The sequence below is a fragment of the Coturnix japonica genome, chromosome 23 (assembly GCF_054131305.1).
Source record: "Coturnix japonica strain WE chromosome 23, WE-NBRP24, whole genome shotgun sequence".
NCBI classification, from domain to species: Eukaryota; Metazoa; Chordata; class Aves; order Galliformes; family Phasianidae; genus Coturnix; species Coturnix japonica.
In genome coordinates this window covers 1,879,241-2,167,598 of record NC_140685.1, presented here as the reverse complement: position 1 = coordinate 2,167,598, position 288,358 = coordinate 1,879,241, and the positions used below count along the sequence as shown (strand labels likewise).

The following is a 288,358-nucleotide window of genomic DNA, read 5'->3' as shown; positions in this document are numbered from 1 at the left end:
ACATGATAGGGTTAGAGATAGGGATAGGAATGGGGATGGGGATGGGGATTGGGATAGGGATAGAGAACATGATAGAGATAGGGATGGGGATAAGGATAGGGATAGTGATAGGGATGGGGATGGGGATAGGGATAGAAAACACAAAAGGGATAGAAAACACAAAAGGGACAGGGATAGGGATAGGGATAGGGATAGGGATAGGGATAGGGATAGGGATAGGGATAGGGATAGGGATAGGGATAGGGACGGGATAGTGCTGACTCATCAGAAGCTGCCAGCTGCTTTTTTTCTTGTGCATTATTTTTGGAAGGTTTCTTATGGGAAGGCTGCTTCTGTTTGGATTGAAGCAACAGAGGAATATTTTCAAAAGCACCTTGCTTTATTGCTTGCTGGACACATTATACCCAGCATCGTGGCTTTAACTTGGAAACAGGCCATTATGTTTTATGGCAACAGGAAAAGAAAGCTGAGATATAAAATTTATTACCATGAGATAATGAAGTGCAGGGACGAACGTTCTGTGTAACAGTTCTCTCTGCAGTGTGCAGCTCCTGCTTGATGGTTGTCCTGCCCACCTCTGTGCAGTTTGTTTGTATGATAAAGAAGCCCTGAGCCTCCCTGGTAATATACCAGCATTTTCATTTAATCAAAGCAATTTAATCCACTATAGAAAGAAGCGAAGGCTGGCAGGGAAGAAATTGATCCATGGAGAACAGCAATGTCATGAAGAGGGAAAGCTTATCCAACCTCAGGGGAAATATAGGTGGTTGCTTATTCTTGCATTGCTGGCTGAAAGGTTTTGCAGAGGCTGGCTGGGACAGGCAGCACTTGCTCTTTGTGCCTGGAAGGAGTATGCAGCATCCACGGTGGGCACAGGAGCAGTGCATGTGATGGAGATGCATGACAAAGGCCTGGAAGAGACCTCAAGAAGGCAAAGAGCCTGTGCAAGATGAGCCAGGCACTGGCAGTGAAGCTTCCAGACTCCCAGCAAGGCCATGGAGATGACCATCTGGGTTCCATCCCTACTGGGAATACTGAAGAAGGTGGGTAGAAATGTCTGCCCCTTGTCCAGGGGCCAACCTTGACCCCAGTGAGTGAAGGAGATGGAAGCCCAGCAGCTCAGGTGGCCTTCATTCCCTTTTCTTCCCTTTCCTGGGCAGGGACATGAAGAAAACTCATTGCATCTAGTTCAGCTTTTGTACTTGAATTAAAGACCTGGTGTGATAACTTGGATGAATGTGGGAAGGAGAGAGATTCCACACGTTTATTAGTCTGGGTGAGCACACATCCATCTCTTTGCAAAAAGAAACCCCACAAAGGAGCAAAGGATTGACCTCTCTGCAGCTCTGCTCCTACTCCCAAGGGCGGCAGGAGGTAGTTAGGTATTTCCAACAGATCTAGCAGCATCTGCTTTGCATAGGAATCTTGATTTTCTATGTACATTGCCCCCAGCTGTGTTTGTACAGAGCTGTGTTTTATTTGTATTTACTTTGTATTGATTTGTTTTACTGTTTTTTGGGGGGTTTTTTGGTATTTTTTCTGTCCAGGGCTTTAGAGCTGCAGACAGACAGCTGACAAACATTACTTACTTTTCCTTCACCTGAGCCCAGCACTCCCCTGGAAACTTAATTCCCAGTGGATTCCCTCTGGTATAGCCAAAGCTCAGCAAGCCAAATGCACTTCCCTCTTGCCAAGGACACTTGTCCAGCAGCGTTGTTGAAGGAAGCTCTGCAGGCACATGGCCAGGGATGCAGCACAGCTGATGTCCTCAGCAGTGGCTTGACTTTCTCAGGAGTGGCAGGATTTGCATCACAGCATCTTTTTTTCTCATTGCAGATGCATGGAGATGAGCTGAGATTTTCCATAATGGTTTTAAGGCCTTCATTCAACTTTCAGTGAAGGCATCTTGGAAACTTTTCCTTGTATTACTACATTTTAAAGCCATTTAAAAGGTCCCCTAAGTATTTTAGAAGCATTGCTCCCCTTAACTTTGAAAGGAATGAGTATTTTCACTCACTTAACAGAAAGCCAGACTACAGGCCTGAGGGCCACAAAGATGGTCATTGTCTGGAGCATCTCCCTTATGGGGTAAGGCTGAAAGCCCTGGGGCTGCCCAGCCTGGAGTAGAGAAAGCTGAGAGGGGATCCTATCAGTGCTTATAAAGATCTAATGCATGGGAGGAAAGGGAATGGGGTCAGCTCTTTTTGGTGGTCTCCAGCATTCACAGCCCCTGTCACCATCACTCCCCACTGGTACCCAGGGTAAGTGTTCTCCTGCAAAGCACCCCAAAAGAAGATAAGTGTTCTGCGTTCCTCTGACTAACAGCTCATCTCTTGTTAGTTTAGCTGAAATTAGACTTCTTGTTGAACTTACTAGAGTGGATAAAGCAAGATCTAGAATCCATGTTCTTGGCAATGTGTGCTGCCCAACTCTCTGTTTGGAGATGGGAGTGGATATATCTTTCCAGCCCCTCACTGTTGCCAACAGAATAATCAAGTCACAGAATCATAGAATCACCAAAGCTGGAAAAGACCACTAAGATTATCTAGTCCAACTATTCGCCTACCATCAATATTTCACACTAAACCACTGTCCCTCAGTGCAATATCTCAACGTTTCTTGAATGCCTCCATGGACAGTGACTTCATCACCTCCCTGGGCAGCCTGTATCACCCTGATTCACAGAGGGCTTTCTTTCACTGAGGGTCCACCTCTCAAAGGGAAGGAGCTTCTTGCACTCCTTCTCTCCACCATCTTGAATCATTTTCAAAGTTTTGCATTAGTCCATTAAAAGTCCAGAGATAAGTCTGGTGGCAAAGTAGCCTTTGGAAAGCAACGCATTTTGTCTGTTTCCAAGGGAGCGGGTTTGCTCTTTGATCTGGTGGCTCTGAGGGGAAGGGCCTCTCACATCTTGTTAAATGCTTTATTCACACACATGTAATTAAGATATCCCATATCTACAACTCGGCATGCCTTTAATTAGAGACATTTCAACATTAGAAGCACTGACAGAAACAGATAATAGTGTTGCCTCTGCACACTGCCAGGAGACAAAGACGACCACTGGAAAAGACAATTTCCTCCCGAATTAACTGCACGCCCTGCCTTGCCATTTGCTGCCCTGTCCCCCATGAGGCTGATGGAAAGGAGGCAAAATGGGATCCCTGCTGTCCAGAAGTTCCTGCCAAGTCTGCAGAATGAAGGAACATCTGTGAACACGTGGGAGAAACAAAGACACGCACAGTCAGACTTCCATTCAGCACAGCTGATGGTAGAATGGGCAAAAGACCCCAGCTGAGGACATTCAGGGACCTGTCTTAACTTCTGAGAAGGCTTGACATAAAACAAAGGAAAAGCAGGCTTTGTCCCAAGCCGCCCTGCATTCCCAGCCCCAAGGCCAAACCTGGTTTGTGCAGTGCAGGAGGAGAGAAAACTATGTTTTCACATTCCATTTTGATGCCCTTGAGACTCAGTGACACCCAAGACTCTGATTTTGGAGCATGACCTGAGATGCCCATAGGAGGAGGATAAGGCTAAGAACTCAGCTCCTGCTTATGGGCTCATCCAGTCTCTTAATCTCTCATGTAGCTCAGGATGATTTCCCTGTATTTCAAGCACAGAGCAAAACAAGTCATTCAGGTGACTCTGATCATTGGTGACTGAAGGGTGGGTGACACCAGAGGAAGGTGTAACTTCCCAAAGCTGATTCTCATGCCATGGTGAAATCAAATGCACAGCTCCATTTAACCTGACCTGTAAGGTCAGGGCTCTTCAAGGCTTCCCAGAGGCAGCTCTCACTGAAGTTTTAGGATACGTATCTAGCTATAGCCAGTGTTCATCACACTGTTTTGTGTGAACTGATTTGGGCACCCTGTTAGAGTAACACAGCAGAGAAAATAAATCTAGGACTGAGAATTATCCTGGAACACAGGAAGGTGAAACAAATTTTAAAAAGTGAGGCAGACCATGACACTCAGTGCCATACTGGGACTGGCAGAGCCAGTACAACTCTTGGATCTAGAAACAAGCAAGAGTAGGATAGAGTCAGTGATACCTATTTATTTGGTGCCAGCAACATTCCTACAAGATCCCCTGTTCAGACAGTGTCCTTAATGAGGAAAGGAACATCCTGATGTTATTTCAGAAGCTAAAGGCCAACTGAGAAGCATGGCCAGCGTGGCCACTAACCACTAGCTCGCCATGCAACTCCATGCAACATCCTTTGCAAGTTGGTGACTAAGGTCAGAACTGTCTTCAAAATCCACCCATTTCTCAACCATTTCCCAATGTCTTACTGAAAACTCTCCCATACTTCCAATACAGGCTATGACTTTGGTGAAGAAATCTCAGGACAAAGTTTCCTAGTCTGTGTTACCAAAGTTCAGCATAGAAATAATGCCATAATGGTCCCTTCTCCACCAACACATCTAAGATTATTCTTCCCTACTCTGTTTTATTTCACAGTAGTTATTTTTGTGCTGCAGAACTGTGATCCCAGGGGATTATAGATGTAATTCATGAAATAAGACACCAATGTTATCTGTGTGCTACACGCATTTTGAGTTAAGTGAAGCTTTGTGTATATCTCATACCTGTGGACTGATACGGCAGAAAAATACTAAACCGAGCAATAAAGGAAACTGCCACTTGAGAAATCTCATCTCCTACTTATTCTTTTTCAACCCTTATTTATGTTCACATAACACATGGTTCAGAGCTCTTTCTGTGTAAAAGGAAAGTGTGGACAGGTCTTTTCCATTTGCTGCCTACTTGGAGTCTTGCTTCACAAGAGTTGGACTCATCTCAACTGATTTCTGACATCAGCTCCATTGATATTGTCATCTGCTCTGGTCATCCAGACTCCCTTCAGCCAGCAGAGAAACCAGCACTTCTGCTTTGCTGCTTAATGCCTCTAGTCTGCCAAAAGATGAGGTGAGCTGCCTCAAGAGCATTCCATTAAATAACTACAAGAGGGGCTCAAAGACACAGATTTAAATGGGCAGATGTGACTTAAAATACAGCCAGAACATAAAGAGGTGGTAGATTTACCAGGACAAAGGAATTCCTTGTGGGCTACACATATAGCAAGTATCATTGGTTCTGCTGACGAAGACATTAAGCAGTCATAACCAAAAATTGAGGAAATTAATATCAATTGATAGCATAGCTATAAGTGAATGAATAAGTAAATAAATAAGAAGTTTTCATGAGCTTTAACTCAGCAGAAGTATAGTATATTTTGATTTGGGGCTTATTACAAGCAACAAATTGGTTTGACAAATGATGATAAATTTCCCCAAAGACCATACTTTAATTAATTTTGAATCATAAACCAATTAACATACTTAGCTCTAAACATCCATACAATTAATTTTACTAAGCACCCATACAATTAACTTTTTACTCAATGATGATATATAGCATTTGAGGAAAGGAAAAGATGAATTTCTCATAGATAAGGAGGGAGCCGATTGACTACAACACAAGTCTTACAACCCAGAAATTGCTGAATGCCCTTTCAGGTGCAAAATTCAGGTCTCTTTTAAGAGCAGAACCAGTGGTATCAGTGTGAAGTGTTTATATATTTCAGTTATAAAAGAGGCAAGAGGATAAACTCTCCTCCAGTTCCCTCAGGTCACAGTCCTTGGATCTGCACTGGGTCTAGACTCTTCCAGGAAGATGTTCTTGCCAATGAGTTGAGTCATGCAGAGGCAATACTGCCTTCCTTCCCTGCTTGTTTTTGAGCTTTTGATGATTGGACTTGGTGGTCTTTCCAACCTTAATGATTCTATAATTCTATGATTGCTTGTCATGAAGACCTCACAAAGAAGGAAGACAAGATGGACAGGCTGATATATCCATCAGAGTGGGCTAACAAGTAGGCTGGAAAACATCTTTTTGTGATGAAAATACTGGTTTAACTTTGTCATTTTAATCAAAATATCAGTTTGGGGAGAACGCTCTGAATCAATACCACAAAATGAAACATTTTTTTCAGAGATGACATTCAGAACAACATTGCCTTTGATGAGAAAAGAAGGAAAAAAAAACAACAAAAAACATTGCATTTCTCTTTTGCTAAATAAAGTATATTCTCAAGGAACATTTCTTTGCCGAGTGCTTTTACATGTCTTGTTATTCCGTGGCTATAAAACCATTTAGACAATAAACTTTCCATCTGCTCCAATATTTCTCCAGTGTTGAGTTATGAGCTCAGCTCTGCCCTCACATAAATCTCACGTCATTCCTGTACTGAATGAAGCATCACGGAAGGTTTAGGTGTGCTATAGATTTCCATGAGAAGCTTTTGAAGATCATCATCATCTTCTCTCTCATGGAACCCTCATCGAAATGGACTGCTGGGTGCTCCTGCCCAGCAGATGGTCACTGAGATCTCTGATATCTCCAGCAAATTTACACCAGGTTCAGAGTTTGGAAAACTCAATTTCCCTCTGCAAATGCATCCCATAACCATCACAGGAAGACAGCTCCATTCTGGCTGTGTGAACGTGTTGTCCCTTCCTCTTCAGCACAATTTTGCTGGCTGCCCGCTGCTCCTGGTGTCACAAGGAGATAATTCTGTCTTCTTGTTTGCCTCAAAACTTCAGGGCTAGAAAAGAATGTCAGACTGCTTAAAATATGCCCCGTTTTCAAGCAGAACTTCCATTCTGCTGATGAATAACACTCTGAATGGTGCAGCTAAACACGAGAGGCTCTGTTCTCCCTGGAGATCAAAGTTGCACCAGCTCAGCTGTGCTGTTAGCATTGCTGCAGGGCTGGCTGGAGAATTATTTTGCTGGAAAGCTTTTTACCCAGGATTTGTTCTCAAATGTCTCAGTACACAGAGCTATCTGTGAGCTGATAAGCCCTCTCTAAGTAAGAAGGTGAAGAAAAAGGCAGCCATGCAAGAGAATTCTTCTCTTTGGGTCTCACCTCATGGGAGGTATCAGCTGACCTTCCCAGGAGCTCCCACAGCTGATACACATGAATCTTTCTTTTCCTTCCTTTGATGGATTGTTTTTTACTTTCTTATTGTTTAGCCTGAGCAGGGAGCACTGGAAGATGCTTGAAGCAACAGCTTGTGTCTGCCAGATCATCAGGATACCAGCCAAAAGAGGATGAAGCTTTGGGGGCTGCTCTTCACCAACATCAGAGAGGAAGGGCATCGTCTGCCCTATTGGAGTAGCTCAAAGAATTCTTCATAGGGGGGTAGAAGGACTAAATACAGGAGTTGGGAGGGGGAAGGAAAAGAAAAAAGAAAAGAAGATTGAGTAAGCTTTTCAAAGTAGATGTGTGTGATCTTGGATGCCTCCTTACAATATGCTATTGCTCATCATTATTGCAAGACAACATTAACATTGGTTTAGGGCTTCAACTGTGTATTTCAGGACTGCAGGGCTTCTACTTTTGTGTGCAGCAAGAAATGGTGAATTTCTGGATTTATAATAATGATTTGGAGAGTGGTGAAAAGGTCCCTGAGTTGCAGTTTACCTACAGTTCCTGCTTTGAGCTCTCATAAGCCTAACCACATCTAAGCACAGCTTTCATTTTGTGAACACATCAGCTCATATTGTGCTCTGGACTCAGCCCTGAAATTGCTATGAGCTGGTATTTTAATGGGACTTCTTAGATGTTTGGAGCAAGCTACAAGACAGTGAGCACAAAAGAGAACATAAAGAGGAATTTCTGTTTGCAAAGGAAAATAAATGGGAGCTTTTCAGATAGTCCTGGTGACAGAAGCTGTGTCCTCTGTGTTCAAGGGGTGCAGCACAGTTCCAGATCCCTGAGACAAAGCTGTTGCTGTGCAGAAGCCTTGCACAGAGTCTGGACTGGCATGTCCCAAGGTTCCTGCATGGAGATACATCACTGCCAGAAAGAGGGTGGAAATCTTGAGTCCTCCCCTTAATCATTGCCACTCTTTGGGGTAAGTGTGGGACTGTGTCCCATGTCATTGTCCCTAGATACAGTGGACAGTGTGTTAATTCAGATGGTAGTGGATTGTTGTGCAGATGTGGTGGTGGTCAGATGGGAAAGGTGGGCAGGAAGAGGAGACACTCAGCACTGGCAGTGCTAGATTTGTGCTGGGGTATTGGTGCCGTCAGCCATGAGGTCCCCAGGAGGAGTGTCAGTGGACAAGACACTCTTCCCCCCATCACTTCTCCGTCCCGAGCGTCCTTCCCTCTGGTCATCCATACAGGACCGTTCTCTGCCTGGGCTCCTCTCACATGGTCTCAGCCCATCACCTTGCTGCAAACCACCACAGAAGCATCCTTAGACTGTTGTCTACTGCCAAAAGGTTGGGTTGGTTTGTGGGGCAGCATACAGGCATCCAACCCAACCTCATCCAGCAGTGAGCATCACAGAAGATATCCTTTAAGGGACATCTTTGACCTCTCCTCTGATTGCACTGAGGGACTGGGGCAAGTAACTCTCACTTTCAGATGCCAGGAGGCAGCAGGGATGAATCCTGCTCTGCTGCTCTGCCATTTGTGGCTTCTCACTGTTACTGTTTGTTTCTGCAGGAATTGCCTCACTTACTCTAAATAATTTAAAATTTTGTACACAAAAACTAATCAAGAACCCAAATTATCATCTTTTTAAGCAGGGGAAGATATGCAGAATCAGCCTGAAATCGCTTCGAAAATAATAAAGGCAGATTCAGTGAGAGACCGAAAAGCGAAGCGAGTACAGCTGTGAGCTGGTCTAGGTTTATCTCAGCCAGTGAAAAGCAGACAAAAGGTGCTGGTCTATCCAGCATTTCGATTTTTAAACAAACTCCTCGGTTGCATGCAGATTTGGGAGAAGAATGAATATTCTGCTTCAGCAGCTGAAGCGAAGAATTAGAAGAAAAATGGCACATGTCACACCGCAACAAAATTGGTGCTGTTTCTTTTTAAGCGAGACTTGGAAAAAAAAGGCTATTTTTAGTCAACTCAGATTTACCATTGACATGAAATGAAATGTTCGTCCTCACTGCAAAGCTTAACCCTCCTACCAGATCCTTTCCCTTCAGTGGGGGGTCAGCTTCCAGAACATTTCTTGCCGCTTTGAAATGTAGTTCTCCTCCACGAATTTCAGCTTTCTGAGATGGTGTTTGTTGATGCAAAGTCTGAATGTGATTTTAGAGGTCTTGGGTTGCTGCAACCCCAGTCCCCAAATGCCACCACCTCCACGCTCAGGCGGGATCAGCACAATGGAAGCCTTTCCCAGCTTGGCTTTTATTTAACAACGAGGATGGAGCCTACTGCTGTGATGTGACTGTTCTCTGATAAAGGTCCCATCCTGCTGTGAGGAGCAGAGCTGGGTCACTGCAACCTGGCGGTGCATGGGCACATCCCCATCTTGACACTGTGTGAACGGATGAGGGAGGGAGGTGGAAACCAATCGAGTTATCTCTGACGTGCCAATGGTCTGAACTCCACCATAATCACAGCAATTATACATGACAATCATTAATAATTGCATTTCACTTCAACCAATTTTGACTTGAATATAGCCTTTGTGCCAGGTTTCAGTTAATTTTTCCTATATGTGTGCCTCAGGCATTCGCAATATTCGTTTGTGAAGATCAATCAGGACAAATGACAGGATGACATCCTACATTTCTTGGGGGAGCCAATTTTTAATTAATTGTTATTCATAAACTAATTATTGGATTTACAAATGAGTTCTCAAAAAGAAAAAAAAAAAAATCATTTAGCCCTTGGAAGCCATTTGCAGAAGGAAATGAGTCTGCTTTGCTTTGTAGGAGTGAGAATCCACATCTCAAGAAGCAAAATGTCTTTTCCCCTGAGCTCTGTGGCGTTGGCCAAGGTCACCCACCACCCTCCCTGTGCTGGTGCTTGTCCTGCCTCCCACTTGGCTTAAAAGCAGTTTTGAGAGATGATTTCCTTACGGATCCAAATAGAGAGGTGAGTGGATGTCTACAAGAGTGCACTCAGGGGCATCTCTGGGAGAAAGCTGCTCTGTGATCCCTCCAAAAAGTGGAGGAAAATGTACGTGTGTTTGAGCTTAGATTCCTTTTCATTGCTGCACATGCAGGCAGCACAGAGCAGCGAAATCTCCTCTCCCTCTGAGCAGTGTTTCCTTATGGATGTGCCCACAGCATTCTCCATGCAGCTGCTGCCTCGCATCCCTGTGCACCAATAATGTGCAAGCGTTTGAGCAAGAGCATGAACACAAAAACTGAGCTTCCTCTCTCTGCACATAGTGGCATACTGGGGCTAATGGTCACCAGCTCCTATTTCTCATCATTGCTGGAAGGATTTGATTTACGTGGCCCTGAAGATGAATGCTCCTCTGTAGAGAACAAGGTGGCAGAGTGCTGCCAAGAACTCTGCTTGCACAAAGGACTGTGCTCCAGCTCCATCAGTTCTGCCTCCCGCAGTCCTGGACCATCCCTGTCCCCTGCAGAAGTGGGAGCTCTCCCTGCAAGCTGCTCCAGCTGCTGCACAGACACACGTTGCCCTTGAAGGCTGTGCAGGAGCTTCTGCCTTCTTCCCAGCTTGTCACAAAAAGTCAGTGGCCGGGAGGGGGGTGGGGGGCACAGAGAGACATCTGCCCAGCTCCCAGGCCAAGGGCATTGTGGACAGCCTGGGGCCATGTAGTGCAGCTTGGCTGCTCCTCCTGCTCCCTTCAGGAAGGCTCCAAGTAATGCTGCTTGCCATCTGCAGCAGCTCCGCTCCATGACCTGTCCCCAGGAGGAGTGAGGGGGTTCAAGGGCAGTTTGGTGGTGTTCCATCCAGCATGAGATGGAACTGCAGACCCCGGGGTTTTCAATATTGGGTCCTATGATGGGCAAGATATCATCATGGTTCTCTGGGAAAGCTCAGCTGCAGCAGTCTGTGGCAGGGAAGGATGATGCCTATGGCAGCAAAAGTGGTGGATCAGCAGGGGCTGCATGGAGGAGAACACTGAACAGGCTGCTATTCCAAAGAAATAAGAAGCCCACCTCCTGTTGTAGGGCAGTGCTGTCCCTGTGGTGCACTACACATTGTGCCTATAAGGAGGTTCAGGTGGTCCTCAAGGCATTATCTGGATGGGGAAATGGACCAACATACATAAACTGAGGTCAGCCACCCAGGAGAGCAAAACTGATGTCCTTACTAACGAGGGTGGTTGTGCAGGAGCTGTAGTCTCACTCTTCAATCTGCTCTTGGTGTAAGAGAATTGCCTCACTGTAATAAAGTTTGCTGCTCCATTTTGAGTGCGTGGCAAACTCAGGAGAACCTGCAGTCCAGGACACTGCTTCCACCACAGCAGATTGCCTGTGTTGCAGCAGTTCCCTTAGGATGTTCAGAAATAAGTGCAATTATTATTTTAATGATCTTTTTTGTCTGGGCTCTGAGTACCAAGTACAACCTCCTGTGGGCAGAATGCTGCCCCAGTGCATCTCCTGCATGCTTTTCTGCTGAGCAGCCTTCACGCAGTGAGAAGCATTAATTGTTTTCGAGCACGTAAGATGATTGTGTTGTTCTTGCCGGAGGTGTTAGTCAATTTTATTAAATACTGCCAATGTCTGGCTGTGCGTTAATGCAGAGATGGCTCTGACCTGTGGTTTGTAACCAAGGGGGTTCAAAGGTGTGACTGTGCCCAAAAGCATAAAAAAAGGAGACATTTTGATTGCTGTTATCTCATGGCCATGTCACCTTTTACCCCAGTACTATATTAGGAAATTCAAACATGCCAGCATGGATAATCTGAAGAAAGGGTTTCAAAGTCCTTGCAGACAAAAATCGAGCTACAGATGTCAGAGGTTCCATTACAAGGAAAGCCATGGTTCAAGCTGAAATCAAACGTTGCTCCTAGAATGGATGAAAAATGCTCTTCTAGAAGCAGCAAAAAGCTGTGAGCATGGAAACCTCTGTTGTCTGACATCACAGAGCAAGCATTTCATGGATGGGTGGGAGATCGTTTTTAACCAGATCCATCCCTCAGGTGCTCAGAGGAGGGGAATGCTGATTTTGATGCTCAGCATGAATGTCTATGGTAGCACCTGAGAAGTGATGGTGGGAAGGATCCTGACACCAGGCATGTGTCTTTAATGCTATATGAATGAGATGCAGCATCTCAGTGTGAGTGACTGGAAAATCCTTGAGTACTTTTGCTTCTCATAATATGATTCCTTTATGAACAAAGCTCCATTTGACCAAAAGACACATGGTTTAATTTCAGCCTCAATGTCTTGCAACTTAAATAAAATAAAAGTATTATCTTTCCATGGTAAACTTTCTGAATTTTCTGAGGTGGAAATGAAAGCAGCTGAACAGGAATGAGTATGACAGCAAAAATTCACAGGACCTCCAAGGACATCCACCAGACAGCCCATCTCTGCTAGCTCTGCATGCACGTTATCACACTCATTCCTCGCCTTGATGCTCTCTTACTTCTTACCCATCAGAGGTTGTTTCCCACACAAGTCCTGTCTCCCTGCAAGGATGGTTGGATTAGATGATCTTGTAGGTCCTTTCCAACCTTGTGATTCTATCATTCTATCCAGCATCTGAATTGGTTGAGGCTGTAAGAGACCTCTGGGACTCAGTTCTTGATCATAGAAAAACTCTTTTACTTCCCCCATTTCCTTGGATTGGCTTTTCTGGTGACATCTCCTTCCAAGTGCCTCCTTGCTCAACCTCTGAGTCGTTTGTCCCCAAATTTTCTCCCCTCAAGAGCCATGTTTCTCAATGGTTACTTCTCCACTAAATCTCTGCATCTTCAACACTCATCCTGTTTGTTGAAGCTGAGAATAGAGGTATTACTTAACCCCATTAATAACTGTAGTGTCCTTCAGGAGCTTCAGCACACAGAAGATCTGAAATAGCCCAGAGGCAATGGTAGCACATGCCAAGCATTGCACTTAGTGTTTGCTGGCTTCATCTCCACTCTTTCTGGTGAAAAAGGGGAGTTGGGGAGCCATTTCCTGGTTTTCTGATGCTTTCCATAGTACCTGCAACACACTCAAACATTCCTGAGGCCTTTGGGGTTAAAGTCAAACTCAGGCCCCACACTGAAACTTGTACAGCTCTGTTGGTTCTTAGGCTTTACAACTGTGATTAGATTTAGACACCGAGATTGTATTGATTTTGGCTGTTAGCAGAGCTGTCATTAGGTTAAAAGTGGCTTGAGCGATGGAGGGGGGCAGAGGTGGCTCCCAGCACAGCTCAAGTAACCGAATTTTGGAGAATGGCATTAGCTGCTGCCTACAAAAGGGTGGGCTGAACTGCACCAGCCCAGTTTCACAGGGAGATGCTGGTGCTGAATGCGCTGATCGTAAGTTGCTCCTCTCTGGTGTGGGAAATGCTTTGCTGCAGAATGGGAGCTGATTGCCCTCACCCAGTCCTCTCCATCACACAGCTGGGACAAGGCGGGTGGATGAGAGGCAGGAAAGAGGTACCACCATCTACATCCCTCCAGGGGAGAGGGCTTTGCTTGGGCACAGGCAAAGCAACCTGCCTCCTTCACTCTGCCTGGGAAGATCTTCCAAGCAAACATTCTGGACAAGACTGGACAAGTTAATTCTGGTAGCTCAAGGCATGTAAACAACCTCCCTTAGTCTTCAACAAAGTCAAAAAACAAGCAGCAACAGCAGGAAAAGAAAACAGAAACAAACAAGCAAATGCACAATAAAGAAAACCAAACTCATCACAGCCAACCTTGCACTTTTTATTCTTCCCTGCAATGGTGATTTATGGCCAGATTTCAAAACAAAACCATGACACTGGAAAAAGTTGGAATGGAAGTATTTTCCTTTCACTTGGCTCGTTTCTTCTCTCGCTCTCTCTTATTTTTCTCTCCCCCCAGCTGTAACTCTTTACTGATTCACAGAAAAGTTCTGAAACTGCATTTTTTAAGAACACAACTATTTGTCAGAAGGCAAAAAAAAAAAAAAAAAAAAAAAAGATCAGAAAATCACCCAGCTGTCTGTCTCACAATCTTTTATACACTCCTCTTTGATCTTGTCCAGTCTTCAGAAGTCTTTTCTTAGCAAGTAACATATGCTTAATATCACACGGGTATCTGTGCTTGTGTTCCTAGTTCACCTCTTCCCCCACGTGTCATGAATTTTGCCTCCCAGGTTGTGGGGATCATTTTGAAGCAGCAGTGCAGGAGATGACCAGAGTCAGAGATATGATTTAGCAGAGGTTTGTTAGTGTTAGGGTACTATGGTTAGGCTGCGGTAGGACTTGATGATCTTCGAGGTCTTTTCCAACCTGGGTAATTCTATGATTCTATGATTCCTCCTGCTGTGCAAACCTTCCCCCAACCAGCGGAGCATTATTTATTGTGCTTCTGAAACCTAGCATTGATTCTCACCCTTTCCTCATGCACCTTGTGCAAAATCTGCCCCTAAAAACTAATTTCTACCTCTACAGCTTTGAGGAGACTTGTGATGAATGCTGAAATATTCTGGTCTACCATAACTTACTGCTGCTCTTCAGTGGAGAAATCACTGATAAGCAGAAAGAAGGCCAGGAGGGAAGCAGTCTTACACTCTGGTGGTGCCCTTCAGGCATTATGGAATGGGATTGCTGTCCCCTACTGCATAAAGCCATTCCAGCTTTTATTTTACATACCTAATCTGAATATCAGCAGCACCAATGGAACAAGCCTTCTGACACTGTTCTGTTTGCTTGTCCTACGAACCCAAGAAAGCCCTGCTCAAGTCAAGTGGCAAGGTTAGGATACAGGATCTGGGATGATGACAACATGTTGTGAAGTTCTCTCCTTTTGCTATAAGCTGCTCTGCTCCAAAAGGACAGACATGAAATCTCACTGTGATGTTTTTTTATAGGCACCTGTCTCAGTATAACCACATTGGTTAGGACGGTATGTACAGAAGCATAAGGAGTCAGAACACATTGCAGATGAAAGTGAGCAGAATTACAAAAGATGGATGGAAATACTTATGCAAATGAAGATTTTGGCCCTGTCAGGAAACTCACCACGGCACTCATTTATTACTTTCTTAAGACAGCAGATGGCAAACTGCTAATGAATGTAAAATGAACAGAGAGATACTAGAGAAGAACAGGAGAAGGGAAGAAAAGCTGGGTGTAGAAACAGAGCTGTGTAGCCTCTCAGGTAAACCCACTGTGAAAGAGAAGTCTTCAGTGAGACCTCATTGCAGCCCTTCTATGCAGAAATACAGCCTGCAAGAAAGCTGGGACTCTTCATCAGGGAGTGCAGAGACAGGACAAAGGGCCTTAATCTAAAAGGTGGGAGACTAAGAATAAACATTAGGGAGAAATTCTTCACCATGAGTGTGGTGAGGAAGATGTGAATGGTCCATCCATGGGGATGTTCAAGGCCAGGGGGGATGGAGCCTTGAGCCTGGTCTAGTTGGAGTTGTACCAGTCCATAGCATGGGGGTTGGAACTGTATGTTTTTAAGAACCTTTCCAACCCAAACTGTTTTATGATACTATAATCCCATGTTGCTGATGCTGAGAAATAAACCTTAGCCAGGAGGGTCCAGGTATAGCAGCTTGGGAGCTGATGTAGTACAGCTGGGAGATAATGGTGCTGAGCTGGTTCACTTGCTTTCCAGCAATGTGCACAATGAAAAATAAAAAGTAACTCCATAACCACCCATTGAGTAACTGAAGAAGAGAGAGAGGCAAGCAGGATGAGAATTAGGTCTTTCATGCACTGTAATAAGCTGGTCTGAAGTCTCATTGCTGGAGCTGACTCTTATTACTGGAAAACTCAGCTTGTTTTTTGCCATCACTGAACCTTCTCTCATAATTTCCTCAGATTTCCTCCTGTCAGGCCACTTCAGTATTTCTTTGAAATAAAGACAGCCTCGTAAATAAAGGATAGCCAAGATGCTTCTCAGGGAGATAAGAAAAGCCCCATCAGGAGAAGAAATGAGGTTTTGGTGCAGAGTCAACAAGAAGCACGTCTTTTGTTGCAATCACTAACTAAGTGTAATTAACTTCCTGATGAGGTGCAGGATCTCAGGAACTGATTGGAGTTATAGGCTAATAATTATTCATGAGAAATTAGAAGACACTACTTACAGGAACTGAATGTATTAATTTTTCTCTTTTTTTTACATAGCTTGCTGAAGGAAACACTTCCATGAGCCAAGGCTACAGATGAATTCCCAGACTGCTGCTGTGTTGGGGAGTGGAAGGGAAACATCCACCCTAATTTCTCCCTGGGTGAGGTCCTCAGCCTCAAGGAACTCTCCAGCTCTGGAGGGAAAATGATGCAGTTCACCAAGGTCAGAATCAGCCTCTGAATATTCTGCTCATTTGGGAGGGATTCTACAGAGTTTAGGAGGTGGATGACATGGGTGGTTGAGGGTTCTCCATGCTCTTCAGAGCCTTCTCTATCCAAAAGCTGTGTTGACCCAGGCACCCCAGCACAGGGTGTTGAAGGGAGTTGAGGTGGGGATGAACTACTTCTGCTCTCTGAGAAACTCCATCAGAATGCCACTGTGCACAGAGGTTGGGAACAATCAGTGGAGACAACAGCAAGCTCAACTTTAGTGGGATCATTAGACATACTCTGCAGACACATAGCAGCTTGAGAAAGCTGTTCCCAGGAATAGTGTCTGCCTCCACCAACTGCAGATGATCAACACTTGCTCTTCTTTCAAGATTTCTACTTTCAAGATGAGCAGCCTTGAGGGTACCATGCTGAAGTGCTCCATTAATGACCTGCTTTATCTGAGCAATCCTGGCTCAAAGCTTGTAGCCTCTCCAGTACATGCAAGGCTCACAGGAGGCAGCAGCAGCACTGCTGTAGCCGAAACCTTCAGCACTGGTTGCTTCCCTTTTTGATACAGAACCAGTAAGTCTGGACCGCCACTAGACTGGGAAATTATTGTCCTGGCACTGGGAGAGATTTTTGGTTTCCTCACATCTCCTGATTTTAGAGGATTACAATATCATTGGGAATTCCCTACACTTGGCCTTAATTACAACATAGAAATTAAAGGCTAATCATCATCAGCATGCCAAATTATCCAGGGTTCCTACAGTTCTGAACAGATCCAGGCACATCTGAACTGTCTGTACTTGTTTCTTGCACAAGATTCTGCCTGATGGTTATTCAGTTGTTGCCAGTGAAACCAAGGACAACAACAGCCTTTTAGGCAGGATTCTAGCAGGAGCCCTGGTGAGAGCAGGGGCTGCATTCCCTGGCAGCTTTGTGGCACCCGCTGCACATTGCTCCATACCACCGTCAGTCTGAAAAACCTTCTGGCAGCTCCTTGTTTCCACCTAAAATGTCAGATGTAAAAGGAAAACATTTGTATGGAAGTTATTTGACCTAAAAATGCTGTCAGGGTATTGTTGGTACTCATGCTACTCACCCAGGGAAATGGGTCAGCAGATAAGAAGAAACTGACAGCAGACAACAGATCAGAGCTGGGTGTCTTGGGAATGAGGTGGTCAGATAGGCAACTGTTGGAAGGGACCCTTAAAGGTCCAACTTCCCTGCAGTGAACAGGGACACCCACAGCAACAATAGGTGCTCACAGCCCCGTCCAGCCTGACCTTGAATGTCTCTAAAGATGGGTCACCCACCACCTCTCTGGGCAACCTGTGCCAGTCCCTTATCCCCATTAGTTTTGTAAGAAACTTCTTCCTTCTAGATGTTCTTCCATTGGTGAGAACCTGCCTCGATGCTCTGTGTGCAACACACACACTCTGTAGTGCTCACAGGACAGGCTTTTAGTCATGTCCAGAAGAAAAAGAGTCAGTCCCATTGGTGCAACCTGCTTTTGTGTGCATGGAATCCCATATATCAGTGGGACATCTATTTGCTGCAATATCTCCTGTCCTGCCAATGATAGCAGTGGTGCTTGCAATGCTCGTGCCAGCTTGCAGTGCTGCGTGTGGTATTTCCTCCTCTATCCCTTTGAGTGCAGGTTATGATGTTGAATTCATACCCCAAAAACTATCTGGCCACCTGAAATTCAGGTAAACATGCACAGAAAGGCTGAATCCACTTGGGAAATAACAGTAAATAGAAGATACATAATATATAAATAATATAATTCATATATAAATATATATATATAAATAGTATTATCTTTCTCAGTTTCCAAGGTGGAAGGTGAATGGAGATATGGTGACACAATATATAAGGTAAAGGTGGTTATTTTTTGCCAGATTTCTTGATATAGAAATACTAATAAAAAAATGAACAAGCAGGAAATTCAATTCCAGTCTCATCATATTCTACAGAGATGTATTGAACTGGCATTTCTATAAATTGAAAAGTATTTTTGCCACCTGAAAAGTAAATGTATATAACAAGAGCAAAGTGTTGAAAATGTGAAATTGATGAAAAACAGAATGAAAAAAAGAGAAGAAACTGGTGTACTGTTTCATCTTACCTGAATCATATCAAAGAGCACAATGTGTATGTCCCTCAGCCAGGCAGCTATTACAGCAGGATCAGCTATGAGCAGAGTATGCGACTGCCAAAGCTGTTGGCAGAGTTAAAGCAAAACCTACTTGGAACAATTTATTTATGACCCAACAAATGCTTTTGGTCCAGGTAGGAGTGTCAAGGAGTTCCATATTTGCAGAACACAGGACCAAAGGCTCTATGGCAGATGCACGTTCCTGACATTCCTTCTCATCCAGCTCTCAGTGGGCTGAGTGAAGGGTTCTCAGACAGCAAGGACAGGAGGTGCCTTTTAGGCCAGCATGACCCAGACACCTTTCCAGGGATTCAGACATGACACTGGATGTAAGAGGAGCCCCATATTTCTATGAGAGAACTGCAAAGGCAGCTGAATCTCATTCCTGTCCCATCATTGGTTCTGGACAGCCCTTGAATGTGCATGGAGAGACTGCAAAGTCAGAACCCTTATCAGTGACCTTTATGCTCCAGGACCTCCATCCTCCATGGTTGATGTTTCTGTACACAAGCAGTCTTTGCACCACACAATGTTTTTTACTGAGAACTCAGCTCCCATTTTCCTGGCATCCATCAGCCTCTGGGCATAGAAATCTCATATCTTGCTGGGAATCAGAGGCAGATTGGTCTTCCTTCAGCTGTCCCTGTAGTTTGCAGCTAAGTGTTACAAATATCATCAATTCATCCACTGGTCCATTTGCATCCAGGGTGCTTGTCCAAGTCCCCCACTCTCCCTTTCAGTCTCTTCCCTGCACATTAACTCTTGTCATGTCTTCAGTTTCTACTTCATGGATGATTTGGATTCACTGTCAAAAGCTTTCAAGCAACGAGACAGATTCTTATCCACCATTCATTTTCTCCGCTTCTCAAGTAGCACCAGCTATGCTCCCCCACTATGAGTTTGCCCTTGGAGTGATAACTCATCATAAATCCCAAATTGGAAGGGATTCAGAAAGCCCAGCTTCTTCATCGAGCCCAACTTATAAGGGCTTTTACATTCCCATTGGATTACTTCACTGAACATCCAATCCCATTCTGAAGGAACTGCCACATCCCACTGGAGAAGACAGATCAAGAGGTGTGTTACAGATAAAGTTTCAGTCACTCTTCTCATACCTTTTTTGGCTTTCTGGATGGTTCTGAACACACCCAGATTTGTTCACTTCTACTATCCACTTATTTCCATTACTTCAGTTAAGTTACATTGTTGTCTCAAAAATCAGGGTATCGTTGGGTCTCTCACAGACTTTCCCTATGTCATGATTAACTCAGATATAACATGGTAGAAAACTCTAGACAGTGTTCAGCAAAGAGACTGCCTACGCAACCGGAGCACAGAATGGACTTTCAGATTTTTACAGGAGTTTCTCTGCACCTTTATATATCGGAGTCTTCTTCAACTTCTGGCACCACTTTAGTTAATTCATCTAACTTTAGTTAACGAATGAAAGAAATGGATTTTTTTTTGCCCAGTTTGACCTGCTTCAATCTTGACCTTGAATCTTGACTGTGAATTAGTGTCTGATGTACAATGAAACTTGAGAGTCCCGTACTATGTTTCCTTTAATCCTATTTGGATTCCGTTTCTGTTTCCTTCTGCTTAATTGTGATATGGCAGCTGAAACAACCATGTTAACTGCTTTGCACCAGGGAAGAGTTTAATGGCCTGCCCAGTCATGAAGGTGAGGCTGGGATATGAAACTTAACAGCTAAATTAAATCCGATCTTTATGGTAGAAACAAACAAGATCTAATGAGAACCTCAGAAGTCTTGTCACATCGTCCGGTCCCTTGGATTTGTGTTGACAAAGGCTGCTGATGCCAGTGTCATAAACCTGAGAAAAGTCATTCAGACGTGAGCACAGTGTATAAACAAAATTGTCTTTCTCCTTCAAAAACGAATTCCTTTAAGGCTTATGAGTGAAATATGAAGTTAAGTTTGAGTTAATGTGGCATTATTGGAGTAGAGACAAGGGACCGGTCCTTTGCAAAGAATACATAAACCAGATCACTCATTGGATTCTGCCTTGGGGTCTCTACATGTTCTTTTAATTTCTGTCCAGAATCAATTCTTCTAGAGAGGAGAGATGCCTTTCCAAAATTCACTATTAATTAACTGATATATCCCAAAGCATCTTCTATGGTGTCACAAGCTTTAAATCAATGTAGCATCAAGGACTGTGGCATTCATCCTGGGTCTTTTAGGTAATGGATAAAAGCAGCATAGAGGATTGTCTATTTTTCTAACTCCTTTTAAATATTTTGGTAGGTTAAGGACACGGTCTGACTATATTTTAATTATTAATTTCATGAGTCTTCACCTTGTGTATTCCAGGAAACATTACTAGTGCCATCTGACCTAACTGATGTAATTCTGGGTGGCAGTCCTCAGAGGAATCCAAGAGCACTTCTAAGAGGCAAACTATTGGTTTGCACTGGAAGAATTAGGTGTGTGACCCTTCTTTGGCAAGATTGCATTGTCCTGGTTTTGGGATATAGGTTATGAATTCTCCTCCAGAGTGTTCTAATTCACGTCATCCTGGTGCTTCCCTTTGGGCTTCAAGTCATCGTGCTGTGCCAAGGGTCTTCATTTTCAGACATAGAGATCTTTGCAAGAGGATCACCTGGGTCAGCTCCTTGCCTGTATCTCCTACTTTAATCTTCATTTCAACATCAGCTTGGGTAGCATCACCTTAATGCTGACACCCTCTCCCCTAAAAATACTCCTTTGCACTACATTCATCCAAAAAATCTGGCCCATGGCATGAGAAAGGATATGTTTATCCTTCCTGTTCTCCTGAAAAGCAGCTCCAGGTAGGTTTTTGTTGGTTTCCTTTTTGGTTGGTTGCTTTAGTTGTTTCTTTATTCTTTGTTTCCTACTCCAACCAGCTCAGAGAAACGTTAGAAATATTAAATCCAGATCTAATTGTGCCTTGAACTACTTTGAAAAGGGAGCTTTTCAGAACTGTCTCATTCCTCCTGAATGCTTCCACAATAAGGGCTGGAACCACATAGGGAAAAGCAGCAGGAAATACTGAGCACAGAATGCTGCTTTTTGCTCCAAAATAGATTTTCCAATACACAACACAAACACCCTCATCTTCTCACCCAGATTTGCACATGGATTTACTGGTAGTTGCCGCTTCTTGATTGGTCAGGGTCCACCAAATGGATCTTGCAGCCTTTCAGTAGCCCCCAGTGTTGACCATCTGTCTTAGACTCAGTGGGACTGTCAGGTTTGCTGACCAACAGGTCTGACACACACCCTTCTTGGCTCTGCTGTCAGTCGTGTCTGATGCTTGCAGAACCTCTTGCACAAAGGAGACCTATTGCATGACACTCTCTCCAAGCTGGAGCTTAAATCCTGCACCGGACTTTTCCTGCAGGATTGATCTTGTCCTTGCAGAGATCACATTATTCCCAGGAACATTCTGTCTTTTATAACTTGCTGCTATCAGCAGCAACATGTTCCATTCTGGGGGACTGGATGAAACCGCCCTTAAAGCAGGTGATAAATCAATAGGATGGGATAGGGCAAAGGAAGGAATGAAAGTAATTGGACAATCATAAGGCTGGAAGTGAGACAGGCAGATTTCCCAGAGGAGCTAGCCAAGAGTAATACATGTGTAGTCTTACAAAAGAGCTCCTGTAAATGGAAATAACAGATGTGGTGGCGAATATAGCCTTTGTCAGCACAGAATAATTGGGATGTTCAATGGCTTCATGAAAATACGTTGACTCCTAATTGCTATTGCTCCTGCATTCCTCAGCTAGCACAAAGCTTTAGACCTTCAAGGAGATCACAAAAGAGCTGAAAGTTTCCTGGCTTGCAGGCAGCTGCTTTTTTCAGCTCCCCTGGCAAACTGCTCAGTGACAGCTTGGACCTGCCCCAGCGAGTCCACTTGGCAATTGCTCCCTATTTTCCTGTGGGAAGCAAGCAAGAGATGACACAGGCTCCAGCAAAATGAGCAGAGAGGATGGCTGTCAGTTCTTCTTGTTGATCAAGTTGGTAGTTCTTAAGTCAGGACTCTTCCTATAGTCTGAAATGGTCTTGCTCACCCAATAGTCTGTGTCTCCATGGGCTTCTTCAGTCAGCAGGGACAGACAACTTCCTTCCTGTATCACCTCCTTTGCTTCTGGAAGAGCAGAAGTCTTGTAGTCACTCACTGTCACACAGGTGTGATTCACAGAGAGCTCCTGGCATGCAAAAGCATCCCATGTGCCTTGAGATTGGTCAGGCCACAGATCTTGTTACTCCTTAGCTCTGAAAATGATGCTCCAAAACAAGAGGTTTCACACCAAGTACCTCAGAGTTAACCTCACCCCATGGCTCATGGTTTCTACCAAACCTTAGTTTGTATTTAGAGAATCCCATCAAGATCATGACCTCTCATCTGGGCTCAGGCTGGATGTGGAAGGCTGTGTGACATCTACATCAGCTCACCCTGTGCCACCAACCATGCTGGCATCTCGTGGCCAGGTCTATGCTCAACCCTCACTCCTCAGGGCTGAGCAATTTGGTGCCTTTTTTCAAGAGGCTGTCCTGAGCCCCCAGCACCTGAAGCATCTCAGTCCTTTCCATTCACACACACATGCAATGAACTCAATGGACTGTGATCCATTTTCTCTTCTTCTTCCTTGATCTTCCCTCATTTTCAGCAGATGCTTTCAGACCCTTACGACAGGGAACTTTCCAAGGAGACCTTTCATTTCCCAGTATCTGTGTATCTCTATCTACTTCAGCCGTCTGTTTTTCTGCCTTCATCTCTGGGCTGTCCTCTGCTGCCCTTCACACTCGCTGTTTTCTCCAGACATCGGTGACACTCATTATTTCTGGATGCAAAAAATATGAAAGTCGAAAAAGTTCTTTCAAGTTGCACAGGCTGGTCTGTCTTTTCATTAATCTGAGGGGGAAAAAAAGCAGCAATCACTAAAAGCTTCTCCTCTCTGAGCAGTTTGAAAGGGACAGGGCTCCTCTGTGATGTTGGCAATACCGTGCAGCTGTGAGACGAAACACAGCTATCTGTAGGGGGGGTTTGTAGAGGTGCAAGCTGCAAACAAAAATGATCTCACTTGAATGAATTACCTTAAACTCCTTAAACTTCAGGAGCTGTAATCAGCTCTAATGAGTTATTCCTCCTTCTCAGAGTGAGAGTTGCAGATTTTGTTTCAGCTCCTGGTTCGTCGCATAAGCAAAATAAAATATATGAGTTTATAGGGACGTACAATGAAGGTCTCCTTTTCAATAGCAGAAGTTCTGGTTACCAGAGCACTGGACACTGCAGTGCCCATTGGGAGACTGCCTTTAGGAAGGGCTATCTGGGGCTCTGTCCACACTCTTCTCCCTGCTGCACACATATCTGCTCAAGGTCATTGACGGGGTTATGGCAGAGGATGCTGCTGAAGATGTGAGTACAAAGTGCCGTTCTGGGGGTACCAGCATGTGCTAGCTGCTTTGGAGCATGCCCAGTGACTGCTTCTACAGCCAAAAGTCCCTGTGCTGATGCTGTGATGACTTGATAGGAAAGGGCTTCCATCAGCACCATTACTGTGGCCTAAGCGAGATGGGCTGCCAGGCTGAGGCTCTTCCTCACAGAAATGTACATTCAGAGTTAACACTTTTGCCAAGTCTTAGCAGGACTACATCTTCCTTTCAGCCTTGAAAGCATAGAGATAAATTAGACGTATCCGGGATTCAGCATCCCGTGCGTGTCGAGCTGGAAGAGATTTACTGAGTCTTTAAGGCTCTCCATAAGCCTTTTCTCTTATAACTGCTTTCACGATCCAAAGTATTTGCCAGGCATGCTGTGCATAACCCCCACCCCACACCCACACATAGACTGGCATTTCATTTCAAGCTATGCTAATCCATAGCTCTTCCCGCTGTCACGCAGTTTCAGTTATATTTTATTTATTATAGGATTTCACTTCAAAATTTAACCTTTTAGTATCTCACAAGATGTCTTCTTGACAGGGCAATGCCACACAGACATGGCTGCCTACATGCTCTACAGAAATACTCTTCCAAATTAGAATTATTAAGGTTGGAAAAGACCTCCAACACCATCAAGACCAATCATCAACCCACCACCAACACAGCCATCAAACTGCATTGGCTTCTATTCAAACTGCCAAGGCTTCATGTGGTACTCAGCCTGCACCCAGGGCTGAGAATAGCAATGGACCACTCCATCCTCCAAGTCTTCGTGGCAGATCATCATATTCTCTATATACAAGGCAAAGGGCTTTCTTTGAGGTCCTGTAGCTTCAGGTGCATAGCCAAATACATTGGCACCCTTTATGTGCCCTTCTCATCCTCGACTCAGGACTCAGAGGCGTTAATGCCCCACTTCAGTCCAGGAAGACACTTTCTGCATGCTTTTGCAATTGGATTCATTCCTCTCACACTATCAGGTCTCCGTGGCACCTGCATCATTTATAACATTCCTCCCTGCCTGCCAGGGTGGAAGAGATAAGTTATTTCTGAGGATCTGAAAGGTTATAGCACCCTCCCACTCAGCCCCTGTGAAAAATTCTGAGAGCCCTTGATATTTAGTGCCATGTTTTGCTCTTGAATGACTCTCCAGTGTCAAGGTAGGGCATGTGTGATTACAGAAATGGCTTTTGTCTGGTCTCTCTGCTCTGCAGCCCTCTGTAAAGCTGTATGGAGGTTCCTACAGGTACGGTGCTGCTTCTCAAGCACTCACACCATGCTTATCTCTGAAAGTAACAGCTGTGAGAAGTGCAGTAGCTGGTCATTAGTGCCCCCCCAGTAGTGTGCACAGGGACATAAGAAATCCACCATTATAAATACACAAGGACAACATATTTCAGCATTAGATCATCTTAGTCCCCCAAAGGTGGGAATTCAACTGTGTAATGCAGAACACAGTCAGCGGGGATGTTGTTTCATAGCTGCATGCAATATGTTGCTGCTGAAGGAGTAATGGTTGAACATTTTGGCATTGTAATAGTCAAATGATATGCAAAAAATCATACATAGTCATTACTCATTAATTAATTTAAATAATTGACTACTTCAGAAGTATGTATGATCTGCCTCTTCTGCAGCTGTTTCATTTGGCTGATCTATTGTTCTGTGGGCACACATTAGGAATGTTCGTGAAATGCACCAAATATTTAGTCTGTGAGTATTGCATAAGTAAATACGCTTTTTATCCGAGTACTCCAGAAGCAATTAATTAACACCATGGCCTGAAAGAAGAGAGCTGTTCATAAATCATTGTCACAAAAAAAAAAAAAAGCAAAACAAAACAAAATCCTTCAGTTTGATTGCTGGGACAACAGTTTTATTTGCATAGCCATAGATGAGTCTAAAGCATGATGAACCCAGACAGTGCTCAGTGGAAGGGAGTATGGCTATAGCCTTGATGACCCAGGCTGGTAATGTCATAGGGGTATGTGTCACTGTGGCACTGAGCCTAGGGACAAACATGGTGTATCTCATATCACTCAGGGCTTCCCAGAGGAGTGACACCAACTTGGAGGAAAATTAAATTACTATAATTAAGATTGCCTTGTTATGGTTTTGTTTTTCTCAGTTCCCTTTTATCAATCATCATGACTACTATGGTTTTCATTCTGGCATTGCAGATAGAAGCAAGAGGATAGCCTGGATGTGCTTTATGGTTATGGTTATTTGGTAATATCAGAGCCCTTCTTAACTGCAGAAAGAATCTGTTTATTGTATGCACAATAATACTCAGCACATCCCTTCCAAACATCATGGGCAGAGATAATGAGCAAGGAAAAGTTCATAGCTATAGTGGATTTTGTATTGAGAAGAGGTTACCAGTTGTGGTTACTGAAACTATAAGAATGGAAGAATACATTTTCCAAGTGAATAGCAACCTCCAAAGAAGGAAAGTGCAATTTCTGAGGAGACTCAATGTGTTAAAATCAGATTTGGGAATTCAGCCATCTGTCCAAATATTGAAATTCATCAGCCATTTCAAGTGGGCGTTCGTCAAGCAAAAACATCCGAGGGAGCTCCCACGCCTGCTGTGATACTGGGCTTGGGATACAGCCAAACACCATTGACACAGTTTTCTTGCTCTCGCATCTTAACTTTTTTTGGCTGCAAATCATCTTTGAGTGTGAGCAAAATATAGCTGCCAGTTTGGCAAAATTGCCTGTTGTGTGAAACTACTACAGGTGCTAGTAGGGTTTTCCATGTGTGGATGGGGAGAGGAGAAAGAAGAAATACTCCCAGATTACATGGAGAGTCACTGCTCCCTTACACATTGTTCCTAAGAAGGAACTCCAAGTGACCTGCTCTGCTCTGCACTGCACTGTGATGCTTTCTTTCAGTCCTTCACTAGCAAAGCTTTTCTTTTTCTTCCATTCTCTAGTTATTTCCACTCATGTGACAGACCTGGGAAGCTTCTTTTGCAGAGCTGTGGTAAAGAACTGTAGGAGTTTCTTCAGGCAAGAGAGGCAGGGAGTGGTATCTGCATATCAAACATCATGCAATTAGTAGGAATGTACGTTATTACTCTGAACAAATAGCTGTCAGGTCAGGAAGCTGCCACCTATGGCTTTCCCAGAACTGCATCCAAGAGAGAGAATTCTGCATCTAGGTTTAATTCCAGCAGGTTGATTTGTACAGATAAACTCAGCCACTCCATGAAAACCAGTGTGCTCTAACCATGATCCAGGGATGTTCTGCTGTATTGAAACACCGCGCTGCTATTAGCCTCCCAACTGCTTGGCTGCAACTGGTCTGAAGACTGATAGATCCTTGTGAATATCTTCTCTCTGTCGGTAAATCCATAAGAAGAGAAACTTGAACTCAAAATAAAGGTGTTCTGTGTTTGTTTGTTTGTTTCTCTCTGACGATTTGGGAAGTTTACAGCACATTAAATTTCTGTAGTCTCATAAATATAAATTACAATATTATAAAGAATCAAAAAGATGCAGAGAAATGAGAATAGTTAAATCTAGGACATTAAATACACAATGAGTTCCTTCGTTTCACACTCAGATTAGGAAGCCATCCTATGCTGCATTTGCTCTGATGGAGAACCAGGGATGAGAATAATGATATGCCGCCCAAGGCAGCTTTGTGCAGTACCAAACACCCAGAGGAACTGCTTACTCTGAAGGTTTGGGTAAAGTCTGACTGGGGCACACTAAAAGCTTAGCAAATGAGCTTCTAGTTTCACAGCTACGGGGAACATCTGGTAACAGATAAGCAACAGCAGGATCAGGCAAATGATTTTGTCTACTGATTTAATCAACATCTACAACCTCTCTGTGCACCAATACTTCTCCTCTGTGTCTTCTTTCTTTTTAATATGAAAAATCTTCAGTGTAGCACAGCCCTGACACAGGTCACTCAGGGAGGGCATGGAGCATACTCAGATTTGCTAAACAAAGGCATCCATAGCCTGACTCTGCTTGTTGAGTTCTTTTACATGGATTTGTTCTTCTCACTCTGGAAGCTTGCATATCACTGGAGAAGAAAGCCAGACACACCTCTGGCTCTTAGCACAAGGCAGGATCAGAGCTTTCCATGACAAACATGGAGAAACATTTATGAAGCAGAAAACAGACAGAAAACATTTCCTTCATTCCCTGTTCTCCTGGCATATCTCAGTTCTCTCCACCATGCTGAACATGGCTCCAGGTGCAACCACTGGCCAATGGAGGTGGAGGTGGGTTCTCAGCCTGGCTCCAGCTGAAAATCACAAAGGACCTTGCTTTTGGAAATGAGCTTTTTTTTGGGGCCAAACTGAAGGTGGGGTCACCCACTATATGCAGTCTACCAGGTGAGAGCCCCTGCCCAAGTAGAAGTCAGCTTTTCCTCAGCAACCTGACCTGCCCCTCTCCTGCACCCCCAAAGCAAAACAGCTGCTGAGCCTTCTGGGACTTCTCAAAGTACACCATGAGATAGTACAAAACCTGGCCTGGAAGACATCTGGATGAGGACTGGCCCTTTCCAGGATGTTCCAACAGTGTTCAGCCCAGCAGTGCGTGAGGAAGTTCATCACAGGCTCAAGGCAGATAGAGATATGGAGTTCTCTGAATTAACAGCAGCAAAGTGCATTCCATGTGCAGTCTGACTTGGAGAGCTGTGGCTTTGGTTCTGCATCCTTCAAAGGGTGGAGGAACCTCAGCATATTTATATAGAGTCACCAGAGCCCAGACCCGTGTGCAGTTCTTTTGGGATGGGCAGTATCCCTATGGCATAACTTCAGGTAGCTCAAAATTATCTGTTTGGGTCTGATCTGTCCTTTCTCAGCTCCCTTTAAGGAAGAGGAAGGCAGGAGATGAACAGTTCAGATGGGAGGCTTTTAACTATCATAAGCATGTAGGTGGTGCAATGAATATCACGGCTTGTGTGTAAGTGGCATCAGTAGCAAGCTGACTGGATCTCTCCTGTTATACTATCAGACAAACCAGCCTCACTCTGATGATTTGGTGAACTTCTGAAAACAAGTTGATCAATACTTTGCCAGCAAGGGCAGAGGAAGCATGCACAGCGTTAAGCATTTAGGGTAGAAGACCTAGATGCCCCAGATGCTTCACAAATGTTTGTGAAATGAAGTCTTGGCAATGAGCTGAATTTCATACACAGAGGTATTTAGTTCATGGGACGATTCATAGAATAAATCGCTAAGATACTTACCCATCTTATTACACCCCAAAACACCCTGGGATGCTTTGGCTAATCATGATCAAATACCACCAAGCTGTCTTATAGCATTAAAGAAAATATTTGATTGCCAGAAATCCATTACTGAGTAGACATCTGTGCACTGAACTCAAACTGTGAGAGTATTATTCACTGCTTCTCTTTCTTTTTTTTCCCAAAGAACCGGTTCTTTGTAATATGTCTTCTCATACTACTGTACAAACACAAGATTTGCATTGGCTTATGAAGTCTTACAGCCTTTGATACAGTGCAGTAATTAAAAATGTTTCATTCACAAGAGAGAAAGGAGAAAGTTTTACATGAGTTTCCTCAGAGCTTTCTGCAGTTTCAGGAGGAGATGCAGGGCCATGGTGTGATCTGGGGGATCTGCAGGCACTGTGAGCCCACTGCAGTGCTGTCTGTGATGGGCAGGAGAGCACCAACACAACAGCTTTAAGAGGCATGGTTTAATGGGGAAATATTGGTGGTAGGTGCATGACTGGGCTGGATGATTTTGGAGGTGTTTTTCAACCTTGGTGATTCTATGATTAATCCGTTAAGCAGTGCTCCACATAGCAGGCTGATACTGTGCCCCCATACACCCTGGTCTGTTCTCTGTTCCTCTCTGCAGTGACAGATTTCCCTACAGTTTCATTCACCAGCCTGAAGTAGTGCAGCAGGGAGCTAAGGGGTCTTACCAAGAAAGAAAAGGATATGCTGGAAAATGAAGATAATGATGAGTCCAAGGAGGTGTGTTCTCAGCAGCTCAAGTAATACCTGACTCTTTGAACACCAGGGCCAGGGGAAGAAAATCAGGAATGTTCAGAAAGAGCTCAGCTTCCAGGCTCTGTTGTCACATCTGATTAAATCCTTCATTCCCAGCAGCCCAGAATTAAATCTGCAATCAGTGAGACTTGGGAGACTGCCACTAAAAGGGCAGTTCATCTGCTCCAAAATATAGAGGTTAGATCTTCTTGAGACAGCATCTAAAATCCCTGTGATTGTATCTGTAAGCCAACACTCCGAAACTCAGTTTTACACCTTATATATCTATACATGGGTATATATATGTATATAGGTATATATATATCTATATATAAGGGTAGGGGAGGGGAAACAAAAGTTCTTTTAAAAGCTCCGTGGTCATATGAAAACACAAGATATCAACATGGTCAGGAATAAACATGGAGCTGAAGACTCGAGTTAGATCCCAAGTGTCTCTCTCTTCTTGCTAAACCAAGACATCATGCTTGATCTTTCCTTCTGCCTGAGCAGAGGGACAGGGGAGGCCCAACAGTCACAAGCTGAGCCACGTGAGATAAAGGGAGGGGCTGCTCTTAATACAGGTATCCCACAGGATTCCATGCAATGATTGATAACTATTCATTTTGTGATGGGTGTTTCTACAAATAACCCTGACTCCACAGAGTCTCATTTATTCTTGAAAATATAGTTCTTGTTACTTATTCCGTGCTGTTTCCCCCTTAAGAGATTCCCTCATCTGGTATATCACATGTCCAGTTTCTTAGCAGGGATTACCAGCAGAAGAAAACCACCATGCCAGCCTGCCCTGTTAGACAGGGCACACAGAAGGTGGGTAGTGGGTGAGAGAAGGATGGACCCCGTCTCAGGGGAACTTTTTTCTACCAGACATTCCCTCTGCAAACCTCTCTTAGAGCAGCTTCTCCAATGTCTTTAAAGAGAGTTGGGTTAGCACATTGCAGGCTACTGAGTGAGTAGCAAAGTCTTGCTAGCAAAAAAGCGTGTAGCAGATTCATAGAAAGCCAAAGATAGAGGACATGGAGATGGGAGCAGCAATGCCACCCACTCCTGCAACCACATACTGGAGCCTCCCGTGGTCTCACCATAGGCTTCGCAGAGGTGAGACCACCAGCATTAACTCCTGCAGGGCCAGGAACACACACTGAGCCAACAGCCCTGGATGAAGGACCTCACACAAGGCAGACACCATCCAGAGAATCCTCCTGAGCCCTGCAGAGGCTGTGTGCTGTTAGGTAACCCCAGATGCTCAGTTTCTTGCCTGTGGCAGTAGCGAGCAGGCTGTCAGCTGCGCTCAACACCACCGATGCTAAGCAGGGTGGGGGTCGGGGTGAGCTGCTCACCAGCCCTGAACAGATCCAGTGAGCAAATAGGTTAATTTATAAAATAATGGAAGCAGAGTGCAGTGAGGATTTGTGGAGCTCATTAATGTTGGAAAACAGCTTTGACATCTGCATATTGTTCAGCTGAGCCTTCACCATCCAGCGCCTTTGGATGTTCCCAGAGAGCCCATGCAGCAGCAGCAGCATCCCTGCATTGTTATAAAACCCCTGTGACTTCCACCCACAATCCTGACAAATGCCTCTAATACAGTCGCTAATAGCATGTCCATGCGAGGCAGTGTGGAATTGTATTTGATGTTACTGAGCAGCTCGGAGAGTAATTACCTTTAACACAACGGGACTGACTCAGGTTTTAGGATGAAAATATAGTTTCGGTGGCAGAAATATTTTTTTTATTACTCCATGTGCACATAGGTGCTGCTATTGATGTTTGTCTGAGTCCACATCACCAGCAATTAGCATCTGCTGCTGAAATCACCAGCAATAGCCATTTTGTGATCATAAAAGGGACGAACTCCCTCCCTCTTCACAAACAACTGTGTGTTTCACTTCTTGCTGATAGCAACTGGGATACTGAATTCTTGCAAATATCTGAGTAGGTCATGTCAAGAGCATAAGCTATTGTCTGTGTAGAGGAGAGCTTATTACAGGTTTATATTTACCTATCTAAAAGCAGATCCTCATTAGGCTACAGACAACATAGCATCCTGCCATCAGCTGCTAGTACAATCTGTGCAGTTTAATTAGACAAGTCCTGAGGAAGAAACAAAATATGCTGGAGGAAAATGCCCAAATCACTACATTTCAGCTTGTGGCCCAGCTGAAATCCTGAACTCGAGTCTCTGCTGTTCTCATGTGCTCATACACCATCCTCTTACTTCCCAAAGGCAATGGTGCAAGCCAAGTACCACTGCAAAGTCTTCCATGGGGAAGACACTGATCAAAGAAGATGAATACAGATATAGTTTTCTGCCTGTGTCTCATATAAAGATGCTTTAATTCTATAGGAAAAAAGGTCCCACTGTGTTTTCATAGGACAAACCACTACAGACTATTTCATTTGATCAACCACAGCTCATTGCGCCTCATGGTTTGCAGTCAGTATGAAACACTTTCACTCTCCCAGGGCAGAAAGGACTGTTTTATCCTGTCACCATGATCAGATCTCTCATTCCAAATCTGATCTGGGATTAATAATTAATGAGTAATTAATATTTTCTTGGAGCCGTACTTTGAACACGAGGCACGGTCCATTCTATGTGGTTAGATCCATCACTGGGTGGGTCACAACACTCCAACAGCCTTGTGATTCTTGTGATGCTCAGAGTCTTTGCTTTAGTGCAAACTGGTTGCATCTTGGGAACTGCAATGTAATTAAACTGGCAGCTTCAGAGGATAGAATGGGAGCCACCAGCAAGAGTATCAGTCTGCAAGTCAGCAACCTGTCATTCCAGGTAAGCACTACTTTGCTCTGGATTTAGTCACGTTAAGGCTCTCCTAATCCCTCCCCGTCCAAAGAAAGGGAATCATTCTATGTTTTTAACAGGAGAAAACCAAAGTAGACTGCAGCCTATGGAAACATTTCCTTCCAGCACCATTGTTGGGACTGCAGTCTCCCCGGAGTTACTGCCGGGGTTAACACAAGGCCTGTTCCATTTACAATAGATCCTAATGATGGGGCTTAATGTGTTAATGGATGGCGCAGAGATGCTATAGGAATGAGAAAGTGTTAAGCATAGGAATAAGAGACAGAGAAAACCTGCTACAGTGACTGTAAGTGAACAAAGGGTGCTGCTGAGTAAAACCCCTAATTTGTCATAACCTTATTTTCAGAATTTCATCACTGGGAGCTGTCAGACTTCCCCTACACAGTTTCAAGTGAGACTTGCCTGTACAGAGTATTATTGATAGAGGAGAGGGTAACTCTCCTGTGTATCTTCACTTCTGTCACCGTGTGAAGGAAAATCTCACACTGCAAGAGGAAAACAGAGTAAATGATATGTGAGAAAATGCAGTTCCACATGAGGGTTATTTCCCCGCAAATAAGATCTTGCTAAGCATCGTGGGCCCTGCAGAACATGTCAGCCTGTGCCTTCGGAGATGCTAATAGCTTTTTGAGTAACAGGAAGAGCTTTTGGCTTCTACTGATGAGTGCCTGAGTGCATTTGGCAAAGGCTGGTCTATGCTGGCCTTGAGGCCCCTACAGCATGCAAACTGACAGATCTAAAGTCACAACATGGTAGAGAACAGGATGAGAAGCTGTATGTAGCATGTACAGCACAACTGTGCAATGGGGCATTCTCATCCTGCATCCATCCATGAAAATAAAAACCCAAGCCCTACCCACATCTCCCTGTCCAGGAAGGCTGGATTTTTGTCCCAGGATTTTGAGCCATCTTTTGTTACCTTTTTGATGTATTTTATTTCCCGCAGGTGATGATCACAACCTTTGTTACCTCTGGACTTACGGTTCTGGTGACACTCGCACCTACCTCTGCTCTTCCAATAAGCCCAGCTCTCACCTCACTCTTATTGATCTGCTCATCAAGTGCCCAGTCCTACAAACAGAGACCCGTCTTTCTGCAGAAAATCCAAACCAATATCCCTCTGTCAGAGAGCTTCTGTGGGTAGTACTGTGTAGTCAGAGCACTATCAGAGATGGTGAGACCAAAGATGTACCACCAGCATCACATCAGGGTGACTGCCCTGGAGACCCTTTGGAGGCAATGGGGAGAAACAGCTTCCCAGGGAGCAACTGTCTGCATCAAAGAAATCACACCCTAGGAGGGATATTTGTCTCTACTTTAAAGACCACTTCAAGAGGAGTTAGTGCTGAATTTTATTTCGGCTTGCAAACAATATTCGTTTTAGACTGACTCATTTCCTATTGCCAGGCTTTGTACTTTGAGTTCTATCTCGTTGTTCAAAAATGCAGGAGAACTGGCAGCTGTCTGCTCAGCACTGAGTGCTGGGATGGCTTTATCTGTGCAAGATGCAGATCTTGAGGTCTCTGTGAACAGACCTGACCAAAGGCTGTGTGACCTTTACTGGAGTCCAAAGTGCACGTGCAAAGAAAACAAGCTCTGATTGAATCAGAACATGAAGAAAAAAGAGGCAGAGAGGGCTTAAAAAACCAATCCTTTCAGATGGGTTCTATACACCAAACATGTCCACATTCAAATTCCCAGCCTTCTATGCATTCCTTCACATCATTCAACCACTGAAATATCTGCAATAAACAGCTTGTGCTTCACAGTGAATGAAGCTCTAAATTTTCATTTGCAAAGCTGATGAAACAGGTTTGCCTTGTAACAACAGAGTCCCTCTTCCAGAAGGTGAAAGGTCTCCAGAGCTCAGCTCATCAATCCAACTAGGTGTAAATAGAAAACCAGTGGTTCTTTCTTGTGCTTTAGTTATTGGAAAGAGAGGCACAGAAATGTGAAGGTCAGGTGTTCCAGTAGATGCAAGCCATTGGCCAAAGCATACAAATTTTGGAAGAAGAAACCAAAGGTACATTGCTTATAGACAGGCCAGGAGCTGCTCTGTGAACTCTGAGCCAGAGTAATAATAATAATAGAATGCCTGAATTATGGATAGCAGTAATTAATAATCGAGTAGCTGAATTCTAAGCACTAGTATAGGGGCTCTTGTCACATTAACTCAATGTACTTTACAAACTTCAATGAATCCATGTCAGGATTTTTTTTTTTTTTTTCCCATGGCCAAAACTAAAATGAAACAGAATCTCCTCAGGCAACTGCACCTCTGTATAACCCCCATGCACATTTCCCTTTGAGAGATCTGTCAAGAGAATCACCAAGGTATGGTGACGGCACCTGGCTTCTCAGGTCTCCCATCAGCATGAGGCCCCCATGCTCACATGTGGACTGGTGGCTCTGGTGGCACTGGAGATGGGCCCTGCTGGGGTGGTTGGGGCAAGATGGAAGTCACCAGTGAATTCAGTGCAGAATACTGGTCTTAAATAAAACCCATCTTCTGGTCTCTTTCCTTTTCTCATGGTGCAGGAAATACCCTTAATTTCACCAATGAATTAATTTCACCAGTGATTTTCTCTTTTTAGTAATTATTTTCTTTTCAAGACAAATGCCTTTTGCTTCAAGTGGAGAAGTGAAGGAGAATCTGCCACATCTATGGACATTCTGGCTTTTTGTTATTTTGCCTTTTCTTGAGGTTACCTGGGGATCCAGTCCAGTGTGTCCTGCTCCTGGGAGGACCTGAACAGCCTCAGATTCACTCTTTGCAATCAGGAGCCTGCTTCTTTTTCAACTGCTCCTTAGCAGTATGTAGTAGGTCAAGTCCCATCCTCTTCATCTAAGATTAAATGATGAAACTTCCTATTCAAAGCAACCAGTTCAAATTTTCACTCTCTTTCAGACCTCTGCTCTTTCTCCATTCCTGTTGGTGCCCTTTGGATTATGGCTGCAGAAAATCTCCTAGGCAGTGCCCTTCTCATACTGTGCCAGTTATAATCCTTTCCAGTTCTCTATAAATAATGCCTAGACTCCAAAGCATCTCAAAGTGTCTTTCTGCCATTGGTAGCAACTTGCTGTTCCTATCAGCCATGCAGTGGTTTTATCATTCTTCCTCCACAAGGCTTTGAATGCTTCTTTTGTGATTCCCAAGGATTAGAATATAAATAAGAACATTCATTTTCTACCACAGACAGGCTTGTTTAGTGTAGTAAAAATCATACAGATGGACAGTGCCTGTTAAAGCCATTCTGTTTTCTTTCTGAATATCAGAAGGTCCCCATTCACCTTGAGTTCTGACACTCCAGAACATACTGCTTATGGATCCAAGTTGAAGGAGGGAAGATTTAGGTTGGATGTTAGGGGGAAGTTCTTTACTAGGAGAGTGGTTAGGCCCTGGAACAGGCTGCCCAGGGAGGTTGTGGATGCCCCGTCCTTGGAGGTGTTCTGTGATTCTGTGATATTAAATCACACTGTTACATTCAAAAGATCTTTATGGGCAGAAATAAAAACATATCAAACATTGAGGAATGAGTTTATTGTTAGTAAATCTGATGCCTTAATAATATAATAGTCCAAACGATCCAAAGTTTACAGAAAAGTCTCTCAGGTGAAACAATGAACTTGTTTTTCAAAATCTCCCTAGGATCTACCCTTGTTCTCACCCTCCCTGTCACCTTCAAGGTCCTCAAAGGTGCCCTAGGGGTGATGATGGCAAGTTCTTGTCATCCAGAATCCTTTTGTGTGTAATGCCATGGTGTCAGGGAGATGCAAATCTGGCTTGTGCCTCTATTTACAGTTTATAAATAGGATTTACATGCTGTTGTAGCTGTGGGACCAGGGAATAGGTAACTTGCTTTAGTGCTATAGCAAGTGCAGGTAAAGTCTGAAGAAAGAAAGTAATAATCTCTTTGAAAAGGAGTTATAAAGTTAATAACACTTCTAGGCTTCTGTTCTCGAATGACTGTGTCCCTCGTAATCTTCATGCTCATAAGATGTGTTATTGCCAAAACAAAACAAGAGTGCAGAAGTTAATACCATAAACACACACAGGGCATGCACTGAGTGCTGCTCTGAGGGTGGTAAAGAACACAGGATTTCCTTCAGCTGCCAGAGAGCGTTCAGTTCAGTAAGGAAATTCAAAGCCAGCAGATGGAGGGGCACAGTCACGTATCTGGATGCTCTGGGTAACACAGGTGTGTGTTGCTCCCTGGAGCATCTCATCCTGGGGCCCATCTTGGTGGCAAAGGAGACAAGGGTGAATGCTGGAGATGCTGGTGAGTCTCCAGAGGAGTAAGAAGGCTTCGATCCATGGTGCTATCAATGCTATGATGTGCAAAGGAGGTTGATGTAGGACATCAAGCCGGACCCCTATGTCTCCTAACTAACGCAAGCAGAACTCATCACAGCCCTTTGCCAAGGGAAAAGAGAGGGAAAGACATTCAGACTGGGAGTTGGAGCAGCTGTTGTGGAAGACAAAGCCAAGAGGTCTGTGTGGATTGTGGACTGTAGGTCATTACCTGAAACTCTGACCACTGGTGACTAAGGGCCATTTGCATCCTACTGACATTCACTGACCCTCAGGAAGTGGTTTGATTTCTCTTGCAAATAGGTCTTCATGGATGCAGGGAGCTTCCATTGTCTTCAGGTAACATTCTGCATGAAGCTCATAAGGTCTTCCCACTGCTTTACCTTGCTGCATCTCTGTGCACACTCCAGGTTTCCCTCCCCTACACTGTGCTTCATTTCTAACACAGAAGAACAGATGAAGTCCCCTTTGGAAGCTTCTGGCCTTCCGGCGTTTTGTTTTTCTAAATAACCATGGTATTTTTGCAATCTGTCTGAAAGCAATTAGTAAACAGGAATAAATTACTGTGAGAAGTCGGGTCTGCTTCAGCTGGGTGTATTTTTGGAGATGTGCTGGCCTGCTTTGACACAGCCATTTGTAGGGTCTGTGCCTCTGCATGTCTTGGGGGGACTTTGCATTGGTTCCAGGGAGAAGGAATAGGCTGCTCTGAATTCTTCCAGAGCTGTAATCTGCTACAGAGCTTTATCTATTATCAGGGAGAGTAGAAGTGAAAGCACTGAATGACATCTCTAATGGGTCCTGTTGTTAGTGTCTCATTTCTGGCTTCAAGAAAGGCAATTGGATTCTGGAGTCTCTTGGAGTGATGGATAAATGACAAGCAATTTCATGAGCTAGAACTGAATTGATGTGAAAGCAAGAAGCTAATTGGATTATATGCTTGTCAGGAGTCTTTTTTTTCTGTGCTGTCAGAGATACGGGCTGCTTCGCACAGAGGCAAGTCAGAGCTGCACGGTGACCAGCACTCCTCTCCCAGTGACAACAGGACCAGTGGTGACAGCACCTCATATCAGGTCTCCCCAACTTTAGCAGTGCTGCTCCATATAGCCACAAAAACAAGACAAAGCATTGGGTTGACAGGCCTTCCAAACAAATCTGCCCTCATTTTCATCAAGCACCTGTGTGTTCAAATCTGAGGGGTGCTCCCACCATTAGGGGTAGTGCATCAAGAAGAGCAATGTTACTCAAAGTTGTACGCTGTGGGAGAATGAGAAGCTGCTGATAAAGAGATGAGACACTGAGAACAAATGTAATGAAAACTTCCACCCTAAGGACACTAAGAGGATGGAGAGTGGCAGCCCAGGGAGTTTAATTTCCCTCCTTGGAGGATTTTGGGACCAGAGTAGAAGTCCTGAGCAAACTGTGCTGTTCTTGGGGCAGACATTGCTCTTAAGATGATATCAGACTACGGATCTTCCACGATCCCTTCCCTCTGAATTATCTGATGATGCTGCTGCTTAGGAACTGGATCTGCCATCAGTGACACTAATACTAAGAATCTTCTCTGATCTTTTAGTACAGAAGCTATTTATGTGAAATGAATACTCCAAAATATCCAAAATGATCTAAATTCATGGCACTGTTCCATGCCACGAGGAAGCTTCAGGACAAGAAGTCCATGAAAATCCTGCTATTGAGTCAACTTTGTCCTTAGAAAACAGTGACTCCTGGCAGAGTCACATTGCATTTATCCACATGGGTAGGGGAATCTGGCAACAGCCTGGTTATCACTGACTACCCCATGATATTTAAGTGGAATGTGCTTGGCATCAGAATAACTGCTTTGTCTGTAACTGATGTAATTCCATTTTGTCACAGACAGGAAATTCAATCTTTGCTGTTTACTTCAAAATGCAAAATAAAATCACCCTTAAATGAGGTGGAGCATTGGTAGATCTGACCAGAGGGTGTCTTATGCATTTCCACAGTCATCTCCTGTGGCAGTTTCATAGGGAATCTGATCATTTCTCAGCACTGTCCCTCAGTCAAGGTGGTCAGTGTCAGATCCCTGAAGGCACAGAGAGCAAGAGACCTGGTGGGGATTATCCTCCAGACGTCTTCATCTGTCAGAGAGTCTGTTCTCCTGTCAGAGTTGTTTCTCTGCTAGAAAATGATAGGAAATGTAAAATCAATGCATTGGAGAGGGTGCAGTGCTTGTTCATCTGGATCTTGTCCTGGTTTGTCCCAGGTAAGAGTACATCATGTAAAAGCAGCTGCCAGAGGATGGCAGCAGAACCGGCGTAGTGAGGGAGAAGCTCCGAGTTCTCTGAAGCCCACAAAGCTCCTCTGTGCAGCTACAGACTAAGAGAGGCTGAACAGCCCTGCAAGCCCTCCTGGCCCCAGAACACTGCAGGTCTCAAGTGTTCAGCGTGCTGCAGGTTTGGGCTGGAGGGGATGTGATCCCCTGTATCCCAGTGCTCAGGAAACAGGAGGTCGCTGCCTGGAGAGAGGTCACACTGTCAGCAGCCTCACAGCTGCTTTGTGACCCAGATGACACACCAGGACACAGCAGGAGCCAAGTCCCTCTTAGAGATGCTCCTATCAATAGGATATATCTGCCCAGCAGTAAGTTGGTGCCACCCCTATCTTCTCTCCCATGACTGATGTGCAGAACGCTCAGGCAATGGGTACACTAAAGCCCACACAATATGATGGCTATGGTGCATTCAGCAAGAGGAAGGTCAAAGGAAGGGAATATCTTCCCTTGGTGAAGATATCCAGCTAGTCTGGATGCAGGTGCAGCCAATAATTTCCACGCTCCAAAGTCTGGTGAGGTGGAAGCTGAAAGCCAGAAGAAACTCACCCAGCACAGCAGTGTTTGTGAACTGACTCAAACAGAAAATGATTGCTGCCATGGAGCTGAGAGGCCAGAGACATGAAGAGATCTGGGTGGCCGGAGGGCATTTGGGTCCATCCAGCTGTGAAATCTGCTGAATCAGACCTTTATTCTTTGTCTACGTGCTTGGAGGGGTCTTCAGAGAAGGGACTGGGCCAGTGTCAGAAGGAGAAAAGAGAGCTCTGTCAGTGTGAGGGTCGTTACTGATTGAAGGGATTAATCCTGACTTTTTAGATGTTTATTTTTCCATGTTGTGATCAGTTTTAATTACATTCTCTCTGCGGGTTTCTCATCAGGTGGCTCTGCCATTTGGGTTTCAGGATCCTTTGTGATCTCTGATATTTAATCATTTCTCTTCACAGGCATTTTCCCCTTTAAGACTGCCTCCACAATGGGCTGTGCTGTTCAGAGAACTACAAGTTTATTAAACAAACAGGGATCTCAGGGGACAAAAGAAACACTGCAGCTGCTGGCTATCATTTTCAGAGTACACATTTCCTATTGCAGCTCATTGGAAATGCAGTATGGGCTGAAACTCATCACTGTCATTTGAAGAATACGATATGCAGCAGAGAAATTAAAGCCACCAGTGCTGACAGGCTCAGCAAAGGGGGAGCATGGAAGTCCGCGAGGCTCTGGAGCCCTCCTTTGGATCACAGGTTTGATTTCCAGCTCTGTACTGGGACACCAACAAGTGCTTTCCCAGTTCACTGTACTCAGCTAGAGGACAAAACCAATGGGCTTTGATGGTTATTCCATTATCTTGCCTGGAATACTCCTGAGCCTAGAAATCAGTTCAACCCATCCCCAAACATAATGCCATGCTTATGAAGCACAGGAATGCTCTGTGTTCCCTTGTTTTGGAGGTGGAGGGAGACTCTGAGCTCTGCTAATGCCACATTTTCTGCACTTTCTGGAGTATAAAATTGCAAGTCATGACCCTGTTTGCTTGTTGTTGTTTTTCTATTCAGTCGCATCACGGTGAAATCAGATTGTACAGCTTCATTTTAAATCCATTCCTGACCCAGCAGCTCAGCACAACCATTGATTACACCAATGCTTTTTTTTATTATTATTATTTTTTTTTTTTTTAAACAGGATGAAAACCTTTTCTATTCCTAAAACATATGGGCTTTGTTTGGCTTTGTTTAACAAAGCTTAAATTTGAAGCTGCAGACTACCCAGTGCCTTCCCATGGCATATGCAGGCTGCACGTGTCCCTTGCTGGCAACTCAAGCAGATCAGATATTATTTGCCAAGAGATTATTCATCCAATATGTCCATTATTCACAGCATAATTTTCCTATTATTCATCAAATTCTACCAGCCAAATTCCAAAGCCTAGCAACACTTTCCAGCATCAGAGTGAACCAGTCCATCTCTGTGCATCACCCAAAGCATCTCAGATTGATAGCTCCACCAAGGCCACTAGAGACATTCCTTGAAGGTTCAAGAGGGCAAAGTCCATTGAGGCCTCCCCATCCTTTCCCGTTTGCTCACATCCTCATCCCAGCAAAGTGGTGCTGTTGATGACCACAAGCTCAGAAATGCTGTAAGATGCCCCATCATCTGTGCTGCTCCCATCATTCAGACCCGGTTCAGGTGAGGTCCTGTGCTACAGAAGGGATCCTTAGCATTGGGACCCTTAGTACATGGTGAGGAGAGCTCTTCACAGCTCAACCTGGACAAACTGTGTTACATCCTGTCATTTCTTTCATAAAATATTAGCTGGAATTAAACCTAACCCGATTTCCTACATTAAACCAGTTCGCTGGCCGAGGTTATTTTATTAACACTTTATTTTTACATTTTAATTCTCAGATTTATTTCCTGATTCATTTAGGAGCACAATTGTAATGCAGTTAATGAAATAAGTAATATTTTCTCATTCCAAGAAATCTTATTAAGCTAATTAGCATGCTCCACTGGCAGGCGAGTTTGATTATACTCTTTTAAATGTGTATGTTATTTATTTCTTTGTTCTCTAGACCCTGCCTCCTCCCTCCCCATCTGAAGATAAAGAAGGACTGAGACAGTGACCTATTCCACTCCCAGAGAAGTGCCACTGCTGCCTGGCACAAGGGGCAGGTTGGCCAATGTCCACCTAGGGCAGGGAATCTCTGCTCTTGTGATAAAGCACTGCTGGAGCCCATCTCAGAAGCTCCCCTATTAAATATGAGAGACAGAAGGGACCTAGTTCAGCGTCACTTCTCCAGTTTCATGCCATCTTTCTTGCACCCACTGAGCAGGTTGTGCTTGGGGTGAAGTGCTCACTCACTGGGGGTTCTGTACTGTGAGGACAACTGGCCCAGTACCACTTTTGATGGAAAGAACTGCTTGTGCCTGTCCTTCCTTGCGGGGTCCAGGCACAAACCAGCACCAAACAAAATGGAAGTGTACTGTTAAACCATACAAAACCCTGTCAGACATCCTCATTTCTGATTGATTGTAATTCAACTGAGATCAGTTACTGATAGGCCAACAGCAAATCAGACAGAAAAATACCTGAATGCTGCTTCCTCCACCTGTAAATTGAAGTCAGTGAATCAACCATGACAGCCACTCATGGAGGGCTCAGGATGTCCTGAAATGTTGTTCCAAGGAGGGGGGCTGTGTGGAAACTGTGCTTTTGGCTTTGAAACCAACCACTGAATTCCCATTGGGTAACCCAAGAGGTTGCCATTCAGCCAGGACATGGGCAAGGCCTTGAGCAATCCAAGCTTATTGTTCTTATTGTAGAATCACAAAATCTTCTGAGTTGGAATGAACTTCAACTGAGTTCAATGGACCAGCTTCCCTACAACGAACAGGGACACATAGAGCTCCATCAGGTGCTCAGAATGCTGTCCACCCTGACCTTGAATGCCTCCAAAACCTACCCTGAGAGCTTCTATAAGATCTTTTACACCATGCGATGAGAAAGATTACAGCTTTGATTCCTTTCCTAAAGCAATCTGAAATTTCCTGTATTTCAAAAACCTGATCAGGACATCTTGAACAACAGCAGACCAGAATGCTCTTTCTGCATCCTCTTAGTTTTCACCATCTCGGTGCCTTTCTGTCTCTAGAACATCCTTTGACAGTGCTTTAGGCTGCAGGATCATAGCAGTTTTGCCTCTTGGAAATGATTAGCCCCTTTGCCTCGCATCAGTTCATATGACATTGCTTAATGGGAGCTAATTACCTTTCTCTGCTGTCTTATGCCCACCATCCTGACTGCAGCTTCTGGATGTGTGTCACATGGCCCCTTTGGTCCCTGTACAGCATGTTCAAGGGGAGGAGGTCTTTCCAGAATCCCAGTATACCAGAGGAGGAGAGGATTTGGTAGAAAGAAACTCCTGCCAGCCAGCAACCAGTGGAGAAATGCTGCTTGACAGGATTCTGAGCTGATTTGATACTAACCAGCCCCATGTGAATAAAGAAATGAAACAATCTGATATAGGTCAAATATTCTATTCCCAGCCCAAGGGAAAATTGAATGTCTTTTCAGTAAAAAATGAAAATAGCTGTTGGGAAAGGGGAAATGGCATCTCCCAGAGGAAAAATAATTGACACAAAATTCCTGAGCGTGTCCTATAAGAAACTCTATGGACTCCATCCAGGGAAATGGAATGTAGCTCCAAAGTCACAGGAAGGGCTCACACCTATTGGCAGCAGCATCCAGCTCTGCTCTGCTAGGTGCTTTCCTGCTGGCCATTTCCATTGGAAGTCTTGCCAGCACCCACTGCTGGATCTTGCATAAAAGAGCATAATGGTTTTTGTACTTTCTTACCAGGAAAAGAAAAAAAGGTGATAACATAAAGAGCATTTCATCATCTGTCAAAGTGAATGCAGGTACCCCATCAAACCCTCTGATGGATATGCTGGAGGAGCAGGGGATGAATGTCCCTTCATTTCATGCTAGGAAAAAATGATGCTTGCCAAGTGGCTTCATAATTAACTTGTTTCTCTGTGCAGGTGGTGTTCAGCTCACTCATGAGGCCAGATGGAAACCACATGTGTTTTGCTCCCAAGCAGAACACATTCCTCCCTTTGGGTTTCATTAAAAGGTGAGTGATGTTCTTGTAGGAGATCAGTGTGGAGAGTAATGAGGCTCCAAGGAAGACATTTCCTGCAGGGCATTTTTTTTTAAGCTGAAGCTTAAGGTTTTTCATTTATCATGATTCTAAAAAGAGCTCTTGATTCCTGGTGACTTGCTCTAACAGGGTTGGTGGCATTGAAGCACAGAGACCTGTACAAGATGATTCAAAGGGAGAGGATTCCTCCAGCAGGCACAGTAAGAAAAGGGTACTGGAGGGATCTTCTAGGGGATATATTAGTGTTTGCACCTTGCAAAACTGCATGTCATCTGTTATAAAACTAAACAGAAGGACTCTGTCCTAAGAGAAGCGCATCTATTCCTCACTCATCAGTGAGGAGAAGTGTTTTGTTAACACATGCTATCTACCTAGAGGCAGTACATCCATCCTCCAGATACCTTCAAATGCATTAACTTTTGCTGTGACAATATGAGGGTGGGTTATTGCATGCTTAAGAATAAGACTCAGCAGTGAGGTTAAATCACATGCAGGGAGGTCAAAATAGATTTAGCATTTCACAGTAAGACATATATTTGCACTTTCCCTCTTGAACAGCCACCATGCTCAGTCCTTGCAGAGCTGTTACACCACTGCCTGTGCTTTGGGAAGACCAAAGCCAGAACGAATGACCTGTTGCTCACAGTTTAGGAGCCAACCACTGATATTTAAGCACAGATTCTTTAGGACAAATTTACTGCTTTGCTCTGCCCAGAGCAGCACGTTTAGGTTGACTACCACTAATGCTTAGCCAACCTGGGCAGGGCAGGTGAAGCAGAACTTCGATCACACATCACAGTGAGTGCCTTGCATGTCCTGACCAGGAGGATATGTATATCCCTCAATAAAACATGTTATTATTTTTTTATGTAAGGTTTCACATAAATCATTGATCTTATGGCAACAAAGCTCCTTTTCTATCCTTTATAAATGTGTTATTATACTGGAGCTATATGGAGGGCAGCATTAATGAGGGAGTCTGCCTGTTTTCTGACACGGAGCACTGAGATGCTTCTTGTTACAAAGCTGACCACAATGAGTCCTTGCAGGACTGAGGTGGAAGCACTGTTTACGCTGGTACACACTCCATCATCATCCATCATTAATTAATCTAGCGTTACTGCAAAGTGTTAGTGATCCTTGCCCTGCCAAAATGCATTTCTCCCTCAGCTACTCTTTAGACAGTGTAAGCAGAATCATATTGGCACGGTGATTAAGGATTATGAAGAGGAGACATTATCATCTCTGAATAATTTAATGAATGCACACTTAACATGAATTGTAGCTGTAAAATCAGACTGGCTGCACGTTGGGAAAGATTTCTTTGTTAACACATTTATGGCTTCTTTACTGCTTTCTGATAGCCCCAGGTAGGGCTATCATAAAGGCTTAAGAATATTACCATAATTCACCACCAAAAAGTGTTATTAATGCGGATTTAGTGACACTTTTTCTGTGCTTCTCTCTGCCTGTTCAGACACAGACTGCAAACAGAAGCGATGCACCATAGCCCCCTCCTCTCACACCTCCCTGCTCCTGGGACGGGGATGCAGCTGGAGCTGCAGGTAGAGCTGCAGCTGTGTAAGGCATTCATTTTATGGTTCACTGATCAAACAGAGACCGACTGCACTAGCAAATAATTATTCCTATCCCACACAAAGTGAGACAAATCCAAACTTTTTTTCTATTGTATAAGAGATTAAAAAAAAAAAAAAAAAAAGAGGAAAAGAGGAACATCTGTGACTTAGCTGATATTTTTTTTTGTCTCCTCCAGCTATGAAATAGTGCATTTAGGTTTTGCTTTTAAAATCTGAGAACAAAGCCTGTTTTACAGAGTGGTTTGGCTCAAAATCCCAATGGTCTCTTGTTGCTGGGAGCGTCTGTAGGTGGTGAAATACAGTATGATCTAGAGAGAGGCACTGGGGTGTGCACAAATAGTATGGAGCACATAGAGATCCTGTGCCTTGTGCAGAGCAGCCATACTGGGCTAGCTTCTATCACTAGTAAACAGCCTCAAAGAGCATGTATTTCTTTGAAAGGATGTGTCCTCTTTGAACATCAGTCCTTCCAAGAACAGGTTCTTGAAATCCAGCTCAGGTTACATCTGTACAAGCCTCAAAGAGCTCTCAAATGCTACAGCATGCTGTGTGTCCCAGCACATCTGTCACCTCTAATACCTGAGTTCCATTGCTCACCAACACACAGGAACACCTTCCTGACATTTCACGTGGAGTCATGAGGTATAAAAGGAATGAGAGCTCAGATTCCAATCAGAAACACATTCTTATTTAGCCAACTTCACAATATTTGCTATGAAAGCTAAATTCATACAGCTGAAAATTCCACCAGCCTGTCCTGTCCCACTTTAAAGACAACCTATACATCTGACTTTGCTGCCAGTTTCCCCAAACTACTGATTTATTTTTCATTGTGTTCTGCTTCCTTCTATTTCTGTATGTACTAACAACTGTGTTCCTCTTGTCCACCCCTTCAAAGCAAAACCCCCAATGCAAAGCTCATCTCCTTCAAAGCCTTCTCCCCATGGATGGCCGCAGATGGTGTCTGACAATGAACAACAGCTTTCCTCCATCCATATTACCTATGTGAATCCCTGAAGGTGACTGGGAAAATCAGGAGCTGCTGCCAGCAGGCACTTCCCATGCATAATAAAGCACAGGAGGGAAGGAGACTTGTTCTGTTAGCATTGTTACGGAGTCCTCAGCACTGCTTGTGTGCAGCGGGCAGGAAAGCTGGCAGCACAGTGGCTCTGGAAATGTTTGTCTTGATTAGCAATATAGGCATTATTTACTGCTGGGCTGTGCCCAGCATGGTGTATGGGGAGGACATGTGCGACTGTTAGCAATAGGATGCTATCTGTCACACGGATCAACTTAAGGCAAATAAAGACTTGATAAGAGTTAAAAGTTCCTCCCTTCTTACTGCGCTTCCTTGGAATGACTGCCTGCTCACACTGCAATTAGAGCCACCACCAGTTGGCCTTGGGATGTGATTTCTCCATTTGGGCTGTCAGTGTCCTGGTTATTCACTGTGAGCCCTGCTCACTCTGGTGTCACTCCATGGAAGATGACAGTGGCACCTTGTCCAGCTGGCACACACGGCTGGGAGCACGTCCACTGCCAGCTCACACAGAGGTGTCACTGCTCACACAGAAAAATGAATGAACTCATGAGGAAAATTAGCAATTACCCCATGATGTCTTCCTTATGTCTCTGCTTCAGAATTCTCTCCGTGTGACACATGGCTTGCTAGGTTCACCAGGAATAAGCGGCTGTCATAGTGCTCCAGCCAGCCATTGCAGCAACTCAAACACACTCAGGTACCAGCTCTGTGAAAATCCTGCCTGGACCCCAAACAAAGCAGCAGTGGACACAACAGCATCAGGTTTGTACAACTCCCCAAGAGCTGGATTTGTTTCTTACCTGACAACTCCATTTATTAAAGTCTCCTTTTGGGGAAGGCTGCAGCAGGTTGCTCTGTGCTGAGCATGAACCAAAGGACAGGTTTGCAGTGACTGCAGTACAGTATATGCGGGAGTTTTGTCATGGTGTGAAAGCCTACGGCGTACAAACTATGCTGCTATAGCCCAGAAGAAACAAACTGGAAGAAAATCTCATGAGAGAGAACCCCCAGGCAAAATGATTGGGTAGCCCAGCTAAAGAGCTGCATGCACTCATTTGGTTATCAATGTCTTTAATGTGACCTACATAAGGAGTACTTTCACAGAAACAAAGAATCAGAATCCTAGAATCACTAAAGTTGGAAAAGATCTAAAAGATCACCCAGTCCAACCATCCACATGCCACATCCATGGCATTTGGTCTTATTGAACCTCATCCCATTGGCTTCGGCCCAGCTCTTCAGCCTGTCCAGATCCCTCTGCAGGGCCTCGCTACCCCCAGGCAGATCCACACTTCCAGCCAATTTGGTGTCATCTGCAAACTTATGAGGGTGCACTCGATGCCCTCATATAGATCATCAATAAAGATACTGATATCCCAATCCTGATCTCACTCAGCAGTAATCACATTCATGAAGCTCTTTCTCCATGGCTAAACTGGAAATACTCAAAAGCCTATAAGACAGACATAGCCCAGACCACAGAAATGGACCCTTCTGGGAACCTAGGGAGGTTTGCATCTAGGATCAGCAGATGATCAAAAGCCAAGGTCAAATAGAAACGTGGTTTTGTGTTTTGCAGACATTTAAGGAACCTGATTCCATAATTTTTATTTGGATTTCTTCCAAGTATTTACTGGAATGAGAAAACCTTAAGAGATTCTTCCATCATTAATAGGTTTTCAAGTGAATTGACATGAACTTGAGGAGCAAAGATACTGTATTCATAAAATTTAATAGCCCTTGTAATTAAAAATACAGAAAAATATGTGTTTTTTTTAAAAGAAAAGAGAATAAGATCACCCCTATAAATAAAGGTGTTGTTCTAAATCGTTAGCCTGAATCAAGGGCTGATGGCCAGCAGTTCAGCTGCACTGCCTTTAGCACACTCACTTTACACATTGCCCTCAGGTACCCCACAGAGCAGCTGCAGAACCTCAGTAATGGCCAAATAGCTGTAGACTAAAGCCAGCTCTGTCCTCTGCAGCCAGCAGCCCTCAGGGCATCGCTGTCAGCCTGCATTTCTGAAGCACGCTGTAATAAATGCAAGTATTTCAAGTGCAGTCACTGACACCCACACTTTCATATCCCCAGCTAACAGGGCAGGAGCTCAGGACATCTATGCAATGACTGTACTGCTCCCCCTACCACATTAATTTTGTGAGAAGGGAATTTTTATCTAGTAAATGTTGTCATTACAGCTTATTATTATCATCCATCAATATTTTTCCTCCATAAATAACCTTCACAAACCTCTCCCTTCCCCTCTTCAGAGCCTGAGAAGTTATGCAACTTCTGTGAGCCTCTGACAGGTAATTATACAGTGCTTTCATATTTACTGCAATAGGAAAGAAACAATCAGATCTGTCGTTCTTGAGGCATTTGTACAAAACAGAGTAGCTCCAGAGAGAGCCAATTGCTTACAACTGCTGTAGTACAGAGTGGCTGTGCCATTCCCTTCAGTGCTGATCAGACATGGGCTGCTGGTGGAGCTCCCATCTCTCTTTGCAGAGGAGTGGTGCTCTGGTGGTTGGAGGAAGAACCTTGGTACCAAGGAGTATCCACCTGAATTAATGTAATCAAACATCTCTCCAGCACCCCTGTCTCCACAGTGGACAGAAAGGCTTCAGCCACTTCATTTATTCCTTAAAGCACATACCACTGCTACATTTAAGAAGCAGGGACACACACTGGTCTTGCTCTGCTGTCATCAGCAGAGCCATTCACAAAGGTTTTGGCAGCAAGGGTGTCCATCACAGACTCACCGTTGTGTCAAAGGGATGTATTTGTGGCAGCTTCCCCATCCCAATGACATTCAATAGCAAGAGACTTTCTGGTTTCATTGCAACGCTGATAAAATACTCATTTTTAATCATTTCTTGGGGGTAGTCTTTTTATTCATTTATTTTGAGCCTTTCTGCTTAAACATGAGTTACCGCCATACACTCTGCCCTAACGCTGTCGAAAGAAAGCATTTACATCTTGATAAAGGAAGAAATGTTAATTAGAACTGGTGGAAACATTTAACAAAACACGCTCCCACAAACCCATCCTGCCAGCCTGTTCTGTGGGAGCATATTGGCTTTAGTATAGTTTTGGCAGAGGGTTTCTGACTTTCAAGGTTCCCTTAGTGAAGAAACTCAGAATGAAACCCCCTCATTTCCCCTTTGCAAATGAATATTCGGGCAAATGCCATCAGCAAGAAAATGTTGAAAGCTTTGGAGGTAGTTTGTGTTTGTTTTTTTCTCTTCATTACAATGTAAGCAAAAATTGTGAAGCACAGAACACAATACCTGTTGGCTATTGTTAATTTCCCTGTTACTGAAACACAGCAATTTGGCTGGTTCGCTTCAGTGCAGTCTTTTCAAAGCCAGCAATGTCAGGGCACTGGTTAGCTGCCCATGATGCACAGTCATCCTTACAGAATGGAAAGCTCTCAGGGCCAACGCTCTGGCTGGAGAGTCCCAGTCATTCCCAGTTTTGCATGATTTGGTACTGACCCAGGGGAAGCTATTTCAATCTGCAAGACTGAGAAAGGATGCAAGGAAGTGAGTTTAGCCAGCTCCCCAAACGCTCTTCAAAGCTGAGCAAACAACAACCAAGGCTTTATATTCCAATTAGACAACTCCCCAAGATGGAAAAAGACCAATGTGCACAGAGGAGGAAGGTCTGCACATGGCTCAGTAGTTCTGAATTACGTAAAGATTGATAGCTGCAAGCCAAGCTCACCTGTGGACTTTCATGTGTGTGGCTGCTGTTCCAGGCTGACAGCAGTCATGGCACTTCTCAGAGCCTGTGAAGAGGCACAGGCATCCTCTGCCCCAAAGTAAGCAGTGAAATCTGTGTGACTGTACCCCAAGGGCAGGATATGAAACTGAATGGGCACATAAGGGGACCACCAGAAACTAGAAAGAGAAGAAACATCTCTTGTCTTCAATTTCTGGTTCCATTTCTGATTCAAAACATTCCTCTTACAAACTATTCCAGAGCAGCAATGGCAGTATTTTTGAATTCAGTACCTTAGTAGGAGCAAAGGAGCCAGCAAAGTAAACACTGTATTTCAAAGAGGAAAGCTACTTAAAAACTAGGAAATTTGTTTAGAGGAAACTAAAAGGAACAGCTTAAAGACAAAAATATGCAGAATGAAATATAGTAGAATGAAAAGTGCTTAAAAACACTCTGTGGAAGGCCCAGAGGAAACATATATCACTTACTATGTACACCAAAAACTGCAAGATGGACAAAGAGCGCTGAAATTTTCAAAAGCCAGGAAACAGTAAAGCTCTTGCAAGGGCCAAGAATAGCCTTTGAGGCTAAAGGCATCATAAACTGCTAATAAATCCCTTTTAAATTCATAAAGAACTGAAAGCCAGCCAGGAAATGTAGCACCAATAGCCGACCCAAGTATTAACGCATCAAGGAAGAGAAAGGAACAGCAGAAAACTAAATGAAGGTGCTTAGAGATGTGCTCATCCATCTTCATGGTGGATGAAGAAGAGGAGCTTTTGTGGACTTTCGGATCGGTAGAAGAGGCTTTGAACAATTCAGTAAGATAAACGGCAATGGATCAGGAGAAATAGGAACAGTTTGTCCAGCAAGCTGCTGAATTACTAACCATGGAGTAGAGCATCCTGCAGAAAGTTTCCTTGGAACAAGCAGAAAAGTCAGCCATAAGTACTCCATCATAGCTTTGAAAATGGTAGGGCTCAGAAGTGGGAAACTGTAGATCAGTGTGTTTGATCTCTGCAGAGCGGAATTAGCAGAGAAGTGATAAACATGATATGATGAAAAAGAGCTTCATTGCAGAGAAATCCACTGGAGGATTTGGAAGGAATCAATGAATAATCGAAGAAGAACAGGGATTTTTGAGAAACTTTTAACAAGCTGCTTCACTGAAGCAATGGGATAAGAAGGAAATCCCTTGCATGAACTAAGAACTCATTAAAAGGGGAAGCAACGGGCCGGAATAAATGAAAGGCAGTCCCAGGGCTCTGTGCAGTGACTTGTACTCTTCAGCATATTCATAACTGATTTGGAGAAGGGACTGCATAATAAGGGACCGTAGCCTGCAGATACTTCATTATTCATGGGAGTAGAAAGGAAAATTGTCTAAAAGCAGTTGTAGAAGGACCTCATTGTAGTGAATGACTGTGCAATAAGGTAGCATGTGAAGCTCAAGCAGTTGCACAGAAGGACATGCAACAGGGGAAAAGCAAAGTGATGGGCTTTGAACTACCACCCACCATCAGCTGGGAGTCAAACACCTCAGAGAGCCACTGTGGGCCAAAAAAAACCACACTGGATGTGAATAGTTATCCAGAAAGAGAGAAAGAAGCAGAAAATACTTATCTGTTTTTACATATATGGAGAGCACTCCCTGTTTCAGTGCACACTTCTGATTGCCTGGCCACAAAAAAAAGCATGGCAGAAGTAGAAACTGTTTAGAATGAGGATGAGCAGAAGGGATCCATGTCAGTAGTCTAGTCAAAGAGACCAACATATTTGCAGTCATAGAATCATAGAACATCTTGCATTGGAAGGGACTTCAAAGATAATCTAGTTCCAAACTCATCGGTAGGGCTGCCATAAATGTATGAGAATGTGGCAGAGATTAAACAAAGTGAGAAGGCATATAGATAGGAAAGAGTCACTGACCATTTCTCACAAGAAGGTGGATTGGGGGAAGGTGATTTTTGTTTGTTTTTAGTTTCTCACTACTCTGGTCTGTTAGGGGCAAATAGTTCATCACATTGATCTCCCTGTGCTGACTCTGTTTTGCCTGTGATGGTAACTGGTGAGTGATCTCCCTGCCCTTATCTCAACCCTTGAGCCCTTTTCCATCCTGTCTTCTCCCCCTGTTCCTTTGAGGGGGGGCAGCGTGAGAGCAGTGTGATGCAGCTGAGCTGCCCATCAGGGTAAAACCAGCACAGATTCATGGAAAAGGTTTCAGGAATTTAATAAGAACAGCTTCTGAAGTTTCTGAGTCCCAGTTCACTGGAGTTGGAACATAAGAAGAGAAGCATGGCTGGATACTTCCTCTGTTTTTCCACTTTTCAGTAATATTATCTATCCAGTGTGTTTGGTATACTAGGCTGAGAATGGATTTCTTTCTGATTCACTGCAGCCAGTCCTATCTTCAAAAAGCAAGGCACCGGCGTGAGATAAACCTCAAGGTTCAGTGCTACCCTACAGCAAAGTCCTTTGCATATCCTCTGTAGCACTGACCCTGAGCCCAGGGCTACCAACAAGGGATCAGGCAGGAGGGCTATACCCTACCTGCACCCACCCAAACTCCTTACCTGAACCTTTGCTGTGTGCCCACCATGTTGCCATTCAAGTGCCAGCTCCATGATGCCTGAAGTTGAACCATCCCTTGTGCTCCTCGGTGTTGCTTTTTGTTTAAGTGCAGTTTCAATACAGTGATGCCAACATGAAACACAGCTGCTGTCTGGGCTGACTATGCATGTATGTGTGGAAAAACAGAAGATCTGATAGAATAAGTCCAGAGCATCTGTGACTTAGTGCAAGGCAGATCTGATTCAGCAGGGCTTATCTTAAATTTAGTGGGTGCTGGAGCCAGCTCAATACTCCATTTATCTCATTTATCTGGGAAGGTTCTCTTCTTAATAGGTCATTTGCCCATTTTAGCAAGAAAAGCATCAAATTTATGCTGTGGTGTGCTGTTTCTTCTGGGTGACCGCCACACTGTAGTGAGAGTCTTGGTAAATCACATTTCCATTTCACTGGGCAAGGCAGCTTTTCGGATATGATAATCACCTTGTTCCTCCCACGCAGCACGTTAAGGGGGCTGGAAAGAGCTCTGTGGGACACACAGCAATGTAACCTTGAGGCATGCTGTGGAGTCAATGCCCAGCACTCTGCTTGCTGAATGCAATGACATTCACATCATGCTTTCACCTATGAAGTGACAAAATTTCCATGCAGGGGATTGTGTAGGTGAGGATCTGGACATGTGACAGCAGCAAAAAGCAGGGTGAGATATGGAAGCTGGAAGCCAAGTTCTAACAGAGTCAGTTTAGAAACAAGTTCTAGAGAAGCTAATTAACCAGCCGGTCATGGAATAGGCAGGCAGTAAATCATGGGTTATTTGAAACCTCTTTAAAACAAGATGGTAAAGGCTCTAATTGCCATGAAGAAATGACTCTCGAGGTTTTCTGGTCAGGTTTGAAAGTCAGATGGGATAAGCCAACCTGCCATCACTGTTCTCTCCAATTGGCATCACACCTACAGGGAAAACCATTCCCTCTTCAGTGCCTCTGTTTTCAAATAATAACTAAGAATGCAGGAACGGGACCACTGCATCACAGCCAGGTAGTAAAGCAGTGAGTAAGTAAATTCACCTGTTGGCTGACAGAGCCACAGCCTGGGAATGTGGAGCTGGACCTCCACCTTTTGTCAGCCAAGGAGCAAGGGAACACTGCTGTGAATCTGAACACCACTAATAACTACACTTTCTGCAGCTCTTTCTTACAGAAGTTCTGCATTAGCTCCCAGGGCAGTTCTCTGGCATGAAGTAATGAGATGTTTGCATATGGAAATAGGGGCAAAGGAGCAGAAAGGGCATTTCCTCTCTCTAGAGCAGCAGTGGTGCTGACTGTACTGTTCTCATCTATATCTGGCACTTACTGTTCAGGAGGGAAGATGAAAACACAGTAAGAGTGCCTACAGAGCCATAACAGGATGTGACTGCTGGACAAAAAGTGCTGGAGTGATGTGAAGCACTCAGTCTGACTTGCTTTTAGAAAACAGACTGAAAGCTGTCTTAATGAAGGATAAAGTTACCTTATGGAGAGGAAACTCTGAGTGCTAATGGAATTTTTGGTCTTTCAATGAAAGGCAAAGCCTAAATACATGTCTGGAAGTTAAAGCCAGCAAATTCAAACTGAAAGCCAGGCACAGAGCCTTATAGCAAGAGTGACTAGATAAGAAACAAACCACAGATGGAGTGGGATATTCTCTTCAAATCCTGATGGACCTTCATCTGGTTAGAGATTCCCAAGGCTGCAGAGTCCCTTTGGCGCAATCTGTTTTGTTAATGAGGATTTTGGCTCTAGATTGGTAGGAAGACAGGATATCCACATGATGAGATCCAGGACTACTGAGTGGTAACTCTGACTCCCATTGATGACCAGTGCCCCTGCAGTACAGTGCTATATCCTGCTCCAGTCCTTAGGCTCACTGTGTATTCAATGGGACAGACTTACCCCTGACTAGAAAGTCCTCTTTCATATATCTAACATTTCCTCCTTTAAGACAAGAATTTCTACTCTCTACTGGTTGCTGTGGACCCAAAATGCTTCTCTGTTTGGTCAGAAGTTCACAGTAACCCCCATCCACGTGTCTCCTATGACTCTTTGTGTGCAGCCTCTGTGGAAGCCCAACCCAGAGGACACTCACTACTTGCTTTGCAAATGCACCTTCAGCTCTTCCCACTGACACCCCTTCAGCTTCTGCCACCCTCCATGCTCCCTCTTCCCCCAGAGCAGACCTCCTTTCTCCAGGGACTCTCAGTGCCCTATATGTTATCAAGGCCAGGGACTGCCAGCACTCCTATAGGTGGAAGCTGCTGATCCTGTGGCCTCCAGACTAAAAAGGTGGGTGAAGATCCATGAGGGTGATCTTGAGAGGGAAGTATGAACAAGCCAGAGCCTAAAGAAGACAAAAGACTCCTGCACAGGACGACAGAGAGTCACGTTGGTTTTCCTTGGAAGAAGAGAGTCAGAAAGTGAGTTTCAGGCTGAATGTGAAGTCACTATCTTGTGTTGAGGTCAGGTTGTGTGTAGTTATGTGCCTGTCATCAGAGACCTGCAGGTCAGGCCAGACAAGCATCTGTGAGGGGTGGCCCTGGGAAAGTTAGTCTCATCCTGCCCTTCTGACCTGCAGCACTTTCAAACTGGCAATTAGCAATCACCATCAGCCAGCCCCTGCACGGAGCAATACGTCTGATGGCAGCAGACATGCAAAGCATTGAAGAAAATAATACAAAACATCAAAAAAAGGCAGAGCTTTCAGCAGAAGCTCCTGGACCCCATTAAAAAGCAGCAGCAGGGAAGGAGAGAGATCTGTCCTTGGGCACAAAAATTAGAAGCCTCCTAAAGTGCTTCCATGTGCCAAACATTTTGCTCAGACAAACCCATGGGTGCTGTTGCTGGGGACTCTCGACTCGCTTTGGGTGGTTGAGTCAGCATAAGTGAACCAGGTCGTGACATTATGACCCAGTGCTAGCAAAGTGCATGGTAAAAACTTCATTATCAGCAAGCTTGTGACAACTGCAGGGCCTCTGCCCCAGCCCACTGCAATACAGCTGGCTCCAAGCTTCTTTCTGCAGGACAGCAGCCAGAGAACATTCAGTGCCTGGGCTGCAAAAGGTTAAGAGGAATCTATTACTCTACATATAAACCACAGTTCTTTGTCCTCCACCCTCCGCTCTTTTTGCCTCAAACTTGCTCATTTTTCCACTGCTGCCCAGTGGACATTGAGCAGTGCTGTACAGAAGAGTCTGAACTTCTACAGCTCTGCAAATGCTGACCAACTGCTGTATGCTTTGAGACTGACAGTATGGACTGTGCTTTTGTGCTGGAGTGTCCTGGAAAGGCTGTACTTAAGTCCATCTGTACTGACACCCTGCACTGCTCTGTCTGTTGGTGTCCTGGTCGATACCTTCTGGGTCCTGTTCACAGCAACACAGTCACAGACGCTGCTCATCCTAAAGAGCTGTTGGCAACTGATTTTTCTTTCCCACTGGACCAGACCTGCATTAACAGCCCTACACCAGCCTATAGGAACAGCCACATCAAGCCTTGTATGAGACCATCTATTCTAGCACATCATCTTGCTATTCACTCTTCCCTGCAAAGGTGGCACTAGGTGCTCATTTTCTTGCTATCCTCTTCTAGCTCAACTAGCTCAACAAAGACTGAATTTTATTCCCCCCCCCCCCCCCCCCCCCCCCTTATTTTACCCAGTAAGAAAGTCAGGAGCAGTTTTTAGCTGTGCTTGTTAGGGATGGGAAGCCATCCTTTCATCCTCCAGCAAGACCATGTGCGTTAATGATTCCCTAGCTAGTTCAAGGCACGTTCTGCATAATGAAATCAAGTTTCTGGGATGCTCTGCATACACATGCTCATACAATTTCATTAGCTTTCGGGCATAAAATGACAACATGCCCTCAAAATATACAAAACTTGGAACCTTAAAAACATGAGAGAATCTCTCAGTTGCACATTACAAAATATATGTGTGTTTGAATCATGATTTCTTGCTCTTCGTGGCCAAGGAGATGCTCTGCATCCTATTTGCCATGACTTCTCAAAAGCGTTTGAGTTGGAAGGGTCCCTTAAAGGTCATCAAGTGCAACTCCTCTGAAGTGAACAGCTCGACTGGAACAGCTCAGAGCCCCATCCAGCCTGATGCTGAGTGTCTCCAAGTATGGGGCTTCTGCTCTGGGCAACCTTTTCCAGTGTCTAAACACTCTTATGGTAAAAAAACCTTCTACTTATATGCAATCTAAATCTCTTTTAGTTTCAAACTACTCCTCTTTGTCCTATCACACCAGACTTTGCTAAAGACTCTGCCCCTTTCTCTCTTACAGTCCCATTAGATATTGACAGGCTGCTCTCAGGTCTCTGCAGACCTTCTCTTCTCCAGGCTGAAAAGCCCCATCTCTCTCAGCCTGTTCTCATAAAGGAGGTGCTCCATCCCTGGAAGACAAGGATGAACTGCGTTACCAAGAACTCCAGCAAGTTGGTACTGCACCTTTACATAGACAGGCATCACTGCATCTCCTGGGACCTTCATTTAAGCTTGCTTGTGGCTCATGCTTGTACTGTGTTTGATGGGTGCCCCTCTAATCCCCAACCTGCCTACCAGGCTGACTCTGGCCTGCCTTATCACCAGGGGTTTGTCCAGCAGTCCATGGGCTCTTGGCTGGCTCTGATCCCTGTCCCCATCTGGGCTTGGTCACCTATTTTGGACACTACAGGACTGCCACAGAAGGACACAGTCCTACCTACTTGCTGTCCCCGTAGCAGCTCTTCCCCAGAGGAACCCACTCTGTGCACAGATGGCAGAGAGGAGGCAGAGGAGCTCTGTGCAGAGATGCTCTGTGCTTACTCCCAGCTGGCAGGGCAGGAGGAGGGGAGGACACAGATTTTCTACAGCTTTGCCCCAGATTGCAGCTCACCCCAACTCAAGCAGCTGAAGGAGACTGGGCAGAAACGTATCCCCTCCCATCTGCCTGGGGAAACCTTGCAGCCACAGTTGGGGGAGGCTCTTGCAGATGGGCTCTGCACTGTGCAGTGCTCGCCAGTGCAGCTTGAAAGCACTCCTCTGCACTGATTTCTCACAGCAAAGCCTACTGTGTGCTGAATGAGGCAGAGGGACCTGAGGAGAAATGGGTTATTGCTGTGATATGAAAAGCTAGAAAGAACCTTGCCAGGCTGCACGCCCATCACAGTGCTCAGCCCACTCTCTGCTTGTATGTGAGAGTGTACAAAATCTTCTAGGCATGTTTAACTCTTCTAATACAACCTTCATTGTACATAATAACGAATAGTGTGGGACTGAGGTAAACTTTCACTTGGTTACAGTATTTATGGCCATTATTTACGGCAGCTCTGCACAGCCACAAGAAGACAGCGTGTGTGACAGATGCACAGGGCTTTCTGCTGTGCTTTGTCAATAGAAAACTGACTTTTGAACTGTGTGTTTTTCCTGCAGGAGGCCGAGTGATTCATATTTGTTTCAGCCCATGTTAACCTTCAGTGGCCTCTGTCCAGACTGCACACAGGAGGCTGCAGCTGGCAATCATGTCCCTTTCCTGAAGCAAAGCTGCGGTTAATTAGTCCAGAGCTACCTCCCTGCCCTACTTTGGAAGTGACATTTACTCCTCGAGTCTCTTCAGCTGCTGATCTTTAGCTCTAATTAATTTCTACACTGCTCACAGTGGCCTGAGCACCGTGCAGTGGTTGCTGCCTGCCATTGCTGGGGGAGCCTTTGCCACCCTCTGTGCCTTTCCTGGGTGGTGAAGGCACAGCCACCCTCTTGTCCTTCCCATAATAGATGTGCTATTAATTGGCCTGACTCCCTTTGTCACTTCCAGAAGATTTTTCTTCTTTGTCTGCAAAGCTTTAAGCAATGGCAAATGTTAATGGGTGACTGATGAAGCAATGGGAGTTTCCTCCAGGATGCTGCTTAGACACCAACTGCTGCTGACTAATAGAGTCAGGCAGCGCCCATCTAGTGCAGGGGACTTGCTGACACTTCCCAATCTGCCAGAGAGATGCTGAAAATTCATCAGTCATGAATGCTTCTAATTGCTGAAGGTATCAGAGCAAGGCACTAATGACCATGTTGTCACTTCACGTCTCAGGGCTGTTCTGAGTTGGGAGAACAGAGAGGCTGGCAAGAAAAATCCCCTGTAGTAGAGGGCGTACCCTGGAGAGAATCCCAGACCTTCAAAAGCCAAAGCAAGTGATTCATCCAGCAGCGTGTGCAGCCTGGCTTTAAAGCTTTCCCCAGTGTTTGGTGCTGTTATCGTGTCCTGAAGATAAGAAGCGGGGAAATCAAATCTCCAGCAAAGGGAAATGAATGGTCCTCCTGCAAAAGAGCCTGAGCTGCCTGCATCAAAGCCATCAGTGCTTATTTTACGGGCTATGAATGTACCTCTGCCACTCACACTTGGTCCTTGATTCAGCTGCTTCACAGACGTGATGCTTTACATCTCGTAGATAGCCAGAAGTAGTTTATGGGGAAGGAGAGGGAATCTCCCACAAATTCTGAGCAGTGGATGAACCAAAGGCGCCACTCAGTCGCCCATAAAGCAGGTGGGGAGCGTGCAGGGAATGCTCTCACAGATCTCTGGGGCTGTCATGCTCCACTGTGGTGAATGCATTGCGTTTAGTTAACAGTTACTCTTTTGTGGGCTGCACCTTTGAATCTCCACCATCTCTCTGAGACATGCCTGGATTTCCATCTGTTTTGAGCCACACAAATGAGGAGGAGCAGATCCTGCATGAGGAGATAGGTAGGATCTGGCTGGAGGAAGCTCTGGCTGCCCCTTCTCTCCTATAGCCCTGCTGAACTGCCGCGTGTGCAACCATGTCAGAAACTCCCTAACGAATGGCAGGGGGATGCACAGGTAGCAGAGGAGCAGGGCTCATCTCCTGCAGCACAACCTGTACGGGCTCCAGCGGGTTGTAGTTCTGGTGCCAGCATCCCAAATGCACGATTTCATTATCTTAAAGACTCAGGGAAGGGTTCTGCATGGAGGAGATTCCCCATCTTCCTGCAGGTTTCACTCAGATATGGAGGTTGGGTTTGTCAAACAACTGGGTCAATGAAAAAAAATATATATTTTATTATTTTTTTGGCTGAAGGCTGGATGTTTCTCTTCTTGAAATGTTCCTAAATCAATTCTTTCAAGTTGATTTAAAAATCCAAGTGGAAAACTTCAAGAACCATTTCTGAGATTTCAGGATGTCTGAAATTTGGGCACAGGGATGAATAGGAGATTAATTTTCTATAGCCAGAAGAATGAAACCCAGCACTTAGAGCTGTACTGCCAACTAAATCCCATCCTACCCTCTGCACCCTGTCCTGGAGCTGCATCCTGCAGTGCAGACATGGATGACAGGATGCTCAGCAGGAGGATGGGCAGCAGAACTTCCCATGTGGAAAAACCCTCCACACAAAGGGATGACACCAAGCTGAGTGGTGCAGTTGATACAACACAAGGAAGGGATGCCATCCTGAGGGACCTGGACAGGCTTGAGAAGTGGGCCCATATTGACTTAATGAGGTTCAACAAGGCCAAGTGCGGGGTGGTGCAGTCGGGTTGTGGCAATCCCTGACATAAGCACAAACTGGGAGAAGAACTTGAGAGCAGCCCTGCAGAGAAGGTTCTGGTAGATGACCTCACTGCAGCCATCCAGTACTCAAAGGGAGCTTACAAAGAAGCTGTGGGTGCCCCATCCCTGCAGGTGCCCTGGATGTGCCCTGGGCAGCCCGAGCTGGTGGGGACAACCAGCCCACAACAGGGGTTAGAATGAGACAAGTTCAAAGGTCCTTTCCAATGCAATGCATGCTGAGATTCTATGATTCTGTGAAAGGTGGCATCTCCTCTCCTCACTTCTCCTTCACCATCTCCACCCTTTGCAGCAAACCATCTGCCCCCAGCAGCATCAGATCTGTCACAGTAGGTACCAGCATCACCATGAAGCAGGGTTGGAGCAGGGCCAGGCTGCCTGCTAGCAGTGCTTCGGAGCTCCCTGAGCTTTGTGTGGGCTTCTCCCAGCACACGTCCCACAGCAAGGAGCAGACAGGAAGGCTCCTTTGTGCTGACTCCCGCACCGCCGAGCCAGCCTGCAGTCATTCTTTTTACTGCTGATGCTGCTTCCTATGGAAACAATTTAGTGCTAATAAGCTCCATTTATAATAGTAAGAAATGGTTCGGTGGAATAATTGTCACTAAATACCATTCAAGGCTTTGTTGCTTTTCCTGCATGTTGCTAATTATTCTGCATCTGAAATAGCACCCAGAGAAACCACTGAATGCCAGTGAATAGGGTTCTCAGCACTCAAAGAGGCTGAGGCAGGGTATGATTAGAAATATCAAGGCCCTAATCCACCAGACAATGCCTTCCTTACTGTATGTGTTTCTGCAAAATCACAGCCTTTGCAAAAGCCAGGGGAATGCAATGTCCTCCACTGAACCTCAGGGCCCAGCAATGACTTGGGAGCAAGCTCCTGTCCAAAGGAGCAGAGCTGCAGGATGGATAAATGTGGACAAAGCAACAATAGGAACGAGGAGGCTGGGCCCTTCTGTAGGCCTCACAGGAGGGGACATCATGACTTAATCCCACAGAGCTTCACAGCAAAGAGTCCCAAGCAGAAGCAGCCCCATGTGCTGCAGTTGTTTTGCTCTGAACTCCTTTCCTTCTCCAAAGCCCATCTGGCAGCTCCATGCTGTGCTCTGAAAGCCAGAGGCAGTAAGACAGTGTCAGTTTCCAGTTGCTTATAAAGCACGGGGTGAGCACCCAGGTGTGTTCTCCTAACCCTCCCTCCAGGAGCAGAGCAGCAGGGAAATAAGATCCATTACAGCTCCTTTAGCAAAATCTCAGCCTGAGAGGTTCAGCAGCAGCATTGGTTCTGGCCTCCCAATCACATTAAAGCTCAGAAGCAGAGATTCCCATGAAGTCAGTGAGGTTGCCATCAAACAAAGCAGCACACTTTTCCCCCTTTAGCTTCATGATGCAGTGCTGTTCTGCAGCACAACTGCTGATTTGGTTTGCCTGATCTACCAGAGAGCTGATCAAAGGAAAGATGGGTAATGCAGTGCAGGCTAATTTTCCCAGCTTGACTCTGTGCCAATGAGAAACACACCAACCAGAGGTGTTAATCTCAAAGCTCACGTCCAAAGCCTTCTCATTCACACACACTCAATATTTTAGCTTCTTATGCATTTCTTCTGTTGTGTTTTTGTTTGTTTGTTCTTCAATTTAGCATCTGGATACAAGCAGAAGTTTGGCGAACTCTGAAAGAGCTTTTGCGCCGTGGGCTTGCTTCAGAATAAGGTTTTGCAATAGACACTTATCTAATTAGCAAGAAGCAGATGCATACCTTATCAGGGGCTATGAGAAGTGAAGTCTGAGTTTCCCAGTGCTGGCATTTTTAGCAGAAATGCCTGTTCAAAGGCAGTTATAAACTGCAAGTAAACTGTCCAGAGTTACTCTAAACTGAAATTTTAACCTTTAAAAAGGTGATTCGGTGATCTCCTTTCCAAATCATAGAAGCATGGAATCATTCAGTTTGGAAAAGACCTCTAAGATCACCCAGCCCAACTGTCCACCTACCACCAGTACTGCCCACTATTCATGTCCCTAAGTGCTACAACTACCCCTTGAACACCTCCAGGGACGGACAGTGACTCTACCACCTCTGTGGCACGAAATAAGAGAATTCTACTGTGATCTTTGCCTGATGGGTCTCACTTCAGAGCATGTGTGGTACCTAAACCCTTCTCATCACACTTGTGGCCACCTAATTTCAGACCTTTTCCCAGAAGCTACTGCTTTAAAAGCAGGGACTTGTCAATACAAAGGTAGAGTGAGCTTGGCAGGGGTGTTTTGCACCAGTCTGAAGGAACATTGACTTTGCAGCCTAACCACATGTATGTTTTCCCTTCCTCTCTGGATGTGGTGAGAGCCCCATTCAGTCAGAGGGGACCATCACAGGCTGTCACACCATAACCCACATCCTACAAGCTGGGGAGAACCATAGAGCTGCAACATGCCCCACCGGTGCAATGTCCCTCATGGGCTGCCCACTTCTAGAGCCAGACAACTGCAATGGACCTTGAGCTCTGGAAATTGAAATCTGAGCCTTCTACATCTCACACATGGTCAAGCTTACCCCATCTGACCCTCAGGCACAGTTGATTTGTTCAGACTTTAAGGTTTAATTCTCAAACAGGCTGTCAAAGCTATTTGCCTTTTGGCTTGCAGGCCCTTATCAGTGTAAGGAGCTGGGAAAACAGGTCCGGGAACGGCTTCAGCACACACTTACTGGTGAGGAAACAGATCTCTTCGAAGTTTGTATCCGTGTATCACTATGGTAACCTCATAATTGACATTTCTGGGGTATTATAGAGTCTGGAAGTCATAAACTTAATGAAAGTATGTTTTTATTGCACTTCAGCTTCATCTCTGATTAAATCAAATTTGCATAATGGAAAGTTATTACATTTCCATGTTTCTAATTTCCCTTTTTTTTCCCTCCCCCCCCTTTCACTCCTTTTGCCAAGGATGTGCAAGACTTTGTTTATAGTGGAGGCTGCTGTTGAAGGAGGCCGTTCTAATTTGTGTCAGATGAGCTCGGGAAGTGAACCCCAGAGAGTGGGTTACACTGCGGTTCTTTGAAACATCTCTCTTTCTTCCTTGTAATGAGAGAACTGCAGTGCCCGTACCTTATTAAGTGCTTGTTGCAAAAGAGAGGTGCTGGAAGCACTGTGAGAGGTAATTTATCAAGGAGAGATGGAGCGTACCGCTCTTCCCCAGCCTTGCCCTCGTGCCACCTTTGCCAAGCATTTTAAGCAGCGTGTATGTTTTTATTTCCAATAAACAAAGGCTCACGTCTCTGCCAGCACATCAGTGATAAGGTGTTCCTTGCAGGACTGAGTGACAGCTGTTCCTAAACACAAGTTAAGCAGAACAGCCCTGAGAGATTTGTTCTCCCTGTGTTCTCCAGCACTGTGCACATAATGGTTCTCCATGTGAAACAGGCACTGCACAGTTCTGGTGTCACAGGGCCAGTGAGGGTCTTACTTCTGCTTTGTTCACCACTGGTATCCCAGTGACTCTATCTCACTACTTCAAGTCTTAAGGTGGCTATTAAAATAGGATGGGATGGAAGGAAAACATCCGAGATATTAGTGTGAAATCAGGTCTTCTCCACTATGAAACCTCCCAAAGTGCTCCCTTAGCAAATGATATCTCATGTTGTCGAACAGATCACCCTCTGAGCAAGATGGAACATCTCCGAACAACCTGAGCAGCTCTGCTCCATAGGAAGGCACTGGAGGGGAAAAAAGAGATCTCAGCTACAAGGACAGGAAGATCTGCTAATGATCTGGCACTGCCCAGTGTGGCAAGCAACAGATCTCTGGCCCATCACCCAAGGATGAGACATCCTGCTACCCACCAGCACAGTCCCAGTGATCACAGAATCAGAGAATGGCTTGAGTTGGAAGGGACCTCAAGGACAATCAAGTTCCAATCCTCCTGACACAAGAAGAGTTTCCAGATGCAAGATCACGTGCTTTATCAAGCTGCCTGGTGCCTCATCCAACCTGTCCTTGAACACATCCAGGGATGGGGCATCCACAACTTCTCAGGGCAGCCTGTTCCAACACCTCACCACTCTCTCAGTGAAAATCTTTCCCTGGCATCTAATCTAAATCTCCCTTCCTTTAGTTTAAAACCACGTCCCCTTGTCCCATCACTACCTACTTATGAAAGAAATTGATTTACCACTTGTTCATTATCTCCTTTTAAATACTGAAATGCTATAATGAAGTCTCCTTGCAGCCTTCTCTTATGTCATGTCATATATTTTATGTCTCATCACATGATAAGACATTCTTACATATAAGACTTTCTATGATTATTTTATATCAACAGTATCACTCTGAATTGAGCCCAAAGTTCTCCATTGTGCCTCAGGAGGACATAAGAAGTGGCAGGAGGAACTTCTAACCCCTTGGGACCTTCAATTATAGACATGTTTTCCTTCCCAATCCCAAGCTGTTGTTCCAAAGTCAAGAAGAAATGCCTAGAAAAGGTGAGATTGAAGGGAGAACTAACAGAGCTATTGGCCAAACACCAGCAGTTCCTTCATTCTCACTTGTGTCTTATATGGCAAGAAAGTCCTGTCTCAGGGTTGCTTTGAAGGGCTGTGAGTCTTCAGTGAGTCTTCTATGATTCTCAGAACCATTGGATGTATTGGGTATAAGGGACCTAACAGCCCATCCAGCCCCAGCCCATGCTGTGTGCTGGCTGCCCCCCACCAACTCAGGCTACCCAGGGCCCATCTATGGTCTTGGGCATCTCCAGGGTTGGGGCACCTCAGCTTCTTTGAGAAGCAGTGCCAAGTGTCTCACCACCCTCTGAGTAAAGAATTTCCTCCTGCTATCTGATATCTAAAGCTTGGGACACATCATTCTGAGCTCCACCTCTTGTCCTTCTGAGCCCTATGGTTTTGTTGCCCAGGCTTGCCATGCAGCACAGAGCACAGTCAATGCCTTCCTTCTAACATCTCCACCGTGGTACAACTTTTCTCAGGTTTTTCTGTAGAAAACTTCAACTCTGGAGAATTTAACTGAGCCATTTGCTCTAGGGTTGAATGCAATTACAGGTCAAATGCCTGGGAGGTAGCAAGAAGAGCATGTCTGCAGATGTCCAAGTCAATGAGTCACACTCAATCAGTGCCACTTGGCCCCAAGTGATGTCCAAGCCTAAGGAGGTAAACTGGAGTCCTGAGCAATGATACATGGCCTGGCAAATGCTGGCACTGCTGCTAGAGCCCAGTGCTTCCTGACAGGTCTTTATTTGCTGTCACCATAGGAGAGGCCCTTTTTAATGACCTCTTGGAGACAACTGCTCTTCCCCAAAGAGGAAAACTGCAGAAGGTCCCCTGGGAACTGCAGGATTCGACACTGCTGCCATTTCATTAAACCAGGGCATGTTGATTTCTGTGTACACAAATGCACTTGGACTTTGTGCAAGCATCCAGGAGCTCAGAGAGCATTGCCATCCAGGATGGAGCAAGCCATGCACTCATCACACCTGTCTCAACTTCTCTGTGCAGGTGTCTTCCCAAGCACACATGGCTGTTATGGGACAGCTTGTCCCGTGGACGCTGCCTCAGTGATGTTTAATATGTGTATACATAAGATGTCAGTTACTAACGATTTCACTCAAGTGCAGCCTAAGATCCAGGTCTAGTACTTGATCTAGTGGTTGGCAAATCTGCCTATGGCAAGGGAGTTGGAATTGAATGATCTCTGAGGTCCCTTACAGCCCAAGCTGTTCTATGATCTTATGGCTTGCATAGACACCGAGAGGTTAGCATCCCTCCAGAGTCTGTTATTCTTCAAACCTTGGATCCACTCAACCTCTCTGCTATTAGCATATTATCACTGCATTTCAATGGGGAAATTTCATTTCCATGGGGAGAAATATGCTTTCTCAGGGAGCCTGGCTAAAGCCCAGTGATGAGAGGGAGAAAGTCAGAAGGAAAGCAGCCTGAGCCCACAGGTGAGCAGGGCTGACAAGCAGCACTTAGGGCTGGATGCAGCTCCATGTTTTAGCAGAAGGAAGATTCATAAGTGGTTCATTTGGAGGGTGTCTCTTGGCCAGCCCATGTCTTCATGTTGGCCCTGGACCCCATGTAGACCTCCACACAGATGAAGGTTTGGGGCAAGTTGTGTCACCTGCACAGGGAGATTTCACCTTCTATGTCAAACAGGTGGCAGACATAGAATCATGCCCAGCCCTCACCATTGTGAGATGCCATGTCTGCTCTTGTGTTTCTGTGCCTTGGTCAGTGTACTGACCCTATGGGCAGCCTGGCATCAGACACATTCCCCTGCAGCCCTTCATGGGGACAACATGCAGAATACAGCAGAGCCTTGCTGAGGGCTTGGTGGGAATAGCAGATGAGTCCTGCCTGCTGGCATCTCTTTTCCTGGCCATTAACAGCCTAATTTCTCCCTCAACAAGGCAGCACCTGGACTGCAGAGGCACTGTCTCTCTCAGGGACGGTATGCTTGATCCCAGACTTGCCCCAGCTTAATGAGGAGCTGAGGACCATGAAGTGGCAGTAAATGATGTGCTGTGGGGCCACAGTATGGGGAAGGCTGCCACTTGCTCACAGCAGAGCATGACAGCACTTGCCTTGGTCATAAAAGTGAAAATCAATAAAACTGGAGCAGTGGAAATCCAAGACTCATGCTTGACAGAGCAGGGCAAATCAGGCACTGGATTGACACCCTGGGGGAGAGGGCAGCTTTAGTGGGCAGCAGTTAATGATCCCATTGAGCCCCACAGAAGACAAGGGCTGGGGTTATCGCTCCCTTGCTGGTGTCTGCAGAGGGAAGGATGGCACTAGAGAGAGCAGCAGCACCTTCTTCATCCATTGTGATCTGCTAATGGTCAGAGAGATCCATCACTTCCAGTTGAAAAACAAACAGCAATTGCCCTGCATGTCCCAATCCATTTCTAATGCTGCTGGGCAGTTGAGCTCTATTTCTTAAAGGCATTTTAAATAACAATGATAAAAGAGTTAAAAACTGTCTGTCACAAAGCTGGTGCTACTTCTGTAAGTGATATTGCTCAGGTTGAGGGTCAAGGCTGTTTGTCAAAGTCTGTGTTGCCATTTGATTCTATCCAGGATGCTCTGACCTCTGTGGAGCTGATGTGCAGCTGGAATCAAGGAATGTGATGCTGCTGACACAGTAGCCTGCAAATGCCACAGGCTCAGAAGCAGCACATGGCAGGCTTCAAGCTTCAGTGATTTGAACCCTATCAGAAGGGTGACATGAAAATATAAGGTCGGGAGGAGGATTCAGATGCCAAAATAGGTGCAGCTGAGAACCTTCCTTTCTAGTGCTGCTTTTGTTGATGGTAATTTGGACACGAGTGTGCCTGGGTATCATAGACTCTGCTTTAATTCTCATCCTATGGCTGTGGAGGAGCCATGCAGCCAAGTTCTTCCTAAGAATCAAATGAATTCTTCCATCTATCTTTAGATACAGGTAAGAAAGGGAGCGTTATCTCCAGTCTATGTGGAGCAGCCCACAGCTGGGAGCATCAACAGGCCTATGGCCAGTGAGGGAAACACCTACACACTCATTTTGGGTTTACTTAATTAAAAGGTCGTAGTTGTTAATAGATGTTAAAGGATTTTCAATGTGCAGCTTTTCCACAGAGTTTCAGTGCCTCAGAGTTGGATCTATGTTTTTCTTCCTTCCAGAGCCTTGAGAAGTGATCCAACAACTCATCCTTCACAACACCAGCTGTGTCTCCTCTGCTGTGAGGCTGACAGCTCATTGGGAAGGACCCTGGTCTATGCAGGAGCCTGTACATGGGAAAGAAGGTGCTGCTGGCTAGTTGGGCCCATTGCCTGCAGTGCAACAAGCCTGATCTCAGCTGTTTGGGATGCAAATGTAGGCAGGAAGTTGTGCTCAAAGCAAGAGATGGCTGTGAAGTTGGGCCTGTGGGGATGAAGGAGTCCTTTGCTCCAGGCAGTTCCCTTCACATGCTTTTCAAGAAGGGAAGCAGTCAGAGAACATCTGTCACATTTGTGATCCACCAGGACTGAGGCAATGCGTGAAATTGGTCTAATTTTGCTGGGAATGCATTTGGTGATGCTGAAATGCTCTGCTTGGCTGCGTGGGGTGGGACTCAGTCACCCACACACAATGATGCCCACAGCGCTCTGACGCATCCACACAGGGTAAGCAGCTGTGACACGGCAGTGGAGGAAGACCAATGAACCACAATGGGCCACAAAGCTGATCAGAGGGCTGGAGCACCTCCCCTGTGAGGACAGGCTGAGGGAGCTGGGCTTATTCAGCCTGGAAAAAAGAAGGCTGCAGAATGACCTCATTGCAGCCTTCCAGTACCTAAAGGGAGCCTATAAACAGGAGCAGAGTCAAATCTTTGAAAGAGTAAATAATGGCAGGACAAGGGGAAATGGTTTGAAGCTGAAGGAGGGAAGATTGAGGTTGGATGTCAGGGGGAAGTTCTTCATAGAGCGGGTGGTGAGCTGCTGGAACAGCTGCCCAGAGAGGCTGTGGATGCCCCGTCCATCCCTGGAGGTGTTCATGACCAGGTTGGATGTGGCTCTGGGCAGCCTGGGCTGGTATTAAATGTGGAGGTCGGTGACTCTGCCTGTGCTGGGGGGTTGGTGATTCAGGATCCTTGAGGTCCCTTCCAACCCAGGCCATTCTATGAGTCTGTGATTCTCCGAACAATGTCTTTCTCAAAGGATAATGGGAGGATCGTTGCTATTCTTGCATGCAACGACAACGGGCCCTTCTGTTTGGTTAAAATACGACACATGTATACAAGAAAAGCCAAGGGGTGAGTCCCTGTTAGGACACTTTGAGAAGCCATTGCCACGAACAGAGCAGCTGCAGGAATCTGCACTAAAACCTTGTTGTTAACAAAAAGATCTCCTTGAAGCCCAGATTCCACCTGTGAATTTGATGTGATCCTTTAAGAGTTAACCAAAACAGTGACTGCTGTCTTTTAAATAAAAGTGACTTTAATCAAGACTTTTTTTCCCCCCTAGGTAAGTGTTAATGTGTTTTCATGTCATTTTCTTGGTGGTTTTTTATGTTTTGGGTATATTTGGAGTGTGAGGTTTTAAAATGTTCCAGCAAGCAGAAATCCAATATTGACCAGAGGGTGGATTACCAGGGCTGAGATTCCTCTGCGTGCCCCAAAGACTGTGCAAACATCACTGATGTAAGAGAGCAGATGGCCGCAGTGCTCAGATGCAGAGGGGTTGCGATGACTCGTGAGAGGCAAACAGGGCATTTATTGAAGAGGATCTGATGGGAATTCACTGTCCCCAGACCCTGTGTGCTGCATTATCTCTACAAACCTTTATCAAATGATGCCGACCCACAGCACCACATGGGAACAGGGTGGTCAGTTCTGGGGGCTCCTGACTGGGGTAAAAGCAGCTGGATTCTTCCCAAAGTTCCCCTGGGTCCCACACTGAGTGGTGCTGAGAACACAGCATTGGGTCTCTCAATAGCTGACATGTCAACCCTGGTCTTTCAAGCCACTTGTGTCCCCTCCTGTGTGTTTCAGAGAAGTGATTATAATGGTGATTATAGTGATTATAATGGTCAGTATTTGCAGGGCTGCATCGTTGTATGGATTCTCCTAATTTTTCAGGGCTGTGGGATGTCACATCCATAGCCATATGACGCACACATGCTTCATGTACAGACACACAGAAGATGTGTCATAGTTCAGGTTGGTCAGTAACCTCAGGCTGAAGCTGTCTTGTCTCAGTCAGTGTGTCCCTGAGTAGCAGACTGTGGGCACAGCCCCAAGAAGCCCACCTTATCCCAGTGGCTTAATGTCCTCATCTCCCAAGGGGTTCTCTATCTGCAGTGCTTTGAGATCAAGGCTTTGGATGCATTTCCCCACAGCATACAGTGCAAAGCTCCCTCCAGCTGCTGTAGCATCAGCATTCTGCATTTCTCTGTGAGCATCTTCCATAAGTCACTGACGAGACAAACACACAGCAGCAGCCATGGGCAAAAAAGCAATGTGAAAAGGCACATTATGTGGCTCTTTATGGGGGAAATAGGTATTTCTCAAGGAGAGCAGCCACTTTCCAGGCTGAGGTGTTTGCCTATGAGAGTGCAGCGGGCAGGCAGGGCTGTCCAAAACTGACAAGGAAACCCTCACTTGTGTGGGACCAGTGCCCAAGGGCAGCCACTCTGTGCCTGGTACCCTGCTGAGCCCTGGAGTGGGTCCAAGGCACCCGGACTTCACTGCCATCAGGAGATGAAAGCAGGGAGTGTGTGAAGCTCCAGATAGGAGTGATGGAGAGAATCTAAACACTGGGGAGCTCCAGCAGGAAGAGAAGCAATAATCCCTTGGCTGCTTGACAGGGATGTGTTTGACAGCAAGCAATGTTTCCAGCCTGCAGTGCCGGATAGGATTGTCCTGGAAAATCAGGTTTCCAACAGCAAATTCCCATTTCTTTGCCTTTTGGCCAGAACATGAGCTTGCACACCCCATGCTGAGGACAAGCTTTTGCCTCCACCAGAGAGAAGAGCTGGGTGGTGAAGCAAACATTTGAGCACCCAGAGAGGAGACTCATGAGTTCACTACAGCATAGCATGATGCATACACTGGAATTGGGGCTGAACACCCTCAAAATGACAAAAAACCCATTTTGGGAAGTAGATCCAGCCACCTCTGTCTGCTTTGGACACTGATGGGATTTGCTAGCATCAGATTCTCCCCAGAGCAGGGAAGGAAAAGTCCTTAAGACATCAAAGCTGTTTGCATGAGGGACAATATTCCATGCTCAATTGCATCACTGAAAGCCTGAGTGGAACTGGGCACTGAGGTGTGTCAGCACCATGGGAAAGGCTGGTAACCACACAGCAGCAGTAGCCTCCCAGATATTCGAGGACATCCTGCTCCCCAGTGTTTGCATACACACAGAACTTTGCATCTTTCTTTGCTGCAGGGGCCTTAAGGGCGTATTTGAGTGTGGCTCATTTTCTCTACTTGTTTCTGAGGAGGCACCTGGAGGGCTGTGACCCTGGTGCTGTGGGATGCAGCCTGAGCAGGAGCAATGGGTGGAAATAGTGACAGTGGCTGCACATGGGGATGCTCCAGATCCCAGGGTGGGCAGGACCATGCTGTGCAGCACCACGCCGTGTCGTGCCGTGCTCCGCGCAGCCCGGCGGTCCATCCCTGCCCTCTAGCGGTTCCTCCTCCCGCTGCTCCGGGCTCTACCTTCCAGCTGGAGGGTTTCATCCCCTGGACCCATCCGTGGCTCGTGTTCCGGTGATATCTTGGGTTCTCCAGTTCCCCAGGGTGGGCTAAACGGTGGACGAAACGCACAGAGGAGAAATGAAGGATCCACTGCCGGTATCAAACACGGAGCAGAGCTGCTCCCTGACTCCAGCTGCTCAGAGATTTGTGTCCGCATCATCATTTATTTTTTTTTCATATCAAAACAGGAAATTGGATAAATGCAGCACTGGATGGGTGCTGCTGCTGAGAACGACAGCAAAAGCCTTGGGCCAGGTATGCTCCTGACAGACAGGGCTGGAAGAGGAGCTTGGTGAGATAGCAGCTGAGCCCTGTTTTCAATGAGGGCATATCTCAGCAATTCAGGTCGCAGTTTCTCCCCTCAAATCTGCGTGTTGAATGAGATGGGAATGGGACAGGACAACGAGTTTCATTCAGGAACAAGTGTTTCCTGAGCTGAATATGTACTGCAGATAACTGCTGCGCTGCCAGCATCTGTGTGTGCCACAAAGCCTGGCTGGGAGCAGGCTGGAAATGGAAGTAACACAGAATATATGGGAGCTGTATACAGTCTTCCTGAAAGGAGAGGCACTTTCAGAGATAAATGAATCTGGTACGTTAAAATATACAGTGAAATCAAAGGGGAGCCAGAAGGAGGTACAAAATAGATCATAGAGATACGGAGAAACAGCTGGAGTAAATTAAGTTAGGTAATTGGAGCAGGATAAGGTAGGTGAGCAGCAAAGCTGGAAAGAGCTATTCTTAGTACATGCATTTAACCATCAACAAATGCAGTCCTCCTTCTGGCTTGTGGGTGGCCTCTGTGCAGTTTGCCATTGGGCCGGGTTTGCTCTGTTCCAGGTGGAGGCACTGGGAGGGGAACACGGACAGTGGCTGGGAGGCTCCTGGGGTGCTGTGAGGGGGATACAAGGGAATGCACAGCTCTGCTGTGCGATGCAGGAGGTGAAAGCTCCATTTCTGGGGGTGCTGTGGCCTAGAGGATGTGTTTAGCCTTGTTTGGACTAAAAGCTGTCAAGGTCTGGTACCAAATTCAGCAGCTTCAGTCGTTCAAGTAGAGGCACTGCCTCAGCTGGGACAACTATTCAGGCCAGTTAAGCCTCCTCCATTTGATATAAAATGTCAATTACTAGAAATGGTTGGAATGAAATGGCATGCTGCAGCTTTTTCTTATCCCTCAACTGTAGAAGAAAATCCCAGCAAACAATTTAGAGTAAATACCTTCATTAAACACTTAAAGTGAAGCAGTTAGGATTACAACACATCTGTAAACAGGGGAACAAACACACTGATATAATCTCTTAACAGAACAAAGCAAATGCTAAGGGGACAGATCCCTGTGCACAGCCAAGGGAGCTAATAGAGAGCTGATAAGTAAATAATAATAGGAAGGACTAATTCATAAATGTCGAGGCCTTGAAACTGCACAGGGTTTCCACTGATGCTGTGAGCAAAGAGAGCACAGGGAGCTGCTGGGGATGGAGCCTGAAGAGCCACCACATGTGGGCACTGGGATGTATGGAAGCCTCCATGCAGCAGCAGCTGCCTTGTCTTCATCATCCTCACTGTCCCAAAGCCACCGTGCCCTGGGCAGGATGTGATGGTGACACTGCCCACACCCATCTCAGAATGGATTCTGAGTGGTTTATCCTCAGCTAAATGTTGCCCAGTCACAAGGTGGTGGAGCTCCAGTAGAGCTGAATCTTCATGGCCTTGGGTTTGACCAGCACCAACATGTGCTCACCACATCTCTGCAGCCTCCAGATAAGGCCAACCCAGTAAGATCTTGCTGCAAGGAGAGTGAGAGACATCTCTCAGGACAGGGAAAGAGGGGTCTGTCACTCATTGCCTGCCCAAGGAGCTGGGGTTGTGGGGCTCCTCTTGCACACTTGATCTTGTCCATTAACCCAAGCCTGCCTCTGATCCTCTCTGGACTAAAGGGGAAATTCTGGGGCTGGAAACTCTAAATACAAAGGGGAAAATGGGCAGGAACATATGTGCATGTTGCATCCCCAACCTCCCCCTCCATGCGTCCCTCGTCGCCCTCCTCCAGCCCCATGTGGGCAGCAGCAGAGCTGGGACAGCTGCCGGCACGCTGCTGAGAGCAAATGAACTTCATAAATCAATTCACTGCCTCTCCTGTTCCCCGGAGAACACCCTGCAAAATGAATGTACCTCCTTAACACGTAAAGAAATAAATAAATGTAGGCAGCCTGGTGTGAGGCTGAGCCTCGGGGAGGAAGGATGGGAGGAGAAAAGACATCTTGGGACTTGGAAGCAGAACTTAAAATGTTTTGAGATTCTTGTTTGTTTCTCTGTTTTGCTGGGGGAAAAAATGAGGATAAAGAGACCATCATTGTCAACAGAACTAGATAATACCTGTTGTTGTGGACCATGTGAAATCCAGTTGGTTAACTTTTGGGTGGGGAGGGAGATTTCCTGCAACTGACAGGCTGGAAACAAAAGGTCAGTCAACCTGATGCTTTACTTGTGACACGGGGCTTGTCACGCCTGGCAAAAAGAGCACTGAATCCCAAGGAGCACTGGCAAAGATTCATCTCAGAGCATCGTGTCTAATGGCCTGTCCCCACCCAGCCCCTTCTTGGATCTCATTAAGAAGAACCAACAGCCGAAGGAAATTTTCATCCAAAGAACTTAATTAAGGTGGTATTAGGGTTGTGAGCACCTAGAAATTATCTGCTGTCTGCAAGTCTGGCTTTCAGTTAACACAGAATGAGAGCACAGATGCAGGAGGCTCCCAGAGCCTTTGGGTGAATCTGAGCCAAGCTGGGACTTTCCATTCTGCCATGGCTTTGTCTGACAGATTCTTAAGCCCATCTGTATTCCTCATGGCAGTGCTTCTCCACCAACATCGTGTCCAAGACATGCTTCTGTTTAGAGTCAGACATGCTTAGGCCATTTTTTCCCCTGCCAGCTCTTCATCGTAGACCAAACCTATAGAAATTCCAGCATAAAGCACCCACTTTTCTCCTAATAGATACAGAGGTTGGTGCTGGTTGGCTGAATCACCACAGAAGTGTGAAGACATCTGTGTGCTGCTGTTTGCAGCCTGCTCATGAGAAAACTAACTCTCCATCCCTGCTGGGCAAGGCCCTATCTCTTGGGGTGGCTTTGGGCTGCTGCTTCCCACAGGCTCTATGCCAAGCGCTGCACAGACTGACCTTTGGTCTGTCCCTTTGACTACCCTTGACTACCATCTTCCATTAATTTTGACAACAAGCTCAGTTCTGCAGCTGAAAAGAGTCAAAAAACTCCACCACATTCTACCCTGTTGCATTTCTGACCCTCCCCACCTGCTCTGACAGGTGGGTATCTCTGGGACTGCAATACCAGATGAGGATAACCAGAGTTTCCATCCCTCCCTCCTCAACTCCCACCTCCTCCCACTTTGTTTAGGAAACATCAAAATGCCTTGCGAGGTTTCTGAGGCTGCCACAAGCTTAGATCTTCCCTTTAGACAAAAGGAAAAAGAAGAAGAAAAAGAAGAAGAGAGGAAAAAAAAGGGCTTCTTTCTTTGTTGTTGCTAAAAAACAGGAGGACTGGGAGGACATTTTGACCCCTTTCCTAGGAAACCAAGTTGCAGAAAATGCCTCTGAAGCTCCACAAAGGAGAGCAGGGTTTGATTTTTATGATCTCATACTCCAGTTTCATCAGACCCATCAAAAAGGGGTTTTAAACCCAGACTTTAGTACAGGTGATTACAATTCAACCAACCTCAATTTCTACCCCAGAGTCACTCAAATGTTTTTTCTCTTTTGCTGCCTATGCTCACTGAATCAGAACTGTCCTAGCAGTGCGTGCTCTTCATCATTTTGCTCTCCTTCCAGAGCTGGGCAGAGAAATGATCTCTGCTGATCCCAGACGATGTTGCACTCAATGGTCCTCGGATAGAAAGCTGCTGCAGAGGTGCAATGGATTGTGATGAGATGAAGGATACAGAGCTGTAACCCACCCACGTATCTCCTGGAGATGTTGGCCCTGATGCTCAGGGCATCTTCTCTTCAAGCAGGAGGAAAGTGGGCAAAAATACTTAATGTGGAGTTTCATTTTCACATTCTGTGCCAATGAGAGGAGATCCAGAACGTGATTGACTGAACCTCCAACCGAGTCTCCCCATTACACTGCCTATATACATCACAGCAGCCCAGTGGTGCACTGTGGGAAGGATCCTTTTCTTTCCAGTGCTTTTCTGCAGTCTCTGACTGAGGGTGTTGATACCTTACAAAAATAAACAGCCTGAAGAGACAGGCAAGCTACTGGCTACCATGTGGCTTCTAGCCACTCCACTCCCACTCTGCCATATGTCACACAGGGACCTGAAAGCAGCATCTCCATGCTGTCAGGGAAATACACCAGCAGTAGGAAGGGCTGTGGGCTCTCTCCTTGCATGCAGCTGCTGAGAGAATACAAGGAGCTGGTGCAAGTATGCAGACCCCAGGCTGGATCTTCATGCTCTGCACAGTGCGGATGTCCTGGGCCCTGCTGAGCATCATAGGGACAGGGACCTGAAGCTCCTTCTTGTTCTCAGTCTCTCAGTAACTTCCCCCTCAGCACAGAGGTCAGTGGCGTTCAGGAGATGGCATCTCCTCTTTCTTCCCTTGCCAAGATCAGGAGCAGTATTGCTGAGCATCGCCCTACATCTCCTCCTGCTCCTGTGGGTGAGCTCTGGGGCCCCATAGTCGTCCTAGGGAGTACAGTTCTTCCTTCAGTGCAGTATGACTGGATTTGCTTCTATGCTGTTGCCCATAGGTTTGGGTTTCCTTGCCCTGGCCATTACCCTTGGCAATAGCTCACCTGAAGCTGTATGTGTGGCAGCCCTGAGTCCTGCACTCATGCTGTAATACCTTTGTACCACAAAGATTCACCTGGTGCAAACACAGGAGCTCTGCTCTGCATCCCTATCAGAACCACTGGGGGCTTGAAGCACAAGATGTCAGACTGCAGATTCCTCCAAGCTTCACATCTGGGATATAACCAAAAGCTATTTCCCAGGAGAAGAAATACCGCAGGGACCTTCTGTTCAGATGCAACACCCCCATCCCCCCCCCCAACCTTTTGCTGCAAGCCTGAGAAACTCGGTCAAGCCCTGTGCTAGTTCTCAGTGTGGAGCACAAAGACAGGCAGTGCCTGCACCAGCTCCTCCCTGCCCATCTGCAGGGAAGGGATCCAGGCCTTTCCACATGCATGCAAGCTTCAGACTGGGGATATTTTGATGCTGAAAAACCAAACTGCAAAAGTTCTTTCTTTTTCTGTAATTGCATCAATGAGAAAAATAAAATAAAATAAATGTAAATAAGAATTTTAATAAAAGTGTAACGGTAACCAGATCTAATCTCTAACCTTTTGAAATATAAAGAGGCTGCTTTATCTTTGAGGCAGCGCAATCTTTCCGCAGCCGCGATGGGAATTTGTGGGAGTTCAATTAACTGAGGCAGTGCTCCCCTCCTGCTCATTGAATGTAAGCGAAACATATTGAGGATTATTGCAAAGGAAGAATTAATAAAATCTGAGTGGGGAAGTTCCAAAGTCCAAGCAGGTTTGCTCACAGCTCCCCACGCACATGCACACTGCATGGGGGGAGAAGGCTGCCTTGAGTCTGCTTCCACTGGGAAAGGGGGAGAGGCAGCGGGGAGGATCTGAACTATGGGCTTTGCACTCCAAACAAGCAGCTGCTGGAGTGACTGATACAGAGCCTGGGGCTTTTGGCCCTCTAGCCCTAGAAATAAGTCTCCATTGTATGTTATGCCTGCCTGCAGTCATGCATAGTGAGTGCAGTTTGACCCCAACCTGCTGCAGCCAGGGGCCACAAAGCATGGAGCCAAGCAGGGCATGGATGCTCCTGTTTTTGGAGGGGCATGACCAGTTCTACCCATCTGCAGTCTGACATCACAGCTATGACTCCAAATTCCCTCTCCTTGATGTCCAGGTCTGCTGTGCTGTTGGCCATAGAGTTCATGAATCCTTCACCTTTCTACACAGCTTGCAGTTTCCATCACTTGCCATCAGATTTATCACTCCAATCCCTCTCTTCTCATGCCATGCTGGCTGGGTGGCTGCTGAGAACAGTGCAGGTTATGCTGTTGGCAGCAGGACGGACATGCCTGCTGCTCTTTATGTTTGTTCAGCACATCAGTGCAGTGCAGCCACTTTTGAGTTGACACAGCTTGGCAGAAAATGCCCTCGAACCACGTGGGTATTCCCAGGAACACCACCACAGCATCCTGGCATCACACAGCCATGATTTGTGCTCATTTCCACGGGTAAAATGTGCAGGGAGAGGAAGGGATTTTCCAATAAGAAGCCCATGCTGCACACACCCACACAACACAAGTGCAGCCTTCCTTTCATTGCACAGCAGCGGGGCACTCCTGGCATCAGCTTGTGGCTGCGCAACCAACAGAAGTAGCAGCAGCACAAAGATTTAAGGCAGAGGTTCCCATTTAGCCCCAGGGATGTAGTGGTAGAGACACTGCCTGAGCAGCTGTGCTCTGTGACCTGACATTGCTCACCTGCAGGGTGATGGTTATCCAGCCCTGCCATGCAAGAAGTGCTCCCATCCGTCTGTCTTTAATGAATTTTGCAAGCCTGAGACTTGGGCTTTCTTTGGTCTTGCTCACAGCCTTAGAAAATATCCTGATCTCAGAGTGCTTCAGGCTCTGTTCATTATCAGCCACTTGTCTGGCCTATGGATAACCAGTGAGAATGGGCTCATCTCTGGGGATTTCAGAAAAGGTGTAAAATTCATCTGCATGGAGAAACAGAGGGACTTACAGAGACAAGGGCAGGATGTATCATGCTGCCTGAAGGCACTGCCACGCCTGATGCCTGATGCACAGATCTCCCCTACAGACAGCCTGGCTGCAAAGAGGGGGACTGAGCACCCAATGGGCTGTTCTCCTGAGCTACAGCTATCCTCTATAAAGACAGCAATGAGAAGACCTCAGGATAAGCCCTGCCAAGGAAGGTACATAATTACTTCCATACGAAAGCTGGGTCACATCACACCACCAGCAGAGCAGAGGAAACCCCTCCAAGACAGCTCCATGTCCCCTATCCTCCCCAGCACACCTCAAGGAGGCTCTGGGGAGGGACACAGAGGCTCACCAAAGCTGTGCTCTGCACTGTGAACCAGGCAGCAGGAATGGCCTCTACTCACAGTAAGGGGACAGGCAACCTTCCAGCACAAGGCCTGTGCTGCAGCTGTGCACCAGTTGGATCTGGGGCCAATATTGCTGCCCTGTCTCTTCCCGTGGGCTCTGACTCAGCCACAGGGCTCAGCAGGATGGGAACAGCCCCAGCAACTACTACCTGTGTGACACCCACTGAAATGACCTCAGGCCTTATTCTTCCCAGGACCTGAGTATCTCCTTAAAGAGCTACTGCAGATCTGCTGCACGACCTCCCCATGTCTCTGTATCCTGACTGCAAAGCAAGCCTGATAGGCTAGGCTTCAAATACAGGAATCCCATTGTTTTGGCAAGCTGCAGACTCCATTTCAGCACCTAGTCCCAAAATACCCATGGCCTGGTCTACTTCTGCTGAACAACTGCTCTGTTTTTTAACCTATCTTATACCATCTCATCTCATCTCATCTCAACCCAACCCAACCCAACCCGTCTGTCTGGGTTTGTTCCCAGGCTTAAGGATGGGGCCAAAGGTGTCCTCCAAACTGAGACCAGACAGGAGGGATAGATGGCAAGGAACTGCTACAGCCCATGGTGGTCTATGAGGACATGAGGAGCACACAGACAATCCCCCCACCTGGAAATGCACCTTTCTGTGGCACTTCAGCCCCCGGCTTTTACTATTAAATGAATACATCCAGATAAAACTCTCATAGCTGAAGATCCACCCTTGGAGGTGATGCTCAGAGAAAAGAAAAATGCCTGTTCACATCACCTGGAGGCTCTTCTGACCCTGCATTGTCATTCAGTATGCTGAACGGAGACAAGGCTTTCAGGGTTCTACAGCCAGAACGGCATCCAGGAGAGGAAGCTGTCTGAGATCAATGATCACCAACACTGGGGTTAATAACTCTCATTTTGAGTTATCATCCACATCTGACCCACGTCTGGGAAATGACCATGTAAGGTTTGCAATGTGTTGAGTCTGGTTCTTTCTATCTACTTCTCTGCTGACTTGGACAGTTTCTCCTGGCTCAGACTGGTTGGTGATGAAGGTTATTGAGAATGAGTGGAAGAACAACTGCCAGCTCCAATGGGACAGCCTGATCTGTTGGATGCTGATGGAGCTGCTGGGAGGAGAAGGAGGAATCTGCCCTTGTGTTAATGAGCTGTGCAGGGATTATCACCATTCCATACAGGACACAGAGCATTTCTGGAGCATTCCAGGGGTCTGGTTGCTCAGCTCTGTGCTAGAGCTTCTTCCATTGGAAAGCACCCAGCTGGCTTCTGTGCACGTCAGGACCTTGGGGTTTGCAGAGGTGCAGCCATAAGAGCATTTTCTGAAGCTTTCCCTGTAAACAAACCTGGATGATTAATGACGAATCAGTCATTTGCGGAGAGGTTTTACCATGCTCTGCTTACAGACAGCCCATGTGGACATTCCAAGTGAGTGCAGTGACAAAGTGCTGAGCCAAAGCTCTGGTGCTGGGAGCTCAGGATGCACAAGGTCTGAAGAACTGAGTGCACATCTGCCAACAGCCCTGGCAGTCACTGCTCCTGTCACTGCTCCCTCACCCCTCACTGAGACAGAAAACACAGCGTGAGCGCTGGGAATGCTTTGCAGACAGACACAGACGTCACTGTGTGTGTGGCATCACAGCCTGCAGCCACTCACTGCCACAGCGGTTGGGTGGATGGATGGCAAGAAGGCGAGAGAAGCAAGATGTTCCCATGGGTAAAGACAGCCGACGTTCCTCAAACTGCAGAAAACCACATAAACCACAGATTTCTTTCAGGCTCCAGGGGATAAAATATCTACTACAGGTTGATGGATTGCCCCTTTTCTGAGCTAGTTTGTCCCTGCCTCAAAATGCTGTAGGTGTGGCCCTGTGAGCCCCCTGCCCTCTCAACATTTGCTTTTATTCCCCCCATCTTTCCCTGACTGGTTTCCATTCACTATCTGTCCTGCAGCTGAAACTGAGCAGCTCTCCAATTAAAACAGTCCTAAGATCAGCTCCTTATCTCACTACAATCATAAAGCAAGCCTACATTGAGTCAAGCAAGGGGAAAAAAAAGAGAAAAAAACAGCTTCATAGAAATAATCCCCCAACCTCCTCTTACTGGCTTTTTGTAGCTACATTAATTTTAGAAGGAAAAATTAGGTTCAAAGTGCCGAGCTCATTTTAATAAAGATTCACGGTCACAATTTAATCCCCTGGCGGGGAAGAATCAGCTTTTGAGCACATCAGACTCATTACAAACTCCTCACAAAGTCATCTGAGTCCGACCAACTGGTGGCAGGGAAAAGAGGCAAAAGGGGAGCAGATCTGGGTACAAGTTAACAGAAGGCACTGAAACTGCACTTCCCTTCATTGCCGGCAGCCGCTGGATTTCCAGGAGACAGATGAAAGCACCCAGCACAGCAGATAAACAAGGCAACAGCTCCGAACTGTGCACGCTGATCAAAACAAGCTGGGAGGATGGGATGTGAGATAAAAGCACCCGGAGATCCTGTAGTGACTTCTAGGTGGGAAGGCGGCCCTGCTCTGCTGTGAGCATCTCAGCTGCTGTCCTCTGCTTCTGCAGCAGCAATGCAGCTGAAACCCAGAAAAGTTCCAGAAATCAGATATTGCTCCTCAGGGACTGATTGCTCCCTTCTGCACCACCTTTAGCTATTTGCATCCCGATATTTTGGCTAAGGGAGGGATAATGGGGTTATAAAGGAGGTCTGTGGAGGCTTCATCCTTCAGCCTCATGGATAAACAGAGCAGGAGGAGGGAGAGTTGTCTGGATATCTCATTGCCTCCATCCAGTACGGTCTAAGCAGAACCATGCCGGCAAGTGGAGTCCAAATCTCATCCAGTTCCGTCCAGGTGCACTAAAAATGTAATTTTCTGACCCAAAATATTCTCTGGGGCAGAATACTTACTGCTCGATGCTCTTCTCCAGGGGATGATGTTTCACAAGACAATTTCTATGTCACTGTAACACTTGGCATAAGGACAGAGGAGTGTCAACAGAGTTTATGCCTCAAGAAGATAGGATCTCAACAAGATCCCGACTGCCTCAGGCAGGGAGCCTTGCCCACGAGTGTGAGGATGCTGGCTTTCCCCTAGAGCAGTAAGTCTCCTCCCTAGAGGGGTTGCCCAAGGAGGCTGTGGATGCCCCATCCCTGCAGGCATTCAAGGCCAGGCTGGATGTGGCTCTGGGCAGCCTGGGCTGCTGGTTGGTGACCGTGCACATAGCAGGGGGTTGGAACTGGATGATCATTGTGGTCCTTTTCAACCCAGGCCATCCTACGATTCTGTGATTCTAAAGCAAAGCCTCTATGCAGACCTCACTTCCTGCCCAAGGGAGCAGAAAGATATCGGATGTGGAGAAGATTTGAGGTCCCTTCCAACCCAAGTCATTCTATGCTTCCCCAGTCACCCCCAGCACCAGAGCTGATGTAAATGGCAGAGCTAAAGTCTGCGTTGCCAACCGCATCACTCAGGTGTTCTCCTCAGAGTGTCACAAAGTGTGTGTCCATCCATGTGCTCTGGGCACTTAAACCTATGTAGTCTGAGGCAATGATTCACTGTTGAGAGGTCCAGTGAGGAGATTTTAGGGGCACTGATCTTCAGAAGTAGTTACTGGTTCAGCTTACCTTGATCAGCCTGGGGTTTCTACTGCCCATCTTCTCTACCTCTCCAGGTACTTAAAGAGTCAAAAGATGATTCCTGTAAGACCTGGGCCTCTGCAGCCTTAACATTTGTTCAGTATATCTCTACCTAAAAGCAGCACAGAGCATTCAGGTGTATGCAAGAACTGAAGACACAGAGGTTGAATGGCCTGTTTTCCTTTCTTCCCCTTGCACCAACAACTTGGGCTGCCTGATGACTTACCTGCCTTTCACAAGTATTAATAACACAGAAAGTTGCTAGACTAGCAACACAGCAGTCTTACTTTTAGGTTATAAATAAGCCAAATTTTCTTAGAGACGCTGCCCATTCTCCAGCTTAATTGGATGTTGCTTCTGCCTTCCTGCTTCAGCTCCAGCCTTCAAGATGGTCCTTAGTGGCACAGCTCACTTTGAGCATCCTGGGACTTCATCTAAACTCAGTATTTTCTCTGCCTGGCTTCTCTGAAACCTCTTTATATGTCCACAATAAACCACCTCTCTCTGTGCTCAGCTGTCCCAAACTTGAACTAACTTCCCTGTTTTTCTCTGCCTGCGTGCTGCCCCTTGCTGTGATTCCTCTCTGTCCTCTGTGTGTCCTTATATCAGGAGATGTTTATAAAGGCTTTCCTTCAGTTTGCAGTGGGACATAGGGGAAGCACCAGGACTCTGGACACCCGTCCAGCACTGTGTTGTATTGGGACCGCTGTCCTGGGATAGAAACCTCAGGAGGAGGTAATGGAGCTCTGCTTCTTGCCCACCCAGCTCAGACACATGGGCTCCATCAACCATCTCACACCCAATTGCACATTCTCACGCCAAACCCGCCTGCATTTACAGGTCACTCACACCATGCATGTGGACCATACATCCCACTGACAGGGAACACAACCAGTGCACATCCACAGGGTCCTTAAAACACACCTAAAGTCTACTGCAACTACTGCAGCTTCACACACGTCCAGTGCATACACACTTATAGTGACTGCACACACTGTACAGCTACAACCACACCCCCTTCCTCACATACCCCTGTGCACACTGCTGTCCCCTGTACCCCTATAGAGTCCATACAGCCGGCTGTCCCAATGGGACCGCATCCTTTGCACACACCCATAAGGATCACACCCCCTACCTACGGGCAGCACGCATCGCTATAGGGACCAAACCCTCGCACAGCTCTATAGGGACAGTGACCCCACGCGCCACATCCCGCACATACCGGCGGTGACCACTCTGCTATAGGGCCCTATGGGCTCCATCCCACGCAGCCCTCCGGGGCCGGCCGTGCAGGCGGGGCGGGGAGATGGCGGCGGGCGGGGCGAGCTGCCCCGGGAGGGCCGGGGGGCTCCGGGGAACCACAGCCCGGTCCGGAGCGGCGCCCCGCGTGCGGTGAGCCTGGCCCCGAGTGATGTAAGGAGCGGGCTCGGCGGCGGGGGGCGGGTCTTACCGGAGCGCCCGGCTCGGCTCTGCTCGGCGCCCGCCCCTGCTCCGCGCCCGGCTCCGCGCCGCTCCGCCCCCGCCTCCGCGAGGAGCGCGGGCAGCCCGCCTGCTCCGCGGCCGCGCTGCAGTCCCGCTCCGGCATGGTAAGGCCGTGGGCGGGGGGCGGGAGGCGGGGGCGGGCCGGGGTGCCCGGGGCGCGGCGCGCTCTGACCCTCTCCCCGTCTCTCGCAGCCCCTCTCCGGAGCAGCACCGGCCGGCACGGGACTCCGCCGCCTCGACCCGCGCTCCGCCGGGCTCCGCCGCTCGCCGGCATGAAGCGCCCGGCGCCGGGCGGCCGCCGCTGAGGATCCCCGCGGCACGGGACCCGCGCCCCATGGGGCAGCACCGCGGCCGCTGAGCTCCGCGCCGCCGCCCGCCGCCCCCCCATCCGCCCCCGAACCCCCTCGCCGGCCGCCCCGCGGCCCCCGCCTCATCCCGCTATGGGGCCGCGGCACCTGCTGCTGCCGTTGCTCCTGCTCTCCCTGCAGCTCCTGGCCCTGCTGCCGGCCGCGCAGGCGGCCGGGCCCCCCCGCGCCAAGGGCAACCGGACCCAGGGGGCGGCGGCTCCGCGGCGGACCCCCAAGCCGGGCAAGGAGCTCCTCAACCAGACGCTGGCGGGCCCGGGGGCGGCCGCCCCCACGGCGCTGCCCGGGCGAGGGAAGGGCGCGGGGGGCGGCAAGACGCCCCCCGGAGGCGGGGGCGGCGGCGGGAGCTCGGCACCGGCGCACGAGACGTGCTGGGGGTACTACGACGTGAGCGGGCAGTGGGACAAGGAGTTCGAGTGCAACAACAGCCTGACGGGCTTCCGCTACTGCTGCGGCACCTGCTTCTACCGCTTCTGCTGCAACAAGCGCGCCGAGAAGCTCAACCAGAGCCTGTGCCGCAACTACAAGAGCCCCGAGTGGGCCCACCCCACCACGGCCAGCGGCGCGCTGCCCGCCGACGGCAGCAACGGCGCCGACGGGGACGCCAACAAGTACGACCCAGACAAGGACAGCACCAACGCCACCGTCTACATCTCGTGCGGGGCCATCGCCTTTGTGCTCATCGCCGGTGTCTTTGCTAAGGTGGCCTACGACAAGGCGCGGCGCCCGCCGCGGGAGATGAACATACACAGGTGCGACCCTCCCCCTTCGGTCTAGGGACACTCCGTTGTCTGTAGTTCCCCCATTGCTCTGATTGCCCAAGAGCTTTCCCTTTGCGTTTCTGCCCAGGGGTTCTCCCAGCACATTACCCATCCCACGAGTCTTCCTTTCAACCAGCCGTGCAAGGGCTTCCTGTTTGTGCAGCCCGTCAAAGAGTTTCTTTGAACCACCTGTCCAAGCATTTCCCTTTTGCCCTGCTTGCCCAGATGTTCCCCTTTTTGCACCATCTGTCCAGGGGTTCCCCCACTGCACTTCTACCCTGTGAACTACCCATCCAAGGCTTTGCAGTGGCCGGATGAGTTTCCTCTTTGCACCACCCGTCCAGGCATTTCTTCTTTACACCAGCCAGGAGCTTCTCTTTTGCACCATGAGTCCAAATGATCTTTCACTGCACAACCGCTCTGAGAGATCCTCCCCTAGAAAACCCTCCAAGGGTTTTCACCTTTGAATCCAAGAATTCCATTCTTTCAGCACCCATGAAACTACTTTAAATTCCACCTCCCATTTAAGTGTTCCCCCCTTGCACTGTCTGTCCAGGGACAGCACTGCCCCATGGAACAGCCCTCATCTATTCCCCACCCTGTTGTCCCGCTCAGCCTTCCCCTCCTAGGACAACACCTTCCCGTTGCTTCTGCTTCAACTCGCTCATGGGGCGGGTGAGGCCGGGCTTTCAGCACCACGGCCGTGGACAGCTCCGGAGCTCCACGCCGTTCCCCCCCCCTACCCCGGTTGCCCCCCGCGGGACAGCCCGGACCCCCACAGTAACCCAAGGGTTAGTTTAAAAAGTGTGAAGGAAATCGCTGTGTGTCCCACAGGCAAGGTGTCTTTGTCTTATAGTCCTGGGGGGTATTAGAGAAAGCAGTGTTGGTTTCCTTTTCTTTCCTTTTTTTTCTCTCTTTTTCCCTTCTAAATCCAGATAATTGAAGCTCGTAGTCCTTTCTGGCTGAGTGCTAGGGATGCAGTTTGAAATCCTTGTCTCACACATTGCTGTTTTAATGAGAAAGCACTTCTAATGTGTCAGAGGAAATCCTGTTTAAAAGCAAAAGCTCAGGCTTCCATAATACTCCTCCTTTTGGACCAAGCGTGTACACTCAGATCGTGTTTATATTTGGTGATAAAGTCCCTTCAAATTATATGTGTACTTCTTGTGTGCAGGGAATGCAGGAGGTTCCCATTTTGAGCATAGGAATTAGCGAGGAGCTTCTTTATAAGAGCAGCTGTGAGCACACGAGTGGGAGAAGCTCTGACATCTGCCAGATACTTCGCAGGAGTTATTTCAATTAAGATATTTTAATCAAGAAAAGGGCAGCATTTTTGAGGTTGAACTTCCAACGTGACCGACTGAGTCTGAGGGGAAGAGTTTTTTTGTCTTCTTAAATGGGAAAAGAGGTGAATGACACAGTTCTTATTTATTTGGGAAGATGTGATTTATTTAGACTTCTCCCTGCATACGACTGCATGCCCCAAAGTGCCAAAAAGTCATTCTGCTTTATAGTTGCTGAGGGTCTGTTCCATGCATTCCACTTGCCCATCTCTGAAGGAAGATAACTTTGCAATGTTAGCAATGTTGTGATATCTCTTAGGTCACTTGTGTCTATGCAGTGGAGAGTCCTGGAAGCATCTTAGGCTGAAAATGGGCTCTTTGTAGTATTTTCCAAACTAAGGGCTGGTTCCCCACCTGCCCAGCTTATTTGGCTTCAAGGCAACTGGATATGGAAAGCTGACTTGGCTGTCCATGTGTTACTTTTGCTATAGCTCCAGAGTGTTACAGGGCTGGATCCTACGCCCTTTGAAATGAGAGGCAGTGTTGCCAGACTTGTCTGAATTATTCCTGATGTTTTCATTTCTTTGATGCTTGCTTTTCTTTATTTAGCTGAGTTCTGGTGAAATGATTCACCTGTGTGTAGAAGTATGAATGGCAGATTGAGTGCTTGGAAAGCTTGACTTTCAGTGCGTTTTAAGGAATTGATTGACTTCTATAATATGGTAGCTGGTAAAAGATTATACCTTTCATAGCACTGTTACCTGAACTTGATCAACATTGCACGATGGTTTAAATATTATGAAGTGCATCTCCAGCAGACAGGATCTGCATCTGTCTGAGGAACTGTGCTATCTGCACTCTAAGCAGAATGTAAATATGTGGAGTGGAGTGGTTTGTCTTTGTTTGCCTCAGAGAACTGCTGCTGAGTAACAGGGAGGGAGCAGAATGTAGTCAGATATTTATATCTATTTGGGGCTGTGTCAATTGGAGTTAAGTGTGTAGCATCAGAGCAATTCACTGTAGTAATGGCACGTGTGCTAAATCTCCGTGTGCATCTCACACCAAAACCTGCTGATAAAGAACACCAGTTTAAGCAGGGCTGTCCTCAGATACCCATCCCGAGTGGTATCCTGCACCCAGGGAGCACTGAGCCATCTCTCTGCACGTCAGAGTGAGCAAGACCCTGCTTTAAACTGCATTCCCTCAGAAACGGTCGGTTAGCAGCACTGCGTGTAGATGCTGCTTCTCTGCTACCTTCTCATCCAGCTCTTACAGAAAATCCTTATTAACTCGGTTAGAAGGAGCGTTTTGATGGAGGGTGGGCTCGTTTTCTGCCCTTTGATAGAAAGGAGGGTTTGCAAATTCACGGGAGAGCTGTCAGCTCTCATATGAAATGAAAGGCCGACTGTGCTCTGCGATATGCATGTGCATTTCAGAGCTGAAAATCGGGGCTTGTTTTCAAGCATCACCACGCACCTTTCAAGCAGAGGCACTGCTGTGCTGCTGGGCTGAGCGGTGCCAGTTAACTGGTGCTTGGGTTCGTTTACGAAGGCAGTAAGTGGAAGTGCTTTGAAAAACAGCAGCTAAAATATTCATATCCTACAAAAAGCACTTGTAATATTTTATACCCAGCTGATTTTGTAATGATTAGAGGATCTTTCAGCCCGGCCGTATGTGACTGCCTCTTGCCTGGATCTTGGTCTGGAGTTATGCAGGCAGAACTGATGCACGCTGGGCTCCAGGTAGAGATGGGCTGATTTCTGAGAGTCACACCTCGCAGCGTTTCGCCTGCGCTTTCATCTGATTGCTTTTGTGAGGACGGTTTGTTTTCATCAGTTTGCTCAAGCATTTCTTAAGTGAGCTGAGTGTTTGCTTTATTCTCAGCACAAAAAGGAGTTAGAGAAGCTTTGGCAGTGAGGGAGGAATATCAGCTGTTTGTTTTCAAAGCTGGTTATGTTCTTCAGCAGCGAGGAAGGGGTGACCCAGAATATTTCCTGCCAGTGGTCACGGCCCTCAATCCCCATGCCACAGTCCATAAATAATTCACTGCTCGTAGTATCACTCCGTGACCCCTATTTAGCTCTCAGCAGCGGGAAGCATCGCACTCATTGCTCAGTTAGGGATGCACGAATTAGAAAGCTGTTTATAGTTTGCAGCTCGGGTTGGAAATGCTGCTCTTCGCTTGCCGCACCGGAGCCTTTGCACATCACCAGGGAGAGGTGGTGGCAGCGGCGGCCCTGGGGCAGCGGTGGGAGCCCAGCTGTTCTCTCTGAGCTGTGAGAAGCAGCGCTGGGATTTTTCCCAGCAGACGAGCTCTGTGCTCTGATAAAAGGCTCTGTCCAAGCACGGCGTGTGCGCGATGAATGTTTTGGCTGTTGGAAGGGAGAAGGGACACAGGTGCCTTCTGCTCGGGGCGGCTTTGTGCTGCGAAGAGGGATGGTATTTGTGCTCCTCTTCAGTTGCTGCCTGTGCATCCTCTGCTCTCTGAATAACAACAGGGGCTGTCTTTATAAACGAACATCCTTTTCCCAAGTGGGGCCTCAGTGAAACTGATCCGTTCCTTGCCATTCTCTGGATTTCAACAGGAACTGGAAGCAGCGGAGCTGTTTGTCCACAGTCCCAGGGATTAAAGCACGGGAGATTTCCCTTCCTTCAGGCTGCACTCGGCACATCTCCTGCACCCCATGGCTGCTGGGGGGCTCACAGCAGGGCAGCTGGTTTCAGCTCTCTGTACCAAGGTGGGAGTCACCACCACCCGCCTCCTGATGTGGTTATGTGAGCTGTGATCACAACTGGCTCATTCAGCTCTTCTCTCTGCTGCTGTGCATTGCTTGGGTCAAACAATCCAACTTTATAACTCCAGGGTGAGGGGAGTGTTGTGAGCACACCTGGCCATGGGATCCATGCAGAAGATTTTGTTGCTCTGATTCCACCACTGTTTTCTTTCTCTTTCTGCTGTTTTGTTTTTACACTCTGCTTATTTTTACTCCACTCTGTCTCATTCACCCAACACTCTCATGCCTTTCAGCTGCTCCTTGCTTCCTATCATTTATCTCTGGTGGCTTCTTAGCGTTGTATTGCCTTGGATCATTTGCCCATAAGTGGTTCTTATGCATCCCACCAACACAGTCCCAGAACTCTCAGACCGGGACAGCCCTGATCCCTGTCCTGCTTCCAAAGCTCTGATCACACTTTGTTTTTGGGGGGGTTTGCTGTACTTCCCACCCAATCTGTTTTGCACAATCTCTGCCTTTGGTAACAGCACAGATTCTGGCTGCTCCTCAGTCTTCTCCTTTCTTCTTGAACTTCTCCCACTAAGAGGCTGTGCACACAAACTGCTCCCTCCGACGAATCCTTTCAGCGTCTCCTCTTGCACACATTTGATATTTTACTGCTTTCTAATTAACTTGCTCTGTTAGCAACCCTCCATCACAAAGGTGTCAAGGGATTCCAGCCCAGCTCTGAACTTGTGTTTTCTTTTCGTCTCATATCCTTAACTACTAGTTGATCTCTGTGCCTTTGGAGATCAGAAGCCTTTTAAAACTTCTGTTTCACATAAGAAGATCTGAACCTTATCAGGAGAACAAGATCGTGGTGTTTTTATGCCTGCCTTTGCCCCTACGCACATGGGCAATCTGTTTCCTTAGATCTGGGTGCTCTGCATTGTGTGGAGGTCTCAAATGTCTCATTACTCAGGCAGATAAGCCTAGAACTCTTTCACAACAAATATTTTGTTGTAGTTTAGCCCTTGCCTGATCTCCTTTGTTGCAACAATTGAGCTCTTTGGAGAAAGTAGATTTTTGCATCAGTTAGTGCAAAGCAGCGTAATTGCACCTGCAGCACAGGCTTCGGTGCAAAAGATATCTGGTGCATGAGTCTGCTTCTGTGTGCACTCATGTGCTTTACAAAGTCATTCATGTCCACCAACTGCTCTGGCTGGCTTTGTGCGCTCAGGCACACAGACACAAAGCCACGCACAGCACGCTGGAAAGCTGCACCAGCTGAGCTCTGAGCACAACCCCTGCGGCTTTTCATGGCTCTGAAGGACCTGCTCTTCCTAATTCCTCCTCTTTCCCCAACCAGGATGAGCGCTTGGTACCTTCTCGGTACTCCTGTGCTCTCTGTTCTCCCTGCCCCTCTCCCTGTGCCTGTGCTCGCTGCCAAGGCTCCTGCATACAGCAGGTGGCAGCCGGAGCGCTGCCGGAGCTCTGGGTGCAGTGCTGGGGGCTCCGATGGGTTGCAGCTCCCTGCCCTGGGCTGAGCCCCTCCCTGCTGTCCCGTCCTCTTATTGCCCTTCTGGTGCCCCATCCCTGGAGGTGTCCGAGGCCATGCTTGGGCCCTGGGCAACCTGAGCTGGTGGGGGGCAGCCAGCACACAGCATAGGGAGTGAAAGGCTCTAAGGTCCCTTCCAACCCAGTCATGCTGTGGTTTGGCTCAGGGTAATTCTTCTGGCAAGCATCAATTGAGAAGCTTTAGCTTTTACTTTTTAAGGAGGAAATCTTTGCATGAAAATCTCTCTTTAGATGCAATGTGCCCGCTTTCCAAAGGTATTCACGTTTCCCACTGTTCAGTGATTTTAGCAAATTCCTTTCCCACGTCACAGAAAGAATTAGGAGCTTAATCAGCGTGTATATTAGATACGTAAACTGCTTGAGTGATATGCTTAGCCTAAGCACTGCTGGCAATTCATGGAGCCATAGAATCAGAGAATGGCTCAGGTTGGAGGATACCCCAGAGATCATGTAGTTCCAATGGCCATGCCATGGGCAGGGTTGCCACCCACTGGACCATACTGCCCATCCATCCTGGCCTTGAGTGCCTCCAGAAATGGGGCACACACAACCTCTCTGGGCAACCAATTCCAGCACCTCTGAGTAAAACATTTCTTCCTAAAAGAAGACTGTCCTCTACTGTCCTTGATATAAAGAACCTGTCCCAGAGATAAGAACTTGGCTTTCCTGAGGCTGATTCCACCACACCTTAATGTGGTGAGCTCATAGTGCTATCTATGTTCTTGTTTTGGTACAGCTCCTATAATTCCATGGCTGTGTCAGCTGAATTCCACATACATACATCCCTACTTTTAAGATAGTTATGTCACCTGTGTGCTTGTTTTATTTGTCTTCACTAGGTGGTTCAGGACCACTTCCAGCCTCATCCTGTAGCCGTCTTGGGTAGGGATCCCTCAGTACGCCCATAGTTTTCAGTGAAATCTGTTCTTAAAGCTGCACTAAATCCCAGGAGCTTCGTAGGTAATTCTTTCTGGGGAGACATCTGGCCTTTCCTTGTAGCATTTATTTGCAGGAAAGAAAATTTCCTCAGTTTAGCTGGCTGCAGGAACACAACTGCTTCATGCTTAGAAGGGTGTCCTCATGCTTAGTCCTTCTTCCTTTTTAACTCCATGTGTGCATTCATCCATTCCCCCCCAACACACACACATACTCGGGCACCCCGGTGTGTCCCAAGCATTACTGCAATGAGTTCCAACCCAGAAACCCTGCTCTGATGTTGCAGGCATTTCCATTTCTCACTGCAGGATCGTTATCTCTTACTGGTGTCGTGCACCTCCAGCTGCTGCCCAGTCCCTGCTCCTTCAGAGCAATGTTTGCTGTGGGATAACCACATCCAGCCCCATGCCTGTGGTGCTGAGAGCAGAGCTCTCCTGTCCCTTGGGGTGAGCTGGCTGGATAAATCACATCTCACGGCCGAACTGCCTTTCTCTCTGGTTAATAAGAGGGCATAGGGGAATCTTTAACCTCACTCTTTTTAAGGACTTGTAGTGAAATCCTGGCCGTGCTGAAGTCAGTTGGAGTTGTGCCACAAGCTCCATCATTGCTATGCTTTTAGCAGGCTTTTAGCTCAGCCAGGCGCTGCTCTTTTTATTGTGCTCTGCCAGATCCATTTGGTCATTCTTTTTCTATTCTTCCCCAAACTCACAGGGACTTGGAATAGTCCATTCTGTTTTCTAACAGCCTCCTCCTTACCCCACACGTGAGGAAGTCAGATTCCAAAAACAGGGACTTTCAGAAGGCACAACTGCAATGAATTTGTGTGTTCTCTGACCCTGTATGACTTCGGGCTGACATCCTGCCTTTTGGAGTGCCAGCTCTATCTGGTGCCTGCCAGAGCTCATTGCAGTGGCAAATGTCAGCGTGTGGTAAACTCACAACTTAAAATACACATTGCTCATTATTTCAGCTTTTTTTACTTTTCCTGGTCTACCCAGCACCTGTTGATTTATTTACTTATTTATTATTATTGTCATTGATTTTTTATCTCTACCCTGAAAGGAGAGGGTTATACATGGACTGGAGATGTCCCATTAAAAACAGTCCTTCCCCTTTGCCCGTATGGTCTTTGCCAGCCCTGGGATGCTGATGCTGTGCATACTATAGATATATCCTACAGAAAGCTGTCAGCCAGGGATAGCAGGGAAGTGCTTATCTGAGTGCTTATCATCCTTGGCTGTTGGTGAGGGCACTGGGCTGGTGCCTTGGGCTGTGGTCCCAGTCCTATTTCAAGCTGAGAGACCACAGTGGGATCAGTGTTTTAGGGTCCTGAAGGATCAGCTTCCTGATGGGAATTCCCTCTGCTGTGTTTTGAGCCCATTTCTTTGTGGTGTCGTGGGGCTGTGTGAACCATACACGGTGCTTTAAGCCCCAGATCACTGCTGTGACCCTTCAAGCCAAGGTACTCAGCTAGGCTACACCTAAGGTGACACAGTACCTCTGTGCTGGCCTTACCTGGAAAGAAGCGTTAGCACTCTCACTTCAATGACGTTAACGGAAAGGCTGTCAGAAATGGTTATCTGGGGTATGATGGTGCAGTTACGCAGCTGGATGCTCCCTCTGCTTCAACAGGTAGCAACACATCCTGGTGAGTGAGGTTTGTTTTCTTGAGATAAGAGCTGTGTCATCACAGAGCAACGTCTGGAGTGCCTCAGCTGGGTGCGGGTGTGTAGGATGCTGTGACGTCAGTGGGACTAATTGCACCTGAATGGATGCATATGCAAGACCCAAATATTTCAATGGAGTGTTAACTGTGCTTGAAGCTTTTATCACTGCATCTGATCAACTTGACCAGAGCTTTCTTCAGTGAGGTGTGATGGACCTTCCACTGGTATGGGGATCAGCCCTCTGTGCTGAATGGAAATAAACTGGATCACGCACAGTGGTGTGATTGAGTTGGCAAGGAACTGACCAGCTTGACCCACATTTAACTTCTACCTCCACCTATTCTGCTGCTTCTGAGCAGGACTTTTTTCTCCACAGACATTAAAGGACAAAGTGAGGGTCAGAAAGGGTCTCTGGAGGTCCCTCAGCCAGCCCTTCCTGCAGCTTGTGCTGCTTCCCTCATCCTTTTGCTCTGCACCTCCAAGAGCAGTCTGGTTCTGTTTACTCTGCTGTACCCATTAGTGGGATGTGGATCCTCTCTTAGCCAGTCCTCGTCAGATTATAAACAAGTTTAGCTCCAGGGAGAACCGTTCTGTGCTCTACCATCTCCATTCCACTGGTACCTCCAGCTCCATTCCCACATCTCTGAGTTTTCAGCCATATCTATCTCTGCATTCCTCACCTTGCACTGCTCCATCCAAGTAACCCAGCTGGCTGTGTTTGTGAAGCTAAGCGGGGTTTTAGTGTTATTTGTGCTCTCATCTTTCTCTGTGCTCTGAGTGATTACACTCTTGACACTAAGAGTCTAATAACATCAGATGGGCACCTGATGCTTATTATTTCTTGGACATGTGTGCTGAGGGCTCAGTTACGCCAGTCTGCAAAGGGGCTTACTGGGTGCTGAGCACTGTATTCTGATGCCCCTCTTTAATCTCTATGTGTAAGTGTGTATACGCATATACACATCATGCAGTTGGTTGCAGCCTCTGTGTCTGCCCTCTGTACAGACAGGACATCATCAAATAAGGATAAAAAGTATTCCTATTCTGGAGAAGGTGGTTGTGTCCTAATGCACTTCTCCTCTGAAGCCTTTGAGATCTTCCTGGAGTTCCTTTGGTAGAGCACATTAGAGTTGCAATTCATTATGTACAAGGATGGCAGTCTGTAAGGGAAATGGTTTGGAAAATGGAACGGGCTCAGGTACTGCACTATTTCTCACATAAAAGACCAAAAATACGGCGTTTAAGGAATGCTAGAAAGTATGAGCAACACCATCATCATTCTCATCAATGTGCAGTGAAGGAATTTCTCCTTTCTTGGTACCCGAGGTGACATTAGGGAGATTCCCTCTACCAAACCTTTCAAACTCCCATCATTTTAAAATGCCCCCGTCCCCTACAATCCACCCAAGCCACTCCTGCCCCCTTATGGCTCAAGAGGTGGCTAGTGGTTGCACTGGGAAAATCAGTGCATTTCACGCTATAATTGTTCCACTGTGTCTGTGATATTCACAGAGGAAAAAAACCTTTGAGTCTCCACTCATCCAAGGGGAAAATGCTGGATGCTGCTGAATTCTGTGACATTTCTTTTCTTGGGGAACAGCAGTGAGACCTGAACCATTAAAGGACGCTCTAATGGACAAATAGAAATAGCTAATGATGGGAGAGTAGTTGTGTTGACATTAACCCATGAAAATGATTTTAGTTATTTTCTTATGGACTGCTTGTTCTACTCTGAGAAACCCACTCCCATCACTGCAATGTATTGAGGTCCTAGCAGAAAAACTGAGGATTTATGGAGTGTGGGGACTGCGTGTACGGAGTGTGGGGTGTATGGAGTGTATGGACTTGCTGTGTGATTCAGTCTTAGACCAACAACAGCCAAGTAAATCATAGAATTATAGAATCATAGAATGGCTTGGGTTGCAAAAGACCACAATGATCATCCAGTTCCAACCCTCTGCTATGTGCAGGGTCACCAACCAGCAGCCCAGGCTGCCCAGAGCCACATCCAGCCTGGCCTTGAATGCCTGCAGGGATGGGGCATCCACAGCCTCCTTGGGCAACCTGTTCCAGTGCGTCACCACCCTCTGGGTGAAAAACTTCCTCCTAATATCTAACCTAAACCTCCCCTGTCTCAGTTTAAAACCATTCCCCCTGTAACTTATGCAGCAGACATTCACACACACAAAGAATCTGAGCTTTTAAGACAGGCTTTGTTGTTGTTTTGTTGCTTTTTTCTGCTTATGGTAGATATCCAAGCACTGCGTGTTTCACACAGTGGCTCTGGAAGTGAAGATGCTGAATGCCATTCTGTTCCTTTGTGAAAATATGTTATTTTTCCCCTCTCTCTCTTTCTCTCCTCAGGGCTCTGGCTGACATCTTAAGGCAGCAGGGACCAATCCCAATAGCACACTGTGAAAGAGAAACTATCTCGGCCATAGATACCTCCCCCAAAGAAAACACTCCAGTCCGGACATCTTCCAAAAACCATTACACCCCTGTGCGCACCTCCAAGAGCAATGCAAGTAAGTGCTGTGTTCTGCTCTCCCTTCTGAGTTGCTTGTGCCAATGCTTTGTTAGAAGTCAGCAGACGTCAAAAGACATCGCTTTTGACTATAGCAGAGTTTGAAACCTGAAATCAGGGTTATAAACGGGTTTCCGAGGTGATCAGATGGAGTGAAGCAGCGCAAGGATTCTTGGTGATGGTTCTTTAAGGTTTTTTGCTGAGCAGAGTAGCTATTCTCTCTGGGCGTCTTAAAAATTCTGAATCAGCGAGGTATGAATTCAGCTTGTACCAAAATGCTTGTACTAAGCTCAGAACACTGCGTATTGCCAGCCAAACACACATGCTGTAAAGCATAATTGGCCTCTCCACGTGCAGCAGCTGAAAAGGAAGATGTTCACATAACGGGGCCCAGCTCTTCCATTTGGGTGAACCACAGGCGTGTTCTGAGAGCACAGTATGGGAGGTGACCCTGGTGGTGTCCCAGTGGCTTCAGGTCCTCCCAGAGCACTGGTCTGGGGGTTAAGACACACAGATGTTTTTCTGTGTTCTACAGCTGGGTGAACTTGGGCAAACCACTCTGTTAATTGCCTTGATTTCCCCGGTGGAGCAGGATGCTTGCCTCTTAGGTAAAGAAATGGCTCTGATTCATTTAATGCTTTGTGTATTGATAATTGTCAGAACGATGCCTCTGTGGTTGCTGACCATCTTCATTAAGTGGGATGTGGTAGGCTTCCCATCACTTCCCATCTCTCAGCTGCAACTGGATGTGTGCCTCAAAGATATGCCCTCATTCAGTCACAAGCTATTCAGCTTGCCACAGAAGTTTCTGGATGGCATCTCCCAGCCCATGTCACCCAGAGATCAGGGGGCTTTTGCTGATGGTCCCTTCTGGGGGAGCAGGGCTGCTCTGTGACCTGCAGGGCTCGGTGTGCTCCCCTCTGTGTAGGAAGGGCCATGGCTGGGGGCACCGACTGTTCCCTTGGCCTGGTTAGTGTAAGGGTTGGGCTGCATTGTGCATCACCCTGCAGAGACAGAACCAGGTGGCTGTCTTCTCTGGAAGGCTCCTTTGCTGCTGGGAACAAAATAATTTCCCCGAGAAGACAGAAGGATTTCTTTTCTTTCCAGTTTTTGCTTAGAGGCCAGTGAACTCTGCAGGTTCTTTTTTTAATGCCAGGGAATTATACATGTGAAATGAGATGTTGGGCTGGAGAATGGTACATGAGCTGAATTGTCTGCAAGAGGAAGGTGCTCTTGCAAATCTGCTGGCTCGTGAGAGGCTTCTGCCCCAGGAGAGGAACACAAGAAGTGAGGATTTATGGCCAGGGAACAGGTACAGGCTCCTCCGGAGAGCAGCTCTGACACAAACCTTGTGAAGAGGTAAACACCTTGTCTCTTCACATTGGCTCTAGTGGTGGAGCAGGCATTGATGATACTGATGATATACCTTGCTTCCAGCTAGATTCTGGAAGCCTAAATTATGTCACATTTGTGCACTGCCAAGACTGAAAAAAGGGAAATGGGAAGGTCTGAAAGGGGAAAGGCTTATTGCAGCACTCATCTCTGGTGTCTGTCGATGGCTTCAATGGATGCTCCTAAGGCTTAAGAGGCACCCAAGGATGCATGGACCAAAGAATGGGTACATCAGTGGGATGCTGGCTCACATATTCACAAATCCAGGTAGGGAGGAGAGGGGCTTTGCTTCCAGTCCAGCCTGTCATAGGCACTGGCAGCTGGAGGGGCCATCGATCTCATCTGCCTGGAACAGACACTTGGACTCACTGTCCCCCTGAGCCCTGGCCAAGCTGGGAAGGGAAATCTTGCTCTTGTAGTTTGCTCAAAAAGAACTTGTTTCTGGCTCAGTTTTGTCCATTATTAACATGTTCTCATATATCAGCGGAGACAGAGAGCTAATCACTTACAAAAGATCACGAGCTCATAAAACAGCTATACAGTTAATGCTTTTTTATACTGTTTCATTTGCAGAATAGGGCGATGCTCCATCATAACTGTACTTGATTACTCAGATTATTGTGTGAATCAGAAAATGGTATTGAGTGAATTCTGAGATCTTTAAGGTTGGGGGAGAAGGAAAACTTGGAGAACAAGATTGGGTTATAGCACGTTAAACTAGAAGAGAGCTGTTATATTTGTTTTGCTTGGAACTCATGTTTCCAGACCTATAACTGGAAGAACACCCTTAAGTCTCACTAAATAAACCATAGCTTCACTTTGCCCTCAGCCTCGTTTGGTGTCACTGAACAGAATGATGGTGGGTGACAGTGACAAACTGAGGTGGCCTGTGCCCAAGGCAGCAGAGTCCAAGGAAAGCAGTGTGAGCAGTGCTGTGAGGGCATGGCCATGGTGCATGAGGTGCTGGTGCAGCCTGGTCCTTCCTGGGGCAATTGTGGAGCAGTGCCCACCTCCCACTGCCTCCATCCTTCACAGGTGCCCAAAGGGGAGTTTAAGACTAAGGCAGACATGGAGAGGAGTCCTCACTCAGGTGGTTTTAGAGCAATCAGAGCTCTGCAGTGGGGTGGGAGGGCTGTTGTTAAGTGTGGTCTTCACTGCTCTCCTGAGATTTGAGACAGAAGTACTCAGGTCTAAGTGATGCTGTTTGAAGGGGAAAGAGAGTTAGTAGGGATCTTTGTCCTAAACGTGGGAACTATTACCATGGGGACCATTCTTTTCTGGTAATGATGATGGCTTTCAAGGTTTCAGCCTGCTGCCTTACAGCAGCTGCTTTCCTCAGGTGTTAGTCAGAAGGAAAAGGCATTTTTTCTTGCTGGTCCCATGTGTTGGAAGGGCTTTCCCCCAGATATTCTTGCCTCTGAGAATCCAGCTGAAGTCCTTTTGGGATAGCAGGTTCATCTCTGCTTCCCTCCACTTTCGCTGCTGCTGACATTTCTCTTCCTGGCTTTTACGCAGTGCTGCTGTTTCGGTGGTGGGAGTGCTTTGCAGATAAGGAAAGCTGAAAGCTGTGCCTACAGATTGCTTGGGTCAGAGCACACTTCTCCAGCTGTGCACTGACTAATTAGTATGAGCTACAGTGCTGTCTGTAGACAGGAATGTTCCTCCAGCCCACACAAACCTCCTGTTAGTTCCGTTTGCTATTGTGAGTAACAGGTAAAGTATGAGGAGGCTGAGATTACAGGAGATCCCTGTTGGTGTTTTTAGTGTCACCATCACACTTGCACCTTTATGGCCATTGGAAGGAATGCTCTGGTCATGTTTCCCCAGTGTTCTCTCCTTGGCCTCGTTACCTCTTCTGACATCTGCTGTGAAGGTTGGTGCCATTCTTTGTTCAGCAGATGGCCAGCAAACATAGATGGGAGCAGGGAGGGATAGGAGTAAGGTCAGTAGTTTCTAGTGGCTTGGAAAACATCAGACATTAGCAGGCAATGCAAAGACAGGAGCTTGGGTATCCCATGGAGGCAGGTGCTGTGCTTGGCACAAGGGGCGGAGAAACTGTGGCATTGCTTCTGCATTGTCCACAGTCCTCCGATGTGTCAGAAAAGGTGTGGGCAGTGCCTGTGACAGTGATGTTGATGGCCTGTAGCATTTGTGGTTGCCATAGCATTTCAGTTTGGACCACTGTCTTCAGTGCCAGTGGGTACTGGAAAGCCTTCTGAAAGTCAGAGTTGGTTGGCTTTCATCCCAAAATGCAGTTGAGCAAAGGAACTGCAGGAGATGTGAGATTGGAGGCTGACTGCTTTGGTGGGCGAGCAGCCAGCTTAGGACTGACCGCCATGCAGGTAGGAATGGGCCCTTTCTTCTCTTGCTCTCATTCTGGCTCCTCTGTATCAGCACTTCATACCATGCACTTGAGAAGGGAGATACTCAGGACCATCAGGGAAGCTCTGTAGGAGGAGAATCTCTCCAAGCATGTTGGATGTCCGTGCTGTAACCATGCAGTGCTTTCAGTGATGGATATGTCACCTACCCACGCACAGGGCAGCTGGGTAAAACCTGTGCCTGAACTGATGCTGCTTCTCACTACCTGCAAGATCAGGAGCTTGGAGAAGAGATTTTTTTGAGCTTGGAGAAGGGAATCTGGCCTAATTTTATATTCTTTTGTTCTATTAATTCTCTGAATACCACATGAGCTCACCAACAGAATCTGCTGAGTTAGGTCTGAAACCACCCCAGACATGCAGGTGAAGAGCTGACCTCGGGGCTGGGCTGAGATCATTTGCCAGTGCAGAAAAATAACCTGCCATGGGGCTGGGGGTGCCTGCAGGTGTGAAGCACAGCCTACAGACAGGATTAGGGCTTTGAATGCAGCAAACAACACAGCCTAACACTGTGATTAGCCTGATATATCTGGGGAAGGCTTTTAATAAGCCATTTGAGTCAGGATGTTCCAGAGATGTACATATTCAAAGTGCAGTTTTCAGCGGCGCCTTCCACCCAGAGGCATCCTCTGAGCTTGTTCTGAATGTGAACAAGTGCAGGAGAGGCTTTTAATCTTTATGGAAATTGTAGCTAACATCTCTAACCAAATATAGGCAGAGCAGCACAAGGAGTGTGTCCATCCCAACCATAGCACAGGACAGGAGCTGTGTTGGCCAGCATGCACACACACATAAGGGCAGTGTGAGCGGAGGCTCAGGTCTCCTCCACGTTATCCAGGTTTTATTCCATCCACCCCTCCTCCTTCCCCATCCCTCCTCTCCCCCAGGGCTCCAGCTGCTCTCTGCTTCGGATTGCTTCCTTTATTCATTCAGTGAATCCTCCAGCTTCTCCCCCAAATCCCCAGCAAGTATTTGAATTAATTTACCAAAGATCAGTGTCGAAATGTATGTCGAAGGCGTTCAAATTCCCTGCTGCTTCACAGTTTGTGTTGTCATTTACAGCTGTTCAGGGGAATACAAAGCAGGTGTAAAATGATCCCCCAGTCCCTGCAGTAACATATTACAGCCCCTGTGCTCCATTGTAAGAAGCTAGTTAAGGTGCAGGGGGGGGGAGAAGAATTGGGGAAACTGCTTGAAAAACACTCAGAGAGTTCCAGGAACGGGGTTTTTCTTTTCACCATACTCCTAGAGAGAAGCAGACAGCACCAGCACCTCTAGGATCTGCAGAGGGTAGGGCAACATGAGCCCCTTCCATCTGCTTTTCCTCCAGGCACACCTCTGTTGCGGTTATCCCCAGCCCTTCCCACTGCTTTCCCACCCAAGAGAATCCCAAATGGGTTAATGCTCTTTCTGAACAGCCAGGAAATGTCAGCTTTTTCAGTCTCAGAGCATTCTGAGTTACTCAGCATCCTGGCATTTGGGATGTCATTGCCGAAGGGAGGATCAGACCAGCAGAGAGATGGGGTGAGGGGGTGCTGCCAGAAGTGGGGCAGAACAGCTGAGATAGGACACTGGCTGCTTTCTCCTTTACTGTGGGGTGCTGGGCTGTTCACCTATATAGGAGCTAGGGTGGACTGTGCCAGGCAACTCAGGTATTCACTCAGTTGTACTGGGGCAGATGAACCCCTCCTGTCCTTTGTGGCAGTGCCAGTCTCTACTTCAGAGGTGGGAAAAAGGATCACAGAGAGGCAGGCGGTGTAACTACCTTTGCTTCAAAAGAAATGCCCCAAAATCTTATCCCTGGGTCATTTATGCCTCGAGATCACTGCCTTCCCACAGCACGGCCCTGCTGCTGGACGCGTGCTCCTGGATGCATGGGTCCCATCAACCTGCTCTTAATGCCTGGGGAAGCACAGAGGCACTAACCTGGCTCCTTCAGCCTTGCATCTCAGTGGTCAATGAGAGCTCTGAAACCTGTGATGGAAAGGAAGCATCTTGTCCCAAAGTATTTGGAATCTGAGGGAAGGTGTGGGTCAGGGAAATGAGCCACAAAGTTATCTATCTCCCATGAGCTTCACATGTGGGAGATCCACCTGATTTCAAGTAGACCTGTTAAAATGGTCACCCCTTCTTTGCTTATCTCATTTTCTGGACATCTCTTCCTCCAGTTTCAGCCAGAGATTGGGAAATGCTGCCATGGGGCTGTTCAGTTGTGGACAGCATGAGGGCTTAGCACACATTGCCCACCAACAGCAACAAGACCTTGCACTGCATGGTTACCTCCATCCTCCCTCCACCAGTCTGGGTCTGCACCTACAGAGCATTCCACCGAGATGTGAAGTTTTAGGGTAATCATTGAAAAGGAACCTTTGGGAAAACACTGCCCCATTAACAAGCCCCATGAGACAGCAGAATATCCCCACTGCAAATGTACATTGCGGTGAGTGTATGGGAGAAGGAAAAGCGACGGTGTTTACATCTCGTGTCTCACTTGCAAATGTTTGTGCTGCCTGATGTCAGGGTTTCATGCATGGAAGCAGCAAACGAGTGACAGTGTTTTAAGAAATCTTTAAAGAAGACTTCACTGCGGAGAAAAACATGGGTAGGTGGAGTGCGTGTGTGTGTACACATACAAATAAATATAGGATCTGGGTAGTGTTGATACTTGTGTGAGCCACGCAGCCCCGACAGCAGCAACATCCAGAGCTGCAGGATAAATATTAGGCCCCTGGTAAAAGTGTTTTGGTGGAATTTAGCATTTGTTGGGCAGAGTGCGGTCCCAGAGCCACAAGGCCAGGCACGGCAGCGCTTATCATCCACTGCGATATCCAGAAATGCGAGGTTACTATGGGAACAGCATCCTTTTTTAAGAGAGACTAATACAAGTTGTGAGCGGGAGGGAGGATTAAGCACATAGATTTACTTTGAAACAAAGCCTCACAGGGAAACTCAGCTTGCTGAAAACAAGACAGCAGAACGCGTGGAGAAGGGAGAAACTGAATCAGACTTTTCTAGCGTTACTATGGGAAGAGCAGCTGGGAGGTTGATCACAGAGTTGCACAGTAGCAGCACTGTAGGGGGTGAAGGGGGCCTCTAGAGATCCCCCAAAGCACATTCCTTACTGCAGGTCATACAGGAAAGTGTCCAAATGGGTTTGGGTATCCCCAGAGATGGAGACTCCACTACCTCTGTTCTGATACTCTGTCACCCTCACAGTAAAGCTTTATGGTCAGATGGAGCTCCCTGGTTTCCAGCTTCTTCCCATTTCCCCTCATCCTGTCTCTGGGCAATGCTGACAAGAGCCTGGCCCCATCCTCCTGATCCTGCCCACTAGATACTGATAAGCACTGATACGGTCCCCTCTCAGCTTTCTCTTCTCCAGGCTAAACAGCCCCAACCTCTTGATTTGAACCTGCATGCTTCCCTATTCATCCAGGTTCACAGGCAGCTCCATGTCTACTGGGCAGAGGTGTCCATGTCCTCCCTCCCTACACGCTGACTCCATGCTGTCGTATCCAGAATTTTCCAGGATTCATTTTTGACCCCACGGTGGTTTGCAGTGTTCTAATTTTCAGCTTCTCAGTACTTTCCATAGGGGAAAAAAAAGAGAAGCAAGTAATGCTGCTGCTTCTGCTCCCTGTGCTATCCCGCAGTGCTGCTGGGCCCTGGCTAAGGGTAAAATCATTCCTTACAGCAGGTTGGCTTGTCCCTGTCTGCCCTGACGCGTAGTTCTGGATCAATTATTGTTTGTAAAATGCATTAGATCTTCAGATGAAAGGCAGAAACACAATGTTTTCTTCCATTAATCAGAGCAGTTTAGAGAAAACATCAATTTAAAATGTTAAAGCCAATTTGCAACTTGTATTGACAACAATTAAATTGGCCTCCAGAAAGTAATGCAAGTGCTTGATTTTGACACTGTGAGGAATGAAATCTTTATAAGGACTTTATACTTGTTGACTTTCTCCCATTTCATGATTGCTGATCCTATCATGCTATATAAACAAAGGTGAGGAGCTGGAAACAATCCTCCAATTAAGAACATATCTTAATCACTAAGAGCTCTCCTTCCCCTCTTATTGGACCCCAGCCCAAATACTGTGACTCAATCTATGCTCTGCTTCCATTACTCTCAGCTTCCTTTGTTTTTTATCGCCTGGCTGGCTTTGCTGCCTTAAAATGATGCAGAAATGTTCTGAAGCAAAGCTTGCCCCTTTATCCCTGATGCTGCAGCAGAGGTGGTGATCAGTGGCCGCCACCTCCATGAAGAGCAGCTCCATGCATCCCAGCTCCCACCCCAGTTGCAGTGTGTAATTTCCAGTTCCCAGACCAGTTCTGTGCTGTCTGTCCCAGTTCCATGTCATCCAGCCCAGTTCTATAGTTCCCATCCCAGTTTCCATTCCAGTTCCGTTGTGTTCATCCCAGTTCCCATCCCAGCACTGCAAGGCCATCATGGCCGTGTCTTCCAGCTCAGCATACAGAGGTGTTAGAACAAAGGTGATAGCAGGGGGGTCATGGTTGGGTTTCCATAAATCACCACTGAAGCAGGTATTGAACAGTTCATCTGACATCCAGAAAAGTAAATTTCAGAATCATTTATTAGAAGAAGTGGAAGCATCTCCAGCAGAAGATATTGCTCACCAGACTAAAAACATAGCTGGTTTGTGATTAGAGTCATATGAAGCCTTAGAAGTTTTGCCTCTTCACCCTTACTGCCCTGCCTCAAGCTCTGCCAAGCCAGAGCAATGAATGAGGAGCATCTGCAAGGCTGCCCCCCATTCCTTTCAGCTGAGCTCCATACTCCGAGGCAGTTGGCTTCTCCTTCCCAAGGCTCACATCTGTGGGTATTCCCACCTTCTGTGATACTCCAGGGCTGTTTTCTGAAGGCTTTCAGCAAGAAAGAGTTTCTGGATTGAACGACAGCAGGAAGGTTTGGCTCACATTGAGGATCTGGAGGCAGCTTTTATTGTTGGCTGCAAACAGCTTTTATCGTCGTGCAAGTCCTTGTTCCTTCTGGCAAACCAGCCATGTGTGTGTGCAGCTCAGGGACTTGGTGCATCTCGCCTCCCTTCCTCTGCTTGGAAGCTTTATTACCCTCAGACCATCCTACTTGTTGCAGGTATCTGGAAGGACTCCCTTGTGGCTATTTATATGGGCGTACTTAAGAGGGAACGATCCCCATCTCCATAAAAGGACAAATGTAACTGCTCTTTCTGATTGATTTAAAATATTTGAGCAGAAAGGAAATGGGAGTACATCTGTCACAATCCTGCTTGCGGTCGGGCAAGTTAATGGAAAGATTCCTTCTGACTCTCCTGGGTTTTGGACAAGGCTTATGCTGTGCAACATTAGCAAATAATGTAGTTCACATCTCATCTAATCCTCCCCAGGAAAATAATTCTAATGCACAGGGCTGCCCTTTTGCAGCTTCCTTCCCGAATCTGTCCCTGGCTTGTCAGCTGTGCCAGCAGCTCTATCTTCCTGTGCTAAATCACTTCTATGGATAACTGTTGCTCTGCAAAACAAACCCCACAGATGATGTTCATTTGCTGCCAGTCACAGACCAGTGCACCATTGCCTGGAATAAGCACACTGAAAAAGCAGGAAGATAAATATTCGTTCCCAGGCGTGTGTCTTTCTACCCAGTATCTCCAAACTGCAGGAATGCAGCCTCTGTGGCACTGCCTTTCATCTCACATCTCTCCTCCCTGGATCCACAGTTTTTCCTACCAAGAAATCATTTCTCAGCAAGCTCCGCAGGGTGGGTGCAGCTATACTGCCTGCATCTTGTTTGCCAGGGGAATGTGAAATCCAAATCAGTCCTGGAACCATACAACAGAGCTCTGTACTGCACTCAGAATTCAGCTACCTACCCACCCTCCTTGTAGCAAGCAGTGCTATGGCCCTTATAGCCTTGCTGTCTTCAGGGAAGTTTGAGAGGAATTAGCCTTTGTGTTAATTAGAGGATGCAAGAAGGGTGATGAGGTGTCCATGCTGCAGACTAAATGCAGTATTAGGCACACGGAAATTCTCAGGCTACTGGAATTCGTAGACAAAGAGTGTACATCCATGTTGCCCAGCTCAGCAGAACAAGTGTTTCTACTAAATCCTACTTAAATATTAATGTATTCAGTGATCAGGAAGCAAGCAGGGGAAGGGAAGTTGAAAGGGCTCTTTGTGTGCAGGATGCACTCAGGTGGCTCCAGCTGCTGCCATCTCTGAGGCATCCCCCAGCTGCCCTGGGGCTGAGCACTGTGGATCTCAGAGCTTTTCACCCCACTTCTCAGGTTTCTGAGTGCCCTCACTGCATCACATCAGTGCCTGATGCTAGCAGAGATGCAGTGTGATGAAGTCCTCTTCCTTCTGAGGCTGCTTGCTGTGTGGGTCATGCTCCTCTATAAACATCTGTGAAGTACAGGGATGACTTGACTACTTGACTGGAGATGCTAAGGTGGAAGATAAGCCTCCCTGGCAGACATACCTACCTTCGTGTCCTTTCCTTTTTGCCCTCAGTCTCTCTGCAGCAAGAGAATCTGGGTTAATCACAGAATCATAGAACTACAGAATGGCTTGGTTTGGAAAGGACCTTAAAGATACCTAGATTCCCACCCTGGCTGCACCCCAGCTCAGGCTGCCCAGGGCCCACCCATTGGGTACCTCCAGGGATGGGGCACCCACAGCTCTGGGCAGCAGTGCCAGGGTCTCACCATCCTCCAAGTAAAGAATTTTCACCCAACATCTAACCTAAATCTTCCTTCTGTTACTTTAAAGCCAATATACCTTGTCCTGTCACCACACTTCCTTATGAAGAGTCCCTCCCCAGCTTTCCTGTAGGCCCCTTCAGGTACTGAAGGCCACAGTGAAGTCTCCCTGGAGCCTTCTCTTCTCCAGGCGGAGCAGTCCCAGCTCTCTTTATTAATAGAAGAGGAGCTCCATCCTCTGAGCATCTTCGTGGCTCTCGTTTGGACCCACTCCAACAGCTCATCTTTCTTGTGCTGGGGTCCCCAAGCCTGGACACCGTGCTCCAGATGGGGCCTCATGAGGGCTGAGTAGAGAGGGACAGTCCCCTCTGTGCCCACTGCCAGCCCTCTGTTGATGCAGACATTGGCTTTTTGGGCTGCAGGAACACACTGCTGGCTCATCTCCAGTTTATCCTCCATCAGAACCCCCATTTAGTCCATTGGTGTTCCGGACAATCTCATTACACCTGTACTTCAGTTGGAGTCTGTTTGAATGTCTACGTGGTGCAGCCAAACCCCAGTCCTACAGCATGACATCTGCTGGTTCTCCTGCCTGATGGAGAAATGTGTCAGCTGCTCCATCCAGAAAAAAAGCTGGGCTTTCCTGATATCATTGCTATTATTTCTCTGGTCTGGAGGTGGGAGTTAAACTCTCCCACAATGACACACTTCTCCGTGGTGTGTGACTGAGAACATCACAAAGGTTTCTACTGAAACTTGTTCACTCCACATTTAATTGCTACTTCCTTATGTGCTGTCGTGTCAGCTTCTCTCTCTGTCTCAGTTTCTCTGAGCATACTTTGTATGGATGCAATGTGAAAAAGCAACATTTTGCATAGGACTCGGATTGTGGGGTGAGCACCACAATCAGCACGGGCTCAGCATCAGTGTGAACAAGTACAAGTGCCCAAGGCAGGGCAGGTGAGGAGCACCAGCATCAGTGATAGCAGACTTACCCAGACATTATGCTCCATCAGAAGTGAGCAGATGGCACAATGAGCAGGTCCTGCTGCTATTAATTTGTGCAGCTCAGTAGCCAGAGGAGCAAGGGGCCAGCAGCAAAGGTCTGGTTCCTTTTCTGTAGGAGAACCCCATGATTTTGATGTGTTAGGTTCTCCCGTGATTGGACTTCAGCGTTCATAACCTCGAGGCAAAGAGCTGCTTCCCTGCCTTTGGCACTGAGGGACATCCTGTGGCTGCTTGGGGAGTGCTGCTTTCTGCATAGAAGTACAAATGTTGCTCTTTAACTCTTGTTCTCACCTTTCTGCTGTCACCACATACACACACGTCTGTGTGTGTCCAAATTCAAAGGCATATGTGCTTTCTTAGGAGCTGACAGACCCCAACTGTCCAGTCATGCCACAGGCATTTAGCTCTGCTCACACAGACATGGTTCCAACGCTGCATTAAGTTGCAGGATGACACCTGTGAACACGAGCTTAACATAATTGTCACAATGGTACTTGGTGGAGCTAATGAAATATTTACCTTTGAGCAGCTGTAAGATCATTAATGTTTCACTGTCTGCTGCCAGCCAGCCCTTCATGATTTACAGTCTTGAATTGTGTATGAGGCTAATTGCACTGCCCTCCATAAATCAGGCACTCAGGCTTTCCTGGGGCACTTTTAATTAGCAAAAAACCCTCTGCCCTGCTGGTGAGAACATCCATGGCAAGCAACCAGGAGATGGAGGCTGGCCCAACCCATGGCCTCCCATCTCAGCATCTTTCTTACCATCAGAGTAGGGGAGGTTCCAGTCTGGGATTGCTCTTGATGCAGGGACTTCCTCTCTTCCAAACAAAAGGAGGTTTTATACCAGAAACTTGGGTATTTTTGTATCTTGTCTGATGTCTTGGGCTACCTTTGCTGAGTAGAGTGAGATATGAAGACCAAGGGTGTTCTCAAAGCAGTTTTCCCAAAGAAAAGGGGCACCAGGAATCTGCTTTGATTCTTCTCAGAATTCATGATTAGTCCAAGAGTTGAGATGCCATGCACAGAGAACTGTCCCTAAAAGCAAAACACAGTCATTTTACAGTGACTAACATGTTTGGGGCGTGCAGTATTGCTAGAGGACTAAGCCAGTGTGTGTCCTCAAAGAAGGAGGATGTTCAAGGAAGGCAAAACAACTGGCAAATGTCTTGATGAAATCTGAACTGATGTTCCCTGCAGCAGAGGAACAGGAGATTCCCATGTACTGATGGTGCAGAGGCTGCTTCTAAAAGGCTCCATAACACTAAAGGGTCATTGATGTTCCGTATAGAAAGGGAAGGGATTTTTAAGGAGTTCGGTCTTACCATTTAATCAGCTTTTGTGCTGGATGAGAGGAAGGAGATGAATGCAATGCTCGTCTATAGAAAGTCTTTAGAGATGATGCTGGGAAGGTGAAAGACGAGCTGGTAGAGCAGGTGCACTGTGAGGGATTACAATAAAATGAGGCAGAAGAGTTGAGATGGCTTTTGTGAAAGGAGGGTGTGCATTGTGAGTCTGCTGGCACCCTGTGAAGGAATCGACTGACAGGTGCTGGAAGTGGTTCTGTCAATGCAGCACAGGCCTTTTCCATCAGAAATTGTCAGCGTGGTCTTCCATCAGCAGTGCTTGCAGATACCATGGGATGGGAGGAAAGGGCTTCTCAAGGATTAAGAAGAGATGAAAGGGTAGAACGCAACCAATGAGGACAACCAGTCAGGTTTTACACAGGGCGAGCATTATTGGAGTGCTAGAAGATCTCTTCAGGGATATGTGCTGTTCAATGTGCTTTGGAGTGATCTAGAAATGATGTGTGGCATGATGACATTGTGTGTGATGTGGGTTTATTCTGAACCCTCACACGTAAAGCTGACAGCTTGGAGCTAACTGGATAGAGACAGTCACCTAACAGAGATTTCCAGCAGGAGGGAGACCATCCTGTTGGTCCACAAGTACCTGAGTACCATAATAGGGATTTATGCTGCAGTGATTCCGACTTCATTTTTGTATTTAGTTGTTCAAAATAGGAAGTCTTATGGAACACGTGCTCTGTATCAGTGGTTCAGGCTGTCCAAGTCTCCAAGCAATTACACCTCTCTGAGAATCAGGACAGCTCCATCAGCTGCCTTTCCACCAAGAGCTTTGAGTACCTGGTGTATCTATTCAGGGACTTGTGGCCTCTTTGTGCCTCTCCTTGAACGCAGTTTGCTCCTGGATGGCTGAGCAGCACAGTGTGCTGTGTGAATCAGTGCTCCGAGGTTTGTGCTGCCTCATCCCCAGTGCATGCAGCTCCCAGGAGAGCACTCCTGCTTGGGCAGCTTGCACTTCTGATGTAGCTTGGACTGCAGTCCCATCCTTCTCCAATGGTCCTTCAGGGCAGCCAACTTTGCAGATGCTCAAGGAAGTGGCTCCTGTTCATAAAGCAGACATTGCTCTCCTTGACCTACTTGCTCATTACCTCCATAAATGTGATTTTGATTAAGGAATTTTCCTAAGTAATTAGGATGATATTAGCAATTCAGCCAAACAGAAAATAGTCCCGCAAGCACGGTGGCATGGTGTCTGCCCCCAGGGCTGTTTGCTGACTGCCGAGGGACAGTCAGGGATGGAGCCAACACCAGCACTGTGGGTGGGAGATGGTATGTCCCAGGTGAGGGAGGTGGTGAAGGTCCTCCCCATGGGGACATGGGGTCCTCCAGGCCACCAGGTCTGTGAGCAGTTCTGCAGCTTCACATCGCAGCTCCCTGGAGCCAGAGAGTTTCTGCCTCAAGCTGCAAATTCATGGGTTAAAACTCCTCTTGCTTACAGTTTCTTGTTAAAATTAAAATGCCTGCTTAGCTCTTGTTTTGAGCAGCAGGAGAGGAAGATAATACAGGGCTGGATGCAAGGAGCTGGCTTGATGGTGGCCATCACATCTCCCAGCTCTGGTTGTAAGGAACAAGCTCAGTGTCACTGCCCATGGCTCTGCCCATCCCACAGACCAGGCTGCTGATCAGACAAGCTGCTAATGCAGCCCCCACTCCTCAAGCTGCTCTTGGCATCCTTCCACACATGGCACTGCAATGATTTTACTGAGCCACCACGTACTTTCTCGTTAAGACTTTGCCACCAGAGAGCTCTGCCAGCCTTTTTCCAGATAGGAAATGACCAAAATCATGTGCTAATGTGGCCCAGGACTAGCGAAGGACAGGCTCAGAGTGACTCAGCCAAGAAAACTGTTGTTCTCAAATAGAACTATTTGACAAAGGGGCCAAAGCTGAGCTCACTTTCAGGAGAGGCAGAAAAATAATGGTGTCACCTTTAAGATCAAAGCGGCTGGCTGAATTCCTCCGTGTGAGAGTAACTACCTAGTAAACAAAGCCAGCACTCGCTTTCTGCAAGCATCTGCCTTAGCCTTCAGCAGCTTTCTAATGCAATTCTGGGGGAGTGCTGCCAAACAAGAAGGGACTCATTCCAGGGCTTCGGCAGCGAAAATATAAATATCCCTCTTGTTAATTTTGGGTGCCATAATCCATCAGTGGCTGTCTTGTGCAATTTAACTCCCTGACATCTCCTGACAGCATGGGCACTAAAGCACTCCCATGCTAATGTAGGGCAGGCAGGTGCCAGGATGCTTTTTCCAGCTGCCCATTGTGCTGAACAGAAGGATCTGTGGGTGGTGGAACAGTGCTGGTGTGTGGAGCAAGGAGTGAAGATCCCAATAGGGAGAGAGGAAAGGAGTGCACTGCATGGAGAGAGCTCGAAGGTAGAGATTAGGCGAAGTCAATGCTGTGCTGTTGCTCACAGCAATTCATCAACTTGGGCTTTTGACAGTGTGGGTGAAGAACAGCAACCAGAACCTTGTGAGATCTGCAGAGTTCTCAAGTGCATTGAAATCCCTTTCTCTTGCACCTGGCATGGTGGGTGTGAGCCCTTTGGTGTCCACATCCTTGGGCTGCAGCTCAGGAAGGAAAAGAGAGGCAAAAGTAGAAGAGCATCTGTCACCCATTAGTTCTCTCCAGCCTCTTCCTTCAGCATCAGCATCCCATCAGACACCTCCAGTTCACTTCTTGGTCTGTTCTCAGTGCCTTTTAACTTACAATTGTCTATCCTTTCTTAATTTATATTATTGCTCTTTTTTAGGCTTGGTTGTAGATATTTGTTGCCTTTGTTCATCCATTTCCAGCCCACTCTAGACTGCTCTACAAACACCTCTAAAACCTCTCGGAGCAATGAATGTCAAGGATGAAATGTGTTTGAGGTGTCAATGATGCGTTCAGCCTATTTAACTTGTGATCACAAGCGTGTTACCAGCTCTCTGTTGTGATATGCACAGCATGTTATCATGAGCAGTTAAAACACACAGCAGGTCTGGAAGCAAGTCACTTTGTAAAGCCACCTCCCTTTGGTTGGACCCTTGAATCATGGCCCCTTGGCACGTAGGGAAACTACTGCATGTCATGGGAAGATGAGTGGGCGAGAGGGTCCCAAATGCTGTTGAATGTTTCTGCACCATATTCCCTCTCAAAGTGATATAAGACAGGATACTTCAGCACTTCATAAACTTCAGCAGGCACCTGTCCACATCTTTTGGCATTTGAAGTACCTGCAAGAGGTTTTCCAAAGTCTTTCCTGAAGTCAGTGGGATTTGTCTCCTTTCTTAATTGGGGCTCAATTTGAGGTGTGAGAGTTTTTGAAGAGGTTGATGCTAACTTCCGTGCTTAAAATGAAGGCAGAAACAAGAAGCGGCTGCATTTAGTGTGTGAAATAGGACAACTCGTATCCTTAGACTGTCAATTTCCATTTATTTACTCACAATTATAAACAGAGCTGTTCATAAATATTAATAAGGAGCATCCCAAAGCCCAGCTGAGAAAATAAGTATTATCACCGTTTACCAGTTGTCAGACTGAAGCACAGGAGGAGACGTGACTTGTCCAAAGGGACCAGGCAGGCTGGCATCACAACTGTCAGCTTCCCATCCATCAGAGCCACCACTGCTGCATCCCCTTCCATCACCATTCCTGTGCTCAGCAGTGCCACCAGCCACTGTGCTCATGTGGGTGAATGTTCAAACACTTTCTTTGTAGCACTGGTTTTAATAAGCACAATCCTTGTAGGAAAAAATCTGAATTATCTTGGGTTTGGTGGCAATACAGGATGTGGGGCATTTCAGTCATGTAACCAATCCAGTAAACCAACCCAGTAAAGTTAAATGACATTATTTCCCTAGTAATGTCACAGAGCGGCTGGCATCCATCAAGTCCCTGTGATGTTTGGGCCTTCAGAGCCTCTCATGTCCCGAGGCTCTCACATCCAAGAGCCACCTCTCGTCAGATTCAGTTGGGGTTCATGTTCTGGAGCTCTAAGCTGTAGATTGCCCTTTCCCCATCCCCATGTTCCCTTCAGGAGCTGCTCACAACAATCTTTAACCTGAATGCACAGGGCTACTCCTGCTAAAGAGCTTTGGCAAAATTGCATCCATTTCTTTTCAGTCTTCATTTCTTCTCCACTTTTCTGCCTTCCCGTGTTCCTTTTCATCCCTTGGTCTCTCAGTGTCTCCCATTCTGTCTTTCCTACTGCTCCTCCTGGCCACGTATTAGAAAAAGGAGGGAGGAACCACCCACATCTGCTGTTGGGTCTGTTGGGATCAAGTCTGGGAAGTCAGTGGGACGTGCTGACATTTCTGGTGATCTGGGTCTGAAACTGAAGACAGGAGGAAGGGAGGTCCTCACTGGGCTTTGCACCTCAGGACAGTGTCTCTGTGGTAACCCCACTGGCTCCAGTACACAGTGTACCTCGTTGGGTCTGTGTTACTCAGGGTTTATTGCCTGTCTCGAAGTTCCCTGGTTCCTGGAAGCTGTGTGCACAGGGAGAGCAGGAATTTTTGTTGCTGGGAAGGGAACAGTTTTTTCATTAGTGTATCTGAACAGCACACGTTGCTACTGGCAGATTCTCATTAAGGGGCTGAGGCTCCCCAAGGACTCGTTTCCTTCGTCCTCCTGCAGCAGGGCTGGGGTGAAGCAGTGGCTGCACAGCGTGATGCAGCAGCTGCAGCGGTGCAAGAGAAAGCTGCCCATAGCTCCCTGTGGTTTTGCTGCTTTTAAGGTGCAGTTGTTGTGACACTGATGCCACATCTAGAGCTCTAGTTATTTAATGCTTTGGGAGCTTATCAGTGGTTTGCATCAAGTACACATCGGTGTTGTGGGGTGGTCTTGCACAGCTCCAAGTGCTTTCTGGTATGGGCAAGGGAGGCTCCATCCCTGGGTTCTCTTTCATTCATAGCTCAGCAGCGCTCACATGTGAAGTTCTGTATCACCTGTCTCCTCTCCTTCAAGTAACAAAATCAAGGTACACCAACACTGACTTGTGCTGAGCTCTGACGAAGGCCAGTTCCCTTACGGCAAGATGCAAGGCCACCCCATGGCAGAGGGAAGACAATCTGCCTTCCTGAGAGCATCATCCTGCTGTCCCATCAGGTTTACACAGTACAGGTTACTGTATTCTTCTAAAGCCTTTGGTTAGTTTCAACTATTTTCAGGATATCCTGGGACTCCCAGGGCAATTTTCCTAAGTATTTTAGGCTTATTGCACTCTCCACATCTCCAAAGCACCACAGTGTCTTTTCTGGCACCTGCCTTTAGGGTTAGGCCAGAGGGTGACCATCAGATAGGATCTTTGTTCTAATTCTCAATCTGCATTCTGTTTTGGATTCCCTTTTCTACCACACTGATGCATTTAACTTTGACATTCTCCAAAAGCAAAAGACAAGGTTTCCTTCACAAAACAAGTTGTAGCATCAACAGCTTCTTATCTTAAAAGGGGTATAAAAATAATGGAAGTCTAAAGTGAAATGCTTGATTAAAGTTATAGAATGTCTTATTTGCTTTGTGATGATGAGGCTGCCCAATTTTGTGCCATTTCAACACAGTCACTGCAACTTGCTGTAAGTCACTGCATTGGGCAACACAGAAATGAGAGTAGGGGCAGACATTAATCCCAAGAGATCGTTGTTGGTCATTATCATCACCGCTGTCAGAGCTGTGTCAGATTTGCTCTGCTCGTGATGCCAACAGCCATAAATAGTAAAACTAGTAAATAGACAAACAAAAACCCAACCAGCCAATAACCTTTGGGAACAGCAGAGCAAATATACAACTCACACTGGACAGTTTAATATACTGTCAGCAGTCAATGTCAAATTATTCTTTCCAGGCTTCCCAATTTGCCATGTCCTCCCCAGTTTACACCTCTCTCCCTGGAAAGCAAGTTTATTATGTTAAATCTCATACACATGATGAGAACCCTTGTAAGTACTGGAAAAAGTCAGTCTGGTGCATGCTGTGGGGCAAAATTTGGGACCATTTCAACTCCACCTAAAGAATTTAAAGGCCAATTAACACAGCCTTGAGTGTAGATTGAAAGACAGTATAGGATGTGTTGTGCTGTCATGAGATTGGTGTTGCTCTTGCTTTGTAATCATTAATCCCAATTCAGCATGCAATCCCGTAGCCCACACACCAGTTACAGTTGACTGAGATTTAAACATTTCAGAAAATGTCACAAAACTTCTTTTATTTCTGGTCTCTCACTGTCATGTTCACATGCAGTTGGGTGTTGGCTGGATGTATTAGTGTTTCCTAAGGAGAGCAAGGCTTAGCATTCTAAGCCTTAAAAGATCTGTCCAGGAATGTAGCAGGCTCTGAGTGCCACTGCTTTAACCAGCTTTTTTAAGGCAAAAGGTTTTAACGTGGTTTTCTTCTATTTCCCATTATTTACCTGATGATGCTGTATGAGTAGGAATGTGCAGCAAGGAAACCATCTCTAGGAGGTCTATGTCCAAGCAGCCCTTCCTGAATCTCTGGTACATCTTACAGAAGGATCTCACCACTTTGTGAGCAGAGACAGATCGTCTGCCACCTTTCTGTCCATTGACTTTACAATGACAACTTCACCTGTCACTGGGTTAGTGCTGTGGCCAGGGGGCTGCAGCCACCCTCATCATAGGAAACTGATACAACACTGGTATCTCTGGCTTTACAGACATCTGGGCCTTGAAACCATCCCTCTCCCACTACTTTGGAACCCAAATCCTTAAGGGATTTGCTGGCACAGGCTGCCTGAGCATCACTGCTGCTCATGTACCTTGAGGTGCTGTATGAGTGTGGAAGAGTTGTGCTTTACACAGCCTGTGGGGTGCTCCTATCAACGAATATCTCCAGTTGTGTGACTTTCAGCAGTTTCCAAGAGTCTAACGGAACAATTTCTTGTGATCAGACGTTCTCATTTGTCCCAGTTCTTGCTCTCCACTCTCTTCTTCCCTTTGCTATTTTTTCCCTTTCATGCCATTTCACTACTTTTCTCTCTAATTGCAATGAAGGTCATGGCTGCAGTGACCAGACACTGGTGCATTGTGTAGCTTTGCTGAATGTCTCTTGAAGTTTAACCTAGGAGCCCCGCTGCTGAATTCCCTTCACTTTTAGCACCTCAGGTAACTTTGTTCTCCCACTGAGAACTGGGATATGAGGCCCAGGACTTCCCAAGCTCTGGGACAAGCTGGCCCTGGCAGAGGTCAGAAGCAAATGTCTGAGTGCTGAGCACCATGGGGACTTTGCCCTTGCTTGCTGCTCTCCCTGCTGCGGGAGCACACAGCTCCGACGGGATAAGAGAGCATCAGGAACACGATCTGCTGCACAAGGCCAAGGTTGAGGTTCAGACCTGTTCTCATTGGGGCGATCCAGCCATCACAAAGCAGTTCTCATTGGACCCTTGCGAAGGTATTTGGCTGTCACAGGAAGTTTATCTCTACCCTTGAGACAGTCACTCCCTGGTGTTCTCCCTCCAGCTGCAACAAAGCAGCCTCAGCCTTCCCCTCTGCTAATACCCTTGAAGCTGTGTGTGGTGCCATCAGCCCTCCCTTTGCCCTTAATCGCTTTCTCCCAGCCTATATAATTAAATTCCATCAGGTATTGCATCTAATTTTTGAGGAGCTCCCAAAGAACAAAAGCCAGTTCGGTCACAGGCAAACAGAACAAATTAATTAGAAGGGGAATATTAGGCCCTCTCTAAATTAGATCAGCAAATCTCCGGCAGAAGAAGCGTAGCTTGACTGGCTCTGATGTTGCTCACATCCCAAGCAGCTGCTCAGCTCCACGGATTGCATACAGCATTCCATGTCTCTGAATTAGGCTTGGAGCAACCCATGCTGAAAGGCACTCCAGGGCACAATTTCAAAGCACGACGCAGGGAGTTGGTGGCCTCGTGCCTCTCATTAGCGCTGCGCTGTTCGATTGCTTGGCTGTACTCGGGGAATGTCTCCATGTCACATCCCTGCGTATCTACCCCCAGTAAAGGAGGATGTTACTTGATTGCAGAGCCCTGCAACAGCGCTGTTTACCAGCATTCCTCCCAGCTATGGAGATCATTAAGAGAAAGCACTGGAATTATCATATAAAACCAGATCAAATAGCCAGAAGGGGCTCTTCGTAAGCATTTAAACAAGTAAACAGATGGCACCAGCACAATTTGCTTCTACCTCTAGGAATCTGCATGGAGAATGGTGGGCACAGCCCCCTGTTAGCATTGGGGATGCAGACTGCACTCGGAGCTCAGGGCTGGTTGTGTTTGTGTCCTGTGCTCCTGATGCAGCAGGGAGAGCTCCATCTCTCCTTATCCAAGTTGGAAAAAGACCATTATGATCATCAAATCCAACAAGGGTCAGCATACGTGCACCATGTTTTTGCATAAGTTCTGTTTGCTCTGAAACAGCCTTGCTGGCCCAGTACACCTGGGGATTCTTTCTGGTGTTTCGTAGCTTTCCTATTTGAGGTGATTATTGTAAATGCCATCATTTCAAGCATTTCTGAAATGATTACCTTCTTATCGAAATGGCTGGTAATAATGTGGGCACGCACCAATTTCACCAGCTATCTCAAGAGATATAGCATTGCATTGCTTGGAAATTAAGGGCCACAGCTGCAGAAGTCCATAGAAAACACAATCCCAGAGCAAGATTGGGAAATGTTGTAGTTTGATTCAGAGATCACATCACCTCCTTTACCCTCTGGAGATTTCCCATTTCCAGCATAATTTGGTAATTCGTTCTTTTCCTTTGCAGAAGTGCATTTCAATAGCACATAAATTCTTGACATAATTTCTCAGCACCTGTTGTAGCAGAGCAGTAACTCTTCCCTGCTGCTTCCCTTTCAGAAGCCAGATTAGAGAGAACTGGAAAAGCACTCAGCACTTCCCCCAGGTTACTCTTCTGTGTTAGTAATTGCTGCTGTTCCCCTAGGAAAGCAGTGGGAACATGGGTTGGGGGTGAGGGGCTGTAAGGCAGGCAGCAGGCTGAGGTGAGGGGGTGGAAGTGGGTGTGGAAGTGCCCACTGCTATCTTTGGGTGGAAATGGGTAAAACCTCCCTCGTTGTAGGGAGTTCTGCCATGTTTCTATGCTGGCCACTGCATGCAGACCAAAGTCCTTTAGAGAAGGAACATGAAAAGCATGGTATATAGATTGTGTCCCATATAGCACGGAGCAGAGGCTACAGGTTAGATTAGATAGAACTCTGAACAGTTTGCTCCCATGCATCACCTCTTTGAGCCTGGTACAGGTGCTGCCATCAGCCCTCCCTTACTTCTGATCCCCACGCGAGTCCCTGTGTGTGTGAGTTGTCTTTGGGAAGCAGAGGTTCAGCCCTTTTCACATAACACAGCAAAAACAGCTCAGTCGTGAGTAAGCCCAGCATCCAGCTCACCCAGGGTGCCCATAGCTTTGTCCAAGAACAGGGCAAGGCATATCCAACCCCAGATGGAGAGAAGGATGAGACCTGTCACAGCAGGGGAAGCTTCTGGATCTGACTGCGAGTAAGAAGTCCAGCTGGCACATAGGAAGGATGGTTTGGACCCTGGGCTGCATTGCCTGCAGTGCTCTGGCAATGAGGGGCACTGGAAGCAAGCAGGAAGGTTTGAGCAAACATCAAAGCATGTTGGTGTGACAGCATCAGGGTCCTGAGTGGGGCTGGGGCCATGGGGCAGCTCCTCCTGCTCAGCACAGCTGGGGAGAGCTCGTGAGACGTGGAATTTAACACTGCAATGGGGAAAGCAGCTGAGATATTTATGAGATAATTAATTAAGGTGGTTTCTGTAAATGTGTCATCCAAAAAGGCTTTATGTGCATCTAAGCTGGCATTTTCTCTGGCTGGAAACTTTTGAATTTCTTCCACGTTCATCTGGGAATTAGTGCTGGGAGAAAGAAAACAGATTTATGCCCATGCTGCATGGATGCAGTGTTGCACACCAAATCCTGCACAGCCCACAAGAGATCACCTTGTGCGTGGAGCTGAATTTGTATGGTTAGTTAATTAGTGTCTTAGCACTCTAATCAAAGCACAGCAGTTGCAACAATACTAGCTCAAATTAATAGAGAAAGGCTCATTTACAACGCCCTTAAAATGGATATATAAAACTTCATACTCACAGAATTGTTTGTGTTGGAAGGGATCTTATGCAACCCCTGCCATGGGCTGGATACCTCCCACCAGATCAGTCTGCCCAGGGACCATCCTCTTGGGCACAGAAGGGCAGACCCCTGTGACACATGGCACTGCTGCAGCCACCATGGCCTTGGTGGGTGAAGCCATTGGGTGAGGTGGGGGTTGGCCTCTGCTTGCGGGTAACAGTGATAGGATGAGAGGAGATGGCCTCAAGTTGTGCTGGGAGAGTTTCAGGCTGGATATTAGGAATGATTTCTTCTCAGACAGAGTGATGATGCACTGGCACAGGCTGCCCAGGGAGGTGGTGAAGTCACTGACCCTGGAGATGATCGAGGGATGTGAAGATGTGGCAGCTGCGGACATAGTGAGCATGATGAGGATGGGCTGGGTTGGACTTGGTGATCTTAGATCTCTTCCAACCTCTTCTTCTGTGATCCTCAGGTGGATCTGGGGTTTGGAGCTATGGGTACTTCTGGACATCACTAGATTGCCAGGCTCACAAACCAACCAGCATGCAGGGATCAGGAGAAGAAGCCTGGATTGTGTGGACCATGCTGGGTTCAGAAAAGCCATAGGCATTTAGATGCTCACCCTCAATGAAGAGGCAAAGCCTTCAGTGCTGTGTTGCAGGAGGGAAGTTAAAGATATTGTTTCTGAGAGCTGGGGGAGCAGGATGGTGAGGTAACCATATAAAGCCACGCACACATTGACGTGCCCACCTGCAGCATTTAATCAGAACTGATAGTCTCAGTGTAGAACAGTTGAGATCAACCCGCAGTAATGGTTTCCTTGCTGGGGAGTGCAGCGGGTTGATAAAGCAGTCCTCGGGCTCTGCTTCCCTGGGAGGGTGTTATGTGCTAAGCATGACTATGTGTGTGCTGGGGAGATGTGAACTGATTCATGGCAAAATACAAAATAAACCACAAAACCAAGAAAAAAAAAGCCAAAACAAAAAACAGGATAAAATAATGTTTTCTCCCTCTCCTGAGTCACGCAAGATGTGAGCCGCCTCTGCATCCTGTGCAATTATAGGGTGTGGTAAAGGATGCAGAGGAAGATGAAGGGCTTCTTCGTCACTAATCTGTGACAAGATCCCTCAGCACGTGGCTGCCCCGCTGATCCCAGCACATTGGGTTGCTTATGTCTTTGGCAGGGGCTTTTTTTTGGGCTCACTGGGCAAAGACTGCACCCAGAGTTATTTCCTATGGAGGTATCAGCCTGTTGGGTTTTGCTCGTGTTTTTGGTAAGTCCCTGGTGGGTCCATCCCATCTGCTGGATCACATCTCATTGCTGTATTTGTGTCACCTCCAGCAGATGTTTCTGGTGAGACCCTCCAGCACTGCACTCTTTTCACACTCCATGTGTGGTGGAGTGCTAGAGGGTGAGACAGGGCAGGGGCTTAGGAACTCTGGAGCTGCCCAAGGCCATGGGTGGGCACTGGGCTGCCTGAGCTGGTGAGAGGCATCCAGCCCAATGGAAGGGACTTGACACTACATGATCTTTAAGGACCCAGCCAACCTACGCCATGTCCTCAGTAGACACCTTGTGGTCATTTTGGCTGTTTCACATGCTTTGTGTTGATGTGCTGGGGCTGCTCTCTGGGTGTAGTTTATTTGCAAGGAAACCTTGTGATGGGGATGAGCTCAGCATCACAGTGTGTGTCATCCCAACGGCGTCCACAGTGGTTCCTGTCTGCCCTTCCGCGGGTGATGTAATCTGTGCTCGGTAATACCATTTCTGAAAGGTGGATAGCAGCGTTTTAGTTCAGCTCTAATAACTCTATTAAATCGGAGCTGGGCCTGTAATTGCTGTTTGTGGCTGAGTTTGTTCCATATGTGAGTTATGCAGCATGCGGTTGTAATGAAATGTTCCCTCTTTCAGCTGCATGCCCTAAAGAATATGTCTTTGTTGTGCAGAAGGCACCACGCTCACCTGCTCTCTGCCTCTGCTATGTGCTATAAGCAAAGGAAAGGGAGGAAAAAAAGTCGTGTTTTCTCCTTGTTTCAATTTCTTTTGGAAATTTTAAGTTGTGTAAGTCCTCATTTGCTTTAGTAATACATTGCCTCACTGGACTCCAGGTCATTTCTTTTAATGGAAAAGCCTGCGAGCCTGTGTGCGACTGAGGGTTTACATGCATTAGAGCACACGGATATGAGTGTGAGCAAGAGTGGGGAGTGGGAGAGCAAGAAAAGCCTCTTCCAGGCACTCAGACACTGTGCTCTGAAACAGCATTTTAAATTCCATCTCAGCCATAGACGTTACAGATACAAAATTGCTTGAGAAATATTGTATGAAAAGACAATGTGCTCCATGCCATGAGACTGGGTTGGTAGGTGGTTGTGTTGATTTGGAAGCAGGGTGTGCTGCGGGGCTCCATCAGAATCAAACCCAACTCAGCTCATACTGAGCCCCAAGGTCGGTCCTGACCCTGAGGTGGGAGCGCACACAGTAGGGGAAGGTCGCACAGCCCCAGTGAGGAGTGGGACAGGGATGCTTTCTAGTTAGGCACAGCCCCAGCCACCCCCAAAGCACTCCTACTGAGCTCGGTGCCAGCACTTGGCCATGGCAGAGGCAGAGAGGAACGATCAAAAATGAGCAGGAAGAAAAAACCTTGTGAAGCAAACAGTGTCCTGTAATGTGCCCATAAAAAGGAAAAAACTCGTGCTGCTTGAAGTCTACGAATTCAAGTTTCCCATGGGAAACCACGACTCATGTTCAAATGCTAATGGGATGTTATCACAGGAATCTTTTAATTTAACTGTTATGTAGTGCAAGAGAGGGCAGAGCGAGGTTCAGAGAGCAAATGGCTGATGAATGATCTGCAATCTGCCAGTCAGTGTTGGCTTCTTTTTTTCAATATACTTCCCCTTCTTGATCTCTGACTTAAGCAGATCCTCCAAAGAGATGTATAAAAGGCAGCCGTTGCTTCAGCTGGAAGTAATGGCACATATTTGTGTGTTTCTTTTATCCTCATTTCAAACCTCTAAGTGATGGCACTGATGAAGCGTCAGTCACCTGCATAGCTGGCCCTGAGAGCATAGAATCTGATGGTGTCTGACCAAATCAGCTGATGGCTGACCCTGACCAGAAATGTGAGGAAAAGAAGTGGGATGCTTTTTCTAGCAGATTGGAATAAACAGTTATTCAGAAGTCTCAGCATCTCCTGCCACCACCATATATATATGCTTCTCATATGCTTCTCAGCATGTTCCTGGGGTGGCACAGTCCCACAGGTCAGGGGGATGGGTTTGGAGCCTGCTCAGCTCCACGGCAGGGCATATTGTGGGGCAGGCTGAACCTGGAGGAGATGCTCACCTTCAGGACACCCATGTGAAAGATACGCTCTGGTGATGGGAGTAATGGCTTGCAACACTGAGAGCTAACGGCCTCAAGCTGTGCAAGGGGACGTTCAGGTTGGATATTAGGAACAATTCTTTCACAGAAAGAGTGGATATGCATTGGCACAGTGAGGTGGGGGGGCACCAACCCTGGAGGTGCTCAAGAACTGTAGAGATGTGGCACTCAGAGACATGGCCTGTGAGCATGATTGGAATGGGTTGGCATTGGACTTGGTGATCTCGGTAGACTTCTCCATCCTTAATGGTTCTATGATTCTGTGATCACCAGTTGTTGTCAAGGCACCATGGTGGGAGTCACTGCCAAAAAAAAAGGGAAAGAAGACTTTGCAGACTAATGAGATTTCAGAATGCATTTTAGCTTTCATATTGTTTCCAAAAAGCCTGAATATGTGTGAGAACACACAGCATTTTGTCTCTGTTTGATAAACAGGAAAGGGCTGTAGCATCTGTCAGAGGCACCATCAGCCAGCCAGAACACAGCCCCGGGCTGCACTTCCACCTGGATCTGGGATCCCATTTTGCCCTCCCTGTTGCCTCCTGACTCAGCTCTCCATACGGGTGCCATGCGCTGCACCATCTGCTGTGCCCAGCTCACAGCCACGGGGGTTGGAGGAACAGAGATGCATCCCAAGCGTGTGCACCCCAGGCTTGTGCAGAGAGGATGGGAAGCTGGAGTTTAGTAGGGCAGGAGCTGCATTCCTAGCCCCCAGTGCTGCCTTGCTTCCCCCTCCCCCTGCACCTATCTTATCTTTGCCTCTTTCTGAAACAAAAGGGATAGCAAAATGAACAACATGAAAAGGGGAGGAGATGATAAAGAGTATCTGGGAAATTATCTATGTCCTCGTTTTGGAGCTTTGCATGGTAAGCAGAAGCCCTTTTTTCCTTGTTAATGTATGAAAATCTTGAAAAGCTGGATGAGTTGTGAGCAGTTGGTACCACTCTGCTGTGATGGACTGAGAGCTCTTAGGAAGTGTTTTGCAGAAGACCATCAAGCTTGAGAAATTACGTGGGGAGGTTGTTCAAAGACCAGAGCAAATAAATCAAAGCTAAAAGGCAAAGTCTGCTGTTGTACTGCTAATGGGCACTTGGGTCCAGCCCGGACAAGTGAGGTACTGGCAACTTCACTTTGGGCTGTAAAAAGCTTTAGCAATTATGGTGCGAATGCTGCCAACGGTTTGTGTGGTACCTCTGGAATCTGGGGTTTGTGCTTAACAAATTTGGGCTGTTTGGCTCCTCTGTTCATGCCTTGGAAGTATCAAAATACCCAGTTCTTCCTAAGCCTTTCTCCATTTGGAAGGTTGGTTTTGCTGCACTTTATGTTCTGCTGTATCCTCTGCCTACCATTCATAAAGCAACCATGTGGTGAGGCCTTGGTGCTCACTGGGGAGCAGCAGGGCTGCATGGCATATATCTGCACCTATATAAACACCTGAATAAAGCTGTTTTCTTTTCTCTTCCTTGCCAGGTCACTATGGAAAGGATATTTATCGAAGTGGAGGGCCAGATCTCCATAATTTCATCTCCTCCGGGTTTGTCACATTAGGACGAGGACACACGAAGGGTACAGTGGAAACAATTTTTTGCTAAATAGAAAAGAATTCTTTTAAATAAATTAATAATAATAATAATAATTAATAATAATAAAGGTATAACTCAAAAGCTGGCTTCTAAGTGCTAGAGCAGTATTGGACTGCAGTCGGTTGCTTTAGTCTAGCAAATATTGCTGCAGGTAAAATACTCTGCTCCTGGCAGAACCTTTTAAATCATAGCAAGGGAGACGGTGGGAGAGTGTGGAGTCGGACAGCCAGCCTCCAGGCTCCGCTCTGACCGTGCACTTCAACAACTTATACTTCTTTGTGTTTTCCTGGGTGCATGGATGCAAACCACCATTGTGCTGCTGTACTTCTAAAAGGGGAAGGGGAGGAGTGTCGTGCTGTCCCAGGGCAGGCAGTAACAGTTCCAAAGGGAGTTTCTGGATTTCTTTTCATTTTCTGGGCTGGTTTGGTTTTATTTTTGGTGGGAGCAAGGGGGGGGGGGGGGGGGGTATTATGAATATTTTATAAAATTATTTCTTTTTAGGTTCCCAAACGTATCTTTTATGTGCTCATATAATCTGTGATATAATGTACAAACGTGAAAAACACAAAAAATATACATATACTGCTCTGTGTACGTTCTGTGTATATGTACTGTATATATGATATATATGTCGAGAGACAGTTGTAGCTATATTAGATAAGTAACTGCATATCCCAGGAGTTGTGGTGACGTGAAAGCTGTGCCATTTGACTCAACCTGGCTGGTCACCAGAACCCCGGGGGAACATTTTGTTTTATGACGTTGTTGCCTGTTTGGTGAGTTTTTATGGTGTACGGTGAGACTGTGCTGGGAGCACCTCTCTGTTTGCACCCACACCCCGGCTGTGTCACAAGGGTGCGCTGGCTGTGGGTTGTGGCATTGGGAGTGCAAGCATGTGCCGTGCCAGTACGCCTTGGTTCTGTGTCCTGCCGACTTACTGAGACTGCTGTACATCTCTATAGACGCAATGTATGTGGAGATAACCTATATAGACGCAATGTACTGTATGTGGAGATGTGTCCATGTGCTCGCCTGGTTGAACGCACCTGTGTTGTTTCTGTGGATGACCACGACTCACAAATGATTAAAATACCTTTATTTTATTTTTTTCCTTACATTTCCTGCACTTTTTCAAACCCTCCACGAGTGTCATCCAAAGCAGTGTTGGTCCTGTAGAACTGTCAGAGAAGAAACAAATATATGTATATTGTCTGTGTATGTCTGTGTGTGCTTAAATAAAGTTTACTGAGGCTGAGGCAGCACCCGTGGGACTTGTAATACAATACCCTGCAATTCCAGCCTGGCACTGCACCGGTGGAAGGCAAGCAGAGAAAACCACCATGAACCTTCAGGTGGGCTGGGAACTAAAGTGGTTCAAGGAAGGACCCGTGGATGGCGTTTCACACAACGTTTCCCTTTCTCCTCTCCACCCAAAGGAGGTTTTACGGTCATGTTCCATCACATTAGGCCTAACTTTGTGCTTAGGGTAAGGTAGCAAGAGGCGTGGTGTGTCCTGATGGCCCTTGTCAAGAGGATGGGTAACCCTGGGCAGAGCCTGACGACCTGCCTTTATCTCTCAGACACTTCACCTATCTTTGAGCAGTTTTCTGTCCAACATGCCTTTTCCAGTTCCTTCTCAGGTAAAAATGAAACCCGCTTTCCTTCTTCAACTGAGGAGGCTTGTGGGGTTTGTTCTTCCATAGGTGGAACATTGGTTGTCACAGCTTTCCTATTGCTTTGCTGGAAGCCCCACAGAGCACCTTACCCATCCCTAAGGAGATGGTAGAGTGGGCAATGGGAGCCGAACTGTGTATGTATCACAGTGCCAAATGGCCATAAGATAGAATGGTGCTTTCCACCCTATCTGATAAAAGGGAATAAAAGGTTTTTAGTTGAAGAAATTCAACTCACTCGGTTTTTTATGTTCCAAAATAATGGAGTATCTTTCCAATTTACTTCTAAGCTACCTGTAAATTCACGTTTTATTTGAGCTGTACCATAGTGTTAATTTCTAACTTCTTAATGGTAAATTCACATGCCCACACCTGACTGGTGCAAGTGATTAATGTGTGCACAGATTCTGCAGGCAAACTGTCTTGTTTGCTTGAGTAACTGTGTAGGTTGGTCTTTGTTTGTGATGTGATTTAATTGCCTGTTTGTGCTGTGAAGGAAGGGGCTTTGTGTGTAGCAAGTGACTTAGGGTCTCTTGTCGTTATGATTGTACCCTGTGTGATTTGATTATCTCTGGATATATTACACAATAGATTCCCTGTACCGTGCTTCAGCTGGCAGCACAGTTGGACATGGATACAGAAAGGATGAGTGCTCCAGCAAGGCACACACTCAGCTTCAGCTGAGCTACTTTGTGCTCAGGTTTCATCTTAGCTCAGTTCCAGTGAATCGATGAAGATCTCCACCTCAGCTAATGATAACCGCATAACTGTGTACTGTGTTGTCGTTACCCCACCGTGGAAGGGGTTCCTTGCTCTTAGGCTGAACAAAACCAATGAATTTTATCTCCATATCTCACATTCTTGGTGTTTTCTCAACCATCCTCTGTGCTGTAGCAGGACTCACAAGTGCTGAGTGATATTTAAAAGCTAGTAGCTAGTCTATTTTGGGCAGAAGACAAAGATTTGAGACATGCCAAACTACCATGGCTACCAAATCAGCACATTTGCATGCCTGACATCCACAAGTTCCTTCAATATTGTGATTTATGTGCCTTATATGACACTCCACTGGGCACTGCATCAAGGTCTGGCATTTAAATCTATCAAATCACTGCATAGTTCGTTCTTCAAACCGTGGTAAAGGGCGTCAGTGTCAGTCAGTGTCACAGTGATCTCAGAATGAATCCAAAGGCTGTAGAAGGTCTCTGTGGAGAGACATACAGTGAGGTTAATTTAATTTAGCTTTAGATAGCTAGAAATTAGACATTTTATTCTGAAATGGTAGCCTTCAATTCCATGTGCTGCAAGGCATGTACCTCTAAATGAGTGCCAGTGTCTCCTGGTTGGTAAGAGGGGCTTCTTTTCCCAGTCTAGCAAGAGGGGGAGCCATAAGGGGTTGGGTCTTGTAGCATCAAAAGCAGTTGAATCCCACCTGTAGCTGCTAGCATGGGAGTAGTTACTATTGCTCTAATTGCTATGGGATTCGCTAAAAGAGTTCAGTGCTCCAGTGACATGAGCAGGAGCACTGAAGACAGGAGAAATCCCATTCCTTTGTGCACTAACCTAATTAAAGAAACAGCTTCTTCAGAGTCTCTCTCAGAGCATCCTGCTAATATCAGGTGTCACAGGTTGAGGCAGTCCCAACAAGGGCCGTGCTCACAGTCCTGCCAGGGCTCTGCTTGGTCACACAGGCTGGTACAGAAACTCACCTGGCCACAACACGACATGAGGCAAGCAGCCATGGGGATTCTGAACGATAGTCCGTATGTTTTAAAGAACAGCAAACTCAATTCACATCGAGATTGTTGAATTTACAGGTAAAAATTAAATATAGTCTTTATTTCATTTAATTTTGTTTCATTTCATTTTCTTACTGCCAGCCTCACACCATAGAAATTGATTCAGAATTGAATTGGGCTCTTTGTATTTCACCAGCCCGTGCCAGCAGCAGAGATTCTGTAGAGCAGGTGATGAGTTTGCTTCATAACTCAAACACTTCTTTGTTTTCCTGCTACAACAGTGTTAAATACAGCGAGGCTTTTGCAGGGAGGGTTGAACTGAGCACCGGGGTGTGAGGGAGCAGTGAAGCAGGAGGGATGTGGAGGACCCTGCTGCAGAGCCATCTCTCAGGGACATAAAAAAGACTTCCTAGAATCTGCTACTTTCATGTAAGCTCATGTCTGTACGAAACTTTGTTTTTCTTGAAGCATCACTCTAAAATCAGCAGCAAAGTTGTTTTCCAGTGGTGCCAGTAGGCAGGAAAGAGAATCAAACCGTGTACACAAGGCAGCATGATGCGGCTGTTGAAGCATGACTGTGCTGCTGGCATCGCCTTGGAGCATCCTGCAGTGTGGGCAATGTGAAGAAGGTGTTGGTGTAGGGTCTGGTGACTGAGCAATAAGAGCTACCCACAGTTAGGTTTTATCATGTGACATTTGGTGTAGATGATTTACAGCCTGATTGTGGTATTTCCCTGATGGGGCTTCTGTTCTCGCTGTCCTGAAGTACGTTTTGTACCTCATACAGTTACATATTTAAAAGGAGAAAATTGTTCTTGTAGTAGTCTTACCTTGAAAAATGCTCACCTTTTCCTCCCAGGCCATGTGCAGGTGGATGAGCTGTTATAAACACAGACAGACCGTGCATCCCATGGTGACAGAGCAGTGGGAGATGGCTGTTGTGTGAGTTTGGGGTTTGGAAATGGTGGGGTTTGTGAGAATGAGAGGAGACAAAGATGGGGGGGGGGGGGGAGCTGATCTGAGCCTGTTGGCTGCTCCTCCCTTGGGCTCAGTTTAGCATGAGCTGAGGGAGGTGTCGTGCCACCATCTGCTGCCAGCCCATGGCCAGAACCTCACCCCGCAGCCTCCTGCAGGGATTCCACTGTGCTCTGACAGTAACCCAGTGTGCCAGCACCTGGAGGTGGAGGACCTGATGTCACCACGGTCATCACACAGGTTTATTGCAAGACAAGCCTCAAGAATAAAGCAGCAGCTCACCCTGACAGCGCAGCATTCATGTTTGTTACAAGGGAACCTCCTACAAACACAAAAGAGGACAATGCAGCTCTAGATCATACTTAGCAACCAAGATCTTCCCAAGCTGCTCTGCTGTCTCAGCCAGTGGAGGTGGGCGGCAGCTCCACTTTCTCATCTCTTTCTGCCCTCACATCTGCAGAGCTTTCCCAGCACTGTGTCTGTGCTGATCCTTGGGGAGGTGCCGCCCTCCTGCTGGATGGGCTCAGGAAGCACCCAGGGGGGTGCTAAGTTTGCATGGCTAAGTTTGCCCACAGCACCACACGAAGCTGGTGTTAGTGTGACTCTTAGAAGAGCGTGCTGATAATGATAGGGATGTGGAACGTCCCGTGCCAACATGAGAATCAGATCATTTCCTTCCTGTGATGTCTTGACCCACCCATCCGCTGTATTCCCTCGTCCGCACATCCTTTCCACCTTCCTTGGTTCTTCTGCAAGCTGAAGAAGTCTGTGACAGGCTCTGAGTTTTGTAAATGACATTTCTGTATGCAAACTAATCTTGATGCAGTCACCTCCATGAATTTATAGCATTCAGCATGCTGCCAGCTTTGCTTAGGCACCAGATGTGATACAGCGTGGGGCAAAATGGGATCAGGTTTTTATGCTTGCAGGCACCACATCCTCCCCTTGTACACACGCTTGTGTGCGTTCCCCTTTTCCACACACGTCTGTTCCTTTTGGAGGATCCAACATACAGAAGGCTGAGCTCCTTTTGCAAGCTGCAGCTCAGAAACCAATAGTGGCCCATTGGCATGTAAATGTGAATCAGAGATTAGTATGCTGGGGGAAGAGATTTATTAACTAATCTGTCATTAGGAGTTGGAAGGATCTGACTCCTCTCTCTCCAGCACTCTCCTGCTTCCCTGCTGTTGTAGCTGTTTCCCTGTTGCTATCCTGGCAGCCCTGTGTTTCTTTCCCCATAGCCCAGGTTCTGACCCTCAATCTGATCTCTGGGGGTCATGCCTTATACCTGTTATAACCCAGCACTGATCCCCTGCAAAACATGCGATGAAGCATCTTGAGGTAGAAATTACTGCCTCCCCTGTCATTAGTAATCCTCACGTGCAGCAGATTCATTAAAACTGGGGGGGGAAAAAGAAGAGTAAGGGTCATTTTTTCATGCCTGCATCTGTAACACGCCGTGAATAGATTATGTGAAAATTGAGGGTTAGGTGTGCTGAGTCCTTTTCCTCATTAAACACTTGTTACACATATCATATCAATGGGGAGATGTCAAAGCCAGAGCCTGCAGCATCCCAATGAATCATTTTATGTTCATCCTGGGTAATGTTTAATGACTTTGGCGGTGTCTTGCAGTGCGTGCGCGCTAAAGATCCCTTGCATTCTGATTCCAGATTAATTTCAACGATTGCATATTCTGACACCTAATTGTATTGACTGGAAAATAGGATCATTGGGATGTGGAAACCGCTGCACGGCCTTGCAGAAAGATTCCATTACGCAATAGGGCATTTCAATCCGCTCTGAATTATTTAGCCGACTCCAGGCACGACCATCCATTTCTCAGCAGTCTGGACAGCTCTTTTTTATAGCCCTCCAAATATCTGGCAGGGAGGAGAGCAGGAGGTCGCTGAAACTGCATCAGTGCCTGCAGCAGCTGTGCAGCATGGCACCTCCATAGGCCTGGGATGGGATGGGCTTAAGCAAACCCAGAGCAGCTCCTGGGGTCACCTTCTGGCTGATGCCTTGAAATAAGCAAGGTGAGGGGCTTGGAATCCTTCTGATCAACTGGTTGCAAATAGAGCGTTAAGCACATAGAGGAGAGACTTTGAGTAAAGGGCTCTTCAAGCTGATGCCTCCCAGTCTGTGAGCAGTGAGGAGGATTGGCAGCTAATCTGAGAGCTTATTAAGTAAGCAGCAGAAAAATGACCACAAGGAGGGCATGGGGCACATACATCACTGCCAAGCCAGGAGATGTAGCTTTCTGGGGCAAGAAGCCCACAGCTGGATATTGAACGGAGCTTATTTCCTACAGCAACAACCAAACCTTCCCCTTTGGGCAGCCTCAGCAGTGTGTGTGAAGAGTCACTTGTTGTTCAGAGATCATGCTGCATCACCTGCTGATGGTGTTTTTAACTTGGCCTTGTGAAGCGTGCTTCCCGGAGGACACAGATGGGACTGAAGGGGGAAGGGAGGGCACTCACCAGGTTGGGTGGCCTCTTCTTTCTTACCCAGTGAGCATTAAAACAAAATGTTAGGTTTCAACAAGAAAAGGCCACCCTGCCACTGCTGATACCTTATGTTTCCATGGCAATGTAAAGCTCAGAAGCTGTTGCTCCACTCATTCTCCTGCGGTGAGCAAATTATTTTGCTGCCCACTTGTCCTGCAGACCCAACGCTCTGCTCAGTGCCTAGGAATGGTTTTCAGTAACGTGGTGCTCTAGAATGGATTTCTCTTCTTTCTGCTGCGTGCCAGCAGTATATCAAAATAAACTGCAATAGCTGAGAGGAGAAGAAAAAAGCCCTGCCTATGGGATGCCCTTTCACAGGGAGTCTGTCAACTCTGCAACATTTTGGCAGGTACCTTTGAAAGCTGAGCTGAAGGCTGGTGAAAAGATGGCAATCACAGACCAGCTGCTGGTGAAACAGGGAGCTTCAGCTGCATGCTGCAAACCTCGCTTTGAAGAATGTCTTTTTCTGTATTTATTATCATGAGTTGGTGTATAAAATAACCTTACGATATTCTACTACAGTGTTACTGAGCACCTCAGGCTGGTTATCTCTTCACAGAGGGCTTTTAAGTGAAATTAGGAATCCCCTTTGGATTTGCAGTACTGTTTCTTTAGCAGGCCACCAATCAATTGTAATGCGTTTGCAGATTGTAAATAAGGAACTGAAGTACTATGAACAAAACCTGTGATTCCTGGGGGCATAAGTAGGACTCAGCAGCAGAATCTGTAATTCCTGTCTCTCCTGTTTCCTCAGAACAACCAAGTCCCATAGTCAGAGTTCGTGCCAAATATGGACTGTTAAAGCAAAGCCAGTATATTACATACAGTTTATCTTCTTAATGCCTGTGGAAGGAGCACTGGCTCATCATCTAAGAAGTGTCTTTGGAGACACGGGCCCTAGTTTTGTTTTCCAGGTTTGCTTTCCAGGTTTAATACTCACTCATAGGAAAATTGATCCCAGGAGTTTCAGTTTACTCTTCAGTCATCAGTACAAAACAGTGGACAGTCGTAAGGGCTCCTAACAATGAATGCCATAAATGTAATTGCAGGCAGTCTTTGAGAGACAGACTTAAGCTCATCTATTGACCTTTTCTGCTCTTTGAAGCAGATTAATCTCCATCTGTTAGCGGTGCATGGGCCCATGGCTGTGGTTGTTTGACACTGTGGTACTGTCTAGAAGTCAGAGGATGAGGATGGGAACCTCAATTCCTAAGTGGGGATAAACCAGGAGGAGTCATACACCAAATGTTGTCTTCCTTTTGAGTCGACAATAACCTGTAGGCCAGTTCCTGGCCCAGGACAGCAGGAACGTGAGCTTTCACAGCTTACAGCATCACTTTGTTTGCCCCAGACTTTTCAAGAGCATCTCTTTTGGAGGGCTGAGACTGTTCCCACTGCTCAGCTACTATTTGTTGCTAGGACAGATGTTGCCTTTCTGAAAGCATCTCAATTTCTTCTCAGAACCTGAGGAATCACATTCAGTCTTGCATACTCTTCAAGGTATTGGCTTTAAAACTTCCCAGGGTCTTGAAATCCCTCATGCCATGTCCATCATATTCCTGAAAATAGATGACCAACCTCACCATAGAGGTGTGCTCTCATTTTCTCATATAAAGCAAGTCACAATGATTTCTCTAAAGGATTTTCGAGATGAGGCCATCATTTCCATTCAGTGCCTTGAGGCTGCTGCTGGTGCTCTCCCAGAACCTGGGCCTGCAACACTTTCTAAGACTGGGGGTTAAATGGAACCTATAATTTTTTATCTGACAGGTGAAAATCAAGAAGCATCTCTTTTTTACTGACTTTCTTTCTGGATTAACAGCTGTGTTTCAGCTGGCGGTCCCTGTAGAAACAGGGTGCATGGAGCAGAATGCCTTCAAGCAGGAATAGATCTATTCATGGCATTGTTTCTGACTCCTGGATAGTCGTAGCATTAAGTGAATGAATAGAGACGCTGAGATTTTGCCAGGAGTTCCTATAGCTGACATACAGTTTCTGGACCACAGCCTAGTTCTGCAACTAAAGAGCCGATTCCAAGCCCACTCTCTGCTAATGACTGGTGTTTTTGAATCGATTTCAATGGCATTGGCTTGGCTCTGTGGCAGCAAATACACTCATGTATGCCAATGCAGACCGTATCACATTGCTGTTGCACACTTGCCCTGTTCTCCATCTTGAGAAAGTGTTGCCTTTGTTTTCCCAAGGTACATTTTCCCCTCTGAGCAAGGATGGAATGTTAGAGTCTTCTTCTTTAAATATGCTTAGACAAAATGTGCTTCGAATATGAACAAAAATCAGTTTATTGATCAGGCTGAAAATTTATCCTGGGTTTGAGGGGTCAAACTGGATTTTACTATAAAATTCTGTGGATAAGGCATAGAGATGGAGTGAACTCGAGGGCCCACCCTCCCAGTGGCAGTAAGAAAGATGTGAGCACAGACAGAAAGATGTGGATCTGCAGTCTAGAAAGCCTCATCCTGCACAGTCATGTTTCTGAGCAGATCTGCTCTGTATGTGTGCCCATATCTGAGCACACAGCTCACAGATTTGTCTCTGGTAATGCAAACCTTCAGCGTTTTATTAAGGTGCTGTTCTCTTATCTATTCTTCTTATGTCATCACCCTGCCTCTATTGTTTAAACGTAACACATTTTATTCTAAAATATCTGTTACTGCCATTAATTCAGGATATGCTCAGATACTGAGAGTGTGCTGTCTATAAAAGGCACGTCCTCATATTCATTTTGAATTAGGAAACTAAAAATAGAGCCAGTTCAAATATAGGTGATGAGAATAACCTGAGACTCATGTTAGGTAGCAAAATATGAATGAGGACTGATAAAGTGCGTGTGCTTCAGCAGATAGATAGAAGTTTATAAAATAGCTTTGGGACAGAGAAGATAGTTTGGTGACTATTGTGTATCCTCTGCACAGCACCTGAAAGGCACTGGTTTAAAAGTGCTCGACTGAGCACTACAGCAAGAAATGCCTTTTTACTCGGTGTAATCATTGCCTGTGAATCTCACAGACACACGATGCTGTTGGGGGTATCCTCCAGTAAGACTGCAGCCCAAAGGAACACACAAACTCCCAGCACTTTACCTTGTACCTTAAGCTTTATCTAAGCTCTGCTCCCTGCCTCCAGGCTGGCTGCAGATGAGGGCATGCTGGCCATAGGGTACCAAGCTGTCCCCTTCCCACTTGTGCCCTCCAAACATAAAGCACAGGACAAGTCAGGTCCTCCAGCATCATCGTCCAGCACCATCAGTGTCTGATGGAACATCCTGACACCACTTCTGCTGTGTAAAACACACACATAACCCAATACCTCCATATCTTACTGCTGAAGCATCCTTCCATCACTCAACAGGGCAGCTCCTGATGACAGAACATTGTCAGTTCTGACTTTTCCTTTGGCAAGTGATAGGAGTTCCGGCCATTCCTACAGTGAGGAACTTCTTCAAAGAAGAGCCATAGATAACAGAGCCACTGGGGCAGCCTGTCCAGGTCCCATCATGGCCTTCATCACTCATCTCCCTCCAACCTGCCACCAAGAAAAGCTGTTTTTCCTGCTCTCAGGAGTATCATGCACTCCCATGATCATTCTCATTATGGAGCTTTCATTCCTTAGATGTGAACAAAGATTTGAATAGGGCAAGTGAAAACCTAATAGATAGCTGCTGTTAGAATTTCTAAACAAGCCTTTCAGAGCTGCTGGCTGCTTTTCAGATGCAGATAGAAGGAAGTACCTTGAAATATTCAGGCCTAACTGTAGAAGAGGCACTGAACTGGGGGGGAGGGGGGGGAGGATGGATAACAAAAGTAGAAATAACTTAACCATTTGCAAAGCATTTTCCTGCACGTTTTTTTCCCAACAAACCCAACATATAATTTGGAATTACTGACTTAATTTTGAAACTGGGGAAACAGAGATGGGACAAGAAAATGTATCTGAAATCAGGAAGGAAGTTTGGTGACCAGAGGGGAAGAAGTCTCAGTGATAGGAGACACAGTGACTGAATCTATATGAGACATTAGTCATGACCAGCACACAGCTGAGGTAGCTTTCAGATGGTATCAGAAAAGTGCTGATCTGCAAGATCCTGGGGCTGACCAAGTCAGTGTGGGTGATACAGTCATGGACCCGTTCAGGCTGTCCTTGCACCAAAACAGCAGGGTTTGCATTATCCTCATGACTTGATGGCATCCGCTTTCTCCATCGGTCACTTGCTGATCCCAACATGAGTGAACATCATTTCTTTAGGAGGATGCTGAGGTGCCCTTTGCCATCCACGTCCTTTGCTTTAGGACAGTCTCATGCAGAAAGTGTTCAGACACTGGCTCTGGTGAGGTAATGACTTTTCTTTTTCCTGTGGATTTTGCAGCAAATCTTCAGTAGCGTTTGAGGGAAAGTGAGAGCATTAGCAGGGTTCACATTTCAGGTTTCCTCTCATCATTCTGCACCATGGGGACTGAGAGAGACAATTCCCAGCAGAAGCCCCATGTCTGCACAGATGTCAATTCAGATCTATTTATGAGCAGAAAAATTGCTGGAATGGGACTAGGACCCCTGCCAGGTTAAGTTGCTGGCTAGGAGAGAAGCCCATGTTTGTGGCTGCACATTTGCTCGTGCAGATTTCCCAGGCATATGTGAGTCACAGCAGATATTCCTCTTTCCTTTCTGAAACAAGCAGCGAAAGCAAAATAGAGTCAATGTGGGCTCTCCATCTGATGTTGCTGCTCAGTCTCCCTCAGTATGGCCTGGGGAGAAGGAGATCTTGCTGTGTAGGACAGAATATAATCATAGAATGGTTTAGAATGGAAGGGACCTTAAAGATCACCTAGTTCCAGTCCCAATGGGTCAGGCATGAACTGTTGATGATGAAGCCACGCTGGGTGTCTCGGATCACCTCGTCTCACATGTGCCTCAGCATCTCTTGCAGGCGCAAGGGGAGCATCCTACACAAACACAGCAGTGACTTAATAGTTGTGAGGGAAAACTGTGCGTAAACCAGAGGACAATACCAGCGCAAAGACAAGTAGGTGAGGACCGATTATGGACAAGATTAGTCCAAGAGGTCTAAAGGTCAGAGCTGTGAAGTTCTCTGACACTCAGCCAGTTGGTGTATTGGTATGTGCTGAGAAGAGTGTGCTGGCTCTGCAGCATGGAGCTTGGTCGGTCCATGAAGGAGCCTTAAGTCTCAGCATTCACGAAACAAGTCTCAGAGGATGGCAGCCTTCCAGTTCTGGTTCCCTTTTTCTAACCTAGGAGGAAGCTTGGAGCCCAGCAGGGACAATGTTTCTGTAATAACCCTGTGCTGGTAACTAGAGTGTCTGATGAGAGTAGAATGAAGGACAATTTCCCTGAGAAGGATGGATTATTTGAGTCTTTATAGCTTTGTTCTGAAAGGACAAATAATATCCCCAAAGAAAGAGCTGCTGTCCTTCCGAGTACATCAGCTTCCGACTGCTCAGATTTTTCATGAGGGTTGTGTCTACTTGCAGGCTTATTCTGCAGGAACTGAATGCATCAGAAGTAAAGCAGAATAGGCTGTTGCATTCATTGTCTGCCAGCTGGTTCTCTAGCCCAGATAGGACTCTTGCCCCAAACATTAGGCCCCCAGGGCTCTTTAAAAAGGAAACACTCCAGTGCACCCTCCTTTCTCAGGTGGCCCCAAGTCTCACAGTAATGTTGAAGTCCTCTACATTGTTCAAGGACATGGGATTTATATCATCATGTTTACAGCAGCAGTTACAAATTGGGCTCTCAGCCTAAGCTAATCATGTAGGCTCTCAAAAAGTCCATGGTGAGTGGTGAGCATCTCTTCAGTGGGGCAGAAGTGTGGATGATTAATGAGACAATGTGTACAAGTTTTACAGCTAAAACCAGGGGATTTGGTTGTAGTTTAAAATCGCACCCCTCAGCAGGGCAGCTAAGGATAGATGCTTTGCTCGTCTTCTTCCCCTCCAGTGCATCTTCTTTTGTGCCACCACAAACACTGGGTCAGGTCGTACACAGTGGGTCAGGTCAGAGACTTCAAGTGGGATGGAACCAAACCCAGACTAGTTTGAAAGTGAATCAATTCCTGCTGTGTCCCCCTGGATGCTACAATGGCTGGATGACAGACGTGGCAAGGAGCAAGTTGCCAAGGCCAAGGAGAAGAGTGATGTGACCGTGTCAGCAGCATCGCTCCTTAAAACAAGTATGAAACTCCAGCATGAGTTGAAGCCCATTCTTTAGAGTCACAACACATTGAAGTACAGAAAGAGCGTGGCCTTATAGAACGACTAGTCTGGATTTGTAGCTTGCATCACATTTTGAGATACATGTTATGAAGTACGAGCTCTGGCTAACAGAAGCTGTATTTATCTTGCTTGTATTGATCCATGCTATGGCACAGTAATTTCTTGTCTTTAAGGATTGCAGGGTGTTTTAATGGAAGCCTTCACTGATAGCAGGGAGAGCAGCGAAATCCCTTGTTGTTGTGAGAAAACAGGAAATTTGGGCTGGTGGAACCAGCTGGCTGAAGTTACCTGGAGAATGGGGCTTTGCAAGGTGTTGAGGTGCTGCAGCACACGGAGACTGAATTACTTTATCTGCATAAGTCAACACAGGCTGCTCTCACAGAAGGATGGTTTTCTCAAAATAAATCCTCACTCTCTTTCTAATATAGACAAGGAGAGCTAAAAAGTGCAACTGAGCAGTTGTGCAAATGGTGCACAAAGCCATCTTCGGTCGGGCTCCGTGGCAGTGGTGACTGAAGGAAATCACTTAGGATATTTCTTCTTTAGCATACTTTTTCCATAAGATGGCAGTACTAAGCACGGCTGGGGGCAGATTGGTCTGAACTGTAAGGGTGTGTGCCTGTACTTTCCCCCACCCCCTTTAAACCAGCTAATGCTGTCTCATCAGGGCTGCATGCAGATTTATAAACCCTAGGCTACTAAATCACTCTCACCACCCAGTGTGAGGAAAGTTCAGAACACTCAGGCTCCTGCTTTGCATATCTACAACAAAGAGAAGAGCCCTTTGATGGGACGCCTCAGATGTCCAGGAGCTGTGAATATTCAAGACATCAATGCCAAAAAATAGTCTGATAAAAACAACAGAAAACATGTCCTATCAACCACAAAGAGCAATGCTGTCTCCATAGCAAGAGCTGACATGATAAGAAAGCACAGCTAGCACTTTCTAAATAGGATGAGACCATTACAGGCACTTATCCCATTGAGAACAGCCATGGACAGACTATAATGAGGGCCAACAGCTTAGTAGACAAGTGAGAGCCATTTTTCAGGCTATTGTGCTATTTTGGACTACTAAGGTAAGGGCAAGGGCAAATACGGGATGAACTAGCCATGACAGTGAGCTGCAGGCTTTGTCTTGGTTGGAAATTCCCAATTTTTTTTACTTATTTTTTTGTCGCCAGGGAAACAGAAGCAGAAATGACAAATGCTTTCCATTTGTCAACATTTTCCATGGGTATTTTTGGTTTTCTGGTGAAAAACAAAGCATAGATATTTCTCGGTTTAGAAATTATCTGATTCACTTTCCAAATGGAAGGTGGAAATGTAGTTGATGGGCTGAAGAACCAGCTGGGTTTCCTTATATCCCCTCCACCACTTGGGACCACCGTATCAGTGGAGTCCTTGGCTGGGCAGGGAACATCTCAGCTGCTGCCGTGTGTCACATCATGGAGCTGTCATCTGGTAGGGTGATGTGACCAAGAAGGGAGACCAGGAACATGAAGCAGATCAGCTGCAGCTCAGTTCTTCGCTGTAGACAAATTCTGATTTAAAAATGGTTTCATTTCTGGCACCATTTTGAATTTTAAACAAGCCTCACTGCTGACTGGAAAAGCAGTGGGGAGGTGGGATGGAGATGGGATGTGTTTTCTACATCTTTTTAAGAGGCAGAACTACAGACTTCCCTTCCCGTTAAACTCCCTGAATTCAATCGTTTGATTTGCGAAGTTAATCTGGAAGAAGAAATCCTCGGAAGTGAATTGAGGAGCTGCGACCTGCCTGGACTTTGCTCAGCTCAGAGCCATGTCTCTGGAGATTAGGTTTGGCTGGGCTGATAAATCCTGCTGAGATTTCTATGCAAGCGCCTTGTGGAGAGCAAAGCTCTTTGATTATCCTGTTGCTATTTGCCAAATGCAAAGGACCATGTAAAAAAATTATTTTCAGCCTTTAGAATTGCTATACTTTCCCTCTCCTTTTGATGTCTGAGAAGAAAATAACCCTGTGAAGCAACTTGATTTGTTCGGAGCTATTAAAGAATCTTCCCAGGGTCCCAGGGTGACATAGCAGGTCTGGTCTGACTCATTCCATTTAAGAGTGTCTCCTCCCAGCCAGAAATAGCTCTGTGTGCAGCCGTAAAGCACGTGAATCAATTAATGTCTTTTCTTAACTAGAAATACAGATAAATCCCCTGCATTGGGGGCAGGAAAATTGCTGGCTGCTGCTCCTGCTCCCTCCCCTCTCCTTTATCTGCTTTCTTTTATGAAAGATCTTTTTGGAAGTTGACTCCAGGTTCACGTGATACTCATGTAGCTGAATGTCAGACATTCTGGCATGGAGAAAGAGATGTCAGGAAGATGCTGATGGTGCTCCGGGAGATCATTAACTTGTGGGGAGAATAAGGAATTCAAGAAGTGTCTTGGACAGGGAGCGCTGAGTTGAATAGGAACGTAGGCTGGGCTGGGAGAATGAGGCAGAGGTAGTGGCTTCATATTGAGTATGTGGGTGTATTGTGCATGGGGAACTCAATGAAAATCCTATGTACATACGTTGGTGGTATTTCTATTAAAGAACGTGGCACACTCTGCTCCTGGCTCAGCTGTGACTGCAGCCTCTCCCTTGCTGTGATCTGGATCCCAGCACCTATTTCCTGGGAGCTGAAGGAGGAAGAGTGGTGCTTTCTCCTCTGCTCTGGCACACAGTGATCCCATATCACGTGCCCCACAGCTGCACCACACTGGTCTCCTTTGGGGATGGTCCCATTGAATCCAGTGAGCACAAGCTTGAGGATGTGAGGGAGTGCTCTGCTGCATTAGGGCTGTACTTTCAGGTTTAGAATTCATTTTCTGATACTTTAACGATCCATATTTCCATCGCATTCTCTTACTCGGTGGTCCAATATCATCTGCAAGGGCATTTTAGCAGCCCTGCTTTTTGCTCAGCTTGGCACCAGTGACTGGCCATGCACGCAGATAAGGCTCAGTCCAAAAACCTGCCTGCTACTATTTTTAAAGGTGGAGGAAAAATACCTTTACTAAATAATTTCTACATCAAAATAGGTACATGAGTCAGAACACACATTGAGAGACAGGCAGGAAAGGCTTGAAGTAATAAGATTCATTCAGCTCAACCATCTAATCACCCCCTGAAAGTGAAAGATTAGTTAAAACAAAAGTGTTATTATCTGGGAGAGTGAAAAGGGAATCTGAATTCGTTCACTTCCGCACATGGGGAGTACAGGGAGTCTGCATTTCATTATACGCCAACCCAGAGAGCTTTGTTAGCCTCCTCAGTGGAAGCAGAACTACAACAATTTATGAACACCTGCTTAAAGATCTCCCTGCACCATTGCTTTGGTTTAACCTGCTTGCCAGCACAGCGGCTGGAGAGGGAGCAGCACAGGAAACTCCATCCAGCCTCGTGTCTGGGAGCGTGTGAATAAAAGCAGCGCAGTCCCTAAAGAGAGGCTGAGCCTGAGGATTTTAAATCAAATGCAAACAGGCTCCACTGTGCACTGCATGGGCAGAAATGGGAGTCCTGGGCAGGAGAGCATTTGGAACATTTTTATTTTACTTCTTAAAATGGCAAATAAAATCTGCCGGGCAATAGAAGCAAATGATAGACAAATAAAATGGTTTTTTAATTAAAAAACAAAAGCTCCAATATGGCCATTGCTAACAATTCGGTCTGCTTTAATAGATTGGATTTTTTTCCCTGACCTTTTCCTTCAAACCTGAGATTTGGTCTGGTACGTTTTCAAATGACAAATATGAATCACTTGAACCTTCTGAGTTCATTTATTATCAGCCCATGCTGAAGATGTTACTGTAGCCTCTAATCTATGTTGACACTCAGTGGAAAAATCAGGTTTTGTTATTTTTCCTCAAGCGTGTGAACCTTGAGAGCAGCGGAATTCTGCCTAGATGAGAGGTGGGAGGAAGAAAGGAGGAGAAGGCAAGATGATACTACTAACAATTTATGCACAGAGCTGGAATCTGTCTTCCCTGCACTTCCATGTCTGACAATTTCCCCTAGCTGTGCAAAAGCTTTTTTAATCACCTCCTTTGTAGGCAGTGGGCAGATGTGGAGAATTAAAGGTATCTATGCATGGTTGTGTAGCTGGGGATGGAAACCTGCTTGGCTTTCACGATACTGGATGGAGCCCAACAACTCAGGTATTGTGGGGAAGAGGCAAACACCTGTGAGCCTAACAGTATATTCAAAGAGAGATATTAGAGAGATATTATTCATTGTTGTTTTTTCTGCTATTAATATTACTTCTACTACTACTGCTGTTATCACAAAGATAAGGATGCTGCTTGTTGGGCAGGTAGCAAGGCTTTAGGTGACAAAGTGACACGACTCTCTTCCTTGAGAGAGAGAAACAATTAATAGTCATACTTGTGTTTAGTCAGTGGATCTGGATAACATCCACTTAATGCGTCACTAGAGCTGACTGATAAGCAATCCACACCTCTGCCAACTCCACTGAAAAGCCACAAAGAACAGCAAGGTAGAGGTAGCAGTCACGTGTAGTACCAGTGCTTGGGATAAGGATGAACAGTTGTCCTGGCAGCAGTCACCTGGTAAGTCTGATTTACTCCTCAGCACATACTTCAGTATGGAAGGCAAGAAGAATCAACTGCAATGACACAAAATGGGGTATTGCGGATGTCTTAGGTTCATAAAGAAGGTACGGAATATCCTTAGAGGTCCAAGAAAGAATTGCTTGAGGGAACTAATGGCACCTTCCGGATGTGTTTTGTGCTGATGAAATGCTGGGTCTGCTGTACCACTAGTGAGGTGTAGACACAAACTTTCCCCTTCCTTGGGGTAAAGAGCTGTAAAGTCCATCGAGCTTTGAAAGCTTTGCCACCTCAGACAGCCTGGGATCGCAATCAGCCCAACTCTGTCTTGTTTTCAGTTGAATGTTTCTGAAATCCTTCACACAATTAATTCAGATTGTCTTGGAGATGGGTGCTGACTGGGCAAGAGCAAAAACTGGGCAGAAGACTGCAATCAACAGATAATGATACGCTGCAGCATTTCAGATCACAGAAGGAGCTGTAAAAGAGCACTAAAAAAGGCCAGCGTTTGCTCCGTCTCTCCTTACTCTCATATTAAGCATTCCATGGAGGGCATGCCATGTGTTAATTGCATCCACACCAAAAGCTGGGAGCAAAAATGGGAGGCCTCACAGTGGGGAAAGGACTCAAGAATTCTCCTTTCTCAGCATACTCTCCTTTGTGGGATCCTTGAGGATCTTTCTCTGGTGGATGGATGAGACCCTTTGTCACCTTTTCCTCCTTGGGCAAGGCCTGGCCGTGGGGCTTCCTCATCCTAGACTTCATTGCAGGAGATCTGAGGAGCCCTTGTGGCGCTCCGAAAAGCTTCTGGTAAAAACACAGCCTGCAGAACACTTGGAGGGATAATCGGTGCTATTTCAGAGCAAAGGAAATGTCAATAGGGCTGAGGCCATATGTCCTGCAACCGTTTGGCGCCTGTTCAGAAGTACTCCCATTTTGTGGAGAAGGCATTCAGCTCTTTAGTGACCACATAATAGGCCTTGTGGCTCACAGGGCAAAAAAAGGTTGAATATCAGTGATGTAATTACAGAGCTGAAAGAGCAGCAGCAGCTTACAAATTGTAGTTAGCCTCTCATTAGTATGGTTGAGTGATGACTGCATGTACGAGTAGGGCTTATTCAACAATAAATGTCATACTTAAATAACGTATAGAATGATACAGGCAGATGTAATCAGGAGCTAAAATAAATTAGGAAAGAAACATGTGGGCTGAAAAGCAGGAAAATGAAGGTTTGCTGGTGGATGCTGTAGGCAAAAACAGTGTGGAAGCATTCAGAAAAAATTCTGTTACTTAGATTCTAGTGGTATCACGGGCAATCAAGGTGTTTAAATCCCCTAGACAGCAATGGGATTACTAGCCTTTAATCCACTGTGATATGAAGTATGTTATTGGGGCTGCCCTATTTTAGTGAAGGGGAAAGGAATTGTATAATATTGATATTGTAGCCACCTTTGGGATTTATTTTCAAGGGGAAAAATGGTGCATGAGTGCAAAATCCCTACGAAGTACCCCTTGTCCCAGAAGAAGAAAGATATGTCCTGAGTGCTGCTATGCACTGTTATCCCAATGCTTGTATAAATGACTTGGGAAAATTCACTCCATATTATCTCAGATCAACAAACCTTCTGTATATATAAATCACGCTAGGTCATTCAATAAGTAAACCAATTAGAAAGGCTCCCAGTGAAATTACCAGATATCAAGCAGCCATTTTACCTTGTAATTCCTTTTGGAGTGATGATGTAGTTATAGCATGTTCCAACAGCAACTTCACCTCATTATGGACTTGATTTATTACCAGCTTCAGCCGACCAAAGGGACTAAATCAGCATCATCTGGATGGGACTGCCAGAGCACCTCTGTGACTGGTTAGATGAATGATGAGTCTGAGCTGAGGACCTGTGGCAGCAGCCACACATGACGCATCAGCTCCAGCTGGAATTATATATCTAGTCCTCCTCCATGGGGTTTTAGCTAATTGGCACAAATAAGAGCTAAAGATGACATTACTACTTGCATGAGGTGGATAACAAAGACACTCCACTTTATAGATTTCTCAGTTCAGTGTCACTTAGCTACGTGACTACCTCTAAAGCGTACAGATGAAAATCTAACTGAAGTCATACAGGACTGGTAATGCTCTGCATTAGGTTTGCAGCATTACCTGGCAGTAGCTGTGTGTTTAGTGAAACCTGTAAAAAGAAATCGGTAGTTATGTGCCATCTGGTCCACAAGAAGCAGCAGGACCTCACGGCTGGGTGGTGATGGGCAGCTACATACAGAGTGGTATCTTTGGGGTGAGACAGCATCCAAAGGCCTTCTGTGCCTTTGTAAGAGCAGTGCCTCGAGGCAAGAAGACCTGCTTCCATACACCCTGTATCAAAATACTGAAGAACAAAGAAATTAACCTTTATGTTGGATTGACAGGTACAACACAACTTACCGTACACACGAAGAGACTCACAGCGTGTCCATGGAGTTGGCCATGGCCTTATAGGTAGAGTAGGGGGCTCTTACCTCCTTTATCTCATCTTCAGTAGCATCGAATACCTGGGCTTAAGGGCAGTAAATACAGGTGGGTCAAAGTAATGGAATTTGTAAGATATTAGGTAGCTCAAAACGCAAAGAGCATCTGGCTGCATTTTCAGAGCACCGTTGCAAATTTCACTAGTGCTTTTTAGTCTGACTTTAATTGCATTTGATGGCAAAGTTAACATTTCTATTAATAGCATAATTCAAAGTGATCAATAAGGTGACTGACAGGATAGTTCAAAAGCGAGGATGCTTGGAGGGCACTGCTGGGTCATGGCAAAGCAGCCTGGCTTTCTTCCCCCTCCCATAACACCCAGTGTGGAAGCAGGGCCGCTGGGGATCTGGGTGAACAGCAGGCTGCCAATATGCAGCCTGGGAACTCAGTTGTTGCTAAAAGCAATCAGAACCTGGAGTTTCCATAAAGCCAGCTGGATGTGCTATTTGTCAACAGCAAGGTGCTCTTTGTAGTCAAGGCATAACATCTCATCTTCTAAGGGCAGACACTTTCAGTCTCTGTTGTGAAACCCAGTAAAGGTGCACAGAGGCTTGACCGTGTCATTTTTTTTTTTCACTCTCAATCACTGCATTATAAAAAATAATAAAAATCAAGGTCATAATTTCAAGTGTGAGTGACAGAACTAAGGTAACTGGGCTCATTTATATGTAATATTCTGATTGAGGTTTTACATGGTTGCACACAGCTCTGGTCTCATCCTGGGCACAATACCGATGCTGTTTCTGATTGGGTACCCGCTCAGTATCTCATTAGGCTCTCTATGTATCTGTGGTGCTAGGAATGCTTTACTGCACATTGTCCATGCTCTGTACTGAATACAGAAATATCAGTTCCCTCATCATTCTCTCTAGGACGATCAGAGCATATTATTTCTCCCATGGTATTTTTCACTTTCTTTGACACCTTTTTTAGGGGAAGAAGTGGTATTTCTATTACAGATAGATAGGTCTGCTCAGATTAAAGCCAAAGTTGTCACTGTAGACAATTTACTAATGGCAGATTAGAGATTTTCACTCATAACATTCTCATGTACTCCTACCTGTTTTATCAGCTGAGTTCCCTCAACCAACTCCTATCTCTGTGTCAAGTCTTGCAGTTCCTGCACAAAATACTTCTGCTTGCATTTCTGGCACTTGCATTCACAATTGACTTCTAATTGCCTTCAGCTGTAGGTATGAGAGCAGAATGCTTTTGTTGCTCTGCTTCTGGAATTTCAGATCCACTTTGCTATTTCATGTAACATTAAAAAGAAGTAAAAGAGAAGCTCCTACTAAGTGCCCTACAGGGCATCAACCCCCTGCTTCAGAACAGACAGGTGAAGTTATTAAAATTCAAGCAAACCCTTTCCTTGCTGATTTTTACTTGGAAAAAGATGAAACATTTCTCTGCGGAAATAATAATGATGATGACAACAGTGATAACAACAATGATACTGACAATTATACTGAACTCTTTGAGATAGCTTGCCCAAGGAATTCAAGTTTTCTAAGTCATTGCCGTGTTGAAACAGGTCATAACAATGCATAAATGCGAGGGAAACTTAGATTTAGGCCTTGGCTGTTGTGACTGGGGAAATCTGCTCTTCATATATTGCCATCCAGCCTCCAGGGAAGCATGGAGTTGCACACAGTGGTTTCCCATAACTGTTTGGTACCATAGGTTGAATTTTGTGCCGCAGTATTGCTCAGTCCCTTATATTACTTGCTCTAAATGTCACTGGAGTTCTGTTTTTTCACACCTAGCTAATATATATGTGAACACTTACTAGCTGCATGGATTTCTTGCAATAGCGGGGATTTGTGAAGCGCCTTGCAGCAAGTACTTGGCAGTGCTGATGCACTCTGTAAACTCTTTTTCTAGCTCTGGATGGTTCATTCTCTTGGGGTTGCAGTCCTCCAAAAAAACATTAAAACTGTGACTTGAAAAGCAAAGCTTGAAAACTGAACAAAAACCTGAAGGTGAATGGCATCATTGTGTGGGCTGGAAGGAGGCCCTGAGAAGGACCAATGAGCCTCAGGCATCTGCCAGGAGCTGAGACCACAGCAGAGCTGTATGAAACAATATGAAGCCCTAAAAAAAAGAGAGAGAAAGAGAGAAAGGCTGACCTGTGGTAGAGCCTGGCTAAATGTTGGACATGGCTTAGTGGTAATATCGGTGATAGGTAGATGGTTGGGCTGATGATCTTGGAGGTATTTTCCAACCTTGGTGATTCTGTGATTCTAAGATTCTCATTTGTCCAAGTAGTTAATACACCTTGGTCATGACAAATGGCTTTGTTATGGCTTAATTAGGCATCTCCCTGGCAGGTACATTATTTGTGGGGGACTGATCCTTGTCCTGGCAACATCTGACTGCAGAATTTATTTCTGTGTGGTCACTCTTGTCTGCAACTCAAGTTGTAAACCTGAGTGTGGCTGTCTTTGCCTCCTACTTGTAATCTTATTGGATGATATGTTTTAAGTTGGCAGAGACAAGCTAATTAAACCTGAATTCACTGCTAACCTATGCATCAAAATGCTGTCCTTGGAGCCAGTTCTTCTCCCTGAGGGTCCATGTACTTGAGATACTGCTCCAGTAGTCTGAATCATGATCTCATCAGAGACAATAAGATGCTGAAGACAGATCTTAAGTGCTCTGTTTAAGCCCCTGTCAGGCAATCTGTCTACCAACATAACTAACATGTTCTCCATTTCCAAAGACATCATTCTATTTAGTCCCAAAGCTACCTTCGCTCCATAGTAATTTGGGGTCAACCCAATTTAAAATTGAGCAAAAACGTATTTATGTCAATCTTGTAGTTTTGTGGAGGAGGTTAACAGTATGAATAATCCCAGTTAGACAGAATCAGTTATTCACAAATACATGTGTGCCCACAAGCACAAAACAAATGCAGCTTTCTGAATAAAATTACAAAACTGCAAAGCATGGGGAATAAAACCACTGAAAACAGAACAAGTTTTGAATGCAAAAGTTCCCAGTTTTCACTTAAAATACACTTTTGAAAGAATATATTTCTTTCATCAAAGTCTCTATTTATCATTGGATGAAAAAGGATGCCTGCCCATAGTATTTTCTATATCACACATGGTTTTACTTCCCAGTTTGCAAGGCTTCCAGTGAAGCCTTTCCCTACAGAACTCCACTGCAGGCTACTCATTTGGCCCTGTTCTTCAATTCTTGTGCAGTGGGAGAGGAAAATGTGCATCAGCCTCTCAAGGGTACCAGCATAGTACAGTAAGTTTATTTGTCAGAGATCTCCAAGTAAAAACTACGAATTTGTGATGTATTGGTCTGAAGTCAGTGTTTGCTCAATGAAGGAAAAGAGAGGAAAAGGCTAAGTAAATATGCATCCATGTGTCTACTTTGCAGTAAGTGCTGGGTAATGGGTTTCTTAATGGAGGAGTTGCATGCAGCTGAAGATTCCTGCCTGCTTTGTGGCCCCTAAAAATATTCCTTTTAAAGGAACATGCATGTCATGGTTTTACTAGTCTTATCCTTGATTACTTGTCAGGTTTGTATGGGGAAAACTACAGGTAGCAGATGCTCCACAGCAAGTCTGAGAAGCATCCATGCAAGTGCAACATCTCTGCTGCTGCAGCATCAGTCACATCCCCTCCATGACAGTGGCACTTGGCATTGAAGCACCTTCAGGTCCTTGGTGAGGAGACAGTTCCACCTCCAGTAGTTCCTGCTTTGTCCAGCAAAGTGCAAGTGCTAGAAGATTGTGGAAGGTCTGCCCTGAAGAAGCAGGTGCCATGTTCCTACACATACAGTTAACAGAATACACCCTCCTGCCATCTCTTACAAAGACAGGAAGAAGTGCCGAACCACCTAAAGTCTTCTGAAAACTTCTGATTTTCTCCAATTTTTTTTTAAGATAATCACTTTTCAGCTAAAAATCCAAAATAAAACAATAACAGGAATAAAGCTGTGGCTGGCTTTGACTTTCATAGGGGGATGTTCCCCTCTGATATTTCTTTGTTTCCAGTAGTTCAACATGAATTTGCTTTTGCAGCTCCCAGCCTCTCCAGAAGGGGAAATATCTCAGGAGAATTCCCATCGCTGCTCCCTGTGTTGAGTGATACCATGACATGCCAGTGCAGGAGCAACAAAAATGATTGCCATTGCTCTAGGTTATGGGAGGCATTTCAGGAAGCTACTCTCAGTTCATAGAATCATAGAATCATTGGAAACCATTAAGATCACAAAGTCCAATCATCAATCCATCCCCACCGTGCCCACTAAACCGTGTCCCTCCGTACTACATCTACTCTTTTCTTGAACATTTCCATGGATGGGGACTCCTCCACCTCCCCAGGCAGCCTGTTCCAATGCATCACCACTCTCTCTGAGAAGAATTTCTTCCTAATATCCAACCTGATATTATTCTACACTTTCCAGCTGTGCCAGGTTACTGCCTTTATTGGTGATCAACCAACCTCTGCACTGGTAGATATAAATTGCAGCCAGTGCTCACAGATTGGTAGCAGATTATTTTATCTACTGCAAAGATAAAGCTTAAAAGACATTCTTCAAATGAAACCAGAGGGCAGGATTGTTCAGTACTTATCTAAGGAAGGCTTTGTTTGTAATAATTGTTATTGTAGATTAATGGTACATCAATAGGACCTACTGAATCCAGGAAAAGTCAGAACTTTGTTGTGTAGGTGTTGTGTAGCTGCAGGAAAAGAAAGAGTTGTGTGATACCATGGCATGGCAGTGAAGGAACAAAGAAATGATGTTCATTGATCCAGGTTGCACAGGAGGCATGTTAGACTCGCAGTCTAAGTTCAGACACGCCTGTATCTGATGAATTAGCCTTGAAAGTGACCATTCATGAATCAGCCCATAGTGCTGTTCACTACAACCAAAGAACCTCAAATTACTTCAATGGATTGGTTTCCTTGGAGAGGTGACGTGGGCTTAGCAGAGGCCCCAGGTGGCCCATTTGAATCACCCACGCCTCTGATTCAGGCACCAGAATCTGACCCCATCTATTGGCTGCTTGCTTCCTATCCAGAGCTGTGACCCTGAGACACCCAGCTGCACACAGCCATCTGGGGACAAGTTGCACGGAGATGGAATCTCCCCAACCCCCAGCTCTTGCCTGGGACTCCCCACATGTGGGTGTCATGATCTGGTACATTTGGACACATTCCCTTCCTGAACTCAACCCTCTGATCAGACCTGAACACAGATAATTACAACTAATAGCATGGCTGTAATTATTGCTATTATCATATTACTAGTGTTACTTCTTGTTCCATCCTATCATTTTCATCTTATTATTATGCTGTTTATGATTTGGTCATTATTCAGATAATAAAGTCAGATGCTCTGTTGTGCTTCAGAGCTTCATTCTGCTGGATGCTGTTGTATCCCCGGTGAAAAGTCAGTCCTCACCCCGAAGCACTTAAAAATCTAATTAGAAATGACATAGCAGCATTATCTTTGTCTTCAAGCAGCTTCAGTGGCAAATCTGGGATGTTCAAGGTCATTTCAGTAGACTTGCTGAAGCATCGGTAGGACTCCCAATATTCTCAATGTCTGTGCCAATGCCAGCTGCTACACAGCTCCATATTTCCACCTTGTTTTCATCCCGAACCACATCCATGCAGACCCACATATATACACCCTGCCTCACTCATCCTTTTATTACCATACATATTGACTTTGCAAGAGATGTGGACTATTCTCCACGTTTATTTAATAAATCCAATGTAGCTGTACCACCAGAACCAGCCTCTGTTTATTTCACCGTTTCCCATCTTTTCCAAAAGGTGAATGCTTAAAATGATGTATGAGCCCTGAGCTACACTGCTTATTTATGGCTCTTGCAATGCTTTCCCCTGGACTGGGAAGCGCCGGACATTTGCAATCAATTAGACTTCTTAGAACAACGCTGTCCTCGCTTTCATTAGGAGGTTGTCACAAAGTTATTTCAAAACCTTGCTCAAGTAAATTGGCTGCAAGTGGCGACTGCTCAGTCTGCTGCTGCTGACACTCCGCTCCAGGGAGCAAAGATCCAGAAAGGATTTGTTTCACCTCAGTATCAAATTGTGGCATATAGTAATACCACTAAAACTCTGTCTCGGGGAAATCTGGGATTACCTGCTGAAGGCGGCACATGTAACTTCTCTCTGCATGGGTTTTCAACACAAGGACCTACTGGAGAGCTGCAAAAAGGTGTCCTTGGGGTGTGATGTCAGCTAACCTGTTGGGACAAAAGCTGCTGATCTGGTACTACTGATGTTCCAGCTCATCGCTCAGCTGCGAGATCCTCTTAACACCAGTCCTGACGTTTTCCCACTCAAGTCAGCAATGCAAATCCTACCGGTTCCAGTGAGATAAGAATCAGGCTGTATTTTTTAAAGATTCCATCCAGTTCTAAATCCCGACCCTTCTGGAGGACAGCCAGTGTATGGAGCAGCTGTTTGCATTCTAATTAAACATAGAAGGAATTACTGTTCCCTGAAATCCATATGTATTCTCAAAATCTGACGCTTCCCATTAGAATGCTGCAGAAGCCCATGGAGAATGATGACATTCTTACCCAAAAGGTTAAGCAAAAAAATCATGAATGGAAAAAATAATAAAATAGCCATGATAAAATGGAAACAGAAATTCTGATCTAAAGGCACTTTTCTGAAAGGACAGATGCACCTGAAATGCTTTATGAAATGTGTTTTGGGCATGAATGCTGAAATACAACATTCCAATCTTGATCAAAGTCACAAGTCACCTCCTCCAAATGCTCCACGGGTGCTTTAAAACCTGAGTCCACTGGGTCCAAAACGTTGCCCTTTAAAATGAAAACTGGAAATATTTGTTGGCTGTAGCTCTGACAGCCAACAGCGATACCCTGAGAGCAGCTGCCAGGTTTGCTATCTGGGTCATCCAAGTGAAATGACACATTTCAGAACGTCAGCTTTTTGACATCATTTGTAAAACCCTGGGAGAAGGTTGAGCACATCCCTTCAGTCCAGCTTCCTTTCCTTCATAGGGCACAATGGAGATCACCCATTTTAATGTGATATTACATCTCACTCTTCTCTAAGCTGCTTCTTGCCAACAGGGCACCTTGTGTAATTCATCTGTAATTTCTTTCTCCTCAAAATTCATTCCTTGCCCAGGCCTGGGGAGAAGCAGCATCTAAAACCATAATATTTACCTGTTCTACAGGTGGCCAGAAGTTTGTCTTATGGAAGTTCAGGGGTTGACCTGAGGTGCTACACTTGCAGATGTGACAGATCAAGTTAACAAGTTACTGATAGTGAAATCTTCTCCTAAAATCAAGGGCACATTTGTCCATTAATTCCATCTGAACCGCAACTCTCCCAGGTAGCTTTTCAGATTCTCCTGGAGGTTTTGGAGAATATGGCTCATGTGGTGCAGTGGTCATAGAAAGAGAAGTGAAGAAATGCCAAGGCATGCCTGCTGCTTGACATCTTCCACTTGTATCTCCATTCATTTTTTAGTTCTTAAGGGAGGTCACCTTAATTGACCCATGACATCCAGGAGGCACCTGATTTCCTCACTGCTAACTACAAGGAAAGTACCCCAAGTAAATGCCCCAAATGCTCCAACAGAACTGTTTGCAGGAATCTCAGGGTATGAATGTGGCAGAAGCCATGAAATAATTGTGTCTTCATCTCCCAGAGTCACTGGCCTGCCATGAAATGTGAAGGAGGGATGGCAATTATCCTTAAATGCCTTGTCCTCATACAGGGGCTGATGGCAAATGCTTGTCATCCAACACTGCCACAGGATATGGCCAGTTACAGCTGCAGCTGCTAGGAGACAGAGGCACCTCAGATGCTCTGAAGATCACAGAATCTACACTTCATAATAGCTTTTGCTCCAGGAGAGCTTTGGTGGAACCCAATGGCAGGTGACTCTCCAATGCTGCGTTGTGAAGAAGCTCCCTCAGCAGGTCCAAACGAGAACACACGTGACATCTCCTCACATCTGCTTTATCCACCAGTTTCTGCATGTCCACCCATTTTCTGCATTTCACAGGGTTACCAAGGAGTACTCAGTAACACACTGGCAGCATTGCAACAGTCCACACCTCCCTGCTTAGTTTCTTGTCTTTCACTTAGGGTGAATGCCTCAGTGAAAGTGCCCCAGATCCAACAGAGTCATGTGGCTCTGGCTTTATTTGCTGTTATTGCTGCTTTCAAGTGGAAAATTGATATAATAGCAGTCCTTTCTCAACACACAGCAGTCTGCACATTTGTACAATGTTCTTTGAGGACGATCAGCATCCACTGGCATAGAAAAGTGACAGATGCTGTCTGCAAATAATGAGCTGAAGCTGTTTCCTTTGGAATGGAACTTAAGCAAAGTCCCTTTGAGTCTGAAAAGCCAGTGAGGTTCCCATGTGGCATCAGAAGCTGCTGATAAGCCTCTGCTGGAATGGGCATATTCTGTTAGCTCATATGGCATAATTGTGTGTTAACTCTGTTAACTCTTTATCTTATAGACTTCTCTAGAGAGAGAAAATGACCAACTACTAAAATATGTACTGGGCCTTTTCTACCAGGGGCAGGGAAGAAAAAGAATGAAGCTTATGTCTTCTGTTCATCCCTGCAGTGATCCATGTGGCATCTGCACAAAGAGCAGCTAAATGATGTATGACCTTGTGGTGGTACATTTATCATGTACCTTTGTGATCCTCATCTTAGCTCCTTCCATCTCACACGACCGTTTTAACCATTTAATTAGGTCTTTCAGGAGTCTCACACTTGTGAGGTTGAAAGAAGACCACTGAGATGTTTCCTCCCGAGCCATTGATCCTTGCTGATGGCTTTGTGCTTTCATCTAATTCAGGCACAGCCATGTACAGGGGAAGCTTTTCCAGATGTATCTATCAGGTGTTCAGTCATCCCATCACCTCCTGGTGCTGTAAGACGTAAATCCAGATCACTTCCCAGCCTGGCATTTTTAAAATGTGTTTGTGGAATAGAGGCACAGTTTTCCTTCAATTATGCAAATTTACTTGGTTTCTATTATAATTTATACATTTCAGAGTTTCATAATTTGTATATTCCTGAATATAGAATAGTTCTGAATCCTGATACCAAAATAAAGTATTTTGCTTTTGAGCCTTTAGCTCTTGAGATTTTATAAAGAGATACCCAGTTTTCATGACTTTACACATTTATGTAGATAACTGAAACTAGCAGAGGTTACCCAATTCATGGGGCTTCTTCGCAGTAAAACTAGTTCTTGATTTACTATCAGTCTCATTAGAGAGTTTAGGAAAGTCTATAGGAATTGATTTTCTTCCAGCATGGCCTGTTCTCTTTCGGGTTCCTTTCCAAGTGGAAGTTCAAGCAAATCCAAAACAGGATGCTGTAATTTACCTTACACTGTATGGTATGAATAATGGAAGCTGCATTGCACAGCACATTAAATTGACACACAAATGTATCAAAACAATGAGGCGCCATCCTTTAAGACACCAGGAGACAAAGCTAAGGCACAGCCTTAATCTTAATTCCTGATTTCTTACTTCAGAAAGCAGAGTTTCCAAAACTCCATCAAAGCTTTTCTCCCAGGGGTCATTTTATCTCTTTACCTGTCATGCCACTGCACCCTTCTTTCTGAGTGTCTATAAATGAAAGACATTTCGGCACATTTAGAAGCGCACAACGTTGGGGTGAATTAATCAAGACCAATTATTGTTCACAGGTTGTACAGATGTAGCATTTAAAAAAGAGAACAAAAAGAAGGGGATCGTGAAAATAATAATTCCCTCTGAACCTAATCCTACGCATGACAACAGCAGAGGGTTTGAGCAGCTGTAAAGAACAGAGACTTGTGTTATGAAGGGATGCAGGAGAGAGGAAGGCATTAGCAAACTACAGAACTGCCCTTCCTGTCTGCTGCTTCTCCTGAGCTCCCTGCTCTCCTAAAATCCCCCGTGGTTGCTGCTGAATGTATCTGTAGCACTGAGACTGCCCGCTGATAAATAACAAATCAAACACGAGCTCTGCTCACAGAACATTCAGTTCACATGAGCTGCAGTTTTGCTGCATTTAAAATCTTCCAGCTCTGGACCTGAATTCTGAACATCTTTTTTTTATTCAGGCTTGGGGTTGGTTTGTTGGGCTTTTTTGAGCTTCGTAGTGCTCAGTGAACTGTACCCTGTGAGTCGGAAAACCCTGGTGCAGAATCAGGATAATGATTTAGTGACAGGGAAGGACAAGAAGGCTGCAGAGTATGGAAGTTAACAAAAGAAATAAAACACAGCACAAAAACATTCCCAAATTGAAACACCAGGTAAAATACATCTTGTTGCCTTTGCTGTCAGGTAGTTAGTTGCTTGAGTGGGTTAGACGGTTTGTATAATTAATAGAGGGAAAATGAGCATCTACAAGGAAAAAAAGAATCCCATTCTGGGACTAGAGTTGCTGGGGTGAAAACACAGTAAGTTCCAGTAAGGAACTGGCAAATAAATCCAAAAGCCAAAAAAAAACAGGAAACAAGTGACCAGAACAGGATGTAGTTTCACCTGACATCACATAGAAATGCTGAGAAAGAACCTTGGTCTTCAAAACAGCATCCAGTTCTTTAAACACAAAACCATCTTTCCCTGCAATCTCTGTTATTATTCTTCTTCAATATATATATATTTTTTACCACAAAAGAAAAAGACATCTCAAACCCCAGGCACTGTGAGGACAGAGAAGAGCATTCAAGAAAAGGGTATTTTGTGCCCACGGAATCAAACCATGCTTTCCAGTGCAGCTGCCTGGAGTCCTGAGGACCTGGACACACAGGTCACATGTTTTCTCCATCAGAAACCATATGAACCCATATGAGAATGGGATCAGGCTGATGCAGAGGCTCTGTTAACCCTGACTTTAGCAACAGAAAGGAATAGAAACTTTGATGGAGGGTACAAGGAGGGCAATGTTAGACAGCTCTGAGACATCCCTTCAGCTTGGGAGCCAGATGAAGGATGGGTCCTGAAGTAGACATGCATCTGTAATGGAAGGTCAAGGGAGGAGATGGAAGCTCTACAAAAGGCAGTACAGGGGACAAGGGCTTAACCACAGCCCATGGCGTGGAGGATGAGATATACTACATCATCTTATTTTTATCTCTATTTAGATGTTTCTAAAGAAAGGCTTGGGCATCCAGGCAGGAGCAGTGCTGTCATGGGAGCCATGCTTTTCTTTATCTCGGCAGTTTCACAGACAAATGGGCCAAAAGGTGTCTTGGGAAGGTGGTTCCCATGGGAAAAGCTGCTGGGCTTTCTCTGGGGCTCTTGGTGCACAGCCCTTCCTCCATGGGCTGTGGCACTGAGTGCAGGGCCTGGTGCCAGTAGACCAAGGCCTCCTTCCTGGGGGGCCTTCAGGTAGCCATATCCTGCTGTGTCCCTCCTTTGTTCTGGTGCCTCTTGGGCTCTTGAATTGGCTCCCAGAAGACAATCAGAATCAGAGAATCATTGAATAGCATAGGTTGGAAGGGATCTCAGAGATTATTGAGCTCCAGCCCCTCTGCTTTGTGCTGGTTGCCCCAGTCCAGGCTGCCCAGAGTCCATCCATGTCCTTGGGCTCCGCCATGGATGGGGCACTCACACTCCTTTGGGTAGTAGCAGTGCCAGGGCCACATTGCCATCTGAGTAAAGATTTTCTTCCTAATATATAACCTCCATCTGCCCTCTTTTAGTTTAAAACCATTCCTTCTTGTTCTCTCGCTATCAGACCACATAAAAACTCAGCCCCCCTCCTGTTTATAAGCTCCCTTCAAGTTCTGGAAGACTGCAGTGATGTGTCCCCACAGATAAACAAGCTGTGAGCTCCCTCAGTCTGTTTCTATAAGGGAGGTGCTCCAGCCCTCTGAGCATCTTTGTGACCCTCCTCTGGATCCACTCCAACAGCTCCTCATCTTTCTTGTCTTGGGGGCCCCAGGCCTGGATACAGTGCTCCAGATGGAGCCTCAAGAAGGCAGAGCAGAGGGGGACAGTTCTCTCCCTGCCCACTGCCAGCCCTCTGCTGCTGCAGCCCAGGGAACTGTTGTCTTTCTGAGCTGAAAACACACAGTCACCGCTCAGGGACAGATGAAGGTCACCATTTCCTCATGGCTTCCAGATTCCCAGGTTCAGGGAGGTGGATGCAGCATAGGCCTGAAGCATCCCCAAGGGCTGCTAGTTTTGGGAAGGAAGCTGGTAAGCATCCGATGTTCAGAGTGAGAATATTTGGGCTGAGACAGGGAACGGCATGAGGAGGCAGAGAAAATGGTGGAGGTCAAATCTCCTGTTGTCCCCAGCTCTCCACCCAACATCCCTGCCCAAGGCAGCCTCAGCACCACTGTGTGCCCGTGCGCTGCAGGCAGCCCCGTGCTGCTGCCTCCCCTGTCTGCCAGCCCTGCCTTGTGCAGAGGCCTCATTCTGCCTAATTGCACGGAGAAGAACGAACGTGAAACGCTGTCTTACCTTGAGCACCACCCGCCTCGGGAGTCGTGGATCAGAGCCCGAGGGAGGGAGAGGGTTGGGATGGTTGGGCCCTTCAGGCAGCTCTGCCGTCCCGGTGCTCCCTGCAGCACTGCCACTGCTTCTCTGCCTCTGTGCAGCAGGTTGCAGGCACACAGCAAGCGCGTTTGCTGGACAGAGTCCACCATCTAGAAAACACGGTCACTGTGAGCAGCATCAGAGCAGCGCAGGTGACGCTGGGACAAGCAGGGTTTCTCCCTGGGAATAAAACCCACCCGGTCCAGGCTCCTCTGCTTGCTCCTCATTATCTCGTGTCTGACTGCAGCAAAGCCCTTGTAAGACTGCTGCCAGAACAGCTGGTTGCCAGCGATGTACGGAGTGATCGATATGTTTGGCTTTTCATGTTCATCCATCGTGTGAATCTGCTTTCATGCTTTCATTATGTGAAAGAGGTTTGAAGGCAGCTCTGAACTTTGCTCTCATACCATTTACTGCCTTTGGCCTGGATCCAGAGTCCATGCAGCTCCCTGCTGCTCACCTGGCTCTCTGCAAAGCAGGGTTAATTATTCCTCCTCCTCTCCATCACCAAAAAGAATAAACAAAAGTGCTGATTTTAGAGTCTGAAAAATCTGCCCAGTGCAGCTGGACACGCTCCTCCACAGACAGACAAGGCTCTGGAGTGAAAGCCAGAGGAAAAAGAGCTCCTAGTTTGTTTACTACCTCCTGGCACACATCCATGCCCAGCGTTTTATATAGCACTTCCCCAGCTTTGCAGCCTGGAGAACAAGCCGCAGCATTGCCCTCGCTATCAACACACCGATGGCGACCTGCAGCATTCCTTGCTGCTCCTCCGACAGCGCACCCAGGTCCCCGCTGTGCTGAGATTTGTGTGTGTGTGTGTGCATGCTGCAAAGGCAATTTGCAATCTGTAAATAGAGGACTGCGAGCGTGTGTGCGTGCGTGGTGGTGGGGATAAGGGATTTTGATATGAGCTGCATTGCAAAAAGCTTTGTGGTGGGTTTCTGAGCTGTCAGGAGGAAGAAAACTGATGGCAGAGGGATGTTTCTGAGCAGGGATGTTTGAGGAGGTTGCTGAGTATTGGAAGGAGGGAAAGGCTGGTCTGGAGGTTCTGGCAGACAGAAATCCTCCTCGGTGTAGCCCAGGGCTGCAGCAAGTTGCATTTTAGAAAGAGCCTTCAGTCCCTGGGATTTGGGGTCAGCCAACTGCAAATAGTTTTTCTTTAACTCTCTTCTCACTGTGACAGAAGGGAAAATGTGATCCTAATGCTTTGTAACACCAGAATGTAATGCTGAGAGGGTTTTAGGAGCTATAAGAAAAGGACTTGATGCCAACCTTATGCCAGGGCTGGAAGAGCAGCCTCCATGCAGCTTCTGGATGAGGCTTCCAGGCTCTCCACCATGTCCCTCTTGAAGCTTTAGCCCCCGAGGTTTTTCCTGCAGTGCAGAAGCCTGCTTTCCTATTGGTATCATTACAGGCATAGTGGAACTCCACAGTGACCTCCTCTCCATCTCCCTGTCCTCAGATCTCTGAGCTCCCCAGTGTCTGTGCTGCCTGTGGGGATGCAAAAGGGGTTGGTGCCGTTAGTAGATGACACTCCCAATTGGCAAATGGTCCCCACTTCTGTGCCACATTCCCCAGACAGGCATGATGAGTGGGAGTTATTTTGCTGTCACTTGCATTAATTGTTTTGAGTCAAGATGGCAAAACCACTGTATTTATGGTGGACTTTTTAATTGGGTTGTGATTGAGGTTAACAACATTTAAATCAGTTGCCATAATAAGCGGAGTAAAGAGTCAGGGGGCTGGAAGGAAACAAAGCTAATTAAAATAATCAGCTTGACTTTGATGGGAACTGGCCTGAATCCTGCAGCACGTGTCAAGGCTCGATGTTATAAGCACCATCCCTGGCTGTGGGTGTGTGTTGCATTAGTGGAAATGGTGACAGAGCCCTATGCAGGAAGGGGCATCCATATGCCAGCTTGCTTCTTGCATTGTTTGTGTTCCCTTGCCTTTCTGTCTTTACCAGGAACAAGGAGAAAAATATCCTTGAAGCCTTTCTTAGAGAATCTCGGGAGGCATTGAATTGTGGTGTGTGCCGGCTGCTCAGAGCAACCTCCAGCCAAGTTAAGAGGTCAAGTGTGGCTCAAAACCATACACTCTATTGCCTTTGGGATGACTTGGAAGTAGCACAGAGGAGAAACAGCAGATGGATGGGCCTGAATGCCCAGCGACTGGCACATCTGCCTCCATCCGTCCTGCCTGGCATTGAACACATGGCAGATATTGGGCAAATAATGAGGCTAAGAGGGGTTGTGGGATATGCCCCATTGTATAAGGACAGTAAGATCTGCTATGTTTGAGTCACCACGAAGATGTGCCATAGGGTCTTGGCTTTCAGGGGGCTTCAGGCAGAGGGTGGGCTCAGCCTGTGTATCTGGTATCTGTATCTCATCCAGCTGTACCTGGTCTGCTAGGGTGACCTTGACAGTCACTGTGAGGACAGTGCAGGGCATCCTTAAGAACTTGTTAAAGACATGAACATATTTGTAAGTAATGTCCTCATTTGAAAGGATACCAGCTTCTCTCAGGTGTAAGTAGTTATTAATTACAATGCAACAAGAAAACTCATTAGAGAATAGAATCAAACTTTCAATTAATGCCATTTTCATCTGGGAAGATTAGATTAAGGTGCTTTTTTTCTTTTTTTTTTTTCCTTGCTTTTAACAAGGATCTAGAAACATTTGCTAATTTCTAGCTATTATAGATGCTTCCATAAAATAAATGGGATCTTCCATTTGCATATAAGAAAACATTTTCTCTATTCACTCTGACTCTGAGATGCCCAATTTGTACCAGTAAATTGAGCTGAAGGCTGCCTGCACATTTAAATAGGAGTCTTTTCTTATGCAGAAAAGCAACACGCTTTACCAGTCCCTTGGTGAACATCTAGCATAATTTCTGGGGTTTATTTAACCTAGTCTCTAATATCAGGCTCTGCATGAACCTTAGCAGTGCGGTTGAGCAAAAAGCCGAGCGTTGTCTCTTTGCTGACTGCTACACAAACATTTCTTTCTGTCTCTTTGAAATGCTCACTTCTTATTTTCAGTCTTTTACTTTCGGTTTCGTTTTCAGACTCAAAGTCAAAGCTTCTTAAAATAAAAGAGCTTTCAGATGCCAGTCATGAATTCCATATGATCGAAAATGAAATGAATTAGTCACTTCCACACTGACTTGGTGATAGGCTTGGTTTTCTCAGTGATCAGGATTTTCAGGCTTGGAATTTGGTTCTGTTCTGTTGTATATCTAAGAGGACCATCCAATCATGTCTTTAATCGGAATATCCCAAGAAGCCCCATCTTCATTTACAAAGGACCAACCCAGTAATGTTTTGTGTCCCTGTGCAATCTCTGAATGGGTGTTTTTGGTTGTATCGATGCTCTTCTGATGAATCATAAACAGCCACGTATTAACAAACAGAATCAATAATAAAATAGCTCACAACATCTCTCTGTGCAACCAGCACAGAAGGGTCCCATGGAAATATTTTGTCGCCCAGATTTGTGTGTTTATTGTCCTTGCAAACATTGGATAAATCATCTGTGTGAAAAACAAGCAGAAAACACAAAACCACACAGAAATAGCAATAATCATTTCTCTGCTGATCTTGGTTGAAGGAACACAAGGAAGAGCAAGCCAGGTGAGCTACCTGACTTATGTGGGGAGTCAATAAATCTCTTTCCAAAGGTTGGAAACTGACTGTCCTAACTCAGAAACTGTGGCATCCATCAGGACCATCATACCCACTACACACAGCTCTGCCAACCATCTCCATAGGTCCCATCGCTGCATTCTTCCAACTGTTACCTCAGGTAGACTAGAACAGCTTGGTTTCACATCTCCAGTGTTACCTTATGGATCTTCTCATGTGCTTCTTGTGTCGCTGTCTCTGTGGGTATTGGCAGATGTTGGAGGCGGGTTGCCCACTTGCTTGGAATTCTCCCCAGACATATGGAGAGCAGAAAGGATTGAAAAGGAACAGAGAGTCACTCTCTGCTCATCGCTCCCCCATAGAATGGAAGAGTTGCATTAAAGTTGTACAGGATGATTTTGAAGAGCTAGGAAAACAGCTTTGTTTGTTTGCACTACCTGGAGAGAAAAATCCATATGTTATATTTAACCCTGGACATCTTTTGCTATTTCATTTGTCCCTGATTAAAACAACAACGAAAAAGTTTCAGATCACAGCAAAGTGATTTTCTTGTTTTTTTTCTTGTTTTTTCCTAATGTTCTCCAACAGCAACCAAAAAAAAATGGTAACTAAAAAACCCACTGTTCCAAAATCCCTCTTCATTAGACCCATTGTATTGGTAGGGAGAGATAAATGAAAATATGAAACTGAGGCAGCACTCCTGAAAGCAGAGCTCATGCTACAAAGCCATAGATGAGGGTTTCTATGTGAAACCTCATTTTAGGAGAAATCTCTTGATCTCTAAGCCTGGAATTCAGCCATCAGACTCATTGCTGTTGCCGTGACACTGTTTCACACCGAAGTCATTAGGATGAGCTCAAAACAGCCGTGACCAGAACTGCTGTGACCTTACCAAAGTGCTCCTTGACCCAGTGGATAAAGGAGATGAAATGGCAGGGAGGAAATGTCACATCAGCCTTTGAGGGAGATGATGGGGAGGGATGGGTGGGCAGCTGTGGGTGTTTCACTCTGAGTCCACATCCATGTCGTAGAATCATAGAATGGTTTAGGCTAGAAGGGACCTTTAAGATCACCTCATTCCAACCCCCTGCTATAAGCAGGGACACCTCCCACTAGCCCATGTTGCTCACAACCCCATCCATCCTGGCCTTGAGTGCTGCCAGGGAGGGCACATCCACAGCCTCTCTGGGAACCCATTCCAGTGTCTCACCACTCTCACAATAATTTCTTTCTTTCTCATGTCTAATCTAAATCAGCCCTCTTCCAGCTTAAAGCCATTTTTCCCCTCATCCTATCACTACATGCCCTTACAAAAAGTCCCTCCCCAGCTTTCCTGCAGGCTGCTTTCATGTCCTGCAGTAAAGGGGTGGCCCAGGATTGCAGATGGTGCCATTGCAGCACCCGATCTCTCAGCTCTGAGCTTGCAGTTATTCTGCAGGACCAGGGGCACAGGTTGTGTGTGTGCCCAGAAAGCAACTTGCTCTCTCACTGCCTTTCTCTTGCCTTTCATCTTGCACCCAGCTACTTCTCTTCCTCCTCCTCCTCCTTGTCAAAGCCTGGTTTGGGATTTTGTTCCTTTGATGGCTGAAAACTTCCTTCAATTTCCCAGCCTGAATTTATTCACAGCCAGCATACACTTCTTGTTCCTGTGCCAAATTTGTCTGTTGGATCTTCTCCCTTCCCAGCATTTTCCCTCTCCAGGTTTATATATAGAAAGTGATTTTCTTTATTTCATTTTTTTTTCTCAGAGCCCTCCTAAGTTTCAACTTATTATTTTCAAAACTCAACTTGGATATATAACCGCCCAGCCCTCCTCTCTGGCTGTATTTTACAACATGAGCCTCATCTCTCCTTGGACTTCTGGGATTCATTTGCACAAGCCTGGGTCAAGGATTATGTCTCAGGCTTGTTTTTCTTGGTGAGACTTCAAAGTGCCTTTCAGCCATCCCTGAGCCCTGTGTTTTTCTTGTCAGTTTAATATGCTTAGTAATAACACCTACCACTTTCATATGTCACACTCTGCGCTCTTTAGACAACTACACATTGACTGGCAAAGCAACACAAAGATACCGAATTTAAGCAGAAAGGAGAAATGTTGCCTTCTTAAATAACCTTTACTTCCTCCAGGTGCTTGTGCAGGTCATAGAATTAGGTGCCTTGGTGACTCACAGCCCTTCTGCCTGGCAGTTCTGCCTGTCTGTAGAGCTCAGAGCAATTACTGAAGCTTTAAACATACCTTCTCTGGGTGCAAAAACCTTGGTGACACTATTAGCATCTTGCCGGTGTTAGCAGAGTGAGAGTGTGCTGGAATTGCTGCTGGGGGATGCGCAGTGGGGCTGGTAAAAATACCATGTGCTTCAAGTGGGAAAATATAAATAGATGTTTTAATATAACTCGGTAATGCAGCTCTTTGCTGATGCCTTACAGACTAGGAGGATAAGATATTGTAATAATATGTGGCAGTTCCTGTGAAAAGGGTATTTGGGGATGAAAAGTGGGGGAAAAAATCCTGTTTTGAGAATTGAAAGATACTTCAGGTTTTCAAAACACAAAACCAACAAGGAGAACGTACTGAAAAGAATTCGGTCCTTCAAGGGAAATATCTGTTCCTTTTGGAAAGACCATTTCCCTTCAGAAACTATTTTTGGCAAACCCTGTACAGATGGCTCCATTTGAAATAAACAAAAGCCAACGGGGACTTGGAAAGGGGAACTGTGACTGATCCCAAGCACAGCACAATCTATAGGAGTGTTTCTGCTTAAAGCAAGCTTTGGATACCTTCCCATTGGTATTTAATGTTATAACTGCATCAGATGGACAGAGAAACGGAGCTACATCTTTGACACATCCATAGCTGTGGTCTGTGTCCCTTCAGCCTGGCATCCCTAGGACATGGAGCACATCCTCCTTGGTTTGGTAAGTGCAAAGAACTTGTGAGCTTCGGGATCTTGCTGAAAATGGGGGGCTGGGGAGAGTTTGGGAGGTGGAAGGAACATGAGCTGCACACATGGGGGGCTGCCAGCACTGGAGCTACAGGAGGAGGTGAAGAATAGCTCGGAGTCTTCCCCATTGTCACCCAGAGTCACAGGAAGGGCTGAGGATACCTCCTGGGTCCCTTTCCCAACTTCTGACCTAACATTGGCTGGTATTAAAGGTAGTTATATTGCTTGGGGTTATTCAGCCTAGAAAACAGAAGTCTACGGTGACCTTACTGCTGCCTTACAATACTTACAGGAGGCCTATGAGAAAGGTGGGTAGAGACTTCCCTGGAGCATGTATAGTGATAGCACAAGAGGATAACATTTGTAACAAAAGGGTGGTAGATTTAGATTAGATACAGAAATTCCTGTGATGGTGATAAGACCTTGCAACAGTTTGTCCAGACAATCTGCGGGTGCTTCTTTCCTTGTGGATGGGCACCTGGGCATCCCGACCTGGTGAGGATGTCCCCCATCATGGCTGGAAGTTGAACCTGGGCTTTGAGATCTGTCCCAGCCCATACCAGATGCTCTGATTCTATTCAGCTTTAGTAGGAAATGTGGGATGGAGGCCACAGGCTGCACATTCAGAGCAGAATGAGGGAAGGTGCTCAGTGCAAATGTCTTTTCGCACCAAGCCTGTGGGGCTGGCAAAGAGGTTTTGTTATGTTACAAAGGGCTGACCATGGAGGATGCAAACTGGCACACAGATAAGCAGCCCTAATTGCTACTTACCTTGTAAATGTCATATTTCGTCTAGCTAAGCCAGAAGAACAGAGTGAGGTGTTAGCACAGAGATTTTAGTGCTCAACTAATTAAAAAAGTCATCTCTCACTCCTAGGGGATTTGATTACTTTTTTTTTATGAAGGCTCGAGGTATCGCACCATTTTCAGATGATGTAATTAACCTGACCTATTTGGTGGTTTCATGTAATGTTTCTTTGTGATGGATTTACAATAAAGCTTCATTATTAAAGACTTCAGAGCAAGATTTATTATGATCTCGAATCTTTCCATTCATTATTTCGTTCCCCTCGTTTGGATGTGAGTCAGGACCCCTGGGCACTTCTCTTGCATCTCCCAGTAATCTGCACGCTGCTCTGGAGGAAACATATGGGTTTGACCTCTCTGTTGTGCAGTTTACTGTGTTGCAAAGCGGGTGCACAGATAAACCACTGGAGTTTTGTGAGGTTTACGTAATTCATCCACTGAGCACCGGGGAGGAGGCAGGCCAGGGGAGACAGTGAGTTTTCAGATGGTACATATTGTTATTCATGGTCATCTTTCTCCTTGCAGCTCCCAAACCAAATCCTCTGCTTTCAGTGTAATGACTCCCACTGCCTGCAGTCAGCCTTGGTTCGCCTCAGAGGCACTGAGTTGGTGGGCACACAGCTGCCATGGGGGGCAGGGAGGGGTTATTCATTAATCCCTATTTGTATCTCAAAGGAATACCCATACAATCCCCACGTGGCAAGTTTTCCAGTCTAGAATTGATTTAGACAGTGTTAGAATCGATGTAGAACCCTTTTTTCCCCTTCTTTCCTTTGTTTTGTTTTAGAACAAACAGTTACAGGGGAAATTGCAGATAGATTTTCATACCTGTCTTAACTTGAAAGGTTGAAAGCCGGCAGCCCAAAGCCCACTGCCTGCACTGTTTCATTGACTGCCAGGAGCCGGGCACCCTTAATGTGTTGGTGTTAAAGAAACAGATGTAAAACTAACCAGAGACTTTTATTTCTGTTGAGCTTTGAGATAATGACAAATGTGCATCGACTCCAAAGGGTAATAGGGGTGGGGGTACTGCTACACATCAATAGCTGTAACAAGGCCTATTGTAGGACACAGGGAAACCTACTCGATATTTGGATGCCACGGTTGGAGCTGAGCTTTCCTAAAGCTCTGCTGATTGCAGGTGTGCTTAGTTTGCTCTGCTGGAAGCCTGCCCTTAGCCACAACATCACCACTGCTCCCCACCAGCACAGATCCCAACCTACAGGGCAAGAGACACAGCTTTCCTGAGCAGGAAGTACTGCACAGTGTCTACATCGTTCCCCGTGTCAGAATCCCTCTCCTACAGAAGACAAAGTTGTTTTTCCATTGCAGTGCTGTCCCTGTGTGCTATGTGTGTGGAATAAGAACGTTCTCTGTCACTGGACATATTTATCTAGGGGAGGAGGTGGTCCTGAAGCACCATCCCTGCGGTAATTAATAGGCACCTGCAGTAAAGCACAGCAGAAACATTTTGAGGGACATTATCTGCTGTCCCGCTTGAATTAAGAATTCATAAGGGCACAAATCATTCCACAGGCTTTGTTTGGCTTTAAGTTCTACTGTATACAAATGACCTGTGAAGAGAAACTGATTAATGACATAGAAAGAGAGAGCCCAGCAGATGATACATCTCCTCTATATCTCATCTCTTCCACCTTCCCACCTGCAGGACGGTGCAATGCAGACAAACTGAGGGCTCCTCTCCTGCTCTGGGCCCCTTTCCCATTTCTCTGTGCTATGGGTTATGATAAATGCATGCTGCTGTAGAAAGCTTTCAGTTCTGGGGGCAGAGGAAAGCAGCTGTCACCCTCAGCAGCATTCTGTTGTGTTCAGGGCTTCCATCATTGCTTTCTGTCCTCATCGCCTCCCATTTGCACCATGTATTCACTGGTTGTCAGTGAGGAAGATGGATGTGATTAGCTTGTCCTTATCCTATAATCCATGAGATAACCAGGTTTTTCCTTTGTCCACCCTTCCAAGACTTCAGATCCTGTGTCAGCTTTCCAGACCTGGTGACAGTGTTTGGTGTGAGCTGGAGCAGTGGGTGGGACAGAAGGGGGAGTGAGAAGCACCGTTGCCAGATGCACTCAATTCTTCACTGTAGAATTTACAAAGTCAGACAAGTCCTCACAGCCCCTTTAGACAGATGGAGGTGTAGTCTGCATCCCCCAGACAGGTCTAGCACAGCTTTGGATTGCTCACTGCTATTTCCTTGTGCCCTAAGGGGAGCAGTGCTGACAGTTGTGCCCAGAGGTTTTCACAAGCAGCATAAGGACCTCACTGATGTATGTCCTTGTCTTCTAATGGAGGATCTATAAAGGTTGAACTGCTCGGCTACTGCCTTTCCTAGGCTGCAGCCAAACATGTCGGTCCTTCATACAGATGTATTCACACCAGCTTATAAAGCTGAGCCATACACAGGGGTTGTTACAGACTGTGGCCACTCCTATTCACCCGGAGCCAGAATTCTGGAGCCTATTCACTCCTATTCACCTGGAGCCAGAAATTGGGGCTCTGCCTTTCAGGGATGAGCCCCAAACATCCAGAATATTGCTAAGCCATCATTCTTTGCCAGCCTACAAGGAAGCAGTGCCAGCTGTGAGCATGGAACCAAAGGCTGGGCAGGCAGGTAGCCCTGAGATCAGCTTGAAGATGCAGACTTCCAAAGCAATCACAGATTTAAAGGAAGGAACGTGCCACAGCATTCTTAGGCTGGGAGAGAGGGCTAAAGCCGGTGGGTGAAGGGAAGGAGCTCAGCCCCTGGGTAAGCAGCAAAGCTGTGCTAGACTGCTCTCAGAAGTGGTTGAAGGGACAGAAAGCTGTGACCGAAAGGTTATCACCTGCCTTGGAGCTTTGCAGGCCAACAGCATCGCTCCCAATGAAGGGTGAGTGCTGGGACTCTGCTAAAATTGGAATGAAAGCATATTTGAGAACGTTGGAGCAATCTTTTAAATGGAAATCTCAGAGCCCTCCCAGTCCTACAACAGCTGTACCCCTTCATTTAGTACAGAAAACAGGGAAATAAATCTGACTGAAGCAGTCCAGCTGCAGCCCTCTGAGTGTCTAAGCTAAGCTGATGTGTCAGGATTAACACAGGTAGGATCAGTGCCTCAGAGCAGGATGGTGAAATAGATGACCTGGTGAGAGCCATCCCAGCTACTTCCCTATGAGTAATCATCAATGTCTTAACCTATTACAGCACAGTTAAGATCACTGATTGCAGCAGCATCAGCTTTACAATGGTCTCACATGCCGTGACCCAGTCTGGCTTGGTTTATCATGTACAGATCAGCAGGATCACAGAGCACAGTGTGCTCTGGCTGCAGAATGATCTATGGAGCATCAACTCAAGTTAAATTAAGCTCACAAAATCAGCTTTTCAGTGATCTGCAGATCTGCAGAGGCTGGAATTATAGTAGACCAAAAGTGTCAAGGGAAGAGACAGACTGAACCACAGCTAATTTGCAGAACTTAAAATGAAATTACGACTTACCTCTTTTCTGAACTGCCACCAGGATCTGAGCTGGAGCCTCTGACCCACAGACTACAAATACAGTTTGCCACCACTCTGGGTGCCTGGAAAGACCAGAGTTGGGGATATTGTAATGCAGTAAGAAATCAAGGCAATAAATCTGCTAACAAACGAGAGCTGCAGGAGTAATTGATTATGAAAGAGGAACACAGCAAACAAAGCTCAACACATTCATTTCTACTGAACATCCTCACTTCCAAAATAAGACCTTTTGGACGCCCATGAGAAACAGGGACGAGGGGAGGTCACCCTGAGTCAAGACCCTCCTTTCATACCTGTGGAGGAGGCAGCAGAATGCAGGTGAGGTTTGGGGCAGAACCTGCACCTAAATACAGAGATGGTTGAGTGAGGCTAAGATGCAAAACCAAAAAGAGAAGGAGGGAGGAGGAGAAAGGGCTGAAGACCTCTGACAGCCCTGAGATGAAGTGGCAGCCACAGTACAGCCAGAGAAACCCCAGGTCAATGCATATAGGAGAGAGGCAGAGTAGCAGATGGTGCCAGAATACAGACACTGTGTGTTCAGAAACCTTTGTTCCCAACTCTGCACTTGCATGGGCATTGCCAATAGATAAACTACAGCAATGGGAAGGCAAGTCAATGGCTATGTAAAGAACTCAAAGCCTCCCCAGACCTCTGATGATGGCTCTGCCCAACCTCATGTGAGTCTGCATGCCCTGGACTTTGCAGTGGACATAGAGTTACGCATTATTGTTCAGGTTTGGGGTTTTTTGGAACGAATATAATTAAAAGCAAAGAAACAGTATTGCCTCCAATCTAATGGGGAAAGGGTAGCTAATGTTCTTCATATGGGGTTGCTGAATTAACTACAGAAAAGGAAAAGAAGCAAAAGTGATTTTCACTGCTCGGAGGCATGAACTGAAAGACCACAAGGGAAGCCAAAGTGGGATATTAGCTCTCTGATTTAAAATTAAAACAATTGATCAATTGTCCTCACTAGAATTAATAGCAGAACAAATAGGACTGCAATACTGAACTGAAATTCATTGGCTAGATCTGGTCAAACCCAAATGTCTGCGGTCTTGTAGGATTTGTGGCTATTTATTGTGGTTCAATGAATTGTATTTTTTGGTACATAAAACACAGATATTGGGCAGTTGAGAAGCAAAAGTCATTCTAAAATTGAGCCCTTTTTTATGTGTGCAGGCAGGGGTTGCAGAGCTGGTCAAACTACACGCTGCAAACAGCGTAATCAGACACGGACTGCAGTGTCCTTAAAGAAGCTGGAATTTCAATCAGCTTTTTTATGTAGCAATTACAGTTTGTAAAAGTACATCCTTTCTGCTCTAGGTGGGTAAAGCGGCTGCTGTCAGTGATCACTGGGATCTCATTAACTCATTAGCTTCTGTTTAAGCCCCGGTGGCAGAAGGGCTATGATTCTGTTTCTCCTTCCCTGTTCCTATGAAAGCAGCTGCTTGTTGGTAAGCCAGGCATGTTACCATGAGCAGATCTCACACCCAAATATGCACCCTAAATCTCACTGGCACAGCAAATGCCACACTGATGTTCATGGACACATTTGCTGGGGACAGCTCAGTGTAATTATGGCAGAGGGTTCTGTGGTGTGGTGCAGAGCAGCAAGTGGGAACCTCAGGGTGAGGTTTGGATTCAGTAAAATACAGGGCAGCAGCGTGTATCTGCACTGCATTTGAATGAAGGCGGATAACAAGGAATTAATGACCCAGAACCCAGGCTTATTACAGTGTCCCGCCTTGGTTATTGCTCCGTGCATTTTCCCTGTTGTATTTAATCTCTTCTCGGATGCTGATGCATCTTTAAAGCCCGCACAGTTGCATGGAGGGGTTCTTACTGGAGTGTCAGTGCTGCTTCTGGCTCATGGCCCCTGGTGGGGTTGCAGAATGGGACTCTTGCACAGCAGGATGATGTACTGGGATGGGGTTCCTGTTTGCTGGCAGGCAATCAGCCGCTCACTTTCAGATGGGGCCTTTTGTTGTGCGTTTAACGATATGTTTTGTTTCCAATTCAAGATATCTCTTTAAATGACAATTGAAGGATGTTTCTTAATGAGCTGCTCTGGATGAAAATAGAAGCGATTTCCCTTGAAGTATGTCAAAATGAAAGATTTCACCTGGAATTGCTTGTTTGCTTCTCTTTTCTTTACACAGACAGTTCAGAAACTGAGCTGAGTTAATAAAATATTTCAGATTCTGCCAATTTCTCTTTTTTATTTGCAAAAAGAATCAAACACTTGTATAGTACTGCAGCTGTCCAGGACCCTGCCAGCCACACTGACCTTAGCTTTACAATCCTGAGCAGGTTTTCTGCTCCTCAGCTCTGGACCCCCAGTTCCTATGCTGCCTCTCAGAGCTCCTTCCTGCTGACTTGTTGGAGGCACAGGGATGGGTGTTCAGACCTGTGGAGAAATGGATCTATCAGTTCCATGGGTTCCCTTTTGCTTCATGTTGCATTCATGTAGTATCCCAGCAGAGAACGCTGAGGTGCAGCAGTTGTGGTAAGCACTGTGGCTGTGGCTGTGCAATCCTGGCAGGGGGAGGAGATCATTCTCACTGTAGTATCAACCACAGACTTCTCCTGAGCAGGCAGTGGTTTTACACTTGTGTAATCCTTCGAGTCAGTGAGACTGGAAACAAATTCAGGGAGTGATTTTTGCAGACCTGTTTCTCCTTCTTTATATTGTTTGATCACCTGCAAGAGGAGTGAAATGAAGTGCAAGAGCTGTTCTAAAATGATGATGAAGTATCAGGTATATTTGGCGAAATCTGCTCGTGCAGTCTGTCATTGCTGCCCTGCAATGATGTGACAGGTACCTGCCTGTGCCATCAGGCTGTGAACAGGCAGCAGCACAGCACTACAGAGATGCTCAGCTCATCCATTCATCCAGGTATTTTCCTGCCAGCTGGGTGAGGCATCCTACCCCTCTCCCACCCTGCTGGCCACAGGAACAGTCTTGACCTTCACTGGTCTATCTGTTATTTTTGTCACTTCTCACTCTGTTACATGCCAGATCTTGATATTTCTCAAGTGTTCTTGAGCAGTTTTCTATATCCTCTACAGTTAACATAACCACTGTCCTGGTCATTGGGCTGGCAGCCCTGGTTTCTCCTCATGTGGTGTGATGGATGCCCAACCATCCAGGCAACCACCCAAGAGACAAAGCCTTCCCGGCAGATGCTCGTGAGCAGCATGTGAAGAAATAAACCCAGCAGTTCCAACAGCAGCATTTCAGCATCTATCTGTGTTAGTGGTCGTACTCAGACAACAGCATTAAATAGAAAATGATAAAACAGGGAGAATCTCCTTCTAAAATGGACACACTGCAAGACCTTGTGAGACATGCTGGGATCTGAGGCCTTTGGGACCTCTGGGTCTTCAGGCAAGGTAACAGGACGCAGTCACCTTGGGATGGTGGAAGAACTGTTTTTGAGTCTAAATGAAGTCAGAGAGAATACCTGGCACTGAAGCCTCTGAGGAGAGCGGGGAGCAATGATTGCAATTTAGTTCAAAGTCCACACCCAGTGCCCTAGGGAAGTAAATAAAATAGTAAATCAAATTCTTCAAAGCTCCCTGTGCTCTTTCCAGAAAGCAGTGTGCTGTCAGGCTGACCTTGAGCCACCAGGGCTGGGGGAGCTGCAACAACTGGCTCTGTCTGAGCCTCTTCGTCTTCAGCTGGTTGTGCTTGACCATCATTTCCAGACACGTTCCTAAAGGGAAAGCCCCCACCATCTAGTCTGAGCCCCTGCATACCAGCCAGAGTCATCTCTACTTTTAATGGCTACAAGGCTATAGTTTGTTGGAATCGGGACGTTGTATGACTATCTGGTTAGATTTAAAGGCCTCATCTGATGGAAACTCAACAACATTCTCAGATGATTTGTTCCAGCTATGAGTCTCCATCACTTGTATGTAGTTGAGCCCCATCCACTTGTATGCATTTACACCCTACTTGTAGAAATGAGAGATTTCAGATTCCAAAGGCATCTGAACCACCTTTTCCCATTCAGTAGAAGTATCTCCCCACTACAAGTCTTTTACTTGTGTAGATATCTGTGAACTCTATTTGATTCACAGTAATTCTTTTCATTTGATAAATGCCATAAATGAGAGTCATAGAATCAATCACAGAATCATAGAATATCTTGGGTTGGAAGGGACATCAAAGATCATCTATTTCCAACTCCCTTGTTGCGGGCAGGGTTGTCAGTCACTAAATCAGACACCAGATCAAGCTGTCTAGGGCCCCATCCAACCTGTCCTTGAACACCTCCAGATATAAGGCACCCACCACTTCTCTGGACAGCCTGTGCCAGCTTCCAGGCCACGTTGTGCTCTCAGAGCAGGTGGCACCCCAAGATCCGGAGACTGAAAGTGTTTACACGGCATCCTACATCCAGGGGCTGTAGGATGATATGCACAGCGTCAAGGAGAGCTGAACTTACAGCAAGCTCTGATGTTCCCCAACTCTCAAGCAACGTCTTCCTGAACAAGTGTGTTAATAGGCTTCAGACAAAAGTGTGCTGAGACCTGTCTTGTGGATATACCTGTTATGGATTGCAATGAGCTAGGAATACCTGACAAGTTGATCATACATAATAACTGGTTTATTTACTTAATGTTATTTGTAGGCATTCTCCAAACCTGCATAGCTTCTGTCTGAGTGCTCTACCAAGCACTGCTAGGGCTGAGCACACCCATTGCCACTGATGTAGGCTGGGTGCAGAGGCCATAGTAGGCAGGTAGGTGAAAATGAACTCAAATAATTGGGTTTATAGCTACTGGTAATAGGAAATAAATGCAATCTGAGGAGGGCTGGTCATTGAAAAGAGGACTGAATAATGTAGGGAGAACAGTAAATAAATTGGTCGTTCCATACCATGGACCAACGTGGTGTGTCCCTGGCATGACCTGAGTACTTCTGTCCAGTGTGCAACACAAATAAATCTGTTGCTCACACCCTATATGTTTTATATTGGCTGAAGTCCCACCCCAAAGCGCTGCATTTGGTGCCATGTAATTAAAAATAAGAATACAAAAGCTGGAGTTTCCCAGGATTGTATGCAGTAGCACAGGGAGGTTCCTGAGGCATGTTGTCATAAAGAGAATTTTTTCTCTACCATGTATCAGTGGGTTGTAGTGAGAAAAAATATTCATGGTGGTTAACTGATATAGCTTGCAAGAAATCTGAGCATTCCTCTATTGTTCCTCACTCATTTAATTGGGTTATTCTGCATTCCTCTCGCACTGTAGTATCACACTGCAAAACTGAGCAACCAGATGGAGACAGGGAAAACTTCTCTTAGGACTACAATAGATGAAAGAGATTTAAATAAGGGTTATATACCCAGCGTGCAATTCACAGCTGAGCTGGTGTCTGCTCGTGGAGACCAGCTGTAAAGTCTAGGTGACCTCCTGATGTCAGGAGACAATCCATCTAGCAAGGTTAAAGGACTGGATTTAGATTAATTTGAGAGCTTGTCCAATAAGATAAAGCAGTATAGTGAAGGTAAATATTTGCAGCTTTATTTGCTATGAGATTAATGTAATTGGCTTGGATTCCTTCACATCCTCCAGCCTCTTCATAAACACTGCACACTGTTAAATGCTGTAATAATGAAGGCATTTTGTCTTCATCATAATGGAGGGCAAGAAGCAGGGGAGAGCTATTCTTGCAAAATATTAGCCCAGTTTTGCAGACCCCAGAGGATCTATTAATTTGGGTTAGAGTCTCTGCATCTAAACGGGCTGAGCTTGGTAAGCATTTGAAGCCATCCATAGCCCCACCTCCATCTCCTCCTGGGGTTCTCTCTTTTTTCTTTTTTCTTGTTCTTTTTTCCTTCTTTTTTCTTTCTTTTCTTTCTTTTTTTTTTTCTTTTTTTTCCCCTTCCTCATTCCCTCCCTCCTTTCCTTCCCTTTTTCCTCCTTTCCTCCTTTTCTCCCTCCTTCCCTCCCTCCCTCCCTCCCTTCCTTCCTTCCTTCCTTCCTCCCTTCCTTCCTTCCTTCCTTCTTTCCCTTCTTTTTTCATACAGAGCATTCCAGGCACTTGTCCAGGATGCCAAGTAGGGCTTCAGTCCACTAGGAAAATTCCACATCACTGTTATCTGGCATCAGTGCTGTAAGTTACTGCATACAGAAATCCTGGAACTCAGTTGTCAGATGATAAATGTAGTTACTGATCTTAAGGAACTGGTGGATCAGAGGGAATGAGGAAGAGAGATTTTGATCCTAGTCTTGTCCCAAAGGCTAGTGCGAGTCTCTGTCTTCTGTTACATGTCATGGGAGAGGAGAACATGGTTTTTCTTATAGAAATTCAAGATAAACTCATCATTTGCTCAGGACAACCAGTATTTATTAGCAGCTCTTTCCATCCAGCCAGACACGGCTGGGGCTGGAGGCTCCTCAGCAACCACCTGGTCTCACCCCATGGTTCAGTGCAGGTCACCCAGTCCAAGTTGTCCAGGTCTGGATGCAAGAAAGATGGGAAAAAAAGAACAACCACAAAGCCAGGAACTTTTCTTGCATATAAGTGAAATTTCCTGTATTTTGATTTATACTCATCGTCTCTTCGCCTTTCAGTGAGCCTGGCTCCATGCTTTTCACTTCCCCCCATCACTGCTGAGTCACTACAGCAAAGGGAATCAGCCCTCCCTTCTCTCTGCCCAGGTCCTCCCCTGCCACTTTCCTCCAATGCAGGCAGCAATGGTCTTGGGTCTACCGCTCACAGTTTGGCTTCACACCCATTGCCTTTCCTCCCAGTGCTGGCCATTAGAAACACAGGTGGACAATGACGAATGGAACTGAAGCAGCTCTATTTCACTGTGCGGGCTGCTGGCAGCAGCTTGGCATTCAGGAAAATGAACCCAGCCTCAAAGGATAACAGGATCCACAGCCAAAGCACGATGTGTGCGGGTGTTGATTGGCACGAGTCCCAAACGGACTGTTAGTGGAAGCCTCTTGGCGATCAGAAAAGTCAATCTGTACCAAATTAACCAAAATCAATTAAAATCTGCATGGCTCCATTTCTGGCCAACTTCTGGAACCTGCCCTTGTTTGTTCAGCCCATCATGACGGTCCATAATTACTCACTACTTGGGTTTTTTTTATTATTCTTTTATGCTGCCATACATTCTCAGTGCTCAGAGTCTGCTAAGCACTTTTGAGACTGTTTCAGACCTCCACTTGTCTGTAACACTGCTCTGTGATTTACTTCCCATCCTGGAGCCATTCATCAGATGGGTGCTTCGTACATATTCTATGATTATTGTTACCAAAATGACAGTGCCCACATTGGCTTGTGCAACAGTAATGACACATGGCTTGATGAGCTCCTGAACGACTCCCAGACGGAGGTATTGATCAGGCGGCTTTGGCTTAACTATTGAAGAGCACCAAAAAATGTTTATTGCAGATATCCTACGTGGCAACAGCAGTGATTCATATCATACAGCAAACTGTCATGTGAAAAAGCAGAGTCTTCTCTCTGATCTTTCTATACCCCAAGTGCATGAGAACTATGGGAGCCTGCAGTGCTGCAGGGGAGTTCCACACCAGAAGGTCCTCTGGGAATGGGTGAGTTGAGGCTGAGGCAGTGCTCATGGAGGAGAGGAGTGCTCCTATTCAGTGCCCCCCATCATGCATTTCCACACTACATTTTATAAAATAATACCAAACTTTCCTATATGCTCAGATGATCAGATTTTGTCTTTCCGAGTTGCTGGCTGTTGGGTGACCTGAACACCCAGAGGGACTCTATATAGTTTCAGTAGTGACTGGAGGAGATGATTTAATGACCAGGACAACACCAGGAAGCCCTGTGTTGGTGGTGCTTTGTTCATGCCAATGGCAGGGTGTGAAGGAGGCCCTACTGCTGTAGGTTCACTCATTCTAAGTAGTGCCTTCAGTCCCCTACATACACTGTGCATGGTTATGGCTTGTCATCAACCTGCTCGCACAGATCTGGCACTTCAGATTCTTCTTCAGCTCTAAAAGTCTCCACTCCAACCCATAACTGGATGTCAAGACGTAATCAACATGTTACTATTTCTACAAGCTTGCTGTAGGAAACTGCAGCGTGGATCACATATAGGCCAGAAGGTGAGCATAAGCTAATTTCAGGTCTGTGATTTCTATATAAAAATTACTACCAAATTTAGGTCTGTTGCTGTCAGCACAAAACACCCACCCAGAAACCTGAAGAAGTTTTTTTCTGAAGTATTACATAAAGCCTTTGTTGTAAGCTCACCCTGATTTCCCGTAGCACCAGTCCTGCTCGCCTTGGCCAGATACCTACTGTAGACCAGTGCTATCCATGCCGTATCTCCTCCTAAACAAAGGAAGCTCAGAAAAAAAAAAGTGTAAAACTCTTGAAAGCACAGAACAATTTTGCCTTTGTCTCCACACTCCTCCTACCATATCCAGTAATGATGCGTTCAGGGATTTCCATACCTGACAGTGTATCTGGGCTGCCATGTGGCTCTTTGCCTGTCTAAATTGTGTTGGGTTTTGTCTTTTTTTTTTCCCTCCCCATGTTAATGAGATTCACAGTTTAACGAGGCACTGCATGAGTAAGTGCTTCCTTCTGCTTTCTTTAAACTTGCTGAAATGATACTTTCCTTGGGTGGCCCTTCACGTCTGCTTCTCCACTAAATGTGAATAATCTGTCTTCACTTCCTCCTTCCTCATTCACAATTTCAGCGGCCCTACATTCCTGCTTCCCCAGGGTGAGCCCATGGACAGAACTTCTTGCAGTGTAGCTCCCCAATGAAACCTGTAAAACACAACAATATTAGAGCTGAGGAATATCTGTTTTCTGCTACTGCCAGCAGGGAGAAAATACAGAGATATGTGGACTATAGAGAGAAAGTAGCTGAGATTTAAAATAAGGGGAACTGAAACATATCTTGAAACATTTGGTGGCAATCCAGACTATAGCTTTGCTGTGTTGCTCCAACTCTGAGCTATGCAGCACTCTCTACATAGGTGTATTCTGCTCATTGAACTACTGATGGGCTGCTTCACATCTGCAGCTTCAGTGATTTAGTGCAAGTTCTCCTTATGGTAACAGCATGTTATCAGGGCTGGTCACTCTGACTTGGGAATCTGCTCAGCCCTGAGTGAGTTGCATTCACCAAGGCCTTGCTAGCAGCTACTGGGAATACATACAAGAGCCTCCTTTCAGGATTCAAGCTTAGAGTTTCTGATGGATGCATCTGCACAGTAAAGTTTCCAAGTGGCCATCAGTGATTGATTAACATAAGCTTCAATCAAGACCCCAGGTAGTTCAGCCCTGCATTGATGACCACAGCCAATGGAAGACCCCTGGACCACCTGATTCTGATCCAACACTTCACTCCTATTGACTGCTAGAGGACCCAGAGTTGTCACCTTTACAGCAGTGGGAATTCCCTTAGCCCCAAGCTACTGAAGACATGGTGCGGAAAAGCACTGGGCTAAATTCACTTCCTTTTGTCTTGTGCAAAATTCATAACTCCTCCTATTACTGCCTTGGCTCCCTGAAGCTGCAATGCTGGGAATTTAATAGGAGATTCAGCAGATTTAATAGGAATAGCTAGCAAAACACATATTTCACTCCCTGAGATACTGTAGCTGAAGTCACTCAAATCATTCAAAGGGATAACACTTTCCTTTTTAAAGGGAAACCAGCATCTGATCTACTCAGAAATATCTTTACCATTCTTTAATTGCTGCTTTTGTTTTTAAATAAAAGGAATAAGCATGAAAGTAAGCCAAGGAAAACGTATATTTACATGAAAGCAATTCAGATACATGAATGAAAGGAAATGAACCAGTTTAACAGGCAAGAAAGGTTAAAGATGCTTACAATGCCTTATCATCTATGCAGTCTCTCTGCTACACTTCTCATTCTAGAACGTGTCTACTGTAACATAAATAGGCCTATATTTCAGCTATTCCTTTTAAATCACTAAAAAGAGTTTTTTCTGTGTTAGGTGGAGAGTGATGATATTTAAGGAAACTGATTGGTGCCAGGGAATGGCACCTGGCTTTTTTCCATGCTGACTGCAAATGTCCCCCAAGTGTTTTTGAGAACTGAAGTTTCTACCATTGCCAAGCAAAATATCATGAGGCACAGAGAAAGCTGGAGAGGCTCTCCAGTCCTTCCAGTGAAGACTTTGGTCACTGGGATCTTTGAGCCTGGCATCTCACAGTGTTTCTGCATGGCAGCTCCTCCTTTCATCTCATTTTCCCCATCAAAGCCTTTCCAAGTTTCCGCCTCTATTTTATTTCTCTCCCTCACACAAGTCTTCAGTTTTCTTCCAGACTGCTCTTTATAATAAAGTTTTAGCCAGGGTTCAGGAGCAAGAGGGTTCTCCATCTTTCTTTTCTTCAAATCCTCATTTAGGCTGCCACCCTGATTTTCAGTGACCCTACAGATCTCCAAGTCATGGAGCACCTGTTGGGCACAGGAGTCTACATCATTGAGCTTGCTTTGATGTGACTGCCCACCTGAGTCCTTGATGCTCTCTGGAAGCATGGTCTATTGACCCTATGGTTGTCTTCCAAGCCATATATCCCAAGCCCGTCCATTTCCTGGCCTGCAGGCACTGCTCAGTCCCATCCACAGTGGCACCCCAAGGGATGAAGTTGTTCCCATCTTCATTTTCTTCCCATGTTAGAGGCAGATAAATGATTTCACTCCCAACCCTCTCAGGGGACATCATAAATGTATGCAAGGCAGTTCAGAGAGCTCACCACCACACTGCTTCGTTCTGTGAATGCCTCAGGCATTCTCCATACTACTTAACCTCAAAACAGGGCACATGGAAGCAGCCCTCTGAAATCCAGACAGCAGTTTGCACACATTTCAGATAGGAAACTTCAGAAGTGCACATACTTTAGTAGCTGCTTGGAAAATATGAATGAAAAGCGACACGTCGAAGCTTCAAAATAGCCTGGGTGAGATCTTTCTGATGAGGAGGAGGGAATGCGAAAAAAGGAGGATAATTTTAATGCACAACCTGAGACAGAGCTGGGTGCCTTTTTATGTCACGAACCAATCATCCTATTTTTGAAACAGTGCCTCGTTTTTATCTACACCATGGAGTCCCAGCGAGGGAGGACTGTGGCTGCGCTGTTCTCTTGCATGTTTCTCACAAATCTGTGCTATGAGTGTAGGTGCCAGTGCAGTCAATATGGAAAGAAACTTAGAATTTGGTGTTGGAAGCACTAACAAGCATGACTAAGAAGAAATTCCCTTTTGGCTCAGGAAACAGAAGTCATTTCTTTGTGGAATTCAATCACTGGGAGGAGGAAAATGTCATAGCCTCAGCTGGAAGTCTTCATGAAGGTCATTTATGATGTGCTAGGGACAAAGGCCAGAGCTATATTTTCCTTCAGTTTCAGGACTGCACAAATTGCACACTATTTCCTAGGAAATGCCCTTTCTCACTCACCTCAGGTCTCTCCTGTTCAGACTGGCTCAGTATTTCTTTCCCAGAGTTGGTTGCCCAGCTCCTTGTTGCCATTCCTTCTGTCCTTCTCTGCAGGGCTGCTCTCTACGAGTTCTTTTTCCAGTCTGTACACATCTGGGATTGCCCCAGCCCAACTGCAACACCCTGCACTTGGCCTTGTTAAACATCATTAGGTTCACGTGGACCCACTTCTCAAGCCTGTCCAAGTCCCTCTGGATGGCATCCCTTCCTTCTGTTGTATCACCTGCACCACTCAGCTTGGTGTCATCAGCAAACTGCTGCGGGTGCACTCAATCCCACGATGTCATTGACAGAGATGTTGAAGAGCACCAGTCCCAACATGGACCCCCGTGGGACAGCACTTGTCACCAGCCTCCACCTGGACATAATGCAACTCTCTGGCTATAGCCATCCAATCAGCTCTTTATCCACAGAATAATCTAGTCTTCAAATTCTTGTCCAACTTAGAGATAAGGGCGTGATGCAGGGCCATGTTGAAAGCAAGTCTAGGTAGATGACATCAGTTGCATTGCTGAGCAGCTGGAAACAGGCTGATCATACTGCTGTCGTGGCATGTAAGTCATTAACGTGTTGAAAGGCACCGTCAGCTGGACAGCAAGGCAGATATCCAGTAAAAGGGTATTAAAATTATTATTAATTCATGCCTCAAAGCCCAGACAGTGCATTAAGCTATGGGTGTCCTGCACTGCAGAAGATCTTTTAACCAGACAGAAAATAGCAGTAGCACAAAACGCTGCAAGTGGTTAAATTACAGAGCAAGCCACAGAGTTGACATGATTGATTAATCTCTATCAGAGCATCAAGAAGCTATGAAACAAGCACACACTCTGGTGGGCTTTATCTCCCACACAACCAGCAGAAATGTCAGGTTAATTTGCTGTTTATCAGGGAAGGTGGTTTGTATGCAGCCAGGGTAGTGGCACAGTTAGCAATCCATGCAGAACACTCGCTGAGATATGTGTCCAGTACTGCAGACTGGTGATGGAGACAACGGTGTCAGGCCCAGAGACTGGAGCTCCTCTGCTCAGGCAGCTCTGGAGCTGCTGCATCTTATCAAGGCAACTGCAGATCTGAATTCCTAAAGCACCAGAGGTTTCAATGGGGAAACTGCAGTTCCCCCAGGGCAGCTCTTTATTAGAATCCTGGTACCTGCTGTCACTTGGTGACACATTCAATAGCTGAGTAGAAAGAGACATTTTAGTACTTATAGGACCAGCTAATCTCATGGAGAACAAGGGAAACTCTCACTTGCAATTTGCTTCTTGTGCTACATGGCCTCTCCCCACCCTGGCTGCGCAGAGAGCACTTGCAGGCACAATGAAGGCCACAGCATATGCTGGAAGTTTCTTGAGTGTTTCAGTGGGTCTCACTGGATCCACTCCTTTAGAACTGCTCCAACCTGAGTGCACTTGTTCTCAGCAGAGCAACAACAGTACTACAACTCTAGATACTTTCTGCATCAGACTGGTGGGAAGACATATTGGAAGCATTATTGAGGCTGATACAGAGCAGAGGTTTGGAGGAATTTTCTGGATCTGCAGAAAAAAAGGGTCTGAGAGCTTGTAGGCACCAAGGGAAGCCTACATTGTCCATTACAGCCTCTAATTAAAAATTCAACATGGGTTGTCCTCTCAGTGGCTTGTCATTGTTGCCAGCCAGACCTAGAAGGTGACAAAGGATGCTCCTCTCCAGCAAGTTGGTAGGAGGAGCTGTAATGATCCAGCATAGTACGAGGAGCAGAGCAAGGGACATGAATCTTGTAGCCTGCCCTACTGTAGGGCAGAGCTGAGAGGGACAGTTACACAGAGTGGAAGTACTGGCTTCTCCTTTGAGAGAAGTCATACCATGAGGACCTCAACAAGTAATTTTGAGCATGGCAAAGGTCAGTGAACCAATTCACTGTTGTAGACTCTGTGGAGTTCAGATAGCATCTTTGTGCATGTGTGGTTTTCACTCCAGACAACACTGTGGTTGTCTTAATTAGTGCTGAGCTAGAAGTAAATTCCTTGTCTGATCTGTTAAGGACTGCCAGACAGGCAGGAGTCAGAGCTGGGTCTCAGTTCTAGCACTGCAGTAAGGTTTCATCTCTGGTGGCCCAATTTCTAATGGGTGGGTGAGAACTTTGGTCTCATCATCAATTGATATGACAGGTCCATGTCTGGCAGATCAATCTGAGACAAGTGCCAGCTGAAATATGCCTTCTTGGAGGTGATTTTTGTACATGCCTGAAGGATAAAGAGTTGCTAGAAAGTGAAATTTTCGAGCTTATTAGGAAGCTTCTTTCCCATATATGAGAACGAGAGTGAGAAACGCTCTGTACTCTGCTGTAAAACTGCCTTACCAAGAAGAGAGGAAAGATCCTGCCAACCTCTGAAAGAGATGGAGAAGAAAGTGTGAGAGTGAAGCTCATGCATGAACTATTTGGAATTACACACAATGGCAATAGGCTTGAGGTACAGAGAGACCTTGGCTTTACTGAAAGGCCCACAGCTCTTCCCTAGGACTTGGGAAGATGCTCTACAAAGCCTTCATTGGGATTCCCTCTTTCTTACAACAGTATTTTATTTTTGACCATGGAGGAAGGCTTCTGTACATTCACTTGTCTCCATGTTCTTAGCCTTGTTTCACTTCTCCAGACCTTTACCTAATTGGCTCTGGCTCCATATACCAGGAGTAAAACATATATTTATGGAACATCATTTTCAGGTTCAATCTCACTAATTATTACCTTCATTATGGATCAGTCCTGAGGGAGTGGTTAAAGTTTTGAGAGCTTTCCAGTCAAATTGTTCCAAAGCTCATTTTGAGATCTGTTAAGACATGCAAGGATCTTTCACCTTTATATACATTTTGCAATTGCCAAAGCTCTTATAAGAAATAGGACACAAAGTCAGCAGCACTTTCCAGTTCCAGGTAGACCAGTAGGTTGTGTGGTGAATTGGTGAAGGAAAACATCATAAAGAAAGAACGTCAGCTGTATTCCAGGTCACTTTCCTTCATAAAATGCTGCTTTACCTGCTGGGGTGGGATTTGGGGAACCAACTTTGTTTCTTTCCAAGTGAATTCTGCACATCACCAGTTATTTAATAGCTTGCATGTTTGTAGCCATAAGGGAATGATGACCATATTTTTTCCCTTTAATTTACAAGATTGTTTGCACACTGGGATGCCAGATGGCCTGAACTTTAAGTTAGGAGATAATGAAGTCAAATACCAGCCTCTCATCGTGAGAGGAGGAAAGAAAATCCCTCAGAATAGATGGTGTCTTGCTGAGTGCTCACAAACATCTTCATGCAGGGCATAAAGCCTCGGCAGGGGTAGCAGTCATAGCAGCAGGTTAAAACATCACTCCAGCCCTTCCTTATGTATAACTGCAGGCTTTATCAGTGAGCAGCAGCTGTGGACCCTCCAAACCTGCTATGGGAGGTGAAGTCCATTAAGATACACAGTTATGAATCCCCAAAATCTGACTCCCAGTCAGCACCTCTCTGCCCTGCACTGTTCTCTCCTCCTGAGACATGCCCAGCCCTGTGTGGCCTTAATACAAGGCTGAAGCAGTCACAGCAAAGGTCCCAGAGACTTCTCCCTGCAGATGTGATCTTCATCATGATGAGCAACATTTTCGACTGAGACACTGCAGTTCAGAAGTTGCATCAAGCAACTGATGACGGTCAACAAAGGGAGCAAGGAGCATTACTGACTTAGAGGGCATATCAGGGAGATGTTTGTGCCTGTGAATATAGGAGAAGCCTAAATGGGTGAGTGGTGAGTCAGATGCAGAAATCTGTGTCATCATCACTCAGATAGAGGACACTGCCATTGCCCACACCATGTGTGCCCCTCCAGCCAGGACTGAAGCTTAACTAAGCTGCATGATGAAGCCAGAGCTTGATAGGACCAGTCTATGGGTCCTATCAGTCTATAGGTATGCTGAATCAGTCCCATATGGCATCATTGACTGATAGGGAATGAAGTTTTGTCCCCTAAAACCGAATCAGAAGCACTCCCTGTGATACTCCTTATTGCTAGACTTTATGCCACAAATCACTGCCTTCAACAAAGCCTACTTAAGGACTGTCATTGCAATACAGGAGGTAGCTGTCTTCAGACTCACCCTATGTCCGTCTCCCTTTCTTCCTGCATGCTGCAGTTACAATTTGGTTTTCAGCAGTTTTCGGTGCTTGCTGTGGGGAAACGATTGGCACTAATTGATAAAATGCTTTCATTTACTTGGTGACAGAATTATTAGAGGCTGATAATTGATGGAATGATATCACACGGCTTTTTTCCAATGATCACATTAATTATATATCCCTCCTGCTTTCTTGTCTGCAGCACTGTTGCTTCCATTCATGTTCATTTAACTAGATAGTACATTTCATTAGAAAACAATGAAGTACGATTAGATATAGGAAGAATCCCGGCCATAAATAGGCGCGTGAGCTTCACAATCAAACATTAGGAAGGCAATCATGTTTAGAAGTGCAATTTGGAGAAGGGGAATATTTACTTCATTTGGTCAGTAAAAGGCCCGTTGTCCATTGAGCTGGAGAAGCCATCCTGTCCCTTCAGTTTGCTGTGGACCTGCATGGTAAGGAGGTCATCACAGTGAAAGGTCCCAGCAGGAGGTCCACAGCTCTCCAAGCTCCTTTTATGAGTAATTAAGGAACTGCTCAGTCTTGGGAAGACACACCGTGTAGCGTAAAGGATTTATAACAGAGGACATAACTCTGGGAAAGGGGCTGTGTGAGGGTTAGGACAGCACTGTGGTCTTGTTAGAAATTAAAGGTTGGTGTCTGAGCTGAGGTTCCAGAAAGAGAAAACTGCTTCATGCTGTTAGTGATGAGCTCCACCCCAGGACTCATTTAGTGAGTGTAACATCACAGCTGGGATGTGGTCCAGCCCTGCTCTGCTCATTTCTCTCTCACTGCAAGGCCCCGTTACCCCTCAGCAGGTCAGAGCTCAGAGATGCACTCCTCTGGGTTATCATATCTATGTGCATGGACACACAGATCCTTTGCAGCCTGCAGCAGGCCTGGATGGCCACCAGCCCCATCCTCACCTTCTTGGGCCTCTGTCATTTCTGCTCTGTATATCCCATCCTCCCTATCCTAAAAGTAGGGCAGAGTCTCCAGAATGCTCCCTGAGCAGCTGTAGTGCTGCTGCCCATTGCAGCATGGAGTACCAAGTTCTGAGCCATGTGCAAGCAAAGCAGATATGAAAAGCATTCACACAAACTGGGAAGCTGAGCCCATCAACCCCACAGATACAGGAGCACATGTTTTACATGAAGTTCTGTTACTACAAAGTCCAAAATGCACCTATGATGCTGCTCTGAACCTCTTTCTCCCTTTCCCAAGCAATGGAGTGAGTTATACCCACTTCCACTGCACATGGACGTCCCATCTGACAGGGGAAGTAACTCCAGCTTAGCAGAGTTCAGGGAAATGCTTTAGTAAATTAGGTCATATTTACAAAGAAAAGGAGACAGTGTGTCCTTCTCCACAAGGCAAACGTACTTGTACTGGGATCTGTGCAGTCACCATATGGGCACTGTTGTGTGACAACCTGCAAATCTCTGCTGCACATGTCTTTCTATTGAAGCGTTTTCCTGCTGTTCCCTAAGACAATGAATGGCTGTAGCTCCCTGCAGTCCTGGAGGAGGCAGAGCTCCTTCCCACACAAACAGCAGCACTCACTCAGCACACATCCCATAGGGAGAGGAAAATGCTGCTGGAGACCGCAGGCAAGAAAAGCACTGAGAGTCCTCCAGCTCCTCCTTGGCTGCTGTCTGCATACTGCTGTGTATGCAGCCTTTTGGGGAGCTGACAGAGAGCAGGGCTGCATCTGGTGTGCTTTTAGGCTCAGTTCTTAGAAGGCAATGATTGCAGCTTTTATATCTCTGATCTCGTCTTTCACTTAAAAAAAAAAAACAACAACCAACCAACAAGTTTAATTTCTAGAGCTCGTGGCTGGTGAAAAATGAGCCATAAAAGCATCAGAAGATTTCTTGCATGACCATGGGGAAGTCAGTTTGGGGTAAAATCACAGAGAAATGAGCTGATTGTGCTCTTAGGTCACTCCACAAAGAACTTGGAGTATTTCACAATCAGATGGTCACGAGCTGAAACTTTTTCCACTGCATTTTGTATGGAAGGTGTGAAACTCACCAACTGCCTCCAAGCTGTGGAACAGCTGTAGGTCCCTGCAAAGGCTGGTACGATGGGACCAGGTGACTTTAGAGGTCTTTTCCAACCTTAATGACTGTGGTTCTATGATGACGGTGCACACTGTCTCAGCCCCAGCTTCTTTCATGCCCTTGGGTGGCTGCTGAAGCTGTTCCCACATAGAAGGACCCAATCCTGCTCCTGCTGATGAAGCAGCACATGCCATTAGCAGTGTGTGAGTGGCTCACAAGCTGGGGACGTTGCCTGCTGAGCTCACCCTTCTCAGGAAGGACTGGGCTGGGCTGTGCCCTAATACAGGGACCTCTGTGCCGTGATCGCATCCCCAAAGTCTCCAAGTCTTCGTACCACAATGTGGAACAGCCCCATCTATTTACTGCTCTGAATGCCAGGCAATTTGCTGAGTTTGATAGGCGTGCTCACAAATGATTGTAGCATTGCTAATTCATTTACAACTCGCTGCCGTGCCAAGACGAATGCTTCATTAGAGGCAGGGAACAAAACACGCTGCCTTACGTGCAGTCACTGCGAGCCACACTGATTTTGCATGCTGTATCATATTATGCATGCTATCCTGCTAACTCGGTTTAGCATAAGCAAAAAAAAAAAAAAAGTTATATAAAGCAGAAATTAAATCCAAATTCTAGTATACAAATTTTCCCTCCCAGCTGTAGGATCTGCTTCCTTTTCAGCCATTCTTTGCCATGTCATGACCTTTGCTAGTTTTAACCACCTTTGTTTCCCTGGGAATGGTTTAGTCAGCTGTAATTACAGATATTCAGCTCCCGTGTTGCCTGTAGCTGGGCTACAAACTAAGAAAGCTGCTCAGCAGCTGTATCAGTGCAGCCTGGCAGTGCTATGTCTTTAAACCACAAACCCATCATCTCTTCCATTGGCACTGTTCAAATCAAGTCATGATGATGTGCGTCAAGGAGAGCTTCTGGGAGTGGCAAAGGCTCCCAGATGTGGATTGGTGATGGGGAGCAGGGGGACGATAAAGGAGGAAAGACTGAGCAAGGCAAACAGATGAGGTGTGCGGCACTGTGTGCATCCCAAGCAGGGCAGTCCTGCAGGTGCAGATATGGGCTGGAAGCAGGCCTGGGTGTAATGCTGTGCTGAGGGATCCGCGGTTCCCCAAACACTCAGTCTGTGCTTTCTTCAATCTGCAGATTTCTTATGATATGAGCGATCCTGAGTACACAGAACTGAAGCACAAAGTATCCTCCAGTGGTACCTATTCATAAGATTAAGGAATTCAATACATTTAATCAAAGAATATTCTTGCTGCCCGTGCTTTGCTGCTGCTTTGGCTTGGGAGCCAAACATATGGCCTTTCTACAATGGGAACGAGGACTCCCCTGATGGTTATTGCTGACATATGAGACAGGACAGACTCTAATTTGCAGTCCCCTGGCAGCTGGAGGCATCTGTGGCTCTGAGAGCCTCGGGACAGGGCAAGAAAGCTGCAGTGGTGAAGGGCAGTGTAGAGAGGAGAAGAGCTGTAACTATGTAAGGGAATTGAGATAAATCCTTTGGCTTAAAGTGAGCTGCTGTGAGGGAGGTCCTCACATTGGGCAGAATTGCTGAGATAATGCTAAAAATACAGACAGAGAACTAGAAAACTGCTTGGAAAAAGCCTCCTCTGAGGGATGAGGTGTGTGACTGTTGACCTCTACAGCTCGACAGTGGCTGAGAACCCACTGGGAACATATGGGGGAAGAGGGCCCGTCATGGGCAGCTCTGATCAGAGGGGCTTCACAGGGAAGCCTTCTTCCTGGCTTTTCTTAGTGAAGCATTGAAGAAGCACCAGGGGCACACTGATGCCAGGGACACAGCCAGAGTAGGGCAAAGGGCTGCCAGAAATGTGGGTGTCCCCTCCATGGAGGCATTCAAGGCCAGGTTGGAAGGGGTCATGGGCAGCCTGATCTGGTGGGTGGCAACCCTGCTCATGGCAGGGGGTTGGAATTGGGTGATCTTTAAGGTCCCTCCAAACTAAGGTTGTGTGATTCAATGAAGCAGACGGACCCTGCACAGTGATGTCAGCAGTCCCAGCTGAGTCCCCACCGGTGGGCACTCCTCAGCTCTACAGGATCCTGGAAGAGGCTGTACAGAACTGGATCCAGACTGTGTCATTTTAAAATTGCCTGTGATGCATTTGGCTCCTTTACCTAGAAGCAAACCCCTCCTGGGCTGAGCAGAACAGAAGTGCCTGGCTGTTCCCTTAATGGCATTAACAATGGCTTTATTCAAGTTTTGTGTGTGTGTGTGTGTGTGTAGCCTGCTTAAAGTACAATGCCTTAGGAGAGGTTTCTAGACTGGAGAATGAGTACTAAGCCTTCCAGAGGCAGCGCGTGCAGCAGTGAAACAAAGACAAAGCTTTTTGTGCTTGGTGGAGGACGAGGCACGGCGGAGCAGAGATTTGCATTGAGAAAATACGGCAGTGCAGCAGTGAGAAGCCTTTATAAATAATGTTCCTCCCAGGAATGCCACACATCAGTCACACTGACTCTGGGTTTATGGATCGTGCGCTGTGCTCTGTCTTTAAGAACCAAATTATACAGTCAAGAGATGAGCAGTTGCACCCAAGTGCTGGGGAGGAGGTTCCCCGTTATTTATTGCATTGAGCAGTGCTGGTACCCCTGGAGATGCAATAGGAGCAGTAGGAGAAAGCTTCTTCAGGGATGCTCACAGCACTCAGTGATCAGGGAGGTGATTGTCCCCCTCTACTTGGCTCTTGTGATGCTCCATGTGAGGCCTCATCATTTCCATCCCTCCTTTCCTAACAGTGAGGTGGCTGTTAGGTGCTGGGTGATGTGTTGGACTGCAGTGAGGGCAGTGATGGATGCTCAGGGTCAGGCTCTGGCTGCAGGGCCGCTGCTGGGGAGCAGGTCAGGAGAGAAACACGAGGAGCAGAAAAGAAACGTGTGCATCTTTTCTAGATTGCTTACCCCAGCATTAAAACATCAAAAAGTTGTTCTCCAAAACACATGAAATTTTAAAAGACACTTCTTTTTTTACTATGTAAAGATGCTGAGTTTGTGCATACTGTGCAGTAATCTCTCTCCAGCCAGCAGGACTGAGCGCTGACATTTGTTAATAAAGCTGGATTACTTGTGGAGTAGATGGAGACGAGAAGACGGGGTATTAAAAACCAGCTGCAAAAAACACTGCATCTCCTCGGGCAGAATCATGGAATTCTGTACCACTTTATTGTTCGCAATCAAACCGCAAAGCTATTGGGATGCAGTGCCACGGCCCTTGTGCCAGGCAATGCCAAACCAGGATTCCTTTTATCTGCAAACCCATTTTAGCCAGGCAGGCTCAGAATTGGCCATTGTACTTTCTTTTTATTTTAATTGAAACTTATATTTCATCACTCACGAGAGACATGAAAAATCAATTCCGCAAGACATACTTTTTAAAGCAACATATAATTGCTTGCAAATAGGGACTTAGACCAAAAGTGCCTCCTTCAATTATACAGTGACAGTACTACAGAATTAGAACACAATGTATATTACTTTTCTTGGCAAATCAATAAAAAATAAACAAACAAACAGCAGTAGATTGCGCTCGTGCTGATGCCAAGTTCACTCCCAGAATGAAGTTTTATAGGTCTTATAAAAACCAAGTTTATACGATGGCATTTTAATTAGAGCAGCACTTCCAATGCCGCTGTGTATTTATGTAAATTGTTGGTCTCAGTAGACGGGACAGCCAGGCTGGAATTGCTGCTCCTGCTGGCACTTTCTGTGGCTGTAAGAGCTGCTTCCTCCCAATATGGGCTTCTTTGAGAAAAGATGAGACAGGAAAATGGATCTGGGAGTGAAGATTGAGTGAGAAACGCTGAGATTGGGATGTTTTTCTTCTCCTGTCCGAAAACAGAAGAAATAAAAGATATTTAAAAAGATTCATTCTGACTGACAACAGAAATTTGGGACGGATCTTGTAACATTCCTCTTTCAATATTTGAAGGTATTTGTTTCACTCACAGTGTTTCACTTTTATTTCACTTTTCATTACATACAAAAGTTTGGAACAAATGTCATTTAGAATGAATAAGAAAACAGATCTGTTTCAAAACCTGATGGGATTTTAAGGAGTTTAGGCCTGTTTACCATTAAAGGTGTGACTCAAGTTTGTCACAATTGCCTTTTCTCAGAAATTGTTACTGTTTCAAGAAACCATCATTTACCACCTGTAGTAAATGATTGGAGAAGAGCTTAGAATCCTTAGAGTTGGGAGGGACTTTGAAGGACACCCAGTCCAACTCCCCTGCAGTGAATGGGGACATGCACAGCTAGACCAGGTTGCCTAGAGCCTGGTTCGGCCTGGCTTGAATGTCTGCAGAGATGGGGCTCCCACCAATCTCTGTGCAACCTGTTTTGAGCACTTTGAGAACTGGTTAAAGATAAACAACATATAATAGCTTTGAATTTGATATACTTTATCCATAATTTGAACTTTTATCCCAGGTAAAGGAATCCAAATCCTTGAAAAGGTCTTCTCAGCTTTACTGGGAATTGATTCCCTTTACCTAAGAGAATAATATTTCTAGTTCTAGTCCTACAGATGCACTTGGAGGTTATTCTGTTATAGTAGAAAATAGTAGGGTGCAGAGTTGAGTGAAAAGATGCATTTGCACCGCATTAACAGACAGGTGTTTCATAGATTCATAGCATGGTTTGAATTGGAAGGGACCCTTAAAGGCCACCCTGCACTGAACAGGGACACTCACAGCTCCATCAGTGCTCAGAGCCCCATCCTGCCTGACCTTCAGCCATAATGTCATTCAGAACAACCAGGCACCCAACAAGACACTTGGCAAACCCAGTGAATCCGGGTGGCTGGATGTATTTTGGCCTGAATTAAACATCTAAACTGCAGGTGTCAATATAAAATTATTTCATTGGGTTTGTAGAGAAAAAGAGATTATGACAGGACTCGGGGAAACAGATATGCCCATGAGCATCAGCTATTTCCCTTGCCTTGCAGCCTCAGGCAGCCACAGAGCTGATTGTACCTGCTGTTCCTGGCTTGCAGAGAGCAGGCTGGAATCTTTTTCCTATGAGGACAAACAGGTGAAGGGGTGTGATACAGGATGGGGCAAAGATGGGACTGGACAGACAGTATTACATTGAAGAGGGTCCTGGTGGTTGCAAGTCAAGAAAAACAGCTGATGAAGTATAGAACCTCTTTGGGAACGTGTCTTCTCTGAGATGTTTTGGACATAAGACATCTATCATTTAACAACCCCTGAAAACAAACACAATAGCCACCAACACATCTTTTTCTTATCAAAAATAGTGATGATGTGCTAGTACAGCTGCCCAGGGAGGTGGGGGAGATACTGTCCCTGGAGGTGCTCAAGAGTTGTGGACATGGTTATTGGGCATGGTGAGATGGGTTGGGGTTGGCCATGGTCATCTTAGTGGTCTTTTCCAACTTTCAGGATATTACAATTCTAAATAGCCCTGGAAATGTCAGTATGTCTTTCCTGGGATTTTGAGGTGGTAAATGATCAGATACACTCAGATCAGCCCTCTGTGATGTGCATTTCAGGCTCCCTGCATTTGGGAAGTTTCCTTGGCTGACACTGAGGACCAGCTCGCTCACAGGAGGGCAGGAGCTGCACTGTCCATTGGCCTCACAGAGCTACTCCAACACCTGCAGTTCTGTTGTGTTTTGTGGGTGCTGGAAGTGCTCAAGCACACTTTGCCATTCCAGTGCCTCTTCTGGCAGCAGCAGTCCATGCATTGGGAGCCATCCAGTAATGATAAGGGCCTTTTCCTGAACGTAGAGATTGTACTATAGTGGTTTCTCCTCTAAGCACTGTCTTTTCTCCTCTTGCAATGAGAGTTGCCTTTCAGGCCAGCTGCATTACAGGCAAGGTGCAGATTTAAATGTACAAATACACAGACAGACAGAGTGGAATATTTGATTACGCTGAATTATTTGCTTTCATAAACAAGTAGGTTTTGAAGATCTCTCCAGGACTGCAAACGACTTTGGCAATTATCTCAGAGAGATAATTACAGATTTCAAAGGAGGATGCTCTAACAGGGATAAGGGAGGATACAAGGTGACCTACTGCAGTAATCCACCATGAAGATTAGGGAGGAAGACATCAAAAGGAGTGGGGTTTATTGATGCAATTTCTATTAACAGGATTAGTGGTGATAGCAGAGGAAAACTACCCCAGAAGGAGACATCTCAGAGATATGGAAATCACGGATGTATTTCTTGTCCTGGAACCCATCATGTCTTATAGGGACCTCCACCTGGGAGAGCTCAGTACCACTCTTCAGTCCTCTTCCACCAGAGGAATCTGCTCACCCTGCAGCTGCACATTGCTCTGGCTGAGGATAAGTGACGAGGTGCTCACCACCCCGTTCATTTTCACCTGCCAGTGCTGTGGTCACAGGGAGTCTTCCTAGGGAAGAGATGTTGTGAACGTGTTTCTGTTGTAAAGCTTGCTATAAAACACCTGAGAAATGTCAGTTCCTCTGGATGGCAGATTGCCCCTTCCCAGCTCTGCTCCGTGTAGCTGTGTACACTCATTTATCCTTCTAGAGGCTTTAATGAAGGGAAAAGTGCCTCGTGTTTTGTTTTGTTGAACTTTGGAGGGGAAACCATAGAAGCATAAAATCCTCTTGGCTTTTTCAGGCGAGTGAATTGATGGAAAGAAGAGCTGCCTCGTTGGAGATGTCCACGTGTGGGTTCTTGGCAATTGGGGGATGTTTTTAGCTGTTCATGCTGTATGTTCTCCTGCTACCTAACAACAACAACTCTTATTTTTCTACTAGTGAAGCTGAGTGTGGACACACATCTCAGCTCCACACACATTGATTTTCTTTTGTCCTATGGCAGACCTTTCTAAAAGTACCCAACAAAGCAGTCCCTGCTGTTGGAACTCTGGCCATGAGGTTATAAAGCACTAAACATGATCCAGTGGAGCATCCACCATGCCTTGGCTTTCCAACCCATGTTTCATAGTAAAACTCCAAACAAACAGTGATGAGAACTGTAATTTATTTCAGTCTAGGATATAAAATTTTTACCAATAATTTCATTATATTTTTTTCCCCTTAGAATACTTGAAAACACCCAATAAAACACATGAATCATCCTCGGTTTAGGGTACGGTCCCCCAAAGCAAATATTGATTTAGAGTGAGAGGGAGACGGTGTTGTGCTCAGAGAGTCTCTGATTAAATTTCCAGATTCCAAGCTGAAATGTAAATGATAGATGGCAAAGAATAAAGGTGTCACTGTGGGAAATGGTCAATACATTTCCAGGGTAGGTTTATGTAGAGGGAAAATTGACTTTTTAACTAAGAAAAAAATTTCACAAGCTGGTGAAAAAAAATAAATGCTATTGGAAATTGATTTCTTTTCTTTTTTCTTCCTGATATCCTCTGAACAAAAATTCAGTTATTGTATGAAAAAAACCTATTTCTTTCCTATTTCTGTCCTTGTGATGTTGGATTCGGGATTAGAAACCTTTACCAAAAAGCCTCAGATAATTCTGTCACAGTAAAAAGTGACCCCAAATACCCACCCGCCTCCAACTTCAAATTGAAAAGAAAATGTCCGTGGGGCTTTAATAATAATAATAATAATGATAACTAAAGAAATGACAGATGGGTTCTTCTCTTAAGAAATATCATCAAAACCAAGCAGAGTCCATAATGGCTGCTGATGGGTGGGACAGTCAGCCAAGATGAACTTGGTGCTTCACCCAAAGCTGCATCTGCTGAAAGTGAGATGAAATCAGCACAGCTGTGAATCGCTCCCCAGGAGAAGGAGAGGTCCAAAGGCCACCCATTGGTGGTAGGAGGATGGTTGGAATGGAGGGTCTTGAAGATCTTTTCCAACCTTGGTGATTCTGTAACTTTCTATGTGTCCTCCCATTGCTGGACCGGCCACTGGAATATTTTGGTGACAGTCTCACAGGGGCTCAGGGTGCAAAAATGGTACCTGCAACATCTTCCACTCATCACAACACCATATATAAGGTCACTGAGCATTGAGTCTAAGAAATTATTAACAGAGGAAGCGCTTCAAAGACACCTCTTGTACATTGTCTGTCTCTGGGAGGCACAGACAGACAGATGGACCTGCAGGGCTGCTCCTTTGGGCCCCTCCAGTCCCACAGGAATCAGAGCTCACGGTCTTTGGAAGTCTAGAGATGGTTCTCAAGGAGGTCTGGTTCTCAGAGCTCAGCAAGAGCGTGCCTCCATGTACATGGGTTGCTCCAAAAGTAATGATTCCTATTTATTTCCATGGAATATACAACAGATACAAAGAACATAGTAGTATTGTTGGATAGATCAAATTCTCAGCTACAAAACATTAATTTTCAATACAGTTCAACCACCATTAGCTGTGCATTTTTGCCAGCCATGGGGGAGAGCCTGTACACTGAGTTTGTAAATGTCTGTATCAGTGGAAGTGACCCAGTGTCACTGTCACCACTGCTGAAACACACCACCCACCACTTCACTTTGCTAACATCCATTCCTTCCTTTCAGCAAGTGTTGATGAATGTCAGTGGATGCAATTGTTTCTGCATGGAGGAATCCAGTTCCACACCTTTGGTTCATCCACACTGCCATGCCAGATGGCATCTTGTCTGAGTGCCCCTCTGTCTGTCACACGGCAACGACACATAATGAGATACTGGTGGGAAGGTTCAACTTCTACCGCCATCCCACCAACATCCATCTCTGACACTGCAGGCCAACATCATCACATTGGAGGCATTACTTTTGGAGCAGCCCCCTGCACCCCTCCCCAGATCCTGCAGGGAACCAACTCCCTTACACTGATGTGTAACATGCTGCATAATTAATGGTCCAGTTTGCTGACTGAACTGAAAAACTGCTTTTTGGGTCAATCCAAAAGTGAAATTCTCTTTTTTTTTTCCTGTTTTGTTTTGGTTTGGTTTTAATCTCTCTTGAACCAAGTAATGAAAAAGAAACCCACAGATGAGCATATTTAAGGGTAAATTGAGCATTTTATTTCTGAAGTTTGGTTAAAACACTGTCCTGCATCCTCTTTGGTCTAAAGAGACTGAAGAGGAACAAGGGGAGAATAAGGAGAAATAGGAAATGATCAGATGATGTCCCTGAAACCTGAGGCTCTGTGCTTGGCTACCCACAGCCTGGGCTTATGTGAAGTGACCTTATCAGGTTTCCTAGAAAACTGCAAGGCACAGGTGAGCTCCACAGCATCCTTCACACTGACTTAAAGCCTTGTGAGAGGAGCCTGTTGAAAAGGATGTAGAAAAGATTAGTGAAAAGAGCACATGCACACAGTTTCCCTCAAGGGTTTTTCCAACAAAGGAAAACTCACTGCTTACTTCTGCAAAGAAGGGTTGTAAGGAACAGGGTGTCCAGGGAGGCTGTGGGTACTACATCCACTCAAGGCCAGGTTGGATGGGCCCTGGGCTTCCCAATTAGGGGCTGGTGACTCTGTCTATGGCAGGAGACTTGGAACTTGGTGATTTTTGAGGTGTTCTCTAACCCAAGCCATTCTATGATCCTATGAAAGAGATGCGCTTCTCTTCCTGAAACAAAACAAACGCTAAGCCCAGATAAGATGTAAACTTAGAATTAAAAGCAATAAGAGAAGACAAAAACCAGCTAGCTGTTATTTATATCCCAATGCAAAGACTACTGCTGAGTTCGGTGCTGAATAGACACTTCATGAAAGGCCTTCTTGCTTTTATACCTAAAGCTTCCTGCTGCATAAGAACCCGAGAATATCGACCCCCTGAATCACGCTATAATGGCATAAATATTGGCAATCATTGAGGTAAACATCAAGGTTTATTGACCAAGGTGCAGTAACCATCTAGGTTTACAGAACCAGAGGGCACAGCAAATCATGTTTCATGAGACAGGCTGTCAGTGCAGACTTTTTATCACCCACCTGATCCGGCACTGCCTGCCTCGAGCTGTCAGGCAAAGGGACATTTTTCAGGCACATCCCCTCTCCCAGAACGCTGACCCACTGCCAGAGCTGCTCTGGCCATGGCTCTGCCCATTCTCCCTCCCTGCCCCACGGCCACATCCCATCACAGCCTTGTGTTTTTCAAACATACTGTGCATATTCACTTACCTATTTATATGCTGTTTTGGGAAGCTTATATAAGCTCCACTGCACGCTTCACTTGTGTGTACACATAGCAAATAGTTCTGGGTCATAATCTGTTATCTCTCATAGCCCAAGCCAACCACCAGCAACTGAGACAGTTCCAAGGGAACATTTTCCCCAGGCACTTCATTTGATAATTGTCCACTGTGGGGTTCCTCATCTGTTACTGGGCCTTGTCTGGACCAGAAGCCAAGCTGGGGAGGGCCCTGCTGTGATCAGGTCTGGTGCTTTCAGTTAGCAGGGCTCCTACGTGATTACCTTTGCTGAAGCCCTTCCTGCTCTGAGCAGGCTTGTCACAGCTCTTCCCAGGCACTCACCACTCACACTTCTCTTATTCCATACAGGAGTGGGATATGAGATGCCTCAAAGCCTCCCACACCCTCCTCCATCCAGATGCTCACACTCACTTCCCGAATGTCTAAACATCATTCTGCAGAGCGTTTCCTGTCTCAATAGTATTTTTTCCAGTCTGAGGAGGCAGAGCACAATGAGAGATCTCTGTCACTTTGCAGACCCAATGCTGAAGCTGCCCAGACACATACCTAACAGTATAAGTGGTGGCAGCTCTCAGTGTCAGGTATTACATTTCCATCCACAGCCTCTGATGACGGACTGGTCACTATGGAAACTCTCCCAGCCTCCTTCCTTCACCTTCCCTTACCGTTTGTCACTTATCTGTTTGCCTCCAGGGGCACAGATCCTATGCAGAGATATTCAAGAAGTTGGGCCGGGAGGTCTGGGGTTGCTGAAGGAGGAAAAGAGAGGATGTTTACATGCCTCCCTGATACCCACAGCACAACCTCCATCATCCCTGCAAGAGAAAAAGTCCCCCTGACTTAATGCAGATTCAGGAAGGGCCATGAATATTCAACAACCCCCAAACAAGAAAGAGGGAAGCACTACGAAATTTCAGGTTGAATATCAGGCAATAATTCCTATTAATTAAAATTAGACTCCAAGGACTGGAATGGAGATTTTAGATGGAATGAATCTAAAATGAATATTTTAGAATCTCTTATCTCGAATGAATATTTAGCATCTCTTATTCCTAGGATTCAGATGCTCATTGAGCTGTTTGATATTTGACTGAGTGTCCAGAGCAGGTGTTTGAATTTAAAATATACTATGAGAATCATGCAAGAAGTGGCAGAAACAGTCTGATTACGGCTAATACATGTGGTTAATACACATGGTTAATACATGTGGTTAATACATACTGCTTTGTGCAGGATAAATAAGAGGTCCCAGATTCTTCTGTTGGTTTTCAGAATGCTTTCCTGCTAGTTTTGTTTTTATTATTATTATGCCATTACTAATACTGTTATATTCACTTCAGTTGCTTTCTTACAACTTCCACACATGAACTGTTATTGTTATTCCTCACATTATTTATTATGTGTAGTCTGTCATCTGTTACCAGTTACTGCATAGTGTCAGGGATGGACAGAAAGTAGGAATTCTGCATGACAGCAGAACATGCCTTTCCTGGTTGCAATGATTTGTCCTTGAATCAGCCCAGAAATATGGAGGTTCCGCTTGCAATTGAGGTTGTTTAGCCTGCAGAAAGGTATAAAATATTCAGTGTTTCTTTGCTTTTGCTCTAATTCTTGGGGGCATTCACATTTGCCCTGCAGCCACCATGGAGCACAGCTCCCAGTGCACTGCAAGGGCCCAGCAGGATACGTCCTTCAACTGAAAGGTTTCAGGTGAAACACCTTGAGATAGTTCACTGGATACCAGTCCTGTAACTGTTGTTTGCTAGGCAAGGCCCAGAGCATTCCTTACTCCCACAGACCGTGTAGCACAGCATAAATGAGACACAGGATTAAGGCTTCTGCTGAACTGGGTGTCATAAAGGTACCAGGATATCAGATGTCGATTTCATCCATTGCAACCTCAGAAAGATTTCACCTGTTTGGCCTCTGATCCTACTTTGGTGCAGGTTGACAAGCCTTGAGGAGAGATGAGTGTTGAACCTACCATGGAATAGAAGCAGAATTAATCATGTGAACCTCTTTGTGTCCATCTCTTTTTCATTGCCAAACTACATCTCAGGTATAGAATTAATGTGATGACCTCGTACTGAAATCACATTTACTCCCATCAGCCCAGCTCAGCCTCACAGCATGTGCTGTACCTTCAGCACAGGGCCAAATCCCAGCACAACAGAGGCAATACCTGGATCATGATGAATGATCATGAAGAATGGACCTTTGTCCATTCTTGGGTTTGAAGATCTGCCTCCACCCATGTTATGACAAGTCAGTTACAATGGGTTGGTTGGCATTCTGGAGTGATGCAGGGTCTCTCTCTTGCAGTGAAAGCTTCCAACAGTCCTTCTATTCTCAAGCTTGGACTTATTCTTCTGAATTGACCCCAAATCTCTTTGAGGGCTTTCATTAAACACAGGCAGCCTCCCCTTGAATAACTGCTGTTACTGTGGTGAGCAACACACAAATGGTGTAGCTCTGTGTTAACTGGTGTGTGGTCCTCCCCATGAGCCATTCAGTTCCAGTGGTGCAGAGCCCTACATTTAAGTGTTCCCATTCAGACAAACTGGTTAATCTTCCCAGCAATGGCTGCAGCAAAAGACCCTGCTGTCAGAGCTTGCTAAAAGATGCACGTCCAACCCCTGAACTTGTCTGCTGCAACTCCCACTCACAGTCTGCAAAGCATCTTGAAAGCTTTTGTGAGCTGGTTAAGATCAAAGAAATTTGGTTGCATAAATCATAATATTTCTGGAATACTAAACTGCAGAAGAACGAAAGCAGCATTGTAAATGGGCAGAAATGTAAATGAGGAAAGTTGAACAATTTCCCCTAATGGGCCCATCTCATACTCACTGACCTCAGCCACCCAATACAGTGGCAAGGGCTGTGCTCACAGATGAGCAGCATGAGGGTGCAGTGCTACAACTGGGCTGAGAGGGAATCCTGCTCACTGTGCCTGCAGGTGGCCTTGCAGGCTGCTGTTTAGCCCCTGCTAAAACAGAACCATGTATTAGGATGCTGGATGCTCTTGTGAAGAAGGTGACCCTGGTGCACTGAGCCAATGGGACTGACTTGATATCTGTTTAACATATTGAACCTTGATCCTTCCCATCTTTCCAGCACTGGTGAGACGCGTCTGGGTCCAGTGATGGGCTCCCCAGCAAAAGGGACATAAGGATATCTGAGGATGAGCCCAGAATAGGGCAGACTGAGTGCCCAATGGAAACTCACCAGATCTCCAGTGCTGTCTTTAGTTCTTCAGAAATGATTTGGATTTACTAATGGTCTAATGGGTCTAATGGTGCTCTGCATCCATTTCTGACCATAGCAGACAATAACAGCGTCACTTCTACAGGATTAAAGCAAATAATTAGCTCAAGAGCTCTCTTGGATTGGTGCTTCAAGAAGATAATAGGGAGGTCATAGAGCTGAGCAGGAGATTACAAGCAAAAATGCAGTATTATTAATCCCAGATGTAGCATCAATGTTTTACCTGTCAAATCACTTTCATGATAGTATTACTATTTTGACTACCTCCTGAAAGCTAAAAATGCCCCAGGCAAACCCAGGCCACTAAGTTGTATGTAATAATGAAACATGTTTTGGAAAGATCGGCGATCTTAAGAACTGAGGCTGTCTTAATAATTATCAAGTCTGTTCATAAGAGGGCCAAAAGAGTTATCCTGAACATGCAGACATTGGTGTGTAGGTATCAGCTGAAACCACAGAGCCTACGTTTCTGATATTGCCTATCCTTTCTGTGGGCTTTTTGGCTTACCAGGTTCTTTATCGAAGGTGAATAATTTTACCATGAGAATTGAAATACTGTCTCTGCTCAAGATTCAGCTTTCTCTTTCCCCATGATTTTTGTCTAGAAATCCCTTCTAGGTGCCAAGACGTGTTTCCCAATTAAGAAAGTGTTGACGCTGGCACTTTCCCACAAAGCAGCATTAGTTTAAAGACATCTACAGTTTCTTGAGGGAAAGCTGTTTCTGGAAAGGATCACTTCTCTGCTGTGACCCTGCACCCTTCTGTGAGCCATCTGGGTGCCATTTCCTCCCATGTGCTGGGCCAGCGCCATCCCTCACCTGGATGCCCAGCATATGGTCTCAGGGCAGAAGGTGCTCTGTGCCTCTGTACGGTGCTGCAAGTAACCGTGCTCCCTTGTCAGAGCACGCAGCAGCACACAGATTTAATTTGTCTTCCACAGATCTCGCTGATAATGATCTGCATACAAAGATTCATTAATAGGGCAACACACGATTTGCCCACATTAGGGAAATGAGAGCAGAATTGCTGTGTGTCGGTTACATTTGCATAGGCTGCGAGATCATTTTACATTTAATTCACATTCCTACTGAGGACATGTGTGGATCTGCAGAAGTGCAAATGCATCGGCTTTTCTTTTCTATAGGGGTGACTTTGTGAACTCAGAGCTTTCCAGAGCAAACTGTAATGCTGTTACAATCAGACACCCCAACAGAACTGTCTGAATGGGAAAAGAGTAGCTGAGAAGTGGGGATCACCTTTTGTCTCTTGTGAGAGGACAGAAAACCATTAAAAACAATCAAACCTGAGCAACAAACAGGAAATCAAAACATCTCTTGCAGTGTCAAAATAGCCCACTGAGAGGCTGCAGTGTGATTGAATCTTGAGGGATCTTGTCAGCAGGACTTCGACCATTTCCTTGACCCTGTGACCAGTTTGCACCAGGCCACACTCCTCAATGAGACTGAAGCAAAATCCCACTGCAATTCCACCAGCAGAAAAGGGGGAAAAAAGTGAGAAGAGGAGCTGGTCTGTCTTCAGAGGGACAGACTGAAAGATTCAAACACACTTTAAGGTAATTGATGAATTTAATACCTAAAGCAGACGAAAGGCAGAATTCATAGCTCTGTTTTGAGCACACAGTGCACCGTGGATTAAATTCAACTGTATTGTACTGCAATGCTGTTGATTCAAGCAGGTATGTTTGGCGTGTTCAAATGTATTAGGGCTGATCTGAGCCTACTTTGTCCAGGGGACTATCTTCATTACTGGGGAAATTGCATCACGATCAGATCTCTTGATGTAGTGCAGCACTCAAAGTCGTTCGGGTTTATCTGTGCTGTGACTGCAATCTCTGCATGCTTCCTCAAAGTGTTTTCACACACTTCTTTTCAGCACCCAGCCAAGATCCTGGGTTCCCCTTGCTTTGTGAGTACTTCATGGAGACAGAGGCATGGCCAGATGGCCATTCACCCAGCCTCACTTCGCCAGGTATAAACTAACCCTCTCAGGGAATTTGATAGGCATAATTTTTAAGCCAGTGCTGTGATTTTAAGGATATATATTCCTTGCTATTTAAATGTCACGCATTAGTTTTCAGATAACTGGCGTCTGAGTGAGTCATATCCTTTCCCACTTGTTTTGGTGATGCAGAGGCAGGTTAACAAGAACTGAGCAAAGTTCTACCAGATGTTCTGTCCAAACACACGAGGTGGTGATAACTTGAGGCAGAAAAGAAGGAGGCATCAGCTGTTGAAGCTCAGAGGATCTCTCAGTCTCCCTCAGGGAGCATGAGAAGACAACAGCCTGTTGGGTTTTGGTTCTGAAGCCATCCAGTCTCTTCCAATGCAATTAATGTAGCCAAGAGACAGGAAATGAAATACTGGCAGTAAGACTCAGAGGTTTATCCCTTGTGCTTTGAGTACAAGAAAAGCATGCCCTTGTACCAAGAAGTAATAGGTTGCAAGGAAAACTTCACTGCTGTGACAAATGTATACTATGACCACTCAGACCTTTGTCAGTGGGTGACATGAGGTTTGGGTACTCGATCAAATCTCTTCTTTTTGTAGGACTGCTTTTGGGTTAGCTGATTTGATCAAGTATCCAAGTCTTGATGGATGGAGAAACACGACAGGGCTCTCTTCTGCAGGATCGTGTGTATAATGATGTCTGGTCTGTGTAAGGACATTGGTTCTGCCTCTGCATGCTGGCTGTAGCAAGGAGTGGTAAGAGCCAGTTCTTAGTGCCATGCCACTGCACACAAGGACAGAGAGGACCCTCAGGGCTGTGCTGACTGGCCCTGACATCTCTAAAAAGATACTGGCAGGTTTTGTGGGGGTTTTTTTTCTGTTTTTTTTTTTTTTTTCTTTTCCCCCTATCTTCATTTGAATCAGTGATTCAGTGTATTCCTCACTGCTAAGCCCACACAGTACTGCTGTCTTATTATCCGCCTCAAGAAATTGTTTTTGATCGGCATTGATTCGTGTTTGACAGAATTGTCACCTACAATATTGTTCATCAAGTTGTTTTCTCTAGGTATTAGTAATGGCCTTGATCTTATTTCGCACATCAGTTAGCAAGGCCCCAAAGTTAAATGCAGAGTTCTGCTATTTCCTGAAGCCTTGTGCTTGTCTTTCACAACTGTATGGACATTATTGGTGATCAACCCTCTGTTCTCACAAATATTCCTGTGTTGTTAGATACAGAATCCTGCATTCACTCTTCCCTTTCCACCACTTGGGGTCCATTCTCCTCTTCTTCACTCCCCTCTTCTTCATTCACTCAAGTCCAGGTTGTTCAAACTGGATTTTTGGGCAGCACGTTTTCCTTTTCTCAGAACTGCTGACACTCCAAAATGATGCTCCAGTCCACATATGGATGAAGGTGAACAGGAATGGCCTTAGTCATTTTTTAAAACGAAGATTTCTGAGATATTGCTTTCCACTGACAAATAGTTCATACTGAAATGTTTGACCAATTCATCATGACAAATCTACTTTCCTTGTTCTGGTTCAGACCATTGGCAAAGCCAAACTCAAGAAAGCCTCAGACTGTCCTGTTACTGCTTCTGGTTTATTTAACCATGTGTGCAAATCAGGAGGCAACTACCAGAACATCTTTCAGTTCTGGTTATAAATTGGTGAGCGTGGAAAGAGGCCAAGTACCCTACTGGGTCTCTTTGGAAGGATTTGGGAAGCAGCAGAGACAGTGGGAGGTAGTATTAGACCAGAAGATGCCAATGAATGAGAAAATGTATCATATTTAGCCAAAAGACCAACTAAAGAACAGTCTGGAGAATGGCAAAGAGCGGCCACTGCACACCTCCCTGTGTCGTGTAAGAATCTCTCCCTCCTGGGTTCTGGGAACTGTAGGAGCACAGTGACTGCACCTCAAGTGCGTCATGTCCCAACAGGGTCAGCACCAACAGGAGGGAGCCATGTCCTTCCCCTCCCACCCCTTGGCCTGGATGAATATTATATCTGAAGGGTTTGTGGATTATCTGAAACAGTTTAATATTAGTTTAATATTTCTTAAACAAGAGCATAAAATTTAATCCCAACAAAAAGAAGATTAGTAATGCATATGCTTCTACAGTTCTGCTGCTAATATGGGTTAAATACTGAAATATCTGAGATGTGACAGTAGAGTAAGAAAAATGCAACAGGTTTATTTTCTGACATAAACCTTTGAGTCTGTCCATGCTAACTTTGCCTTGATAGAAGACTTAGTATATGTGGAAGGTCTATGCGCAGCTCCCAAGAGAAAGCCCAGTCCTTTTCAGGTCAGATAATGGAGATGCAGCCACTTAGCTCAGGGGTTAATGACAGAAGACAAGGAGGTGCCTGCAGACCTTTAGATGAACTGCGGGATTTCTTTTGTTGTACTCATGATAACATCTTCCTTTCAGTTCTCAAGTGTTCTTGTCACCTGTGCTTAGGAGGTACCACAGACTTGGAAACACTTGGTTGGCGTGCAGTTCTGAACAGAGGCATCAGGAGATGTGTGCCAACAGCCACAATGAAATAACACAGCTCTTCCTCTGAATTTAAACCAATCAGCCATGAAGTGAGTGAGAATTGTGAATATTAGAGCTGAATAATTTCTTGATTTGAGAAAATTGGGCTTTGTTCCACAATGAAATCAGGGATTCAGACAGCACTGCATTACTGAATATAAAGCTGGCACACACAGATCAGGCAAGCTGAGATGAGATGACAGATCTAATAAATTGTTTCTCTAATAACTCAGCCCAGGCAGAGAGAGAGAAAAAAAACAGCTCATCTCAGGAAAGCAATATGGGCAATAAAGTCTCAAGATCCTCCATCCCTGGAGGTTTTCAAGGTGAGGCGAGGAGAAAGACAAAGTTCACCTGATGTAAGTGCAGCAGTGCAGCCATTGGGGTCTGAATGATCACAACTGAACTTCAGGAATTGACTCCACATGCCCAGGTTCCCACTCTGGTCTTAATCGGGAGCCAAGGTGCCTTCTACCAATGGATATAAATGGGGCCTTGCTAACAAACTCATCTTACCTAAGATATGAATTGCTGCTTGGAGTGGGCTGCAGTGACAATGTAGAATCCGGAGTTTTACTTGGGTAACATTAGGTGGTACACAACCCATCTGAGCCTTTTCCCAGCTGTGCAATGCTTACTGAAGAAGTGTTCCGAGAAAAGAATTTTGCCTGGTTTTTTACCTTCTCTTACTGGGAGCTTAGCGTGCTCCTCTGCCATGTCCCAGCTGTTTGTGATAGGAAGTTAATCTTTTAATGAGATTTTAGAAGACTTTCTTGCTAGTTGCATGTAAGGAGTCCAGAATCCCAGTGTCAGGAGCTTAATAAATAAGGTTTGTTGGTCTGGGGAATTCCACGGATCTGGAGCAAAAATTACAAGAGAATTTACTCATACATTAGGTTGTCTAATAGTCAGGAGCTTATTCTTCTGTGCAGTCAGTGAAGAGAAAGGACCTCCTCTATTTGGCAATTCAGGTCTCAAATGAAGCCTGTTTTCTGTTGCTTCAGCAATTCCTACTGGCCTTGAGCTCCATCTTTACAGCAGAGACATCAGGAGCAAAACCAACGTACACATTTTTCCATTACACTATTATTATATTGAACAAATGAGTTCCATGGAACAATAAAACCATGCTTATTAAATGCTATTAATCAGCTGTAAGCCCCACAGTGTCTTGCTGCTGCACGCCAAAGGAAGTTTTCCACTTTGATACAAGATTAACTGGAAGTATGTGTTATCTGCTGACTGTACCCTGTGGGTAACTGGGAGGGTCTCAAGAAGGCAGATTCTCCATGAATTATCTTCACTTTCCTCTGGTTGTTTTACATTGAGCCTTATATTTTTCAGGTGAAATGGGAATTGCTTGAGAAGCATATTGCTTCTCCAGCTGCAGAGATTTGAAAGTTGCTGGCAAGGTACATGTCTCTTGTTTTTGTTAGAGTACCATTTCTATAGCAATCAAGAGGGTCTGAGAGGAAAAACTGAGGATTCATTTCCATTTTTCACAATAAATTATGTATTGAAATCAGTCATTATATTAAAACTCCTGAATAGTTGCTGTCAGGTGGAGATCAGTAAAACCCAAGGATGGTTTTGTTAGGAAGACGGTGACTCTTCTCAACTCAATGGGATCCCAATTGGATAAACAGAAAGCAGCTGCTGAGCTGTTTTTTTAATCCCTGATTTGGAATTCTGCTGTTGCATTTCCTTTACTTTCTAGGAATTGCTGTCTGGAAAAGGGAACAGGCAGCAGAGCTGGTTTTCTGGGCACTTGCAAACGAGGAGCTAGGAGCAATGTGCTCATACAACTCATGTCCTCTACAGCACTACAGTGCCTCTGTTCAGTGATCCCAGATCAAACCCACCCTCCAGCCCAGATGTGATTTTGCAGCATACTTGAATTCTGGCCTGAACTGCAACACGATTATTCCCAATGAGCTGATTGTTGTGTTTCCAGCCATCTTCACTGATTTTCTGCCTATGCTGCTGGCCTCACTTCATCCTTCAGTATTATTTCCCATCCTTTCGCTCTCATGTTTGGATTAACTCTGTGCTCAGCTCATCTGTGAATTTAATTAATGGGTGATTGCAGCAGTATGGGAAATAATAGATACAACGTGACATAACATATTCTGTCCTGCATACACACAGCCTTATCTGTTCCTGTCCCTCCCCATCCTTCCTTTGCAGCCCTTGATCCATTATTCAGAGCTTGCAGCACTGCCCATGGATTTTTTGTGTTGCAGATTTGTGAGCTGTGACCTTAAACGCCCTCATCCAGGAGATGCAGGCAGAACCCCAAGCAATTCTTGGGTCACTGAGTGCAATGGGGCTGCTCCAGCCCCACTTCCTGGAGCCCCCATGCCCCAGAAATGGCATCAGTGGGGCAAGACACCAAAACCTGGGTCTGCACTGAGTGTTGGATAGAGCCCCTCCATCAGCTGTTAGAGCAGGATGCTTAACCTGGCATCATTTGGGAAGGTTTTTCTTCCAGCTGTGTTAAGTTTGCAAGAGCTGGGAACAGCACCTCCATGATTTGAGTGCAAGCTGTGGGCACTACTTTCCTTTCAAATATGGACTTCTAGCAGAACTACAGCGACCACCCCCAACAAATTCCCACTTTTTGCTTTCCACCTTTCCCCATGACTTCTTTTTTTTTCTCTTTCTTTTCTTTTTTTCCCCCCCTTTTCTTCTTTTTGCTTTCCAGGAGATTATAACAGAAGTTGACAGAGTGCTAATCTTGCTGAGGATTACACACGAGGAATCTCCATTGATTTCCCTTTTTCCTTTTACAGAAATAATAAAAGCCTGCATTGCAGGGTTTCAGGAGCTGCTGGGGATGATAAGGCACTTTTTTCTAACATTAACTTTAAGGTTTTTACTTGCATAACATATTGATTTATTAGAGAATCAAAAAAAAACCAAGTACTTAGTAGAGAACAAGTTACATTTATATGACTGGAAATCCTCATTAGTGTACATAACGGCTGAGAAATAATACAGGGAAAGGAATGCCATTATTGTTTTTATATAGTGCTGTACGTTTATACAGTGCTATACAAACTGTGCATGTACTCCCTCAGACACTATTCAGTGTGCTGTGTATGTCCTATTGGGTAAATATTTGCTTTCTAGCAAGTGGGTCTAATGCTGTAGTAATTCCTTTCTTTTTTTTTCCATTGCATTTTCATAAGAGCTGCACCAGCTGAAAAGGAAATCTCCACCACCAGTAGTTACTATGGCTGGACAGGAGAGGATGTAGAGCTGGATCTGTAAGAAAGATAATCTCATAGGTATCTGACAAAAGTGCCTTGCACTGCATGGATCAGAGGCATGAAACTCATTATACTTAAGATCTTAAGGAAAGCTACGACAGAACACAGTGAAGGCTATGGCTTCAGACCATTGATTTCTAAGTGCGCTTCACATATTGATGCTGTAACTGAAAATCATAGAATGGCTTGGTCTGGAAAGACCTTAAGGATCACCCAGCTCCAGACCAGGGTCACATTCTAGATCAGGTTGCCCAGGCTCCCGTCCAGCCTGACCTGGGTGAATTAATACAACCTATGTGCCAGAACCTGAGCCTGAAACTTCTTTCCAGAAATGGCACACAGGGAACGCTCCTTGAAATAGTGGGAATGTTCTGGAGGACAGATGAGGCAAGAGATGATGTTGTGGAGACTTTGGTTACCCAGCATAGCCCTGGTTGTGCATGCTGGAAGGGGTGTCCTGCTAGTGCTGGTCACTGGAAACAAAAATGCATTCAGGGAAGCGGGGTGTTTTTAAGGTCCTTCTGTAAAGGTAGGACCTGTAACAAAGACATGGCAGTAGGTGGTACAGTGACCAGTCAGTCTGTCCTGGATGGAGAGGGAGTTATGGTGCACCAAGTAACTACAGGTCTTTTTTCAAGGACTTCAAATGGCAGATGATGGTTCATGTCCCCAGTTAGTGCGATATGATTCAGAACACCATAGGATGCCATAGGTGTAAATTTGGGTGCATGATTTCTCCCTCCCCAGTTAGATCTGCAGCAGCAAAGTTTACCACTGCACAAGGTTTATATGTCTTCTCGTTTTAATTAAATGAGTCTCAGCCACCTAAGTGGAAGAAAACACCTTGTCAGCTTGAAGCTGAGAAAGACTTGGACATTTAGAGATGTTGGGATGGTTCATCTACAGGCAGTCATTTCCCCAGTGATTTTGGCAGCAGCTCTGTCAGATGTTTTCTTTGTTGCAGACTCCAAATCATATCATTTAAATGAAATATTTGCAATGCCCATATTGTCTCTTTTGCTCCAGTAATAGATTGTTTCTCAAGGATGACCACAGGAAAAAAATGAGTACAACTCACACCAGTAATCCTGCCTCAGCTGTTATCATTCTCTTTCACCTTCCCGTTAATTAGATTTCTATCAGTAGCTCCGGAGGCTGAGTCTACCCATCTGAAAGACATATTTGCCATAGTGAATGGTGTGGTTTTGGAGAACTTGCCCACCTATTTCAGTGGGATAATAATCAGCAGATTATTGTGAGAGATGTGCTGTTTACTGCTAGAATTCCTCACCACTCTCAAGACTAATAAGTAATTGTGATGGCTATCGGTACAGTTATGAGGCAGTCACAATTGTTGCTCCAGGGGAAGCTGTCAGTCCAGAGAGCTTCTGAGGCAGTTAACCTTGAGTTTGTGAAATATATAAGGAAGTTATTGCTATGGAGAGATTATTACAACTATTTACTACCACAGCTAAATGTAGGTACCTCTTTAAAGTGAGCCTCATGCCCCCAAATTTATAATGCACTTAAATAAAAGAATCTCATTTACCTGAAACTCGTGAATTCAAAGTAATTCCAAGTGCAATCAGTATATAAAATCTGTTTCTTGTGGAGACTCAGAGACATAATTTGTCTTTTAATTTCCACACAGGGTTTTCTGTTATGAGTCCCAGAAACACAGCTATCCACTGTGATTAGATCTTTATAAATTGTCACGGCTTCTTTATGTCTCTTCCACTATATGGAATAAATGCCCATATTGAGCTCATGTCACCTACACGGATATCACAGAACTAATTTCACTAACAAATGAGCTGTTCCCACTTATGAAAAGAAGTACTGGCTTCAACTCAGGATGCTCTGGCCACCTACACAAGCTGAGTCTGTACCCAATAGATGGGATCCAAGACTTCAGCCACCTCCTGATATGATCAGGAGATGAGCAGCTCTGGAGGACAACATATCACACTCTCAGCTGTACTCTGGAAATGCCTTTCTTTCTCCCTTTCCTGTAGGATAAGCACAGAAAAACACCTTTAGATTTCAAACTTGAAGGTGACTGTAAGATACTGGGATGAACCCCACACTGTGTCAAACAGGTATGTCAGTGCTCGTGCTCTTCTCTCATGGTAGGAGCACTTTAGGAAGACCAAAGAACAGGAAGCATCGAATGGGAAAGGCAACTTCTGATGGTTTAGATCATGCCTCACATTGAACTCAAAACTCAAATGTACAAAAAAACTGTTATTCCATTTATTCCCCCCCAAAAAAAGATGGAAATACAACTAAGAATAAAATCTTCCTATTAGGGGAGGATTTGAAACTAAGCTACATCTTCAGATTCTGGTACCAATTAATGTCAACCTTTAAAAAGTTCTTGTTGGAGCAAAATACATCACATTCAGACAAACAGGTACAATAAAACAACAGAACTGCACACATGTGCTTCCCTAACAACAGAGATAGTGGGCATAACAGTTGCCCAGTGAGGTTGTGGATGCTCCCTCCCTGGAAGAATTCAAGGTCAGGCTGGATGGGGCTTTAAGGAAGCTGGTCTAGAAAGAGGTGACCCTGCCTATAGCAGGGGGTTGGAACAAGTTGATCTTAAAGGTCCCTTGCAAACCAAGCTGTTCTATGATTCTATACCCTGATCACAGATGCTACTGACAAGGTTCCAGTTGTATACTTCATAAATGAGATTCACAGAATCAAAACCATAGCATGGCTTGGGTTGGAAGGGACCTTAAGGATTACCCAGTTCCAATTCCCTACCATGGGCTGGCTGCCCCCCACCAGCTCAGGCTGCTCAGGGCCCATCCATGGCCTTGGGCACCTCCAGGGACTGGGCACCCACACTCCTCAGGGCAGCAGTGCCCCCTGGTCTCACTGAGTAAAAAAAATCCTCCTTGTAATCTAACCTCCATCTCCTCTCATTTAGTTTAAAGCCAGTCCCCCTTGTCCTATCCATATATTCCTTTGCAAAAAGTCAGTCCCCCTCCTGCTTGTAAGCTCCCTTCAGGTACTGAAGGCCTCAGTGACATCTCCCTGGACCCTTGTCTTCTCCCTCAGCTCCCTCAGTCTTTCTTAAGAAGAAAGGTGCTCCAGCCCTCTGAGCATCTTCATGACCCTTCTCTGGATGCCCTCCAACAGCTCCTCATCTTTCCTGTGCTGGAGTCCCCAGGCCTGGACACAGTGCTCCAAATGGAGCCTCATGAGGGCAGAACAGAGGGGGACAATCCCCTCCCTGCCCACTGCCACCCCTGTTGATGCAGCCCAGGATACAGTTTGCCTTCTGGGCCACAAGCACACACTCCTGGCTGAGCTTTTCATCCACCAAAACCTTCTCTGCAGGGCTGATCCAAAACTCTTGTCTGGGATTGCTACAACCCAATTACTACACGCTGCACTTCGCCTTGTTGAACCTCATTAGGTTCACATGGGCCCACTTACCAAGCCTGTCCAGGTCCCTCTGGATGACATCCCTTCCTTCTATCGTATCAACTGCACCACTCAGCTTGGTGTCATCAACAAACTGCTGAGGGTGCACTGAGCTCTTACTGTCATTGGAGTCAGCAAGGGTGTTCTAGTTAAGACTTGCCAACATGAATACAAGAATTGCACATTTCAGCCATAAACAAATGAAAGTCAAGCTTCTGGCTGTATTTGTTTACTTGGGACCTAGTCTGTGTTCTGACATTGCACTGGATTTCTAGAACACTTTGAAGATAAAAGCAGTCTGAGGGCAAATCTTAAAAAAGGATGACAGGTAGGGGAAAGAAGTGCATCACAAATACTTCATCAACCCCATCAGGTCCCATTTTGTCAGTCTTCCATAGATATATCAAAAAAGAGAACCAAGATGCCAGCACATCTCGATTGCACTATCTTAAGATGGATTTATACCAAATGCACAAATAAATTGATTTTTTAAGTCAACTATGCAGATATTTGCATAATGTTATTGACATTTAAAGAGACTCAGAATTTTCTGTTCATTAAAAGTATTAAGGAAACCATTCTCCCATTTAATATCTCTTTAACAGACTGATTTACTTTTCTAATGTGTTCTATTAGCAAACATCAGTACATCAGCATTTTTCCTTCTAGTCAAAGTTTGGAAGGGTGATGTTTTCCAGATAATTGATGAACCATTAGAATTTATTATAGAGAAAAGGACAGAGTGTAATCGTGTTGGAACAATGCAAGACTAAAGGTATTCTGGAAGCATTCTGAAGATACAGACAGAGGAACTGGGAAGCTTAATCCTATCTGATATTTCCCCAATAAACCCTCATATTCTGTGACTTGGGTGAGACTCACGTGATCAAAACAAGAGACAATCCTTTATTGTCTGTGTAAGGAACTGGTGTTCTCACTGCAAGAAGGGCTGCTTATTGAGCTGCTCAGGTCCTCATCTGATCCTAAATGATGTGAACGGACTCCAGGGCTTTATTTCCCAGCCCAACCATTTCATGACCAATATGAAGAAACAGAAGACAGCCAAAAGCACTTCTTAGCTCACAGTGAAGTTCTGGATTGTCAGCAAACAACACAGCAGCATGCATTGTAACTACCCTCCTGCTCACACTATAAGGAACTTCTCCAACTTCACCTTAGCGTTGTTTGCCTTTCACTTGCTGTATGATGCCCATATCTCTTGAGTGCTAATAAGCTTGTACTGAAGGAACACACTGAAGAAACTATACTTTTTGTGTTCTCACCATTCCTTTAGAAGCCAGTGGCCAGCTACTAGTATTGAAGAAAAAGCAGGAAAAGGAGCAAATTCTTGGAATTGGCAGAAAAGGTAACAAAGCAAGGGAGAATGACCAGGTAACCAAACAGCACTGAAGGCATGGCTACTATATTTACCCAGAAGTTAGGGTGGGGCTTGGAAGGCAATCTTTCACAAAAACCTCTAAAGCTGATGAATGTACATAGGTCACTTCAAAAGTAATGCCTCCTATTTATTTCCATGGAATCTACAAACAGTACAAAGAGCACAATAAGACTATTGAATAGAGCAAATTCCCAGCTACAAAACACCATCTTTCAGCATAGTCATCACCATTAGCTGTGCATTTTTACCAGCAATGAACAAGGGCCTGCACACCATGCTCTTAAAAATCTGCAGGGCCATCCAGAACATGGCTTCTCTTTCTTACCCTCTAACCCTCACTATCCATCACTATCACCACTGCTGGACTGCACCACCTACCTCCTCACTGTGCTCATATCCACTGCTTGTTCTCCATAAACCTTCAGCAAGCATTGACGAATTTCAGTGGGTGTGATTTTTTCCACATGGAGGAATTTAATGACAACCTTTTGCTTCATACATCGTTCCATGTCAGGTGCTGCTCCCTCTGACTGCTGCTCTTCTCACACAGCAGCAGCATGTAACGGGATACTGGTAGAAAGGTTCACCCTCTATTGGAATACAACCAATACCTGCCTCCAATGTCATGGGCCAAAATAATAACATAGGAGGCACTATTGTCAGAGCATCCCTAATAATAAAAGGCATTACTGTCTGAGCAGCCCTCATAATAGAAGGCATTACTTTCAAAGAGGCCCTCTAAATAACAACAAAAACAACAACAAAAACTAACAGCCCAACTTTTTTCTGCTGAATTTTATCGAAATTCTCACCATGTTTAATTCTGTCTTAGCAAAGGGATAACCATCATTGTCATACTGGAGAGAAGAAGGGTGTTATCTGTGTCTTCCAAGATAGATAGTCACAATCAATGATGGCAAAGATGTTCTCCTCAGAGCCTTGTATGAAACAGGAGAGTTTCCTGCACTGGAGCCACTGGGGTTCAGTAGGAACATATAAGTTGACTTCCTGCATGACCAGGCCACATGTCATCACCCTGCCATCAACTCATCTTTCTTACTTCTGCTAGCTGAGCTAGAACAGTCGGCTTTGTAAGAGACAGATAACTTCTTATTAAAGGCCTGAAGGGGAAAAAAAAGACTCCACTGTGTCCTTTGGGAAGCCATTCCTTCCTTTACTTACTATCTTCTGATCTGCCTGAAGAGCATGCAAACTAATGTTCAGTTTCCATCAGTCCTGTGTGAGTTTAGATCACCAAAAGGATGCATATGGTAACTGAGATTCACTCCTAGAGATGGCTGTGTGAATGTATTATTTGAGGCAAGACAGGGGTAACTGCTTTCTCTTTCCAGTGTGGGTCAAGCTTTTCCCATAGCTGGGTTGTGTGAATGGGTGTTCTCATACCAGTAATTTAGTGGGGGGTAAGAACTAACCCAGACTGGGAGCTCAGCCTTTTATGCACTTAGATGGCTATGTTCCATCCATGAGAAATAAGAGAGCTTACCTGGGGACTGAGCTGAAGGACTCCTACAGGGTGGCTGCTGAAATTGGAGCTAGACTTGTCAAGGCAGCCAGGAACCTCTATCCTTTCCCAGGCTTTCACTTTTATTTTGAATTCCTAAAGAAATCTGTTTCCTTGTGATGCTTATTAGTTACCCTGAATGTCAAGAAGTACTGAGTCCAATCAAGAAATTCCTTTTTGCATGTACTGATGTGATTCCCAAAGTGAAAACTGCGTGTAAGATAGTTTATTCCAGAAATGGCCAGAGGTTAAATATGTGTTTATCGCCTTTAAATCAAAGCACGTGATGCGGCTCACCCTTGGCCAGCTTCATTGCTGTTCTCATTTATAGCATCTCCTACAAAGGTCACATTTAACTACTAAAAATAAATCCACAGCCCAAAAAACATTCGTTGTTCAGCAAACAGTTTGAGAAAATATAGGCTACTCCCATATTAAAAGTACAGATCCAGGTCACTGAGCTGACCTACTTAGGGATATTTTAGGGCCTCCCAAAAGACTTCATGTCCTCCAAATGTCAATCTTGTTTCAGTTCACGCATCAGCATAAGTCGTCTTACTTCAGAGGGGACTGTTATTTAGATGTAGATTTTATCAAAGTTTAACCAGCTTAACATTTCTTACAAGCAATTCATAGGATGTCAAGATGAACTTGACCCTGGTGTTTAATGGGAGGAAGAGGACTTGATTAAAACTTACTAGTTTGGTCCTAAAATATATGACTGATTCAGTTCTCAGTCCTTTGGATGAGATGGTGAGTAATTCACCAAAACAACAGCAAACCTGGGTGTGAGCAGAATTGGACCTCTCTGTTTAAATGTTAGTATTAGAGAGAGTTCTTTCTGAACTCAGACAAGGGATAGGACTCAAGGAGGAGCCTGAAGTTCTACCTCATGGTGAGGGTGCTAAACACACAGGCACAACTCAGGGAGTCACAAGAGAAATGGGAATGGAAAGCCTTCTTCTAGCAAGGACCAAAGCTGGACATAACACAGGAGGACCAAGGCTTAGGTCTTGCATTTCATCTTTTCTTACGGGCTGCCCCAGGTGAGTACCTGCTCTGTGCACTGGGTTCAGTGCATTCTGTCCTGAAACTCTCAGCTTCCCCCTTGAGCTGTGCAGGAAGTCTGACACTTTGCTGATGGTTGTAGGTATCCTCTGTGAGCCTAACTCACCTGAAAAGCAAGATCATTTCTTCAAGCTGAGTAGATCTTAAAGAAAAAAAATGATAATACAATTCAGAAGGAAAAAACAAAACCAGCAAACAAAGATGAGCTCCTCGGGTCTTCTAAGACTCCATTTTCCCTTTATGTGACACTTCGCCCTCTTTCTGTATCCTGTATCCCCATGAAGAGTGAGGACCTGCTAAAAACTCTGATCAATTTCTGACCTTCTGCTTCTAAGGTGTCAACTGTTTTATTGTAAAGTCTGAAACACATCAATTTGAAGAAATAAAGGTTTCTGAGACATCATGCCAGAGTGAGCAGAGTCAGGTGGCAGTTTAAAGTGTGGAAGACACATTGCTGATAGGCGAGCTGCCTGTTGGAGCCTGCTGTAGGGGCATCTCCTGGTGGGAGAAAAGGATAGCACAGCCATGATATCAAAAAGGATTCTAATTAGCCAGTGTCATTACTAGAGCAAGACCATTAAACCCAGCCTTGTGTGCTTCAGTCTAATCACATCTTCAGATAGAATAATACTTTAATAAGCCTTAAGCTGGAATTGATTTTTTTTTTCTTCTTTTTTGTACACCAGGAATGGAAATCAAGACAAAAATGGCTGGAAATTATTTAGCAGTTAGCAGGAATTAAGGAAAATCCCTTATTGTTAATCAAAACGAATTCCTATTTTTTTTTCAGTATTGAGAGGCTGTATTTTACCTAGTTTATCATCCAGGCACTGCTGAGGATCAGTCTCTTAGAATGGCTGTCATTGAAGATGACTGCTGTTTGCTATTGCAATATTGTTTGTTTATCTGCTTGCATCCAAGTAGTGCTCTGATGGATAAGTTGCCTTGCAGTGCTTTCAATTTGTGTAACAGCATGGTGCATCAAGATGCCATTAACACTGAACAAAAGAAATCTATTAATAGAGAGGTCTGGGCGGTCAATAACTCCTCGGTGTGTATGCAAGGTAAACACTGAAGATGCCCGTGTATTTGTCATGCTTTTGGTCTCTGGGGATTACTTTCATCAGACCAGATATCTTTACATGCATATCTTTACAACAGAAGTCCCCCTGCAGACATTCATTGCTCTCAAGCATAGCATAACTCAGCAGTTCATGATCAGTAGTTGTCATGCAGTGAAAGTGTCTCCTAGTGTCTGTCCAGGTATATCTAGTGTGAGTAATGCTGTGCCTATAGTCCATTCATAATCTCCTCTTCCTCCATAGTTGTACCTGGATGCTTCTCTTAAGACATCTTGCATTCTCTTGTGCTTCTGCATTTCATTGTTTCCATTACATGTGCCTCACCAGAAGGCAGTGGAGTTTTATTTACTTACTTGTTTATTCTTCTATTAATTTACTTAGCCTTCCCTCCTCACAGTTCTGCCTCCTGTCCTGCCCAGGGAGTCTCATTAAACAAAGCCATCTTCTCTGGCCATTCTGCAGAGCAGTCCTCCTAGGCACCACCAACACCATGGCTGGTCTTCACCATTCTATCCAAATCCACGTGGAGATTTAATAAAGTTATTCCATTCCTCCTCAATACTAAATCTTTTCTCTAGAACAGTAGTTTTCCCACTTCATTCATGACAGCTTTTCACATAAGAGACATTCACTGTAGTCACTGTCACTATACAGGTCTGCACAAAGTAGACCTGCTTCACTAGTACCACAAAACTCCCATTGTCTTTCTGGACCCCCTCATCCCAAACCATTTTGCAGGAGAAAAAGATCTGCTATAGATTCCTATGCCTGTAACACGTTACTCTACTATGTGGCCCTGCGGGCACTTTCATAACTCTTCTTGCCCACTTCTAAAAGCTTTGGAAATTGGTTTTGCTGAGGAGGAAAGTAAGTTCAGGAGCTAAACAGACTGAAGAGTCACAGCAAGAATGAATCTGGATTTTCAAGGGCACTTAGAGTGATAAAGAGCATGGAGGAGCAAAATATAATTTACAGTAACACCTAGGGAAGCTATTGTCTAATGCCACAGAAAATCAATGCCTTAGTTGGAATATGCTTCGCAGTGCTGAGCTGTTGGATGATAAGAGAAAAATGTCTCTTGGAACAAGAAGCTAAAATCAAGGCTTCTCCTCCCCAAGACTGGGCTATTCCCACTAGGATCCCATAGTATTTCTTACCTTCTTCCACTTCTCCAGCACAACCTGAATTTTTATGCAGCAGCTTCAGCAAGAGGCGTGTAGACTGTATGTAACTGGATGTTGTCTGTGATCTGAAGGTTATGGTGGATCCAGGTGACCAAGCAGGAGGAGACATCAGCCTCAGTCACTTGGATATTAAATACTTGTTGCATGGAATTGTTTATAGGGCTTGGGCATGGGCTTGACCCAGCTCTGTTTATATGCATTTTGGGGCACAGGATGAGATACAAGAAATAAGATATGAGATGCTTATTTTGACTCCAGGTAAAAGGTGCCAGCTCTGTGAGGAATTTGCACAGAAATTGAGCTGTGAGCACACCAAGAATTAGGTGAAATCCTCAATGGTGTCTGTCAGAAGAGTAACTTCAAGCACTGACCCACTGCCCTTCTTCCTAAATCATCAAGAAATGGGGATTAGAGGAAACGGACAATATACGGTGTTGTTTTCAGAGAAATGTGCCCTGCAACCATTCTAACATCATTGCCACTCCATGCACTAATTATTCATTTCCACTTTAGCATGCGTTTGGATATACTTATATTTGAGCTGCTACTCTGCTCGCTGTTTTCTTTGGAATGTTTGTGATATAAATCCATTGCGAGATAAGGTGAGCTTTATGCTAACTGCATATGCTTTCACCCTTTGTCAAGTGCTCATAAAAACAACCGCAGGCTTTTAGTTGTTCTTATCAGTCAGGCTGCGAGATGCACGCGAGATGTGGGACACAGCACTGACTTTTCTCATCAGTTTCTTCAGTTCCCATCTCCATTTATTTCTGTTTTCTTAACTGCTTCCACTGTAACCTCATGCCCAAATAAATATCATATTTCAGATGGCTGTGATTCTCATGAGAAGCTATGTAAAGAGCACCAATAACAGATTATGGCTGCTTTGCAGAAAAACGATATTGGCCTCTTTCGAATCTCTTTCAGAATTGAAACTTTATTGCAAAACTTAATCAAGTGTTTTGAAAAATACTGAAGTGGTATAAATAGAGATTGACAGAAAAACATCTTTGAATAAATAGAGCTGCTAGTTCTAGTCTGTGGGAGAATGCCAAGCTCACAAGTCGGCAATTTCAACCAAACAGACTGCTGTGAGTGAATATCTATATTTGCAATTATCCGTGTGGACTGTGGGTGGGAAAAATCACTGGAAACTGGGTGCAAAAATGCATCAATTAATAGAGCAAGCTTAGATGGCTCCAGCAGAGCAGTATCAAACTTCAGAATGCCATGTAGATAACGGTAGTGTGAATAACTGATCCACCTGCTATATATTGAGTCCCTTCTTGATCCTGCTTTTCAGCACAACCATTTGACAAGGGCTGATTGGATTATATTGATCATCCCAGCATGTTTTCCCTCTCTCATACTATTTCTTATTCAGCTGCTTTAACAAGCTGTGATACATCCACAGAAATGATGTGTATATGATGTGCACTGATAGCCAAAGAGCATAAAGGATATTATGGAGGATTTTCCACTGAGCGCTGATTAATAGTTGAATATATCAAGCTGAAGTCTTGATATACCCCCAGAGAACATCCTGGGACACCACATCCTTCCAGTCACTCTCTGAATAAGGGTTACCTGTTAATTTGGCACAAGTTCTTTTGAATGGTATTGCTAGAGAGAGAAAAGGCTCCAGAGATCCTGACATTTCCTTTGTTCAGAGACAGCAATTTTCAAGTAGTAGAAACAAACAGGAGTGAGAGGCATCTTAATGACATAGACAACACAGAACCAATGACTCAAGATGGCTCTACTTGGAATTCCTAAGTCATCTGCTTTGTAAATGGCCATGGCAAGTCATGACTGTATGCTGCAAACACCAGGCACATGGCACCTCTTTCTCTAGTCCAACTGATCTGGCCTGGGCAACATAATTTCTTATTTTGCTGTAAGAAAGACCAATCTCTTAGATTAGTGTTGAGAAGGGTGTTAAAGAAACAAACAAACACAGAAAAGATCTGTAGAGCTGGGAGAAAGTGATAACCTGGAGACCCAACCCAGCACCATCAGTGTAGGCTTCAGTTAGACCAGCTGTCAAAGGTAATGGAAAGTAACAGATTCCCCCTGAAGGATCATGTTATACATGTTGCTTCTTGACCAGAAATCATAAGATTTTTGGTTTGAGCTGTGTCCAGTACCTCCATCCAGTGACAGCTTGGTGAGTAGACAGTCAAGAATCAAAGAGAAGGCAGTAGAAGACACATGTAACAGCAGGAATAGCAAAACATATATGAGTTTCCAGTGCTTACCTCCAGTCTCTAGTTCATAGTGTCCATCTTAGGGCAGATACTCATAAAGCACCAACAAGAGATAGAAAGGCAGTGGGAATAATTGTTTCTGAGTCTGACTAAAGGAGTCCAAGGAAGCCAAGCCAGTCAGTCCAAATTGGACATGGGTAACTCAGGCTCTGTTGCAAATACCTCACTGAAATAAAGCCTTGCAGAAGAATGCATATAGCTGATCCAACAAGATATTAATTGACACTTAAGTTCTGCATAAACTTTTGTGGGAAGTTGGAACTTGACTGTCCAGTACAGTACAGCTGTCCACTGAAATGGAAAGGGAAGGGGACGGAAAGGAAGAGAAAGTATTTCATAGAGAGAATTCAGAAAATACTCTTCAGTGGCCATAGCAGTTATAATTCTGCATGAATCCATATGGAAACAAGACTTGTGTTGGAAGTCTGTATCAGTGTCTGTGTCTCTAGAGTCTCAAAGCCCTCAGGACTGTATCTCTGAATCTTTTTCTCCAGTATAATCAGTGATAAAGGAGATCCAAGAGTGTCTGCAAATAAGGACATGAAATTCCAGGAGCCTGAGTCTGATGAAGTGCTGAGCAGGGACCCCAAGTGAGGAACAGGCATCTCTGCTTCACTGCGATTCATAGCAATCACACTGAGCAGCTACCAGGAACAGATATTGTTTTGTTAACACTGCATATTATCTTTGCCAAAACGATTCTTTCTGCATATTTCTGGTTTTCAAGATGTTAGTTCCATCAGAAACCAAATTTCAGAGAAACAGCACATCCTGTGAAGTGCAAATCATGGCCTTGTGGCTGCTCTTCCCAAAGCCGCACATACCAGATCTCTGTGCATTTTGTTGTGATCAAGAATGTCTGGACCTCAGCTCCATGTTTTGCTTTCTGTCTCGCTGGTGCATCTGTTGGTCTCTGTCAAATTCAAATGCATCTTTTCACTCACAAATGAGAAACTGCTGTCTTGAGCCTTAAAGAAATCATGATTACTTGGAACCTGTTGGGTACCAGTATGGAAGTGGACCAACCAAGCCTTTCTGAAGTCAGCATTAAACTTACAAATACTTCCTATGAACAGCAGGAGGTGTCACAGTACCTGGAGAGGGAGGGAAGGATCCTGACCTGTTTCCCTCATCTGGATGTAGACAAGAGGGCTCAGATCCCTCATCCCAGCCTGCAGCATGGCAGCTCCTTCCAAACAGAGTGAGTTGTCATCAACCTGTTCCTCTTTCCAGGGCTATAGCAAGGTCTCTGCTTGCTGACTTCACTTACTGAGAGTTTATCTTGTGCACAGCAGGGAATAACTTCAAAGAAACCCAACCCACCTCCAGACAGCTCTTCTGCTGCCTTCTACAGAGTAAAATAAATGGCTCAGCACTGAGGTGACTGCTTCAGGGGTGCTTCCTGATCTCAGCTGACTTGTATCTTCCAGCTCATAGAAAACAGGCTGAAATGCATGCCTGAATGCCTGATCTAAAAGCAGATGACTTCAGGCCTTTGAGCAACCAGCTGCATTCTGGTGAAAGGTGGAGTGAACCTATGAGGGCACCAGAGCATCTTGCAACATCTGCACTAGGGACTGCCAGAGGTATTGCCCTTGTGCTAAACCAATTGCATGGAGAAGGAGGTAGTGGCTGTTACAGGATGGATTGAATCTTTCACCTTCATTCTGAATTAGCAGTGAGAATAGGCAGAGAGGGGAAAGGGATAACCTGCAAGAGAAAGCCTCCCAAGGTTGTTTCTTTGGGACACTCTGCAGAAGATGGAAGCCTGTCACTGTGTCCTTTGGGGAAATGGCAGTGAGGCACAGAAGGAGGCAATGGGATTTTTCCCCCACTAAACACATCTGCTTTGACCAGATCAGAATGAACACATCAACAGCCACTGCACAGCTGGGCAATGTCACGCAAATTATCTTACAGACTTCATTCTTTTTTAAGCAGGTGGAACAAAATCTCTGCCATGATGACACTGCATGTGGCATCTCCAGCTGCACGACTTCACCTACTGCTTCCCTTTGGGAGCAATGCTTCTGAGTGCTGAAGGCTTGCTGCTTGAGGCCAGCAGGGTTGTGGTGAGCAGACCATTGCTGTCTGCTGTGGGTGCTGTGCTATGGAACAGATACAAGGCAGGTATTGACCTTCATCCCACTGAGTGGAAAAATGCCACTGCATGGAGTTGTGAGAGCAGTGTCAGGTCAGCATTACATTCTGAATCCTCCGTAAGAGATCATGCCAAGCAGTGTTGAAGGAAAAGTATGGCAGTTAAAAGCATAGGGGAAACAAATTTATTTTACAATGTGGGAGTTCAGTCATTGCTCATTAAACAGAGGTTATGGGGAAAGTACTGATGTCATCTTAGAAATGCTCTCTGTCTGGAGCCTCAGGGACTCAGCCCAGCCTTTCTTATCTCAGAAATCTTTAGTCATGGTTGGAGAAGGGCTTAAGTCTTCTTAGCAGATACTTACACAGAAGAGAGCTTCTCTTCTTTCTCACTTCATGCATTCTCAGGCCTTGGCCCATTTCAATTCCTCATGAAGGATAAGATGACTGAATTTGGTAGCAGGGGATGGCGGGGGAGCTCTGTGAGCAGGGCCCAGAACTGCCCCATGTCAGATCAGAGCTGCTCCAATTGCCCCAGAAGGGACCAGAGCTGATCTATGAACGACGCTGGTTGTGCTCTGGATGAACAGACTGAAGAAAGGGAAAACTGCTGCACAATAGCAGCTGGGACCTCAAGAGATCATCGAGTCCAAACCCCTGCTTTAGCAGGTTTCCTGCAATAGGATGCACAGTTAGGCATCCAGACAGGCCTTGAATATCTCCATAGGAGACTACGCAATCTCCCTAGACAACCTGTACCAGTGATCCATCACCCTTACCTTAACGAAAAGAAATATGCCAAGGTAGTGAATTTTCTAACTCCTTTTGGATTCTAACAGTACAAGAATTTACCTGCAAGTGGATGTTAGTAGTTTTCAGAGAAGCATGCTCTTTCCAGATATAGTTGCTCAAAACAACTAGCAAGTTCAATGTGAGATCTCTCACAAGTACCTGTATTAAAAAGATTTAGTTCCTGCTTACAGAATTGAAAATACAGTTGTAAAAGAGCAGAATAATTAGGGAAAAAAGTGCATTCTTAGAGCTCCCTATCTACTCAAACTGCTTTCCCTACTCTCCCTGGATTTCTGCAGATCAAATCAGAGTGACAGAAGGCCTCTCCATTCCCTGACCAGTTATAGTCATGGTTTCCTTACTGCTGCTACATGAAGTCTGAAAGCATGTTAGAAGAGGTGCCTCTCCCCCCTCATCTCTCCTCTTTGAGGGAATCTGGCTGGGCTTCAGCTGGTTGTGAATTCTTGGTGTCTGAGACTGCAGACAAAGCAACCTTAAGCTCCTCTGAAACAACTCCCCTTTGATGTTTAAAAGGTTTTGAGGAATGTTGACTCGCTGTTTCTGTTCTGTTCTCTTCCCTCGGGAAGGCAATTGACAGGTAGCCATATCTGCTTGCCTCTGAAATCCTCCAGATTCAGTACCATGTGCCAGCTATCTATCACACACATGCCAACAGGCTTTGCTGCTTCCTTGAACACACACCTCACAGATTTACCAAAGCAGATACTGAGTCCGAGGAGGGATTAATCTGCCTATCCCATACATGTGCTGTCAGCTGCCAGGAGAGGTTTTGGGGACGTAAGGGCCAACCTTGTCAACCACTGCACACAGGAATGACATTGGGGGTATTTGTAAAACAAGGACACCACTGCAAGTGCAGATTCCATCCCAGATGCCAATAAACATAAATGTCATGCAGTGACTAGAAAATTAAGTGCAGAGATGGGTATCGTGGAACCCTGAATGCCCTCCCTGGGATGTTTCCCAGGGCTCATGAACCTCCTTGCTGAGTTCTTCTGTCAAACCCCACAGACACACAGCTGCGATTGGAGTACGGTTCTAAATGAAGAGGGTTTCCTGAGCTCTGCAGAACAATTGCATAATGATGAAAGAGCTTTTAAGCCACTGGTTGGGGTTTTTTTTCCCCTCTTTCTCTTTCTGCGGCCATAAAATGAAATGTTTTATTCACATCTATTCTCCCATGGGTACTGTTTCTTTAATAAAAGATGCCACAAATGAAACTCTTAACACCAGGATTGGATTAGAGCATTTTGTCATTAAACTACTTAGAATTGTTTGCAGTCTTTTCCTCTAACTTGGATAAATTAGTTCATCATTAGCTTCCACAGAAAAGTTTCCATCTTCCTTTCTCTGTTTTGATGCCAAAGTGCTTCAAAGAAGCTTTCCTTGTGAGATACTGTATCAGAGAAGAGACATTCTGTTCCCCAAACAGGGCTGTCTCTAATTTCTTAACCAAAGTATGTCAGGGAGAACAGATTCAGAGAAAAAAATATTGCTCTTTCTGTTATTAGGCATGCATAACTCATTTAATATCAATGTCAAAAAAGTATGAATATGTCAAAAGTATTTTATTCTAACAGGGAAAATGCATTTCTCTTTTGATATTTGTGATGTAAAATAACTCTGAGCATTCCCTGGCATTGAAATGTTTGCCTTGCTCAGCAGCAGACATGAGGCAAAGCATGCTTACAGGATTTCCTGCACCGCAGCGAGCACCCAGTTGTGCTCCCATGGCAGGAGGGTTGGTGTAACCTCCTGCTTCCTTAAAGTCACCTCTGAAACCTTGTCAGAGGACTGTGCAATTTAAATAGTCTTTTTCCCTATCATTACATCACCCATGATGTAAGAAAAGGCAACAAAGGACAGCTGTGGGAAGGACCCCCTGGTCATTGCTTGGCTGATCTTCTTAACTGGCTGGAGGCCATTCTCTGGGCTTCAGCACCTTGCAAATACTCAGTGCTGCCCTGATGCTTTCCTCTGCTCTTTCACTTCTTTGGTCTCTGTTCAACAAAACACATCACACAGAGAAGGAATGGTCCTTCTAGGCTAATTCTGATTTCTTACTTGAAGGGCCTCGTTTAGGATTATGTTGTATGATGTGAGGTGCATAAGCTCCCCCTTTAGTCAGTGACAAGAAATTGGCACTTCCAGGAGAACGATGAATCGCATCAGCAAGTTTCTATCAATCTTGGATCAAGCAAAAATCCAAAAAGGACCGCTTAGTTTGGTATATCAGGAACACCACTGCCAAACACAAATAGAAATAGCTGGGAAGGAAAAGGAGTATATTTTAACTGGGAATTTACAGAACTATGGGTAGGAGTAGCACTCTTGAAATATCATTTCCCAGGATAATTTTGCTTTGCAGAGGGATCCTGTTGCTTATTTGAAGCCTTGAAGCTGCCCAAAGGCCTGGTGGGGTTGTTTGGCTTAGGTAGGAAATATGTTCCTTGTGATCACGATGTGATGGGGATGTGTGTCAGCCCTGCACCACGTGGCCGGGAGCACCCTGGGTGTGGAGCAGCTGCTCTGTGTGCTGATGCAGGATGGCTGGTGCTGCTCTGACACTTGGCAGTAGCACCATCTGGGATGAAGGTGACCTTCACTCTCAGCCTACTAAATGTAGTCAGTCTTACTGGGGATAGTCACTCTCAGGAGGAGCGCTGGTGCTTTCAGATGTATCCTGCTTCTGAAATTAACTCTCTTGTTTGATTTGCTGACATATACCTGTGCAGTTTCATTGTCCTCATTTGTGTGGCACTGGGTCACGTTTTTCTTCCCAATCTTAGCTTATTTAATAAAGACTTGGTTTGTATGATCATCCCATCAAGTAGGTGGTAGGTGCCATTGTTGACTCAGGTTTGGACGCTGCAGGGCTGACCATAGAACCATAGAATCATAGAATCACCAAGGTTGGAAAAGACCTTAAAGATCACCCAGTGCAACTGTTGGCTTACCACCATTACTTCCCCACTAAACCATGTCCTTCAGTACATCTGAATGTTTCTTGAACACCTCCAGAGATGGTGACTCCCCCACCTCCCTGAGCAGATGTGCCAGTGCCTGAGTACTTTTTCAGAGACTAAGTTTTTCCTAATGTTCAACCTAAATCTCCCCTGGTATAACTTGAGGCCAATTCCCTTTGGTTACGTGGGAGCAAAGGCCAACCCCCACCTCATCACAACCTTTCAGGCAGATAGAGGGTGATGAGGTCTCTCCTGAGTCTCCTCCATACTGAGCAATTCCAGATCCCTGATGGCATGTAAAGCCCAAGAGATGGGCCACCTTGGCACCCGAGAGGGAACTCTTATAGACTGAGTAGGCTGCTGGGGTTGAAATACAGAGGGAAAGGGATGAGAAGGTGTGTAATCATCCTACCAGCATTCCATCTGGTTAGAAATGGGCACCTGTCCCAGGCCACATTTGTGCTTTGGTCCTCTGCCATGAGCCCTCTCCTGGAGGGAGATGCTGATGGCTTTGGCACAAATGAGGTCTGAGCTGTTCATTAGCCATGATGTGCAATGGGACCGCAGCAGGGGAAACAAGGCAACCTTCAGGATTATCTCTGTGTGAACAGTGGTCCTCTGCTATACGGCCTTAATATCCACTGAGGAAGGAAAACCTGAACATACTGGAGAATTCAGGGCTTTGTTCCCATAAGGAAAACATCCCATGGGTCAGTTGTGCTGTTAAAAACACAACAGGCTGTGAGACATCTGGACGCTTCCTTAATGGATACCAACAACTGTGTGAGCTGAGAAGATACGGCCCACTGCATAGGCCAAATGTTATATTGATTGCAGACATAAATAATAAAAGTCCCTTGAAAATCTGCAATGATAGTGAGCAGAAAATTTTACCTAGTGGTGTAATTTTCAATCAGTAGCCAAACTGTGTGCTGTAGCCCAGTTTCCAGTTATGCTTTTAGCATGTATTTATTAATGTTAATTAGCACAAGTTGTTCAAATGTATCTGCTAAAAGGCAATATCAGCATATCTTATACTGATGCATTTCCCAAGGAAGGCTCAATGAGTACCTGAGAATAGTCATGCTGGTTCAGTAATGAGATCTTTATTATTCTAATAATTATCATGGACGTGAATAATATTTTACTTTCAGACAGAGAAGTTATTCTTAAAGGCTCCTCAAAGGCATCCCAATCCTCTTCATTTCTGCTGTACATCCTATAAAGCTCAGTGACTCAGTTCATGCTGCTTGCTGCATGCTGCCCTTACAGCTCACAGACCTCAGGATCCTGCAGTTGTCCAGCAACCCCTGAAAGGCCTCCACAGGGAAAAGACCTTCTGTTGTTATTCTGTTGTTTGTTGTTGTTTTTAAGAGAGTGGTGATCATTGGGAATCATCATAAAATTGTATATCTGTTTCGGATTCTCCTTGCAGTTTGAGTACATCTGTGGGGTGTTTGCATGTTTGGCACTCTGTGATACATGACGTATTAGGACATAATGTGTACTTTCAATGAGTAACCTCAGTTTATTTCTTTAAAGGAAATATCTTCTTCCTCTTTCTGATATTCTCTGTTCCTGTCCTCAGTCTCCTTTTTCTGGGGAGGAGGACAGAGGGGTACAACGTGTGCACGCATTGCTATGGCATGAGGAACAGAAAGCAAAAAGTATTTGGGAGTGAGAAGGTGGTTCTACATTGACTCTATGGAGTGTGTGACTCTTAAGGGTCACCTAATCCAACTCCCCTGCAGTGAACAAGGACACCCACAGGTGTGGGACAAGCACATCCATCAGGTGCTCAGAGCTCCACACAGTCTGATCTTGAATGTCTCCAGGGATGGCACATCCACCACCTCTCTGGTGGAGGTGTTCCACCATCTTCCTTGGAGGTGTTCAAGACTTCGCTAGACAAATCAATAGAGGGAGGTATTCAACATGCAGTTCCAATGTATACCAAGCCATTCCATTATTACTGACACTGTAGCAGAAAGAAATAGCTCTGGTGAAGACTGAGTGTGTTATTGATTTGTCCAACCAAAGAGCCTTTCTTAGAAATCTTTTCCTGTTGAGTCTCCATGTTTCAGTATCAATCTCACCTTCTAACTTCAGGTTGTCCCTCATCGGACTTCACTGAACAATTTTGTTCCTTGTCTGGCTATTTAATCACTGTTTGGCCAATCCATGCATAATTTAATCTTTCCTATTTAGCTTGTCACTCAGTCATTTTGCAGCTGTTCATAATGCCCTCTGTGTTGGCTGTGACCTTGTGATGCCAACACACCCAGCTCTCCTGTCATTACAGCATGGTTCTTTCACAAGGCCTCTATGCAGATTTGTGTCAAGTTTGCCATCTCTTCTACTCCAAGATCTTCTTACCTGTAATTACCGCATAATTTTTGCTTCATAACAAGGATTTACAAAATGGGTTATTTCTTCCAAAGTTCTTGAAATATTTTTCCAAACTTACTCCTTCTTTCAAGCTGCCCTTGCTTCTATGCATTCTCAGGGGTGAGCAACAGCCACTCATTCAGTTACAGCAATGTAGTTTATAAAAACCTAAGTCATTTGCAGTGAACCTTTTGGACAAAGCCGCCATCAGTCTAGATGTGCCCCTACTGGCCATTCCTCTCTGCTGATAAATGGGAATTGAAGAATCTTACAGAAAAAGATAAGTGGTTATCTAATTAATGATAGCTGATTTTTTCTGGCTAAAATGGAGAAGAAAGATTGTGAAAGTTAAGGAAGTCTTGTTGACTAGGAAGTTACAGGTCCTTAAATGCAGACTTTGACAAATTGGGCTGAGCTCCCTTGGAGGGTCCCCTCTCTTTGAGAAGTTACCTAGGAAGCTACGTTACTGCACTAGGCTTCCAGCAGGGAGAAACCCTCAGAAAATAAGGACATAGAGACATTGTTTGTATTCATAACAGAAACTCCGCAAAACTACTGCCACTATAGCAAGACTGTCCAGTTGTAGAGCACATGAAAGGACTGAGAGCTGACCGGAAAGTGATAGGAACCTCATGTTGACACCATGGAGAGAGAAAAAACACAGTAAGACTTTACTTTGCACTGGTTCACTTAACTAAGTTGGTGAGAATGCAGATGTGTGTAGTGATGATGAATGAGAAGAGCATGCTATTATGGGGACCAACATGGACAAACTCTTGGAGACAATGAGTCCCCATCCAGAGGTAATGGTTCCTCCTGCTTCAGCCTTCCCATGCTTTGCTCCATTGTGATGTTTTTGCTCCCAGGGACTGATCCCCAGACACCAGAGTACCTCCTGTCCCTGCCCATCATGCTTTATGGAAGCATCCATGCACTTCCCCAACAAACACCAGCCACTGAGGCAGCTCCAAAGCTGGTAAGCATGTCAGCCAGCCCATTCAGCAAGGCCCCAGCTACACCCGGAGCTGAAAGGACTGAAACAGTTCCACAGTAAATGCAAACATCTAATGGAAAGTAATTACCATCTGCTGCTTTCCAAGGCAATACATCGAAATTACCAATTGGGAAATAATTACAGCCCACAAGTCCCCATCACAAGGGCCTCAGCTTCCCTCTCCAATCTGCATAACTTCCCAATTTGTCACTAACTGCAGCCCTGCAGCAGGTGCTGATAAATCTCTCACCTTTCTTCAGATGCTGAAATGCACCAAAGATCAAGAAAACATTTGTTGGAAGAGTTAATAGGGAGATTCATTCTGGAGGGCTTCTCTTGTATCAGCCAGAGGCATTTCACCAGCATTTGTTGCTGCTTACTGCTTCAGTGAGCGTTTGAAGCTGTGGGAGAAGACAAGACATTGCATTGCCAAGCTCCTGTACTCTGTTTCTAGGAATTTTAGCACCTACTTCAAAATCTAAACCAAAGAAGGGAAGCCAGCTGGCTGCACCCCATAGATCGCAGTTCCACATCCTCTGTGCAAAAGACCCGTTCACATCTGCCCATAGGATGTCCCAAGCTGAAAAGCCTGCATTTAATTTATGTGAATATTGATTAAAAAACAGGCTTTTTTGCTTTGTCTTTGCCTTACCTTTCTTTCAGCCTGGCAGCAAATGGTGCCAGCTGTGCTCCCTCCTTACCAGCACTGCTGTGAGCATCAGGGCATTCAGCTCTGCAGAATCACCCCCATCCACAGCATCTCTCAAGGGGTGTTCAGCTCATCCCACAGCAGTACAACAGAGCTGATTTCATTGTGTTGAAGCCTCTCTAATAGCTGGCTGTATATCAAAAGGGAGGTGGAGAGAGAGCAGCTTCTGATCTGTGCACTGATAATGGAACGATTAGCGAGGCCTTACTCAGATTTGTGCTCTGTTCCCGAGCTGAGGACTTCATTAGCCCATAGTTAAGGCTGTAAATATCTGGCAGTTGCCTGTATCTTGAGGCTTTTAACCCTCCTGAGAGCACTGTGCTTTTCTTGTACATGTCCCCATGTTAACAAGCCCAGACTGCCAGGAAAAGTCCTTCTCAAGGAACAGCTGAAGAAATGAGGACCTTTGCACTGCAAATTTCTTTCCTCTTTGGTATGCAAGTTACACTGCTGAGGTCTTTAAAGTGTTTCTTTTTAGACTTATAGTTTGGACAGAGTTGTCCTCAATAAAACTGTGGAAGAGTATCTTTAAATGGCGGCTGAAGAGGGAAGGCCTTAAAGGCCTAAGGAATGGAAATGCACTCCAGTTTAATTGCCAGCATCAAGTCCAGTCTCAGAGCGAGGCTATTCCAGCTACATGAAGTTCCCAGATGCCGGAATTGCCACAGTGTGTTGCCTTTTGCTAGAAGCTGAGCTTTCAGCTTTCCTCCATAACCTCCGGTGTGTGGGAGATCTAAGGCTGAGCTATGGTTTGTGTTCTCACGCCCTTCTGTGTGTTGCTTTCAATTTGTAGATCCTGGGAGGTGGTAACGACCTGAAGCAATATTAGTGTTCAAACGAATGCTAGAAACTGGAGGGAAGGACTGGGCACACAACCCTCCTTTGTGATAGCCCTTAAAGGCTAAATATGTGCTGAGCTGGAAGAAGACAAAGACTGCAATTTTTCAGCCATGATCAGGAGAACTTGAAGGCCAAAAAGCAGAGGAAGAGGACAGATGCTGGTAAAGAAACAGCTCTGAGGAATAGATAAGCTGTATCAATTAATATGCAAAAGAAATCAGGACAAATGCAGATGAGGTCCCTGTATAGAGAGAAGAAGCATCCCATCCTATAAACGGGGACAGCAGAAGTGGCAATGGTTAGAGTCCAAGCAAAACAGACTAGTGTAAGGAAAATGAAATAGGAAAGCAGGAAGGAGATTGTTCTCAGAAAGGAGACAAGGGAAGAGGACTTCAAACACACAAAGAATAATAGCAAGATCTGGGTGGTTGAAGAGAAAAACTAAAAAGAAAAGCTGATTGTGGGACTTTGACCAGAAGGAATTAGGACAGAGGGCATATGATGTAGACATGATGATGAGTTCTGTGGGATTTATAGGATCTCCAGATACATGGGGCTGGAGGGTGAGGAGGGGAAGACAAAATGCTTAGTAAAAGGCAGCTTCAATAAGAGAAAGGTTCTGGAGTGTTTGTTCTCAGTGTGGGCTCCACCTGAGAAGAAAGTTGGTGTGACTGAAAGTAGATGAGAGGGAGAAAGCTGGGAAAGGCTCATACATTCTCCATAAGTAGCAGGAGCACACAGGAGAAGGAAATCTGAGTAACCAAAGACACCAGGAATCTCAGCAAATAAAGCATGGTGGTAAAATGGGGTGGTTTTAATTTCATAGATAATAATTTACAGAACCAGAACATCTCACAGAGGTAAAGGGCTGGTGTCTAACACAAGGCAACCAACATGTTTCTTTACCAAACAAGCGACAGTGCCTACACTTGTGGTTGTGAGGCTTCACAGATGGGTGGCTGAACAATATAACCGTGGACGAAATAATCACAAAAGGTTTCAGCTGAAATTAAATCACAGCAAAAAGGATGGACCTGGGGGTAAAGCTGTTCCTTTCAAAGGGAAGTGCTGAGCAAGGCCTTAAAAGCTCGAGGACTCAGTTTGGAAGCAGCAAATCAAACTGTAGGTGTAAAACAATTAGGAGACTGTACCCAGTAGAGTTTGTAGGGAACGGGGATCTGCAATAAACTGGATTTTAAAAGGGCAGATGAGGAGTAAGCAGAAGCCACAAGCAGCGCAACTGCAGAAGTGTGGATGCTTATAGATATGTGCTCTGTTCCCTGTGTTCCATCTACAGAAGAAGGGCATAAAACAGCTGATTCAACAGACACCCACACCCCAACCTTGAAACTTGAAATGTATTCTCCAGTGCTGCTTTTCCCCACTGGGCAAAGCTATGCACTGACTGCAAATCGCCTGCAGAGCATGGCAAAGCAGCATGCACAGGCTGGCAAGAAGGCAGCTGCCAAATGGAATATATAATAGCTGATAGATGCTTCCCTTTCCTTAGGTGGAGATGCTAATTTGAATATTGCTCATCTACTCCACTCTTTTTTTTTCCTCTTTTTTTTTTTTTTTTTTTCCCCAAAGATTTCAGGGTCTTAATGATCACGTAGATGCTTCTGCTTTGAGGTAGGGATGAAATTGGCTGTTGGGTTTGAACTTAGGAAACTAAGTTTAGGGGGGAAAAAAAAGGATTTCTCAGCAAAATAGAACATTTTAGAGGTCCAGATGCATAGTGATGAAGGCTGAACTGTCAGGTGTCAAAGTGAGCTACATATTAGGCCAGAGAAAAACGCCCTTTGGTTGTGTGAATGAAATGAGGATGAGGAAGCAATAAGTGAGGCCATGGTGAAATGAAGGGGAGACCAGATTAAAGCCATCCTTGGTATGGCTCCAAAACAAAAAGAGGACTTGCCTTCCATTTTAAATGATGTAGATATTGACAAGGGTATCAGAGGCAGGATGGAGAGAGAGAACATGACTACAGAGCTATAGCAGTGCGACCAAGCCATGGTAACACTACAGCAGTCAATGCACACCTCCAAGAGGCACTAGAGGTTTCTCCATAGGTTCTGAAACAAACAGCAGCACAGAAGGCTTCAGGATTTGTTAATCCTCCACATTAGGCTGAATGCTCTGAGCAGCCTCTGCCACCCAGAACCCCTCTGGGCTGTGCCTCACCAGCTGTCCTCTGGGGGCTTTGGTCCCCCTCCCCACTGGGAGCCCCACAGCTGAAGCCTGACCCCTCTGCTGTAGACAAAGCCGGTGCCATTGGCCATAGACAAAAGGTCACAATGCAAAAGGATGAAGAACCTGAGATGGAGCCTGAAAAATGCAAGATTTGAAACAGATTTTAAGGGCCAAAGTAATTAAAGGCATAGATGTAAGTGGGAAGCAGGCTAGCATGAAACATGGTTTTATCGGAAGGAGATTGCAGCAGACTAATCCAATATCTGTCCCTGATAAAGTAATGGAGTTTTCAGACAAAGGAAACATATTAGATACCATCTTTGTGGACTCTAAGAAGGCATTTGATATGGTGTCACGTGAGGAGCTGATTAGTGATGCTGAAGATAATGAGGATTACAGAAGAAATATATGAGAAGGGAGGAGCTGCACAGGCAAGACAGCAAGAGGTTGTTTTGAAAGGGAGGAGTGAGGCTGGAAGGAGGTTACAGAGCTCCTCAAGGGCTAGGTGGAAGGCCAATCCTATTTCATATTTTCATTGAAGAGCTCAATGCAAATATGCAAAGTGCTAATTGCAAATGGCTGGGGAGTTCTGTCGGCACAGCCACCATCTGGACACTGTGGTAAGAGCCATAGAACCTTGAGGATGAGAGAAATCAAAACTAGAAGAAACATTAAAAAAAAATATGTAATTGGAACAGAACCTGGTTGTGGCTGTGTCTAAGGTGAGAATAAGCTTCCCCGGCCATTGAAGATGTGATGTGTCCTTCGCATTCAGGAGAATCATTTCGGCGCTGGGTCCTGGATGTTAACTGTGAGTGTGAGTGTGAATGCAGCTTCATCCTGAGTACGTTTTGCAGAGCCACTATGGCACATATCTCCCTCTTTGTGCTGTTTTCTGTATGGAAGCAAAGTCCATGATCTAGAAGGATGCCTACAGCAAACCCACGGCTGCTGTGTTTGGAGGCAGTTCTGCAGGGCTCCTTTGTAGATTCCATAGAATGAATCTGGAATCCAGGTTCATTTCACCCAACTTTCAAGTGTTGTGATTCTGAAAGAGCCTCTCATTGGAAAAAGGTCAGTTCCCTTATCCCTCATTACTCATTATCTTTTCATATCTATTTAACATCAGCCGCTTGAAAAGCCATTATTCCAGAATGTTTATTGGTGAAATCGATGAAGTGCTCTTCTCCCCCCGTGCTGTGACCTCTGTGATGGTCACGAATAAAACTAATGACAATAAATTATAGAGGTGTTGCTGGCTATTGCCAGAGGAGTGATAAAATGTGATGGCAGTTAATAGAGCACGTTTAAGAGACACATGGCAACTGTTGTCTACCCAGAGACACCCACATGCATTAGTAAATAGAGGGAAGTGGCATTCTCATTCTCAGGGCTACATCACTCAGAACCTCTCAGCAGCTCTTAGCTCTAACCTCTCTGGTGCTTCATCTCATAGGGTGTCTGCTGCACAATTCCATGCTGCTTCTCACCCCAAAGCCTCCTAATGACACCTCTACACATGGAGCTGCCAATTACACCCTGCTGCATCCAGTCTGTATCCCACTCAGCCTGGGATGTGCAGTGTTTGTGGAGGAGCCAGGCAGCCAGTGGGGTTTACTCAAGTAATAAATGATCACCGTCCAGGATCTGTCACATGCTCCTGCAAGACCTTAAATAATGTTTTACAGCTGCAAAGGTGCAACAGGCCATTCCTAAAAGACCCGATGGTAGACATCTCTGCTTGAGGATTTGCCTGCCACAAAGGGCCCGGGACTTCTGTGTCACATAACCTCTGTGCATGGCAGCAGTGAGTGTGACTGCTTTTAAGGAAACTGTGCTGATCCCCAGATGTTTTGGTCTGGGTGAGTGAAGTCAGCCTGAGGGCAGGTTATTTTTGAGGAGCCATGTTAGGGCCAAACAGAGAAAAGCTGTGTGCTTTGATAGGAGTGTGTGTTAGCTGGGAGGGTGGCTGGGAGGTTTGCTCCAGCCCCATAAGATTGCCTAGTGAAACTCTGTCCAGTGTATGAACTTCCAAATAGATCCTTCCCATTCTCCTGGGATTGTCTGGGAATATAAAGGGAAGGAGGCAGCGGCCAAAAGCAGCTACTTACAGAGGGATGAGCATTGATCAAATACAAGACAGGCTTCTCTCAGCAGATGATGCACAACAAATGGGCTGCATTTGTAGCTCAGAACCTAAATAGCAAATCTCTGCATCCAGGTTGTGCAGGCAGGAGATGTCCCACAGGAGTGGTGTCAGTATGGCACCCTGCTTGTGCATCTCATACCCAGATCATGAAAAAGCTCTGAGCTCCTCAGGCTCTAATGTCACTGTCCACATTAACAAATGTGGTGGAGCAGAGCCTCTGGTTATTGCATGGGAATCCCATGTTGTCCAGATGTAGGCTTCAGCTGTGTGGAAGTTTTGGGGGGGTGATCTGCTTTGTGCTGCACGAATGATGAACCCAAATGTGCTCCTCCCTCAAGATCCCATCTGACAACAGAAGATCCTTGTACAATCAGCTCACTCTTCCACTGCAGCAGTGAAGGAGCACACATGGTCTTTTTGGTGCTGATGACTCTTGTCCTGAGGCTAACCATGACCTGAACTTCCCTATCTCACTGCCACACTCTGTGGTCTTTCTGGGTCTATCTGGCTTGAGATATTCCCCCCAGAGAAAGGGATACTCCTGTCACTGGCACCCCATCTGAGTGCAATGAGAAGACATTTTTGGATGCTCTTGAGAAAAATGAGAAATAGCAGCTTTTTACCAGCTCCTGTCTTTTTGGTTTTCTGCAATGAGTTCCATCAGCAGTAGAAGCAAGAAGCGCGTCCCTGCCATGGTCAAAGTGAGAGAAACAAAACTCCTGCTGACAAATTACTGCTTCAGAGTTTGGTTTGTCATAGCATGTACAAACCTCCCATCTGAAGAGACGAGATAATCAGGGGCTGTGTGTCTTTAGAGCCTGCCAGGGGGTTTGAGTAGCTCTGAGTGTGCTCAGCAAGGACAACAGAGCCTCCCTTCAAGGGAGGACAGTATTGTTGGTATAGCTGGGGAATGTGAGGACTTCAGCATAGTGGTCAAGAAATGCTGTGTAGTACCTGGCTGGAAACTAAGCTTTGCTGTGCAAAGCAGAGCCTGCAGACCCCTCAGTGTCATGCTTGCTCTGTGGGTCTGACAGTAACTGCAGATAAGGAAGATCTGGCCACATCCTACTCCTAAACAGGAACAGGAGAAGAGAGAAGGGTAAATAAAGCACAGCAGCACTCATCTCCTGTTCCAAACAGCAGCAGCCCAGAGGCTGTGATTGCTAATTAAACAATATCTCCCATGCAATGCAGGCAGTGAGGGTGACATTTACTTCTCATAGGCTATAAATATCCAGCTATAAGCAAACATTTCTAATCAGTGATTATGTCTGAGATTATTTTCCCTGACTTTATAAGTGATTGTTTGTTTATGCACAGTTAATGGGCAAGATCATTCTGGAGGTGCTGGCCAAGGATTCGGGCCTTGTGTCTGTGTTGGCACAATGCTGAGCTGGGACACCAGGCTTAGGAGGACACTTCAGACCCCCCAGCATGAGTTGCACACCTTGTTTTCAAGATCTGTTGGACAAAGAGTAGTGCAGCAATAATTCCATCCCAGGGATCAGATGTGCTATGTGGGGAGGGTGCTGTGCACCCTCCTTGATTCAGAGGTTGCCTCCCCAGCCAGGCTTGAATGCCTGGAAGCTCAACATTGCTGAGAAGTGAGCGGTGCATGGGGACATTGCCCTTCCATCTCACTGGGTGCAGCCCACTGATCAGACAGGGTGAAAGCAGACACAGGGTGCTTCAGAGTATTCAAACTTGAGATAACTGTAGGTTAGAAGAGACCTTTGCTTGGTCCATGTGCAACCCACTCAGAATCTGCTCTTACAGGCTGCTGCGTAGATATGGAGTGTGGAGCTGGTAGGGGCAGTGAATGTGTTCAGATCAGCCCTTTGCTGTTGCCACAGCCGTCTGGGGAGGGAGAGACATTTTCACTGCACCAGTCTTTTCCACTCCAGTGAACACTCCCAACTCCCTGCACCACCTACTGCCTTTAGCAGCTGCACAGTGGCACAGGGCAGGGTGATCCAGAGGGTCTGCCTGGGTAAACTCCTGCATAGTGACAAGCAACACCAACAGCCCTGCAAGGGATGCAGGGAGATATGGAGATATTCACGCTGTAATTATTTGTGACAGCTCCCTTCTTACTTAAGGGAATGGAACACACCAGCGTGTGGGGACCATGTGGAAGCAAATACAGCAAAACAAGCTCAGAGAGTTGGGACCAAAGGGAGCTAGGGGAACTCCTGTGCCAGCAGCATTTTTCCTGGCTGATTTGTCTATATTTTATTTAGCATGCTTTTTTCCTAAAAAAAAAAAAAAAAGAAGAAGAAGCTGGAAGGACAGAGCTCTGTTCAGAGACAGGACAATATAACTGCAGGGCTGATCCTTACTAGTATGTGTCTCAAACTCTCCCTGCTGCAGCCTTGATCATAGAATCACAGAACCTGGTGTTGACCCCCACCAGCTGAGGCTGCCCAGGGCCCATCCATGGCCTTGAGCACTTCCAGGGATGGAGCACTCACAGCTCTTTGGGCATCAGTGCCAGGGCCTCACTGCTCTCCAAGTAATGAATTCCCTCCTCACATCTAACAAAAATCTCCCTTCTTTTAGTTTAAAACCATTCCGTGTCTCTCCTGTTTATAAGCTCCCTTTAAGTGCTGGAAGGATGCTGTCTGAGCAAAGCACCTGCTGGACTCAGTTTCTGGGATGTTCATGTGTTCCTCACTGAACTGCCAATCTACTATCTCCCCTAATTAGACTGGAGGTCTCATTTTTTCTCAGTCAACCAACATTCCATGATAGGCCACTTAGGATGACATTACACAAGCCAGGCAGAATTACCTGTTAACACCAGTAGCGTACTGGATACTGGAACCAACTGACATCCACCTTCCCAAACTCTTTTGCATGCTGGCTACAGAAACAACTTATATTGTAGCACAGTAACATTACTTACTGCTTTATTTCCAGAACCAGTTTATCCATCACAAGAGTTACATTCCTCGTTCAGTCAGTGATTAGCATTGCTGTTAAAGAGGTAATGAGAAGATAAATTGTGCGAGGCAGCTGACAGCAAGAGCATGAAATTATATCTCAGAGGTCTGTTGTCCTCAGGGAAAGAGGCCCTGGTGGCTAGCACTGATTGCAAAGCTAATTGGGTTGGTAGGACTGCTAGGGTCCTTCTTATCTCGCTAGGTGATCTCCTGAGGTCCCTTCCAAACTCTATGATTCTGTTACAGTCATTCTGTGATTCTACCATGCATCCAAGGCCACAGACATGCAGGGGATGGTGGTGAGAGCAGTGTGTCATGGGTGACAGATAAAGTGTGTGCAGGGTGGGTGGATGCATCAAGGAGAGGAGCCCTGTATATAATGTGTAGGAGGGGTTGTAAGTACTGCAGAAAAGGACATGCATAGACCATGAAGGGTGTCTATGGGACACCCTTGTAATAGTACCCTAATGCTGCAGTAGTAAAAGGAATCTGGTACCAAATCTATAAGGAAAACAGAGGGGAGATGCTGGTCACACCGCTCTGGAAATCCCACAGTTTAGAGCAGGTGAAGATTTTGTTAGGCAATAGCAGCTTGCAATGATGCTGGCTTCCTGATGGAGACCAAGTGATGCCGCTGGGCTCTGCTGTCAGCCTGAGCATTGCACAGCCCTGTCTGTTTTCCCTGCTAATGATTCATCTAGCAAGGGGGATGCACACAGGAGTGGCACAGAGACTTCATGGAGAGACTGCATTAAGAGCTTTGAAATATTGATGCCTCTGTGCTCTGCGTAAACCACCCCTCCTCCACCCCCAGGAGGGGATGTGTGGCTCTGGGGGGTTGTTTGTGAGCAGAAGCCTTCTCAGTACTAGAAATCAGGAGATGCAGCATGCTGGATTGCAGTGCTCAAAGCACAACAAGGGCTTTTAGTTCTGGATAGTCAGGCAGGAGCAGAGCAAATCTGTGGATGACAAACAAGAAATGTCATGGGACTCTGAAGCACGGAGCTTGTCAGGCACCTGCTTCTTCAAGGCTGGGCTGCTGACCAGGGCTTTCCCAGCACTGCTTTGTCACCGTAGTGAAGGATCATGCAGCAGAGCTCTGCTGCGCAGGGCTTCATGTCAGTGGCAATGAGCTCATGTTAGCAATGATGAGGGAAAACAGATGAAATGTGCCCAAAGAGGCTTCTCCATGTGAGCAGCTGCCTTTGACACAGAAAAGGCTGTCGGTGTAGGGATGTGTGTCTGTGCCTTGCTGGTTATGTGAGTTCTAATCCAGTGTGAACAACATGTGGAAAATCCAGCACCACCAGTAAAGTCCCCCTGGGCCTGCTAGGAGTTTGGCTTGGTACAATAAGGTTGCTCTGAGCCCCATGAAATGATGTGCAAAGGTAGATGAGCCACACACAAGGTCTGGCTTTTGACTGTAATGCTGTGCTGAACTGGTCCTTACTGCTTTCATCCCATGCACTGAGTCCAGAGGCAGGTTCGCTCTCCTGGGACACAGCTATCCGTGTCTTGACTCAGCGAGAAGCTTCACCAACCAGTTCTCCAAACCCTCTTCAAACCCCAGTTTGAAAAGACAGGGAGAACAATTTCTGTTTATTAGAAATAGCATGTTATCTCAGGACCCTTTCACAGGACAAACTTCAGACCTTCAGTGGCTTCAAGGCAAACATTTAGTGGGGCTGCAGACTTATGATTCCCTCCAGGAAATGGTGAGACCTTTCTCCTGCATCACAGATGCTGGATCAGGCCCAGGGAACCTGGTGTGACTGCTCAGAATCTGCTGGAATGGGTCTTCATGGCTTTGGGCCACGTTTCAGCAAGAGCAGGCTCTGCTGCAGAGAGGACTTTCTGCTCTCCAGGAAGCCGCCCCTAGAGACCTTCCCTGCACAGCAAAGCTCTTGAGCAAGCACAGCTCCCTGGCATGGTTGCAGCAGGAAGAAAACAAAGTGAGTAGGGAAGTATTCAAGATTCTCTGATAGTTCAGGTCCAGGGCCTCCCTGATGCTTCATCCCTGACCCCAAGGGCAGGCAGTGTTTCAGTCTCCATTGGAGACACAGCTGATGGTACTGGACAGTGGCTGTAGCTGGAAGACCACAGGGTGCACAAGGAAGTTTCTCATTCTTGTGCCTGCTTTGAGATGTAGGTGGCTGAGCTGGATGGAGAAGGCATCACATGACAAACATCTAACCCCATAGACAGAGATACAGCACAAGGACTAGGAGCTAGTAAAAAGATGGACTCAGGTGTTGTGGGGAAGGAGAGATCTGGGATTGCAGGGAGAGGGATGCATTCTCACCAGATGATCTGGCTGGCACTTCTGGCAGAGAGCTGGGATGGATGGATTAGGGCACACAAAGCTCACATATTGCAGAGATCACTCAGAGCCCTGTTCACAAGGACAGTAATATTCATCTGCCCGGATCCACAATGTTTTGTGTTTATTTATTATTGTTATTATCTAGAATTATTAGCATTAAAAACATCACCTGACCTGGCTTGATGGTGTGTTCACAGGCTGCATGATGCTCAGAGAGCAGCAGGCTGGACTTGTGCCATTCACAGCAGCCTCAAAGCCAGATGTTGTGGCTGCAGTGCTTTCCCAGGCTGGCTCTGATGAGCTCAGCACCACAGAGTGTTCTCCAAGTACGAGCACCTTCCCTTGCCTTTCCCACAGGCGCTTCTTGAACCTCCACAGCACGCTGAATCCAAATCCTCAGACCTGTTTCCTGAAAGAATACAGACCTCTGCTTCCAAATCCCATCTCAAAAGCAGCTATTAATCCTTCCATCAGCAAAAATGCCATGGTGTTGTTAGCTCTTTTAATCAGGGATCCCGGCCCAAACCCACAGTCTCTCCATCACCTGGTGAGTGCCCAGGGTTGCCTGTATTAGCCCACCTTTGCTTCCCCTTCCAGGGTACACCACCTCTCACTCCACCCTGCAGCCCAGCTCTGCACGGTGGATCCCCTGTGGGGTCTACATGGGGAGTTATGGTTTTGCCCCTGAGAATTTCTGCAACTCTGCACCATGTTCTCCCCTGCTTCTGTGTTGTGTGATGGTGGGGAGATGATGGAGATGACAAGTCCTGGCAACTATTGGCATGGGCCAGATCCCATCTCATCCCCTCCTGTACTGCACAGCCTGATGTCTGCCTTTAATGCTCTTCTTCCTGTTGCCTGCAGTTCATGTTTTGCTGTCTGTGTGGCTTCTGGAGAAAGAAATATTTCTGCAGTGTGAGAGAGATGAGAGCAGGGAGAGAAGAGATTATCCAGACCTTTTTATGCATCCAAGTTGCGTTTCTGCATTAGAAACTCTTGTCCTGAGCAGCATTCTTAGAGAGTGTGACTTGCAAATGCTGCTTGTTGTCCCCATAATGCCCCCAAGAGCCTGCAGAGCTGCTGTCTGCACTCACATCTCAGCAGTTGTGTCCTGGAGCAAATTGTATTTGTGCTTACTACAATCCCACTCATCCATTTTTAGCATTGCCATGAATTGTTCAACGGCTGCACGGTGTTCTACCCCAGCACAGCTGAGTTGGGTGGTGGGTGTTAAAGATTTAAAGCAATGTTTTTTCCAGCGTGCTACAATTCATTGTAAGGTGCCATGTTCACTCAGTGCCCATCGCTGTGCTGATGCGTGTGAGGGGCTGCACAGTGCTGAGCTGCACAGTGCTGGGAGGCAGTGCAATACTGCACCACTATGGCATGGCAGGGAGTGTCTCAGTGAAAGCATGGTGCTTTCATCACCTGCTTTATTACTGCCAGGCCCAGCCTTTGCATTCTGGTCAGGAGCTAATGAATCACGATTCCTTGCTTCACTTGCAGAATGCAAAATATCCAAGGGAGAAGAAATAGGAAAAATCCCAAGGCCAGCACATGGGAAGGTTTCCTCTCAGCCAGCATCCTGCAAGCAGCACAGAGCAGTGCTAGTACTCACCATGTGCATCAGGGGGATGCCACCCCTGAGGCACCCATCTGTGCTGAGCCACTTGGGCTCTTTCCTTCCTCCCTTCTCTCACTTTAAAGGCACCATCACTTTTCTCCTTTTTTTTTTCCTCTCAGCCATTGAGTTTCAGAGCCTCATGCTGTGGCTGGTTCAGGTTCTTCTCATTTCCAGCCCAAATGCATTCACAGCCAGATCTGATCCACTTGATCTTGTATTGGCTCCTCCCCTATTGCTTGTCAGGCAACAAGAGACACTCATTAGCATGTAAAGAGATAAATCTATGTATTATCTTTAAATGTATTTACCCAAGCCAAGTTTTGAAGCCAAAAGTTAAATGAGTTTTTTCTTAGAAAGAGATTAATATTATCAACAAGAATCCGAGGCTCTTTCCATTAATTAATAGTAATTAATGATACAAGATATAAAATAGCTAACAAAATAATTAGAGGGATGTATGATCTGACACCATCATCTACAGTGCCCCTCAGTGCAGGACAGGCAGTGGTTGGGGGGCACAGATATGGGGCTGCTCATCCTACAGAGAGCTCAGGGTGACCCACAGCTTGGGAAGGCCTGGACCAGATGTTGGCTCATCCTTAGGGCAGCCCATTCCCTGAAAGGATGCTGATTCTGCATTTCTGCCCTAATATTCCAGGCTTTTTGGATTTAACAGGGGAAAAGAGAGATGTCTGCATGTCTATAGTTTGACTTAGCAACCTTCTTTAGACCTCAAATGAGAAGCATCTGCAGACTATGAAAGGAACCCAGACCAGCACAGGGGAGACAGACCTGGACAGAAACATCATTCCAGTCTGCCCCACATCACTCTGACCTGACGTGCTTTCTCTTACATTCATCCCTTAACTAACAGCATGCTCATTTCTTGGGTGAGTGCTATGGAGAGGCTTGCACAGGATGAAGGCAATGTGGCCATCATGCTTTTGCAACCACAGAGCAGGGCTTTCCCAGTCCTGCCATCCCAGCACCCCTTGCTTGACTTCAACTGTAGTTCCAGCTCTCCTCCCATTTTCTTTGACTTCTTTCTCACACCTTTGCTGCCCACTCTTTACAAGGACAGCCCTCACAACAAGCAGTGTAACTAATTACTTGGCATCCCATGTCTCAGGGTTGTTTTACCCAAAGGCTGCAGGCAGGACTGCTTGCCACATCCAGAAGGATGCAGTCAGGCTGTGCTAATTTATCTGAAATACCTTGGTCCAGCTGAGCCCACATTTCCTCCAGCTACAGCGTAGTCCTTGAGCAGCTTTGGAACTACAGGATTTTGCAGTTCTTTCAGAGAATGGGGTTGGGAAGCTTAAAAAAAAAAACAGTCTTGCTTGGACAAATATCATTTTTTTTAATTGAAATATGACCACACAGGTCATGAAAAGCGTAGAGGATTTCCTGCAAGATCCTCTATACACTAACGTGACACATCTATACACAGGAACAGGAGATGCAGAAGTACATGGGGGAGCGCTGACAGAGGAGAAAGACTATCTTTTTAGTGCACTCACATCCAGTTGATATGACTACAGAACTTGGCCTTGGTGAGCATGGTGCAGATATAAAATAAAGCAGCAATAAAACTGTGTTCCAACAAGCATAGCTGAGCCTCAAATTTGCTAGTGTAAGTATTCCCATGGAAGGCAGTGAGTGAGTAAATTGATAGAAATTGCTATACCTACAGGAGAGAGCTATGTATACTATGCCTGGCCACATTGCTAGGTTTCAGTGTAGGAAATACTGAATAAGTTATCGAGGAAACTCCAGTATTACAACCACACGTGTTAAAGAAACCATAGAATCATAGAATCACAGAATGGTTTAGGTTGGAAGGGACCTCAGTGATCATGAAGCTCCAAACCCCCTGCCACCAACCTCCACATCGAATACCAGCCCAGGCTGCCCAGGGCCCCATCCAACCTGGCCTTGAACACCTCCATGGGTGGATGGGGCATCCACAGCCTCTCTGGGAAGCTGTTCCAGCACCTCACCACTCCCATAGCAAAGAACTTCCCTTGATATTCAACCTTAATCTTCCCCCCCTCAACTTAAAACCATTTCCCCTTGTCCTGCTGTTATCTGCCCTTTCAAGGAGCTGACTCCACTCCTGAAACCACAAATGAGATCTGAAAACAAACCTGATGGTTGGATTAAAAAGCAGGCTCAGAATAAATAAATGTTGAGTTCTTTTGTTTATCTTTTTGCCTTCAGGGCCTTGGAGGTGCAGTTTGCTGCTGCTGCCTCTGTACTAACAAAGGAGGAGGAGGCGGGGAGCTCCTTTTAATGAAAAGGATAGATGACATTCCTACCTAATGAAATGATTTAAAGGCCTGGGGATCCTTAAGGCCTTGTGATAAAACATTTCTACTAAAATTGGGATAGTCCAAAAACAAAAAGAGCTTTTGTGTCAGGTGATGCTCATTTACTATGGAAAGAGATACCGGGATGCCCCAAAAATACAGTGGAAAAACACACTAATGGTTTCATTATATCATTAATGCTGGGTTTAAAACTATTCCTTTAGTGGTAATCATAGGATTTCCATACAGGAAACCTACTTGAGCAAAGCTAAATACACAGTGAACATTCCTGAGCAATTCCATGACTCTGTGTGGAGGGCTGTATGCAGTATGGTCAGTCTGCAGTTGGACTTGATGAACTTAAAGGTCTTATCCTACCTGAGCATTTCTATGATTCTATTGTAACTTACTGTCAATAGAGACAAATTCATTATTTAAAGAGCTTTCGAGGTGCCATGTTTGGTGCACTGGAATCCAGGCAGGTTTCCTGCACCGTGTGGACTCTTCATTCTTTGAGATCAACCTCAGCCACATTTTGCCTTGTAACATCTCCTTCCCACAAAGGAGAAGTCAAGTTCCTCAAAGCACATCCAGATCTTCTCATTTTACATGACTATTTCTTTTTCCTTTAACGTTAATCCTCCGATTTTCCTTACATCTACGTTTCCCTGCGTCTTACAAATACACCAAAAATAATAATTAAAAAAAAAAATAAAATTAGTACTTAATCATCACTTCAGCTGGTTTTGAGTTGGCCAAGCAGAACATTTCTAATGAGAACATATGGAAAAGGGCTATTTAATTAAACAGTTATTTTTATGAAGTTAAAATAAGAGGTGTGTGTAACATAGCCAAAGGTCTGTGCTCGTGGGGGGAACGCAGCACTGCTGGCAGTCAGAGTTAATGCAGCTGTCCTCGGCTATTTCAGAGAGCACGCGTTGCTTTCTCCCACATCAGATCAGGTGGAATGGAAAGACAGCAAGAACAGAGCAGATAATTAACAGCAAAAAGTGCGATCCTGATGCTGGCACAGATAGATATTACTATGGGAGTTCTATTTTGAAAGCCACCGCTTAATGTGGCTTCAGTTTGACTTAAACAGATGCTTAAAGTTAACCACCTGCTTAACTGCTGTTAGGTTTAGGGATGGATTTAAATAGAGCTTTTAGTTCTTCTTTAATACAGTGCCACTCTCTTTTTGCCCCAGTAAAGCACTTCTGTGTATGGTTCGTTTTAAACGCTTCATTAGTGCTCGTGACTTCACTTGCATGCTTAAAGAATATGGTCAGTGTTAGACTGCATCAGGATCTGTAGGTCTGCACAGATAAGATTTCAGTGTGTAAGTTTGCTCCATATAACAGAAGTGAATTAATTCTTGTCCCAGCTGTGCCTGGACACTCAGGTGACAATCCCTTGTGCAGTGGATTTTTGCTTCTAGGACTGGAAGTTCCTTTTCCTTGCATTCCATGAGTGTTACGGTACATGAGTTGGGTGTGTCGAGAATTTCACAGCCCCCACAGGTGCCACTAAGCTCCAACAGCCTCCTGGTGCTGCAGACCTGCACTCCTCTGCTCCTCACCCTCCTTCTCCTGTGAGATAACCCCAAACTGGTCTTTGCTCTTCTGCCTAACCAAGGGAGTTAGAGCACTAGGATGTGTCAGATCTTCTCTTGGGTTTCCTGTTTTTCTAGCCCAAACACCAAATTGCTGGACACTGTGTGAGCGGACCATGTCAAACATTGGATGCCCCATCCCTGGAGGCATTTAAGGCCAGGCTGGATGTGGCTCTGGGCAGCCTGGTCTGCTGGTTGGTGACCCTGCACATAGAACCCCTTCAATTGCAAAGCTAATTGGGTTGGTAGGACTGCTTTAAAACTGGTCCTTTTCAACCCAGGTTACTCTATGACTCTGTACGTGTTCTGAGGAAACCCCATTTGGTTGCATGGAAATTCGTATAAGGTTCTTTTTGTGCCTGGAGTGTAATAAGTAAGGTGGCCAAACTTACTGTCTGTAAAGAGACAGGAGGATGGGACCACCAGGCTCCTTTGGGCTGTTCCCTGAGGCTCAGCTCCCTGCTCCAGCCCCACTGGCACATGGACATCCCTTGCTGCAGGGATTTCATCTTTACTTTTTGTTTCTCTTGATACCTGATGAGCGAGGGATAAACAAGGGGAGGACTTTGTGTTCCCTTTCCTTCTCTTTCCTGCCATGGGGTTAAAAACAACCAGTGTTTCTTCCGAAGGCATTAGCATAATTATCTCTCCACTCTGAATGTGCAATATCTGGCTGTACTCCACATAGGACCACATTTAACTAATCCTGCTTTAGAGACTCACACTATTTATATCTTCTAAAATCAACTTCATCTTCAGAAATGCCCTTTAAAGGACACATTTTGTTCTGTTCTGACCATATGTTTTCACAGTGATCTGCGTATTTCCAAAGGTTAGCATCCAGGACTGCTCTCCCAGATGCTGTTTGTGCATCGCTGCCGAACGTTAGTCATGCAGCCTGCTCAGCTGCTTGATTTCTGAGAATCCCAGTCCGTATTTATCTAATTACTTTGCGTTCAGAGGGTTGGTGGGAAGTTCTCAAACACAGAGGAGATCCCAGGCGCTGATTGCCAACACCAGCTAAGTTAGTCCAAGAGGATTTGCCTCCAGCCATGAAGTTTTCTGTCCCAGAAAGATGCTCCCTGTTCTCTTTCTCTTTCTCTGGATTTCTTCTATTCATTTCACTGCTTCATTCTCCTGATCTATGCAGGAACATGCAAGAAAAGGCAGTGCCAGCTGTACAAAAATCAAAGAAAATCAGAGCAAATAAAGTGTGAAATGCTACAGAGAGATTTGAAACTCTGGCTCAACAGTAAGTTCACACTTTCCCATTTTGGGGTATCATTGTCTCTATTGCTTTCTAAATATGTTAGGATCTCAGAATAACCTTCATTTTCACCACAACGTTGTTCTTTTTAAATATAATTGTTGCCAAGATTTGGAAATATCCTTTTCAAGGCTTTTTTGTTCTAGCTTTTGTTGTGTTCTTGGGCAGCCCAATGAGCCCCATACATTTTCTGAAGCAGTCAGACTGGTCAGCTTCAAAGCCCATTGCACCTGAACATTTTCCATCTGCAGCTGCACACTTGCTTCTGCCTTGATATCGTACCATTCATTTCAGTACTCAGGCACTCAAGGCCAGGCTGGATGGGGCTGTGAGCAACCTGGGCTGGTGGGAAGTGTCCCTGCCTATAGCAGGGGGTTGGAACGAGGTGATCTTAAAGGTCACATCCAACCCAAACCACTCTGTGATTCTATAAGCATCTGCAGAAATTCAGACAGAAAGATTTGAAGCTGTAATGCCATCATATTAGCCAAAATAAGATCCGTCTAGGAAGACCTGTGCTTATATGCATTACTTCTGTGTGCACCTGGGCAGTAAATAGAAGTTTAGAAAGACTTCCTTTGAAGGTGCAAAGCCAAGAGGTCAGCAAGTAGCTGATGTCAGAGTTGAGGTTTCCTGTGAAACCTTAGTTCATACAGTCTTTATTTTTCCAGATGAAACACCTGCATTGAGCACTGCTATGTAGTGCTGACCTTGCTAAGGCAGCTAAATGGAGAGCCCAATGGCTGCTGGTGCCCTGAGCGATGCTGCCTGGGGTGCAGAAGGGGATGGTGGGTTCTGCTGGAGTGAGTCTGCCCTGTGGCCTGGTGGAAGACGAGTCAGTTAATCAGAGTCTTGCAACACTACTTTGCTTTCTTGTTGCCTAAGGCTCCAACACCTGCAACATGATATTCAGTAGTGCTGAGCACCTGTGAGATGCTCCAGCTACAACTTTCATGGTGTGTTTCCAGCCTGGGGCTGTGTTGGGGGGGGGGGGGGAACATTCCCAGCTTCCCATCCTCCCTGTGCTGCTGCATGGAAGTGCTTCCAGCTGCTTGCCCACTCTCCTCACCTGTAAACCAGAAATGATTGCACCTGCCTTACCTTCCCTACAATAGCGGTATGATTAATTAGCATCTGATATATGCTTGCTAAATCCTATTACAAAATCCCCAGCGTAATCTGCACAATCTGACCTGCCTGTTCCATGGCAATTCCTCCAAGTAATAAAACCTTGCAGACTCAGGTACAATTGCTCTCTGGCTCAGCTTAACCCACCCTACCTTCAGTGGGAGCCTGGAAGCTATTTGTGAGATTCAGATGAGCGCTAGAGGAAAGCCTACATGGAAAATAACAGTTCCGTAATCAGCGCAGTATATTGATGGTGTGGGATATTAAAGAACAGGGCCATTCACTGCTTAATGAGGATTAAAATAACTCTTGAATAGCTGCCTTATTCCCCGAGCATCCTGTTCAATGAATGAGTCACAGGATTACAGTTGAAAAATAGGCTGGAACGGTGGAACAAAAACCTGACATAATGAATATCAAATTAAGGATTTGGGGGCAGCCTTTAATCTGGCATCTCCAGCCCCTTCAGTGACTGACATTCTGCCTTTATTCTTCACTTATTTTTGGTTTTTGACTCGTGTATCCCTTGTTACAGTCCCTTTTTTGGGTGCCAGTTTGTTTGGGGGTTGTCAGCCAGGTGCAGAACACTCTGCCAGCTGGAAAACCATAAAGGTATCAAGTAATTAGTTATTGGCTAAGGAATGTGAAAGACAGCTGGGATTTAATGTTTATTAGGCTTAGCATTCATATGCTCAGCACCTTGCTAAGGCACCACAGAGTCCTGGCTGGCTGGGAAGCCTCCCTTGGGAAGGGACCATGGGCTCAGCCTCCCCAATTCAATGTGATGTCCTCTGCCTCCATCCCTGTCTGATCTGGACTAAAGGGTTAATGCCTCCTCTCCCAGGTGCCCAGCTCAGATTTGCCTTACCAGCATGGCAGCATTTAAAGAACATTGGTCAAAGGCTTTCCTCCAGACAACAAGTTGTAATAAGACCATGCCCAGTGGGGACAGGCAGGTGACAAACTGGTAGCTTCACCCCACAGGTATTTACATTCTTATCATCACCTCTTGGTTCACTTCTTTCCTTGCCTTGGGGATCTGAATCTCAGTTCAGTTCCTGAAGCCTTTTGTAGTATTTAAGTACTCTGGAAGATTAGGCTTGAAGGGGATTTTCATTTCATTAATGCAGACACCAAACGGTTATCTTGTCATCTGAAAAATAAACTGCTTGCTACTCTTTCCTTTGCTGAAAATCTCAGCTGGAAAAAAAGAGAAAAGGTTGAAGGTAGGCAAATGCTGATGCTGCTGAAAAGACCAGAGGGGCAGAAGGCAGAAAGTGTATTTCCTGGGGGAATAGCTCCTGTTGAGCCCATTTCTTTTGTCCTGTCAAGTAAAGGTGGTAGAACAGTTCCCAGTGCTTTAATAAATACTGCAAAACTAACACAAAATATTGCATGACTTTCAGAACCATCATATATCTGCACTAGAGCTGGCGTATATTAAAAATAGCCTTTCTTTGCAGTTTTTATTAGGGAAGACAGACTGGAAAATACAGTGTTTTCTTTCTGTATTCTGACACTTGCTTTTTTTTCCATTGTAGATCACAATAAATCTAGTTTTTATTAACAATAAACACATACAAAATCCCTGAGACTTAAAAAAAAAATGCACCCTAGAGTAAGCTAAAACAAAGTACCAAAGGAAAGGTTAAGTTCTGACACAGAGAAGATCCTTACTTCAGAGGATCTCTGGGATAAGAAGAGCAAAGGGAACTCTTTAGTGAATATTTAGAGTTCATTCTCTGTCCCCTGACCACGGGGAGATCCCTGCAGTGATACCTCAGCAGATGGAGAGAGCCATCTCAGAGAAGAGATGAATGGTTTCCAATCATTCCACCCCAAAGCTGGTCCAGGTGCTGATTTCACTTCCCACTAGGGATGCCCACCTGATTTGCTCCAACCACTTATGATGCCCATTGCCCAGAGGCATTAGAGAGAGTTCATGTCTAGACACTGAAGTTGATGAGAGTTGCAGTAGGAGGACCATAAAACACTATGAACATTCATTGGGAAAACTACAGCCTCCTGTTTTATTTTCCATAGCAGAAAAGTTGTTTGTGTTTCTTAGAATCAATCACTGGATGCCAGACTAAGCCTTTTCAAAAATGCACGTGCACTTGCAGTGAAATCTGAGGGATTATTAAAGGAGTGATCCTTCCCCTCCAGGGAAACCCTGGCTGGGGACAGTGAAGAAAAGGAACTTGGGGAGGTCTGATAATGTAGGTTCTTAGAGGTAAATCCTACACAGAAGCATTAGAGCTTTTGGGGAGCTCAGACAGACTGACAACCTGTCTGGTGGGTGGCCCATCCTTGGAGGTGCCCAAGACCAGGCTGGATGGAGCCCTGGGCAGCCTGACCTGCTGGGGAGCAACCAGCCCAAGGCAGGGGGTGGACTGGGGGAGCTTACAGCACACAGGTCCCTTCCAACCCATGTTATTCTATGATTTTACAACTGCAGCACAAGGACCATTTGAGCAAGGCAGCACAGCTATCGAGACAGGTCCTTGTCCCCTCACATCTGCCAGTAGCAGCAGATTTCTACCTCCCCCTAAATGCTCCATCTCCTCCCCCTCTTAAAGGGACTCAGCCTTTCCAGCCCTCATTTTGGCCTGTGCCATCCCTCACACAGCCCCCACTCCCATACAGACCCAGCATCCCACCCCTCCAACTTCACCTTCCCTTCTCCTGTCATAAGTAAACCCCCAGCCCCATGTGGGTTGCACTTCCCAGAGCAGCAGTGGGAGGATTTCACATGTAGACCACAGGCACAACCTGATGGGATGCAGCATTTCACTCTGTCCTAACTACACGAATCCCCTTCCTTTGCAAAGAAATGTGAAGCCCTTAACATCCCTGTGTGGGAGCACAGGTTTCCTTCTCCCCATAGAATGCAGCTTTCTTTCTGCTGGTTGTTGTATCTGATAACTACTCCAGCTGTGCTCAGAAATTCTGCATTGTGGTCGGACAATTCAGAGCTCTATGAATTCTTTATTTCTCTAATGCAGTTTCCTAGTAAATAGCTTTGAACTCAGATCCTTGTCTGTACAATAGCTGTGCTTCTGCCTAGCTGGCACTACACAATTAACAGCATTATCTTGTTAAGCCTGGAGAGGTGTAGGAAGGCTCACCCATTATTTTAAAGCATTTTATTGCTTAGAAACTGTTTACAATAGGCTACAGAAGTTGTACATGCGAAGCAGCACTGCATTCAGATGCCTGATTAGCTCAGCCATGTGAAAATGCCAATAATTCAGGGTTCTATTTTGGACATCATTTCTTAAGCTGCAACCTGAAAGCACCTGGGATTTCTGAAGAAAAAGAAATGGGAAGGGAAGGGAAGGGAAGGGAAGGGAAGGGAAGGGAAGGGAAGGGAAGGGAAGGGAAGGGAAGGGAAGGGAAGGGAAGGGAAGGGAAGGGAAGGGAAGGGAAGGGAAGGGAAGGGAAGGGAAGGGAAGGGAAGGGAAGGGAAGAAGAAACTAAGGAAAACAATAAGATTTTTGGTGAAATGGAAAGCTGTATCACAAGGCTGTTGTTCCTATTCATGTTGTTATGATCACTGCGCTCAGTAAAGACACAACTTGCTCTGGGAGTGAGGTTGCCAAACCAAGTCACTACTCAAGCACTCCATGCCTAGAGAAGACATAAAAGGTTTGTTTCCCTTCTGGAACGGTTAATGTGCTAAGGTTTTGTCAAGCTACTGCTTTACGTGCTTACATTTCACACCCACAAGCATCTCCATCAGCACCGTGTAACCTTTCATCTGTCGGCTCCTGTAATGTGTGAGCTGCAAAAGGAACAAAGAATCTGCATCTTTGGGTTTTCAGCAACTTGATTTGAAAATTGGCTCTGCTGTAGCTAAGCTGGAAGTCCTTGCTGTCTTTGGCTACCCTGCATGACAACAACCCTAAAACACCTGGCTGAAACCCACACAAACTAGCATGGTTTGGCTACTATAGATACCGTTGGCTATTAGATACCATTGGCAGATGGAAGTATGGAGACCTCCTGGGGAAATATCTCCCTTTCTAAACCTTTTGAGAGAGAAATGGCTGTGTAGAAATTCAGTCATGCTCAATGAAGATCCTGGTCTGGTGGTTGGTGGTTGGTGACCCTGTACATAGCAGGGGGTTGGAACTGGATGATCACTGTGGTCCTTTTCAACCCAGGCCATTCTGTGATTATATGATTATGATTGAAGTCTCTAGATAATGGCCCTGATCTTCACAGCTTTTTCAGAAGCACAAAGTGCTTAGATTTTTTAAGACAATAGTCAGGTTGCTGATTGACAAGCCTCACGAGCTAGAAATACCTTCCTTTGGAGGAGTTTTCTAATAATAAATTGTTTTCTTACTCTGGCCAAAAAGTTTGAAAAATCTAATGGTTGCTGAAGACAGTGATGATTCAGTTGAGAACTAAAGTATATTGTGTTTCTGGTAAGAAAGACTAAAAATGCTGCAGTTATTTCTTTTAAGTGTTTGCCGGAATTACCATCACATAAAGCCTTTTAAATCATATCACTAGAAATGTCTGAACTCCAGAACACATTAAAACCTCGTGCAGAAATGGAACTCTGTGCTGTGCTTGCTGAGTACTGGGCAAGAAGTGTCCCAGGTGATCCTAAATGTCTGACGGTCCCTCCAGAATGTTAGGAGAATTCCAGAGATATTAAAGATTTTTCACATTAGCGGGCACTGACACAGCTGAGAGGAACAGAGACTGAAATAAAAGCATAGAAGAAGAAAAAAGACTGAAGGTTTTTTGTTTTGCTTGTTAAAAGCAGTGAGCAGTGGAAGATCCAAAGGGAAGATCTGCCCTGGTAGAGCTGAGTGGAGGGCACTTTGGTGCCTATGTGAACCTGCCCTCGTGTCAAGATTTGTTCTTTGTGTATTGGTACCCAGTCTAACAACCTTTCTGACCTTTGGTTGTTTATTTAAGGAGTGCCTGTACTCTGGATGGAGATGTAAGCTAAGTTTCCCTGTTGGTTGAAATCTAAATAAATAACCTCTGATGTAAGTCTTAAAAGTGTGCACAGGCATTGAGCATATTGTGTCAAGAAACGAGTTTCTAACAGGAATAAAACAGCAGCCAATGTGGATTTCTCAGAAACAAATCATGTCGAGATATCTTTTAATTATTGTTACTATTTACCATGTTCTGTTGCCAGTGTTGCGTCAGGGATCACGACTTTTGCTAGTTTTTCAGTAGTTTCTGGAAAAGTAATGTGAGACTAATGTGGAAAACATGGTCTTAATGAATGTCTATGAGGTAGATGCCATGCTGGCTGACTAACCACAAAAGGTGAGTAAATATCAGCAGAGAGATGAACGGATGTGGTTCTACATTTAGTCTTTTTGTTCATAGTGGAAAAGAGATTTCCTTATTAAATTTGCAGATGGTGTGAAGCTTGGATGACCGTGAGTCCATTAGAGAATGGAATTAGAATTTAAAATGTTCTTTACAAATTGGAGAAATAGACTGAAAATAAATTGATTAAATGGAGAAAAATGCTACGTATCGGACAGAAACAGGAATACTAAAAAGCCTTTTGTACACTGAACAAATGAACAAGTAGCAGCCTGTTTGAAAAGCAGTAAGGAATCATAAAGGATAACAAGCTTGCCCTGAACCCAGAAATATGGCCCAGGATGTATACTTGAGAGGGACCTAGATCAACAGTGGAGCATGAAGGACACCGGAAGGAAAGCAATCAAAGATAAAGCAAACATTACAGGGAAACACGAAGGAAATTACATCATTTAGCTTGAGAAATAAGGGAACCCACAGTAACAACTTTATCACTATTGCAGAAAGATCAGGTATTTTCTCCATGTCCCTGGCAGACAGGAAGAAGGAACTGTCCTAAAAAGCAAGATCTGATGGAACAGACCTCCTGGGGAAGAAGTGAAACATCAATGAGAGGTTTTTCAGAGTAGCAGATTTAACATCAGGCATGAGGTGTAAGTTTCCTTCTCACCACACTTTAATACAGTACCCCAACCAGGCCAACAGGTCTGTTAAAGAGATGGTTTGTTGTGGAAGGTGTTCTGGAAGCTAAGGATGACAGAAGTTAATCAGCAGTCACTTGCCTAATGGTTTTTGTTTTGAGTGAGACAAAGAGAATGGTATTTTCTACTCCAAAGGACAGTAGCTAATTACAGCTGCTGTTGACCATTGACCATGCCATGACTACTGCCATTGACCATTCCCTCCTCCTTTTCAGCCTGGTGCATTTATCTGTGAATGCATCAGGTCTTGTGGGATCCTCACTTCTCAGAGAGAGAGAGCTCCACCCAGGTGCAGCTATTGAGTCTTTCTTCCTGCATTGATGAGGCTATTAATTTGATCCTTCCCTGTACTCATGGGATGTTGTTGTTGTGGGTGGTTGTGCTCACAATGGGAGAGTGTTATCCACGTTCTGGGGGCTGATGTCCTGAAAGCTCCATGTTGGATGGAGAAGGTATGGAGCTGGGGCTCTGAGGTACCCAGGAAGGTATCACCGATGCCTACTAGTCCCTGTCTGGACATGCTTTTTACCTCTGCAGACTCCTCTAATTTGCAGGCTCAGCAGAAGGGGAGCAGTTTCTTATTATCATGTTCTTCTTGCTTCTGGAATTTTAAGTGAACTGTATAACAGACTCTTCTGCTTTCTTAAGCATTTTCTTCTCCTTTCTTTAATCATGCTGAGATTTCCTGTGAATGCTGTGAGCTGTAATTATCATCTGCAGATCAGTGGGTTTGCTAAGCAACTTAAAGGGATAAGTAACTTAAAGGGATCTTTTTTGTTCTGTGAATTTCAGATGACCAAGAACAAAATTATAATCACCTGATACTAAACAGTGCCACCCAGACACCTACACATGGTAAGAGAAAACAGAGCAAAATTACACATGTTGTAACTTTCCTCTGCCAGCCAGTAACATTTACTGGTATTCAAGTATGTTTAATGTTAATTGAATGGTTCCCGTGGCAATGATGCATGAATGATGGATTCCATTAACATTAAACATAGGACCATATTTTTCATTAGTGCACACAATTAAATATGGCCCAATAATTGTATAACTTTGATCTTCATCCTTGTGTTTCCCCCTGTCTGGTTGCTCCCTTCTCACTTCCACATCAGCGAACTGCTGTTAGATTTAATGGTACGAAGCAGTAAAAATTATAACCAAAGAAATGTCCATCTTGTTGGCCAAGCCATTCAACTCATAGTGCTGCCTGTGCACCTTGTTCAGATAGGTTAGAAGGACACTGAGCATGGGGTAAAGGCTCTTAAGCTGATGTGATTTTGGCATTAATGGCCAGTATGTGGCCAGAGTTTGGGATCAATGCTAACTCCATGCTATCCAATCTACACTTGCATGGGGATGGCTGTGATAATGTACTGAAGCCCCTGATTCACTGCACAGCATCCTTTGAGTTTCTTGTATGTGTGGTAGATAAGGACTGTGAAGAGATCTAGGACTCCCCCTGCCCACTTTTCATAACCATAAATACTTCTTACTGAACAATTTCTTGTTGTGCCTTCGCTTCCCCTATGGCCAGAAGCCCTGTCCTTCTTCCTCCTCTGCCTGAGCTCCTTCCTTGCTTTGACTTCCTCAGCCCAAGATGAGCAGTCACCTGTGGGCAGCACATCCCTCCCTGCACTGCAGCCATCACAGACCACCAACAGAACCCCCTGCATCTTCCTGGCTCCAACCAGACCTGAACCAGTCATTGATTCCCTGCCTCTGTGCAATCAGCCCAATCTCTGAATGCGCCCCATTTGCTGTGCTTTCTTCCCTCTTCACCTGGTGCCTTGTCTCAATCTCCTCCTTGTTCTTCCCTTTACCCTTTAAATGTGAGATACTCCTCCAGCACTCATGGCTGGAACCCCCTTCTTGCTGAAGAACCAATAAGTGATGACATTTCATCCTAACATATATTGGTTCTCCCTTCTTGTAGCTCTGAACTGATGTGTTTGTTACTCTTTTTGCTCTGGTGTTTGTTTTTAACTCTGTAACTTCACCTTGACAAATATTCTGGAACTGATTTGTTGTGAAAGTTGTGTGTTCTCCTATCAGAACTTCCACATTTTGCTACAAAAAATGGTGGGAGAGCAATTTGCCTTTGAAGAAGTCTCCTCCAGCCAGGCTTTGGTGTTTCCCCTTCCTATGGGCTGGGTTAGGCTATTGCTCAACCTGCAAGTTACTTTCTGCTGTAAGGATAATTTTTTGTCCATCTCCTAAAGAACCCAGTGGTAATATAGGAGTGTTTATTGAACGTGAATTGACAGCCTCAAACACTTTCCAAAACACTTCGGTTTTCTTTCAATAATGCATTACTTTGATAAGAATCCTAATAGGATTGGAATTATATTTCCTTCTTTCTGCCTCCTACTACTTGCTTCCTTTGGTTCAACTACGACTACAACTTTTCCTTTGGTTCTTCACTACTGTTGCCTGAAGATTTTGATTGTACAAAGTAACTTGGATGATCTGACTACAAGAATGATTAGGAGTTATCTTTTGTTCCTAAGTTATCTGTGTGGTCATGGCCTCTTTCATTTAAGATATAGGAGTGCTGCTGCTGATGAGCCATTGCTTGGTGAGTTAAAAGAGGTATTTGGACTTCTCAAATGAGGGATCAAAAGAGCATTCAGTATTCATAATTTATTGCTGAAATTCTGAGATAGTTCAGCAAAGCCACAGATCTAATTTAATTCTCTTCCTGGGTAGGACACGGCATACATTTTTCTGTGTGATTATGCAGATCTGTAGGTGGACATGAGCTGTCTCTTTGAGCACTGTGTTTGTGAGCTCTGCCCCTCAGCCTGCCTCGCACCCACCACAAAGGGACACCTGCAACAAGCAGAAGAAGGGAAAGAAACCAGTGCAAGGCTCAGGAGGTGCCCTGCATCACACATGACCCAAGTTCACCCTCTTCTGAAGCAAAAAGACAGAGAACAGTTCTCAAGCTACCAGCAGACTGCAAGCAGGTCAGAGGATGTAGGTGACATGCCACTAAATGAACAATCTTGTTAACATGGAAAGACATTTCAGGATGAGTAGACAGAAAATCCCTCCTGCATGTGGAGAAGCTCCCCACAGCCACCCCAGGAGCTGCCTCACCCAGCAAGGATGCACTTCACCTGGTTAACATGAAGGGGAGGGCAGGTTGATGCAAACTGGATTATGCCAGTAAGGACAAAAGATCAGGTGCTCTGTGCTGATGATCTCCCTCCCACCTCCCATCATCATAGCAATGTTACCATTCGTTAATTTCTCCTCCTATTCCTATTTCAATGACCATCCAAAGTAATATAACTGCAGGAATAAGCAGAGGAGGTTCTCCACAACCCAGCTGTGGTAGATGTGGAACTCAGGGCTCTTCAGGGGTCGCCCTCACTGAGGAGGGATGACAGCCAAGCCCCCAATACTCGCCTTTCCCCACGTCATACAGCTAGTCCTTTGTAAATGCAAAGCAAACAGCACCAGATCATCAGTATCCCCAAAGGTTTGGGTAATCATAACAAGCTCTCAGCATGCAGGAGTGACCCAGATGCACTGTTGCAGCAGAGCAGCCGTTCTGCCAATCAACACTGTGGAAGCAACCCACAGTACCCCCATTAGCAACACAGTTTTGCTCAGCTGGCATGGTAAGAAGATGGCCAAGACCTGTTTCCATTAACTGATATTACCTGGTGGCCTATGTCCTGCTGCCTGCAAGATGCCACTGCGATGAGCCCTCTGGGAATACAAGTAATGCCAGTCAGTTCCATATCTAAGCACTCTGCTTTATTACTATGGCAGAATTCTTTCCTTTAAGGAAACAGACTGAAAGATGATGAAGTCAACCCATGACCACAAGGATCAAGAAAAAAAGCAACAAAACAGACTGGACTTGAGTTATGTGAGATGCTCAGGCTCATCATCAGGTTCCCAGAGCTAAGAACCAAGAGTCTCTGGTTTGACTTGCCTTGGGTTGCAGTACACATTTCCTCAGTGCAAGGTTATGCCTATCACAGTGGGTTTTGTGGCCAAGTGATCACACTGAATGCTTCCGATGCAGGAAAGAATAACTACTCATTAATAATGAGAATGTGTATAATCTGTTCTGTCAGGCTGTTATCATTTAATTAGCCTAGTGCTGGTAGCAAAGCCAACACAGGGTGAGAAGAACATCTTCCTTTTCCTGCTGCCTGGCTGGAATGGAGGGTGCACAGAGAGGTGGCACATATTTATCATGTTGTGGATAACAGGACATGCTGGGGAAGGCAATTTCAAGTGAAGATCAAGAGTAGTGACCACAGGGCTGTTGAAGGCCCAGAGTTCAGCAGCATGTCTTCAGTGTCCTGCCTCTGTAAGAAGGCTGTTCGTTTTCTTGCAGTGGGGGTCTGTGTACCTAATTCACTTTTAGGGCCCTGAATGTCCCATTACATAGTATAAGACCTACAGTCCTACCTTCTGCTTTCAGTCACATTCTTCAGAGCTCACTTCCACCAAAATCAGAAGTTTGATCTTGGGTTCCTTGGATCTGGTCCTTAGTTTTGCAGGTTTTAGCTCCAGATGAAGAATTCTGCGCCTGTTTGTGGAAACGTAGAGATTTTATATGTAAGAGGTGAATGTGAGTGCTCAAATACTTCTTTCCATGATGCGCAACTAAGTTTTCTGGGTGAAATGCAAATACACATTTTGATACGTTCATTTATCTTGTTTAGCTGCTCAGATTTTAGACAAAATAAGCACACACACAAATATTATAAAAAATCTTAAAATATGAAAAATATATAATAATAATATAATAGAAACTAAAGTACAGAGCTGAGGCAAATACATGCTGACTGCTGAGGCTCAGTTTCTGTAAAGCTTATTACTTTGTTTTTTACTGCTACTTAAGTTTAATCTCATTATATTTACTGCATATTTAATTATGCTAAACCACTAAGAGCCTTGTATAAACAGGTTTTATTTCCATATAAATAACAAGGAAATTGCTAAATAATATAGTTGGTAGGAAGTTCATATCATATTTTTTATGTTAGTTCATTGCCTTTGATGATCATCTCAAAAAATACTTGATACAACATAAGGAACAAATGGCTTCACTTCAGATTTCGAATTTGGTCAAGTGTTTTTCCACAGATAATGTCTGAGTTCTTGTTCTTGTGGAGGTAAATTCAGTTTTGTAGTTCACCCACGTGAACTTCAAACAAATCTGAATGTATGTGAGCATCTTTTTTTATATGCTTCCTTCCTTCCTTCCTTCCTTCCTTCCTTCCTTCCTTCCTTCCTTCCTTCCTTCCTTCCTTCCTTCCTTCCTTCCTTCCTTCCTTCCTTCCTTCCTTCCTTCCTTCCTTCCTTCCTTCCTTCCTTCCTTCCTTCCTTCCTTCCTTCCTTCCTTCCTTCCTTCCTTCCTTCCTTCCTTCCTTCCTTCCTTCCTTCCTTCCTTCCTTCCTTCCTTCCTTCCTTCCTTCCTTCCTTCCTTCCTTCCTTCCTTCCTTCCTTCCTTCCTTCCTTCCTCCCTCCCTCCCTCCTCCTTTCCTTCTTCCCCTCCTTATTTCAGATACTCAGGCCATTCCTTCCCACACAGTAACAAGACTTTGGGGGATATATTGCTAAAATAATTCTTGCATCAATTTTCTAACATCAGACCCGAAGCTTCAATGTGGGACAATCCCAGAGGATATGAAAATGATTCCCTGTACTGTCACATCTCCTCCAACAATTTGTTGAGAGTTCTGTATCTATTGTGTTTAAGACACTGTTGACAAACTCATAACAATTTAGGGCTGTTTAAATTAGATTTATCCCCAGTAGTAATATATGCAAGGAAATTAGAAGATAATCAGATCTCCGGAATATAACCTACAGAACAAGCAGTCACATTATGATGTTACTACGTTCTTTCTGCAGAGCAGCAGATCTTTAATGAAAGTGGGAGGAGAGATGGGCCAGGTGATCTGGGAGGAGCAGACAGCACAGTGCCAACCTTCTGATGCATTCCAGTTGCCATATGTAATGGAGATGTCAGTGGCAATCAATGCTTCAACCACCTTATGCACCAGTTTTGCTAATCAGATTGCACAGAGATTGGTGCACTACACAAATATAAGGGCAGATTGAAGCCTTTCAGTGAATTCAGATTGTCATTTACCTAGCTTTACCCCAAATTTTGCTAGGAATATCCTACAGTGATGTCCTACACCCTCCACACAGGGGACATATTGGTTTGCTGGGGTCACGGGTGCATGTAAGGGATGCAACCAGACTTTGTTAGTGTGTGCTGAGCTCCCAGGGGCTTCAATGACAACTGGCTTTGTATTTAGCAGTAAAGCAACTGGTCTTTCTGTTTAGTCTATTCAGAGTACTCAGTGCTCAAAGGAACCACTGTTTTCACAGCCTTGGTTTGGAGGGGCTGAGCATGGAGGACTCAGCTTGCAGGTGGTGATTGTTAGGACACCCATTACTCAGCCCACCATGTCCCAGCACCCAGATGAGCACCATGTCTCAACTCTTCATTATGGGAAGAACCTGAGAAGCTTCTCTCTGTGACAGCACCATTATTGGAGAGGCATCATCCTGCAATGTGCTGGTGTGGTTCACGTTGTTTCTTTAACACCTTGTTACTCTGCAGTGAGGCCTAAAAGACCTCAACCAAAAGTCATCCTGATATGCAAAAACCCCACATCTCCAACTCCTGCAGACAAGGGCAGCTGCCCACCGGGGAGCTGCTGATTTACACCTGAGCAGCTGAGCAGGAAATGTATGAGACTCTGTGATATTCTTTGTAAGAGATGTAAAACATTATTAATAATGGTGTTTTTAACAAGGGGAAAAAAAGAAAGATGTTTGAAAACACAGATAGTTCCACCCCCCACAGCCCCCTCCAAAGTGCACTGCAGTTCTTTGCCTGCTGTAGCAGCATGGCATTCCCAGGATGGCACAGGATGGCACAGGAGGTACCAAACACCGACTGATAGAGGCAGATTTTCCCAGGGATTGTCCTTCTGTATGAGCTTGCATCAGCACTGAAGACTTTCTATCTGAGTCTTCAAGTGGCTGAGCAGAAGGCGGTGCTGGAAGAGCAGCGTGTGCTGTGACAGAGGGCTGAGGCTGTGATGAGCTGAAGCTGAGCAGCAGAAGGCTTTGGTTGTATCAGCTTCTTCTAGGTGACATTGTTTGCTTTCCCCGGGTGAATGTTTTAAAAGGCATCTGTTGAAATATGCTGCGGAATTCGCACAACATATGTGCAGGCTCATATGCAAATATGGAGCACATCCTTTTTGCCACTTGAGCTTTGTTTAAAAATTTGCCGTAAATTCACTTTTTTGTTGTTATTTTGTTTAGTTGGTTGTTTATTTTTTCCCCTCCTGGTTATCATTTGCTCCTCTCCTTGTTGTTGAAAGGTTCTTCGACTTGTGCAAACACACTTAGAGACAGAAACCTCTGTTAAAGAAGAAGCTGCTTTGCAGGGACTTCAGGTCTGCTTTCCACAACGCGAGCTTCCAGCTTTGAAAACCCTGAGCCTGCTTCTCAGCACTGAGTGCTGGAAGCAGAACAAGGCTCTCACTCAACATAGAGCGCTTTTCCTTCCTTTATAGATCATAAAGCCATTGGGTGTGTGCATAACACAGAGGAATGAATCCACAATTGCAGAGGGAGGAGCTGCAGCCCCTGAAATCCACGCAGGTGGATCCATGCTCAGCAAAGAGGAAGTGCTGCAGGAGTGAACCCTCTCCTGCTGAATTAATCAGAGCGATGCTTTCTGAATCTTAAGATGTTGCGTTGGTTGTAAAAAGGCATCGTTGCTTCCATGCTATAGCAAGGGGAATTTAGAAAGCAGAAGAAAAGAGACTGCTGGGTGATGTCCCCATCTCTGTAGTGTGTGCTATGCACTGCAATAGCTTAATTTCCTCTGTGCAGATAGCTTTGCAAATGGTGCCCAGAAAGCACGGTGTGTCAGAGGGGAATAAACTGGTACCTGGCTGTAGGATAGAGGTGAGGCAAACGTGGTCTAACACTGACTTTCGAAGGCAATTGCAGTGAACGTAGCACATCCTCTGTTTTCCAGTGGACGTTTGGCATTGCCCAAAGTGTAGAGCTGAACTGGAATGAGTGGCAGTGCTGGGGAATGGAGCAAACTCAGCTGCTATGCAGCAAATGGAGAGGTTTGGGTTTTTTTACATCTTATTAATTAATCAGGTCTAGTGCCTTCCATAGAAGCCAAGAAACACCACAAAGGAAAAAGGAAGACCAGAGAAAGGTGTAGAAGCAAAGAGTTACTTCTGTTATTTAGCTGAATTAGTCTCTGAATTTAAACTGCAGAAGAGGTTTCTCCTTCCCAGCACATCTCAGTCCTCCAGTGTTGCCCTCAGACTACATTACACAGAAGACATATGAAGTCATCTTGGTCATTTCAGGTATCCCTTATTTTGCTGAACGATAGGCAATGAATTTCAAGGTGACTTCTCATTTGCCAAAATATTGATGGTCTGGATAGAAAAAGCAATGTGAAGATGCAGTGATTCTTCAGAAGCCCATTGGATAAAAGTGTGGCACTTTATTTCACATTCTCCATACAAGTAGCCAGTTAATGCTCCTGCTTCAGCACTGACACCACTCTATGCATATAACTGGGTTTATTTCAGCTCGTCCAAACCTCCATACAGAATGGAGATTAGATACAGGTTCTAGCTGAGAACTTTGCAAAGAGATGTTACCCCAGGGTCCTTGCCCTACAAGCACAAGTAGGAGTGGGCATATCATTTCAATGCTGATAGAGTCTCTGTTTACTGGATAATATCTAATCAATTGTTTCCACCTCCCTGATGATGTGATGCACTTCCTAATCCTGCAGTCAGTCTATTAGACATGGGTTGAAGTCATCAGCAGGGAAATAACACTCTCAGAGAAATGATACATTAGCTATAAGCTCACTTGGGGTTATGTTCTTTTTTTCCAAGCAGTAACTATTCCAGCAGTGTAGAGAAATACGTAACCAAGAGGGAAGAAGCTTTTATTAACCACAACGCTCATTGCATTGTAAAGAGGAAATTTTCACCTTTGCTAAATTCTGTCAGAAAGTGCCTTGTATTTTCTCAAAACAAGGATCAAATTGATGCTCTTGCAGAGAACTGGGCTTTTCCTTTTTGTTCAGGTGGCTGCCAGCTATTGAGCCCAGAAGAGAGCATGCATGTGCTTGATAAGTGTCATGACAGAGACATCTCCTTACCCCTCACCTTTTGGTGCTCCCCATACAGGATGTGGTGCCCCACGCTGGGTCAGGGGTGAAAAAGCTGCTCCTCTATTCGCAGTCAAACCCCACAGACAGATACTGAGGAAGAATGTCCTGATATGATGCTCTGTAGGAGGCTTCCTTGTGTGGAAGAGTGCATGGGAGGCAGTGACAACAGGGGCAGAAAGGAATGAGTTTGGGGCTTGTTCAACATGGTTGTTATTCAAGTGCCTGATAGGTCCCACATCAGTTCTTCCAACCCTCTGTTATAGACCACATGGCTCAAGTGCCTCTGGACTGAGCTCTGTGGGAGCTGCAGAGGAGCACTCTGAGGATGCTGGCTTTAGGAAGCCCTGAGCAGCCTTCTACAGGAAGACAGGACTGTCAGCCTCTCCTTGGCTGAGAAGCACACAAAGGAAAAAGGATAGAAGATTTAAAATATCTATCAGGAGTCACAGTGGGAGGAAGGTTGTGGAGGCAGCTCTGCTTCCCCACACACATGGGAACTGCAGCACCATTCTTAGGCAACAGGGAACACCAAGGAAGTTTGCAAAACGTGGGTGCTCTGAGGAGATATTCTGTTCTCCAGTACAAGCGGGACTCCATGCAAAACCCACACAGCAGAGGAGGAGGTTATTCTAAAGGCACATGAATGTGTGCTGAGCTTATATTGCATTGCCCTTCATGAGTACCCTTTGGAGGGTTGCATGATGGGGAAGGGTGAACATAGGCATCCTGCTGCTCCTCAGCTACATCAGAACACTTTGCCCTCTGATTTCCCTGTCAGACCAGCTCCTTGGCTTTTTGACCCAGTTAATGCTTTCCAATGCTGATGCAAGCCCCTGCAGAGCCCCTTTCCATGACCCTGTAGCCTGTTCTAGCTTTGCTCCCAACTATTGCAGTCCTTTCTATTTTCAATACTCTTATCTCTATTTTAATACTTGAACACCAGGGAGTCAAAAATGCTGTAATTCAGCAGGCCTCTGTCCCTCAGCTGAACTGATGAAAGACCATTTTCCATCTAGCTTGTGGCAAACGGATGTGATTTCAGTTACAAGGCAAATTCTGCAGATTGCCTGGACTTGACTTCTAACATCCCAGCTCAGTGCTAATCTTTATTGACAGTGCCCTCAGCATTAGCATCCCAGCAGAGGGACTTTTAAGCTGACCAGAGGCTCCTTTAGTGACCAGCAAAGTGAAGACAAGCAGAGGGCAGCATCCTCCAGCCCTGCTTCTGTGCCTCAGGAGCCCCTCTAAGCCTTGCCTCATCTTCTGGTGACCTGCACAGCTGTATTTCATGCTTCTCCACAAGCAGGGGAAGTATGGCCACCCCCAGAGCCCACCAGAACACTGGGGCCATGGACTGGGTTTTGTATGGGAACTTCCAGGTTTGGTTTGGAGCAGTGACCCGAATTCTGGCATGATGAAAGAGCAATTTGATTATTAAAATGAACTCACAGACACATTTTGATGGCTAAGGTGTCAGGAAAAGTGTAGCTTGCAGGGGTAAAGGTAGGTGATGGTGCAGGATGCAGTGGGGTCAGTCCACCACACCATGATGGAGACTTCCACGGTAAGTGAGCTGACTCTCACTCCACCAGACACATGGAAAGAGAACTGGTCTGTCTAGAGGCTTTCAAGGCAGCAGTTTGTCTCTCTCCATGATCACTGTGGACAAGGAAGCAAAGCCACATAATCCATTTTATACCGACCTGCTGGAGCCAGTTCCTACCCAGGAACTGTCGCTGAGGATGGCTCAGTTACAGCACTTCTCCCTATCCAGAGCTTTGGGAACAGCTCACCCTTCTCAGCTTGTTTTGATGCATTCCCCGGACATGTCATTTTTTCTTCTTCTTTCTTTTTTGCAGACAAGCCACGGATGAACAACATCCTTACTTCTGCCACCGAACCTTACGATCTGTCCTTCTCCCGGTCCTTCCAGAACCTCTCTCACCTCCCACCATCCTACGAGTCTGCCGTCAAGACAAACCCAAGTAAATATTCTTCTCTGAAGAGACTAAGTAGGTGTCAGCTCATTTCATTTCCTTTGTATCTCATTTGCTTGTAAGCCACAGCGGGCACAACGTTAAGGCAGTAATCTTCCTTCTGTTGTTGTACTGCCCAAAGTTGGCATCTCCGGTAATGAGTCTCCTGGCTGTCGCTTCCCATCAAGGAAGAGTAGAGAGAAAGAGTCACTTCATTACTGTGAGAGCACATGTGGTTATTTGCTTACTGACCTCCATCCTGCGCTGCCTCCCCCTGCTCCGCCTCTCTCTGCTCCTGATAGAGTCATCTGAGAATCCTTTTTTGCTTTTTGCTGGAGCCGAGATGAGCAGAGCTGGATGCTCAGATCAGCTGAGCTCAGCCCAGTGCACCCAGGGCAGATATCTCACCATCTGCAGGAGCAGCTGGAACCAGATGACAAACCCAGGCTGATAAAAAGCTGCTGAATTGTCTGGGAACCTCCATTTCAGTAGGAGCACATCTGCCTGTCCTCAGCAGTGCTGCAGTCCACCATGTTTCATGGTCCAGACCAGCACCATTCACTGGTCTTTGGTGCATTGCTGATGTCTTTATGTGTTGCTCTCTGATCTGTTCATGCCAGTTAGTATCTATTCTTTCTTGCTGTTTTACATATTGCATTGTTCTGTCAACTTTTCTGCAATGCTCCAGCACATCCCTGCTCCTGATGGTGAATATTCACATGGAAATCTCATCAGTTTCAGTAAGATTTAGAAATAAGTGATATTTGTCATGAAAAGTGCTCTCTCCAGACTGAGATACCAAGTCTGTAGTGTGTCTACATGGATGTTTTCTGGGTGCAGCCAGGTACTCATGCTGCCCCGGTCGGAAAAATAACTTCAGGGTCTATATTTGCAATAGCTTCACTGAAAGCAGATTGGGACAATGAGCAGATGCTACTTCCTTGGTCTGTATAAAATCTGCATTCCCAATTTAGCCCGCTAGGAGAGATGTACAAAATGAAGTGGCAGAGAAGCCCTTGGACTGTCCATAGCACTTGGACTGTGCAGAGCACATCCTCACACAGAAGATTTTCCAGAAGAGAAAATGCAACAGAAATGCAGCACATAAAAATCTCAGCCCACTCCTTGGCACTTCACTGTAGAATTTAAATATGTGTTTAACATTTAGGCAAGTATATTTGACATGCTGAAAAGTAAGCATGTGTTTGACCATGTTGTAGAGCAGAGATAAGGTATTTAGGGACTGGATACTGCCATGTACGTGACTTTTGCTTCCTGATAACATTCGGAATCACTCTCTTAACCAGAGGCATTTTCCCTTCCTTGCATCCCTGTGATTAGCTGTTCATGTTCTTGAGTAGCTTTGATGATATTGTTCAATATTGGGAAACCCTTGAAATCATGACATTGAAACATAACTGCTTTAAAATGCTTTCATTTCAAGGTGATGGTTTATTTTCATTTTTCTGATGAAATAGCGTAAAAATATCCAATTGAGGATAGTCCTTGAATTTCTCTTTCATTTCTAATTGATTTCCAATGCTCAGGATTACCTGGGATAAGTCCTTCCAGATCAGAGGCTGGGAGATGTCTGTCTTGATATTATTGGGAACAGGTTATGGAAGCATCTACCAGGAATTGCACCAATGTCTCTTACTGTGATGATGAAGGAGAGCAGGTCTCTTCCAGCCTGAGATTCATTTGTTGTTTTATACATTGTGCATAGATGCTCATTGGCCTTGATCTTCCTGCTGAGGATGTATCTCACTGAAACATTCAAAAACAACAAACAAAAGCTAACTGAACCTCCCACACCTTCCATAGCCAACATCTGGAAATGTACATCAGATCTGAACTGTTTTCTGTATCTCACTCCTGCAATGCTTATCCAGCTCACACTGAATATAAATTCACCATGACCAAGCAACTCCACTTATGAGCCATTCCTGCCCCCCTTGGAAGTCATTGTCCTTGTCCCCATTCAGGGGACACCTGGCAGTCAACATTAGTCTAGGAATATGAGAGTAAATCTCTGGTCATTGGCTGTGGAAGATAAGTGAAGTTCATCCATACTCTTACCACTTCAGCAGCATTGGCCCTAGAAGGAAGTTCTTACATCCTACAAGGAAAACACCAGCTATTTGCCCATCACTGGGCACTATAACTATATCTAGGTATAGTTTGCATCCTCATGAAAAGTGGCTGATAAATGCCAAGCCAGTTACCTGACACTGTATGTTTAGGTAGCTGAATAATTAGTTTCAGCTCTAAAAGTGCTAATCACACCATGCTACCACTGGGCTTGCGTAGGCATCTCACCTATAGAATCATAGAATCACCAAGGTTGGAAAAGACTTCCATGATCACTCAGTCCAACCATCCACGCCCCACCAATACTTCTCCACTAATCCATGTCCCTCAGTACAACATCTAAACGTAGGAATTCAGACCTCCCATTTAACAATGCCAGCAATATCATTTTCTTATTCCATTTAAAGGAGCTACAGACAACAGAAAATCTGAGGCTTTGCAAATGAATTACGGTATTTCAGTTTTTCATATTTAAAATTAATTGTTCCTAATGAACTCCCTGCCATCATTAAAAAACAAAAACATGCTTTGAAAAGCTCAGTAACAAATACTGTCTATCTGAGTCAAACAAAAGGCATTAGATACTGAACCTGTGATTCAGTTAATGGTTTGAGATTGTTCAGGTTAAACAGCACTTGTTTTCACTGGTAGTGAATGACATCTGAACTAAATAACCAAGAAGTAATGCCATTTACTATCACCTTGCTAAAGATGAGGAGCCAGAGCTCAGTGCAGATATGGTCAGATCCTACCCTACTTCAGCCATCAGGCATCTGGCCTCCATTTCATCCAGGCATCTTTGTAATCAGCAATGAAAGGCTTCCATCTCTGCCATATCGAGGTGGCAGTTGCTCACTGACCCCCAAATTGCTCTGGCAAACTATCAAACCCATCACTGGGTAACAAGCCACTTTTTGATGCTGGGCTTGTGCACAGGAAGAGCAGCAGTGAGCAGAGTGTGGGAACATGCAGCTGAGCAAGAGCATCTGTGTTAATTCTGCCCTGCCCAGCACCCCAGGGAACTGCTGCTCCCAGCTGAGTGAGAAAGGTCAGTCAGAAAGGAAGCTAATATTTTCAGGCATATTAAACCACTTGGTATTGGCTGAAGGATCATCACAAATTACTTGGCATCTTGAAAATGTTAAAGCCAATTGAAAGAGGAAAGACAAGGCCAACAAGGGAATGCACTGGAACTGCTGAGAAAGAAAAGCAAATAAATTGCTCTGATGACCTTACATACAGATGAACGTGCATATGTTTTAATCATACTAACTTACAACCATGGGGAGGAAAATCATCCTGGGCTTTTCCACTCTCTTTTTTTAGAAACCCAAAAATACCTCATTTCTCTAATTACAGCATTGGAGGACATGTGCTCTGCCTTCCTGCAGTGGCTTTGTCACACTCATCTTAGGCAGGCTGAGTTGAGAGGTGAGGAAACACTCATGTGGGGCTCTCCCTGCAGATGAGAGAAACAAAAATCTGTGCAGGTCGGCTTGTCTTAAAGCAATCAGCACAATGGAGACCAGCCCTGCCAGTGTTCCAGGAACTGACATGAGGGGAAAGAATGGGAAGAAAATGAAATTAGCCAGAAAAATGTGATTTCCCTTAATTGCACTGCTAAAACATGAGCAAAGCCCCATAAATATGAGACCAGTTTGTTGTTGTTGTTTTAAAGAGAATTCTCCATTAATCAATAGACCAGTGATTTCCTCCTGTCTGCTCCTTATTTCTGGCCTTTAGAAATCCACTCAGGACTCCCTTTTTTAAGCACATCTATAAGGGAGAAACATATTCAATTGCTGTTTTATTTTTGCTAAATTTAAAAGTACCAGTTATGACACGAGCACCAATAAAACAATAAGGAGTAGCAGCATCAGTGTCTTGTTATCCCCGCAAACTTGCTGATGCAGTGAGCATGGGATGAAACAGATTGGAAGGTTTCAGGTCCTGGGCACGTGGATATGCCCAGGGAAGTGGTGGGTGACCCATCCCTGACCATTCAAGGTCAGGATGGACAGGGCTCTGAGATCTGATCAAGCTGTAACTGTTCCTGCTCACTGCAGGAAGTTGAAGCAGGTGGCCTTGAAGGGTTCCTTCCAGCTCAAAACATTCTATGATTCTGGAATTTCCACATTAGCAAACAAAGGCGACCAGATCAGTTCCAGCACCACCCGAACTTGGTGATTCACTTGGAGCCTTGAAGCTCTGAAGCCTGAAGCCATGTTTGTTTCACTGTTCTGTTCAACGTTGCTGTAGAGATCCCCATTCACACAAAGGCTCCGGTGTGATACTTGGCCTATCATCGGGCTGTGTCCTCCATCACTGCTGCAGTAACACTCAACTGACATCACCTTCCAGAGTCAGCAGCCTGTTGAAAGTCTGCCTGCTGCCAAAATAAACCAGCATGTCGTCGACAGTTTGCAACTTTTATTCCTTTGAGAAGGAGATGTGAAGTTTTTCTGCACCTGAATATGTTCTTGGAATAGCTGTGCCAACATCTACCTGTGTCTCTCAGCAGCAAAGAAGGAGACAGCCTGTGTGAGCTTAGGAACACCTTTAAAGTGAAATCAGGACCTGAATGGGTTGGAAGCTGCCAGCAAAAGGCCATGCAGATTTCCACCTTCCATCTCTGAAAACAATGCAGAGGGGGTATTTTTAATGAATGGATATTTTTAATGTTTCTAATTAGCAAAACTTTTTGGAGTGTAGACCGTGCTTCATTGTTCATCTAAATTAACAAGGAGCAAATCTGAACCACTTTTAATCAGCTGATTCTACTGCCTCACTAGCAGGCTCAAACCACTGTAAACCTCACTTCTTAAGCTGGTTTAGCTCCTCTGGCAATTACCATGGCCAGGTGTGAGCATCCAAGCACATCTCCATTTGGGATGTTCTCTGCTTTAATTACATCTATTTAGAGTCACTTGGGCAAATCCAGCAGCAATTCTCTCATCCAGAGCAGAGGCCAAGTGCCAGAGTTCTAATTGCTCAGCTCCTATTCTGCAACCAGCCTCACACATCATTATCAAGCCCATGCACACTAAGTATGTGCAAGTCTATCTATGGACACAGGATAGAATACAAATAGCTAACATTACTGTGGCCATATCAAAATTCCCTAGTTCTTCCCAAGCTTCCTAAAAGGTGGTTTTAAAGGAATGAGGTTTGGATGCCAGGGGATCTGCTCTCTCATTTGCAACAAGATTCTTCCTAGAAGTTTTTTATTATGAAAGAAAAAGGACTCATTTCTACCATTTATACTCTGCTGAGCAAATCCCATCCACAGTGAGCATGCCAACAGAGGAGAGCTCTGGGTAATCCTCATGCCCTGGCAGAGTGTGTGCTGTCAAGAAAAGCTCAGCAGCAATGATAGTGCCAACAGGGCCGTGCATTTCAGCACATTCATTCTCAGCTTGCATTTTTGGATGCGGAAGGACCAGCCATCTTCCTCATGGATCCAATGGGTTGTGTGGACTGTTTGCAGGAACATGAGGAAGACATCCAGAGGATATCAAAGAGCACTGAGCACATGGGAGAGGAGGAAGTCAGTGAGTGAGGTCACCCAGCACAGGCAGCTCACAGCACTGTGAGTTGTTCCTGAAGAGCCCAAAGCACTAATTTTAAATGCTCTCTTGTGAACAAACTTCTGGGATGCTGTCAGCACCCAATTAAGTATCTTAAAGCGCTGACATTTCCCCAGCTAACACTTCGCCTCATGGGACAGCCAGCCAATCCCTCAGCTGATGTGTTGTGTAAAAACCACAGATTTATGTCTATGTCAGAACAAACAGTTTCTGCTTAAGTACATCTCACCAAGTTTCTGCTTAACTGTTATATATACCAAATGTCTACCTAGAATCCAAGCACTGGAGGACAAAGGTATAGGCCCCACCAAATAATCACGTCCCAGAATAGGATGTTGTCCCACAAGAGAATCATCTACTTCATCCACTTACGATTTCCTAACAGTTCTGAATCAGATTTTTGTCATTTTTATCACTTGAACATCCTCAGAAACTCTACATGTGCATTTTTGCTCTTCTACCATCATATACTTTCTCATCTAACATCACCTGTATTAGTGGAGTGAAACACGGCAGCTAAGAAAATGAAAGGCCTTCCTTTTCTTGCAGTCTTTACCATGTGTGTCTTATAGACAAAAGATTTTGCAAAGGAATTTTATGGCAGGCCCCAGAAGTGGCATGGATGATGTCCATCAGCACTTGGCTAGAGATGATAATGCATACCGGGTTATGCTTGTATTTCCAACTCTGTGGTCCTTGTGCCAGGCTGCTCCCATCAGATCAGTTGCAAGTTGTTCTTTCTTTAAGATGGAGAACTTCACTTTGTCTTTGAATGAGGAGGACCCTTCCTGCACACCAGATGTTTTGTTGGCTTCTCCATGGAGATGAAGGCTACTTGCCATGTGTCTGGGATGAGTCTCACTCTGGGGTCTTTTGGAGCCACTGATGAGCCAGACACATCAAGAAAACATCTCAGAAAAGTAAATGGAGGAGAAAGACACATACAGATTCTCAGTGTTGAGCTCTAGACACACCTCTACCCCCCCAGACCATGGAGACACTGTTGGAAACTTTTATTTAAAGACAGTATATTCCTGATAAGGGACTGGTGCTCCATGCTTTACACCTGCAGTCACAGGTACATCATGATGGTCCACAAGCTGTGCTGTCTTGAAACCCAAAGACTGATGGTCCACCTTCCAGCCAGGTAGTTCTACTCTCCCAGCATAAAGGATATGAACATCAAAGTGTTTTACCAGAAAGCTGGGTTTTTCCTTCATCTTCAAACCACAAGTTGTTTGAATCAGGTCATTCCATCTGCTCTGGGATTTAAGGAGTATGCTGGGATGTATCTGCAGCAGGTAGAACCCTCCCTGAGGCTGAAGTATTTGTCTGAAATCCAAAAAGAACTCTGCAACAAAGAGATCATTTAAGGCAGAGAAGAAGCAAACTGAGCAAGCAACGTTCCATGAGATAAACTCCACAGTATCAAGCAGTGTATAGAAGCACTGGAAAATAAAACCTCAGGCATATGATTCAACATCTCAGGGCGAACATCCCATACCCACCAGAGACACTTAATAAGCACATTTACAAATACTCAAGAATAGTAATTAACAATGTTTTGAGATAGCTTAAGGGTTTCACAGCCCATCCGTACCTGAGGCCAGAGGTATGGGTTTCCCCAAATGGGGAAACTGCCTGTCTCACCTTGCTTTCTCTATGCTTTTTGTAAATGTATTGTGAAGGTGATGCTGGATCACTTCTCCATAACTTGCTGTTTGTGTGAACCGTGTGGTACCATGGTCTGGACTCAGCAGTATACAGAGTCTGTTATGTCTGTTGTGCAAAAAGGTGTGATGCATCACAAAGAGAATTACACCTGTCTGCACACAATTATAGCTGATAAACCCATGGCCACACAACCCACGTGGGGTTCGTGTTCCTCTATCAGGCAGCATCCAGGCATGGATGTTCATGCCCAGCTGCTAGAGACAGCCCTCAGGTCTTACTGGGAGGCTTCTGCATGGCTGTGTGAAACCCATTCTCACCCCGTGGGACATCACGCTGACATTTCTAACTGTTCCCTTTCTTTTCCCACAGCTGACAAAGAGGCTGATGAGTACTACATGAGGAGGAGACACCTGCCTGACCTGGCAGCCCGGGGCACGCTCCCCATCAACGTCATCAAAATGTCTCAACAGACCAACCACAGGGACAGGCCCCGCCGTCCCATCAGGGCCATGTCCCAGGACAGGGTGCTGTCTCCTGAGAGGATCATGCCTGAGGAGTTTAGCATGTCCTATGAAAGGATCCTCTCAGATGAACAGCTTCTGTCCGCGGAGCGTCTCCACTCCCAGGACCCTCTGCTCTCCCCGGAGCGGTCGGGATACCCCGAGCAGTCCATGTCACGGGCACTGTCACACACAGACGTCTTTGTTTCAACACCTGTCTTGGATCGCTACAGGATGACAAAAATGCACTCCCATCCTAGTGCCTCAAATAACTTGTACAATACCTTAGGGATGAACCCAACATCCGCCAAGCGCCAAGCGTTCGCCTCCCGACGGCACAACACGGTAGAACAACTGCATTATATTCCAGGACACCACCACCACTACCGCACAGCGAGCAAAACAGAAGTGACTGTTTGATATGACTTCAAGCATTGTAGATATTCATCAAGGACTGGGGTGGCCACAGCACCCCATACTGCAGTGGCCTTATAGGCCAAGATAACCTCTAATAACTCAGTGTCTGGAAAGATTTCTCTGGCAGTCCCATCCACATTGTTTTTAAAGTCGCCTCTACATCGATTGCATAAGAAGAACCCAACCAAACTGAAAATAGTGAGGGATAATGGAGGAAACTTCCTGACGTGCATCAGTTTCTGTCAAAGAAAGCCATAGTAAGTAGATGGCTCCTTCCAAGGGCTCACCTACATTATCTTATTATTTTTATCAGTTTAAGACTTTTCAGCTGCTACAAGCAGAACCAGTCTCATGCAGCCCATGACAGGGAGGAGGAAATGCAGCGCTCCATCCTGGCAGGAAGGGGCCCTGTTCTCATCCCTCATGCCAGTCTTCACGGCTGACCTTTCAGTAGCAAGTAGGTCAGCTTCTGGCAGCTGAGGATCACCTCCAGACCACTCAGTACCAGCCAGCACCCATCCATCTGTTCTTCCTCACCCTTGGAACAAATTCAAGGGCAGACTTTCCTAAGGGACTGGCAGATCTAGGGACAAGAATAGCCTGGCTGAGAAATAAAGATTTAGTTTATATTAAATATACTCATAAGATAAAAAAAAATATACTAGTGCCTACAAATCGCCTGCTCTCTCAGTGTAGGAAGTAGTGGGGTTGATGTGTTCAATAAGCACAAATATACTGAAATGCTTGTTAGACCCCTTCTCCACTCATTCTATTATCTTACTGTCTCCAACATGTAAATAGGAAGGAGGAACAGCCTATCTCTCCTCCAGCTTCTTGCCACTGCTGAGGCTTTAGTGCCAGAATTTGTTCAGCTTCACTCTGCTGACCTGCGCTGGGGGCAGTGCTGACTCCACCAACACCCCTGCCAGGAAAGGCTACTGTGGGTTTCATCTGAATTTCTCCCCAGGAGTTTCTTTCCCTGACAGCATTTTCCACCAGTCCAATTCCTGTTTCGCAACGTGTTTCTTTCTTTTAGTTGTGACCTAGAACACTGTATGTAGCAAATCTCTTTCCAGACCTTAGCAGAACAGAGAGTACCTGTCTACAGAAAAGCAAGTTGGTAATTTTCCATGCTTGTCTTACCATATAATGGCCCCAGAAGAAACCTTCCAAATTCCAATTCCACCGAGTCCCACTTCTAACCACACAGACATTTCATTCCGTTCCATTTCATGCATATAAATTATATATCCAGCATAACTATAATAAACGGGCATGTTTATATCCGATATAATGGTAATTAGATAATGTATATTTGTAAAATCTTTTAAGAATAGACTAGTGGGCCCAGAATTTGTGAGGGTTTTACCTCTGGCTTTCTACACAGATTGAGATCTGCTCTGGATTTTTGTTGTTGTCATTGTTGTTGTCGTTCCTTTTTAAATTATTATTATTTGTTTTCCTTTTATTTGTGCTCCTTTCAAATCCTGTGGAACCAACTCACAGTAGAACTTTCTTTGGCCAGGAAAGGGTCTCCAGTTCTGAAGGCCACCCAGCCCCAGTGCTGTAGCTGTCCATGGTGTGAACTCAGAGCCCCAGCACATGTGCACCCATGCACCAATCTAAAGGATAGGCACGATCCCTCTGTGGTGTAAAAGGATGACTGACTTTAGACTGTAAACACATTTCCATACGGCACATCTCTCTCATGTCCTCACCCTGAGTCACTTTCAACTTGCTCTTAAGCAAACACTGTCTAAATTAGCTCTGTCCTCCTCCTCCCCACAAATACCTCCTGCCTCTTGGCCTTAATGATGTTCCCAGCTCAATACTGCATACAGTGATTGTAGGTTGTAAGCCTGAGACTCATGCAGGGGCTCATGATGGTTCTTCTGGTGCAGGATAGGCAGGAGGAGCATGCTGTCTATTCCAGGTGAGAAATAGGCTTCAGTGGGGTGGCCATGTTGGCTTTCACTGTGATAGTTTTCAAAAGAGAACTGAGGCCCTTCTCTTTCCCAGACCATGCTGTGGTTGCTGCTCCTAGTTCATGGGCTTTCTTCCCCAGCTGATGGAGACTGTGTTTGGAATAGACTCCTTTTGAGAGAAGTACTGGGGCTTTGTTTGACGGAAACTGAGCTGGAAAGGACCAAATAAGGACCTATATGTGATCTAAGTGGCCATTACCATGCAGCCTTGGGCAAAGCCGTTCTGGGCAAAAAACAGAACTGTGTGTGGATCAGAGTTGAAGTCTATTGGTGTGGGAGCAACAAGTGAGAAAAGGCTCACACCTCATCTTCTGACCTTTTGCTTTGATGGACACTCCTCTCCCCTGACTACCTCCCAGCTCCTCAGTTCAGTCATGGGATATTTCTTCACTTCATTCCTTGCAGCCAGAAGTTTGTGATTGATTTGAAGAGAAGAAAAATACACATGACTGACAGGGAGGCAGTCCCTGCTAAGTTTCCAGGGCTCTTCCATTCATTTCTGTTCCAGACAAAGCCAGGATTTTCCCCTCTGCAAGCAGAGAGATGTGAACACTGTGGGAGAGGAGAGTCCACCCTAAAGTCTGCAGGAGCTGAGGTGGCAGAGCTGGAGAACCAGAAGCAACCATGTGAGGCTCTGGGTAGGTCAACACACTCTCCATCTCTATAGCTGTTTGTCCCAAGCTCTCATCTTTGTCTAAGTGTTCAGTTTGTCAACTAAGAAGCTGCTGGACCAGATGCAAATATGGAAGCTTTCCATCCAAGTAGCCCATGCTATACTGTGCCCCAGGCCTTTTCACCTCTGCGCCTTCTCTTATTCTGACTGACCAACATCACAGGCCTTCTGCTAACTTGTCGATAATCCTCCAAAGAAATCTTGTCCCCATCTCTTCACCTCTTCCACCCACACAACAGTTTCAAGCAGTTGTGTCCTGTTAGAACTATCAAACAGCCTTTCTAAGCCAAATTTCTCCTGAGACTGCCACTACCAGACAAATTTCAGCAAATTTCTTTCAGAAGGCAACAAGGCCCGAATGGCTGCAACTTCTTCTGGGCACTGTGTGTTGGAATGGGTTGGTAGATAAAGTAGTGGCATGTCAGCACATACAGGTGTTCTTACATGACTTTGCTCCTTTTTCTGAGGGTTTGTCACCAAAATGGCACTTGGTCCAAGACTGGGAGTCATGGTACATGGTCTGGTCCCTAGCATTTCTGTTTTCTGTTGTCAACACACAATGATATAGCAACACTTTCCTATTCCACAGAGGCATTATGAGGGTCCATACCATGTCTTTGAAGTGCTTTGAGACCCTCTCACAACAGACACTGTAGAAGAGAAAAACGTTTTTATTACTGTTGTTTGTCACCATTGTCCTGCCACATCGTGTCTGATGTGTTGCAATCCAGTCTATCCAGAACGAGAGTGCTGGGGTAGGGGGGATGCAGCCCCCCAGACTTCACACTGCTTTCCTTCTGGTCATGCTCCCACTAGCAGGCAGCAGCTCTGAGGAACACTGTTACCTGCACTGTGACTTTCCTGCTTTCTCCTCTTGTCTGAGTCCCCATTTCGTTCTGCACTCAGGACAAAAGCAGGAAGCAGTCACATTCCTCTGTACAGTAAGATATGATCTGCCTTGATTAATCTAATGTACTCTGAAGAATTGATCTGTCTTTTTCTCCAACTCACAGGTGGAAATACATCTGTGGAGCATCCAGTTCCAAGTGTGCATGTGCAGGGACTGGGGGAGGGTGATGTAGAAAGGTTTATATTCTTTCCTACAAACTGATAATTATTTGCATTCCCCAAGCAGCGACACTTAATAGTGCGCTGCACTGGGTTTTATATAATTACATATCTCAATTGATACAGATACGTGTATGTTTATGGGTATACACATAAACACGCATCTATACGTACATACCGTAAAATGCAGTCGTAAAGTTCTAATTGACCCTGTATCAATCTAACCTTCCAAAATGTACTGACCCACTCTTTGAAATGTGGAAAACTGTTTTTAATGAACTGTGCAGGTGACCATATGGAACAGAAGTTTTGTCATAGAAGGCTACTAATGACAGTGAATTGCATTTTAAGGAAAAACAAAATATTTTTCAGAGTTTTAATGTTCCTTTTATAAATGAGATTCTCTTTCTTGGGGACGGGGGTGGGTGGGAGAAAAAGTTATGCAGAAATAAGCCCTCCTTTCCTGGCCTAGATTTATGTTCTGCTAACCCAGCTGGCTGCAGTGCTAATCCCATAAATCTGGGCTTTGAGCATGCGTATTTCTCTGCTTTGGTCTATCAGAAGCTTTCTCACCACAAGTCTGCAAGAGCCTGCGTTGAGTTTTTGTAAGAGATACGTAGGTCCTAATCAGCGGGAAGATTTCTTCACCTTCTTCCTCCACATCAAATGAAATCACCATGAAACAGGGTAACTTTAATTGTGTTTGAAGTAAGCATTCTAGTTTGTTAACAATTTGCCATCTGCAGTTCACGTGATGGAGAAGTAGCTTAGTTTTGTTTCGAACTCAGCTGAATTATATTTAACACATACAGATTTCACGTCCAAGTATATTTCAGTCCAGTAAGAAGTTAGTGGGGGGAATATGTGAGCAGGAGGCTGAAATATTTGTCCTACAAAGTGTTGCTAGCAATAAGCCTGTGCTGGGGCTGCTTCTTAGAGAACGGTTGCTCGTGTGTTGTGAACAGATGGTGGAAGGTGCTGCTCACAGCTTCTCCTAACTGGCTCAAGGCTGCCAAGGAGGTGCCCTCAAAGAGCCCAGATCCCAATTGGGAAAACCAACCTACACTTCACCTCTCGGTGGTGAGGGGAGACTCAGACCGATGACAGGAGCGTGTCGGAATAAATCTGGAAATGAAATCTCAGCAGCAAGGAAGGCAACGTCTCACACCTCCACCATGACCTGTGATGTCCAGGAGGTCTCGGCCGGAGGAGACACGTGTTGCCCCATCCCCACCCTCTGCCCATGTGCTTTGTATCCACTCCCAACCTTCTGTCTGTAAACCTGTTAGGCATTTTTGTAGCAAGAATTCCTTGGCTCCGAGAAAGACACTTCTTACTGTAATATTTTTAGTTTGGGGGACAATATTTCCTAAGAGGGGTTAAGTGGATATTTTTGTGCTTTAGCCCAGTTTATGGATTCCATGTTTATTATACAGTAGTACTGAAGAGGAAGTACGTTTGTATCTATAACTTTGCACAGACTCTTGGTTAACCATTAAAGAGGCTTCAAGACGAGCAGTATTTGACTGTTTTTCTCTGTATTATTCTTGTTGTTATACTTACCCGTAAAAGCACATTCTGTATGTACTGTAAACAAAAATATTATCAGTTTAGTAAAATTTAGTCTTAAGGATTTTTCCACTTTTGTCAGTAACGAATATTTATGGATTCAAAAATAAAGGCAATTTCAACATATAAATTGTTTCCTTTTGATATCTATTGGGGAAAAAATAAAAGGCCATTTTCCTGGCAGCCTTCCCAACCTTTGTAACCAGCGTTTGAAAGGTAGATATCTATATTTCTGTGTGTACTTAAATAGCACCTATTAAAATGAAAGCTACAAGGTCTGGAAGAGTCATTATTTTTATGTATTTATTTATTGCATTCATCATCATGCCAGAAAATAGCAGGGGGAAGAAGTGAGACATTATTATATGCTGTAAAATTTTGTCATGCTGGCCTGTAAGGTTTTATTTTTAAATTGGCCTCCTTTAATTTTACATTGGCAAGCTGTGATTCACTCTCCATCTAGAAAGCCTTGCTCTGCAAAGCCATAACTCGTGAAATGCCCCATAGCACTGGAGGCTTCAGCAGGGGCTTGGCTTTTGCTGTTGGCAGGACTGCACATGCAGGAATTTCCTCATCAGTCATCTGAGATGTGAGCAGTGCCAATGAAGCCAGAGCACGTCCCTCACTAAGCATCCCTCACCACTACCATCAAGGATGAAGTGGAAGAGTATTTCTCCTTTTTTCCCAATTTTTAGCAGAGGAAGTGCCAAAATTTGTATTTCGATATTCATATTAATTTGCTTTCAGCGTCATGCAAATTATATTGCATTACAATAATGTGATTGTTGGAAATTGGGAAGGATTTCTGGATATGAACACTGTTGAGGCATCAGAAGGCTTTCAGGATACACTGTGGGGGCAGGACAGTGGAGGGCAGGTGCTTCCCTCCCAGCACAGAGCTGCTGGCAGCCAGTCCCCATGGGGCTGAGCTCTGGGAGAAACTCTCCTCATCTGATGTCACATCTCTGCCCCCTGTCCTTCTCTGCCCTTGTCCCACCTCTGCAAATCCACAGCTTACATGGAGCTCTAGAAGAGTGCTGTGTTCTGGAGATCCTTCCCCTCCACCTCCCTTGTTGCAGAGGTGACCACATCACCTTCCCTCACCCACCAAGATCCTCTTTGGTCTTTCCTCATCACTGTCTGTTTCCTTTGCTGCTCAGTTTAAATAGATTAACGAAGTTCTGAGATGCAACACCTCATTGCCACCAAGAAAAGATAAATCATTTTCCAGGGCAAGTGCGGGGGGAAGATGTCCCTTTTCCTACCCCTATGGCTGGGTTGGTGCTTAGGGTCTTCTATTGCCCTAAAAGCAGAGCTCAAAGTCAACAAGGAATAATCAGCAGTTCCTAAGAAACACATGAACCCAGCAGAGTTAATTAAAAAGCATTTTTAATGGCAAAGTTTCATTTTGCCTGGCGGTTCTATCCATAATTACCCAATCCTTTGTAGCACTAATAAGTGGGGAGGGAGCAATGGGGAATTAGCTAATTTCTCCACTTCCCATAAAAGGCGTTGAGAAGAACAGCAGGATTTATTGTGCTGAGAGCCAATGATGACTGAGTTGAAGCCGGAGCCAATTCTTACCTCAAAAAGCAATAAATCCTGCTGCTTCCATTTCCAGTAATAACTGAGTTCAGTACTGTGGTGAAGAGCATAGGCCCATTCTGTGTGTCAGTGAAGACCCACCTTCTCTCCAAGGAGTGCTCTCCAGCACACAGAGCTGCTATGGCAGATCTGTCCCATGGGGTGAGGGCAGGGCAAAATGGTCCCCATCACACAGTAGAGGTCCACACTGAGGTCTGAGGCCAGTGATTGGCAGGGGAACCACCGAACAAAAGGTTGTTGTCTGGTAGGACTTGAGGATGGTATGATGGCATGGGTATGGAGTCACCTGGGGACCTGAATTTTGCCAACTGCCTCTTTTCTTTGATGGAGACAGCTTGGTCATGGGTCACTCCCACTGCAAGGTCCTGGTGCTCCCTCCTCACATGGCTGCTGGCACAGTCCCAGTGTCCCTAACTCCAGCACCACAAATGTGACTGTTTCTCAAAGCTAATAACCAGCCCTGGTCTCAGTTGCTTTGAAGAGACATTGAAAAATGATGAAGAATTAAAGGACTTCAGAATAATTAACACCTGACAACATTCATTTAGGGAAAACAGACCTTGCCAAACAAACTTGAATTCATTTTCTAGTGTTACTAAAATTTGATCAGTGAAAGACACAGCAAGTTTAGCCTTTTCTATAGTATTCGATCACATGCTGCTTGACAACCTGATCAAGCTTTTATCACTACATGTTATTGAGAAAGCTGATGTTAAAGTGGTGCAGCAGGACATCTCAAAAGTGGGTTTTGCCTCTGAAGTGCTGTTGCCAGTGGTATTTGGCAGAGCTTAGCATAAGACCACATGCTTTTCAACACCAAGTTTAGCAACCCAGAAATGATACTGATGCTCCTGGAAGTTACAGGAGACAGGGTGGGCTTTGCAAGCAAAGAGCAATAGAAGAGGAAAGTTCTGAGCCAAGGGTGCTCTGGGTCCTTCTGAACAAGAAATGCCATAATTCACAAAGGAAACCAGACCTCCATGAATTGGAGCAGGGCTTCTAAGGCAGACAGAGATGGAGAAGCAGTCCAAACCATGTCTGAGTAGGGAAAAAGCTTTTCAGTGAGGTTTTTACAAAGCTCAGCATTTTAGTTCATAGCAAGAGGTTAAGAGGTGCAAGCACCTGCAGGAAGTGGAAATGAAGGGTAATAAGAGCTCTATAATCCAGCATCAGAAGAACCAGCTGGTGGAACCTGAAGCCAGAGGTGCTGGTGCTGAAAATTATCAACAAAAAGTGAAGCTTTGGAGTACAGGCAGTTTCAAAAACCGAGTGGTTTCTCTTCTGAAAAGCAAATCTGATTCAGCAAACCCCATTTCTTTGGTTGGGAGCTGGGTTCAGTGGTGGATTATAAGACATTCTGACTAGATCAGTGATGTCTCTTGTTGTAATAAATGCAGTGTGGTTGCTAGTGCTAAGCCTCGTTGCTTCAGTAATCCTTTGAAGAAAATTTCACCTTTCTCTCAGCTATTTTCATAGGCAAAACCCACAATTTGTTGAGCTCTTCTGTGAGCTGAAGCTCACTTCAAACACGGATGAGTTTCCTGCCCATGAAGAAGGGCTGTTTCCACAGGGCCCTCCCTCCCAGGCACTAGCACACTTAAAGGCATTTAATAATGAATGGAGCTTTGCAAGAGCCTCCAGGAGCACTGTGATTCCCTGCAGAGCAGAGAGGACATCAGAAGGAGAGACCTTCGGAAGTGACTCACCCCAGTCACACAGTGAGTCAGGAGCAGACTGGGAATACAACTCGGTGCCCCATCTTCCTCCTTGTCAAAGTGCCAGCTCTTCCCTTCGGCCTCAAGCTTTGGGAAGCACTTTGAGTAACTTTAACTTGGACTTCAGGCTGCTGACTGAGCTCAGCACCTGCCAAAGCAGGAGCGCACCTCTGCCCTGCAGTAACTATTCACGTTTGCTGTAGGAGAGGAAGAAATCATTTTCGTTCACCTAATCAGGGTCTCTCCTTGCTTGGCACAAGATTGCATCAAGGTAGGAATAACCTCAGCAATGATTTCATTGTCTTTCAGAAGATTTAGTGCCAAACTGCTGTCTCAGAACTCCTTTGGAGCTGAATCTGCTTAGGGATTTTGTAGTTTTATGTTAGACAGAGGAGAAATGTGAGAAATGGTGGTGGTCAGTGGTGGGTACATGGTTGGAGTAGATGATCTTGGAGGCCTTTTCCAACCTGGTTATTTTCTGATTCTAATGCCCAGATCCTGTGATACCTGATTTCACTGCTGCCCTGAGTAGTGCTCTCTAATGTAATGGAGCCAACGTCCTCTTTGTCTCTCCTTGCTCTCTCAGCAGCCTGGTGCTCACAGCAGACAAGACATATTTCTAGAGCTGGTCCTGAGAATATGCCTTCTTTATTGCCCACATTTCACATCCTCCACTGAAAAAGGAAAGACTCCTTTCCAGGAAAGGTAATAGTACGATGTTGGTGCACTCTCAGGGCCAGGCTTATAAAGTGAACCAATTTGGAAAGATTGACATCTTCCCAAACATGCAGCATCTTTGGGACTTAAAGGAAGAACCTCGGTTGAATTTATGAATTCCTGCAAACTGAGGGCCATCTCATTCAGAAAATGAGGCCCAAAATCAGTGCTGTCTTTCATATGTCATCTGCCAGAATATATACCCCCCAGATCCCCCCAGTCTTTCTCCTGTCCCAGTCCTGTCCCTGTAACCCAAGCAAATTCAGAAGCTGCAGGTGCAAAGTTTTCCTCCCCCTGTGTTCTGTAGGCTCAGCAGTGGTTCTATGAAGGCATAGGATTGATAGGAAACTCCTGCTTGTTTCTGGATCTCCAATCTACCCAGCCTGTGTGTGGATGAACACAGTACACTCAAAACCAGGCTAAAGCAGGTGCTGGGAAGCAGCAAGAGCACCTTGAGCAACAGGAAGCCATGCTTACTTTATATAGGAAACAGGAAGCTTACTTTATGTAGGCACATAAAATCATCTGAATAAGCCATTGCTCTGTTCCAATTAACGTGCTGTCAATTATGATGTCTTCTGCAAGAATCCTTCCTGTTATAACCTCCATCTTTGATACGTGGCTGCTGTTCTCCATCTCCTTTGAAGCCCATTAGAAGCTCCATCACACATACAATTCACATTTTATTTTGTAACATTTAGAGTAGAATATTGTTTTGGTTTTGGTGGATCTGCCTTTTAGACCTGCCGATGATAAGAATAGGAACACTTGTGAAAAAAAAAACCAGTCTTCACTTCTCAGCATTTTATTCTGATATCCTGAATTGCTCAAACCCCTGCTCAGCTCATCCCCATGCTCCCTGGGAGGCTGATGGTTCTGCAATCCCCCAGTGCCTGTGGGAGGATTGAGAGGTACCATACAGGGCTTGCAGAGAGACCAGTGAAAGATTGAAAATGTTCATTAGCATTTCCCCAGGGACCTCTCGGCAGCAGCTCAGTGAGGATTTGCTGTGTTTTCCAACAGACAGGCCCCATGAGACTACACAGTGCAGACCTATGCCAGAGATTTGCTTTCAGCTCTGTCCATTTGATCTATAGCAGCCGCAGCACTCCTGTTGTCTGCAGACCACTGGCAGCAATTTTCTTGCCTCTTGTGCTCTGTGAGAGTTGTCTGCCCATACAACTCCTCTGCAGCTCCAGGCGATCCACAAGATGTCTATTATGTAGTGCTAAGAAGCACACCAATGCGGAGAAGGTCTCAAGGGAGGAAGTCTCAAAACAGACAAGGACAAATTCTACTGTTCCTGTGCATGCAGGGTCATTGATTTCTCTTGCCACAAAACCATGCTTCTGCGGGAAAGCCCAGGGATGGCAGCAGCTCCACAAAGCCTGCTGTCCATCTGTAGAAGGCACCTCAAAGCTGCCAGCATGGCAGGGTCTCCACTTGCTATTCCGCTATGTAGCAGCAGCCTGTGCTAACCCACTATTGCAGGTGGGCAGCCAGCAGCAAAGTGCCCTTCACCTGCAGCAGGAAACCCAGGGTCCCCATGCCTTGCCCTAAGTGTCCACATAAAGTCATTGTGCACACATTCCTGTGTGCATGAGGGCCTTGGCACAGTGACATTGTTGCCAACATGTGCTTTGCTGTGTCACAGGCTGTTAGCTGGTTATCCAAGCTTTCTGTATATAACTGGTGAGTCCAGAGTAATTGCTATGACTGATAGCAGGAGAGCGTGCTAGCGCTCATTAAAGACAAATGGAGCTGCCTGCTGTGAGCAAAGTAGATGCATTTACCCAGGCTTTCTTAGTGCCTGTGTTTACACAGAAACATCCCCTGTCTGTGGGATCTGAAGAGATGCTCTTACTCCAATCTCCAAGAACTAGGTGGGAAAACCAGGACTGTATGGGAAGGTGGAACATGGGTGGAGCATATTTGAGGAAGCTCAGGTGGGAGGCATGGATAGTTAGCTTGAACAATCAGCCAGCCATACCAACAAAAGCTTTACCAACAGGGGAATTTTGGCAGCCAGCTCATACTTTGGTGTAATGCCCTTCACTGGCTCAGCCCCCACAGGCTGGTACTTGCTGGAACCAGGTTATTGCAGCTAGTAGGTCATGTCAGCTCGCTCTGCCTCTCTGGGCTGGGCTGTTTCACCATCTGCAAAGCACAGCCATCTCAGTGCTACCTTTATGTGCAGGTGAGTGGATGGGAACACATTACAGCCCTGATTTAGATGGAGGAGCCTTGCAGCATACTGGTCACACACGGCACGGCCAACTCCCCAAACAGCTGTTGCTGCAGGGCCTCTGATCTAATTCTAACCCCTAATCCTAATCCTAACACCATAAGCCTACCCAAAAAGTTAACCCTATCCCTAATAACTCACAACAGCCATATGCCTCCAGCAAAGCGTCTGCACTCGGAGATGGCCCTGCCTGCACAAGGCACGGCTTTGTGTTGGCTCCAGCAACCAGTTAAGGGCTCATTTTTGCCTTCCCAACAAGTCATCCCAAGTTGTGAGTAACCTCCGGAGTGTTTGAACAACAGGGAGATCTGGGGGCTGCTGCAGCCTGTAGCGTGCTGGTTAGGATGTGGCATTGATGGAATATGGTCAGCAATGGCAATCATTCATCTCCAAGACATGCCAGGCTGTGTTAGGCCTGCTGCCCTTTTTATTGGCCTAACCGTGAGTGCTGAGGGTGACAATTCATGATTCTTACACACTCCTGTTAAAGTTTGAATATATTTTCCCAAGGCGGCTTGGTAGCAGATAATTGGAGAGATCAAAGAGCTCAAGAAATGGATTTAGTCAAATGTTGGATTATGTGATTCATCTGCCTTCCACATCACGTATTTTCCCCAAGGTAAATTCAAATTAGCACCTGTTGGAAAGCCTATTAGTCAGTGTCCGGGCTCTAGTGCATTGGAATTCAAAGGCTTTCCATTTAGCAGGAGGCAATTTCTCATTGTCTAAGGAGCCAGCAGCCATCTTGCTTGTTGTTAATTAACAAAACCCCTATACATCCACAGCACACAATCCTTCCTGATTCGGGTATGGACATCCACACTGCTCTGTGCTGGTGCAGCCTTGCCTTGAGTACTGTGCACAGTTGGGGCACCACAGGATAAGGACATAAACTGAGTGTCCAAAGATGGGCTATGAAGGTGGGGAAGGGTCTGAGGTGTGCAAGGAGTAGCTGAGGTCCCATGGTTTGTTGGTCCCAGAGAAGAGCAGGCTGAGAGGAGACCTCATGGCAGCCTATAGATCTTTAGAGGGAGTGGAGGGGCAGCGCCGAGCTCTGGGGACAGTAACAGGGTCTGAGGGAACGGTGTGGAGCTGTCAGGGGAGGGATGGGGGTCAAGGGAAGAGAGGGGCTGAGGAAGGGAATTGACTTTGACCTCTGGGGATGACTGTGCTGAGGTCAGCACAGGACACTTGGAAGCAAAGGATTTAAAAGCTTAATCTGTTTAACTAACTGAAGAGACTTGAAAGGCGATGTTCTCACAAAATACAGGTAACTTAATGGGGAAAAGCACCAAGTTCTGAAAGGCTCTGCAATATACTGGGAAGGACAACAGCCTGAGTGATGTCTGGGAGCTGAAGCCAGTTGTGTTGTCAGACTGGGAAAAAAGTTCAGATGTACCAATGATGTACAGAACTGGTGAACTACCTCCCAGCTTTTTCAAGCTGCCTCTTATAGAAAATAACCCTTAGCCTGGTGTGATTTCACCCATCACACTGCTCTCCAGTTTGATCCCAGCTACAACCTGCTATGGTAACCAGCCCCTGTGGCATTGTGAAAGCATCTCCAGTTCCCAAATGGTCTTTGCAGAGAGAGAGAGCTGTTTGCACAACAGCTCTATCTAACTCACCACCAGGGGTCCATCCATCCACACACACATTTTCCAGTCCAGTCTCCATAAGGGAAAGTTAAAAGATGAGTTAATCTTCTGTGGTTCTTCAGTTCTCAATGTTGCAATGATAAAACAATCTTCCTGGAAGAATGAGAGCATTTACTTGTCTTCTCTCAAGATGGACACAGGAAGGATGCCTCTTGCTTTCCCAACACAACCCTTCTGGCTGCCTTGAAATCATGTATCAAAAAGAGTATTTGTATACATATATCTGTCTATGAACAAAAAGACAGAAGGGTTTAGCATACATGTGAGGATGGGGCTGCAAAGACTATTAGGAGGAACTCCTGCTACTTGACATAAGGATCAGCTCATTGTAAGCCCATGAATGAATTCATTGTTGGGTGACGTGTGATGACCAGAGTAGGGAGGCAGCTGTCTCAAATACCTCCCACATGACAGCAGTCCTGGCCTATTCTTTAGATGCAGATTTAACCTCAAATCAGATAATCCACGGTGTGTACATACAGACTGAAGGGCAAGAGATTGCCCCCAGCAAAGCACTTCCCCACTTTCATTCCCTGTCAGTATTGAAAGCGCTTTTTATCTCTTATTTTTTTTTATTATCCATGCTAATCCATGCCAGTTATTCTATTCCTCACCCTACTGGCATTGCTCCCAGATGCAGAGATCCTCTGAAGTCAAGTAGATCCCAGCTGGCAATCAAATGTCTCATTAATTTGTGGAGATGCCTCTTGTTCCTTCCCTTGTTCTCAGACACGTGTGGCTTACCCTGCTCCTCCTGTCCCACTGGCCCAGCCTGGGTTGACACCAGATGCTATCACTGACCAGACCAGATATTCCTAAACCAAACAACCCGGGGCCAAATGATTCCAAAGAGCGAACCGATAGGGAAGAGAGCCTGACTAGTATGGAAAGAGAGGGTCAGGATCAGACGTGCAGGTAGGCAAAGCAAGTTGTTGGCTACGAGGTCAACAGCTCCACCATGATGTCCAAGCAGAGCCAGGGCCAGTACTTCTATGGAATGCTGAAACATCTGCAAGAAGCCAATTACCCTCAAGGTTAATGCACAATGAGACAGAGTCTGTATGCGCACAGTCCAGAGCACAGTGGTTTCATCTCTGGAAACAGCCCTGTGAGGGATATTCTAGGTTGAGGGTTAGGATTAAAATTAAGTTAGGGATAGGGGTTAGGATAAGGGCTTAGTTCCCAGGGTTAGGGTTAAGAGTTTAGGGCTAGAGTTGCAGTTAGAGTTGGAGTTAGGTTTAGGGGTTAGGCATAGGATTATAGATAAAGTTAAGGGTCAGGGTTATGGCTATGTTTAGGGCTAAGGGTTAAGATTAGGGTTTCACTTGTTAGGGTTAGGATAGGGTTTGTATTGAGGTTGGAATTCAGTGTTAGGATATGGTTAGGATAGGGCTAGGCTTAGAGATAGGATTTGTTTTAGGAATAGGAATAGGGATAGGGGTGGGGATAGGGATGGGGTAGGGGGAGGTGTAAGGGATAAAGTAGGGATAAAGATAGGGGTAGGGTTAGGTTTAGGCTTAAGTTTAGGGTTACAGTTAGGGTTAGGGTAATGTTTTGGATAGGGTTTCTGTTGCCTTTAGGGCTAGGTTTAGCATTAGAATACTGTTACATTCAGGGTTTGTGTTAGAGCTAGGAATAGTTTGATGGTTAGCATTTGGGTTAGCATCAGGATTAGCATTGGGGTTAGCGTTAGGGTTGAGATGATATGGTTAAAGTTAGGGTTAGCTTTTAGGGGTTAGGAGTTAGGGATTACTTTTATTTACAGTTAGGGTTATGGTTTAAGTTTGTGGTTTGGATTGGTTTTAGTTTTGAGGCTTAGGCTGAGGATTAGAGTTATGTTTAGGATTAGGACTGAGGTTGAAGGTTAGTTTTAGACTTAGTTTTAGGGCTAGGGTTAGGGTTAGGATTAGGGTTAGGGTTAAACTGTACAGAGGAGATGTCAATCTCTGCTCATCTTAAACCTACAGGGACAGTATCACCTCATCTCTTTGCCTGGGATTACTGCTTAGCTCTTATCCAAGCACAGTTTAATATAAATGGGTCAGCACTCAGGAATTGTTGTCCAAACCAAACGTGCTCTCAGTTAACTGCTGTGCTCCAAATGTCTTCTTTTCCCATCCTGCCGTTCAGATGCATTGCCAGCATTGATCAGCTCCTTCCACTGCCAGGGCATGCTGGGAGCACAGCTCCTGGTGGAGTCCTTCCTCCCCAAACCTGCCAATCCCCACCTCCTTGTTCTGCATCTTCTGAAGGAAGTTTTATGAGCACATTATGCATTATGAAATTAAATGCCTCCCGTGGACTAACTCTATTATATCTGTGCAGTTACCTTTGTCAGCCCAGCCAGTAATTGCATCATTTATTTGTTTGACAAGACCTATGTCCTATAAAGCTTCGATGACTCACAGTAATTATATTGCTAACATTCCATTCAGCATTACATGCATTGTATATGGCCTTTCATTCATACTCCCTTTCTAAGCACCTCATCTAATTGGGTCACCCCGGGTGGCCTTTTCATGACACTCTTATGCTTTAGGGCCTTTGGAAATTCCCCAGTCTTTGAGGTGAGTGTTGCCTGGGTGAGGCATCCTCAGCTCTACAGAAGGCCATGGGAAGGGCAGCTGAGTGTGTTGAGCCCAGTACTAGCACCTGTGTTTTAACATGGAGGGATTCACCTCCCATGCTCAAAATTGCATCAGAGCAACAAGACTGATTCCCACTTATCCAAAGCAGCGATGTGACACACATTATGGCTCCCTGTAGGCTTCTTCCAAAGGGAATCACACGGTGGGAGAAATGGGAACAGGTAGAAGGAGTTGGTATGTTTTTACCATCACTTTTCTGCTTGTGGGTTTTTGTTTTTCCAAATCCCATTTCTTAAAGATTGTCTTGTTTTGTTTTCAGGACACGCTGTGGGGCAGGGAGGGACCAGCAGTGCCGGAGAGCAGATGTGGTCTGTGTGATCTGTCCCTGATTTCCCAGCAGAGAGGTGGTAATAGAGCTGCACAGCGGGCTGAGGAAAGCAGAGCTGCCTCTCCAAGCATCACAGAAAATTAATGAGAGCTCAGCTGGTGGCTC

General features: G+C 45.6%; 1 protein-coding gene and 2 long non-coding RNA genes across 7 annotated transcripts; 1 reads left to right on the top strand and 2 right to left on the bottom strand.

Annotated features, from left to right (window-relative positions):
• Window positions 1-80,973: 80,973 nt before the first annotated feature.
• Window positions 80,974-83,895, bottom strand: LOC116654214 (uncharacterized). Its single transcript, XR_004309250.2, has 3 exons — window positions 83,696-83,895; window positions 82,462-82,585; window positions 80,974-81,412 (listed from the first exon to the last, which is right to left on the bottom strand). It is a non-coding gene; the product is annotated as an uncharacterized LOC116654214 (long non-coding RNA).
• Window positions 83,896-83,929: 34 nt separating this feature from the next.
• SHISA6 (shisa family member 6) lies at window positions 83,930-277,615 on the top strand. Of its 5 annotated transcripts, none has more exons than XM_015880060.3 (7): window positions 83,930-84,059; window positions 84,148-85,072; window positions 95,624-95,784; window positions 123,558-123,653; window positions 253,370-253,432; window positions 263,657-263,782; window positions 271,495-277,615. In XM_015880060.3, the coding sequence occupies exons 2-7, from the start codon at window positions 84,396-84,398 to the stop codon at window positions 272,043-272,045; spliced, it is 1,674 nt and encodes a 557-aa protein (XP_015735546.1). In that variant the 5' UTR covers window positions 83,930-84,059; window positions 84,148-84,395; the 3' UTR covers window positions 272,046-277,615. The 5 variants fall into 5 exon arrangements, with proteins under 5 accessions (XP_015735546.1, XP_015735545.1, XP_085378854.1 ...); XM_015880059.3 differs by having other exon boundaries at window positions 263,657-263,809; XM_085522728.1 differs by lacking the exon at window positions 253,370-253,432.
• On the bottom strand, window positions 194,049-218,452 carry LOC146757303 (uncharacterized). Its single transcript, XR_014936742.1, has 3 exons — window positions 218,207-218,452; window positions 194,414-194,620; window positions 194,049-194,319 (listed from the first exon to the last, which is right to left on the bottom strand). It is a non-coding gene; the product is annotated as an uncharacterized LOC146757303 (long non-coding RNA).
• Window positions 277,616-288,358: the final 10,743 nt, after the last annotated feature.

What these genes read in the sequence shown, in the direction of transcription:
- SHISA6 (XM_015880059.3), top strand. Translation starts at nt 84,396, where the DNA reads ATGGGGCCGCGGCACCTGCTGCTGCCGTTGCTCCTGCTCTCCCTGCAG. An exon ending in CGGGAGATGAACATACACAG is followed by an intron (nt 85,073 to 95,623) that starts GTGCGACCCTCC and finishes TTCTCTCCTCAG; the next exon opens with GGCTCTGGCTGACATCTTAA. An exon ending in CACCTCCAAGAGCAATGCAA is followed by an intron (nt 95,785 to 123,557) that starts GTAAGTGCTGTG and finishes CTTCCTTGCCAG; the next exon opens with GTCACTATGGAAAGGATATT.